The 213,353-nt window shown below is 39.5% G+C and overlaps 12 protein-coding genes across 16 annotated transcripts; 5 read left to right on the forward strand and 7 right to left on the reverse strand.

Moving 5' to 3' along the window:
• Positions 1-41,926: 41,926 nt before the first annotated feature.
• vrtn (vertebrae development associated) lies at positions 41,927-48,058 on the reverse strand. Its single transcript, XM_006632365.3, has 2 exons — positions 47,916-48,058; positions 41,927-45,898 (listed from the first exon to the last, which is right to left on the reverse strand). The coding sequence occupies exon 2, from the start codon at positions 45,894-45,896 to the stop codon at positions 43,878-43,880; it is 2,019 nt and encodes a 672-aa protein (XP_006632428.1). The 5' UTR covers positions 45,897-45,898; positions 47,916-48,058; the 3' UTR covers positions 41,927-43,877.
• A 4,557-nt stretch (positions 48,059-52,615) lies between these two features.
• abcd4 (ATP-binding cassette, sub-family D (ALD), member 4) lies at positions 52,616-64,413 on the forward strand. The gene is made up of 19 exons (XM_069193182.1): positions 52,616-53,027; positions 54,035-54,153; positions 54,609-54,736; positions 55,269-55,408; positions 56,043-56,159; positions 56,695-56,820; positions 57,099-57,149; positions 57,949-58,043; positions 58,552-58,673; positions 59,392-59,483; positions 60,297-60,386; positions 60,702-60,907; positions 61,718-61,809; positions 62,238-62,274; positions 62,500-62,549; positions 62,652-62,704; positions 62,794-62,870; positions 63,443-63,558; positions 64,051-64,413. Exons 1-19 carry the CDS (start codon positions 52,987-52,989, stop codon positions 64,117-64,119), a joined length of 1,821 nt encoding a protein of 606 aa, XP_069049283.1. The 5' UTR covers positions 52,616-52,986; the 3' UTR covers positions 64,120-64,413.
• Positions 64,414-68,542: 4,129 nt separating this feature from the next.
• On the reverse strand, positions 68,543-85,372 carry LOC102690807 (acetyl-coenzyme A synthetase 2-like, mitochondrial). The gene is made up of 14 exons (XM_006632367.3): positions 84,771-85,372; positions 82,809-82,905; positions 82,393-82,592; positions 80,759-80,934; positions 79,832-79,984; positions 77,382-77,529; positions 76,853-76,990; positions 75,911-76,003; positions 73,806-73,918; positions 73,104-73,230; positions 72,341-72,468; positions 71,590-71,653; positions 71,110-71,231; positions 68,543-69,589 (listed from the first exon to the last, which is right to left on the reverse strand). The coding sequence occupies exons 1-14, from the start codon at positions 85,093-85,095 to the stop codon at positions 69,413-69,415; spliced, it is 2,061 nt and encodes a 686-aa protein (XP_006632430.2). The 5' UTR covers positions 85,096-85,372; the 3' UTR covers positions 68,543-69,412.
• A 427-nt stretch (positions 85,373-85,799) lies between these two features.
• On the reverse strand, positions 85,800-101,911 carry vsx2 (visual system homeobox 2). Of its 2 annotated transcripts, none has more exons than XM_015350069.2 (5): positions 101,415-101,911; positions 100,357-100,441; positions 97,134-97,257; positions 92,872-93,052; positions 85,800-88,108 (listed from the first exon to the last, which is right to left on the reverse strand). In XM_015350069.2, exons 1-5 carry the CDS (start codon positions 101,821-101,823, stop codon positions 87,798-87,800), a joined length of 1,110 nt encoding a protein of 369 aa, XP_015205555.2. In that variant the 5' UTR covers positions 101,824-101,911; the 3' UTR covers positions 85,800-87,797. The 2 variants fall into 2 exon arrangements, with proteins under 2 accessions (XP_015205555.2, XP_006632431.2); XM_006632368.3 differs by having other exon boundaries at positions 85,800-88,171.
• Positions 101,912-113,531: 11,620 nt separating this feature from the next.
• On the reverse strand, positions 113,532-134,715 carry lin52 (lin-52 DREAM MuvB core complex component). The gene is made up of 6 exons (XM_006632369.3): positions 134,611-134,715; positions 134,021-134,095; positions 133,411-133,448; positions 133,138-133,204; positions 131,648-131,731; positions 113,532-114,238 (listed from the first exon to the last, which is right to left on the reverse strand). The coding sequence occupies exons 1-6, from the start codon at positions 134,684-134,686 to the stop codon at positions 114,183-114,185; spliced, it is 396 nt and encodes a 131-aa protein (XP_006632432.2). The 5' UTR covers positions 134,687-134,715; the 3' UTR covers positions 113,532-114,182.
• A 337-nt stretch (positions 134,716-135,052) lies between these two features.
• On the forward strand, positions 135,053-145,873 carry aldh6a1 (aldehyde dehydrogenase 6 family, member A1). Its single transcript, XM_006632214.3, has 12 exons — positions 135,053-135,228; positions 137,485-137,526; positions 137,798-137,872; positions 139,122-139,283; positions 139,494-139,572; positions 139,920-140,222; positions 141,007-141,128; positions 142,208-142,397; positions 142,810-142,991; positions 143,288-143,467; positions 144,402-144,500; positions 144,863-145,873. Exons 1-12 carry the CDS (start codon positions 135,190-135,192, stop codon positions 144,965-144,967), a joined length of 1,578 nt encoding a protein of 525 aa, XP_006632277.2. The 5' UTR covers positions 135,053-135,189; the 3' UTR covers positions 144,968-145,873.
• Positions 145,874-146,018: 145 nt separating this feature from the next.
• On the reverse strand, positions 146,019-155,354 carry LOC102691405 (basal body-orientation factor 1). Its single transcript, XM_006632370.3, has 10 exons — positions 155,188-155,354; positions 154,274-154,526; positions 153,271-153,336; positions 150,921-151,064; positions 150,189-150,269; positions 149,780-149,850; positions 148,898-149,042; positions 148,168-148,661; positions 147,572-147,676; positions 146,019-146,353 (listed from the first exon to the last, which is right to left on the reverse strand). Exons 1-10 carry the CDS (start codon positions 155,226-155,228, stop codon positions 146,254-146,256), a joined length of 1,500 nt encoding a protein of 499 aa, XP_006632433.1. The 5' UTR covers positions 155,229-155,354; the 3' UTR covers positions 146,019-146,253.
• Positions 155,355-155,484: 130 nt separating this feature from the next.
• On the forward strand, positions 155,485-172,363 carry entpd5a (ectonucleoside triphosphate diphosphohydrolase 5a). The gene is made up of 14 exons (XM_015350196.2): positions 155,485-156,032; positions 161,186-161,547; positions 162,111-162,190; positions 162,746-162,889; positions 163,528-163,603; positions 164,346-164,381; positions 164,922-165,010; positions 165,135-165,214; positions 166,055-166,116; positions 166,424-166,525; positions 167,947-168,090; positions 168,888-168,944; positions 169,986-170,101; positions 170,505-172,363. The coding sequence occupies exons 2-14, from the start codon at positions 161,319-161,321 to the stop codon at positions 170,586-170,588; spliced, it is 1,299 nt and encodes a 432-aa protein (XP_015205682.1). The 5' UTR covers positions 155,485-156,032; positions 161,186-161,318; the 3' UTR covers positions 170,589-172,363.
• Positions 172,364-172,915: 552 nt separating this feature from the next.
• Positions 172,916-185,807, reverse strand: coq6 (coenzyme Q6 monooxygenase). The gene is made up of 12 exons (XM_006632372.3): positions 185,412-185,807; positions 184,736-184,870; positions 183,033-183,091; positions 181,113-181,239; positions 179,787-179,917; positions 179,301-179,408; positions 178,530-178,592; positions 177,993-178,100; positions 177,094-177,296; positions 174,871-174,986; positions 174,229-174,395; positions 172,916-173,525 (listed from the first exon to the last, which is right to left on the reverse strand). Exons 1-12 carry the CDS (start codon positions 185,626-185,628, stop codon positions 173,496-173,498), a joined length of 1,464 nt encoding a protein of 487 aa, XP_006632435.2. The 5' UTR covers positions 185,629-185,807; the 3' UTR covers positions 172,916-173,495.
• Positions 185,808-186,035: 228 nt separating this feature from the next.
• Positions 186,036-192,336, forward strand: fam161b (FAM161 centrosomal protein B). The gene is made up of 9 exons (XM_015350195.2): positions 186,036-186,418; positions 187,201-187,538; positions 187,974-188,530; positions 188,879-189,216; positions 189,656-189,783; positions 190,775-190,942; positions 191,188-191,287; positions 191,538-191,701; positions 191,913-192,336. The coding sequence occupies exons 1-9, from the start codon at positions 186,293-186,295 to the stop codon at positions 191,980-191,982; spliced, it is 1,989 nt and encodes a 662-aa protein (XP_015205681.2). The 5' UTR covers positions 186,036-186,292; the 3' UTR covers positions 191,983-192,336.
• A 747-nt stretch (positions 192,337-193,083) lies between these two features.
• On the reverse strand, positions 193,084-199,746 carry znf410 (zinc finger protein 410). Of its 4 annotated transcripts, none has more exons than XM_015350076.2 (12): positions 199,596-199,746; positions 198,484-198,562; positions 198,180-198,230; positions 197,711-197,843; positions 197,120-197,266; positions 196,094-196,276; positions 195,658-195,817; positions 195,261-195,442; positions 194,964-195,053; positions 194,641-194,763; positions 194,287-194,421; positions 193,084-193,908 (listed from the first exon to the last, which is right to left on the reverse strand). In XM_015350076.2, exons 3-12 carry the CDS (start codon positions 198,210-198,212, stop codon positions 193,787-193,789), a joined length of 1,308 nt encoding a protein of 435 aa, XP_015205562.1. In that variant the 5' UTR covers positions 198,213-198,230; positions 198,484-198,562; positions 199,596-199,746; the 3' UTR covers positions 193,084-193,786. The 4 variants fall into 4 exon arrangements, with proteins under 4 accessions (XP_015205562.1, XP_015205561.1, XP_015205560.1 ...); XM_015350075.2 differs by having other exon boundaries at positions 197,120-197,305; positions 199,600-199,745; XM_015350074.2 differs by having other exon boundaries at positions 197,120-197,305; positions 199,596-199,745.
• Positions 199,747-202,487: 2,741 nt separating this feature from the next.
• ngb (neuroglobin) lies at positions 202,488-211,019 on the forward strand. Its single transcript, XM_006632215.3, has 5 exons — positions 202,488-202,807; positions 203,025-203,253; positions 204,998-205,106; positions 205,892-206,011; positions 207,111-211,019. The coding sequence occupies exons 2-5, from the start codon at positions 203,156-203,158 to the stop codon at positions 207,261-207,263; spliced, it is 480 nt and encodes a 159-aa protein (XP_006632278.1). The 5' UTR covers positions 202,488-202,807; positions 203,025-203,155; the 3' UTR covers positions 207,264-211,019.
• Positions 211,020-213,353: the final 2,334 nt, after the last annotated feature.

The following is a 213,353-nucleotide window of genomic DNA, read 5'->3' on the forward strand; positions in this document are numbered from 1 at the left end:
GCACTCACTGTCAATTTCCATGAAAAAACTTAAAAAAACACTTTTTTAAAAAGTCAGACAAGCAGTTTGAGAAACAAAAACACATCTGTGTGAAACAGTGGTAGGGGTAGAGTTCAGTAATCTGACAGTTTGGGGGAAGAAACTGTCTCTGAATCTGGAGGTCCCTGCCTTTCTGCTCCTATAACACTTACAATTGGGAAGGGGGGAGAAAAGTGAGGAACCAGGATGACTGGTATCCTTAGCGATACTTTCAGCCTTCCTGAGACAGCGAGTTGTAAAAATGTCCACTACAGCGGGGAGCTGTACTCCAGCGATGGACTGGGCTGACCTGATCACCCCCAGTAACGCCTTCCGGTCAGACAATGAGCTGCTGCCAAACTACACTGTAATACTACATGTGAGCACACTCTCAGTTGTGGACCTGTAAAATGTGGTAAGGACAGCTGAAGATAGACCACATTTTTTCATTTTTACTGAGGAAATAAAGGCACCATTGTGCCTTCTTTGTAGCACCAGTCATATGCTGGGATCACGTTATTTGCCTTTTACTGCTTAAAAATATATATTCATTTTCTATTATGATGTTAATATTGGGTTATTTTCTGCTCATCTAATTACATATTTTGATGTAAGTTTATGTTTTATAGAAATAACATGAAAGACCTTCTCTTATACCTAGCCTGTTTGGTTGCATCCAAAGATCTCATTTACCTATGACTTGAAGGAAGTCAGAGTATCAGCTTCAACAACATGGTTATGTAGCTTGTTACACTTTAGATTTCTTTCTAAATTGCATTCTTGCAGATTAACACAAGAGCTTACAAACTGCTGAACCACATAATAAAGGTTAAAACACAGTCCATGTACACTTACATAATATCACTTAATCAGCAGACAGGTTGTGTCCAACACATACGTTCATAAGTTATTTAATCAAAATCATGGAAGATCATTCTTGCATGAAATGCCATGTGGTTGTTTTTTGGACATATTTAATAACAGCACACTAAGCAATTGTTCTAGGAATGTTGTAGTGTTATAAACACTATTCCCACTATCCAATGCAGAACACCTGTCAGACTTCAGACACAACTTCAAGCCCTCTCTCAAAATGCTTTTTTACTAAACAGTATGACAAAAATGACACACAAACGTTAAAGAAAAGGATGCATATTTCCATAAACATAATAACCCCTGCCACTCACACCTTTCACAAAGCCTTATGAGGGACATTTGAAGTGTCGCTGTGGCCTGCTCAGTAACTTTACACCAGTGACAGCTATCGCAGTTGACAAGAAGAATCAATACTCTTATATCACAATAAGCTGCTACAAGACTGATTCCAGTCAACTCAGGGCTGCTTCTGATAGCCACACTTCCATGGAGAGGAGGGAAGGTCAATCAATAAACACTATTTCTTCAAAGATTTTTTTGCACCGAAACAAAATTTAATTGTAACAACCTTGATCTGCCAAGCCTCTAAAGCAACAAACAATTTTTCATCATCATAGGGCCATTCTGCTACAATGATGTCGCCTTTTACAAAATTACCACTTGAATGATGGCTTTAAGAAGAGTACAGATTAAATTCCATAGATTTTAAGCAGTATGATTTGAAGCAATACAATTGAATTTTAAGCATTGCTAAAAAAATGTATTTGAATATAATGGTTAATGGAAACAACTACCACGCAAACACTTGTTTTTTTTTTAGCAATACCAGTCCTGCTGATGGTGGACTTATCAGTTAATTAAGCACGTCTAAAATAATTTGCATGCTTATTCATAACAAGAGAGAAATAAAGAAATAGATATTTCCTGTTCATAGGAATGATGTGATCTTCAAATATATTGAAACTTGTTTTAACAAGAAAACCTCTATTCCACTCATTTAATCTTGAATTCATGTGATAGAATCAAAGAAAGAACGAAGTGGAACTTCCACAGTCCACTCTGAATCACTGATACAGATGAACAACTAAATCTAGTTGTTCAACTAACTCAGTTGTTCAATGAACGACTATTAAACATAGCATATTTCATAAGTAGCATATTTTTAAGAAGCTATTTTTGCTTTTAAAGAGGCATCAGTAATGACCTCTAACTGAAAGGGCTATACTGCTGTACAGTGTATCTGTAATACCGTTCTCTATGGCAATGCTGGTCTTGATTGACAGCAATTGTGAGTTAACGCTCCACCCCATTGGTCTAGAAGAGGTTCAAAGTGAAAAAGCCAGGGTCTTTATGAAGCCACTGGGATATGGAAGAGGTGGGAAGAGGATCATTAATGTCTCATTACTCTGCTCCTTAGTAGGAAGCCCATGCATGTCGAAATAACATGAAAGGGATGTTGCTCATTTTCTATGTTGAGCAAATATATTATTCTCCTACTAATTTGTACTTTCTAAATAGCTGCACTGGCATCCGGTATTAATTGCTGTAAACTTTGAGCAAATTAATTGCAATATTCAAATTAATTCAGGTATGCTATGCAAGGGAAAATAATGTGGTGAAAAAAGTAACACTGCTATGGGTATGTATACTCTCATTTTAATAAAAGGCACCCATACAGCTTCAAATCTTATTTGTCATTAGCTGACCATGCATGCAATTTTTTCAGGTCGTTCTTGGGCAAAGCCAATGTTGGATAAAAACAGATGAATACAGTATACTGTATTCTAGTGAAGGGGTACCCCACTCCAGTCCTTGGAGTCAAGAGATGCTTTGTCTCCTAATGTACTAAAGTGTGCATAAGTTGTTAAACTGATAAAACAGGATTGAGTTGACCTTTTGTACTTTCTACAGAACTGACAATTTAACACCTGGTCTGGGGTTTTTGGAGGAAACAGGAAAGAGCAGTGTGCACAATCAAACAATTCTAGATCTGTCATCACCTCTTATATCACTCCTATATTTGCCACCTCCAAGACTACTTTGAGAAGGAAATGATCACTGTTTCGCAAAACAGCATTCTCCGGTTTCTCGATTTTCCTAAGAGCTTCAGCTTCCCAGGACAGATCAAGATCAACATTGCCTGGTTCCTCAGATCTGATAGGATTACATGGTGACACAAAAGCATCAATGGATGTGAAATTTAGCAGTTTCTTATTTGGAAATGAAATGTTCAACAGGCTCTTTCAATCCGAGCTGGACAGCTTTTTTTCTTCACCATTTTATGATTTACAATAGCTTGTGGCCCTGCAGTCAAGCTCCAGGATAATTTCTATTTTCAGAAGAGTCCCATGGAGATCCAGGCTCTTAGCTAGGAGATAATGAAACACTTTGCAGCTCTCTTATTCACACCATTCTTTCCAGCGTTCGGAAATCCTTTTCAAATAGTGTAACCTTTGCATTTATACAGCATTTATCTACCAAATAAAGTGAAGGGATTTTCAAGGTATCATTACACAGATTTAGATTGAGAAAAAGCATAAAAGGCAATTGATTTGACAGAAAACTGCAAGATAAATAGAAGTAGACTGGAGAATAGGATAGTGGGTTTTGTCAAAGATAGCAAGAAAATTGTGCCAGGTCCTGGTGAATTTACAATACCTAATCATGATTTTTTTTTCCTGAATGTGAAGTACTTAGGATGTGCCACCTTTTCATTGAAACTGCTATATCTATCTACAAGAGCACTGTGTAAATTTAATTATATTGCAAAAATAGAAAGTAAGTCATGGTTTCATAACTCAACAGGATGTGGTGCTCTCCTTAGAATCTAAAAAAGCTTACTTTAGACCTGGTAAGCAAATTCAAGTACCATAGCTAAAAACCATTGTATCTACAAGCTACACATTTAAAATGAGTATTATGATGCACGTTATGATATCCTCACTTTTTTCTACCAAAAAAGCAATAGAGAAGAAAAGTGTGTAGTAGCAAATGTCTTCATGCTCTATTTCTGTCAAGCACACACTACTATTTTAGAAAGAGACCCACATGACAAAATTTGAAGTAAAAATGCAGAAGAGGTAAACACCATTCTTTGTTATAATTTTGTGAAAAAAATATATGGTATTTGATTTGCAATATAAAAGCTCTTTAAATGAATTTCAAATGTCAATTTCAAAAGTTTGTAAAAATCTTAAATGTCTCCTCTCATGCCATATTTAAAACATATAAAGTCCATTAAAATGACCATCAACATAGCTGAAAAACAGTAAAAAGGAACCCGAAGAACAACCAATGTAATGTTGTAAAAAGTCTTCTTTTCACAAAGGTTCCATTGGGAAATTAAAGCTTCTTTCTAAAGGGTACAAATTCAAATTAGCTTCAAATCAATAGAACAATATATTCTGTTTTACAGTTTTTCTTAGTGAGCAAAGTCTCAAAGTCATTTGTAATAAGTTATGGTACAATGGGGCATTGTGAAAGTACAGCATACAAATTACCGAATTATTATCGGCAGGTTTTCAAAATATACAGCATGATGATTCTAAATTACAGATCACCCGGTATAGAATGCTTTAAAATGTATGAGTTTACTGTACATTCACAGAAAGATGAATCCATTATTTTAGGCTTTATACTACGGGATGCAAAATCCTTTTATGACTTCTTTTAAAACCTGTGCTAAATTTACACACATTTACAGAGTATCAATAGCCACTACTAATGACTACTTTCATGCTTGCTAAAGAAAAAACACATTTCTCACTTAAATGATTTAACAAAGCATAATTGATTGTTTATAGCTTTTTTGTAAGATTCACAAAATCTAATGTTTAATACTTTTGATTTAGGAGGGCCCTGCTACCAGTGTTTTCTATAAATAACATACTAGCAATTTACAAATAATTGATAACCACTGTATAAAGACTAGCCAGGTGTGAGTTAACCATCATCCCTAGTAATTAGTATACATCCTAACTTTTTCACTGATAAGATATCTAAAAAAAATCCTGTCACATATCAAGCAGTGTTTCACTAATAAAGAAATAACACATGGCTTACAGGTTACAACTAAACTAGAATCTTACCCTAAAGTGTTTCAAAAACTGTATTATTTGTATATAAATATTAATCCACATGCGTTTATAGAAGAATGAAGCACACTGATCTTGGAACTTCATTCTGCAGTTTTAGTGTTATTCTGAGGAACTGATCTTTCGTCACTGACCATGATGCACTTGAGTGAATCTGATTTTTGTATAAGCACCCAATTACCTAATTAGTGAGAGAATTTATCGGGCACAAGTGATGAGGAGATTTGACTTGTTCAATGTCAAGCCTGGTCTAAATCAGAAAGAAAGAAGAGCACAAAAAGGAAGCAAACTACCCTGTTTGCCAAGTGTCTCCTTTGTGCCCTCTGCAACTATTGTTTCATATTTCTGCTTCTAATGGTGTCCACACCGGCTCTGGTCCTGTGACTATCACAGAAGACCCCCCCTGCTGATGACAAACATTAATCATTATAAAGAATTAACCTGTATCATATCAGTGTAATAAAATATCTGTGCCCCTGCTACAAAAAAGTGACATTTTACAAATAATAACTTCTTCTGTTGCAGTTACAGTATGTGTCTAATACCAAGGATCCTCTTAGAAGGTTGTCAGAAAGTAGGCTCAGAGAAACCCAGACAGAGCAGCTGTGTCTTTAATTTAGATTTTCAGCATGGGGGGCAGCAGGTGCCATGAGATGACAGAGGTCAGGCTGATCTTGTGACTTTGCTGTAGGAGCTCTCACTGTCAGTACAATTCACAAACAGCTCTGTCATTCCTTAGGACACTAATCACCATGCCTTCGAATCTCTTCTAGCAGTGACATTGTATTATGTTAGCAACGTCAGGTAGCATACTGTATAAAGAAAACATCTTCCAGGACATACAGTTTCAATCCAATATACTGCAAATGAAATGCTACATTGCTGCTTTCTCGGGAAATTCTTTTTGTAAATGCTGAGTGTAAATGAGGAAAACTGAATGAATAAAATGCCTTTAACGGTTTTTGCAAGAGCCTGTTTTCCATGCAACAACAGCATTCTTCTTGAGAAATAGCAGCAAAAAAAGGGCATTTTATATCTCTGAAACCTTCTGGAGGAGTGTAGTCATCACTGTAAGGGTTTATTTCTTGAATTTATGAAAAAAAACTGAATGAAGCCGTGCTGTACCAGATTGTAAAAACTATTCAAGCAAAGCCCTGCTGTGACTGAAATGTAAACATTTTAATGCATCTGCTTTATTTCATGGTAGTCTTTAGAATGTGGCAAGCAACACATTGCAGTCTGTCACACTGAGCTACCCACGAACAAACAGTGGAGAACAATAGGGGTTCAGTAATTAAATTCAAGTCAATGTGATTACAGCCAAACCTTAGGCTACTGCATCAGAAAAAATATATAAATATGTATATAACAGATTCATTATAATTTGTATACAAATCTCATTTAATATGCATTCAAAGCAGTCTGTTTGCTGATGCCTCCCTAATGCACTTATTTAAACCTATCATGCACTTTTCAGTGAGAAGTCATTCATGTGTGTTCTGAGACGTTGTGCCAGGCAGAATTATTTGCCTTTTTGCCCAGATTTATTTTTCCAATAAATGCCTACCCTGAAGTCCCTGAATATTTCTTCTGTATATGTGTCTGTTATGCCCAAAGCTGTCATCTATAAAAAGATCACAAAATATTTGTAGTTCCTTAAAAGTGCAAGACTTTTAGACCAGATGCTTTTGAAGTACAAAAGTCCACTGTACTAATACCAATGAAATTAGTCAGTCTTTTAAATGCTGAAGCAAATTCACTCTCCCTTGCCAAGATAAATGTATAGGCCACAAGAGGGGCTGAATGACAGTGACAGATTTGTTTGTATTCTTGCACATTTTGAAGTGGCATCCCTAGTGATGCATGTAAGTCAATTGCAAATTAATTGTAGTGTCAATGATTTAATAACGCATGCCCTCATCCTTGCACATAAGCAAAGATTAAGATCAAGGGTTGCAGTGGTATCGTGGAAGACATCTGAAACCATTAAAAGATCAAACCTTTGGGTTAAAAAAGACTTCTAAGAGATTAAGAAAAAAAATCTGATTCCTGATTATGGAATGCAATGTTTATGTCTGCAACACTTCAGATAAGTGACAACAAAATTTAAAACACATTATACAGGATGAACATTGTTTTCTCATGCAGAAAATGAAGAAAGGTCTTGAAACAAGAGCACAGTCAGCAACGATTAAATGATAAAGGATTCAATACTTTTGATGTCCCTGTTCCTTTTGGTCATATTGTGTCAATTTTCCAGTGCTTTTTCATCTAAAATTAAGTCAATTTCATGATGACCCCTACCAATTACCTGCTTGGAATTACATTAGTCATCAGCTGTCTTTTTCAGAAGCACTGGTTCATGAGTAATATTAAAGACAAACAGAAAACTCCAACTGAGTACCAATCTGTATTCAGACGAACTTCTAATAAGGTGTCATGGAATCAGGAATGTACTGTATCTGCAATCCTAACATATAAGGACAATTACCTGTACAGAAAACTACCAAACAGGCTGGACGTGCCCAATGACCCCTTCTTGTCTGTAACCATTCTTATGAATTCTAACTACCTTAACTCTTCTTCCTTTCTGGTTGTGCTTGTTGTCTATAATTATGAGACGACCATAAACAAGGAGGGAGCCTCAGTCAAGAGCTCCTACTTTCACCTTCCCCTACCTTCTTGTCTAGAAATGTCTCATGCATTTGTAGCTCTGCACAAACCTATTTAGGGGCCATCACTTCCTAGCAGGCTGAGATTTAAGGGGCATTAAATGCCACACGCGAGCACTGCACCCCAGCAGGCCTGTCCCATGACCTTCTCAGTGCCTCCACATCAAAGGATCCACACAACCATCCAGGATATTCAGCAGTGCTGTCACTAATTAGCAAAAGTCAATGATGTTTGCATGAAGCAATTAAAAAAACCCATCAATGACTTTTAAATTCATGCATTTTAGATCATTTTTAATACCTTGCATCGCTAATCAAAACAGGTCCACCATCGATCTCTGTGTGAATATTCTATTTATCTTCTTCTTCTGCTGTATTTAGCCTTTTCAAATTAGCTATACTTGACATTTCTGCCAGTTTTTATTGCCACAGATTTGTTTTCCCCTTTTTAAAATTCAATTGATTACTATTATGTCCATGAATATTTTACATGCTGTGGCCTAATTATGCAGGCTGCCAGACTGATCCTAGTAAACATGATTCTCATTGAACCTGTACCCACAGCTCAGTAGCGCTGGGACTCTATCTTGTTAAACCAATAAACACACTAGTGTGCAGGACTGTTTATAAGTGCACTTGTCAAGAAGAGCTGTGATGAAGATGTAGGTCTAACAGGCACGTTTTTAAAAGGTGATTTAAAAAGCAGCTGAACTGAATTGCAAAAAGTGCACTTTTGAAAAGAAAAAACAGGAGCTTCTTCTGATGAACTGGCTTCGATTGCAACAGAAGAATAAAACTTCACCTATGTGGTTTGAGAAGGAATGTCCAAATCACAGAAGTAGTTCCAGACTTGGGAAAGTGGGGGGCTAAAGTTGGGGATGATTTGGGGGGCGCAGCACCTCCTAGCAGGTATATAAACTGCTACTGCTTAATCTTCTATGAATTACAAAAGGTGCAAAATCATCCCAGTTAAGAAAGCTCATTTCTACTGTTAACTAGAGTATGGTTACATAAATTCCAACAGAATAAATAAAGGTTTACTCCATACTGAAAAGAGACACACCCAAAGAAGTCACCACAGCAGAAAAGTTGTGTTTCTTTTCTTCTCTTTTCAGCATGGAATAAATCTTTACTTCTTCCTTTGCAGTCTTCGCATGCTGACGAAGCTCCCTACTTGAACTAAGTTCCGACAGGAGTGAAAAGCAGTAGTCCCATAGGCTTAGAAAACATTCGGGTCATATAAAGATTGGAAATGCACTTGGCCACTGTGTCAGTCTTACAAAAGCCTGCCTGCAGAGTCCAGCTCAGATTTACCGTCTGTGCTCAGACCCAGACGATGTATTTCTCTTTTTAAATGACATTCAATTACCTCTCACTGACAGTTTTACCAAATGGTACTCTTACTTTTTAGGCTTTATTGACATTTCCAGGGGAAAGCTAGGTTTATAGCACCGCTTTTAGCAATACATTAATCCTCTGTTTTATTTATATTGTATTGGGGGTAAAACCTTCCAACAGGATAAAGAAAACAAATGATTGACAGAAAAAACTGTAGAAGAAGCAAAGACAGATAGAGAAACTGGAGACTCTAAGTAAAACATTGCAGTAATATATCAGCACTGTTAATTGCAAGCGGTACAATTCTAGCCTTAAAAAGCAACACATGCTGGTCATAACACCAAACAGACAGACAGTAGTGATGAAACAAAAGGGCCTGGAATAGCTGGATTTAACACTTAGGGGCACAGAAACTGAATTGACTTGCTTCTTCTCTTGCTTCAATTTCTAATCACTTCCATTAGTACACGAGGAAACTCCATAGACTGATAGCTGCAGGGCTCCTCACTCCAGACCAGGGCTAAGTAAGAGAAAGGAAATGGAGTAGCCAGAGAAACCTGCAGTGGTAATCACAGCAGATCAATTCTTAATTACGTCCCTGCAGCCAGCTGTCTGTGTATTTATGGAATTCTTTGATTTCCTGGGGGGGGGAGGGGGGGGAGAGAAATCCGTTGAATGTGTGAGAATGCAAGTCTTATCCACAATGGCATGCAATTACCTGCTTCCAAAGCATCTGCATCCTATTGTCTCGTAAGCAGGGAGAGAGTCAGAACAGATTGGACAGTGTCGCTGTCTCAGGCAGGTGCTGTTTTGTCCACTGCAGGTGTTTTTTTGTACATTTCTGGCACCCTCCTGCAAAAGAGAGGTGAGTCACTTTATGATGTAATATCTGCTCTCGTCAATGACAACTTTATGAAGTGTTCAAGTGGTTTTGCTCAGAAACGTGCGCTTTAACGCTTTATTTTTCTGCTCCTGTTTTAGAACACAAAGCCTGCACTATGCAAGCAACAACCCAAACCTGTTTATGGTTTTTCATCTTTGGCAAAACATTGTATAGGATGTCTTGTATTAGAAATTATCTTATTTTTCTTCCACTTTAAATTGTTAAGGGGGAACTGGGGCTTCATTCTTCTTCAATAGGAAATGGGGTGGTGTGTTTTATTTCAATAAAACAATTAATAATATATTACTGCAAACAACACTAATCAACCAGTAATAAAGGATTCTCAGTAAATGATTTGTGTATACTGTTTACTAATTTATTTGCAATTTTTGCACGTTTGTGTCTTTTGCTCTCTCAGTCCTAACCAATGTGTTTCTCCTCTGAAGAAATGTCACACTTGTTCATCTGCTTCACACTGGCTGCATTCTCAAAGGCTGGACCTATCAATTAGCAGGCAGATCAGCAAGTAACCATTAATCAAGACACCACAACTATACTAATGCGGGGAAGCTTCCTTCTCTCTCTCTCTCTTCGATCTTTTCACCTCACAAACTCCTATCGAAATGCACATTTGGGAGATGACAATGAAAACCTTTTAGTTTTAAATAATAAAAATGTATTTCTGTTGAAGATGCACTGCATATTACTTCACAGTTAACACAGCTTCCATTTTGTTCCATTGTATCAGATGATGCACAGGTCTCCCTATAACACATAATCCTACAGAGGTCTGGTTGTTCTGATCCTGTCTAGCATCCTGTGTATGATAAATCATCTGCTGAGCGGAATATTTTTCTTGTCAGTCTCTCTCATCAAGGACATTTGTCTATCCTTCTGCCTGAATACATATTATCCAATAATTTGCACCTGCAGCCCACCCAATTGTAATGAATGGTGACCAGCATTGCTCTGGATAAACCTAACAATGGACACAATTGTCCACCTATCTGTGTCCTGTGGGTTCATACTGTATGTCCTCTCTTCCATTCATCACCATGGAAACCAAGATAAATTCTGACTCAATGAACCATAAATATGAAAACTCCCTATAACTCATAAAAGTGAAGTAAATTGTGATTTTGAAAGGCTATGTCTAATAAGACAGCTATTTTAAGTGATAAAAAACTCTGCACCGCTTTTTTTTCTCTGAACTCTGAATTACCTGTGATCATGAAACACAGGGATTATCATATTCCATTAATTGCACTGGGACACTTCTTTGTTATGATCCTTGTGTTCAGCTTTCTTACTTGACCCAGACTATAAGCATATTTTATACTTCAAAGGAAAACAGACACTAGGGATGTCTGAGAGTAACATTTTAATTTCTACATTTCTTGCTAGGAAGAAGGAGGAATAAGGATTAATACTACAAACAGATAAAATGGAAGTTTCCAGTGTCTTTACTTTTGAATTCTTTAATGTCACGTCAAGTACTTAACTATTTTTAGCATGCAGAGATACTGTATTCACAGAAACAATAAAAATGAAAAGAAGAATAAGAGTAAAATTGTATTATTTCTGCCAAAGTTAACCTTCAAACCATTCCTGAATGGTTTGATATTTCAGTTAAATCATCTAGTGACAGTGTAATCGCAAGACATAAGTAATTACAGTTCCAATACAGCTAATCTAACAGAAGTGTTTAGATTTTACAGAATAGACCCCTCTGAGAATGATGCACCTTGCTGAAAATCAATGGTTGGGCTGCTATGGAAAGCAATAACATTCTGATATTACAATTTACAGGTCTAGTTCAAGCTAGTGGCTTTGAATTGGGTTATTTCCAAGAGTTTGCTTTTCCACTGTCATCAGTCTTGAGAATATGAAACTGCAAGGTTTCTGAATGCCATTCAAGAAATACTTACAACAAATGACACAGCCCCTCAGATGTACTTACACAGCAAATGTTTTTGGAAAGCAAATGCATAAATGTAAGATGAATACATTTCATTGTCAGATCTTAATAGCTCTTCAAATAAGAAAATGTTAGCCCTACATATGTCTTTTGTGGCAGAAGAATATAATTAACGTATGTGATTACGCTTTTCAAAACCAACAAAACAGGTGGGGTGGTTAATTGCTTAATAAACACAATTATCCTGTGAGAAGTATTATATATATTATAGATCCAGACCCCACAATTTGTATTTCAGAAGACAGATATTATGGAACACAGTCATAAAATGGACAATGTTATTCAGTGCACAGAGCAGTGACTGATTTTCCTAGGTTTTTGTTTCATATCAGAATACACCACATAAATTAAAGAAAACCTTAAAATACGTTTCTAATGTATAGTGCTGTACAGAGAGAAGGACAATCAGACAAACAGAGGGGTAAAAACTGGGTCACTGATTTTCAAACCATTTGAATTTACTACATCCTTATATTTACAGTACCTCTGTAGCAATTACGTGGATTAAATGTATTCTGACAGGGTTTCAATTACACAGGCTGTGTGCCCAGGAAGTCTTTCTTAAATTGTAAACTTTGTCATTCAGGAGAGTTTCTATCAGAGTAGCACAGGAAGAAAAGATGCAATATAGCTGTGGATAATGACAGACAAGCTAATTGAGAGATATGGTAAAGAAAAGAATAAAACAATGAGTACAAAAAGAGTAAATCATTAGCATATAATAAATGCATACAGTAGTAGACAGACAGATTTACTTTGAAGAAAGTAAAGTGAAAAAGTGGGGTAATGGATTCAATCGTTTTAGTTTCAGGGATGTACAGTACATTGTTTCCTCCAGAGTCTATTTGTAATCCTTACAGCCTGCAATATGTGGGTCCAGCAATGGAGGCCTTTGTTCAAGTCTGAGATAGCTCTCCTGTTTCCCGTTGTGCTCTGCACCTATGAAAGCTCTGATCAATTGAGAGAAGGAGAGACTGGAGAGTAGCATAATACAGTTGTCATTATTACAGCATAAAAGCTTCTCATTTCATAAAATCACTGCATGTTTCAAACAGTAATAACCACAGAATAATTTAGGAGCCCAGCTTGGTGCTAGAGGAATGCAAATGTCTTGCCAAGCCATATTTAACGCAGGGGCCAGTGGGGGCGTCAGTGACAGCTCATTTCTGCAGGGAGCTGTGGAGTGAAATATAGACATCTCTGGATTAATTTCAGGTGAAGAATATTTCATCCGCTGGTCGAGAGATCCTTCAAGAGTTCTAGAATCAGGGAGGTTCCAATAAGTACAGAAATGTGTCACTAAATTCAAATTGTCTGACCAACAGACCCAACAGATTGATCAGTGTCATTTCATTTAAGAGATGCTCTATGTATAATGTATGAGTTTTATCCAGGAAGGTGTCTCTCATTCTTGCTTAAACCTAATATGGTACCAATATCTAAAGCAGCTGACCAGAAAGAAATACCAGTAACCTTAGTACTTCATCATTTAGTCTTGTAACAAGAGCCGGTTTCATCTCAAAACTTAAACACATCCCTCTTAATACTTTCTTAAGAGACCTTCTGCACCATCAAAACACAATGACCAGTCGATTCCCATGCCCTCAGACTTCTTTCTACCTGCTGTCTCTACAGAATGCCCAATCAAGAACCCCAGTACAGCACACTGGAGTGGAAAAACAATAAAGCTACTCCTCAATATGTTAAACCTAATAGTCTAAAAGTGTGTTCCAAGTATATTTGTAAGCTGATGTTGGTTTTTGAATATAAGTGAATAGATGTTAAATATGATATAAGGAAAGGAAAAAATACTGATTAGTAAAGAACTAGAAATTTAAATGGTCAAGGCCAAGTAAGCCGTTTTGTATAATAATGGTGACGAGATATTAACAGGAAAATCACACGATGGAACAGAGAGAAAATGTCTTATGGGTTTAATCAAAAGATTGATTTTCTTTGGATATGAAGAAATGTTCTGCCTTCTCTTTGGGCAGTCACACCCAGATCCAGGAAATCACTACTTAAGCAGTACATTGGACCGTCAGAATCTGCTTCTGAAAAACATGACAAGCAATTCTTATGATCAACACTTTTACTTTAAGTCAAACTACCTTCAGTCAAATGAGAAATCTAAACAATAAACTTTACATTAAATAAGAACAACCTACAGGTATGACGGTAATTTGCAAAGTGTAAAAAAAGCCCAACTTCCTAAAACAATTCACACATGGGAATCTATGCCATCTGTGAGGAAAGCACCAGGATTCCAAAGGGACTAATTAGAAAGAAGACATCTTGAGTTCACCTCACTGAAAAAGTCAAAACTGCCAAAACTATTGTGAAACAGAGTTCTCTGTTACCAGATTGAAGGGTCCAAACTGTTCTCAACAGAGATGCTACTAAGATGGTGATGATAGGATTCGTCTTTCCTATTAAATTAAGCTAAATGTGTCAGTACGCCTCACAGGATGGTGTCGGTGTCCAGTTGACCACACAGCTGGAAGAAGGATTTTATTCTGCCATCCTTAGGAGATGGTATCAAAAAGTCAGAGACGGAAGTGTTGCTGTGCTTCTGGTCGTTATTATGACCAGTTCTGTCTGGGTGATGTCTGTGACCAGTCTTGACCAATCATTCTGTCTGATTGGTCAAGAAAGATAAGTCACAGCCATGCGACCTTGGACCTGGAAAATGTTACCCTGTATAGCTGCATGAATATTTTACAAAATAAATATATATATATACACATACCCGTGAGTGTCCGTGTATTTTGTTTTTTTTTTATTTCCTGTTTTCAGGTACCCCCCCCATTGGTCCATTATTACTCCATCACAGCATGTGTGACGTCATCACCAATCTACCCCTGGCCAATCAGAACCCAAGATCAACAGTTTATTTACCAGAACAAGTCTGGACCCCGACAGATTTTTGCTCAACTTCAGTTAACTTCGGCTCGTGTTCTACAGTATTTGCTCGCTAGTGTTCGTTGTTAGTCTCTGCTTCATTTGTTTGTTGGCTCGTTTGATTAGTCTTGATTACCTGCATTTTGTTATTACCTTCCCTGCACTTGTTACTTTCCCTTTTACCTTGCTTGTGCTCATTTGTTACCCCATTCCTTGCTCACGTATTTCTTCGTATATTACCCATTTCCCATATTGTGTTGTGGCTGATGTGTAATGGAAGCCACATGTAACTCAGCTGGGTGCTGCATTTCAGTGGGGGGTGAGCTGGACCACCTCTTATATTTAAAAGTGCTTTGGGGTTCTTTGATTTGAAATGTGAGGAATATTGCTATTCCAGTATGAAAGTTCTGCGAGGTCTGAGTCAGATCTTGGTTTAGCAATGGACTCTGATGCACTCTGAAAAACTAGCACCCACTAAAATCAAGTCAATCTTTGCTGCCTGAAGCATCTTGTTTAGAACATCTAGCAGTTGTGAAATCTCACAGACTGTGTGTGCAATGAATTTAAATTGAGGTTCTGTTATTTCTTTTAAGACATAAAATCTTACATCTGCTTGCCATGCACGAATATCCCCAGTTTCTGAAAAAGAGTTCAAACATGCTATGGTATGATGTGACAATAAAATCTGATGTGGCATAATGACAAATCCTTTGATGTACCAGTCAGCATGGAAGTTTCTCACCATCTTAGACAACTGACAATTTCCTTTCGAACATCTAGAGGGAATCACAAATGGCAAAGAATTCTCCTGCTCTTCTTTCTGATGACATGGCATGTACAATGACTAAATGTGATTGATGAATTTCATTCCAGTATTTCTGGCATCAGTTTTGGCACTGCCTCATGCTGGCCTGACATCACATTCACTCCATAATAGCACTGACTGAGCATTTTGGATATACTAAGCACTGCTATTGTTATCTCCCTGCACCACAACAGTGTTAAAGAGTGATAAAGTATCACGTGCAGCAGTGATGGCTATTATGAACCTTCCTTTGATTTATAGTTTCCTGTTTTTTGAAAGAAAACAAATTACGTAGAGTCTCACATTCTATTCATTTTTATAATATAACACAAATTTCTCATTTCACAGATAAAATTATTTTTTGTACATTGTTTGCAATCTATGGGTTTTACTACAAGGTATACTGAAATAAAGACAAGAGAGGTCTGCTAGACCCTTCAGGTACATTATCGCTACCACCTATGAATGATGACTGCCTGGACCAGGTGAATAATTGAAGACAGTTAATAATGATTTCTAGCAAGAAGGTCAGTCATCTTTAGAGTAGCTGTATCCTTTCTTTGTAGTTCTTTGCCTTTTTTTCGTACCACAATTTCATGCTGCGCAAGTGCTCCAAGCCGTAGGAATTCTTTTTTAACCCTTTATGTGATTCCATTGCATGTTTTCAATCACGGCAACCACTTAAAGTAAATGCTAGATCAGCAATCCCTGATGAAAAAAATTGGATTACTACACAGGAAAGAGAATGCCTTGTCAGCTCTCTTTGAATACTCAAGCTGGTCTTTTCACTGCAGGAATTAAAGAAAAATCAGAACCAAATCTTAGAACCGAAATAAGGGACAGGATGTTAGAAGGCTTTCCCACTTCTATATCCTTAAGCACTGTAGCAGCTGGAGTATTGCTGTACTGTCGGGTTGCCTGAGTCTTCTTTAGTTACCATTGCCAATGTAGCATAACTGGGACCACTCTTTTTTTCCCCACTTTTTCCAAATACTTTTCTTATGTCTGACTTACACTTGAACTAAAGCTGGTTAAAATTAAATATAAAAATTAAATTGTGATGTTTTCCCTTTATAGATATAGCTGTTATATACCATATCGGCTCTCTAATTCTATATTAATGGATTAATTTTGTACTTGCGTATTGAAACAGCCACCAGACCACAACTAAGGTTTTAGTGCTATTAATTCCCATATAACCTTAGAAATTAGAGTTTTTGAGACATTTATTGGCATTATAAGGACACTTAACATTAATTGGATTCATGGTTTGTAATGCATTTTATATCATTCTAGAATCTGTAAGCACTGGATCTCGTTTGGAGAGGTCTTACTCACCCAGAAGAGTAGGCCCAAGGGTAGCATTTCACAAACACTGCCTAGTGTTTGCATTTTAAAAATACTCAACAAATTATGGGAAACATGCAAATTATTGTAGAATTTCCTCAGAGCACCTTACAAGGCCTTTGTGTGAACATCACCATAGTTCATGATGGGGAGTACAGACATTTGAACTACTGTAACACACATCTAAAGGAAAATTTAACAAGATTTTTTTGAAACAGAAGAATCAGGTCTAGACTTAACGATAGATTGTAATTTATTAACATGAAAGTTAATATGAAAGTGAGAAGACTGTCCAACCAGATGTACAGTATAGATCTTTATACTCTGTGACTCGCTTAAAGGAAACAATATAGTATCTTTACTACATGAGAAGTTTAATGATTTCCTTGAATAGCATTAATAGGGGTAAGGGTTCTGTAGAAGATGCACTTCACAGACAGGCTCATGAATTTTATCAAAACTAAAATGCAAATGGGTCATCGTTGATGAGAATGAGATGGTTTCATTAACAGATGGATAGTGTTGTTGTCTCTTGACTGAGCAACGTTGTTAATATAGATGAAGAGAAGAGTTGGGTCCTGGAAAGAGCCCTGTGGGACTCCCATAGCAACTGGAAGAGACTGTAATTTAAATCTGTCACATTTACACTGCATACTGGAGGATTTAGTGAATAATATGGATTGATATTAACAAGTAGTTTAAATCAAATCAAAATACAATAAAAATCACCTTTTTTCAGAACCATTGAATGATCCAGTTTTTTTCAACTTCAATTTAATTTTGCTCCATAAAGAACACTGCACAAATATGATCTTTGTCAATCAACATCCATGCCCACAATGAAAACTAGACATCAGATTAAACATAGTTGCTGTTAAAAAAATGGATTTAACTGCTTGTTAACAGGTTTTTTCTATGATCTTGGAAAGGCAAAGCAAATTGAATATGTCTATATCATTTAGGATCTAACTCATCACTTCCTTTGCAAAGAGGAAGAACAAGGGCAGACTTCCATTTCGCTGGGATTTCAGATGGATTGAAGGAGAGATTGAGGAAATGGGTCGGTAGTACAGATATTAAATGAGCAATGCGTTTTATAAAAAATGGATCAATACCTTCGTAACCAGCCAACTTATTACTGTTAATAAGCTCAGCTCAGCAAATGTACACAACCCATTCGAAGCTCCAAAAATGAGCCATTAAAACCATAAGATATCTAACCCTTTAAAGAGTCCTATGAAAATGAAAGCCGTTTATAGAGAGTTTGCATTTGTTTCGATTACATACAAAAATCATTTCATGCTAGTTAAACAAAACTACATTTTACTAATGCTGGTTATGTGTTTGATGCCGCAATACTTAACCGCAATGCTGATTCAGTTTATTTTTCTGTAATTAAGCTTCAAGTGGGTTGTTGGATGGGAGACCTCCTGGGAAAAACTAAGGTTGCTGCTGGAAGAGGTGTTAGTGGGGCCAGCAGGGGGCGCTCACCCTGCAGTCCATGTGGGTCCTAATGCCCCAGTATAGTGATGGGGACACTATACTGTAAACACACGCCGCATTCCTCGAAAAAAGTAGGGGTGTAACCCCGGAGTCCTGGCCAAATTTCCCATTGGCCCTTACCAATCATGGCCTCCTAATAATCCCCCTTTATGAATTGGCAACATTACTCTGCTCTCCTCCCCACGGATATAAAATTTAATAAATAAAAGAAATTTAAAAGAGATATAAAAAACATACCCTGAGACTAAAGGGGTACGATACAAGCATCAAACTTCCCACCAGCCACTTCTTCATGGAGACTTTGTGTTGACATCTATTTAGTAGAAACCTGCTGTCACTCCCTGGACTGATATTACTGACATTAGCTGGTAGTCAAAGCTTTGCTTTAATCCAGACATCAAACAAATTAATGTTAAATACCTTTACTGACTTGTATGGCTCTCCAAATAATTTAATCTTTTTAAATCAGTTATTTGCAAGAAAGAATGCATTCTGCAGGGTTAATTTTACATGATTACTTAAAGTAAATAGTTACCTACTCCCTTTTGAGTGCCTCTCACTTTGGAAGCTATAGTCACTTGCTTGTCTTGGAAGTAGGAAACTTCCAAGTAGGAATCATAGGACTAGGACTGTCCATTCAGTGGTCAAGCAAACAGAGAATGAATGCAAACAACTCTTCATTGTAGTCCATCTAGTTAGGTAAACAAATCAGTATTCTGTTATTTTTGCTTATTTTCTTTATAGGCATGGATACTATCCAAATGGCATATTGATATATTTATATTTAAGCCCGTAAGTGCCGATATGCAGACAGTGATGTTTTGGACCAGTGACAGTCTATACCTGTCCAGAACATCACTGTTTGCATATTACTACTAGAGGGTATTAATTGTTTTGAACAGCAAATAGGTCAACCAGTATACACAGGGCACCCAGTTCCTCCATATGGCCAAAATAATATGGCCATTTATTTGTACAATATGATGCAAAGCAATTGATGCCTCTTGCTGCCAAAGATTTGTAATAAGAAACAGAGATTAAACATGAGGATGCATTTTAATTTACAATTAAGTCTTCAATTAAGTAAAAAGGCAACAGTACTGCCTCTACATTCTCAGTGTTGATAAAGACTTACACAGTCAATTTATGGGATAAATGAGAGAGAAACAGATCTGTGGTCTTCATACAGTATTGATTTCCAGCTTTTATCCAAACTTGTAATTTTTGGCACAGACGGAAAAATACCTGCTCCGTCTCGAATCGGTGGAATACCCTTACTGAGAACTGGATAAAATGAAGTTTATTTTATTTCTTCGTTACTGCTGCAAAACCAGGGCCCTTTAGTCCTGTAAGAAGCCTGTGTTCACACCAGATGAAACATTTATTACTGAGCTCTTCCCTCTCTTCATCATACTCTCATGCCTACCCTAGAAAAAAGATGTTTATTCATTGACAAAATGCATACCAGAATGTGGAGATCTTTAATACCACCATAACCTTACATAATATTATGTTGTTAAAGAAACTACAAACACAGCTGTTTGTTCATATATTAGAATATTGGATGAATGTCCCGTGCCCATGGACTCTTCAATACTCTTATTTTACCATCATTACCATTACCACAACAAATGATCATTGTTTGAACAAAGCAGTGATACTTCAGGAACTCCTGTGTGTGAGTATAATCCATGTAGTAGGTTTAAATAGCACAAGAGTAGCCATTTGACTCTTGTGCTTTTCCATCAGCAGACAGCCTACAGTCTTAGCATCACTGAAGGTTTAAAGGGCTTGAAAATGTTAATGAAAAACGTGCAAGGATTTTGCTATGGATTTAATTAATCCAGTGTAAATTTTAGCATATTCACTAGGGTATATATTCCTGGAATTAGTTCTAAAACACCAGAGTCTCTGTGGGAGTGTTGCTCAGTATTGATTATAGTTCAGTTGGACATCTGGGCATAAAAGGATAAGTAAAGTAAGGCACACCAGAAGGTCTCTGAGGAGACACAGGACATTTCTTCCTGGTAAGGGGAAGCTTAGCCAAATATGGTTAAGTGTGCCAGTGTGTCCCAGGTTAGGAGTAAGTGTAATTTACTTTAGGTAATGGAAATTACCTAAATTTACCACACACTACCAGTGTGCAACCCCACCTGGATGATGCAATGGCAGCCAGAGTGTAGCAGCACGGTCACCACACACCAGCTATCAGTGGGGAGGAGAACACGGATGGCAATTATTAGGAGGCCATGAGGCCAGGGGAAAATTTGGCCAGGGCACTAGGATAACACCCCTGCTCTTTTTGAGAATATGCCCTGGGATATTTAAAGACCACAGAGAGGCAGGACCTTAGCTGTACCTCTCTTCTGAAGGACGGCACCTTTTTTACAGTATAGTGTCCCCATCACTATACTGGGGTATAAGGACCCACACAGACCGCAGGATGAGTTCGCTCTACTGGTCCCATTACCAGTGGTAATTTATACCAGTGGTCTCTGGAGTTTTTTTGTAGTTAATAGCTAAAGTTCATCCAAAGATGATCTTAATTTTAAATAATTAATTATTGCAAGATCTGCACAAAAATGAAAATAATTTTACCCTACAGGACCAGAATAGGAGAGCCCTGAGATAAGGAATCATGCAATAAACAAGGCATCACATTCTCAAACCAAAGAGCACCATGGTAATGTCAATCCAGACAGGAAAGACTATGCAAGTGCAGCCTTTTGGAGTCTTTCAAAAACTGCTTATTACATATGCGCATCCAGAAGAGCAGGGATCCCAAATCCTGAACCTGGAGAGCCTGTATGTCTGCAGATTTTCCAGGTCTCTTTAAAACATAGCAACTGTGGAGCTGGGAGAAGCTGTTAAACTGGTTTAATTAGGCCGCTAATTATTCAGGACTTTACAAGCCCTACATGACTGGCAGTAAATCTATAAACACACCAGCCTTCTGGGACCAGGACTGGGTAGCTCTGCGGGAAAATTTAATTTTGTAGACACACATCATAGCAGAAAACTACACAGAATCAGGTCTGCCACACATCCTTTGGGATAGGATGTGTTCACCTGTAACAGAAACAAAGTGAAGGAAATTCATTCACAAATAACTAATTAAATGGGCTTCTTTCTGCAGGATCCATTGAAAATTCACAAAACTCACAATCCCACAGAACCCAACAAACCAGTTTAATGTTCAACTCATAAAATCAAGCTGGGAGCTAAAAGTGTTAAATAGAAGTTTCAATATAGGTGTGAGAAGTAATGTCAGAAAATGCAGAGAGGAAAATGCTATTGCATTCCTGGAAGACTTATAGACTGACAGCAAAAAATAAGCAAACAAGACACAAATACAAAAGGACATTCATGCACTGGGTTCTTTAAAACTAAGATCCCATATTCACTGATAGAGACGCGTTTTTTCAGTTTGATTGCATTGCAAATTAGCAGTCTCTCGAAAGTGTAGTTCTAAGTTCTTCCATAGCCCACATAACTAAATCTATAGTCACATGGAATCAGTCTTATGCCCTGATTATACTAGTTTCACAAGCTTGTCAGGAAACTGTGATGCTGAGCTCTACTGTAGTTACTCATCTTTGTCCTGCCTTAGCTGGTTTCACTATGTCCAGACCTAATTTCACAATGCAGCTGGCTGTACTGGTCACATTCTTATGGGTACAAGCTTTGTTATTTTTAGTCTCTAGATCCCACCTGTTAAAATAAAACAAAAATGTTTCTGTTATCTTATATATCATAGACAAAAATAGATTAAAGTAAATTGGATTGTGCTTGCCATTTCCAAAAACTGTTCTGTTACCTGCAGGGTGAGTTTGCTTCAGAGCTCCCCATTAAATGCTAATTCTAAACCCAGTTCTAAAGCCCGTTTTCAGTGGCATTTTGAAAGGCCACTCCTGCCTTCCTAATGGAAATATACCATCAAAGTTTGGGTTTGCAATTTGCAAAGGATGAACAGGGAGATTTGTTTGTTTGTTTGTGTTTGTGATTTGTGTTTAGTCAAAGTTTTGATTTGTTCTAGCCAACACCATCTGACAAATTGTATTTTAGAGGTTGTGCAAAGCGAAGGAAATTATCACCCTCTGAACATTAATGGCTCACATATTATCACTAAATTACAATGCTACTGATACCCAATACTATGTTAATAACACTAAGATAACACAGATATAACAATGTGCATTACATTGAAAACAATGTAATATCTAAACTGTTTAGAAGGGATGATGAGACTCTTAACACATTTAGGGAATTACCATACATGTACAGTATTTACAAAGAACATACTGATTAATTCAGTAATGTAGCCATTACTCCAACTGCAACAATTTTTATTATGTTTCTAATTCAAAGCTGTAAACTACATTTTGAAGTCTATCTGTTGAAAATCTCTGCATTGAGAAAGATAACCCAGTTGAGCACAAAAGGCTGCTGCTCATCAATCCCAAGCAATCCTAGTCTCATGGCTGCCTTTTAACAACAGTGCTGTTATCTAACCTTTGAATGAAAGCATGACAGGAAATTAGAAAAAAATATTTACCAACATGTACAGTGCTCCATATTTATTTGACAGAACTGCACAGACAGGCTAAAAAAAGTAAATGTCTGAAAAAATAAAACTCTGCATGACACATAATGGGGAAAACTCTACAGAGCAAGGCATTTTATGAGATCATATCTGAAAAATGTGGAAATTTTAACTCTTAACAGTATTAGATAGATTGAGGATCTTAATCAGACGATTCTTTTTCGGGTGAAAATGTATCTGTTTATCAGCTGAATTTGAAAGAAAATGATACACTGTTCATTTCACCAGTGCAAACCTTGGCTCAAGTGGAAGTCGCCATGTTCCACAGAGGGAGAGCTATTTAATGAAAACACTGTTCGAGAATATTAATTTAAACCAGACAATATGGGAGAAGAATTGTGCATCCAGAGCATGTTTTTGACTTGCTGCTCTACATCTCCTTGTCATGTCTGCACAGAGGTCAGCATTTAAAAATTACGTTTAATTATGGTGATACAGTGTGGGTGCTTTCATAATTAAGTTAGCATTCTGTCAGCAGAGTTACACTGGCCATAGGGGCTGGATCCAGATAAAGGATCCAGGACCCTGACTACACACATTCCGAAAGACAGTGTCCCACTCTTATCTAGGCATGCAAAAATACTTCATGGGCAAAAGTGTCTGAGGCACACAACAGAAATGTCTTGATGCATGCCGAAGAGAGAATTGCTTATTTTGTTGCTTGCAGATTTAATATTTGAAGTAAGTCTTTAAAATATTTAAGGTGAATATAACAGGATCGAAATGAGACTCATCCAACTTAGATAAAATTAAACTTTAGTTATTTTTTCTTTCTGTCTATCGGCTTTCCAATTGATATTAAACTATGGCTTAAATTACACTCTTTTGCATGTTAACAAGGGCAGAGCCACGGGACAACACACCATTTCCCAAACCATATTTAATACACTGAATACCAAAGGATTCAATGGTGGTTTCAATACTAAGTGTTTTGAATATAGGCCCTGTAGATGTAAGGTACAAAAATAACCATTGATTTCAATGGTCATAAATCTCTCCTGGACCACACATTTCTTCTACATCACACTATTGGCCTTCATTGTCTTAACAAACGTTCCTTCACTGGTGAAGAATTGACTAGTCTACGCCAACCAGTAATGAAAATTGATTTTCCAATTGCTGCTTCTCTGGGTTTTTCTGCATGAAAATAAGAGACTATAGGCATCAGCAAGTCGACAGGCCTCTTTCCATTCCTTTCAGCCTCAGCAACAACATATAAACTGCCTCCATTAGAACTCCCACAGCTTGTGTATGTGGCAACGCATCATTACAAGGCGATAAAAGATTGACAGGACCCGAGGAGTTCCAATTTACAGAAAAAGCAGAGAAGAAATATATGCATAGGACTTTTGTATTTGAATATGCTAAACAAATGAAAGAAATATCCTGCCTCGGGGAAAAAAATCAAAATGCATGGCACGCGATTGTAATGGTGGCGTGCTAAGGTCAGGTGCATACAAAAGATGAAATGTTTCACCAATAGGGACCGATGCCTTTAATAAATCTTGGTTTCAAAATAGGGTGAAAGGCTGTTCCTAAACAACAATTCCAGCATCTCTTGGCCTGTTTAGTCCCTTAAGTCTAACATTACATCATTAAGTAGCAGAGCTCCTTGCAGAAGTCAGTCTAGAGATGGAGTGCTGCTCATTCAACCCTCATGGCTAATGGAGGAGAAAATGAAAGCTCCCAGCTCAATGAACTGAGATGAACATAATAGATTTATGCCATTCATAGGTTAGTTATCATGTTGAGGATTTTGTTTTTTAGAAAGCAAATAGATTTCTTAAAGCGAAAGCATCATAAAACCAAGTAGATAAGAGCACATGAGGCTGCCCTTCTGAAGCTGTAGTGGTTCTCCTGCAATGCAATTTCCTTTCATGAATACTATAGGGTAACAATATAAAATAACTGTATACGAATGTGAAATTACATCAGCTAAATACGGTAATAAATGAACTAAGATGTTCTCCCACTAGTCTTACCAGTGAAAAGAAGTGCTATTATATGTGTTATCCTGTACATCAAAGTCTTTTTGACCCTTGTTTGGGGTTGGCACCCAGAGGTCCAACGCCATAAATTATTTTGTGCTGAAATGTAATTTAGGACATTCATGGTATCAGCAGAGTTAGATGATTTCTTAATTACAAAAAAGCTAAATCAACATTCAGATGGCAATTCTGAATTTATCTATACACATTAACAACTCTGCTCATTTTCTACGCTCTTAAATTATTTCTTGAAAACATCCTTTTGTTATATATAAATCCTTATAATACAAAATAATCATCTTTTTCTATATATAATAATCTGATTTATTGGTGCCGTTTTTTTCCTGAAATTGAAGTTGATAGGAATGTGATGGTAGTTGGATACCTATTGATAAATGACAGTTCTGTATATAGATACCAGTGTGTTATATTCTCATTTTGTTTCAGTGGAAATACCACTGATCGCTATTAAAGCAGTTTTTCCGAAAAGTTTGAAAAACTAACATCTCATACCATGAGTAAGATCACAAAGACAAGGTGCCCTTCATTTTAAACTCCATGTGTCCGTTTTCCAAAAAGTGACAATTATACAAATGGAAGCTTATAGCCAAAGTCTGCGACTAGAGCAAATATATCCCACCAATCAGCAGTTCTCTAGGGCAGGGGTTCCCAGTCTAGAGCCTGGAGACCCACATACCTGCTGGTTTTTGTTCCAGCCCAGCTCTCTGTTACCCAATTAAACTCTTAACTGAGTTTATAATAGGACTAATTTGAACTACTTGATTATTTTCAGCTCTTTCACATGCTGGAGGTTGCCTTTTAACTATTGCATTTCAGAAGAAGTGTAAAGTGCTTAGTAGAAAATTTGCAATCAAGAAAATTATTAGCTCATTTAAGTAATTAAATAATTCAGTGATGGACTGAAATCCAACAGGTGTGTGGGCCTTTCAAGACCAGGATTGGGAACCCCTTCTCTCGGGCATAAACAAAGGCCTTGAGTTAGTTCCTCATACTAACACCACTCCATCATTACCCAGAAACAACACCTAAGCAACCCTTTGGTTTAGAATAGGAGCGCTGACGTCCTCATTCATATTGCGAAGCAGTCATCTCACAAAACAAATGGATTTCAAGCCAGACATATCAACGTATGCACGTTCTTTATTGTAATCACTAGTCTGGATCTTCTCAATTGGAACTCATAATGAAAGTCTGGGAGACAGACAGAACCCTATTCCTACCAATCAGCAGTTCTATAGGGTATAAACAAAGGCATTCAGACCATTGGTTTCCAACTTTAGTCACACTAGGACCCTATCTCCAGCACAGCAATCCTTTGGGATATTATATGCACCACGTGGCCAAGAGGTCATCCCTCACACCCAGACTGTTTACAGCCAGACATGTCATTGAATGCTCTTTCTTTATAAGATCTCATTAGTGGAGTTTGTCTGCATCCTTTTTCTGAATAATGGCACGCTCATGACAAGGCTCGTAATTTATTTATACAGTCATTTTAATACTTTGCAAGAATTTAATTGGTTTTTAGGAGTCACATCTAGTTTGCATTTTTAAAAGTGTTTTGTATGAATTACAACCTTGTTTTTTTTGCAATCTCTCATAGCTGTGCTCTTTAAGGGATGTGTCCAAGTCAGTAGGATAAGAAGTTAATTTCCTGAGTGTGAGCACTGCAAGTAAAAAGAAGGAATTAGTTTCTCCATATATCTGCCTGGGGTCATTTGTCTTTATGTTTTGGGGATGTTTTGCTTCAAGGGGAGTGTGCTGACTGACTAGACAACCATACAATAGTTATTCTTTAACCTTCACTCGTGCATTTACAACAGCATACAATGCCTCACTGTCACAAAGAGGTGTTTGGAGAATTCCCCAATGAAAACAGCATATTGGTTTGCTGTAGATAAAACATTTGCTGTAAAATATTCCCTGACTGTAACGGTACATGAAAACTAAATGCCAAATAAAAGGCAGGAACCATAGTAGAATTAAAATCCATGCATCCATTTCTAACCAATTTAGAAGCCAGAGCCTTAGAATTATAATAATCTGTTTAGTTTGCAGTTCACATTTAAAAACCTGCAGTTAACATTTAAAACAGCACTCCTGTAATTCAAACAGGTGGCAGTCATCCTTGGCTACCAGAATTCTTACCATAACAGGACCTTGATTTGATTTTTAACTTATCCAGGTACTGAAAATCACTTCAATAATTAAGGATTGGCTGGAGCAAAGACCAAGGTCGAATGTCCCTCCCTGCTCAAACAGAGTGCAATAACATTTACAACCCAATATTTCAAAACTGTACTACAGAGGATTTGTTTTCAGTGGTAACTTATGAAAACATCTCATACAAGGAACTAATTGGGGTACATTTCCATATTGAAAAACAGAAAGAGATGCTTCTTCAGGTGATCATACAGTATACAAGAGAACCAGAAGTGTTATTGTCTTGAACTGACGGGAGACTGATACCATGTAAATGACATGCTAGCACAGAACTCCAAAACACACAGCTGTTCCCTTAGCTCAGTGTAAACTCTTAAATGCTTTGTTTTCATACTACACTGGTGCCATTATGTCTTTTGCATTAAGCATAAGCAATGTTTTCAGGATGATACCTACAGTAGCAAGTGATTTATGAAAATTCATTAGTTAAAATCTTTTTCACATAGAGCTACTTGACCTGATTAAATCATGCCAAGTCCTCAGACTGTGATTCATGTTATAATCTCTTATAATTATTCCATGTAGATGTCTCTCTTTTTATGCCTTGGGCATTTTGAAGGGCTAGGTTTGAGTCATTACCAAGGTCTAACAGGTTCTGGTCTATAGTCTGCATCATTCTTTACTAAAAAAGCACAATGAAAGGTTTTCCATCATCATCAGTAGAATATGCAAGGGGTAATTATTTGAATGTTGTATGGAAATTGTTCTATTTATATAGAATTAAAACTGACTCTTTCCTGCATTGGCTTGATTAAAACATTCATACTTCAGAAAAACTGGATTCAATTATTTTGCTCAACAAATTTTATGGTATTTACATGGCCCTCCAGATTTGTAAATACACTATGACAGACCCTACTCTTACCTAGTCCCAGGGGTCTGCAGACAAAACTCCATGATCACAATTCAAAGTAAGCACAGGTGGCTTTATTGCACAGGATATTGGGGAAAGAAACAACCATCACTAGCACCATATATGCTCTTTATATACCATAAAACCACTAATTATACCCCATGTGAGAATGTCCATTTCTACACCTATCACCAATCATCCAATAATTAAAAACTGACACCCAGTATAGCCATTTACAACAATCTGGTAGTTGCAACTGCAGCCTGCCATACCCCCTATGAAATATGAACTCAAAACAATTCATAACTCAATGAGTTATATATTGGATAATGTTCATTGCTAAAATGAAATCTATAAATGCTATACTGTGGAATAGAACCAATACAATGTGCAAAGTCATATTTGTCACATATAGATAATTTACTTACACATGACACAATGGTCACATTTCACTCCCTTCAGAATTCCATTTCATAATATCAACAAAACCAAATACACAAAAATATTCTACTCTTTAGAATTGCAAAGGAAGGAACTATATAGTTTTCTTGTAATATGATGTTTTATGTTCTTATTTCATTAAGGGTATGCATATAGTATTGAATGCCTTGAATTCCATCCCTTAAGAGGAAAAGCTTAATTGAGAAAAGAATTTAACAACGTACTTAAAATATCCCATATATGACCGTAGTTTACAAAATAATTAGAACATCATCAAGTCCCCAAGTCACCAAGACAACCTCTTCCTGTTGCCCCAACCCTCTGTAATACCCAGAAAAATCAAACGCATTCGTATAACAAATATACGTACGATAATAAATCTACAAGTAGAGATGTCTGGTTCAGAATATGAAAAATAATTAGCCAATCACTGGTCATAGACCATTTATGAAAACATCTTCAAGGGATACAGAATATCAAGCACACAACATCAAAAAGGATTTTTAAATTTTACAGTACATATAGGAATGTATATGGCTTAATTAGTCATGTTATTCACTGGGGATCTCACACCTCTCCAATTAAGTTTCCAAGCTGCTTTCTGTTAATAACTAACTGGACACAGATCCCCAGTTATCACTGAATCTACCTTTCCAATGGAAATGCTATTGCAATGACAACTTATATAATCCCAATATCATCAGTCTCTCCCCCTTCTCGGTATAACCTGTTGTTGTTGGAAACAGCATCCCAGTGTCTACTATGATGTGCTGTAAATGGAGATAAAGCAACCTAATATTCAAAGGACCTAGACAATATATAAGAGAAATTAAACCCAGGAAATCTGAATAGGCGATACATCTGCGTTAACAGTACCTGCAACTGTGCATTACTTGCTAATTTACAGGGTTGCTTAAAAGAAGAAATATAAATGGCAATTCTAACACCAGTACCATTGGGAAATACCCTTTAGTGAGACCATCCTCAACATTAAGCTTTGAAGCTCCTGATACACTGGTCTCTCTAGACAGGTTTGTTTCCCCTTCTTAGTGTGACATCTATAGACAGTCAACTGGAGCAAAGATCAATACCCAGGCGGTTTCAGGGCAGTACATTAATCAACAGGAACTTCATTCAAATGGTGCCAGTAAGAGTCACAGTGAAGAGCCAAGTGTTCCTGTCAATAAAATCAGCCCAGGATGAGCCCTCTCTGTGGACACAAACACAGAGCTGTCGGAAAGGGCAGCGTTTTCATTAGTGCAAAAGCCTTTTCCCTATCAAATTGCCTGGTCTTTAATCATTGCTTTGGCTGCCTTGCTGTGTAGTTCAGCGATTTGTTTTTCTTACGCACTAAATGTAGAGGTAACAAAAAAGATGGGATTAGCTTCCAGTCCACAGAGGAATACATAAAGCCTATCTGACTTGCTTATTAACCTTCCATCCAATGTTTTACCAGTTCGTGTGGTGCATGAAATAACAGCGTATTATTTTAGAAGGACTACAATTTCTGGAATACACTAAAACATGCTGTTTGTCTTCCATTGAAATCTTACTTCAGTGATGTCCAAGCCATTCCAGTTGGACATTGAATCAATTCTCTAATTTCCATAATGGTGTATGAGAGACAATTAAAGTCTACAGTGCACAAGCAATTTGTATTTACGTTTTAAAATATTCTTTTACACCATAAGACTGGGGAATGATGGAGTTATGCTCCATCATTCAGAGCCAGCAGCCATATCACCCTACAACTCACAACTGGCAACCCACTGAAGCTAAGCAGGTGTGAGCCTGGTCAGTACCTGGATGGGAGACCTCCTGGGAAAAACTAAGGTTGCTGCTGGAAGAGGTGTTAGTGGGGCCAGCAGGGGGTGCTCACCCTGCGGCCTATGTGGGTCCTAATGACCTAGTATAGTGACGGGGACACTATACTGTAAAACAGGCGCTGTCCTTCGGATGAGATGTAAAACCGAGATCCTGACTCTCTGAGGTCATTAAAAATCCCAGGGTGTTTATCGAAAAGAGTAGGGGTGTAACCCCGGCATCCTGGCCAAATTTCCCATTGGCCCTTACCAATCATGGCCTCCTAATAATCCCCATCTATGAATTGGCTACATCACTCTGCTCTCCTCCCCACTGATGTGATGCTGATGTGTGGTGAGTGTTCTGGCGCACTATGGCTGCCGTCGCATCATCCAGGTGGGGCTGCACATTGGTGGTGGTGGAGGGGAGTCCCCATTACCTGTAAAAGCGCTTTGAGTGGAGAGTCCAGAAAAGTGCTATAAGTGTAAGGAATTATTATTATTATTATGATGCTACAGCGTCTGATAAGGTTACACTGTTACCTCAACTACTCTTACCAGCCACTCCTAGAAATGTCTGCTAGGATGTCAAAAACACCAAGAGCATTTATACAGCAGCCAGATGAAGACAGCATGAAGAGAAACTACTACATTCCAGCCTCTTTAATGGTTGCAGCTGTCAGTCTTAAAAGAAACACTCTGGACAAAAGAATTTTAAAAAATCTTCCTCTTTGCTAATATTTGCTTTTATTAACAGGCACAGCAAGGTATTGTTCACTGTGGACAAAAGCATTGTTAGTATAGATTATACTAGACTTTACTAGATATTTTTGCAGATTTTGATATGATATTTATGTTTTACTTAAGGTCTGTCCTATAATTAATCTTTCTTTAAACTCTTTGATTAATTTGGTGCATTTACAAAGTCACACTTCAAAATGTCTTGCATGTCTTCCATTATTAGCACATACCGCGTGTAAGATCTGATCAAATAAATACATTATTGTTTGAAATTAATGTGAATATTCTTATAAGATAAACAGGTCTCAATACACGGTTGTAAGGAGAAATGTGTGTTAATTCTGTGTATTCATACATTATTTGTAACAAGTGGAGAAAGATGGGGATCATGTTTTCTGTTCGCTGAGGAGTCTCATGTCCTGAAAGATTTCAATGTCAATAACAGAATCACAATATTTAAAGCATCTGATATATATTGTGTCTAGAAATATATAAAGAAAAAAGCACTATAGGCATCCTGAGTGGCTCAACCAGTAAAGGTGCTGAGTACCAGACTTAACCAAGCTAATAACTAGGCTTGTGTTATGTCGTCTGCAACCAAGAATACCCAAACAGTAACACACAATTGATTTATTATTACTTAGGAATACAGAAAAAATACAACACATGGTCTCAGCATCTGATATAAGAAGTTGTGGCTATTACTGCCCTTTTTACAGTCCCAAATAATAATGATAGAATATACAGTATGTTATCACAATAATATTTCCAATCAGCATCTTCCAACAAAATCTTTTATATTATATATATTCCAGACGCTCATCCATGTTTTGCAGCAGTAAAGACTTGGACTATCTATAAATGTGAATTCCCTCTTTATCTACAACATGTACGCAACATGTATGCCCAATGTTACAGTAAATGAAGGCTTGTGCTTTGAAGCCCCATCACAAGTACTGGCTTGACCGGTCAGTTCTTCTCAAACTGAAAACCACAGGAGACTGTCAGTCTAAGGCTTTCTAGTCATGCATTCCTGCATATTCTCAAATATGGTCGTGCTATTTTCCTGAAAAGTACCAACTCTGTTCTTTTTGCGGCTGGAGAAATAAAGGCAAATCAAAGGACAGGATGATAGCAGCTCTGCTTCGAGAACAGAACATGGGCGCGAGAGAGAGTGGAGGTGGCACAAGTGTACCACAGAGGAGCCACTGTCTTCCTTTTTCCACTTTAAAGGTGGTTAGGAAGAAAAGTAGATGTGACAGGAGGTGTGTGAGCACGGCATGCAGGAATCAGCAGTTCAGACAGCCTAGCCACTTTTGTTTTTGAAGTCCGATCTTAATGATACCTCATGCTTGGTTCCCGAATACATACTGTATTAGTGCTCAGAGGAGTGAGTCACCAAGGAGACAGCCTATGTCCTGTCCTGAAGTGTTGCAAATGTTAAAAAAAGATAGAATTAAAATCTGAGGTGTAACTAAAGAACTTAAAGTGGTTGCTATCAAAGAGAAGCCATATATTCATCATGTTTCCATCAAGCAAAGGGTTAATAAGAATACAACCTTCTCCTTCCATCTCCTGTCATTTCCCATTCCTGCCAAAGGCAACGCTTGTTTCAGGCTAATATGCCTTCAATTAGGGCACTGCAGCACACTCTGAGACGGACAGGAGACATAACCATTTCAAACACCTTTCCAGGCATCGCGTCACAAATTGACATTTCCAGGTGAAAACTGAGTTCCCTGGGATTCAGAATACAGAAACTAACAAGATGAAATTAGATCTGGTAACGATAGCGGTAATGCTCTGAGCTGGACTAAGGTAAAATGGTTTTGACTACCTTTCTTGAGGTTTTGCTTTTCCACTGCAGAATGGTCCCAATATGAAGAACCATTACATCCAATTTAAATAAGAAATGTATTCATTTTATATTAAATAAAAATAATATATATGTAAATATGTCTTTTTATTTATTTTATGTTACTTAGTAGCTCAGGCGTTACAATATCTGTGAAATATGAGCCTCTAGAACTTACTCAAAGCCCACCGGTCAACAAGGAATAAAACAACTACTGTACTTCCCTCCAGTGTGACAGCCCAACAGCGTTTCCAGGGAAACGGACCCTTCCCCCGAGAAGAGATGATGCCATGGGTGTAGCTGGAGTGAGGGAACCACAGCCGACCTGCGCTCAGCTCCCAGAGTGCACAGCTCTGCCCACACTGCTGCCAGCAAGCAGGCCAGCGAGAGGACCACGCTGTAGGGACGCAGGAAGTCACAGCGCAGTTCGGGGTAGTTCTGAAGTAAAGTTATTAAAAAGCATGGAAAACCTTGGTGGGCAGACTCTGATCTGGCCCCTAGGCAGGAGCAGGAAAAGGAGAGATGTCCTCAGTGTGCATTTCATTCTCTGCTTTACAGCCCTCTTTGAGGGTAGCTGTCATTGCAGGGCTTTAAATTAAAAAATATTTATAACCTCCATTTGCCTCACACAGACACGAACACATAAACACTCACACCGTGGCCAATTTTCCCAGAAGACATTGTAAATATCAATCATATCTTATTTGATTTTTGTTGTCATAGGCATCATTGATCATCCGAGAAGGGCTGACGATTTGCCTGCAATCAGACCATTGAATGCACCTTTATCAAAGAGAGGCTAGAAGATTGGAATGGTAGCAGGGAGAGGCATTAGAGGGTGAGCTGCAAGTGAACAACTAGAGGTTAATTTCAAAGAGGGTTGGTTAGTTGTGGGACCTTTCTCAGACATGAGATTCGAACTTCGATAATTGTCAAGTGGCCCTCATCGTTAACGTCCATAAAGCTAAAAGGCTTCCTCTTGCATCACAAATTACAGGACTACAATTAAGAAACAATTACAAAAAACATTACCAAATAAAGTAGGAAGAATGTTAAATGAAGAGAGTACGACAATGCAAAATGTCTGGGGGTTTTGCACAGTTTTGCACAGTAGTATGTTGAGAAAGAGAACTTGAGGTGTAAAAGTAACTGAAAGAAGAGGAATGGCAGCAGGTACTGGGGGTCTTGCCCTTGAACACAGCTCATCCTGGGGTTTGGGGGTGCTGAGGCATTGAATGAAACTTCCTTGCTACGGGGTGGGGTGCATGACATTTCATCCTTCAAAAAGAGGCTTTTGTCCCAAAGGAACAAAGAAAACAATATCCTTATACTTTTGAACAAAGGGTTAAACGTATAGCACTCTGTATCATGCAGAATTACACCATTCCTATGACATTTTTTTAATTTAAAGGATCAAAAATAAAGAGCCAGTAAATCTGTATTGTGAGGTGCACTCCACTCTAGGTACTTTGGACCTTTAAAATTGTATGATGTTTACTTTGTAAGAAAACTAGGGACTCTCAGGAGTGATAACTAGTACTAAACACAGTGTGGAAGCTAAAGAGGTTTCAAAATTCTTTTTTTGTAAAAAGGCAATTGTGAATTTTGTCAATACAGGTCAGGGATATTGGACAGGGATATTCTACTAATTTTAGTATTTTATTTGAAGCTTTTATCTTAAGCAGCATGCATGTGGACCCATTTATCCAGTAGAGCACTTTACTAGAGCAATCCAGTTGAAAGACTTGGTACAAAGGTACAACAGCACTGCTCCACGTGTTATCTGAACCCACAATCTTCCAGAACCCCAACTACAATACGACACTGCTGCCCAAAACAATCCTGTGGTAAAATAACCAGGGTGAACCTAATGGTGCATCAGATATTTTTTCCTAGCCCTTCCTTTCATGCTGCCCTTAAAAGCTAACTGATCTGACTTTTGCTGATTCAAGGAAAGTGAATTGTAATGTTGAAAGAGTCATTACAATATGTACAGTACTCCACAAAGAACACAGTGTTTTAGAAATGAAATGTTAACAACAGAGACAATGAATTCAGCCAAACTGCACTCTTACAATATAAGCTGTACTGACGTCTAAAAAAAGATAAATCCTTTTTACTTCGGGTTATTTTTTTCTCCAATCATTAGATTGTCAGGGAATGATCATTATTTTCCATTAAGGTAATATATTGTGGCATTTTAAAATGATGAGATGTTTTGTACCAGGACTTCAAAATGAGAGCATAATCCATTAACTAGCTGAATGCAACCCAAAGGTATGTGTAGTTTAAAACATTTAAAAAAAACATATATTAAGTTTGCACATGTCGACTACTCTCCTGGTTATCAAGACCAGGTCAAAGTTTGGGGTGACTCATCAAGTCTCTTACCATTTTTTAGTCATGCACGATAAGCTGAAAATAGGAAGAAAAAAAACAGACATGAATAATACTTCAGCTACATATCAGTTGTTTTTTGGTGCCAGTGTAAGAGGAGCATCAGTTCAAAGATAAACCTAGAACAACACATCAGTAAAACACCTCATTTGCATTGTTATCAGTCTTCGCACCTTCATTTTCCAACAACCTGCAGTTTGCAAATATGATGGCTTTTGCCAGACGTTTCCAAACAACAGATAAAGAATGCCCACAGATTTCAGACCCTACTTATCTCTCTCAGGCAACAGGGGAAATACTGTCCATCTGTTTTCACTTTTTTCCTTCTTTTTAGTCCTCATGGACTGTAAACAAACCAATATCTGAACTTTGCTAGTGTATTTAATGGTGCCTCACACTAGCAGTTGAATATATCCGTTGCTGTTTGAGATATGGCGCTGTGGATCTGAACATCCTCTGTGTTCTATTACATTGCCATTATATTTTAAATTGGCAAGGCATGGCTTTTGCAAGGAGAATGCTGTTTTAGGAAACCGCAAAGGAGGCGAGGGTATCAGTGATGCCAATCTGGATATGTATCTGCAGAGCTGAACTGATGCAGGTTCAGTAATCAGCAGAAAATCCACATACACTTCAGCTCAAAGCAACTTTCCTTTTCATCCTTTATTTAGACAAATATGTCAAGTGAGAACAAATTCTCATTTAAAAAGATGACCTGGAGCGTATCCACTTAAACTACAAGGCAGATTTTAACTAGTACGCATTTGATGTAAATTCCTTGCTAAAAAAAAGGTACAAACAAAAGCACCGTTCCCAGGAACTGAAAATATGATCCCTCCAGCTTTAACCATGACTACTCTTCCAACTAACTACCTCCATTCCACCCAGATTTAAAGAGGAACTGCAGTGCTATTTTTACATTTCGGAGCTATAATGAATCAGCAATGATGAATGCATTTCAAACTACCAAGTACACGGTAACCTCCAATTTACATTACAAAAGAGAAAGTTCCAATGTATGTCTGGTGCCACCATTGTCAATTCTGAACAAAATTCCCATTAACTCGAATGCGGTCCTATTACATTGTAAACACGCTTGAGACCAAGCAAATTTTGCTGCTATATTAATAGTAAATGTTTTCATGAAACCAACACATACAAAGCGACATGTTTTTTCGATACTTTTGACCATTGCAAAAAAAGAGCAACCTGCCAACCAATTAACACTCATAATAATTAACATTGCTTGTAGACCATGTTTCTCATTCGCTTACAGTGAATAGTGAGCAGGAAAGGTCGCATTAATGTCACAATTCTCCCAAACTCTCGCTCTCGTCCATGGTGAGACCTGCGGCTTTTCGCTGGCCTGCAACAACATGCCAACCATGCAGTATCAATAAAAAAATTCACATTTTACACCCATACCTTCAACTGATTTATTTCTTTACCGAGATTTAACAACCGGTCTGAGAAATTGGAACTGCAGTTCCCCTTAAAGACAGGATAGAGATAACACTCCTGCCTGCTGAGCTGTTTGTAGATGATATATTATTGTATGATTGCTCAGAAATTTGTCTTGCATCAAAGCAACTACACTGTACACACACAAAACATTTACAAAGCATACCAACAGTACAAGTAAACATACACGTAACAAAAAACTTTACATATATATTATTTCACACCATTCCTACAGGAGCCCACACAGCTACACCAATTTACCCCCCCACACACACACACAATTACACTTAAACCCATATAATTACACATTACCCCTTTACATTTGCACATTTCTGTCTGAGGATAGCAAGTTAGCAAGTCAAGAAACATTCTTTGTATTACAAATGTCTCTCAGACACCTTTTGCCTTCAACAAAGAGAGCCACAAGCCTGGAGATAATGATTTATTGATCCTTTCCCTGATGAAGACTAAATTTTTCAATCAGCACCTTTAAAAGAGGGAGAGAGTAAAGGACAGGGGCTACCATTGATTCGGCTATCAATTTCTACATTTCAGAACATCTTGAATTTAATTGTGGCCATGGTCTATGACAGCATGTAGCATTCACATTCAAACATATAAAGCCCTTTTTAATTTTTCCATCTTATACAAAATGAGATTTAAGAGCTAAAAGATCTGGACAGCAGATATATGCTTCTGATCGGTTTCCCATCTAACCTAAATGAGTCCAAAGGCTTTTTTCGCTGATGTGTCTGGAGTTTTCTTTTTAAAGCAGAGTAGAAGAAACCAGTTGGGGAAAAGGATGATGAAAAGTACAGGCTTGCGGCAACCTTTTGCTTTACATAGGAACATGAAAATAGTTACAGATGACAGGACAGCATTTGACCCTTTGGTCTGGTTCATTTTGGTTCAAAGTTATCTAAGTGACTCATTTAAAAGTGTTTTCATGCATGTGAAGCTGGTGAGTGTCATGGAGTCCCTGGTATAGTTCAACTACATAACCAGGAAGACATATTTTTGTAAACAGCTGTCCTGGCAGTCCAATACCAAATCTGCACTGTCAACCCACATTTAAAATGAAGACAAGCCAAGCCAGATCTGGTATGATTCTGTTTTTTTATGTTCTGAAGATTAACTCAGCCTTTGTTTCTTGATACTGTTTCTGTAGAAGAGGCTTTGTTTCTGCCCAGTGTCTGTGTGACAAAACAAGAGGCCACTTACCACAGTAGCCCCTGGTAGCAGCATTAATGGAGAGCTCAGCCAGAGGCTTAAAAAGTGTGCAAATAGTTTATATCAAAACACAAGCAGACTGAGGAATGTACAATACAGCCTTTCAAAAGTATTACTGTAAAAGAAACAAACATGCTTTCAGTATGCAAATAAATCTTTCTCACATCAGAATACATTGAAAATTTCACTCTAGGAAATTTGCTAGGCCTGCACACACTTAGTAAATATGGAATCTGGAAGTGTTATTCTATTTTAATTCACTGTTTGCGTCATATTTTATCTCTGAGTGACTTCAGACCATTTTACATAAAACACATCTACATTTTTTAAATGTCAAAGAAATGTTATGGCTTTATGCCTGCCTCTGGCAGCAATCTACACTGTGGTCCATTTCTTGAAAAGTACTACACATCGCAAGAAAATAATACAGGTTATTATTTACTTGGTTGGTTTCCAATCTATTGCTAAGATATAATCCAATGTTTCCTCAGGCAGTCCACCCCTACATAAATACCTACTCACTAAACTGTTTACTTATACTCTGGTAAGAGATTGTATAACACAACTGTGTATTATACATAATAATATATTATTAGATACAATATATTATTCCTATCTAGAATACCTATTGACTAACCCTTTTAATCACACCATGGCTAGCAGATTGCTTTATGCTCTTGGAGGGCTAATGTCCACAGTGAACGTGTTACAGTCAGGATCACAGACAGGCTGTTGCAATATGTTGGAGATGGAAGTAAACAATGAGCAACGATGCTGCTGAAATGAGAAGGATTAAAGGAAAATAGTGGAGTGGAGTAAGCAGTCAGTGAGTAAATTGTTTGTGCTGATGGGGAAAATATAGATGTATCCTCTAAACTAAAGCAATGGCTTGGACAGGACTTGTATTCAGTCTTTTTATGGCCATTGTTTCTGTGCCGACTGTGACCTTCATGAGGAAAGAGTAAAAGTGAATTTACAGACAATGGATCCTGTTTTCCCACTGTCAGGCAGTGAGCTGCTCTGCTCTCATTCTTGGGGTATTTTCAAGCATCCCACGAAACATGCTTACCTTCCTGGGTATCAGATGAAACTATGTTATTGAACAGAAAAATGTATACAAATCCCTGCATAGATTCTTGGGGCTCCCCCCAAAAAATTGACAAATATGTTTATTAACCCATGATTTGCATGCTAAAAAGTACAACATGATAAAAAAATACATATTTTTAGCCGTGTCAGGTATGAAGAACATTAAGTGGAATGCTGTGTCCCATAAACCTATATTAAAAACCTGTAAATGTTGGGCCCTAGACAACTGGGTTTAATTGTTTATTTACAGCTAATCTGTGTTATTAATTTTGAAAGGTTTTCTATTAAATTGAACTTTTTATTGTGCCCTGTGAATTGAAAACATACTGCGATCTGGAATGGCATGTTCCCCTGAATCTAACAGCCCCAGTGTCCCCAGTCAGCAGAGGAAAGGCAGCATGGGTGATCAGTCATGGCTGAAGACTCAGGAGAAGTGGAAAATCACTGGGCTCAGTTTCGCCAGGGGTGAAGAAAGATAAAAAAACAGCAGGAGTCAAAACAAAACACCTCTCAGTGGACTGATGCCCACAGCCCAGGTACCCCAGGCTGCCTGATGAAAACACCATTTCTGCTCATTAGCGGCATTGCGTGGAATGAGAATCTGGTCAGACAGTGAGTGTCTCTGTGGGTAGCAACCCGGGGAGGTGAAATTCAACAAGACTCCTAAAGAACTACCGGAGGTAAATGCAATTAGAACATAAAAACATCCTCCATTAAACAGGACTCTTTATATAAAAGTTTTAGTTTTCATTTTATTGGCACAAATGAGGATTAACCACCCCTGAGGGAAAGTTAAATTAAAAAATAATACTAATTAAGGAACTGTACAATTAAGTCAAATCATTGTTTTTTTTTCCCCTGTAAAGGTGGGAGATTAACAGGGAAACAGGGAACAGTCTGTGTTAGTGGTTAAGCATGAGGGTGTTTTTTTTTTTTAAATAGCATTGTACTGCCAAACCATGTATGCATGCATCAATGGCCAGGCAGATATTACTAGCTGCGTTCACAGAAAAATCCTTATCTCAGGCATTTTAAACATTCCTCCATGCATTTCATTAAGCAAGGTTTTGTTCTATGACTGGGGTGAACATACAGTCAACAATACTAGCCCTTAAGTTCTGTGTAAACATTTGCTTTCAGAATAACATAATGGAATGACTGCATTTTAAGAAAGGAGTTAGATCACACTGTTCAGAGACTGTTAGATCACAATCTGCGCAGAGAGGGATTGTTGCTGCTCTGACTAGACCTCGTCTAAGAGAAGTGGTGTCACGGTCCTGGTACCACCAGCCCAGTAAAAAATCCCATTTTAGCCGTTCTTCATTTTAACATGTCTATGATAACCCGGTGCTCTCATAAACTAAATCACAAAAGTTGCTAGTGTATTGGGTTCCCATAACAAAACTTTTAAAAAAGATACAAGAAAATATAGCTTTCCTTAACTTTCAGCTAATTATCTGTGCAAAGAGGAAATACAAAAACTATATTAGAGAAACTCTTCCACTTCGGGATGGTTTGCTCTACAGAGTCTTACAGGAGAAGATTAAATGGTTTTAAAAGCCTTTCAGTACAACACTTCCCATAGCTTGACAAGAAAGGACTGGCAGACGAAGAGCTCCATCTGGTGGATATTATGGGTCATAATGGTGATTTTTTTAAAAGGAATAGAAAACTGCTGTCCTAAGTAAAGGTTTGCTCTTTGCAGAAAACATACAAAAGGCCAGACAAGACCAATAACTGCTACTGTATATGAAATTCTTAAGCTAAAGGTATGTTGAAGATCTCATGAAATTACTACATATTTACAGAGGATACCCTCCTTCATTAGTCATTTATAAATTCGGTATTTCTGCATTCAAGAATAGAAAACTGATTTAAAAAAACTGCTTTTATGCCTTTTAGAGATACAAGATACAACACACAGCTTTATATGCTTCACAAAATCTCTGGAATCAAATTAAAGTATTTTCTCACTCTGTGATCATTTTCCACGTTTCAATAACTTCTCTTAGTGTAACATCTGTCATTCATTTGCACTACATGCCTGTTTCATTTATATGTCCTATTTCTACAGTGAGCCATACATCTAGGTAAAGCAGTAGGGATTTAAATGAATGACTCATACAACTCATTTTTTTATTTATATACTCTTACTAATGATTAGGAAAGGAATGCACTTTAAAGAGATTTTAAATAAGGGATACTACGATTGGATCCTGAGCTTTCCCAAACCTCGATTTGCATGGTCTTACTGCTCCAGTAAGATTCTACCACTCTTTATGGTGGAATGTGCACATTGAGGGTTATTATGCAAAAGAAATACATTCTTGTTTGCTGCTCAAGTGTTTTTAATCCAGATTCCTCAGAGTATTCTGGATCTTTACATGTCATTTGTTCCAAAGGCAGCACAACAGAAACTAATTGCTTTAACCTTTGACCCTTGTGATTCCCTTGCAATACCCGACTGAACAAGGAAGTAGTTTGGGTTTTAGTTTGGGTTCCCCTTTTTCTTTTAAAACGGATGAAAGTATCTGCATCTGAAACGCTTCCGTGTCAGTGAGCAGTATGTGTGCACAGAAGAGGTTTTGTGATGATTAAAGAGTTTGCAAAAATGGATCAATTTTAAGCAACATAAATGAAGAGAGCAACATGGCACTCCACTGTCTTTTTGTTTTAAACAAAGAAAGTTGGTTTGACGATATTGGCTCCCAGAAGAGATTTTAATTTTCCCCACAGATGTGAAATGACGAGTGCATCAGGTTACAGATGGAATCGATTAAAAAAAAAAACAGTCATAGCAAGAATCATTAAGTCAACATTTTATTGATTTCCCAAGTTACATGGAAAATCACCTACCTGCTTTACTGCAGGAATGTACACATCAGTCAGACACACCCCACAAACAAAACCTAAAAAATACACAAGCTCACAGACGACCGATTTCTTGTACATAAGGTTATTATGCTGACTGGCGTGCCCTACTTTTCTTAAGTGAGGATACTCCCCAGAACTCTTGACATTTTCTACCTGAGGAGTTGCAAGTGATTAAGTTACATTAACATTCTTTTACAAAATAAAACATTGCAATGAAACAAAATTATTCTTCAACATAAGAATGACATTTGCGCCATGTCTTCTGAAACAAACGTTTGCCTGAATCTTTTCACAGAGGCTTGCAAAGCAAGATACAGAAGGCAGATTTTAAAAACTCCAGGAAGGAAGGGAAAACGGTGAACCAGAGGAATTCGCCAATAGTCAATGGATTTCAAGAAAAAAAAAAGACTAGAATGTACCTGAATATAAACAGCATCCTGACGAAAGGCCCCAGAACAAATAATGTTCAATCCTTTTGAAATACAAGAAAATGAGTGGCGACGTCCTCTCGCATCACACAAACTCTACAAACGAAAGCTACAGCAGGAAATCTGCCGTTCCTGCAGTCACAGTCCTCAATCCAGTTCAAAACAAGGCCTAAAGCCTAAATACTGAGACTATGACAAGAACCAAAGTCCATTAAGGGGAAAGACAACATAGGCCTTTAGTATAACCTGTAATGTGGATATGTCATTTGTGCAAATTGCCTTTTGACAATCGATAGAAGCACAATGCAATACAAAAAGATCCCTTAGAAAGGTGCCTTTACCCATTAGATGGAGGGGAACACCTTAAATGGTGATTTTCAGAGCCTGCTAAAGCAACTGATATAATCTTTCTTTTTTTCCATTTGGTACAGCTCATATGCCAAAATCAAGACAGCTTTCTGAGGAAAAGAATGAGTTGTCAGTACCTGGGGCCACTAAAGACTAACCCACTGAAACATGCACTCGAAACAGCTGTGTGTAAGCATTACAAGCACCTTTTGTCTCATTGATGAAAAATCTCTCAGGCATCACAAATAATGTTACAATCATAGCAAGAACGGCATTAAGGGTATTTTGTGAGTCACTCAATTACATTCTGCAACAGTAAGGAGCCATTTTCTCATCACAGACAAAAAGGGGAGAAAGAAGCAACAGGCTTCGTGAACCCCATCTTAAGCCAAGTAAGGCTGCACAAAGGCCATTATCATTAAAGAGCAAAGCCAAATCCAACGCATTAGGATGGCTCGTCTCGTTAAGTATTAACATTTCAACCAAGCGCCCCAAAGACTTCAGTGGCAACAGAAAACTGGCAACTGGCAACTATTACTCTACAAAGCATTAGAATTTGGCTTGGAAAGAAGCTTAACTGAAGAATGGAAATTTGTGTAAAGTGGAAGTTATGCACTGAAATACATATGACATTCTTGTACCTTACTTGAGAAATCTGTAGTGTTTAAAAGAAAAATTAAATGTGCATACTTTTGGGAATCTACCTCCCCCACAAAAAAATGTAAATTCAAAAGCTCAAGGAAAGCATTTAACTATCTGCAACCGGAACAGCTTTCTGGCCAGAGGGCATGTAGATCTCTCAGTAGGAATCAGGGCAGTTAAGGTCCTGTTAGAAGCATGTAAAAAATTTGCATGTGCTAAAAACAAGGTTAAAGGGGAGGGGGGAAAAGGCGACAAGAATGCTTAAGGTGCAATAGCTGCAATTACATAGCTTGTCGACTTCACCTGAAAAGCTGACTCCAAACAGATCACAATGCCTAGGCAAGGAAAATCCAGGTCAAAAACAAAGAATAGCAGCAGGGATTCCAGGCAGCAAAGCTTCGCTCTGCAAGAAGATGACAAGCTGAAGGGAAACTTTCATGTTGCAGGTTTGTGCATTCTGCGATATTCAACCATGTACTAAAGGTAGGCCATGATGCAGAGCTCTCTTCCACATGTAATAGGTCGAGCGAGGGGTGAGTGGGAAATAAGACCGAAATTCCTTGAAAGTGGGAAAGGACTTTTCTTCAAAGCGTTTCTGCAGGAATAGCTTTGCCTTGGCCTTGAAGTTTGCCAGTGCAACAACATCCATGACGAAGACCTGCTCCTCCACGTTTTTCTCAGGAACTGTGTAGCCAGAGAGTTTGCCGTTATAGGGGCTGAAGGATGTACTATTCATACTCCCATCATTCTTCTCGCAGGCAGGAACATCTTCAGTTGCCATCATGTAAGGTGTCTGACAAACTGGGGACTTAGACAAATCCGTTTCCCATTTCATCTCGTCACCGACTTTCTTGTCGGCAAACCCCTTCTTCCAAAACCAATACAAACATGCAGAGACAGAAGGGTACTTGAGTCTGAATTTGGGAAAGGACATTTTACACTTCTGGACCCGTGTCTTTGCCTCTCTTCTGAGCTTCATTCGTCTGAAGGAGGAAAAACGGAAGCTCTTGTGATTACGCTTATAACAACTCCCGTTGGAAACAGACAAATGAGCCTGAGCGATCACAGGAGAGGAGTGTCCATTAGGATGGCGAATTTTAACTTCACTGCTCCCGAACGCCTCCTTGAAATTGGAGTTGGCCACCAAAGCTTCTCTTCTCCAGTTATAGTACGTCGACCTCGAAATGCCAGGAAAACGTCTTTTGAAATTCCTATATGGAAGCAAGGTGTTCATTGCAATGCAGTTCTGCAAACACTTTTTTGCTTCTTGCATGAAAGCAAAATTCTGAGCGCGGTCTCCCGCCAGCTTCTCGCCGTTGACGGCAAACAAATGAGTCACGTTGTCGTAGCATCGCGGGCGATTTGTTTCAGAAGGGGACACGTCTTCTCCCGTGTCTGCTGCATCGTTCTTGGGGGTCGCCATGAAGTTGCCCCCACCAGACTGAAGCTCGTGCTTCCAGGCATAGTATGTGGATCGGGAGATTTCTGGGAAGAACTCCTTGAATTGATGAAGCGGCAGCAGCTTACCTTCCGAAAAGCAGGCCTGTAGAAAGTGTTTGGCCTCATACCTTGCAGCAGCTTTCTTCCGATGTTCCTGCGTCTGCCTCTTCCACCGGTAGAAGGTACTCTTTGTGATGTTGTACCTGTCTTTGAGGCTGGAGTACGAGAGTTGCGGGTCCCGGTTCAAAAGCTCCAGTGTCTTCAGGGGGATGGCGTGGTGCTCCTCAGCTGGACTTCCCATCTGAAGGTCACTTGCTTGGACAACGGCCACAAAATGGTGAGGCTTGAACACCGAATCGGGCTCTAACTCGCCTGACCACATGATATGGAGCGTCATCATCTCAGACCCGCCAGGCCAGGTCCTGGGGCGAATAAGGCGATTGAAGTATGGCCGGATCTTCAGGTTGTACATGGGGTAAATGGAGTAGATGTTACACTGCAGAACAGAGGCCAGGGCGTAAACGTGCCACATGTTTGCGAAGGAGCCAGGGAAGCAGGATGCTTTTACGTCCGCGTCGAAGATGGCTTCTAAAACAGCCCTAGGCAGATTCAACTTCTTGGCCGATTCCTCTGTACAAAGGGAAAACCTTGCCGCCTGCAGCATCACTTTGGAGTCTATCATCCCACTGAGGTAGTATTGCTTGCGCAGCAGCATCTCCACTACCGTGCGGACCTGAAGCTCCAAACTGAGGCTGGTGTTCCCAACGAGGAGGGTGCTGGCGGCATCAAACAAGAGGTTGCCGTCCCCCTTGCAGGCCAGCGGGAGCATGCCACCGGGGGCGTCGTCTGGGTAAAGGCAGCGGGCTGTCGCGTCGATCTCCACTCCGGGAGGAAACTCCCCGCATGTGGAAGCTGGCAGCAGGAACCCAGCCATGGTCTTTTCCACAGCCAGTGCAACGCTGACCAGCCGGTGAAGCCCGGCACACTCTGTGGCATCCTGCAGCTCTCTCAAGACAGACTGCACAACCTCTTGTCTCTGAATCATGCCTGTAAAAGACAACACACATTACCTTATAAGCACACAGTATGCAGACTAAGGCCCTATACATCAAAGTAATTCATTTTTTTTAAACTGGAGGCAAGCACCACATGCAGCATATCACTGAGATGCAAGACTTGATATTTTGTTAGTGTGAGACTAACTGTTAGAAAATCTTAAGACTTGTCTTGACTTAATCTTAGAAATGTAATCTAGTTAAATGTTCTGTAAACTGTACATACTGTCACTTTAAGTCGTCAAGGTGCTGTGGTGACATAAAAATGATACTTGTCTGGATGCTGCATGGATACATCAGGACCGCAGCTTGGAATGGTTTACATTTGGCACCAGACCCATTTCAATGGCTGTTCAATACAAAATGTAGACTTAGTTTCCTTATTGTTCCAGAAGTGAATTTTGCTTTGCAGCCAGGTAACAGACATATTTAACACAACATCAACCCATTAACAAAATAAACACCCATACAAGTAGAAGTTTTAAATAATCCTCACAATCCAAAATAGATAAATGCTGAAGGTCAATCTGTGAGTTAGATACATACATGAAAATAAAATCAGTTTCTTGTTTCAATTGAGAAGGTCCGCAATGGGAATAAAAGAGTCTACTTATACTGGACTTAAATCGGTGGTCTAAATCAATGTCCTGATTTAAGGAGTTCAAATTTACTGTGGTCATGACAGTGATATTATTGGCCTTCCGCAATACTTGAAAAGTTTGCTGGCCACCTCCACTGTCTGGCCCAGTCTTAATACACAAAAAAACAGAGCAGAGTGGGCTGTCAGCCATTCGGATTTAGAAAACTGTACTTTAAAATGCAACAAGCAACCAAATATGGTTGTGAGGGTTATTTAAATGAAAAAACATAAGCTTTTAATTTTACAGGTGAGGCCATAGGACATTTAAACACACCAATTAGCTGAATATTATACCTATGCAAATAAGACCCCAGATTTCGAAATTGGGTTTCTTACATTAGAATGTCTAGAATAGCATATTCTTATAATGATTATATTTCCAGAATTAATGTTAAAAAATGAACTGAATAATATTATCCAAATTTGATAAATATGGGGGAAAGTTTTGCCAAGAAGCCACTTAAGACAAGGCCTATGGTTAAGGTACAAAATCTTATCCAGGCCTACCACAAGGCCTCTGTTTTTCAACCAGTATAGTATAAAATAACTTCCTATAAAGTATACAAAAGATAACTGAACCAGACAATGCTTTGGACATTTAAAGGCATTTTTTGGCTTTATTGTTGTAAGTTTAAAGTCCAGTTGTAAAACAAAATAATTTTTTTAGAATATTTTCTATTTTATATGTTTTAAGATATCAAAACTTTTGTTTAAAAATCAAAACCGGCTAGAACAGTACTAAAATTGGGCATTTCATAAAACGCTGATGAAGCTACCAAGCCTCATAATACTTTTTTTCTTCAACCCTTAAGATAGGCTTGCATTGATTTTCAGAACAGATCAAGCATAAATACACAACATTTAAAAATACTCTCAGTCAAGAAGAAGCTTCAGTGGCGGTGATGTGAGACGTTAATGTTTCTTAGCGTTTAATTACGCGTCAGGGTTTGTATACAAACCAAAGCTATGCGATAATGATTACGTGTTCCGCACGGTATTTACTCAGCAATGCAATATATTATTCCAATTTCCTTGTCCCCATTCCTTTAAAAACAAAATCTGTCCGTGAATGTTTTAATTCACGGGTCTCACACAAACGATGTTGGTTAACCAAATGAATACCGACAATTGTGCGAGTAAATACATTTCATTCAACTTCAAAGTATTGTGCATAGGCGACGCTGCGCAATGTGATTATAATCCATTGAAATAGTTTTGATTCACGTTTTTACGCGATAATTGGTGTAGGTGAACTTAGATGTAGTCTAAGTTAGCATCTTGAACCAGGTTTCTCGAAACTCCACGCGGCGGCAGGTAAAATTGAAATAAATATAGACATAGGAAAAGTTTTTAAAAATTACAACCTTACCTGAGTTATTCTTTTAAGTTTCCTTTATAAAGATTCTAAACTACCATTAGACGTTCAGGGCAAGATTTGGCTAAATAATTGCTTTCTACAGGTACTGATCTCGAAGAAAATCCATACTGCTAGTTTGGAAGCTGCCCCACTAGAGTCACACATTGAAATTGAAAGGCTCAAACCGGACAATTTGGGGATTTGAAGTGATGTCAATAGTACCTCCCTCCAGGAAATTGTCAATCACACCAGATTGTTTTTGTCCCCTGTTTAAAACAACCTATATCGGAGCCAGGGTCAATTTCAATGTGAAGTGTTAGAAATACCTGTTGTGTAGTGACTGTTTGTATACAGTTTAGTCTCTGTTTTCTTGACGAAGTTTTATTGGGGATTTCTTAGTCCTCTCTGAATCTGCGGTTTATTTATTTTTTTCTTTAAAGGTTCCTGTTTTTTGAAGGTGAAGTAAGGATCCATGTAAACCTCGTGGAAGACGCCAAGAATTTAGCGCCTCGCTACAAAATTATGTAATTTAATATTTAATCTTGGTGTTTGAATTATGAATTAGATCTGTCTCGAAGAAGTGAAGCGAAGCGTGCTATTTCTATCACAACTGCTAGGAGGCAAAAACAATTAAACTCCCTTTAATTAATACAGACTGATTAGTCATTTTTGTGTTGGTGTTTCGGTAAATTAACTTCTTACAAATTTGACGCATCGAGCTGTTTTTACTGTTGGCTCTAAATCATACTATACTGCCAGTTTTCCTCAATAAATGCATAACACGCTCAACAACCGTAATTGCCCGTACTCATCACTGGCTCTCACACTTGTTCTGAATGACCCTTTCTGCTAAAAAGAGGCCCTTCACTCCTGTGTACGCGAGCTCTACAAAACAACAATGGAAGTTTCCTATACAGAATGAGGTGGAGTCTGAAATGGAGAGATAAGACTCTAGTCATTATGTACTGTCTCTTAACACTTCAAGAAAAATGGTCCAAAACGGAGTGTTTTTTGACTAGGACAAGACTAGGGGGTCATGCACTCTGTATGGTTCACATGATAAACACACTGACTCACACTGATCATTCTAAACAGATGCTGCGTGGTTTGGGCTATTCCTGGTTAAACCTCCGTCTCGTGTATATATATATATTTGAAAATCAGTTCCAAATTACAAATGTATTTCTGAGGGAAAAAAAATGTTCCCTACATTACAACATTAATAGAATTTGCATCTATGTATAGTGGGGTTGTGGGTGCTTCAAAGAGTGTATTGCTATGCCCTTTTTCACAATTATTTACTGAAGCAGGGGACTTTATCACCATCTCATCGATTTTAAGATCAGAATATTACTCTTCAATCACAGTAGAGAAAATTGTAGCAAAAGGATCGGGCAATCCTTTATTCCTGAATCCTGGATAGGACGCTTCTCCAGCTGGAGTACAGACTGCATTTCAATGACCGAGGAAGTTATTAGCACTGACAAAAGTATGGAAATGGGAGGTGTGGGGTTGTTATTATTTATTCTCAGCCATTGGCTTTAGTTTGAGAGGTTGGTGTTAGGGGAGTTGTAGTACAGGGCAGCCGATCTTGTTTTTTTTTTTGCAGGGTATTATTTTTAACACCTGTCTCTGCCTTTTGCATAAATTCTGAATCAAAGCCATTCCTCTGGGCTTGTTGACACATACACAGCGCTTATCCTCCTGCCCCCAACCCCCCAGAAATTTTTTGGGTTCCGTCTCAGGACAAACAGAACGCCACCCCCTTCGACTCCTCTGCTAGAGTGGTCTCTTTGCTTTGGTCTCAACTGTGGTTTTGTTCACAGCTGGACACTAAGACAACTTGGTGCCAAGATGTCCTCCGCTGTGTGACCACATGTTAAACACTGAAAGAGGGATAATGGGCTTTCATATGGATGCCAGCACAGTAGTAGTAACAGTAGTGTTACAATTTATGTTTGGAACCACACATTTTTTTTCCTTTTCTTTGGTCTGTAGTCTCAGATTCTGACATCTTTTGGCAAGGTTATAAATAAAATCGGAAGATGTGGGATTTGCAGAGCACTGTCAACTGAATTTCTAAGAAAAACGCATAAAAAATGATCTCCTCTTTAGTTTTTGTATTTGTGTGTGTGCGTTGATTGGGTAACGCTTTCAAGGATTAGGCTGGGAAAGGGAAGTGGTTTGCTTGTGCAGATAAATCCATTAATCAAATAAATAATCCTGTTATTAATTTAATCCTGGCTGTTACATGGTATAAAGATGCATAGCATAGAAGACAGAAAACCATTAGAAATACTAGAATCACTTAAGATAACCCACTTTCAGGAATCAATTGCTTCAGAAACTATATGAAACTATATTCGGACAAAAATGTGCAGAAACTATATACTAGTTATAATTTTTTTTTAAAGACAGATTGTTAGGAGTATGCCGCAGACCTCTATATATTCAGGTGTGGTGTATTTTAATTTTCTTTATATGGATTGTGAAAAATAGAAGCTGGAGCTGAAACCAACATTGAGAAGTTGTAACAGCTAGAAATTGCTTCCTTACTCAGTTTGTCAAAGTACCTACTTGAGTGGATGCCTGTATCAATCTTGTCTTTTCAAGCAGTTTAAGATAGTATAAGGAAAACAGAAGCAACGGCATAGTTAGACCACTCTGATCATAACATGTGTAATGTGATATACATTTTGAGACTGGAAGAGTAGACTCCAAAGAAAACTTTTATAGTTTCGGCACAGCAGACCGTGAAAGAAAGAAAATGAAACTTAAGAGAAGTAGTCTGGGACAAGACAGATATGGATTCTGTAGAGACTGGATAACAATAGTTGAAAGACTGAAGCACAGGACACCGTCATCCCAACAGTAAGTAAGTCAAGGGCTAGGAAACAGAGGGCCAGCTTTAATAAATCAATTCTGAAAAATATAAGAAGAAAGCACTTTAGAAAATTATTTTAAAAGAACAAGATCTAGTTAAAGGAAAGGAGAACAGAGACTTGTACCACAAGTAAAGACAGAATGGCTGCCATCCATCACTCAGCTGTGTGCTGTATTTCACTAGTGAATGAAATTGGTCCCTTCTTATATCTGAAGCACTTTGGGATCCTTTGGGATGAAAAGTACTTCACACTTGCAAACACAAATGCAAGTGATTGATTAAGATTAATTTGATACCGAATGAAATTGATGGACCAAATGGCTTCCTTTCCCTTGTGATGTTTCTTATATCTGGATTAATAGTCCAGCTGTTTTACAGAACAGACTCATTAAGCACCAGCTCCTAGACTTTCATAAACTGTTAGATAAAAACCAACAGAAGACAAAGTTCTTTACCAGCTTTTTGGGACATTAAGCAAATTTAACACAAAGAAGGCCATGATTCAGTACAACACAATAAGGTGATGTCACATAAATGAATCCAAAGCTATCAGGAGTGTTTTAAAGAATATTGTGTGTAAAAAACGTGTATTTTATTTAGAATATAATTTTCATATAAATTGTTTGTTTCTTAGGTGTGGCTACCAGTCCAATGGCATCTCTGAAATTGTCTGTTGTGCCTGACAGTCGGTTTCAGAAGATCTCAGGTGAAGATTCGGATTCTCAGGTGAAGCAGTGTAGCAGAGATTAGCCAGTGTGTCCTCTACCTCTAGATGATTATTGTGTAAACACATGTGGCAGTCCTCTTGCAATTAAGGTGATTCAAAGGACAGTGGAACAGCTAGACAGCAGCTCAGTGTACTTGCTCATTATGTTATTTATGATCTCTCTGTACTTTAAAAAAGAAGAAATATGCCCTTTGCAATGAAACTCTACAATACTGAACCACGTTTTAAAAATAGTTTAATTTAAATTGAAAAAAATATATTATGAACATATTCATGTCCTTACTATATACTAGTTATAATTTTTTTTAAAGACAGAATGTTACAGTAACATGAACAGAAGAAACGGTCAGATGTTTGGCTTTAAAATGGACGTTCTTTTCCATTTCCCTTCAGTCCTTTGTAGACTTCTGTGCAAACCCAAGCCCTGAAAATAATCTGTCCCTGGTGCTGTTTCTCTCTAGACAATACTACTTCAACTGGCCTGATACGGCTGACTGCTCAGGACTCCAGAAATCACCTCCCTCCCTCACCTTGGACAATCACTCACCTTCCGTGTGCAGATTAACGGCTGTGTTGCAGAGATTGTGAAAACAGAGGGCAGACCCGAGGTGTTGGAAATGCAAATGGAGTCACATTGGGACCGGCTCCGGCAGTCTGTCACACAGGTGGAGGTTTTTGTTGGGGGGGGTCTTTAAAGCTCTCTGGGGCTGGGGCTGCAGGTTTCTGAGTGGGCCTTTAACAATCCTGCATCTCTTTGTTCTTGATCTTGGCTTTGTGCAATCCAGAATGAGTTGGGCAGGGACCTTAACACCTATCACACTCCTGCAGCAGGGAGCCTCTTTTCTCAGTGCTCTGTGTGAAGTGTCCCCCCCCTTGCCTATCACTCTCAGTATCGTTTCCATGAAGATTAAAATCATATGTTAGGTCCATCAGAAACATTCCAGTTGTTGTTGGTTTTTTTTTTACCCTTTTCCATGTTTTCATTCCCCTCAATGAACCACAGAACTGTACAGTTGTATGAAATACACTTAGATATACATATTTGTGTCCAACAGAGGGCAGGCTGTTTTGAAGAGTGTGTTTTTTTCCCCCACTCTGTGGTTTTTGTCTTCCAATCTAGGAAATGAAATTCTTTGAGCTTGCACATGATTTGAACAGTTGCATTTCCAGAATCATAGAGGTTGTTTTGAGAAAAACTGACATTTTAATATGCGGAGGCAAGTTTCGTGATTGTGTGCAGAATAAACGGTGCTTTTAAAAGTGCATTTTTTTCACGCGACTCGAGATTGTTTTCGATTTGGTTTTCACTTAGCTGTGCAGCTCTCAGGCTCCAAAGTTCAATCGACAGACAGCCACACTTCAGAAATCATGATATCTGTCATTCACTTCCCCGTGTTTCAAGTATTATAGCGTCAGTGCTGTGAGATTCATGGTACTACCCTGAGTGTGTCTAGCTAAACATACTGAAACAAATGCCAAATATCGGAAGAGCAAAAGCACAAAAATGCAAAAGGTAAGATGTTTCTACGTTTGTGGTGAGAACTTTTTGTTTTGATTACGACATTTTCCACCCTCGAAAATTATCAAATATACAACTTCGTGCACTCCCGGATACTGTCGTGAAATTACGCAATGCCTGTTGTAGTGTGGGACAGTTTTATTTTATAAATGTGTGCACTGTACAGTAGCATCGATCTTAGTCCTGGAGTAACGGTATCTTCTGTTTTTTTTTTCTCCGATCTTGTTCTTAATCACACAGGCTGATTTCAGTTTTCTGTTTGGAGTATATTTTGTAAATTTGTTTTTGGCTTTTAACATGTCAGATGGGATTTGCATCAACCCAGAATACCATTTTAAGTTTCAGAACTGCCCTCAGTTAAGTGCGTTGCCTGAAATGTAACTGATCCTTTTCAGAAGGAATACATGCACATTGCTGGCTTGTCTGATACACTGTCACTCCCCTCTGTCTGTTTGCTATCAGTTGAGCAGCTAGTAAGCACTGTTCAGTCAGAAGTAATAACAGGAAAAGTCTGCAGAAATTTCTAAAAGCTAAAATCCTACTCTTAAAGTAGAGTACTTTTAACACTCAGGACTGATGACAGAAACAAGTTAAAACTCAAATCAGCTGTGTTGTGTTTGGCAGTTATTACATGTGCAAACATATTGGTGCTTTTAGTCACATGAAATGGATATGGTAGAACTGAGAAACATCAGAAATGAATTAAGAAATAAGCCATTACAGAGGTAAATAATGGCTCTGTAATGAAGAGCTGCTATCACTGGACAGATTTGCCTTTTAAGAAATGTACTAATCATATGACCTTTTGTGATGTCACCATAATCACTACAGCATCTTGCATATCGATAGGTTGGTCCCACTATCAGTGATAAGGCACAATCCATATGGGTATCCTAGGCTGCTTTACTTCAAAGGGAGACAAGTAAAATCTCTGATCAAAGGTTCATCCTTCAGGATTGTGTTCAGTGCTGAGTTACACACAGACACCTTAATATTTTTAGCCCGAAACTGGACGTTCAGTTCCTGCGGAGGTTCTGTGGGATCCAGAAAATCCTCTTCCCTTCCTGCTCATCCCCGAATGTGTTGATGTTTGGGACACTTCTGTTAGTGACCCTTTTTGGTAAGTGTGCCAAATTCAGAAAACTATGTCAGCATAATGTCTCCAGTTATCACCCCCAGCCTGAAATGTATTTCCTTGTGAAGTTTAATAAATTAGATGTTAACTGTAATAAGTACTTAAAATTGTTTTAACTAATGGAGGGGAAAATACACTATTCACAATGGTGCAAAATAGAGAATTTCAAAATCACTTTTAATGGTTTTGTGGCTGTGAAGGTATCCTTAGAGTATCTCAAAATTAATGCACAGGCTGTTACCAGAAAATGTGAACCCAAAGCCTTGCGTTTCTTCAGTGACAACATATCTGAATTAAAACACAAAAATATCTGATTTTACACTGTATTGAATGGGATTATTGTGAAGATTACATTGTGTTTAAAGTGTGAATATACATGAATGCACATCCTTATAAATGCTTCATTCATTCTGAATTCGAAACGACTGTGTGCTTTTCAGAACAGCTCATCATTTACCAGGTTGGAGTCCTCCCAAGCAAGTACTACAAGACTCTATCTGACAAGGACTTAGAAAGCTTTAAGAGCCTGTCGGTGGTCGCTGTCTTTTTAATTGTATTGAACTCCACGGTATGTTAAAAGGAACAAGAAAGGCAAGAATTTCAAGTGAAAAAAGCCATAATATAAGCTGTGTTTAAAATCAATTTTAATGTTCTGAACCTTGTCTTAGTCTGTACCTGCGTCAGTTATGTGATCAGGTGAATCTTTCAATCATTGCTGAAAGAGTTGTGATGGTGACCTTTACTATCACAGCACTGTCAGTTGTGCTGGTTTCACTAAGACACCAGCCACTGGTTCAGACTCAGGGAATTTCTATTTCATGTGATTAGGTCAACAATGAGCTCTATTTTAACGTATGTCACTTCAAACCTTGGGTTTTGGGATAACTGTGGTCATAATTAATTGATTTTGATCATGTAGTTTCTGTTTCTGAGCATGAAAAAGGCACATATGATGAAGATTTTGATACTAAGATCTTTTTGAAAGTAGGGTTCAGCGCACAGTGTGGGGATGTTCTATGTTGGTGGGGACAGAAAGTTGCAATTGAAAAGAATACTTTTGCAGCCTCTGACAGCATTTTCTTTAATCCTCTTGGTCCCAGCTGAAGAGTCTGGACCAGTACATCTCTAGCCTGATGTATGTGAGCTGGCGGAAGAGCCTGACAGAGTGCCTGCACCGGGACTACTTCCAGGGCAGAGTGTACTACACCCTGAATGTGCTGCGCAAGGACATCGACAACCCGTATGCTCACTGTTGAACAACTAGTCAGACCTGTGGCGCCAGTGAGAGACAGCGTGCCCAACATACCTACGCCTCTCACTTCATCCATTCTCAGGCTTCGTCAGTACAGTGAACATCACTGGAACCCAGATTAAAATAGCAGCCTGTCTGCTTCATTCTTAATGGCTGCTTCTGGTTTGTTAGAGGAATTTTGTTTCTACCCGATAGAAACCTGCTTTCAGGTACAGGGCTTAATAGGCTGGTGTTTTGGCAGACTAAGCCTGGGATCCGAAATAAAAATGATCAAAGTTAACATCGTGAAGCTGGGTACTGCATAGGCACAATTCATTCTTTGCCAGAAAAAATTCACAGACTGGAATGCACTAATGAAAAATTCCTGTTGCTTTTATTATCAAATAGTTTGTTCATTCAGGGCTGGGACCGGGAAGAGAGATTGCAGATGTAATTACTTGTACTGTGGGGGTAAATCTCAACTGGACAACAATTGAGAGCGTAGCCTGTTTCAAAACATCTTTTATAGTGATGGGATTGGAAGTAACAGTTATCAATCCTTCTAGGAGGAATGCAGTACTGCTAAATGGTGGCTGTTAAATAGACTTATCCAATGCAAGAAACTGTCCTGTGATTTTTACAGAGACCAGCGAATCAGTCAAGACACTGAGAGGTTCTGTAAGCAGATGAGCACCATGGCAAGCAGGCTGATCATCTCTCCCTTCACTCTGGCCTATTACACCTACCAGTGCTTTCACAGGTGAAGAGAGACCGACAGCGATGCACTGAGGGCATGATGTTGAGACTGGAGCTCAACCAGCTATGTCACAAGTCCAGACTCAGCTGTTGGAGCCATTGTTTCACCCCCTTGAGTTCGTTAATGTTGGTTTAGATTTTAACCTTAATAATGGAGCGTTCACCGTGTCTATCAGTATCTTCAGTGCTGAGTCCTTAATTTGTACGGTTGCACATTTAATAATAATAATAATTGCTTACACTTATATAGCGCTTTTTCTGGACACTCCACTCAAAGTGCTTTACAGGTAATGGGGACTCCCCTCCACCACCACCAATGTGCAGCATCCACCTGGATGATGCAACGGCAGCCATAGTGCGCCAGAACGCTCACCACACATCAGCGATCAGTGGGGAGGAGAGCAGAGTAATGAAGCCAATTCATAGAGGGGGATTTGTTCTTAAATAGTAGTTCCATGCAGTGCATGCAATTTTTTTTTTCAGTGCAACCTTTTTTCCTCCACTAAAATACCATCTTTCTTTGAATCTTTATTTGACAGCACTGGCTGGGTGGGCCCTGTGAGTATTTTTGGGTATTTTGTCATTGGGACCATTGTGAATAAAGTGCTAATGGGCCCCATTGTGTCAACTTTGGTGGAGCAGGAAAAACTGGAAGGAGACTTTAGGTGAGAACTGCCTTCCTTTCCTACCTCTGACTTTAATTTTTGATTGATTAGGAAAATGCATTAAAATGAGAGTGCATCCTAATTTTCTTTGGGTACAGCATGACTGCCTTTTAATTACATAAAACTGCAAGTGCCGTTGCTTTGGACTAATTGTGTCACTCAGAGCTTCACTGTGTTAAATTAAACTGAATTTGCAAAGTGTTTCTGTGCTGCCAAGCTGCTGCTACCAGAGCATTTCACACCTATTTGGTCAATTTAACCTTTGATTCCTTTTTAAGGTTCAAGCACATGCAGATCCGAGTCAATGCAGAGTCTGCAGCCTTCTACAGGTCAGTATATCACCACAGTATAACTTAGAGTAGATCAGTAACTGATTAAACTCAATGAAAGTGTCTGGGACTTTTAGTAGCACATCAATGCAGTGACTTGACGTTCTTTCCTCAAGAGCATGGGAGTATGGAAATTTTCGTGCTTGCTGTGTTAAGATCATCTTTCTTCATTCATTCATTTGATATCACAGTTCTTTAAGATGTTTAATTGCAGGTCTGTAGGCGAGAGTTACATAATCTGCAATGTATTCCCAGTGGTCCCTGGCTTTATCAGCTTGTAGTCTGATCTTGTAAGATGTCAGAAACATTACTGGGATGCTGGACCCCTAAGGACAATCAATGTTGTGGGAACTGTAGGTGGCACCCATTCCTTTGACCAGAATCGCTAAATCAGTGACCCCAGTCTGGTGGCAGGAGTCAATGTGGCCTAGAAGGTGCTGATGTCTCCACCTGATCTGCTGTGTAGTGGGACTGCTGGAGCGTACTGGCTGCCAGGCATCACACAGGAGGATGCCCCGCTTCAGTAGTGGATGCAGTGGCCTACAAAGTATTACACAAATGTAAGGAATTGTTATTACAGCTGATGTCACTGTGCGTACATTTAAAAAGTACTTTTAAGTTTGTTAACATTCAAAGCAAAACTGCAAACCCAATCAACAGATGTCATTGGCAGCACTGTGGGTTGTAATTTACCCCCCCACACACACACACAGTGTTCCTGTTTCATCACTCAGAGCCCAGCTGACCCAGTGAAATTCTAGGTGCAGTCCTAGCTGTGCTCTCCATGCTGTGTTTGCAGGGCAGGTAAAGTGGAGCACATGAGGACTGACAGGAGACTGCAGAGCCTCCTGCACACCCAGAGGAGCCTGATGAACAAAGAGTTTTGGCTTTACAGTAAGAGTTCCCTTGCCATGCTTATCCTGCCCCCCAATCTGGGCATTGCGTAACATCTGCAAATAAAATACGCACCCATTATCAGAAGGGCTCCGGTGGCTGACAGCAGCCTGGTCAGGATGCCAGTCCATCATCACAGGGCACACACACTGGCACACAGGGAGAATCTGGGATCCAAGAGCTGTGAAACAGGACTGATGGCCAGGATGCCTCAGAGGCCCCTTCAACAAAATATATTTTTGGAAAATAAATGAATATATTCTTGCCATTCACCATTCCTAAAGGTGTCAAGCAGCAGTAGAACAGTGCACAGCCCCAGACACCTCTTGGGAGCACCACAGCCCCACACAGATGCTAAATTGCAATTGGAAGTGTGTGACTACAGAAGGGGAATGCAAAGTATAAGCAATAATGCATTACATAGTTTATGATGCAATGGTAAACATTGCATTAGTTTCTGAAAGCTCAGACTCCAGTTGCTGACCTTTTCCCCACCTCCTCTCTGCAGTTGGAGTGAACACCTTTGACTACCTGGGAAGCATCCTCAGCTACACGATAGTTGCCATTCCCATATTCACAGGGGTGTACGACACCCTGACGCCAGGGGAGCTGAGCGCTCTCATCAGCAAGGTTTGTGCATGCGAGGGCGAAGGCACAAGGTCCGTGGTGCTTTTGCACAGTCGGTGATGTTAATGAGGCCATTTTTGTTAAAGTTTTAAAACCAGGGTTGAATGGTTTAGCGTGTACTTCCAAATTTGCATCTTTTAAGGCTTAAAACTTATTTTCAAGAATATTTTTTACGGTTTGTTTTGTTGAACATTCTTGAACCTGAAGATCTAACAGAGGAGATAGCCCTGTAGTTAATCAGGTAGGTAGGGTGTTAATCATAGTATTCCATCTGAATTCTGCTTTGTCTTTGAGTAATCTGTCCTCCCTCTTTTCCCCCTTTTATTCAACTAGTGAAGCAGTTTCTTACTTCTCCTGACCTGCTACACATTGGGGCTGCTGGTAACGAATTGTTTCTGCATGTCTCATAGGAGGGGGTTCAGTGGGTCCCCTCCATTCAGTGAAGTTGTTTGAGTTGAGAAAGGACTATGTAGATGCCACTGATTGTTAATTGATGTTATAAATTAATCCAGCCATAGCAGCGACAAGAAAGGAAAGGGTAAATGGCACCCTCACAAATCCCCAGTAGATGGCAGTGTTTTCCACTAAAATTCCAATTTAATCCTCTCGCAGTGAGACCCACTGGATAAATGAAGAATGTGAAGTGACACCAAGGAGGCAGTTCAGCTAGGATTACATTTAATTTTCTTGGAATTGCCTTACCTTTCGCTTCTCTTCACAGAATGCCTTTGTCTCCATTTACTTGATAAATGGCTTCAGCCAGCTGATAGACCTGTCTACCACAGTGTCTGATGTGGCTGGATACACTCACAGGTAACACCTCACCTCATCATTCCAGGATTCTAGGACAGAATGTCTCTGCTGCCAAAATTGAGACGAGGAACTTTTCTGTTCTTTCTTTTATTCAAACCAAAAGAAGGTTTTATAAATATTAAAATATATATATTTTTTAAAAATAGTTCAGGTGGGTAGCTGCGTCAGCATGCGTAGGCTGCAAAGGAACAAGTAATAGGTTTATTCCATGCTGAGAAAAAGAAGAAAGAGAACACAACGTTTCGGCCGTGGAGCCTTCTTGTTTTTAAAAATAGTTTCACGAATGCTGAGCATTACATGTACTTGATGTACACTGACTTGAAACTCTAAACTCTTAATTACAAAAAATAGAAATATTTCAATAGAAAATGTATGTCACGGGCTTTATGTCCTAGAAATAATACGTCTTTTAAGGTTTTGGTTTTCTTTCAAGGTGTAGAAGTATTATTTTAAAACTGGGTGATTCCCTTTAATTGTTAAGGTTTTTGTTCAATAATAGATTATTGTCTTTCATGCATAAAGTTCCTCTCAGCCTTGTATTGGTAAAGCAGTTAGAAAATGGATGGATGTTTAGTTAATGGATGGACAAGCTACAACTTTGAAAGAATAGGATTCTTCTGGCTGGGATGAAGACAAGCACACCGAGACTATCCTGGAACATGTTTTCCTTTATCATTTTCCAGAGGGCTAGGCCTAATATCTAAAAACACTTTTAGAAGAGCCTAGGCATCACAGATTCAGTCTGTGATCTGATAATCAGGCTGCCACTGTGTTCTCCAGCCAGGTGGTGCCTTATAACTTGTGTGTTGACAGGATTGGTGAGCTGAGGGAGGTGATGGAGGACATCATTTGGAAGCAGTGTGACTACGATCCAGCTTCAGGGGAGTGCTTTGACTTTGACAAGTAAGAGAGGGATTGTTTCTTAAAGTTTTAAAGAGGTATTTTTTTTTGTTCAAGGATTAATCAGTGATAGTCACTCCTAGTCTTGGAGAGGGTTGTGAACCGTTGACATTTTCATTACATCAGAGTTTTTTGTAATGTAACTGAATCAGTTATTGGCTTAAATCAGCTGAACTACCACCGTTTGTAGTATTTTGTGGTTGTTTACTTATGTAGCCTGCTAGCCCATGTTTATAAACGAACAAGTGTAATGACTACCGCTGTAGTCATTAATTCATGAGTAACGCATTTCAATAAGGCATTTGTCTCTACCTATAGCAACATGGATCCACCAGCTGCTTCCTCAGACACAGCGTTCGTTCTTGATCGGTTGTCGTACAAATCACCTTACTCTGACGAGCTGTTGGTGAGAGACCTCAGCCTGAAGGTCACTCAGGGCAATAGCCTGCTGGTGGTGGGGAATACAGGCACTGGGAAGACCTCCTTACTGCGGGTCCTCAACAGGCTGTGGGAGTCCTCTAGTGGTAAGAGGACTTCGTTGCCATAGTGATTTCAAATTCTGCTTTGCTGGATGAAAAAAGGAGCTTTGCTGAATTTGTAGTCATTCTTTTTATGTCGGATTACATGAAAACAGTACTTACAGTGGGTACCCCATTTCTCAGAAACAAAAACGTGAAATGCTTTCTTTTTTAAATTGAAAACTTTTTTTTTCAACTTGGTCCCCTTGTCATAAGTCTGTAATGTTTACCTTTCATATTGACGGTATTATTTGCTTTTCATACTGTTGGTTAAAAAATGTACACACTGATTACAGATCTTGTTAAATACTGTTAAACATTTTGTGTTATGTTTTTTTAACCCTTAAATGAACAGAGCATAAGATCTAGATTAATCTTACCTAATTTGTGTCTCCTCAGAGACCTTAAACTAAATGTATCCCAGATATAAACTCTCAAGAAATTTCAATATAGCACCAAAATACATTTGTGCCTATACAGTTTGAATCCTTAATTTGACATTAATCCAAATTCCTTTGCTGCTTTTTCTTCTGTTAAAGGTTGGAGTGGAGCTAAAGTTAGGATCAGAATAAAATTTTTAATTTTCATATTATTGCTAAGGTTAAGGTTTGAGATTTTACCATGGCCATTATTGGAACTTAAGATTTACCAGTAAAGATCTGATTTTGGTTTACGTGGTTTTTGAGCAAGAAAACCTTCTTTCCACGATTCCATGATCAACATACTGTAGCTGTCGACATTTTCTTTATTCCTCTGCTTGACAATTCATATATGTTTTTCATTGGCACAAACCAGCTTTATATCTGGCTTTTCCAGGCTACCTTCAGATGAATGCATGTTTTGGGCCCCATGGGATACTTTTTCTACCTCAGAAGCCCTACCTGACAGATGGAACCCTGAGGGAGCAGGTACAGAGCTGAATGAACCCCACATCCCTATGAACAGCTTGAAATTGCACCACACATCTGTTTTCTTTAAACCCCTTGTGATGATCAACTTGAGAGAAGTCAGATTCTGTTGCTTGAGTGTTCCAAGACTTTGAAAATGGCCTGTGATCCACAGCAATTACTCTAAAACACATAAATCGTATTTTTTGTCGTAGGTAAGCACACTATCACCCTCTGTAGTGGATTAGTTTACTGACCTGCTGAATTTGAGCATTTCCAAAAACACCGTATAGAAACTTGACATTTCTAGGAAAGGTAAACATTTCGTTTTTGTTCATTCATTTTTTAAAATAAATGTAATGGGATCTCTGCGATAGTAATGTGGTTCATATTTCATGTTTAGGTTTAGTGTAGTTGGTTAATTGTGATATTTCTTTATTGTTGAACAGGTCATCTATCCTTTGAAAAAGATATACCCTGTGACAGGTTTGTATGATTTTGTATTATATGTGTGTGAACGGAATGTATATAATAATTGCTTATTATTCTGATCAAAATAGTATCTTCTAGCACTTAATGACTGTTTGCATTGTATATCTCCAGATTTACTTTCTGACGTGAAAATGAATGACTCAGAAACTACTTGAAATGTTTGTTCCTACTTTGATATTTCTGCTCATAAACAGTCTACCTGATGGGTACCTTTTGCAGGTTCTGCTGATGATGAAAGAATACTTCGCTTTCTAGAGCTGGCTGGAGTGGTGAGTTGGCACGTGCCAGTGACCTGATAGCATCGTCAATATTTGAATCGAATTGTTAACTAATTCCAGTTAACTACTACTAACAGTTATTTTATTCCGCAGCCTGGCCTTTTGAAAAGGACAGGAGGGCTGGATGAGAACGTGGACTGGAACTGGTAATACTGCTACAAAGGTCTGTGGTGTGGAAATGAGTAAGCAGCGATGTGACGTTTGGAGTTTATTGTGTGCCTGTTTCTTTACGTAGGTATGATGTTTTATCGCCAGGAGAGATGCAGAGGCTGTCCTTTGCTCGACTGTTCTATCTGCAGCCCAAATACGCAGGTTTGATTATACTTTCTTTGAATTTTGTGTAACTATTAATCATTTTGTATCAACATAAACAATCCGTTTTGCAAGGGCTGGCAGACTCCGATGTCATACATCTATTGCTCAACATATTTATACCGTACAGTCATAAAAATGAAGCATGCAATAGAATGAAATCTTTGAAAACCTGCAGCATGAAGTCCATAATAGTAAGAATAGTAAGAAAGTAAAGTTGAGTAGTTTTACAATGTGACCAGTTTCCACTGACCTGACAGGGGAGCAGTTCAGTCTGGTATCTTTGGCGTTATGGATGCTGACTGTCATCGTCAAACATTGCCAACATGTAGTTGCACTTCCAGCATAGGTGGGAATTTTCCATTGACTTGCTGTGGCTCATCCATCCTCCTTTACTTTTTCTGGGGGGGAAGATATCAACAGCGCGTTCGTTCTTGTCTGTAGAGGAGACTGGGGTGAAGAAGAGCCCGAGGAGAGCTCTCAATCCCCAGCCAGGGTTATTCAGGGGCAGCACCGGGGGGATATGTGCTGACGTTTGTCTTGTGTACATGCTCCCGGTGTCCCTGTGGCAGTGCTGGACGAGGCGACGAGCGCACTGACTGAGGAAGCAGAGGAACAGCTGTACCGTGCCTGCAAACAGCTGGGCATGACCGTCATCAGCCTGGGCCATCGCAGCAGCCTGGAGAAGGTAACTGGCCTAGCGTCCCTGTCTGAGCCCCCACGCAGGCTCTCTGCGTTTCTGGAGAAGGGATTAAAACCAACCCATCAAGTCTTGTCTTCCATCTCTTACATCACATCATACCTCAGGTTCTTCATAATAACACGCAGGGTAGGTTGTTGATCATGAATATCTAACTAAATTACAAATACTATATCAGATGACTTGAGTGGGCTTCTCAAACTTTTTCTATCATAATGGCTCATTTCCAGGAACTTCAGTGTGAGCAACATAGTCACCCTTTTCATTGGACAGTCAGTACAGAAGTACGGATTTATTTTTTATGGTGGCACAAGACTTTTCACCTAGTTCCCACCCTTCTTTCGGTCTTCTGTTTGGAATGATCTGCAATTCAGTGTGCTTCCCAGTGCACACCCAGCCGTTTGCTGTGCTTAAAGTGGCGTGAGTTACCTAAGGCTGACCCTCCAGACCTGTCAGGTGTCTGCGTTTCTTTGTTTTCAGTTTCATGACACCAGACTGAAGCTGTGTGGGGATGGGAGATGGGAGCTGGCCAGTCTGAAAAAAGAGTAAAACCACAGAGAGGCAAAGCTGTTCTCTGGGCAAGATTCCAGTAGAGCAGCACTGTGGAGCTCTTTGGCAGACGGACACCTGTTGTGAAGGAAAATGCAGCAATAAACCTTGAAGGGGTTTCTGTTTTCATATAAGTGCTAGGAAAAAGCCCAGTATTATCTTCTGATCTGAAAATGCATATTGATGCTTACACTGCATGTAATATATACCATGTTACTATGTACTGTAATATAACATACCTGGTTGCTGCTTAATAATGTGATTTTGTCTTCATTAAAGGCCTTTTTTACCAGTGTCTGTTTCCTCTTTTAGTTTGTTTTAAAAAGATGTCATAAAATAAGGCCGAGGGAAGCAAATCTTGAAAAAGGTTTTTAAGATGGTATAAACAACAAAGAAAATTCACAGTTTTATATAATTCTATATAGCAAACTCAACACAATTGGGAGAACAGAAAGGTAATATACTGACATCATGTCACTAATAGGGTTTTCAGATGTCCTATTAGTGAATGACCAGCAAACAGTTTAATGAACTGCAGTGAAACTAGGAGCTGTTCTTTGTAGAATGGGTTCACCATTGGCCATTAATACAGAAAAAAGATGTCAAACCTTCATCTACTTTATTTAATCTGACCACGTTTTCTCCTTATGTATGTACTGTTAATGAGACTAAATGCACTGGTCTTATGGATTTTTTTTTTAGAATCAGCCAAGAGCAGAGCTTTTCACGACTGGTCTTGACCAGCAACACTTCTTTACTTCTAGTTACTGTGTTTTTAAGCATACTGTATAAAGCATAAGGGAAAGGTCTGTTATTCCATTCCAAAGTTTTGCATTAATTAAAACTGACCTTTAATGCGTATCCCAAAGGACGGATTATTTTATTTCCTTGAATTGTCACTACAAGACTTATTTGGTGTTGCCAGGGTAGTTCCATTCTGGTGGCAGTCAAGTGTGAATTGAATTATTGCAAAAATATAGTTTAGGGATACAATTTTTTCCAGTCATGATTTAAATTAAATTCTAAACAGTATCACTCCTGTCTTGCATGCTAATATACTTTGGTTGTGTCCAATGAACTTAGATTTTATATAAGAAGAACATGTTTTCATGCAACTTTTAATGTGTAAAGACAAAAATTGATCATTTTGTTTATAAAATGTTGATTGATTTTTGAATTTATATTTAACAGCTGTATGTTTAATATTCTTAATTAGATTTTGTGTAACCACATTATTTATTAAACTGGAAATTTATTGTACATTTGAAAAATTCTCCTTTTCTCATTTTGCAAAATTGTTTTGCTAAAATGCAACAATTTCTGAAGTTTGTTAGAACTGTTGCAAATTTAAAAAATCTTAACTTCTAGGTTATTATAGAAATCATTCAATGTTGTTATAAATTATGCTGAACAATTTATATTTCAACCTGTCCAGACAGTAAGATGTATTACTACAGCAATGATTACCTTCTATAATAAATAAAATGAAAATGATCATGTTTCATGATAATGTTCCTACTAATTGGGAAAAACTGGGAATGAAATGAGACTGAGAAAATGCAGTCAAGTTGCTATATCATACCATTTTACAAATGAATATGAAAGAGCATTTCAAGCACCTTGAAAAAGTATACATTTAAAATATTGTAGTATTATATCAAAAACACAAAATATTTCTTAAAAATATTAAGGTACAAAAACCAAATAATTCCAGGATTTAGAAAATAATAATGCAGTTAAAGAACTGACAATACAGAAAACTGACAATTCTCATCTACCATATTGATAAGACAGGATGCAAATCAACACTGAGAAAAGAGGATAAGAATATATTTTAACATGCAGATAATCCTAAACTATAGTTTTGTGCTATTAAGTGCAATCATGCATGTAGCTTGGAAAACAGTAGTTGTATTACACAAATTAAAACTGACTCCCATGGCTCTATCTGATATTTGCAAAATAACACAAAATAAACCCTGACGCGTAATTAAAATGCGAAGTGAAAAAGCAGAAAAATGTACAGGAAATCAAATAATTTAGTTTTACTTCCCTGTGCTGCTTAACGTGTACAGTATGTGTTACCAAAAGCAACAGCAGCAGTAAACGTTGCAAAACACCTCAATACAGCCAATTAGAAGTGGTACACAATCCATACTCGACACAACAGACGAAGTCCTCTCTGCGGACCTAGTCGACATCCTAAGAACGTTTTGTTTTCCGCTTTTGCGTGATGCTACATGGAAATAAACTGTCCGGCACCGGTTCTCAAACCTTGTATATCAGCAAAGGAAAAAGCCTTTGACTGTCTCTTAAGACACAGATATGATATTGGCCGCGGGATCTGGCCGAGGTGGTGTTGTGCAGCACCTTGCCCAGAAGCTGGTCAACTTCAGTCTGACATCCTGGTGCCCTAATAGAATGATATAAGGAATCAGAGTGCCATACAAGTCAAACACCGTCCTCCCGATGTCGGCAGAAAGTGTGCCAATGAAGCCATAAGTGAGTATGGACTGGAGGAGGACACAGGTGTCGTAGACGCACACGAGGCACAGCAGCGTCACGGCCGCACCTTGCTCCCGGCACAGCTCTCGCCGCGCCAATGTGTCGCTGCAGGAGGACACATGGGCATGGCACTTGAACAGGAAGTGCAGGGTCTTGACGTTGAAGGCAGTCATTAAAACAGCGGCCGTGTACTGCAGCACTGGCAGGTACAGGGTGCTGTAGATGACTAGGAATCGGGATTCTCTGCCTGCGACGTTGGCCACGGAGCAGATGCAGGTCTTCGTGGAGTTGCTGCCCAGGGTCTCGCGGATCAGGAATAAAGGGGCATAAAGCAGGCCCCAGCCCAGCCAGTGGAACGCCAGGAACGTGCTGACCTTGGTAGAACGTTCGAGTCTGGAGACCCAGAGAGATACGTGGGTAGTCCTCTTCATCTTGCAGAAGCGGTACCAGCTGAGGATGACGATGCACCAGACGCTGACCTTGCGGCCCGTGTGCATCACCGAGGTCACAAACTTGCAGGCACCACTCATGGGGTAGCAGAAGGGTAAGGACATGGGCACTGTCACGGACAGGACTCTGAACACAAGGTGGAGTGTGTTTCCGCAGGCAATGTGGATCTCCAGCATTCTACTGAACCGCGCTCTGCTTTTGCTCTTCTTCTTCATGGCAATGACCAGGCTGTTGCCAAATATTCCCAGAACAGCACAGACACATGATAAAACCAAGCTGTACATTTTCTGATCAGCGCTTGCCACTGCTTCCAGTGCTTTATAAGGATTAACAATTCCCAAGGGCAAACCTGAGGCAATTATTTGCATCATTAAAGACGCAAGCTGTGGTTAGTTGGGACTTGTTTAGCACTAATAGGAGCTTAAATCCTAACAGGAAAAAATAATGTATTTACTAGATACATCACACTATAGTATGTATATATAATATCTCAAACTAGTACTTTGCACAAGTCACAGATGTACAAATTGTATTGCTTCCAACGGTGGTCATACACTTTACTTTCACAGATATCCCCGTTAGACCGATCCTGTCGATGACAAACGTTGATCAGCATAATGAATCTGCCATTCTTATGTCTGTTTAGTGAAATGTTAGAGCACCCGCTGCAAAAAATGCCATTTCCCCACTAACTTTTTCAATCTGTTGATCTTTCCATGTGAATCTGTGAACTTGTTGTGGTCAGTGTAGTAAATCTGAACTGTGAAAATTTCACCAGTAAGCCAATACTTAATTGCAACAAAGATGTGGTTCTGTATACCATATTTCTGTATACAATTTTCTGTATACAATATAAAAACACAGATGTTTATATGACATGTGGAGTTTTCATGTTTTACTGGTGTGGGCGTGGATTATCCCCAGATGCTGTAGCGTTTTTGATGGATAGAACATGATTTGAAATACACAGCTGAATTTGCCAATTTCATTGTCTATGTCCAGTATTTCCCCAACAGCACTAGAGAGAACCCACTGTCTCTCTCTGACACAGAGAGAGGGGTATCGTTGTGCAGTGTTTGCAGGCAACCTCACGAACAGTTGCTGTCCTCCATTTAAAATGTCAGAAATGAATATTCACTTTTCAATTTAGCTTCAAAACCAAGTCTTCGCTGCATCAGTAAAGTAATTCAGTTGTGCCTGGTACCTTAGCACAATTTGGATTTATAATAATGGATTTATAATCTAGAATCAAATTCAATTAGGAAAGGTGATGCCTTGATATAATGATTTATCTTTTTTAATAAAACTATTGGCAGATGTGCCTTGACACTCCTATGGCACCTAGAAAATACACTTTAATTAGCTGATACAAAGATATAACAGTGTGTAGTGTGTGTGTGGACATGAAAATATATACAACATATCACATATATTTGAGAATGAAAACAACCCCACCTCAAATTTTCTGAAACACTGCATATTTATTGGCAATACGTATTTATATGAACAATTGTATTTCTTTTGTAATTTTATTCAATGGCATACTACAGACCTTCATTTACATTTGTTCTGCATGCTTTACATTTTGTTCTACTTGTATAACTTATAAATGAACAATTGTAACTGCAAGACCCTACAAAGCCAAAGACCAGTTTAAGAAAAACAGCCAAGTGGTAAAGTGACTAACTATAGCTGCACTTAGAAAAGCGTGAAAATTATATTAAACCTAAGGTCTAGATGATAAACATATCATGTAGACACCTCAGTTACACTATAAAGAATTACTGTGGTCACTGGACTTAAATTTCACATTTTATGCTCTGCTACCAGAGCATCTAATCCCTGCTGCTATTCAGTTATTGCTCAGCTCCTGCAGCGAGAGGTAATTTGTTATTAATGCATACCTAACAGCAGAACGCAATCATGAAGTGGAACCCTCTACCTGTTAACTGCTATGCCCCAGGGTTTGTGGCTACAAATAATTGAATCTGTTTTCACAGAAAAGGTGCTATATATAGCTCTTCAATTAATTCCTGATTATTTGTTTGCGTTTAAAATCAAGTTAAAAAATAGCTTTGGAATCCTTGTCATAAAAGCTTCTAAGTACTGATGTCGTACCGGCTTAGACAGTATTCCTCTTTTATGCTGTGAATAGATGGCACCAGTTCAAGAACGGCCATATGAAAAGATCCATTCTTCGTTCTTCACGTCTCCTGTTTATTTTTAAACATATTTCATTTTCTAGACAGGAGAGGGTCAGAACATGGTGCTTCTCAAGTTACACCATGTCAAAGGCGCGATCTGGTATGAGTGGGAGACTCACTGTTTCCCCTCAAGGTTATTTGCTTTGGTTTAAATCCAGGAGGAGCCTGCGCCCCTCGATAATCTCCTCTACAACTCTCTGGTCGTCCAGTGTAGTGAGGTCCCCTAGTTCATCAACCTTCCCTTCCACAATCTTCCTCAGGATGCGGCGCATAATTTTCCCCGAACGCGTCTTGGGCAGCCGTTTCACAACCTGAACAAAGTGAGTCAGACCAAATGTTTAACTAAAAATACAAAATCATCCACTTCCGAGTACAAAGATGTGATCAATATTGCCTTAAAGGCTTTATGCTTCAAGCAATACATTCTTAGAGAAGTTTTTGCTTTGAACAACCCACAGTACACGCATTGCAGCTGCCGGGCCTGGATTGGACAGAAGGCTCCATCCGGAACCTCTCACACGGCTCTGCTGCCTGTGATGTCATAAATGAGGAGGGGCCAGAAGGTGGGCAGGGTCTGAGAAGTTCACCTATATTTCCTGATTATCTCCCTCGTGTGTGGTCGCGGTGATTGTAAAAAAAAAACATGGAACTCGTGATTTTAAAATCTGGTGGAAATGTAACAAAATAAATAATAATGGTAAAAAATACCTAAAAAAAACTGAAATTTAAATTGGGAAAGGTTTGCTCATTTAACACTAGGGAGTAAAAGGATGCTTCCAGACTGAATGAGAGGGGATGACCAATGACACCTAATCATGAATTGTCTATGTATGAAAACAGCTATGTGCCTCAATATTCGACTGTTAACAACAACGCTACAAAGTAAAACATAAGAGCAGCCAGGATCATGCATCTTGATCATGACTGACCATTTATCATTATCACACAGGTACTTCTCTTGGAACAAAGATGTGGTTCTGTATACCATATTTCTTAATTAGTCACATACATATACATTTTCTGCCTCAACATGTCTCCCTAATCCTTCATCTACAAGAGCAAGTCCTGGGAGACTAATCTGCCTGCTCACTCAACGGGACAGATACATGTATATGTAGGCATGGACTAATGCTTAATGACCCATTGCACTAATCTGCTACATTTACTGCACAGAAATCCATTACAACAAATCTCTTTTAATAACATATATGTATTCATTGATGGGAAGAGCTTGAAAATGCAGTATTAGACCATTTATGAAATGGAATGGCATTCTTCAGCTATTATTTATTGCACACATCACGCGGTTTTAATTTCCACATAATAAATAGGAGTACAGAGTTTACCACGTTACAATGGAAAACCAATGTTGTAATACCACACCATCAAGGAATACCAGAGTGAAGTAGAAAATATCAACACAGATATTACTGTCTAAACAGTCATGATTCAAAGCCCAAACTCTTAATTCTTTAATAAGGTTTAGCTGGTATCTTGGTAGCTTCACAAAGCCAGTGTATTAAAAGAAAACTGCTAAGGTACAGGGCTGAAACAGCCAGGGGACATTCTGCCCTGGAAACTCGGCGCGTGTGTGTACGTGTGTGTGGATGTAGTGGAGCTAGTTTGGGCTCGGTGACATCATCGCCCTCCCTGTGCATAGCAGGGACCTCAGCCGCCTGGGCTGAGGGAGGTCTCCTTTAGCTCACTCGGCTGGTTCCCTGTTGTATTACGCCGGAGACCTGGGTTTGTGGGACGAACCGGCGGGGTGGACCGGCGAGGGCATGAGCCCGCGCGGAACCGCGATGGTCACATGTGCGTGCCGTTTGCTTACCTGGATGTAGTCAGGAGCAGCATATTTTGCAATCGTCTTGGAAACCATGTCCTTCAGTTGCTGGGCCAGGAGGGCCTCTGGTGTATCTACTTCCTCTTTCAGTACTACAAATGCGTAGACACCTGTAGAACATCGAGGAGTGGTTGAACTGTATCCTTTAGAAGATGATTTGTCTTCTATGTGCATTGCATAAACCTTTATCATTCACTAGGTCGATCTTGGTATTATTGCCCTAAACATTCAAGTAAAACCATCTGTGTCATAGTTCAGTTATTTCACAAAGCAAGTGTAAACCCATGTTAATCCAAGTTATATCGTTAGCTCAGTTTAATAATTTGAATTCCTGTTAAGATTAAATTGCCAACTGTGTTCAATCCATTCCCTCATTAAAACCACAAACACAATATCTTTCCATTTTAAAGTGTTCCATAAAGCTGAACGTTCAGAGATGGTTCAGTTTCACCAAATCTTTTCTCTTACCTTGTCCTTTCACATCATGCGGATAACCTATAACTGCTGACTCTGCAACACCATGACACCGATTCTGAAAGAGACACAAACACAGCAGGCTACCAGATTGAAGAAGGAGAATGGCATTTCTTGCCTATATGTAGCTTTTTTCATCCAGGAGTCCAAAGCACTAAACACATTGGTCACCCACCTCTGTGATGCTTATGGGTCAGCAGCCCTACTACACATCACATTATGCTGAGAAGCGAAAAAACTGTCGACAGAAGTTGTAAATCTAATTAAAAGTTCTTTATGGAGTCCAGGCTGTAGAAGCCCAGAGTTAAAACCCCTACGCTTACAAACAGTGCCAAGTTCTCAGGACACCAGTTTAACATCTTATCTGAAGAACAGCACCTCCTTCAGCACAGTGTCCCTGGTCACTACACGGGGATACAGGACAGAATTTTCTGGTCATAAGCACCAGCTACCGGTCCGCAAACACCACTTACAGCAACAGCCTGGTCTTCCATCCCAATACAGACCAGAATTTACCCTGCTCAGCTTCCAAGATCTTTCTAAGATCTGACTATATGAACAAAAACAAAATGCGAACTGAAGTATACGGTTATTGTTACCTGGTTGTAAACATTCAGAATCTTTAGAAATTCAAATGTGATAAATGCTTTGAGCTACTCTGACGAAAAAGATATTCTGCTTCTTTTGGACAGAAGAAACATTTTTTAAATCATAGAAAGCAGAGGGTCAGGCTGCAATTACTCACCACCACATTCTCGATCTCCGCAGTTCCCAGGCGGTGCCCACTGACGTTGATGACGTCATCGAGGCGACCGATAATCTGGTAATAGCCTTCCTCTGAACGGTACGCGCCGTCGCCGGTGAAAAAGTGATCTGGGCAACAGCAGAATGATGACTTCACTTCACAACATAATTAGCATTTTAATATCACCCTGCATCTCACAACTGTCAGCGCACTGATGCTAAGCAGGCGTGAGCCTGGCCAGTACCTGGATGTGAGACCTCCTGGGAAAAACTAAGGCTGCTGCTGGAAGTGGTGTTTGTGGGGCCAGTAGGGGTGCTCACCCTGTAGACGTAAAACCGAGGTCCTGACTCTCTGTGGTCACTAAAAATCCCAGGGCATTTCTTTAAAAGAGTAGGGGTGTCCTGGCCAAATTTCCCATTGGCCTCTACCAATCATGGCCTCCTAGTAATCCCCATCTATGAGTTGCCTTCACCACTCTGTTCTCCTCCCCACTGAGAGCTGGGGTGTGGGGAGCGTACTGGTGCACTAAGGCTGCCGTCGCATCATCCAGGTGGGGCGGCACACCAGTGGTGGTGGAGAGGATTCCCCATTACCTGTAAAGCGCTTTGAGTGGAGTGTCCAGAAAAGCTCCATATACAGTAAGTGTTAGCATTATTACACTAGTATTGCTCCAGGCTATCACTGCTCCTGTGTTGCTCTTCACTACAAATCTGAAAAAGTTGTAAAAGAAACATTCTCCGATATGAACGTTTTTATCTTGTACCTGGGTAAGGCTTGCAGTAGGTCTCTATGAATCTCTGGTGATCGTTGTAAATGGACCTGGCCATACCAGGCCACGGTTTCGAGATGCAGAGTGCTCCCGAAGTGTTGTTAGCAGACATCCTATTACCCTGTTTTTAAGAAGAAAAAAAATATCCACTGAAACTGCAGTTTCCCCAAGTCATTTTTTCACAACCATAACCCAAAAGTCCTCAATAAATATTCTGGTGACCACAGCCCTGTATGTCTTATTGTTCCCCCTATATCATCAACAACTTGGCTGGTTTGGTAAATAATTAGCTTACTAGTAACAATTCACATTGATATCATTACTGAAAGACCTTACAGACCCCGTGTACTGAAAGCACGCATTCCTGCTGACTTTGTAAGTAGTGTTTTTAACAAATGGAACTACAAGTCTTTTGCTTCATACAGATGATTACTTAAATAATGCGCATCCAATTTAAAGTTGACTGGAGTAGTCGTTTGCTATTGATATTTGTATATAGTGCAGGAGTACAGTAGATCCAGTGTATTTTCAGCCAGGATAAATCAATGGTGGGAAACTATCCCTAAACTACCGATAATGTAATTCACAGATGTGTGCAAAGCAAAGTCCGGGGTTCTATTAGGTTTATCCAAGAGCCCCAGTATGAGTGTGTGGCTGCTCTTGAGCTACGCCAGGAGTGTGCAGATCACTCGTCACCTTGCTGTCCATCAGAACGGGCTGAATACCAAAAAAAGGCCGCATGGCCATGGTGGGGATTATCTCGGCCTCAGGATCGGACGGTCTGGGAGCGATGCAAATCCCACCAGTCTCTTGGGGAAGGCAAGGACAGGAAAAAGTCAGGGATCATCATGGCAGATGTCAATTAATTAATTACAGTTATGTTAAGTAAATTAAATGTAATTAAAATAGAATTATACACTGTAAATCAATTATCTGATGACACTGCGCTTGCAGTTTTCTGACTCTTAATCTCCTTCCTGCAGAGTTTCCAGTTCAGGGGTGATCTGTGATCGAGAGGGAAATTCTCCTCTTGTGCCAACAGTCTGCTGGTTGTGTGTGTGTGGCGGGGGGGAGAAGGAGGGTAGATTTGTCTGTGATTTTCACTGTACCAGAATGCATCCATAAATGTACTATAGATCTGTTAATTATTAATAATGTCATTTACAGCTAACTGCCAAGCCTATTAAACTGCAAAAAATTAAAACCATTATCCCTCTTATTTAAGCATTACTGTGATGGAGTGTTGGGGTCATATTATATTATACAATCAGATAAAAGCTTTGTAGGGTTTTATTATTAGCATTTGTCTGTATAAGAAGGTAATTACATTTCCTCTGTGTAACACTGTTAGTACATACAAGTCCCACAGTGATATTATATGAATTTTCAGTTTAAAAAACTATTCCGTCCTTTCGTCGGAAGGTGTTTTAAAAAATCTTAACGTAATTTGTACACATTACAAAAAAACAATTTTACTCTTCAAGAACAGTTTTCTCAAGTATTCTAACTCTGCACTATTCCAGAAAAAAATCCAATTACTTCCCATATGAACATTGATTTCAAGGCGAGAATGTTGACTTGAATTTTATCGTGGAAACATCAGTATACTTTGCATATTTAGAGATTTCCACTTGGAAAGGTTTAGGGGAGACTGTGAGGTGCCGCCCAGGTGTGAACTAACCTCTCCGTCAAGTGTGAAAGATAGATCTGTCTCAGTGAACGTTTCTACACATGAAAGGCACAGCTACAGCTCTCCCTGCAGGGACCACTTAAAAAGAACTGTATAAACCAGTTTTTCACATGCATTCCTTAAGAGTATAACTGAAGGATTGGAAGCAGACGTCAAACTGTGACAATATCTTCTTGCGTTACTGTATAAAAGCCACACTTAAGGTCAACATCACGCCTGCTTATATCAGAAAACCATCTGGAGTGAATTCACTGCATAGGAATGTGAATTCTCCATGCCAGTGAACAACAGAGAGTAATGGGATACAGAAACCTATTTCCTTGCTGAAGCTGCCAAGTTCTTACAGGACTCTGCAGACAGCTCATTCCCTTTAAGACAATGCCTGATTGGCGTCAAAAGCTGTTCTGCAGCCTGTTTTAAAGTGCATGAACTCTACATTACAGCCTTTCCTTGCTGCTTGGAAGGCCATCAATTCTGTTGTCAGTCATCCAGATCTGGACCCGTAAAGCAAACCGCAAAATGTACTGCCAACAGAGCAAGAATAGCTAACTAAACCAAAAAAAAAACACAAAAGAAACGCTACAGTCAGAAAATGCAAAAGCCATACTTTTCTCAAAAAGAAAAAAAATCCTCCGTAGTATCTGTATTACAGTAGAAATTAAACAGAGTTATGTAATAATGTATCTGAGCTGGCAAGTGAATAAAAATGGTGCAAATAACATTTTAAAACTGCAGAAGCACGGAACAAAAAGGTAGTACTGTACAGATTTTTTACAGCTGAAAAACAGCTCAAACAAAGTAACAAGTAAAGGTTTATTCCATGCTTAAAAGAGAAGAACCGAAACGTTTTTCAAGGAGCCTTCACCTTGTACTTGTTACTTTGCAGCCTACGCATGTTGAAGCACCTACCTACTTGAACGACTTCAAACAAAGTAAGTTATACAATTTTCAGTGGCTAAACTGAAGTCCTGTGTACTGCTTCTTTGCTCATTGGAGAACTAACAATTTCAAATGTGCACACAGGGCACAGATTAAGCAAAGCTAGTTTCTTCCTCAGGGCCCCACCCTCTCAGCGCTGAGAGCTGCAGAGATAAAAGCTGGATCTGTTTACCTGTTTGCCACCAGGTGTCCACGACAGGACATCTCCCATCTCCCACAACCCTGAAATACCATTCCCAGGCTTCCAGATTGATTGGCTCTCCCACTGGGAACAAATCAGCTTAAAGGTTAACAAATATCTGCACTTTTGTCGTTAGGATTGAACATTTTTCTGCAGAATAAAATGCACAGGATGTAAATGCACACGAGAAGATATCAGTTATATAAGATATCAGGAAAATTACAGAAATCTATCCGGAGGGTGAGACAGAAGCTCACAACAGAATAATTAATTTGTAGGAAACTACTGTTTTATCAACTGTTTTCAATCACAATGTGTGTCACTGCAAAGAGTTCAATCTTCACAGAAATATCTGATAACGGTACAATCTGCTCCAGACAGGCATTCAATTCCATTGATTTACAGAAAACAATAACCTGGAACCAAAAGTCCTGTGGGAGATCTTTGCAGGAGGCACAAACTGTGTTGTGTAAAACTTTATGTTAACAGTAAGGCGCCACTCAGTTTATGAGATAAAGAGCAGCACCACACTACTGCAATTCAAAGTAGTTTAAAATCCATATCTATATGAAGGCAGTTAACCTACAGTCTTGCAACATTATAGTGCAAGATATTCCATATTCATAGAAAATAAAAGAAGCACTGTTTTTCATATTTTGACAAAGAGTAATGCTGTCACCCAAGAATATTCTAAAACCCGTAGCCCAGTAATTTGTATTTAAAGGACTCTATAAACACACTAGCCATTATGAAAATATTTCAGAAAGCATAACCCTACAAGTACTTCATACAGCATTTCTATGGCATTTAGAATTATTGGCTGTGGACCTCTCTCTGCTGTCTATATCTGAGAAGTAACACAAAGTGATTTGTTCATCAGATTCATCGGCAACAACTGAGCTGCCTAAAAAGGTCCTATAAAATCTGGCATACCTGAGCCTAGGGTTTTAAGAGACAATCTGTCGTATTTTTTCACCCAGTCATCACCATATTTCAGCAGAAGCCGAATTGCTGTTGGGGCTCCATAAAACTGACTGATTTTTAACCTCTCCACGGTCTCCCAATACCTGCCTGTGAGGAGACAGAAAACCACCAAAAACATGGAATTTCAAAGGCTCTGGGTTACTGTAAAAAAAAACACCTTAACTTCTCCTGCACGCTCAATTAAGTATACATTACTTAAGAAATCTAACCATGGTACTCAGATTTCTGTATAAAAGCTGTTTACACTGTTTAAGGTACTGTACCTTACTCAACTGGCTCTTTACTGAAGGAGCAGACAGGCACAATCATGTTTTGTTATAATGTTGCTCTATTCCTCTCTGTCATTTCCTCTTCCTGCTTTTTCAGCTAAAATTCATAATGTTGTGAGAACATGAGCTGTGTTATTTGACAGGTTATGCTGAATGCCTCCTTTGTACTAGTATTCTGATCATAAGAGGGTCAGAGCTGTCCTTCTCACCTGGATTGGGGTACACTGGAGTGCTTTCAAACAGGACTGTAGTTCCTCCATTGCAGAGTGGACCATAAACAATATAGCTGTGTCCCGTGATCCAGCCAATATCAGCAACACAGCCAAATACATCCCCATCATGGTAGTTAAACACATACTGCAGAAAAAAACATGGCAGTGTCATTAAGAAGGCTGGACAGAGAGCTGGCAGCTTTCAAAGATACAGGTTGCTTTTCTTCTGCAAGTATGACAAAAGAAAAATAGATCAGGGCTTCATAATCTGACCAAACCTACTCATGAAATAATTAATTAATTTTTATTACTTGATCACATCATAAAAATCATTCAGTGGATGATTTTTCATTTCTGATATTTGACATAGGTACCCATCAACTTGTCGAGAGAGGGGGCTTTATCAAATTATTTAACTCAATTTTTTCAGCCCAAAAAAAACAACAACTTTTGTTTCTGATCGTGATGCAAGACAAAGGCTTCAGCTCACCTTACAAAAAACTGTAAACCTTCAGCGGGAGCTGGACAGAGAAACAAAAAGCCTTGTGGTATTGAGAAGTTCATGTGCTTCCAGAATTACTCTATATTTCCTGGCTACTGAATTACCAGAGCAAAGTATGGGATTACATTCGGGGATAAGCCTCTTGTCAATGTTTATAGAAGATTTGCATTTCCATTGCTTTGACTGAGAGCGTTTTTCCCCACCACAGACTCTCTGTCTATTATTGAGGCGGGTATTAACTAGATTTGCCCATCTGATACATTTCAGGATATTACTTACAACCATAACCTGAGAAACAATTAGTATCCTTAGAATACCTTTCATAAAGCGTCTCAAGTGTTATGTTTTTCAAAAACACATTACTTATTTTGTATTCCATTAGGTGTTGTGTTGCCTAGTTTATGCTGTCAGATGGTCCCTGAGGTGTGTGTGTGTGAATTAACCAGGTACCCTTTGCTCACCTGCAGATGTGGATCTGATATGGTGTTGAAAGACACTTTTTTGGCACTTCTTCACATAAAGGGTGGTGGGAGTAGGGAACAAGTTACCAAGCCATGATGTTGAAGCCGACCGTTTTCTATCAGTAAACCTTACACTAATTGGCTAGTAGTAGTAAATCCAGATGGGCCAAATTAATATGGTTTTAATACAGAATATGTGGTCAAAATGTCCTTGGCTGTTCTTCCCAAAACAACAGAAAATTCATTGGTTCAAAAAGAAAACTACAGAGAAAGTGTATGTCACTTTTTAAAATGCATTTGCCCTTTTCCAACATGACTGTCGAATCACCAGTGTTAATCCTGATGGTGGTTTTATAAATGAGATTTAAAAATGCTGTCATTGTTTTTAAGGGGGTAATATATACAGCTTAATTTTATAAATCTGTCTAATTTTCTATTTGTCTGACATCAGAAATGCAACCTGCTGAACTTCAACATGCTTCTCTGGCATGATTAGGCCATGAAGTAAAGCCTAACTGCTCTAATGTCAATACTTGATTTATGTCTGTAGCCAATAAAAGAAAAATGCAGATACATAAACCAAATGAGACTGGTACCTGACATGTTGCACAAGTCTTATGAAACTCTACATTACTTTAAATCTGTTTTAGAAAGCTAGATTCCCAGATGCTATATATACAGTGTGTGAGTGCAGTGATCAAAGAAAGAAAAACTTCCATCCCATGATTGCAGCAATTACAAAAATAAACAGAAAACACTTTTTTGGTGGCGAAATTAAGTGCTATGACCTTTTTGTAAGAAGGGCTCTGGAGTAAGTAAATAAGACCTTGTTGCGTTGCAACAATCACTGGCTGGCCCATCTGTGGGGGTGGAGAGATTAAAATGAATGTGGGTGGCTTCCATCTGTCTGAGTATTATGATTTCATCGCTGTGCAAAGCAGTCATTTTTTTATGTTACATACAAGAATCCACTCTGCAGTATAAAAGTACAGATATAATTTCATTCTCCTACCTGAAAGGGTATTAAAAGGCATTCAATGCTCTGCTGTAGAGTGGGACCAACACCATTATTTGTTTCTCAAGTGTTTGCTGGCCATGTGTTCAGATCAGGAAAGCTTGGCCTGCTGTCTCTGGGCCAGCTGCACTTTTCTCCCCCTTTTACTGGATTGCAAGCGGTCTCCACTCTTGACGCGAAGGCAGCTAAATTACTTTTCAACCCGTAATCCGCAGGGCCCGACTCCTACATTAGCACAACACTTTTGCCATTTCCACCGAGAGAGAAAGCCTATCAGTCTGACAAGACAGATTACTGCACACAGTAAGGTGGACTACTTACACTCTTACTTACAGGGCAGGACAGAGGGCCTCAAGTTACTTCTTGCAGACATATAAACTATTTCAGCAGGTCAGTTAGACAGACACAGAGCTGCGTCTCTGGTGCATTAGGTAATGTGTGCTGCTGGCAGGAAGAGGTGGCGAGTTACCCTGTGTGTCAGAGATGTGTAAAGCAGATAGCCAGCCTGCGTGTGGACCAGGCCCTTGGGCTTGCCAGTGCTCCCAGAGGTGTACAGCACAAACAGAGCGTCCTCACTCTCCATGGCAACAGGCTCACATGTCACGTCCTCCTTCATCATCTCCTATGGAAACAGAAGCTGCACTTAGAACCGTTTGCACTCTTCTCCACAACCTTGCCATTTCAATCCAAGTTCCAGGCAAGCTGAGCTCGCCTTTGGTTTTCAAAGAAGACTGATCAAGAAACATCGTGCCCATAAGATCATAGCTCACGGAGCATAAATCCTCAATATGATGATCATGATGAAGACAACTGAACTAGACTATAGGGTACAGCTGGCATCATCCATCAATGAGGCTTCCTAATCACCCATTAGTCACCAGAAGCAATTCCTCATGATGTTGTTAGTCTTGATTTTTAGTGGCAAGTTCTACCAAATGGAAGGATTACTATCTTCTTCAAACAGGGTGGCAATGTCACAAGTTTTTTTCACTGAACACAAGACCGTTCATGTTCCATAGTTATCAGGATTAATGATTAAACATCATTCAGAGCTAAAGATTATTAACCAAGAGGTATTTACTGTACAGGACAGACTTGAAGGGTAAAAAGAATAATGAACAAGAAACATGAAGCTCAATGAATGTTTAGTCACAGCTAGGACTGCCTCTCCTTGGTTTGGAACAGGAGGAATACTGTTGCAGTATTGACCAACTAATACTAAGGCCATTAACAGTGAGGACAGATAGAAGAGCTCCAAACAGAGTACTATGAAAACATTTTTTGACAGATACACTGCTCTTTTCTAACTGTCTGTGATCTACATTTAATATGAGGTCAGCTTTACAATCCTCCCTGAAGTCTACAGTAAATTAGAAAAAGAGAAACATTACTGTACCTCCTCCAATGGTACGTCTTTGTCCGTCATGGCAACTGGATTCTCCGTTCTCATGGCGACGAGGACCCGCTGCACTGAGGGGCAGCTCTTGATGGCCTGATCCACTGTCTTCTTCAGGTCAATCGTCTTGCCTCCTCGCAGGCCCTGGTTCACAGTGATCACCAGCTTGGACTGAGCTTAAACAAGGACAGCAACCAGAGGAGTCACTAAGGATTTGAACCCACTGATTTTTTTTTGCGTTAAAAAAAATAAGGGGTTATACATTGTGCTTTCCCTGACAGATACAACTATATTGTATACAACTACAATGTTATTTACTTCTCACTGTGCCCCTGTTCAATATTCCCAACTTGAATATTCTGATGTAATTAAGTTGTTTTATACAAAGTTTTCAAACATCGCTTTATTAGATTCATAGAATTATTTGTTTTCTATACTTTTAATGCTGATGTGTAAGGTAAATTCAGAAAATAAGGATTCTGCTACAAAAGTTCAATGAATAAAAATATGCCTGGCGAAAGCCCTTTTAGACACAAAAGGAAAAACAGAGTGTGTATCTTGAATGAGGCCAAAAGTAATTTTTTTAATGAGACACAATTCACAGCTCTGGCTAGCTTCCACCTTGATTCTGCAGTCTCATGTGTTTTGACACGAGTCTGCAGTCTCACCAGGCCAGAAGCCCACACTCAATGTTCACACAGACATTGGAGGGACTTTCAAGGCCTGACAGGACGTAAAGGGTTAAAGACTCGGGAGGAAGACATTCTTGCACAAGGATTCCTGAGTACAGCTCCCCGACATTTTCCACCATATTTTTTAAACCTTCAGACCAGATTTCCAAAGAAGCACTGAATAAAATACCAAAATGCAAACAAAACAAAAGGAGGGGGAACATAACTCCACTTTCTTGTCTGAAAACTACTCAAATAATTGCTGACAAGCACACTGTCTTGAACTTAGGTGAATTTCAGCCTTAAGGTTTGCCATCAAGATCAAACTATGCATAAAAAATAGATTCTTGTGCAGTAAGTCAAATTAATTTGCATTGTTATCCAAACATTACTATACATAGTAATTGCTGCTTCATCAGCTGGTGAGAATTCAGTTGCCAGCCTACTCCATGAGCCTGAGAATTGCATTAAAAGCAAAAGAAAATGACAATACTCTTAACTCCTACTACTTCCCTCCTGGCTAAAGTTAGCACTGAGCGCAATTATTTCCGCTCACTCCTTCCACATTCCTCATGGACTGCAGTCCTTCAAAACTTCTGTAACATTACCAGAACAAGACGCTATCCCCCAAAAACTCTTAGGCTTGACAGCAGTCTGTTTATTCACAACTTTGCAAGAAAGAAAATCTGTGGCAAAAAAAAAATGAACTGTTAATCTAAATACAATTATAGCAGCTAAAACATGAATACAATTAAGCAGACCTGAACTATTATGATGATGATGATGTCAGAAATCCTTCCCGTGCTTGAACAGAATGCAGAACAATGGGTGCAAGAAAGCTAAACTGCCTGTGTAAACAACAACAAACTCCCAGCTAAAAATGTTGATTTTTTCCAGGCACGGTCTGTCACTCCGGTTGTTTGGAAAGGAAAAGGCACATCACGCAGTGCCATCAGCGCATACCGTCCCTGATGCGGTCAGCCAGCGCCTCCGAGCTGAATCCTGCGAACACGACGTTGTGGACAGCACCGACTCGGGCACAGGCCAGCATGGCGGCCACTGCCACAGGGCAGGGGGGCATGTAGAGAGTGACACAGTCCCCTTTCCTCACTCCCTGCCTCTTCAGGACGTTCCCGAGGCGACATGTCAGCTCCAGCAGTTGCCTGAAAGAACAGAAACATGACCGAAAACACAACAGTGGTAATTATCACCAATCAGCCTGTAAAAAATTCAGAAAGTAGGGGTAAATGTATTTATTGAATACACTAGCAATTCTACAACAGTGCAGTTACTAGTGAAATTACTGATTTAGTCCTTATGTGAAGACATACAAATCCACACCACTTTGGAAGAGGTTTATCAACGATGTTCTCGCAGACCTGTACGTGATTTTGACCTGAGTCCCGGGCTCGTCCTTCTCCCAGATCAGGGCCACTCTGTCGGGACACGTGTGGACATGGCGATCCAGGCAGTTCACTGGGAACACACAAAGTTTGCACATGGAACCAGCGTACTCCGTTACGTTCTCTCTAGTGCCACTGGCGCCCTTCTGAGGCAGTACCTCACATTGCCTCACAAGATCAGGTTGGTTCACAGCAAAATTTTCTGACAAGTCAATGTGTTCTGTTCATTTTGAGTTTTCCTCCGAACATCATAGAGGAATTCAAGAAGGCAGCTGCATCAGCATGCGTAGGCTGCAGAGGAACAGGTAAAAGTTTCTTCCCTGCTTCACAGAGGAATGCCTTGACTTGAAACTTTGACTTTCATACAACATTATAACATCCACCTTCTAGAATCCTTTATGGATCTGCATCTGGCTCCTCCTTTTCATTAATGAGCGAATTACACCCAGCGTAATGAAAGCAAGCAAATAAACCACCCTGTGTAAGAGAAACAGCACTTCTCTAGCCACTGTGGGTTGGAAAGTATATACAGTATAAAGAACAAGGATGCAATATATTTGTGTCGGACTCAATGGTATTGGAGTATGAGCACAACGAGCATTCAAACATCTTCCTCTGTTAGAAGCCTCTACTCTGTGTGCTCTGCAAAGGCCTGGGTGCAGAGGAAACAATGCTGCAGAAACGATCAGGGCACATGTGTTGGCAAAGGGGAAAGGACATGATCTTGGGAGTAAAAATAATTCCCACTTCCAGCAGCTCCACACTTTCGAAGGAAAAGAATGTTCGGTTTATAGGCACAGAAATGTCCACTTCTTCCTGTCCATGAGATAGCGAACTTGGGCATCGGTAAGGGCCTCAGTTTTTGGACTGTGATTCCATAATTATTTAATTAATCTTATCAAAGAACAACTCCAAACACTTGGTTCTTTCCCAATCCTGTATAGAGGAGGCTTCACAGTTAAACAAAATCCGAAAACACCTCTGGGATTTCTTAACCAGAAAACCAAGGTCTCATAGGTTGCAGAGGATCAGAAAAGCTGCGCAATAGTTAAATGCTGACTCCAGAAACACAGAACCTCCCACTGTTTTTCCTTTTAATTCTCTCCTCCTTCTCTATTGCTCTTTTGTGTAGTCCTTGTGAAGGACGACATTGTCTTTGTGGCTCATGTGACGACACGGGCACAGGGTTCAAAGGACAATGTGCTCCTCATGACTCAGAACCTGAAAGACCAGCTTGCAACATGTGCAGTACAACAATAAGTATCTAGCCCAGTGATACCAATCAGCATTTCACAGTTTCTCTGAAATTGGAATGAAAAAGGCACATTCCAGTCTTGTACTCACATACAGAACGTAGAAGAATCCTGAACACACACCACACAGGTCTTGGATCAACAAAACTATCAAATCCAAATCATTAACAATTAATAGGAAATTACATTTTCACAGGTAAAAGGCTTCAGTGCAGTTTGTATAACCTGTTCGGAAATTCATACTTTCACCTGGGATTAAAGCAGTAAGCCTTTATTTAAAACAGGATGCTGAGCAAAGTTTGCTTTACCTTAATCCTTTTAAAAAATGATTTGAAATTCTTAGATATGTTTGTATTCCCTAGAAAATACTTTCGTCTTACTTAAAAAACACTCAGCCCACCAGAATAGCATGAATGATATGTGAAGCACAGCCATGAAGCCTGAAGGTTACAACGTTATGCTATGTGTACGGAAAGCCAAAAAAACACAACAAAATGTTAATTGTTTCAACACTCTTTTGTTGAGGTTTTTAATGCCTTTCGGGATAGAATACGGAATTTAACATCGCAGACAGACTTATAAAAACATGAGATCACTCTTTCCTGCTGAGAACAACACAAACCCCTACTTAACCAAGACAAAGTCCACGTAATCCTATTCACACGACGAAGTGTTACCCTCTTACCTGATGTGTTAAGCTGTCCTCCTTCAAACCACCTGATTCTTCCCTGGCGCAGGTCACAGTTCTGGACGGTGTGGAAAGGGGTTATCCAGGACAACCTTTCTCTGCCCAGGGCTCCCCAAAATCGCTCCCCCTGATTAACGGAGAACTCGTACAATTCCGAGTGATCCCCGACTCCGGTGAACGCCGCTGCCTCAGGCATGCAAGCGGCTATATTGTAACTTTTGCTCCTTGACAGGCAGTACTTCGGAAATCCTTTCCAAAAATCGGAAAATAAGTTTCCGGATAAAGTGTTCTTCAAAACCGCGTATCTTGCAGACGGAAACATTTTTTTGTATTATTCTGAATTGTACGCGCCAAGTTTTAGAGCACCTATTTATGAAATACGGAGGAATATACTCCGTCACCTTACTGAAATTGTTCTCCCAGTTGGATTAACAACGTTTTAAAAAATGCAAGAACTACATAGGAAACTCATGCAAACGCATAAATGTAAGTGTTTTAAAACTTTTTTATTGTAAGAAACCCTAAATTCCCCAGTGCAAAAATGTCCAAAACCATCTCTACAGTTATCCGTCATTCGAAAGAAGAAAATTTGGTCTTCTTAAAGGGAGTTGAAGAGGAGGAGACGTTTGGCCGGTAGAAAATTAAACCCTGATTAGTTACGTTTTAAACCCAGCTGAACGTTTGGATGTATGTAGTTTATATATAACAGCGTGAGCGGGGAATCATGACAGTTCATCTTTACCAAACCTTTTTGTTTCCTTTTCTGTTGTCCGGGAGTAGTATTTTAAAAGCTAAAAAAACTCAATCAATACAAGAGTTTCAACCGAGGACTGAGAAAAACAACTGCAGAATTCGTCTAAAACATCGTGTTAGTAACATTACGTTACAGCCGTGGGTAATGTCTTCATTTGTTGTTTTGGTGTCTAAACAGTGCTGCAGCTGGATTAAAAACAAAATGTTCAAACTCATCACATACTAAGATTTATTCATATATTAAGAATTGTGATGTGTGCGGAGGTTGTTACATTCTTACATTTTCTTGTTCTTAATAGGTTGCTCGTTTGCTTAAGGTACTGGCGAACATTTAAGGAATTTTAAAATAACTGCAAAGAGACAAATAAGCGCGCTTTACAGACTAATCAGGCAGGGAGGGGGTTCTGGAAGAAACATGAATACAGAAGTTGATGAAAGAACTGTAGGACACACGACACGCGTTGTCTAAATAACCATTGCACGTTTTATTTTTATCATACAGAAAGGTAAAACAAAAAACACATTGTTTTATTCTTAGCTACATTAAAGTATATTTCATGTTTTTCACACTTCAGTGGTATGCTATTTTCCCATTATTTACACCATTTACACCAGGAAGAAGTACATTCTAAAGCTGCTTGGTAACGTGGAGAGATCCGGAGAATGGTCAGGTTTAAACTCATCACAAGATATTTATCAGTGTTCGTTCATGGTGGGCTGTTGCAATAATGGCATTTTAATGTAAATGAGAGGATGATAGAAACTGTCTCTCTGGAGATGGGTTTATGTATGGTCAAACCGGAGTCTTTCTTATCTCAAGCAGATAACATCTGCTTAAAACAGTCCAGAAATAGAATGCAAAACCTGTCATCAGCTAAAGTATTTTTTATCCTCACAAATAAGTTCCACTTGGTACAGTCGAGAGTCCGGCCCTCCTAGCAATCTCAGATCTAAAACCCAGTACTTGTTGGCCTTTGTCTGCATTATCTATGCTAGAGTGTGATGACAAACGCAAAAGGATTATTAGATGGGAATTATCAGATGGGTCAGTGTTCTTTTCTAATCTGGAATCTTGTCTGCTTCATTGTTACATTCTGGATACAAGATATAGGGCGATGTCTTCATCGAGCACCAGATCTTCAAAACAGTGGGTGAGACAATGTGTAGTAGGTTAATGGTATCAAAAGTAAGTTGCATTTGCAGTTACAAGTTACAGTTATTATTAAGGGAATGGGTGTTGAAAAAATCCGGAAGAGAATTCCATTCACAAACAAAGGGCTTGCTGCCACATCCCACTAACCACTGAGCCCAGATGTTCATCACAAGTTTAAGTTCCAGTTATGGGATTCAGAGAATTATTATTTTGTATGTGCTCTCATCCTTACTCCTGAAAAGGGAGAAGCTGTCTTTTCATGGTGAATGCAAGCTTGCCTGCCCCACCAATACAGACCTGTAAAACCAAACCTAGCTGCCATCCTAATTAACAAAGTCAATTTAAACAAGGCTTCAGTGACAGATCTGGATAATTTAGAAAGTAAAAACGAGCAAGTTCAGATGAAATTGGACACCTTTTGGGATTTCTGGGATCTCAAATTGAGTATACTGAGTGTCATGGGGAAAAAAACTGGATACTGCGTCAAGGTTTAAGCACAGGACAAAAGTCTTCTGAAGTCTGCATGAGCTGATACCGAAATTGGAGAGATTTGATTTTCTCTGTTTAATTGCATATGACTGCAGAAAGGGCTTAAATTCAGGTTATTCTCTTATGTCTTTATGCAATTTCAGAAAATATAGACAACAGTTTTTGTTTGTTTTTCTTCCAGTGACAGGTAACAAAACAGTATATACAATGCTCCTGTGCAGGACCATGCATACAGCAGGAATAAAAGTTGCATGAGAACCATGCATGAAAGACATCACACCTTACTACTGAGTTTGTTGACCTTGACTGCCTCCTAGTGGGTGTTTTTCACATCAGTAGGTTTGTATCACCTGTAAGAGACGTTCTGTCTTTGAAGCTAAACAATCTTTGTGCGGAGAGAAAGATTTATGCAAAAGCAAAGGAGGAAAGACAAGAAGCAAACCATAATTACGTGGCTAGAAAAAAAACTACATGAATATACATGTATGTTACACTTATAAAACCTGTAAAAGTGACGGAGATTTGACGATTCTGAAAGAGTTCTTAGAGAGGTTTAAAGTACTGCAAGGGCACTGAAAAGTCCTAAGATACAAAGAAAGTCCTTTGTTTTCAAAAGGTAACATTTGTATTTATTTTTTTTCCTCTTCTGAAGAATTTAACGGATCTCTGGTTTTCTCTTCTGCGTCGTCTGTCTCCATCTTGTTCCCCGGTCCCTCACTGGATACTGTCCCCAGCACTTTAGCACTGTGCTCCTGTGCTTTGGCCCTGAGTGCTGCAATGCTGTTTTCCCTCAGTTCCTCTTTGGAAATGGGTGACTTGGACTCTTTCCTCCTCTCCTCTGCCTCCAGCTCATCCTGTTTCTGATTGGCTGGCGACTGAGTGGCATCGGGCTTCCCTGCTGAGGGGGTCACTGACGCCTCCAATGACTTTTTGTGCATCCCTAAAAAGAATTGTGGGTAGTCGGATTTAGAAAACCGTCTGGTCATTGGAAAGCCATCTTGAACTGAAAACAGTAAGCAAAGAAAGATTCCAGATTAAGCTATAGCAGGTGCTGAATACTGTTTCTTCAGTTTGCTTTGCTTTCTCCAGAATGAGCATGCATGAGCAGAAAGAGAGAGAGAGAGAGAATGGAAAGTGGATGCATGTGTGAACCATGACTGCGGGTAAAAAGACTGATAAAACATTTACAAGAACTGTTGCGCACAGGAACTACCAAGTCTGTTCTGAGCATGAAAGAGCCTGCTTTCGAAAGAGATATGTGATCATATCATGTAAAAGGAGGCAGACCAATCACAGGTCCAAAAGACCAGATCACCTCAAGTTCTGTGCTCAGAAGATCTTTATAAATATCAGCAACTGATCATTTTTAATGAAGTTGACCAGCAAGATGAACTTCGGCTGAACAATCCTTATTTGAGGACACTCATAAATAATCTATCAATAATTTTTATAATCACTATTACACACAATACTATACAAACCAACAACATCCTTATGAATATGAATGATGAAGTTGAATAGACATCTGTGCATTAAAACTTTGATACGAATGTCTCGTTGTTTCATATTTCAAGTGCAGGCTGGGTGTTTCTAGTGCAATTCTCACAAAGTAAATGGAATGACTTTTATACCTACGCCTATATTGTGTATCTATATATAGGTAAGTATACATATATGTAAATGGTAAGGTTCCTCAGTGACTTTGCAAGTGTTCAATTTTACATCAAGATTGTGCTGTCTAATAGGTTGCACGCTTTCTGACATTTCACTCTTCGGTCAGTCATTGTTGCTAGATGTTTTTGACTTGATGAACAAGTTAAAGAAGTTAGACCAGTCAGGGGTCTTTGAGAATGCATTTGTGAAAGCAACAATAAATATTTGAATTGAAAAAATACACTGGTATGTTGAAGGCAGTACCCTGGCTTCTTTCAAGTAAAGAGTGGATGAGATGTTTGAATCAATGAGCTTCAAACTACTCAACAGGCTAGACAGACTAAATGGCCTCCTCTTGTTTGTGACTATTTTTGTGTTTAAGAACTGGGGAGAGACTAACTAGCTATGCCTACTTTAGCTGAAATGTTCAAGGGAACATCTGCCTCCACGCAGTTAAAATTCATAGTCAAAAGACGACAAATTGGAACTGCAAAAGGCAACTTCCCTCAATTTAATCTTGAGTGTTTGTTGTTGGTTTTTACTAGTATAAACTTTGACACTCATTAGCAGTGCCCATCGATGACCTGGGAGTATAAAATGGCACTCATCATCTGCGAGGGATCTGACAATACCCAGGACGCATTACCAGGGAGACCAAAACAAATGGTGATGCGAGTGGAGGAGTAAATCCTCAGGTTGGTGGTTGGTCCCAATCAATTTGGCTGTTAGCTTAAGTCCTCTCATCAGCTGCAGAGCAACTATAAGCACTACAATCAATACTAATGATGTGAAAGCAGAGTAACCAAAAAACTAATCCATGTTCTCTTAGCAGATTAAAAACAGATGCTTCTTAAAAGTTACCAATACATTCTGACATGTATAATCTTGTATTGCTTTGAGGGACAGCTACATAACAGAGGCACATCGGGTCAGAGTTTATCCTGGTTTCAGTGACGTTTTTTGTTGATGAAAGGGGATGTGACACCCCCAGAATGGACACCATATTGTATAAATTCAAGTAGGGAGCTTTGTCAGCATGTCTATGCTGCAAAGCAACAGATAAAGGTTTATTCCATGCTGAAAGGAAAAAAAAGAGACAATGTGTCGGTTTCAAGTGTGTGAAGAAGAAAAGAACGTAACACACCTGAAGAAGGCTCCACAAGCGAAGCATTGTGTCCCTTTTTGCCCTTTCAGCATGGAATTAACGTATGTCTTGAAAATACCGTTTTCCAAAATATATGGAAGTGTGTTAAAGAGTTACTGCAGTCACTGAGTGTGTTGGAATAAATGTGGAATGTAAGACATGTGAACTCTACCACTAAACATAAAGGCTTGAATACGCTACTGCTTTGGCAGTGAATGTTAAGTTCTTAATTTACAAAATAAATTGGTGCTTGCTACCCATTTTAATACTGAGCCAATATTGAACCAAATGAAGAAATAAATTATGCAGTTAATTGGATAAATGTTGTTACTCTTTATACAAAAAATCATATTTATACATGAGCATCTGTTTAAAAATACACAGAAATATGTTTTTATTAGCGTATTGTCACATTATCTGAAAAACTGGAGGATTTTGTTTGAGAACGAATGCTAACACATAGTAACACATAATGATACCACTTCACTTCAAAATAAGATCCTCTCAGGGATGCTGGTTTGCATACATAATGGTGCTTTTGAATAATTTTACTTCTGATTTAGGGATTAATCCTAAACATACTGTAGAGATCAAGACATGATATATATGCCAATGTATTCTCAAATTTATTTCTTATTATTTCTCTAATTAAATATTTCCTACTCCTGTGTTCTTTCTATTTCGAAGTCTAAGAACCTTAACTGCAGAAAGTTAAGGTATTAATATCTGAAGTGGGAAGGAGGAAAATATATAATATTTATATATCATATTATTTCAATTTATTTTACCACCAGATACAGAAGTGCTGAGGTAGTTATCTTTAATATACTGGAACATTAACTTCATGTGCCTCATCACTACACCTGACAAGGGAACACAAATGAATCTTTTCAGCATTGAAAAGAGAAGACTATGATTGGACCTGACGCAAGTATTTAAAATCCTCAAAGGCATTGACAAAGTCAACATGTGGAACCATCTTCTTCAGAATAAACAAAGAGGACACAAGTGGAAACTAAAGTAAGTGGAAGGGCATTTAAAACTGAGAACAGGAGGCAGTTCTTTACGTAAATGATTGTGGGGGTGTGGGACAAGCTACACCAGTAGCCATATCACCCTGCAACTCACAACTGGCAGCCCACTGAAGCTCAGCAGGTGTGAGCCTGGTCAGTACCTGGATGGGAGACCTCCTGGGAAAAACTAAGGGTGCTGCTGGAAGAGGTGTTAGTGGGGCCAGCAGGGGGCGCTCACCCTGCGGTCCATGTGGGTCCTAATGCCCCAGTATAGTGACAGTGACACTATACTGTAAACAGGCGCCGTCCTTCGGATGAGACGTAAAACTGGGGTTCTGACTCTCTGTGGTCATAAAAATCCCAGGGTGTTTCTCAAAAAGAGTAGGGGTGTAACCCTGGCGTCCTGGCCAAATTTCCCTTTGGCCTTTACCAATCATGGCTTCCTAATAATCCTCATCTATGAATTGGCTACATTACTCTGCTCTCCTCTCTGATAGCTGATGTGTGGTGAACGTTCTGGCGCACTATGGCTGCCGTCGCATCATCCAGGTGGGGCTGCACACTGGTGGTGGTGGAGGGGATCCCCATTACCTGTAAAGCGCTTTGAGTGGAGTGTCCAGAAAAGCGCTATATAAGTGTAAGCTATTATTATTCTTATTATTACCCAGCCATGTTGCTGAAGCCATTACTTTGGCTTTCTTCAAGAAACAGCTGGGTGAGTTTCTTGGATAAATATATTACTAACTGGCTAAATGGGCTAAAGTGGTCTCTTCTGGTTTGTCACCATTCTTATGTCCTTACAGGTCAGGTCATGTCATGGCAGAAGCATTGACCTAACAGTGTTATGGCCACATTGAGGTGTGAATGGCAGTGAGGGTGTGTTGAAGTGTGAACAGTCTGTCAACAATAATCCCCAAACTGTGGCTCAACACCCTCTCGGGGGTCACAGGAGGGCTGCACTGGGGTCATAAAGGCTCTGTGGCTTCCTTTTTGGATCCCTGGAAGCCCACACAAAAACTGTTGCTTCCTGTCACACTATGTAATACAAGTGAGTCTACATGAGTATTTTAAAATTACTACGTGTTACTGCTGCACGCACTGGCTTCCCTTTGTAACCCAAAACATCGCATTGTTGGATTGTAATCAATAGAGTGATGGGTTACGCAAAAAAGAAGGATTATCCTAAGACAACCCGATTAACTGTGATTTGCTGCATATCACTAGTTATCAGATAGAAGAGACAGTCTTCTTAAACACTGACTTAAACTATATCCCTGCTAAATTTTAACCAACCCCAGGCAATAGAAACTATAAATATGTGGTGCAGTATTCTTTTATGACCCCACAGTTTAAGAGTATCTGCACACTGATTCTTATTAATTATGGGTGGCAGGGTACTATTCGTAACTTCATCGAGAGTCTGTCGTAGTACTCTTAAACTATCAACTCATTCATTTTCCTGTTTCAAAAAACATGAAAACATGCGGCTCATGGAGCACGGAAAAGGTATTTATGTCCAGCAGTTCCTGCGTCTTCACTTGAGCTTAAGATCTCATGGAAGGCTCTGTGATTGCATCTAACTGGTTCTATACACAAAGATTGGTGCTTTCACTGCACAACTAGAGAGCTAGAATGAAGCTGCCAACTGGGTTTGCTTTTCTTCCACACACCAGGCTCCCTGTTCCTGTGGTCTGTCTGGTTAGTGGTAGCTGTGCAAGTTCAGATAATTACGCGCGACCCCTGCAGACGGGTCGGCCACCTGGATGGGCTGGAGGATGGGGTGGAGAATGAGAGACAGAAGGATAAAGACAGGAGAGCACAGAAGAGAGAGTGCACAAAAAGAGAGAGCTGAGGAGGACGACGCAATTCCAAAATGGCGCCTGATCTTCTTACCAAGCAGCCAGGGGGCACAGGAGTCCATGATGCCATCCTTGGCAGATTTGAGAATGGACTCGGGCAGGGGGATGGAGTGCCGGACCATGGCGCCGTACAGCCCGTACTCCGCCATCACGCTGCTGCGGCCCCAGCACTTCTCGCGCTTCCTCCACTTGGCACGCCGGTTCTGGAACCACACCTGGACAGGAGCCCCCAGGCAGGTCAGGAATGCCGAACCCCCACGAACACCGAACCATGCCTGTCCCGGCGTGTCTACATCCCACCCGCGCTCGGCTTCCTCCCCGGTGTGGCTACATCTGCTTTATCGAAACCCCTGCAGCTCGGACACCCCTGATTTGAGCTCAGGCTGCTCCTGGGGGCCTTCGCAGTTAGGAAGGAAACAACCCTGCGGGCCGTGAGGCCCAGGACAGGAACAACAGGACCCCCTCAACTGGAGCCCTGACAGTCAGGACTCAAATACTCGTCCTTCTCACTGGCCTCTGGAATTGAAGAGATTGTGTTTTAAAATGACCACTTCCTCGTTTCACAGTTGCCATCTCTTTATTCACTTCACCCAAATGCTACTACTGCCCGTACCAGCGCAGGGCTGCCCTGTCTCCACACCTGAAGTGATACCACTCTCACCTAATCTGCAGCAGCAGCAGCAGCACGGAGGTGAAGGTTTTAGGCCCGTAATGGGAAGGTTGAAGATTATAATCACTGGGCTCTGCGGTTGTTCCCTTGATCAAGATGCTTTACTACAGTAAACTGCCCAGCTATACAAATGTGCACATATGTTAATTCATGGCTTCAAGTCAAAGAGTAACACAAATAAATGAATAACTCTCAGTGGCCACACTGTGATCCCACAGGTACCTGACAAGTTGCTGCTGTGTAACAGGACACAGGGACCCTCACGTAGCTCAGGAGGAGTCCCTCAGTGTGCACAACCACTTTGGAAATCATGGCCAAGGTCAAAACCCATGGACTATGGGGAAGTGTGTCATGATCATTTATTTTTATGGTGAAGTCTCATTTCTACAAAGGATAAGGCTGAATAAATTGCCAACCGTTTATTTTGAGTTGATTACTATACAAATCTTTTTTTTTTCGTGCCAGAACGAATTCCCAATCCTATCAGATTACCCATCCCTCCATTCTCCAACCGCTTCTTCCAATTCAGGGTTGCCGTATCATATTATGAAATGCGCATACTGTACATATAGCATACGTGGCAGCGAGCCCTGGTGGTAAAAATGCGAACTGCTTTTACTCCGTAAAACAGTGCTGATTATTTCAATGTAATTATCATGTCATTCTACCTTCTGCTGGTCATACAGTCTCTCGTGTGTTCATTATTATTGAGGAGCACCGTCAAAACGAAAGCTTGCAGTTGTCTTCCGAAACCTTCAACTGCTATTGCCTGTCGTTGCAACACGTTTCTTTAAACTTTTCATTCCACTGCTTTGCGAAATCTGTCGGTCTTCTGTGTTTGCCCATTTCTCTATGTGAACAGAAGTAGTAAAGGAATGTTGTGGTTGTCAGACACCCACCCCTGTGCCTGGGATATAAAGTGAATTGATGGCCGGTGTCATGTCTAGATGTTTAACCTGCAGAGCGCTCAGTGTCAGCCACTTGTTTCTAGCCGATAAAGCCTGGAGCGATCTGTCAGTTTAAGGAGCGTCTAAATTGATTTCCACGCAGCCAGCTCTAAGCGTTTAAGAGCGAGCTATCCATGCGCTTCGTGATGCTTGGATTGCAGACTGGAGGAAAGAGGAGGGGGGCTGCGGTTCGCAGGAAGAGGCAGACATTAAATTAAAAATTATCAAAACCGTTTTTGAAACCCTTTCTCGTAATTCTGATGATAACCCTTATCTCATACAAGAGATGGGTTTCTTGATGAAAAATTGCTTCTCTGGCATTCAAAGAAAACCAGAGGGGAAGCGAGAGGGGAAGCGACCCCAGGGGCAACGGAAGGCTGATTGAAAAATAAGTTAATTTCAAGCCCAATCGATGGTCGACAGGCGCTCAAATATCACGGGAAATTAAACCAGCGAAGCCCGGGGGATCTCCGCCATTGACCCGTGCTAATTAATTCAATGTAGTTATCATTTCATTTTAACTCCTAGTCTCGCGCCCCCCCTCCCTGGGGACACCGCGGGCTCATCTGATTTAACTAATTACACTCGATGAGAAAATTGGGTGTTAATTTTGTTTAGGGGTGGAATATATTTATTTATTTTCCAAAGGCAGCCGTAATGGAAATGAAATTAAAAGGCTCTCTGGCAGATGGATGGTCCGGGGTCACACTGCAATCTTCTCCCGCCCTGATTGCATGATTAGGTCGTTAGAGCTGTTCTTGGGAGAGGGAAAAAAATGTTTCACATCCAACTGCACACGATGAGAGAGATGTGTTGAAAATCCCAGACGTGGACGAGGGGGCGGGGACGTAATTTATCTTTTTTAAGAGGGCAAAGAGGAATTGAAGTGCCGTGTGGAGATAGAAATACAGACCCGCATTTAATACCTGTGTACAACATCACTGCGCACACTTCAACACCTGCCAGCATCATTTTACTGTTCATGTCCTAAACAGTATGACAGCAGTGCTAAGAATCGCGGTCCCTGTGGTCTTCAGAAAACCCCGTTTGTTATACTTAGTGAACCCTTCTACTTCTAACTTAAAGGTGGTCTTGAATTATTTCCTTTTCGCACGTCCGACCAATTAATTTTGGGGTGATACATAAAGAGTTTGAATTTTTACGGTGCGTTGTTGGAGGTCTTAGTCATTTTGTGTTTTTAGTAAGACGTTGAAATTGAAACGTTAACGGTTAACGGTCAACTTGCAAATATTCTTCTCATTATTATCATAAGCCTTACTTATCATCATAAAGACTGTCCTTTCTAAAGTATAATTCTCGACGCAAAAACCGGACCACTAGCAGAATTAATTCACCTCAAAATAATTAATGCAATGTATTTCTCATCATTTTAGAATTTCCCTCGTCTTATTGATCCAATGAATACTGTAGTCTTTTGGAAATAACCTTTATGGCATAAATTACACACACGACACACAGCTCATAACTACAACTGTCATAACTTGAAATGGCCTTTTTGCCAGTTGAAAGTTAGCAGCTCCGGACAGCTGGTATCATTTTACGTTGACAAGACCTAACATTGGTACCTAACACCTGTGCTCCTGCTTCTGGCTTCATATGCACAAATCGCCCAATGAAGAGCCGTAAAGCAATTCAGTCTCTTGCGTCTTTGGGATTGGAGTAAGAGCTAAATCGTATTCATACCCCTAATTCATTACAGCTACTGATCCTACTCTCCAACCTACGCTGGAGGCTTTCTCCCTAACGTTTATTACATTTTACAAAACAGGTTGTGCTACTTTGTACGGCACAGATGAGGTACATGAAAATGTTTTTCTTTACACGTTGCTGAAGACTGTAGCAGAGAACCTAGAGGGACAGCAGCGCATTTTTTCGTTTTCTTATCATATTTTACTGCTCTAGCTTTTCTTCGGTTTGATTTCCACTAACAATGCCTGTTCTCCCGAAAAGGGCTTCCGAAACACCCACCGAAAGACCTTCTTTATGTTGTGAGGAAACATGAAGTGAGCTATTTGCTCACGGTGCTCAGAAGCTCCGTCAAGGAGCTCTGTGCAGCGTGAACACACCTCCACATCTCACCTCCTCCAAGCTCGATGGGGATGTATGACATTTTTTTTGTATGACAAAAAAATAAGAAAAAGCTATTTTTTCACTGAAGTGAACTAACAGCTCACTTCGGTGGTTCAGACTCAATGCACGTCTGCACTACGCACTTTTTGTGTCGTCAACCATGTTTAATTTCACTACCACGTATTTATTGTTCTGGTTTTATTATTTGGTGTAATGTACTGTCTACATTGTGTGGTGTTGTCTGTGGTACTGTGTACTGTATGTCCTGAGAAATCGGATATTGGAATAAGAATGCCAATGTACTTGTACATATGACAATAAATACCTCTACTCTACAGTAATAATATCCTACTCGGTGATCTGAAAAGGGTAGGTAATAAATAGTAATGAAAGAGAAATGAAAACAACTTTATCCTTGTTATTGGCAGAAACCCAGCTGAGGAGTATCAAGAGAGGACCAGAGATACAAGCCGGAATCAGGGGTGGGTTATCAAGATAGCATCTGAACCAAGACTGCTGTGTCCTGCTGGACAAGTGAAACAGGCAGCAGACGTCCTCAGAAAGACAAACGGTCAATCATTTCTCTACCTGTATTCTGTCCTCGGGTAGCTCTGTCTTCATGGCCAGCATCTCCCTGGCATACACATCCGGATAGTGGGCTTCGTTAAAGGCTTTCTCCAATTCCTCCAACTGGTAAGAGGTGAAGATTGTACTACAGGAAGGAAATCAAATGATTAGGAAAAGAGACTGAAAGCCAATCGCCACTTGTTGCCTCCACTTGCACAGGTGCACCAGAAAATGTTGTCAGTCTCTCAGAAAACCGCCAACCTTAAATAGAGCCAAAGCACTATGGGACCGGGACTTGCTCCGGTTTGTTGTTAGAAATTGAAGAAATGAGTTTCCTCTGAGGAAAGAAAAAATCATCAGGTATTAACTCTGCTCACTGCTGTGTGGGCGTGCGGACAGCCTCACAGTCTTGCACGTCCAGAGCACAGCCTGGTCTCCACTGGTTGCCTGTAGTGGGGACTGTTCAGCTGTTACCTGTCAGCCTGTGCAAGATCTGCTGCCCTTCACTTGCACTTTCACGCTCGGCCTCCAGCCAGACTCTCGGCATCATGTCCCCACTCTCCATGTGGAAAGTCAGGAATCGTTACCCTTTACCAATCATTACCAACCGGTATCTATGGTTCATCTGGCCAGATTAAATGAGGTAAATTACTGAACAGCAAGCAACACAAAAAAACGAAGTAATACAAGTTCCAGAAACATGACTAGATAATAGTAGTTCAAGCTGGAATTCATATAGCTTTCCGTATTACCCAGAACAACTGATTGAATTTGAATTAAATGGCCTAGATGACTGAAGTTGGATTAATCAGACATTAGCCTTGGCTTGATATATTTTTTGTATATAATCCCCTGGATATCAGTCATATTTAATGCACCCACTGGGTGAATGAAGATTTCTAGGATTTCATTTCTCAACTCATTGTTTCCTTGGTGATAAAGCCCCTCTTCTAATTTCTCTTGCTTAATCAACATGCCACAAAAATTCGAAATAAAGGATTCATCATTCATTTTTAGTATTTTCAAATGTTTTGCTCTTGCACTGGTCATTTTTGCTGAACAGATTTACTGAAAAAAAAAAATTACCGAGCATTTCTCAACTCCCGTCTTTTGTTGTTCAGTAACTCCTAAATTATACAGCACTAATGATTTCGATTCTCACACACTATTGGGCTACTCTGTCCCCACGTTATCTGTATACTGCTTTAAAGTTAGTTCTTTGGTTTCTGTTTCACCTAGCCTGCGCAGTCAGTTTGTGGTTGTAATATTTCCGTATTTATATAAATGTGTTTCCTGAATTTACACTCGAGGACGTATATTCTGTAAATAATATTAAAGAGGGAGGATAATTAGTGCTTCGAAAAAATATGGAGGTGGAAAAATATTTCGATAATTTGTTTTTATAATAAATATTAAAAACGAATAGTTTTAATTCTACAAAATATTCTACAAAAATCTACAAAATATGAAATAAATTGAGTATTAAAAACACTGAAATGAGTTGTCTCACCACAGGTTGGTGGTACGTTTATTATTTTTAAGGCGGGTCTATGTTTGTTCTGCTGAAAGGTGAGAGGGGGAGCAGAGTGATTTTTTAAAAATTTAATTCGCCCGAACAGTTTTCGATTCCGTTGCGCTGGCAAAGCTAAATTCGACAAGGTCGGTACCTCTCTGATTTGTGGCCCCAGGATTTTATTATGAGTTTTAATTTCGGGCAAAGTCTGTTATTAGCCTGCCAACGGTTTGTGAAGGCAGCTGTTCCATGTTCATAAGGGCGTAAAATGTTCGAATGTTCAAAATACCCGATACTGATAATCGCACGCTATGTCCTAAAATTATTGTGTAACGATCAAATCATCTTGTTCGATTTCTTTAATTCACGCTCCACGTTATCGACAATCCTTGCAGTTTTTAAAGGAGCCCTTCAAATTGAAATTGTGCGAGATGTTATCATTATAATGTCCAATGGAATGGATCTGAAGGAATATAGAAAATAGCCTGTATGTTTTTCTTTGTTATTCGATGTAATTGCTCGACGTAAGGAAGAAACATATAGATGTAGTTTGATTATTATCAGTGCCTTATGCAATTGAGATGAACACCCCTAAAACGCTCCACTGCCAAATGTATTATCTCGGTATCGCTAGCCCATTGCATTAGTCAATGTAACTAAATCTAACTAATCAAACAGCGCAAAGATTTTGTTCCATTTAGACAAAATTGGCAATTGAACAAATCATTGGAAATTGAATAAAAGCTTATATAGCCTGTATCACCGTTTCTATCACAGTCGTCTGGGTAATCGAAGGGAATATAAATACAACACTCAACAAGCACGAGACGGCTCCATAAAGAAGAAACAGATTATTACCGATACCTCCCTTTTTATCTGGAACCAAATATAACATTAAACCGCAACCCCATATTTACAGAGTAAAAGCAACAGAGTGCTACTTGAAAGATAAATTATTTCCCACGTCATATTTACATAACTATAACCGCCCATTTTAAAAGTGTTAATTGCAGTGGTAATCGCGATCACAATCAAATGAATTAGTATTAGTATAAAAACTCGTGGAGTATGTATATCTCCTGTCTACAAGGGAATTACCTCTTTTTCCTTTTCCCCCGCAATCTCGTTTTACCAGGTCTAAGGAAAGCTCCCCATCCACCCGTTTTGTTTTTTTAATGTTATATATTTCATGATGATAACAGACCTGACATGCACTGCAGTATATGCACCGATAGCCCCAAATATACAGATTTAATCAAATCCAAACATTTCCATCTCACTTAGAATCTAAGCAGATGAAAAAGTTTCCGGATTATTTCCTCTTCTTCTACCAAAGAAGAGCGGATCACGGGAACTGTTAATGCACGCAGAGCATAACATCGAGATCAGCTAAACAAGTGAGCGGACAAGCAATTTCTCATTTCATGTTAAGGAGCTGATCTTTTTGTCATTTTTGGTACTAAACATTTGTTGTTTTTTGTTGGTTTTAAAAGACACTACAAAACTGCATAACCTGAGCTGGATATTGAGTTGTGTAATATTTAACGTTTTCTTAACCAAAGTTTTTCTATAATTATTTTTTCCTACATCATCATCAACAACAACAACAACAACAACAACAACAACAACAATAATAATAATAATAATAATAATAATAATAATAATAATAATAATAATAATAATAATAATAATAAAAACAGCGGTGTTCCATAGATGAAATAATCTTTTTACCGGTGTCGCCTTTTCTTCCTTTTCTTGCTCTGACTCAACGAGGATTTAGAAACTTTCCTTTCACTTGAAGAAACATCTTCGGAATCTGAAAAAAAAAATCTTATTCTTATTATTAAAAAAAACAGATCTTATTATTTTAAAAAAAACAACAAAAAAAGACCGGTTCGCTTTTTCTAATAGGTTTCATATAAAACTTTTTTAAATACTGTTTCTAAACTAAATGGCACCTGGCATAAAATAAAAATGTTAATTTAAGAAAGTAAAAGCTACTCATATCTTTTAAAAAATAATACGTGTTAACTCATTTGAAATTTCACGAGAGTCTAGTGGAAGCAAAATTTTATCACATTATATTTGAAAAGCTTTTATAAACCTTGGATGGTTTTAATTGCTAATTTTCAAAGCATAACAACATATTATTAGTCATTTTCATTAATAATTTAATTAAGTAATTTTATTATGGTAAAATGCCCGAGTGTTAAGGCATGTGTTAATATTTATACACGGTGCTTTAAAAACCACCAATTGTGAATATAATCAAATCATGTTTAAAGATTGAAGGGGAACATAGTATTAATAAACCCCGAAAACGACAGCAACTTGCAGCATTCATAATGTTTTGATTTATAATCTGGTTTTGATTCGATGATGGTAGATACAAATAGTATTGAATACAGACTCACACGGGGCCACAAAGTGAATCATTGGATCTCGGTATGTAACTTTGACTTGTATGATTAACTCTTTCAAGACTTCCATTTGTATAATTTTATTTTTATTGACACCGTACGCGTATTTTTTTGAAACTGTCGCTTTTGATACACAGCGACCAGAAGTCCGAAAAAAAAGAACAGTGAGGGCTAGAAAATTGAAATACCACTCAATAAAAGAATGAAAAAAAAGTTATTCTATTCAAAATTCCGACGGTCGAGACTTCGACACATACGCTAAATATTTCTGGCAATAGCTAGACATAAACATATGAATTAAACCAAACATATTCAATGCATTTCGGTTTTCATTTGCAGATTTCCACGATGCCCAACGTTCTCCTATACCTGAGCTAGCGGTCTGGCTTGCGTCCAAGGGTCCAATCGTCCGGTTAATGGGTTGCAGGTGGACATTTTGTGCGTCTGACAGGACCTCTAAAAAGGCAGGCTGGCTGTAAAATGAAGGGATTCCTCCAGCTCCAATTAATCCCATCCCAACTCCGGCGGGACCCAGCACCGACCTGGCGGCAAGCAAGTGCGCTCCAGCCGGCAGAGACTCCAGGGCGGTCCTGGGGGTGGAGGGCGGCTCTTTATTGAGCCCCAGAATTTCCTGGATCCCGAATCCCGTACATCTGGGAGCGGTGGAGGAATTTGTCTTTGATGGTTGGTGGTTGTTTGTCCCCACATTGTCAGCTGGGGATGCCGCTTTGGGCTTGTTTAAACTCTCCGACAACACTGACCCTTCTTTCCCTGTCATGATTTCTTCGACTGTATTCCCTGACTATTTTTTTTCTTTCTCTCTCTCTCCCCCAAGTTTGGTCCCCAGTGCACGCGCCGCTGTGCAATGTTCATCATCCCCTCTAGAAATTCCCTTTTTATCCAACAGGTCCATCCCAACAGGGGTCAGGGCTGAGCAGCCAATCAGCATCAAGGAAGTAATTAGGAATTTCAGGGAAATACTTTCTCGTCACGACCGAAACCTGTGTTTTTCTACCGCTGAAAGTATTAACAAACACTACGGAGTTCGTTGCTTGTTCAAGTGCCACAGGACATCTGACGCTTTCGTAAAAGTAATATCTGCAGAGGAGAGCCCTCAGTATGCAGTGAGCGCTTTTAAATTGACGGAGGGTTAGCCCAAGGAATTAGTTCAAAATTCAGTTGTGGTGTTCACACTGATTATATTTCGTTTTACTTCGAGTTCGACTATACTAGGGGATATGTGACACCATAACAACCACCTGTATAGTATTGTATATTAGCTTGTAGACGTTAGCAATTGCAGTATATAGCGTGTAAGTAAATACATTTGGAAATGCGTGTTAAATGCCTGTTTTGATCAATTCTATAGCAGGTCTGTCAGAGTGAGACCATGGCTGCAAGATACAGGCCGCAAGACTGTGTAAAACACAAAAAATATCTAATTCTAAGGTCTAGATCTACGAGATATCTATCAACCTTTTTAACGCGTTAAATGAAGGGTTGAGTCAAGTGCAAAACCGATGTCCCGAAAATCTCTACAGCCTATTTGTTTTCTAGCATAATCCTTCTTTCCGTATTTCTGCTTCAGATAAATAGATAATTGATCTCCAGATGCCCCTGAATAGAACCACGAGCATAAAATCAAAGTCCTTCCAAAAATGACAGCTGGTAGCTTAAAACAGATTTCTGGGTCCTTACCGCTGTTAACAGCTAATTGTATCACTATATTGCACGTGAAAAGAAGCTATATAGTATATATATATAAAATGAGAGTTATGATTAACACAGTAAACGAAATTTTCGTTTTCATGACCGAGTGATGACAGAAGTATTTATAATCGCCCCCACGCTGCAGAGCTAAACAGCTAAGACAAGCGCCGCGGAAACAGGACAGCAAATCGAGACTAACACCGTAGCTTCCAAGCAAGAGCACCCAGATTTATCGGAGAATTCGTTGTACTGGTCCGACCAACTTATATTACTTATATAGGTTTTGCATTGCAAGAAAAAAACATCAACAAGGCATATTTTGAAAATAGCAATTTTTGTGTTTTTTAAACATTCGGCAGGTTAGTGCTGTAGCTTCGAGGTTGGTAGTGATGTAACTTCTTGGAAATATTTAAGATATCTGATTCAACGTTTTAATACGTTGGCGTATCTTGAAAAAAAGTACTTTACCATACGTTCGATATTCCGCATGACGTTTATTATGCATCAGTCATGATAAACGTGATTTGATAATATTATATATTTTTAGAGCCTGTGTGTTGCATAATTAATATATCACGCTTGCGTAGTTCCTATTCATATTTTTGTTAATGGATTTTTTTCCCCCCATTTTAGATTCTAATCCGTTAGTGGAAACCGAAACAGTTATTCTCTTCAAATGCTTTACTGGTATTTTCTTTCGATATAAAATCGCTTATTTTGGATAGGGAAAACAGATTATATTTAATATTTTGATGGCATGATCAGATTATTGCTAAAAATGTCTGATTGAGGTACATTTCATTTGGTGAACTTAAATACAAGATTCATGGTAAAGCTGAAACATGAACTTGACTTTAAAGGATATTAAGCTGTTTCATATTATATAAATATACGGATTTTGCAGTAGAACAAGGACTGCTAACGTACAAATAGAGTATCGACAGGAATCATGTCCAAGGGGACGCGAGCAGATGGAGATCAACATCTCTTCTGTTTTAATTGTCAAGACCAGGAGCTTTTCTCTGGCTCTCCGGAAAGCAAGGAGAGAGTTTTTTTTTGCAGATAGAGTCAAACTCTTTAATGAAACAACACATGTAAAGTAAAAATCAATAAGAATTGTGAGAGTCTTTACTTTCACTGGTTGAACCTCACACATAGTATCCAGTCTCTGTACATTTTTTTTCCAGGACTATAATCCCCGCCTCATCAGCTCGTAAAAGAAGCTCTTATCTGTAGGATAAAGCCCTCATTTTGCGACAAATCAGCTTAATTTGGAGTAGTTTAGAACGGGTCTCTGCTGGATTTGAATATCAAATTATCTTTGTATTATTAATGCTTGAGCAAAGGCAATATGGAGTGCTATTTCCTATCTCCCTCGACATAAAAAAATAAATTTAAATGTTAAGTTTCTTGATAGGTCAATTTTCCGTTAAGCAAGATGACAAATCACACCTCCTGGCGTAGATATCGGTATAAAGGATCATATTGTAGCTGTATAGACCGAAAAAATACGTTAATCTTGTCCTTTTAAATCAAGCAAGCAGAAGTGACAGTTGACCCATTCGAAGAAATGCCGGCTAGTGTAATGTCTGTTTAACCCCCCCAAAACAAAACAAAACAAAACAAAACATTTTAACGATTTCAATAGGTTATTTTTTTCCGGAATATTTTCAACCCACCCGCCCCAGAAATATATATTGTGCTTTTAAATCATGAAGAACAGAAATAAAAGAAACACTAATTCAAGTAATTTCAGTATTGTCCTCGCACCGCCTTTCTGTATTTTGTTTACTACTGAACAAAAATGCAACTTATGAGGTATTCAATTAAAATTGCATCTACTAATAGCATTTCAGACATTAATTACTAATTAAGCGGAATAACTAATTAATTAAAAGGCGTCTCACAAATATTAATCCCCGATGTCTAGAGATTAATTTACATATGTTAATTCGTTTTCTATAAAGATTTTGGGGGCGTTCAAAAATAATACCATCATGTTTTTAATTAAAATGTCTGTAGAAAAAACAGTATTGGATGAACAGAATTGCATATTTCTTGATTTACATCGATTCCACTCAGTAATTAACCTCCACATGATCCGAAAATGGTCATTTTTAACCTATTTCAGAATATGTGCAGAAACAACATCCAATAACAGCCCGATATAACGAACTAGATTCCCCACTTAAAGTCAGATTTTTATTTAGAACCCCGTTGATCTTGTTTGAACACCAAACTTTCTAGTGCATTTCATCCAAAAACTGATATTCTACATACGACATAGATGCGTTAGAAAAAAATGTTTTCGTGGGAATATCATTTGAAAATGACCCTTCAAAGACAGTCGTTCCTGACAGAAGACAGGGGCGTCCTTACAAAGTAAGTGGCTTTATCTATTAACCAAGTGGCTCACGCAAGAGGTGAATCTACCAGGTCGGTCAACAGGTTCACTCTACCCAAGACTCAAATGAAGGGAGACTATTGGCACAGACACCTTTCAGGATTTAAATTTGTTATGAATTAATGTGATTTGTAAATCGTTTTACATTCTAATTCTACAAATACAAAACTATTCGATTTGGGATCTGTTTACACTGCGTTTGGAGATTTATTTCTGCAGAATGGGCTGTAGAACAGTAAAATAAAATGAGTTTCTGGGAATCCCTCGTGATGATAGGAAGTTAAACGTGTGCGTGTTGGCCAGGTATTTTTTAATTATAGATATGCAGTTGTCTCTATTCTATCATCATGCAAATACAAGTTAATAAGTGTAGCTGTGTATAATATCTATAAGTACACAATGCACCACAGCATCTATTTGTGCTAATCAAATGTGTTTAGTATTTAATCGAAGGTACTGCTAACAGTTCTTGAGTTCTTGGTCGGATTTCTGCCGGGGGTACCCTTTGTACAGAGTCCTCGCGCACACCTTGGTGCATGTTCTGTCAGGGACATCTTTGATTTCTGTGCTGGCTCTAGTTTCCTCCCATAGTCCAAAGGCAAAAAGTTGAGATTAACTGGCTTCTCTGAACTGTTCCCTGTGAACGTGCTCTGGCTAAACCCTTCCTTGCATTAAACGATCATTGAAAACGGATGGATAGATTTTTGAAGCCTACAAATGTATTAAAACCACTTAAAATACAACGAAAACAAATATGGAGCTATCACCGAGATCTAGTTTAAGCATAAATATGCAGTTCAGCGCCATTTATGTGCGTGGAACACAGGGATTGTTTGCTTTTATTTTAATATGATCCCTGGCGACATGGGATATATGTAAAATTTAAAATGGCTTTTTAAATCATATTTCATAACTCATAGCAAGTTTCAAGCCCGAAAGGTCTCGGTGCTAGTAATCTTCCTTCTCCTGCTTTTGGGGAGCTGTTCGTGGTCCTCTTGACTCCCGGGATCAATAACACCCCTCCCTATACAGGCCTTTACACAGGTACCTTTTCCTGCCACATCAAGAGCATAGGGATGCCCCAGAATTAAGATTAAAGCTTTACTAATTCAAGAAATTAAAGAAGCTTTAACTTTTTTTCCTGCATAGCACCTTGTTACTCCTTTATGGTAAGACATGGTACGCGTCTTCCCTCTTCCCAGCATGCTCCGCTGCCGTCTATTATAATAATAATAACAACAATAATAATAATCATTCTTTGCATTTCTATAGCGTTTTCCAACATTAGAGTTCCTAATTTCATATCCACTTAATCAATCATTGAGCTGCAGCCCCTCCTGGTCCTTGGTAATGTTTGACAGCCATCATGCACAAAATGCACCACTGTACAGCGGATCAAGTGGAGAAGGGTGGAACGACTCTGCCGGTTCAGTTAGGCAGGGGATTTGGGGGAAACCAGATTATTCAAATCAAGAATGGAATTTACCTTTAATAACCGAATAGTCAGCACCTCAGTCGCCCCAGTCACCAGTTATTAAATTCTCATCTGAGCACCACCTACTGGTCACCAGTCACCATCACCCGTTTATAGCAGCAACCTGGTTTTCCTCCGAGACCTCCCATTCCAGTACTGACAAGACCCAGCCCTGCTTAGCTCCTGAATCTGAGGAAATCAGGCTACAGGGAGGGAATACTGCAGCCCGAATGGCCTTGGTTACACGCAACAGACTGATTCTCTTTCGTTTTAAGTAGGCATGTCCACCTACAGCGAGCAGAATCTGAATCAGAGACAATCTGAAATCTCGTTGCTCTGGTGCGAGGTGGCATTTAACAGCGTGTATTTTACCAGGGATGAATCTAAAAGAAAACAAGAAAAACAGCAACGAATCCTGTCCTCTCCCCAGCTCATTCTGGCACATCTGTAACCTGGCACACTGTCTTCCAGAAACAGACAGGGTTCTGTGTTCTCCAGAGCTTTTATTGCCTTGTTTCAAAAGTATACGTGGTTTAAACATTGCACGGATGCCATCCCGTTTAGATCTCACATGTTGCACCTGCCTGCACTTTTTAATGATTATCCGGAACCATTATTTTTAAAACCAAAATGTAGATAGTGTATACCAACGATAAATAGCACACCCCAGACCATGTTACCAGCAGTAATCACAGTGCCTGTAAATAATCACACACTGATTCTGTAAATTCCTTAGACCTTGGCTCGTGATTTTGAAATCTGACAGGTTGCTTTCACAGACAAAGAGGAGTGCTGCAGGAGGTTACGGCAGCTTGTGGATTCTCCCAAGGAGCACAGGCTAATCCTATCCCTGGCACATATTTTTCAGGGGTTCTTTCCTGAAAATTATGGTTACGAAAAGGAAACAATAAACCCAAGTGATAGGGAGCAAATGAGACATGGTGCCCAGTCCAAAGCTGTACGGAGTTCCTTCTGAAAGCACACAGCTGCAGCAGAGGCAGAGAAGTGCAGTTCGCATGAGGTAAGGCAGAGGAGTCACATCGAAGGTGTTTGCTGCTTTCTCTGATGCAGATGATAGATTTTCCTCTCCCTCTGTTGGTGAGCTCCATGTAATCAGCTGAGAACAAAGGGGATTGCATTTGACACAGTTATACTGCACTGGCATGGACAGAGGGCAAAATATTTCTGTCTCATTTTGTTGTTTTGTGTATTTTTTTATATGCTGAGTTCTAATCCTTCTGCTAATCAGCTATTATTAAATTATAGCGCAGTTTCATTCGCTTAGACATAATTTGTGGCACACTTTGGACATCTGGACAGATAATTATGCGGAGATAATTTGCGGAAATGAAGTAAAGCCTTCGATGGAAGCGGAGATAACACAAACCTCAGTGAAGTGCCATGTGGTAATGAGTAAATTAATACACTGATTTATCTGAGGCAGTTGGCAGTCACAGGTCTACCATGATCCTGCCAGAGGTGACCAGGCTCGCTCTGCACATGGTAGCTGAATCACAGGACCTGTAACAGGTTTTACATATGTAATCTTTTCAAACGGCTTGTGACAAAAGCTGCACTTGACCACTTGTCTTCAAGGCTCACCCATTTCATGCATGCCCCAAAAAAACGTTGTCACTTAAGGGAATGATGACCCTACATATTGCAGACGTACACATATTGTGTTAACGTGCCAAGCTGTTCTGTTGTGCACAATAAGGGAAGGTACACTGTAATCCTGTCTGAACTAGGGGTTAATCAGATTTAGAAACATGAAAACCTGCACAGTTCTGCAACCTCTCTGTAGTTTTATGTATGCAGCTACCACTACATGCATATGCTGATGGTCTGTCTCCATGGATACAGAGCCCGTTCTTGTGTTGTTTGTGGGGAATGCATTCTCAGCAAGTGCAAGACAACATTTTGGAAGGGGTGAGTGTAGTGATGTCCTTGTGTGAAGTGACAGTGGGAGTGGTATCTTGTTCAGAAGTAGTTCCGAGCAAAGCATTTTTTATCACTGCTGACAACTAACTATGTGAAACTCTAGTCTCTCTTTAATACACAATGTTTAGGGCTCTGCAGTATACGAACTATCTGGTCTTCGAGGCAATCAGTGGAGTATATTGAATTGTATGTGCAGTATGGAGTTAAGTACCACTCTTAAAAATAATCTCTAATTAGCTCGGGTTTCACTTTGGTAACAAACAAAACTGCAATAAAAATATAGTTTAACCTTAAAATGAGCCTTTTATATCTCTGATGGTTCACAACTGAAATAGCGAGCGATCATATCACCTTCGTCTCCAGACAGTCTCTTCAATCCAACAACAGCTTCACATCTGGAATGCGTCATCAGTTAATTGGTCTTCTGCAGGAATGAATGCTAGCTGGCCTTTGGAATGTTGTGCACTCATTGAACTAAATACATAATAATGAAAGATATGGATGCATTTTTGAAATAAAACATAATTTGCATCTGATCCATATTCTCAAAGCTTTTCCATCCAACGGCTAAAATAAAAAAAGAATGTTTTTTCCCCCCCCAAAAAAAGCATTCACAATTACCTGATCACCAGTTGAAACTAATTAGAAGCCATTAAGTGGAAATTTCATTACGGGTAATGAAGAAATCAATGTTATCATGATATGCTAATGATACATCACCCAGACAAGACAAACCCATCTATTCATCTGCAGCCTGAGCTAGTTTAAATTAAATCCCAGGCTCACAGACCAGTCAATTTTGGTGAAGTTCGTAGCCCCCACTCTTCAGCCACTTCTATTATAATCAGGCAATGCTTTGTTGTTTATTGTTAGGAGAACCCCTAAAGCTTTTAATAATCCATCTACATATGAAAATGACTGCAGCCTGATTTACATGCATAAGAAGGATGTACTAATAAGGCTGTAGATTAAGAGAAGATTTAGTTCAGTCGTTCGTGTAGATTGGGTGTCCCATCAAAGGCCAGAAGATCTGACGACTGAAGATTAAAAGACAAACAGCTGTTGCAAAAATTTGTTGTTTTTTTTTATTCCATTGCAGACTTGTGGACTTTTTAGCATGCGCCCGACTGTTCCTAAGCCTGTGTCTGCTGATGTCAGGGGAAAGGCCTCTGGTCTAAGTGCTGTACTAGCAGATGAGCTACGGATTTCAGAAAGCAGTGGAACCTAGAACAGTCCTAGTGCGAGGAACAAAATTTAAAATTGTTGAAATATTGTAATGATAGGAGAGCGCGTGAGGAAAACACAAACCTGACAAACCGGGCAGTGATTGCATTACAGAGAGCCAAGCAAGCTAAACACGAATGAGATTCCAGAGCAGGACACTGTCTTCGAAAACAATTCTGCAGAGTGCCACAGTTAAAACAGTTGCTTTCATTTTCTTAACATTGTCCGGTTTTCAGACATTCTGTAGTTACCGTTACAGTTTCAGAACAAAAGTGTGGGTTTTCAGTTCCCTGACACGCTTGATGCTTGTATCAAATAGATAATCTTGGCATCAGGATGAATCTGATTTGAACTCTGACCTCTGTAAAAGAAAGCCAGGACAAATATCCCATGGCAGCCAGGTGACAGAAAATGAATTAGAGCCAAAAAGCCACAGGACAAAAAGGCAATTTCCAATGGTTTCTCCACTTGTTGTTTTCATTTTGATACCTGACCATTTAATTGAACAGCTGCGCGATTAGCCGGTTCTCATCATTATAAATACTCAAAGACCTTTCACTTTGGAGGAAGTGTTAATGAGCTTTGTGATGGGTTTGCATTAGCTGCCTCTCTTACATGAGCCAGGGCTCTTTACATACTGCATAAACGGGATTGTTCAGTCTGTAATCTAAAATTAATCATGGCTGTGTAAGCGCTCCAGTGCCGTTTTGTTTTATGTCGTATTATTGACGACAGTTTTTTATAACGTTAATGTGCTATATATGGAAATAAAGGATCAACATGAGACAATTCTAGCAGATGACAAAAGTTTTCACGATGAGGAATTAGCCACTACGCCCCATGCTGACCGGGTGGGTTAGTGTGCTCGTGCCAGCTGTTCCATAACCTTGTACTACTATTAAAAAGTGCTGCCAGATATGTGTTATACATCCTGAAAGACACTGAAAATGCAACAGGTGAGCCAGGTCCACATGCTTGAGCTGTGTTGTTATTGCCTTTTGGAATGTTAAAACACCATCCTGACATATTGTATGTAACCAGGTTATTTAAAGTAGGTGAGCTCAATTTATTTTTCATTAATATAACTGAAATTGAAATCAAGCACTCTACTGTAAATTCTGCTACTTCCTAGACAACACAAATGTATAAAGGGAAGCCAGCAGGCAGTCTCTATGCTCTAGGATACAGGGACAGTACCCTTGTATGTAGTAAAGTATGTAGTGTACAGGGAAAGTTGGTATCCTATTGTCGTCCCTCATTGTATTCAGACAGTATGGTATTGTATGCTTGTGCAGCAACACAACCTGTAACTAAATTAAATGGGACCAGAATGAACAGAAAGTTGCGCGATGACAAATAATAGAAAAACCGGATTTTCTATGTATATCCAGAGAAATAAAGGACCTTGAATGGTTTCCCAAGACCCTGTCAAGTGGGAAATGCACTCCTGACACAAAGCGAGTTTGCTACCTCCAGCTTTCTCAGGGCTCTTCCACAATAGCTTGTTTCTGAGCTGCCTGTCGGCATTGCTTAATTAGGCGAGGAGTTGATTAATTTGTGGTAATTGACAGCTAATTAAAGGCTCGAGGGCACATCGAATTGACGTTTATCAGGGTGGTTGGGGCTCAGAGGGGTCAGGGAGAAGTGTTGCTGATGGCTGGCTTTTAGGGATCCCCGTCCTTAGGAAGTGACCCCAACATCAGCAACACGTCACGACAGGCGGAAAGTATCTGAGCTTCCTGCTCAGGAAAGGTCTGAAGCACAAACACACTTGTAGACCAAATTTTTCATTTGAGCATCCAAGGAAAGAGTTTGATGGATTCTTTAAAAATAAATTTGTGATTAATTTTGTTCTCTTACCCGAAACCAAAAGGCTCTCACTTTAAAGTAGACAGGTTACTGTGCGTCATAAATCCATAATTCCCATCTTATAATGAAATCTTCTGAACTTCCACATCAGGCATTCAAAGAAAGTCTATAAACTATCATACACAACAAAGTGGAAAGAAGTAGCATTCTTTGAGAAATCCATCTGTAAACAGAAAAAACATGTGAAACTTGTTTCCTCTGGAACAATAGAGAACATTGTTAAATATACAACAATTTTGTGTGAATAGTTTACCTGTTGTCTTGTGCAAATGATTACTGATAACAATTGGGGAACTCGAAGAGCATCTCATAGTCCCGAGTGAAAGGTCAGACACCTGTCCGCATTTCTATTGACCTACCAAAAAAGGCTCAACAGGAGTCTCAGAATGCACAATAATATTACTGTCAGCACTGCAGTACATTTGTGATGTGTGGAGGGAGAAAAGAGAACTCAGTGCACCTCCCATTTATAAAAACGTTTTGAAAATTTTACATGAACTCCAAAACATCTTGTCTGGGAAATATAGAGCAGCCGTTTTTGCAGTGGCTGTCGAAACCCGTGTGAATCGGAAAGACAATTAGGGGCTTATTAGCTGCCTGGGGAGATGTGTAACTTGTGCAGTAACCACTTGCCAAAATGGCCAAAGTTTTAGCGACATCTCCAGCTGAGAACAGTCCGAAGCATTGTCTCACCTAATTACAATGAATGGGTCTCTTTTTGTTTCCAATTCGCCATGCTTGTCCGATTCTCTTTTTGCCTGACCGCTAACTCTGTCCACGGTGGAAGTGTGCTAATTAGAAAAGAAATGGCCCTAGTAATTATGTCAACTCTTGTTACAATGGACGACAATGCGCAATATTATTTTTATGCAATGTTTTGTGTAAGGCCTCCGCTTCCAATTCTCATTAAGTGAAAAATTGCATCATACAGAGGACTAGTCCAGTGTCAGAGCTACTTATATTTCCAGACCTAAAGAAGCGGTTTAACGGAGAATGTCTGTGAAATGGTGCAGGCATGAAGTTATTGCCCTAATTAATAAGTTTCAGGCCCTCCAAACAGTTTCTACATTAAGGTGACTGCAGGAAATTTAGTTTTTTTTACATGAGAATCCTTTCTTTTGCCAGCTGCCTCCCTAGTTCATCTCTTCCAAATTCTGCCAGTAAGGTTTACTCTAAAAATCAGTCCCAATCAACCAATTTTCATTTGACATACTTGAGACCTAAACTTTAACCAAATAGCTAAACTGAAGACATCTTACAAGTTAACTTAGTTTGTATAAAGAATATATAGCTTTTATAAAATTAACAAGTGTCATTTCAGACGTGGGGCCAGATCAACATATAACACTGAACTACCCACCAATTGCAAGCTTGGCTTTCTGAGTTTTCTGGAGGGCTGTTGTGTTAGCGAGCATTCATTCCAGTTCAGTCTTAACATGTCACACCAGTTGTTTACTGGCTTAACTGGACAAATTTTACATGTTTTCACAGTTCTTCAGGTGCTGTTGATTTAAAGACTCAGACCCTGCGGACACATGCACTCCAAGACTAGGATTGGATACTTCTGAGCTAGGGCTTACTATACAGTATGGATAAATGCTCATAATTAATTCCAAAAGAGAACATTAACTTCTTCTACTACTACTAAGAACTACTTTAAAACACCTCACAACAATGAATGCGATCTTAAACAAAAAAGATGTTCGTTGGCCATTTCCAAGAAAAAAAAAGCAATCAATTACAAAACCCATGAAATGCCTGCATTACCCTTCCACAATGGAATGAATTAGCTTCAAACTTGGATCTTCCAGCAGCTTCATGTGAAGGCAAGTAAACATATTATAAAAGGAATTCATACTCAAACTAACAGTCTCAAAATTATTTTATTCACAATTACAGTTTAACACAGAACTCACTTAAAAGAGACAATAAAATGTTAATGTAGAATTGCAATAAGATGAATGGTACAGAAAACAAGACATTTATATATATATAAAAAAAAAAACTCAGAGAGAAAGTCTAAGGAGGGCTACCTTACTAGTGCAAGTACAGAAATGAAACGTATCGTCCTGGAGCTGGTTGAAAAAGAAAACGTTTGAAAGCCGTACTGGATTCAAAACTGTGGGGCTTTAGCTCACTGAAGCTGGTGAGTCTACAAGCGTGGGATGAATTCTGGGATGCTTGAGTACCATTTGTGGCAATGTAGCTTTGCAAGGTGATTGCTCTCCTGTGGTTCCAATTTTGTAGTACTGTCACTGATCAATAAGGGAGAAGTCAGTTTGTTGAAATTAAGTCAGAAGTCTATTTATGAACTGACAAAATGGCTACACATCAATGGCATGTACAAGACTGGCCTGTTCAGTTCACTCCCGGGTGCTTTTTTCCAGGTGTCCCGAATGTTCATGATGCCGCAGTAAGAGAGCCTGCTGCACACTGTGGAGATGCTCTACAAGTGTTCTTCAATCTTATCACCAATCACACGTTTGTTTACTGAAGTCCTACTGACCAAAGACGATTACTTCTTGGGTTTCTCCAAAATATTCAGAAATTTTCCTCTGGTCATTTCTCTGGCTGAAAAACACAAACAAAGGTTATCTCACAATTAGACAATGCAGGTAAATTCGCGCACGCGCACGCGCACGCGCACGCGCACGCGCACACGCACGCGCACGCGCACACGCACACGCACGCACGCACACGCACGCACGCACGCACACACACACGCACACACGCACACCAGCATCCTGGCCAAATTTCCCATTGGCCTTTACCAATCATCCTCCTAATAATCCCCATTTCTGAATTGGCTTAATCACTCTGCTCTCCTCCCCACTGATAACTGATGTGTGGGGAGCGTACTAGTGCACTATGGCTGCCGTCACATCATCCAGGTGGGGCTACCTGTAAAGGGCTTGGAGTAGAGTGTCCAGCAAAGTGCTATATAAGTGTAAGTAATTATTATTAAAAAAAAATTTCGATAAGCAACAATTTAATAATCATAAAAGCCCCACTTCATCTTGATGATTAGCCTTTAGGTTTGTCAGTAAGATATTTTGCCATGAATTATCACATTTAAGTTCTTGAAGGCTGATAACCTGTCAACAATGTGTGTCCACTGGAGACACTAAATCTGGGAAATTACCCTAAAGCTGGAGAAGACAATACTTAAATAAGCAATACAGTGAAATCATGATCAAGAGGTGCTATACACTATAAAGCAAAATATAAAGACATCCTCAGTGAAAGGTACCCAACCAACAGGTTTCATGAAACAGAAAAAAAATTAATATGGCTACATTAATGTGAAGGCACTGTAAAAGAACTTTCTATATGGCAGAAAGTATGAAAAAATAATCTCGTTTGACAGACAGCAAGGACTACAATTATAATGTTTTCACGGACTAAACACGGCCATCCCATCAGTGTACTGTAAATAAATCCAGACCACAGCAGCTGGTGAGCGTATGCACCAATTTTCAGAGAACGGCCAATCCCCAGGCTGGAGTGGGAAAGCGAAAAGTGAGAAGTGAAATTCGTCGGGAGTGCAGAGGTCAGCACCCCTTCTGTTGCTTGACAAGTGCTACAGAAAGTGTGCACAGCATGCAGGGCCACGAATCACTGCACGCTTCTTCGGAATGAGAACACACAGGCCTGGCCAGTCAGCTCTGACGGTCTGAATTCTGTTTCAGACTGCATTACTCAAACTCTTTCTTGCTTGCCGTTATTATTGCTCTTGTAACTGGTAAGATGCAATGCATAATATCAAGTGAAATGATTCTCACCTTGATAAGAATTAGATTCATTTCTCTAAGCAGGGTTTAATTTGAATTTTGATGCCTTAACATTTCTGTAGCTTTCTGGGAGATGAAAGTCTAATTATGACTATACTAAATTAAAAACAAAAAAGGGGATTTTGTGGACCATCTTGTGACTCGTTTATACGCAACAGCTCTTAAAGTGTTTTCTCTAGCTTTTAAGTGTTGAAGAGCACATAACCTCACTGCCTGGTAGCAGGCAGTGCTGCATCCTTGCCAGGACTGTAGTCTCACAAAGTTAATAGTTGCTTTTATAGAATTCAAATAATTGTAGTTAAAGGACTAAAAAGACTGAAAGACAAATCAGAATTACTGCTCTAACTAGACTCTCTTTGGTTAATCCTCTTTCTTGTACTGTATCACCAAACTATTGTTCTGTAGGCTACCCTCTTTGGTGCAATGTGACTAGTTTACTTCCAATCCAATACGATGCTCAGCCAATCAGGAAACTCAGGGCGATTCAAAATAATTCTATGGCAAAGTTAAACTTTCACATTTTTCCTAAAAAAAATAATACACTATGGACTTCAGTAGTGTGTTAAATATCTATTAACAGCAATGGAGCTAGGCAAACCCTACAGAGATTAGGAACAAGGTTGATTCCACTGAAAAATAGAAAGGAGAAAATGTTTCTACTGTGGAGCATTTTTCAGGTGTCACCACAGTGCAGACCTGTTCCGTCTCTGATCTTTTTTTGCAGGAATAAGGTTCTAAATGGCAAGACTGAAGTGAAATAAAGTACATCTCTGCTCCAGAAAATTTAAGCCATCAGATAATTCAATGTGGTAGAAAAAGACATGTATTATTCAGTGGTCATCTAATAAAACACAATGCTATAGAGGACATTTTTAATAGCCCCAAAGCTGAACAGCAATTATAGAACGAATGTAAGAATTATGCACACTCGAGCACTCACCAACACCTTATAAAATGTGCTACTAAAACACAAAAAAAGCATTCCAACATAACACCACTTAACACAATCGCTAGTGCAAAGCTAAACCAACAGCAATATTCCCCTCAACTTTTATAACTCTTAATGCTCCTCCTTCCCCAGTTTTTCAATGCATTGGCTAATGTACAAATGGAGAACAAGCCTCACACAGCGCAGAAATTAACTTTTCCACAGGATTTTCACCCTTTTTACCAAGAGATCCAAAAGCATATTTAAAAAAAATGAACTCATGCAATCTACTCCCTTTGTTCCACAGTTTGCTTGTGGGCCCCAAATTTGAAATTGCTTCGAGCCTGCTGGCTTGTGAACGCTCCTTTAATATGTGCTCAGAAGTTTATTTCACATTGAAATGAATAAAGAAGATCTGGCTACAGTGGAATGTAAGGATTTTTTTTTTGCAGTTTGTGGGTGATGTTAATGTCAGTGTGCAGGGACAGACTTATTTGGAAGACTTCCAAACTGCTTTACATTTTCTAGTTTCTCTTTGTTATTAAGATGGCTTAAGAATAGTGGATATTCAATTTCATTCATAAGAATTAAAAGGTTACTGTATGATAATTGCATAAAATGAATGGCTGAGATGAAATTTCAAAAGTGCACCATTCTTACCAACCTATTTTTTTTTACATTTTGCAATTGGATGAGCCTGGAAACCTTTGACATAACTCCTACACTGATCTCTGAATTTTTTTTTGCAGTAGAAAACTGCAGACAGAAGGCTAAAAATCAGCACTTCAATACACTTTGGTATTGAAGCTCCGCCATAAGCTTTTGCATGACGGATTATTAAAAATCTTCAATCTCTGAATGGCAACAGCCATAGCACCCTTTAAGCAGACAACAATCTACCCCCAAACTCTCGTCATCTGCATTATGTTAGAGCCGCATCAACCTAGAATTAATAAACGGACCCCCCCAATACACCCACCAATCTCTATAACCCCCTTTCCCCAAGCAGAATTGTTTATAAATGCACACTGCGTATTTAATTTGCAAGACGTCAGACAGGAAGGTAATTTATACAAACATCTGTTCATTTTTGACTTACAAAACAACAACACACACGGCATGCTGATACCACAGTGACAGAGCACGTGTCAGGCTGTCTGGTGGCAGCAAGGGGAGGGTGAGGGGGGTTGTGGATGTACTCTTCTTCAGTGTGCTGATGGAACATGCAGGGATCTGGGAAGCTGGGACATCAGATACCAGCAGACAGATGCACAGAAATTAGATATGCTGAACCTGTTGGGGCCTGGCTGGAAGCTGTTCATTCCTCACTCCATCTCATAATATTTTGGAAATTCTCTTGGAAAATAAAATGGCATGATGCACCTTTCACTTAACCTCCATTTTGGGCCTGGCTTCCATTGTGAGTTTTTCAGTTTTACTGTTTTACCCTCACCATGGGAAAACACAAGGAAAGGTTCCCTGGCTGTGTATTCCTAACCAAGACAAGACACATTTGTGTGGCTGTGACTCTATCTACCTGGCTTCTTGTCACAACTAATCAAGTGACGCAACAGGGAGTATCCAGTGTTTAGTCAACATGCTATGAAACAGGACATACCCCCCAGACTTACAAACAAGTTCCTGGTCCACTGAAAGACATGCATTACCTGTAAGGACAATTTTCTTGCATTCTTTAAATCACAGCTGAGATTCCATGTGTTGGGCCAGAAGTCTCTAGTGTTAAAGTTCCGTAATACAGATCTATTTTGCGCATCTTTAAAATCCTACTTCCTGACAAGGAAGGGATCACTGTAGAATTTCAGCAGGCTTAAATTGCTCCATAAAAACAGATCCACTACATGGAACTGATCCATTCCAAGTGGCAGAAACCTTTTAGTTGTAGAGACAGAGCTAAATCCAATTTACAACCTGTTTTTCACACACCAGCTTCCACAGCTGATACATGTCAAATATTTGTGCCTGGTTAGACATTCATATTTGGTTAGAAAAAACAAGATTACCGAGATGAGTAGTTTCAATTGCTGTCAGGCAAAATGAATAATTTTTGAATAATCATGAACAACACAAGCTACATGTGACAATTTTCATTCTAATATCATTTTACAAAAACACAATTGAAATGCTCCATTTTAGAACTGCATAAAAGGCCTCCTCTTATTCGTAACCTTTCAGTTTATACCCAGAATTTTGGGCTTTGCTGGGATGGACAAAATTATCAGAATCGCATTTGCAAATTGCACATTGTTTGATTCACAGCAGAAATAGCAAATAAAAGCTCTGATTATTTTTATACCGCCAGACAAAGCCACTTGATCCAAGTCCTAAATATATACCCAACATCTCTGCATGTCTGCGAAAGAGTTACCCATCTCCACTCCCTGAAGCTAATGAAAAAGCACACTGAATTGTAATTTAGATGAGATGAGCCGCTCTGAATAATAATGCTGGAGCAGCACTGTGGCCGTTTCACCTTGAGGTGTCCATCATCAGGTTAAACATGATGCTAATTGGATTCAGATTGATTAATTTCTCTCACTGCTGTCTATTCAAATAACGTTTAACAAAATAATCACAGCTCGTGACACCGAAGCCTACCCTTAAAGGAATGAAACTATCAGAATCAAGAGGTGTGAAATAAATTAGGATGACCCGTAATTACTGCCACGGCGATATCATTTTCATATTAGAAGAAATTACAGCAGGGGACGCAGAATCCAACTTTATTTACTTTTGAAAGTGCTCATTATGTCTTGCGGGAGGGAAGGAAGGGGGTGCAGACTCTGTTGAGGCTTGTGCTGAGAAGGGTTACCGCAAGACAGCCAAACAGTGCGACAGCCTTTAAGGAATCAACTCAGGAGACCTCATGGCAATCCATGTGAAAACTCATTTTATCTCATTAATGGTAAAACTAAAAAAAAAAAATACCAGTATTTTTTTTTGTTAATCTAAGATTATGACTTTTAATTTGGTAATTCTTTTTTTCTGAATATGATGTGGAATTTAGACTCAAAGACTTCGATCTACCAATCCATTTTCTAACCGCTTTATCAGATACAGGGTCACGAGGGAACCAGAGCTTATCCCAGCAAGCAATGGGTAGAAGTCGGGATACACCCTGGATGGGACACCAGTCCACTGCAGGTCACACACAAACATGCACACTGTCACACTAGGGCTGAATCTTCCAGAGGCTGATAAACATACCGGTATGTCTTTGGAGTATGGGAGACAGCTAGAGCATCTGGAGGAAACCCACACAACAACAGGGAGAGCATTCAAACTCCACACTGATAGCGCCCCAGGAATTCAACCCAGGGCCCCAGCACTCTCAAAGACTTATCCTATCAAACTCAGCTTCACAGACTGCATGTTTTTCTTTATCTAAAAAATGATTAGGAAGTATATAAAGGCACAGATTCAAAGTCCAATTTGCTCACTATTTACAAATCAAGATGATTATTTATAGGTCCTTTATACACTCTATCACAAAAAACTGTATTGAAGGTACTATTTAATACTGGCAATGGAGGGCTTCCAGGTTTTATTCAAAAGTCATTACTTAACAATACAGCAGCCTGGCAGGAGGAATCAGCAAAGTATATTTTATGTAGAAATAATTTTTCCTGCTTATACTAATGCATCACCGATAAATCTTGAAAATATCTGGGCAGAAGCAGGAGCCAAACCTCCCAGCCCTTTACACAACTGCACAGGCTGCTCCAATTGAGCCATCAACACCATGCTGTAAACCAATCTTCCAATCCTAGATTTGTCTCACTGATTTTTGCTGACATTCATTAAATAACCCGCAGGCTTCTTAAGGGCCAAGCTGACGAAATTCTTTTCCCATCGGCTCCTCTTGCTGCTGCCCCTCTCTGGCGGCCGAGACAATGAAGGACTGCGGCTCCGGTCCGCTGTCTCCCGCGAGACTGCCGGCAATTGCCCTTCTGCTCAGGTCGTTAATTAGTTTTCAATTTATCCTCAATTTCCTCCCGGTATGAAAATAAAATGATTTGCATCGCAAGATCAGATTGAATTCAGAAAATGACCTCCTGCCTCTTTAACAGACACACACACACAGAGATACACACACACACACAGACATGCACTGCGCGTGCTGCCAGTAACTCTCTGGGTCTCTAGGAGAATCAGGAGATCAATACTGATTAGGTGGAAGCTGAGATTTGTTTAGTTGATTAGAAAGGTCAATTACAAATTCTGTACTTAGTTAATCAGCAACTTGTTACAGCTACTATCCATATTGACTGACAACTGGATTGTATTAGCCATCATTTTGCTTGCTGTTTATTTCCCATATTTAGTTATTTTACTGTTGCACTGCATCAGTACCACTGAAAAATCAAACTTGAAAACAACGACAGCTTTATCACCGTCTAGCCTGATTTTCACAGATTGCAGAAGCTAAGCAAGACTGGGCCTCGTCAGTACTGGGGGACCTCAAAGGAAATCTAGGTACTATTTTTGAGGTATCCTGGTGGGCCAGTATGTTGCACTATAGCCCCACTATGGTGACCAGAGACACTGTGCTGTAGGAGGTGCTGTCCTTCAGATGCGACTTTAGACCAAGGTCCTGAATACTGTTCATTACAGATCCTGTAGCATTGTTCAGCGGAGTAGAGGCATTAATCCTAGTTTCCTGCCTTAATTGTTCTATGGATTTGTACAATCTGGCCTGAAATTTCCCATGTAATACAACAGGTAAAGACATTTCTCACATTTCTACCAGATTTGCTGTGTAGTGGGGCTCCTAGCTCATAATGACTGGCATAAAGACAAACCTGAGACGAACTCAGAAGTGTTTGCATAAATGCAATTTTAATATTACAAACACTTCACCTTGAGAAACACGTCTGAAGTATACGTGCATTGTTTTTTCTTTTAGATCATTGGAAAGTGACATTTGATTTTGAATGTATTCTGGAAAAAGGATAGCTAATTTTATAAAGAATTCCTAAAAGAACTGAAACATCAGTGATACAGATGTTAGAGAGTCAAGAAGAAATGAGACAGATGAGTAAGAGGAATGTTTAAAGTTTCAGTCAGCAATTATAAAAATGTGGAATTATTGAACTCTGAACAACAGAGTTATTGAAGTTAATAGGTAAAGCATCACATTTATTTAAACATAATAGAGCAAAAAAGTAATAAGTACGTTTTACGCTAAATATTTGTAAGTGACTTTGTGCATATGTGGTTGGTGAAAGGTAAGTCAAGAAAAGTGCCTGATATTAAATGAATAAATCAAGATTTTGAACAAGGGGAGAGATGGCAATGACCTGTGTGGCAAGAATGAATCTTTGATTCATGCAATTAGAGACCGAGAAAAGTATTTGTGAGAGCTATGCATCTACTGTGTTCCCTGCATTTTCTTATCGCTGTAGACTGTACAGTACTGTATTTTCTGTATTACTGTTTTCATAATACTTTAAACTATATACATACACATACTAATACTAATACAATTATGATTGATTTTAATCAAGGGAGGGGAACAGGAGAGTCTGAGGGGGGTGTTGTGATTTTGGGTATACACAAGAACCTAACTACAGTGTTAAATGCAAATCTTCTGTAATGACAGCAGAAGACTGTTTCACCCACCCCACTCTCCCTCCAATGTTTTCTAAAGATCGTGTCACAATGCCAAACCATGCAGTACTGCAAGTCAGACCTGCAGACCTTACCAGTCACTGAGTGGTGCCACCCAGCTATTCAATGGGATTAACAGAACATATCCTCAGACTGATACAAACTGAAAAGCTCATTTTGCTATTAAAAAACAAAATACAGTGCCTTGCAAATGTTAAAGTGCTAGCATGTATTTTATAATTTATTGCTTGCACTTTGAAGCACCAATTAATGCATATTACTGGTATACAGTATTGAAAAACCTATTCACACAAAGCAAAAAAACAAAAATATAATTAGTATGAAAGAAAAACTGAAAGGTCATGATGGGATAGGTATTCAACCCTTTGCTGTGGCATAAGCAACACATTAAGTTGAATTGGTCTCTGTTTAAGTGCAATAACAATGGTTTTCATGATTTCAGGATAAAACACCTGTTTCTGTGAGGTTCAATGATCACTTACTGAATTTCAAGAAATTAAGGAAGCTTTCAAAGAAAGATTGGGATAAAGTCATGAGCATCAGTAAATGATACCTCAAACATGTCACAAGACGATCCTGTATGAGAGGGTGGCCAAGAGTGAAGCCACTATTAAAAATAAGCCATCTACAAGTGTTTACAATGAAGCATTTAAGGGATACAGTAAACATGTGGCAAAATGTTTTGTGGTTAGAGAAGACAAGATTGGAACTTCTTGGCATAATTGCAAAGTATTACATAAGGCTCAAAATGAGGACAGCGAAACTCCCAGTCAAGCATGGTGGTGTCAACATCATGCAATGGGGATGCTTTTTCTCCACAGGGACTGGAAACATTAAATGGATTGAAGGAAAAATGGATATAGCAAAGTACAGGTGAATACTAGAGGAAATCCAGTTATACTCTGCTGAAGACTTTAAAACTGGGAGGATAATTTAGCTTTCAGCAGGAGAATAATCCAAAGCACAAACCCAGAGCTACACTAGTAAGGCTTAAGAATAAGAATATGGACCATCATAGAAAGGGCATACTTGTATTATGTACCCAACGTAATATAAATTCTTTTAAAGAACACCACATCTGCAAGCATCTAAAATTCATTCTTCGTGTTTTACAAAACACAAAGCAATTGAATCGGAATGAAAAGCTTTATAGTGACCCCTGCTTAAAACAGAAACAAGCACATAAACATCATAAAATCCCCAAAGCCCAGATGAGTGATGAGAACATTCCCAAAACCATCCCCGCACTCGGTGTGATGGAAAGGGTGATGATTAGCAAAGGGAAGTGGCTATTTGACCTGCAGTTGCAAATAAGAATTAAGATGGATCCATTTGGCACTGAAGGCAGATGACCACCTAGGTTAACAAGAGTCGTTTTTATCTTGACTGCCCTAATACAGTTTCATTAAGCCACAAACAGACTGTAATCCTACCCCTTTTGCTCCTCTTCAACTGCCACAGTGAGCTATTACAGAGTGTAATCTTTATTTAATGGATTTAACATCCATCCTCTCTGCCACCGTCCCTGGGGACGCCCAGAGCAAAGGGAAGATGACAAGCCCCCCCTCACCACTACCCATTCCACCCCCCCCCCTTCCACCTGACGCTCATGTTTGTGTTCAAAATTCAATTACCCACTTATTGATACTTCACAGGAATATTTAAGATGCGGACACGAGTTATGATTTCCCAGGGGGGCACTGGTTCCTCTTTATATCTGTGCCCATCTCCCCTTCTCTTACCTCCCCATCTCAGCACATCTGCACTCAACCACATACACTAACACGCACACAAACACACACACGCCCCAGTATGGGACTCAGCTCCTAAAGCGTCCTTATTAATAGGCAATCAGTCACAATTCATTCATTATATTGCCCCAAAAGGTTCATACCGTTGCGGTGATTAGCCGAGAAAAAATTCTATGAAATCCTAATTTATTTATGTAAATTATATGTCATTTCAGATCTGCTCAGGATGCATTGGGAAGGACAAAAGGAGCCATGTGCTCAAGTTTCATTCTTTCTCTTCTGTATAAGACCAGTCCTGTTGCAGGGTCACGTGACAGATCACTAATTAATGAAGATTCAAGGTAGTTATTCTGAAATAATTTTCATTTCATTTGCATCCTGGATGCCACTCTGTTAACTTTATTAAGATGAACATAATCCTGAAACAAAAACTCCCATAGCTACTGGCAACAAGATCATTTTCTGATTCAATCTGTTGTATGAATACGGGTACAGAAAAACACAACACAACAAGCAAAGAAGCAAACAGGCTTAATAAGCTACTGAAGTTTATTCCATACGCGATTAACTAAAGGTATGAAATAAAGCACTTTCATTGAGAAATACGTAATCATTTCGACAGATTATGCAGAGATTCCAGTCCCACAATCACTGTCTGGGGGAATATAGCACTTAAAGCAAGACAGTCTCTTAGTGTTAGCAACAGTCCAGAGGACTGACAGGTTCTTTTCACTCTCCACCAACATATCGCACACAACTACACGGACACTGGTCCGATTCCTGCCACTTATTTGGTGAAAAACTTCATTAAATCCTGTAAAGTCAAGGCTTTTAAAATATCTGCCCTTCATGTGCTGTACTTTTAGAATTACATTCAGAAGTAAAAGTGTATTTATGTTACAAGATAAAATGATTTATTATGTTGCAAGGAAAAAAAAGTGTTTAATATTTTCAAAAGCATGCAAAAAAGTTACACTAGTGAGAAAACATTTGTGATTATTTACTGCTTTTTGTGATGCAATAAAGTGGCCGATAGCAGTGTACTCTACTGTTTTCTACTGCAGTCATCCAAATCAGAATTTCAACAAGAAATTCTTTGCACATCTATTTATCATAAATCCTCTGTAATAAAAATGGGGGGAGCCACTCTCTTCGTCATTTTAAGCTTGTCAGTCGCAACACTTCATAATCGTTCATCCTTTCATCATGCAGTCTTGATGGATAGATCCGATCGCATTACCAGGGTAGGGCAAAAATGCAATCATATTCAGCACTACAGTTCTTCTAATAAGACAAAAATTGATCTTCTGAAAACCTCTTCATAGGGCTTCAGTAAATGGGTTCCCATTAAGAACTGTCAAGTCTGACCTTCAGAATTACCTACAGGTACAAAGAGACATTTACCGCTAAGTCATTCTTGCACCATTTAGTGAATGTGGTGGTAAAGAGCAGCGAGACCCAGGTGTTGTGACGCTAGCTTAGCATTTTATCTGTTGTAAATCAGTGCCAGTGAACCTCTGCAGAGTTCAAGTAGTAGTTACCAATCAAGCTTGTTAATGACAGCCAGAGGCCGTCTGTGGACTGAATGCCCAATGTGGTAACCCTGCCCCCTCATCTTTTCCTACTCTAAAGGTACCGTTCACACTATTTAAAGCAACCACAATGCCTGTACTAGTGCATTTAAAACCGAGAGCAGGAGAAAGTTCTTTAACTCAAAGGGTTGAGGGAGTCGGGAACAAGCTACCCTACCATGCTGCTGAAGCCCATATCCTGGCCGGATGACGGATACGAACCTCGGATCAATTAGGCACTGCCTACCTAATGGGCTACAGAAGCCAAACAGCCTCCTGTAAATCTTATAATACTTACATATATAGTCAGCCAAAAAAAAAGCTGAAATTAAAATTTTATTTTGCTTGCAAGAGATTGGTTCACCTTCTTACTATCTCTAACTAATCAGAGATTGGTTAGAATCAAAGTTGCATTTTTTTATGTTAATAAGAAAAATAAACAAAGCAATATTACATTCTTACATTACTGCTATTTGTAGGCTATTTGTACTTTACTCAACAGTGGTCGCCAACATTCTGAATAAAATATACGGTCAGCCGTTACAGTCAGTCATTTATTTGGTCATAACTATAAAACTAAAAAAGCCAGCATGGATCCTGATTGGAGAAACGCTCCTGAAAAACCCGACAAAAGATCAGAACGAATGTCAGTATTTGTCCCATCTTCAACTGATCTCTCTGTGACGACTCCTGTCGCCTTTATACACAAATTAGGCGAGACATTATAAGACAAGAGGAGACCATTTATAATCAGCAGGAAAGAAAGAAACCCAAAGGAAACAGTTAAACAAACAACAAGTGCTTTAAAGCACAAGAACCCTTGGCTCTTCCCAGAGGAACCATCTCAATTCAATTACCATCAATAACGTTAGTTATCAGTCTTGTTTCACGACTCCCCTGTGTACGCAGGCTCTGATGACAATACTTAGCGGCCCGTGCTGGGGCTATTCATTATTAAGCAGGGCTGAGCAGCTGGGGCAGACGCGTGCTCCTTTTCAAGGCGCTGGGCCCGGTGGGACTTGGGGGCAGGTCTCGCCTGCAGAAGCGCCCCCCTGCCCCGGGGGCCGCCGAAGACCACAGGGGAGCGGCCCTTTCAGCTCCACCTGCAATTTGTTTCTTTTGCCTTTTTAAAATACAAAACAAACCACAAAAAAAAAACTATTGCTTTCTTTCAATCTCATTGGTCAAAGCTCTGAGCGAAACAGCTACACAAAACCAGAGCTGTAACCATAAAGATAAAAGACAACAAATGCAGCAATATCTCTTTTTGTCTGCAATATGCTCTTTTTGCACAGCATGATTGTTGCTTTGATTCTTACATTGGTGTTTTTGTCATGAATTTTTAAACTCTTCTTGGACTGCACTATCATACACAGAGAATTACATTTTCTTCATCTGCAAGAATCTATATTTAATTAGGTCTGATGCCATTAATTGATAAAGTATGTGTTGCTGTATCTTTGCTTTTATTGTACTGTTCATTGCTTTTGGGGATTGAATGACTGTAGTCATGCAACGTGGTCAACATTTTACCATTTAAAAGTAATGTTGGAATTTAACATTTCACTAATTATTGATATACTCTAGATGTAGAAGTAACTGCAGTATCGCCACATGAGTATCACAGCTGCTCGTCCACAAAAAGCTACACGGAACAGAATTTGCCCTCAGCTGTACCCAGAAGAATATCCTGGATGACCCCCTGTAATGGCAGATAGCAATACTGTAATATATGTTATCAGTTCATTAATTAGCAATTCCAAAACATAACACTTTTAGTTTAGAGGAGAAGGGAGGGGGGTGGAGCTTAACTCTTCCTAAATTACAACCTTGCAAATCCATAGTTTACATGCAAAAGCGTCTTCCTATTCTATTCATTCAAGCCAGGTCAAATTGTCTGCCTGCCTGTGATGATGTAACCTGGTGATCTGTTTAATCTTAGCTGTTTTACAGACACCCTGTTAGTTTTCTGCATGATTGTGTGCTGGTTATTAGTATTCTGTAGCATTTAATAGGTCCACACGATTAACTGGGCAGTAAATCCTAACTCCACCCTGCTCTGCTTTCCCGTCTAATTTAAAGGCAATAAAAAATGGGTCCCCATAATGAAAAAGTGGCCAAGATTTACAAGGCTTCCCCAGACACCGAGGAAGAGAAGAAAATTAAACTAAGGCACATTATAGATGTGCTATTAAAAATGCAGCATGCCTCTGTAAGAACTAATAATAGCTTCAACAATATTGAAGAGCACCGCATGAAGAGGCCAAAACACAACTGTACTTTTTGACCAGCATTAAAACTTAAACTGCTGTATTTATTTTGCATTATATAGCAATGGTTACCTTTTTTCTTAGAAACCTGAACTTGAAAAACAACAGCAAAAAAGAAAATTAATAAACCTCTAGAAACACATCTGTTGTACAGTGTAGTTTAAATTGAAATCAGCATACACATTTTTGGAAATGCTGTGTAGGAGCCTAGCCTGGGTTTTCCATGTGCCTATCCATACGTCCAAACTAGTCCTATGTAGGTCAAAGCCCAATGACATCATCACATTGCTTTTTCACTGAAAGCTCCATATGTCTGTTTACACTAATACATTAAATAATTCCTTCCATCAATTTTTGAATAAAAGTCCTTTAAATCTTAACTTCTATATAATACTACTGCACAGCACATCGGTAAACTACAACCTTATGAAAATTTAATCCCGATGTTAAGACTCAAGTAACAGCAGGGGTTCAGTGAAAGCAGAAAAAGTAAATAGAAGCCACAGAAGCTACTCATAGAGGGTCTATTGTCCATCCAGCTTCAGCACTGCAACGATTTGCTTTAAAGCTTTATGACATCACAGTCCATGCTGAACAATATAGGCTACATAAGCCCCTGTGAAAGGTTTGCACCAGCCTGAGTTATTAAGGAACAGAAGTCAAATGTTATACAATCCCACCTGATGTTATTCAGGTTAATATAAAATGAGAACAGGCTCAACTAGTTTGGAAGAAGGCTGACCTCCAGACATCACAAGTCCAATTCTGTGTCACCTTAATGGCATGTTTGCTTAGAGATCATTATTATGCTTCCCCTCTGCCTCCTCAGCACTGAAGAAAGACTGTAGTTCAAGATCAAGAATCATTTAGATTGGAAAGGTGTCATTTTTAACCAATACAATACAATACAATGCAATGTTTGTATTCTAATGTACCAGCTTTCACATATTAACATACTATATTAAAGTTATACTGGGAGGCTGTGGGTTGTTTGCTTGGTTATGCTCGTCTTGAAAACCAGAAGCTTGGATCATCTCCTGATCACAGTCTAAGCACTGAGTCATCTCAAGTTTTTAAAATTATTTTGAAAACCTAAGCATACAAAATTAATAAACCAAATACATGCTGGCAACACAGAGGTCATTTGTTTGAGATATCACTTTGACTAATAAAAGTGTAAAGGTATTATACGAATTTTACTGTAGAAATTCCTATTGGGGAGCTGCACAGGCCCCAATTAGTCACAGTCCTAAGCCTGCTGGACTACAGTGATGCCTCTGATTGATACTAAGAAATGAAGACATTGTGAAGTGTAGATTCTTCTCCACCTTTATTCAGGACAGTACTATCTGAAATAGTCAATGAGCAAGCCTCAGTGGACTGGAAGTCCATCTTCATAGTTTGTCTTCTAAATCTTTCCTCTGATAGGGTACACGCTATGACTGTTGCATGATGCTAGGTCCAAATACACAAAAAACATCTGTTCTTCTTTTTGCCAACTCCTTAAATTTTTTTTTTTTTTTGTTGTAGAAGTGGTCATTAAAGTAGACTGATAAAAATGAAAAGTATTAAATATTTTTCTGTTCAAACAAATACTCTGCAGAGCTGTAACAGTTAAGAAGTTTCTCTCTATTAAACAGTCATTTAATTCCTATTTCACTGGTAAAAGCAAAGCCTTGACAAATCATGTTTGGCATAATCCTTCCTAGAACAACCCTTGTTTAATCATCACATCTTGATGGAATTTTACAAATCTGCACAAAGCTCAGAGCCCACTCCATCTCTAGCTCTCTTGCCTAAAGCACAAAATGCTATTATTAAATTGTGAAACAGCTAACAAAATCATCATTTATTTATTCTTCTTTGAATATTAAACCAAGTCAGGATGACCATCTTCCTGTTTGCTGTGATGCTGAATCTTTAGAATGTATTCTTTTTATACTTATAAGTTACATGGTGAAAATGTTCTCTTCTAAATATTTTAACTGTATTCCCCATCATAGCAAACTATCGAGTCTAAGGAAAGCTTCAATCCACCCACATATGTTTTCTGCAGATCCATTAGGCTTTAACACGTTTTCAATTATGTTTTTTAAAAGGAACAAAATGGAATGATATGAAAAAAGGTTTGCAGGCAACATTAAAAGCACTCTATTTAGCTACTATTTTTTCTAGGTTATTACTCTTCTGTAAGCAGCAGGCGAGTTATCTAAGAAGCGTATTACAGCTTGCACAAATATCCCTTAATGGCTATTTGCCATGGCCCATGCTGAGCTGTTTTCTGTTCATATACAAATTCAGAAAATTAAGTACTCATCTTTCTCCTGAAAAAATGGAGCATTTATGACCATAATCCATCCCATGGATTATTATATATAGATGCAGGGAATCTAACATATTAGTGTAGTCAGATTTTAGAAGCCTGCAATATTGAGATTTAAATGCTTAAAATTTGATAAAATGACAAACAGGATTGTAGGCAATTTAATTTCAGAAAATTAAGATCCTATTCTTTTTTTCCCTAAAGTTTTTTTGCAGGTAATACATTTTTATAGCTTTTGTGAAAGTACTTCCTATTTGATTGCATATTTGTACAGAGGGAATGGCTATCTGCTAAGAGAAACTAAGAGTTTAATTATAACACTGACATGAAAAAGAAAAGCATGCGAAGTACAATCCCCAGCTCCACAAGTTTTATACATCATTTTTGTTTCCATATTTTTGGATCATGTAAATTAATGAAGATGAAACAGAATGAGTTCTTTACCAGTACAGAGATTACTACAGTAGGCTTGAAAGCAGAAATCATTTTTCCCATGTAAAGAGGAACATTCTTTGCTGTGAACGATTGGGCATCAGTCATGCTTTGCAGTCATGGAATTAGGTACTATAGAACTCCATCCCAACGTAACTATCAGTGCTCAAAATAATGACTTCTTTTAGTTTTCCAAGTAAGAGATGTAGTTATCATAAAGTCTTCACTCAAGCTAATACATGTCACTGAATCAGCAATACACAATGTCCTATTTTATCAGAGTAGAGAGACTACAACTTGAAAGCCTATGCTGTGTTGGGCATTACATAGCAAACTGACTCATAAAAAGCAGATGGAGATTAAAAGAAATCATGGTCAAATAAGGTTTTTGACATTATTTTAAGAAAGAGCTTTGTGTATGAATAATAATGGTTACATGCTTGAATAAGCCATCCAAATTTTTAACAGTGCAGGGCTAATGCACCCATTACAGCCAGGAACACTTATGACAGGGTAAGATAAATATTACATTCAGGCTCTGAATAAGTTAAATCGCTGGAATCATCCATTTTAAAGTAGGGCAATATCCCTTCTGTCAGCTCTAAACGCTAACATTGTGCACAAGCTCAGCAGAGAGACCACAACAGACTTGTATTACAAATACGGTGAAAGCTAACAGCACCACCCAGAGGCGATCAGTAGAATGACAAATGGCTTCTGATGAAAACTTAACTGAAACTGATTCAATCACTCTTTCTTATTTTATCTTTTCTATTAAAGGACTACAGTATACTATGTCTTCTGTGGAATATACTGCAGAACGTTACATCAGGCCAATTATTTTGAGGACATAACATATTTAAGTTGTTTTAAATATGACTATTTGAAATTATATAGGACTAGAAATTATATTTGATTTTACTATGCAGTTTTCTAGCTGCCAATTAAATTCTTTCACCCATTAAAGCATTCAGTTTGAGCATTCAAATACTTTTTATACATATTTAAAAAAAATGTATATACATGCTTTGCAAATTAACAACATGGGTCATCACTGGAAGGGGATGAATAATTCTGCAAGGCACTGTATAATAATTTCTACAACTGGTCGGTCTGAACTGATTTGACAATTCATAAAGGTTTCTTAGATCCAAAATGTGAAATGATCGTTACATTTAATCAAAGATGACAAATAATTCAATGCTTCAGTTCTCATCCTGTGGTGGAAGTACAGTACCAGCTGAAGTATCAAAATGGTCACTTACACTCTTCCAGTCCAAGCTGGTAGGCCAGATTCTGCAGCCCTTTTACTTTCTCCATCAGGTTGGCAGTGGTCAAGCTCCCTAATTCTGCAAACAAGAAGACACCGAATTCAGACTGTCAGGCCTTTTTTACGAAAAACCAGAGGCTAAGGTCAAATGTAGTAAATATTAGGAATTAGGCTAGTTTTCCTAAAAATATAATAACAAACAAATAAATGTCATGGGTCCCACTGTATAAGATGCACAGATGAAAAGTGTTTTAAGTTGAGCCGTTTTGTTTTGGTAGGGGGAATCAGGGGCTGAGTGAATTAGAAAAAAAACTATATGGTTGCAAAGAGCTAACAACAAGAGACTGAGATACAATATCTTATCCCTGAGCTATAGATGGTACATGTGAGACAGATATCTTATCTTATTACTAATTCTTAGGGTTAAATATGCTGAACTAAAAAATGATTTCTAATAACTCAAGTAAAATGTCATTAGTCTTTGAATTTATGCTGTTAGAATATAATGGAAAAAATTTATTTTGTTTCACGCAAAAATTCACATTGTGTTTAATCTACTTTTGGATGGCCTCATGCAAACGAACAGAACACATGATATAGATTATCTAAATCTAGAAGAACAGGTACACTGTACTCTCTACCATCTTTTCATTTCCAGTCTCTAATTTATCTCACATTCGTGTTTCACTCCCCAAATCCAATATATTCAAAAGGATGTTTCATTTTATTCCACTGTCTATCTTCCATCTGGTGGCATGGTGATGGGCCCTGGGTTCAATTCAGGACCTGCAGTACTATCTGCGTGGAGTTTGTATGTTCTCCTTGCGTTCATGTGGGTTTCCTCCGATGATCCTATTAGGTTAATTTGCTTCTGGGATAATTGGCCCTGGTGTGAGTGTGTGTCTGCCCTGCAAATGACCGGCATCCTGCCCAGAGTGTATTCTGCCTCGTGTTATCTGGTGGCTGGGATAGGCTCCCTTAACCCTAAATTGGATGGAGCGATTAATAGATATCTATTAGATATCTTGTATAATTCTATTCTTCTTTATCGTGACAAAGACAAGTTATGGTCCTTCAGCAATTTAAAATGAGTTTGAGAGTGGTTTATATTTCACCCATTTGTTATCCTACGCAGAGGTGTGAGAGCGGGAGCCCCACCCAGCAGACACTGAGTTCCCACTGATGGGTTGCCGGTACACTGCAGTACACATACAAAGAGACACCAATGAAACCAGCCGACATGTCTTTGGAAGATGGGAAGAAACAGAAGCACCAAACAAATACCCACTTGATCATGGAGATAAAATGCAAACTCCCCACGGAAGGTAGCCCAGCCCAGGTTCGAACCCTGGACAAAAAGGCTATGAGGAAACAGTGCTGACCTCCACGCCACACAAACTCCACAGCTTACTTCACAAGAACAATCATAGCAAGTTCAAAATCAACACTACAGATGGACTACAATACTCAATGCTACACTGTTACCTTTTAACATCTCAATGTCATCATTCTCCAGTTCAGCCATCCACTTGGGTGGGGAGTTGGTTATTGGCTACAGAAAGAAACGTAAAACAGAACTATAATGGCAAAGCCAATAAAAAAAATACAAACAATTCTTCTTGGTTCGATCACTTCAGTGTAAATTGCCATTCCCCCAACTCACTCTCCCGAGAAATAACTACAAAATAAAGTATATAATACGTTCATGAAGGTTTATTATTTATGTGCAAAAGAAACATAGCACAAAAAAACACTTACACTTTTAAAAGAAGCTGCAAATTCTGCTACACCAGGCACTGTAATATAGAAGTTTAAAAAAACAAACTTGATGCACAATGAACCGACATATTCCAAGATAAAGGGGTCAGGGGGTCAGGAGAACAGTACAGGAACAGTTGACTGCTGATTTCTGAGAGCGTGAAGAAGAAAAGACAAAATTGGAAAGGACAAACCTGACCAGGCAATAGGGTTATACCGTTACTTCAATCTGGCAAGTGCCCTGGGACCTTGTAGTTAAGCATGAATGCTCAATCTGTTATCTCCTTCATAGAAAGGAGATCTACATCATTAAAAATGAACATTGTAATTTAGCTCAAATAAAAGAGGACTGCAGGACAACTTACCAGATAACCATTTATAATGCTACACCTCAAGCAAGCAGACCGGGTCTTAAATTCACATTATGAAAGCACTCGAAGAGTATTGTATTAGCGAACTGTACGAATTGGAGTTTCCCTCCAGACCGCGAATGTCTAGAAACTTGCTAGTGTGTGACCAATGCAATGTTTTGAAAGTGTGAATAGCAGACATGCAAATCGTTTTTGTACCAAAGACATTTCGCGCACATGTGAGGGAGGTCAAAACTTACATTGCTCCGGCCACAGATCTGGTGAAGCCCGGTCTAACTTTTCAAAGCTCAGCAGAGAGGTCTCCAAGTCATCACCTTGATTACAAAACAACATGCATTACACTTTACATCATAAATGTCTACATGCTTCCTGTAACGAGGTACAATATATGACCTCGATTATAGCAGTACAAGTTATAACTAACAAAGAGCTTAATCAGGAAAATAACGTAAACGGAAATAAAACTATTATTTGACAACATAAAATGCACAGCATTATAGCTTCTTTGCCCTTTTACAAGTATGCAGAGTTAGAAGTCCGATCCTATTCAAAATACACATTTGTGGTTCTCTACACCTATGTAAACCCATCCTATTACGTACGACATACAATACCTAAATTACTATTTAATTAAAACACGCTAGCAAATCGACAGCTATGTTACGAAGCATCTCCGTAGTGGCCACTCAAATTTAAAAAGACAATTCGTAAGAAAATACCTAAGTTTCAAAAATGCGATATTTTGTCTAAATAGTTCTTTCGGTGAAACTGCAAAAGCTTTCTAAACCCTTCTTCCAGAAAGTCATATAAACCTGAAATTAGAATTTACCTCCACTGGGAGACGCCATTTTCAAAACAACATCACGTGACCAACGGGGCCTGTTTGCCGTTGCTGATAAATTCATGCAGTTTTTAAATTTCTGAATATTTAATTACATACGTAAACCACATTGATAATTTGGTACTCATTACGTTTATTTTTTTTACTTATTTAGTAACTGACACATAATACATTTAATCTACTTTGGCGATTAAACATAATGAATGGCATTAGGATAAACCTGTCAAATGGAGGTTTGAATCCTTCACGTTTTGAACACCCAATGAATGTCACCATGACGAGAGTTTTCGCCCAATTGAGTCCGAGGTTGGGCGGGTTTTGTCTTAATTTCTAAGGCTATGAGCAAGGTGGATGAAAACTGGGAACCAATTCTCCTCCGAGAGCGGTGGGAGGTTTTTTCCCCGAGATAACGATTGGTGGAACATGTCTTTTTCCCCTCCCATCACGAATAAGTGTGTGTGAAGGAGTTTGTCGTTTCTCCTTTGCTGTCAAAAATTTACGGGGGGCGGGGGTTAATCTTGTGAAATTATTAGGGATTTAATTCATAGCGAGCTATAATTTGCAATCATGGCAACAGCAATTATCAGATCCGTGTGGAGGAATAAGGTAAGAGTGCATTGTGAACAGTTTATGGGTTGGTTTGGTCCCAGATTCTTTGTTTACACAATTCTGTTCCTTGCTCGATAGTTTTTAGTATCCAGCGCATTCCTGGAGTTTCTTGCCTGAAAGTCATACAAGACACTTCTCGTGCGCTTATTGCTAAAAATATGCGGTGTGTTCTAGCTGTCTTTTCCAAATTGATTGGTAACTAAAATTATCCTGGCAGTGAGTGCCGCATTATTAAATTACATGTGATCATTTGATTTGGAAATAGAGATTGCAGAATAAAAGCTGCTTATACTCAGGTGGGCTCATGCAAAAAAAAAAAGTAAAATGCTAGATTTTTTACTTTCGTAAGGATAGGTCAAGCAAGGTGTGCTCAGAGACTGAAGTTCAGATGTGCTTGTGATCTTGTCGGTATAGAAACTTCCTAATATTTAAATTCCTGCCTAGCTTAACCCCCTCACCCAACACGCACTTCATCATTTAGGTGTTGTATCAGAACCAGTTCTCCCTGATCACTCAGTGTCATTTGTCAAAAAAGGAAAATGCTGCCTCTTCCGTGGCTGTAAGTCTTTTTCTGCCAGTACTTCTGGTATTCTTCAACAAAATCATTCTCTGATCTGAAAAAGAGGGCTCATGCAAACAAACAAGAGTCATGGAACAGTAATTTGATCCATACATGCTTAACCTTTTATCATTTGCTGAAGTGCATTTTCACATTTCAATTTGACTGCATAAATGTATACAATATTTGCTATCTACACCATCAACAAAAAGAACAAGAGCTCACAATTATTAGAATTTAAAGAGTCTTATTTCAATCAATTTTTTTTTTGACTGCACTGATAAAAGGCTTTATTGTAAATCGGCGATTAAAAGCCTTTTTGGTTATTTAAAGATACACATTATTTCATCAAGCTTCTGCAGGGTATCTAGTTCACTTGCTTCTCTAGATCTTTAGATTAGGATAGTTGAACACTCTGAAACAAGGCAACAAAACTAAATAAAATGAGAAAAATACAAATTCTCTTTTGGATGTATTTTAAACACAAATGACAATTTTAGATAAGTAACTCCCCCCAGCCAACCTTTAAATGCAAAATTTGAAGGTTAAGAGAAAATCATCCAGAAGCACTGTCAGGGGTCATAAGATACAAACTGTGTGTCACTGCCGAAGTTATGCAATAGGCCTTAAGGAGCAAAATGTTTGCTGTGTTGTGGAGCCAGCACAGTTTGAGATTACAGCTTTAAGTAAAGGTGGATATAACATACTGTATTAAGGACAGTGGGAAAATGTTTGAATTACAACATCGAAATAAAGACTAGGGGACAATCATAAACTGATTTTTTAAAGTTTGACATTTTTTAGACTGATAACTGGAGGCACGTTTTGTACAAAATGATTTGTACGAGTCTGGAGCAATCTTCCCAGCCATGTTGTCGAAGTCGATACATATCTTCTTTCAAGACACAGCTGGATAACTTGAATCAGCTGCTCCTAGCAGCCAAACTGGGCCAACAGCCTCTCGTTTGTAGCCTTTCTGATGGTTTGATGTGCACTCCTTCCACCCTTTCAAGGCAAAGTGTTTTATACCGAGATTACTAATTAGCAAATGGAGAAAATGCATATACAAAATTCCTTACAGCACTTTTCAGTTATGGTGGGGATAATTGTAAAATATCAATGTGTTTTTATTTCAAATGTTCTTTTCATTTGTAGGCTTCTTTTTGTGGACATAGGCTGTTTGCTGTATTATTTACAAATTTAACAGTTCAGTAAATGATTTAAAAGTAAAGGTTTATATGTCGGGTGGCACAGTTGCTCAGCATTGCTGCCTCACAGAGCTGGGGCCCTGGCTTCAGTTCCAGATGAATGCTTGTGTCCGTCCGCTCTGCGAGTGACTGGCGTCCCGTCCAGGGCGTATCCTGCTTTGTGCCCGTTGCTTGCTGGGACAAGGAACCTGAATTGGAAGAAGCGGTCTGAAAATGGATGCCTGGATTGTTTTATAGTTCATCGAATTTTCAGTTGAGTTAGATCTAAGAGACCTCTAATAAAAGCTGAATGAGTGTTTGTTTTACCTTTGTTACTGTACAGTATTTTCAGCTTCAAGGCCATGTTGCTGTTTTTCTCAATGAATGCCGATGAAGGACTTTTGCAAAATCTAACGTGTAGTTTAGTTATACGACAGCTTCTTTTCTGCCTTCTTACCAGCGTGTTTACTTCACTAAGCTTATCTTTGCCATGCTCTTGTGTTCCAGGTGCCCCTTGGTGTTGGGCGAATGTACTTCTCCTCCTCTGTGGTGAGTTGGTCCATTTCTTTCATTTTATAAATTAATGGGAAGAAATGCGATGGTCAAAATTTCATTTCTATTCTGCTGTGCATCCAAGGTAATGTAATGTAGTCTCTGTTGATTTTTTTCCACGTGAATTCAGGCAGTTTAGCCTTCACTGTGATGAGAGGCATCTGGGATAATAGGGTTTGTTGTTCATAAACACTATTATTGTTGTTACTGGGTTCTTACTGCATGTGATGAAGCTCTTGAATTATTTACAGTTTTCTTCCTTCCACAGCCCACAACCAAGCTGTTCATTGATGGAAAGTTTATTGAATCCAAGAGTTCAGAATGGATTGACATTCATAATCCTGTAAGTACCCATTAACACTTCCTGAACACTTGTATAAAGGGAAGGATGCATTAAACCTTTCAATTTCAAATGCTTGCATCCTTATTTATGAATTTAATTGACAGCATATTTGATTAACTTGGCAGTTTCACTTTTTAAAAGCCTCCCGTGCCTGCTACTCTGTGAAAGAGGTTAATTACAAACACCTGCCATGATGCAATGAGTTACATTCAGATGGCTGATCTCTACAGCTGTGCACTTTTAATCAGCCTCTGTCTGGAATATGTGACTGCTTTAATCCCTTTATGTTGTCCTTAAATAGAAAATACTCTAGTTTAGTTGAAGATGTATATTCTACCATGCCTATTAATTATTGACTAACATTTAGTTCAACAAGTAAAAACCCAGCCAACAGAAAATATACTATCATTTAAGACAAAGTTACATTTAATCGTTACATCATGCTGAAAAGTATGTTTTGTGTTTCACTATGAAAATCTACTATTATTGTATTATGTAGAAATACTAATAATTATTTTAAGAACTTGTATGTCGGGTAGCACTGCTTAATAATTAAGCAATATAATTTTCTGAGTTCAGCAGTTATCTTGCTGTAACCAAGCTCTAAAGGTCAGTCTAGATATGGAAATGGTGTTTGTCTGACTCCAGCGGGCATGGCTGAGGACAGCCTGTGATGTAATCTCAAGAAAAATAAGTAAAATAAAAATCACAAGTGACATATTGGTGACGTGGGTCTGTCATACCATTGGCTTTACATCATTATTGTGTGTTATCTTTCTGCCATTTACTGATTTACTTTCAACCGTTTGGCAAAAGTGCTTTTTCAAGGAGCTTTGCTAAATCCTTACTGCCACAAGCTAGTTAAATTGGCCCTGGGTGCACAAAATTACAAGAAAAGTCTCTCTGGAACCATCTTAATTCTGTCATCTGTAACTTTAATGCATCACACCAAGGGTAGGGAACAAATGCTTTGTTTCTGTAGGGTATAGAGGTACCTTCCAAACAGCACCAGATTGGCACCTGGAAAACACAAATTCTTATTTAATTGGTTTCATAATGCTGCCAGGGTCAGAGATAGAATGAAAACCAGAAACAAAACGCGTCACTCAAGGACCAGAGTTGCCCACCTCCGCACTGCACAATCAGAGAATGGGAAGGAGAAAGAAAAAGCGCGTCGTTGGGAAACAAATGTGGTTTTTTCCTGATTTCTAGTCCCGATTTACCTGCTGTGGGGTTTGCTGTTCCACAGGCCACGAATGAAGTGATTGGCCAAGTGCCCAAAGCAACGCAGGAGGAGATGTTGGCTGCTGTGAACTCGTGCACCAAGGCCTTCCACTCCTGGTCAGCCACCTCTGTCCTCACCCGTCAGCAGATATTCCTGCGCTACCAGCAGCTCATCAAAGACAACCTGGTAAGAGTCCCACCATCACTGTGGGGATTGTCCTTTTCTGTCCCAAAATGAATTTGGAGGAAAGGTCCTCCTTGTGGCCTTTTCCAAACCCGCAGGAATGACTTTGTGCTTGTTTTGCTTCTTCTTCGGACTCCCCCGAGCTACCTCTACGTCTCACCTCCAGTAACCTCCCCACCCTGAGTCTGTTCACATCGCTGGTGTTATTTCCAGAAAGAAATTGCCAAGCTGATCACTCTGGAGCAGGGGAAGACGCTGGCGGACGCAGAAGGAGACGTATTTCGAGGACTGCGTGAGTCCGCCCCTGTCGCGTTTCTGTCCAAACACAACCACTAGCAAGACCGGCCTGTTGTTTTGTGTTTGTTTCTGACTGAAGGTAAAGTTTACTTGTGCCAACACAGCAGTTTTTCTAGTTATAGGTCTAGGAAGTTCACATGCAGAATGCTCCCTCTTTGTCCCTATTTTGAAGGTTTGCAGAAATCTGGACTTGAAGTGACACTTTATGCCTGTGATTGACATTGGGGTGGAAGGTTGGCTTTTTGGTAACGTCAGACGCAGGGAGTTTGGTCCCAGCTGTGCTGTGATCTGGGTGTTGTAGTTATGCCCCAAGATGCTGAAGCGCTTGGTTCTCTTGTGCAGAGGTGGTGGAGCACACCTGTGGCATCACGTCTCTGATGTTAGGAGAGACCCTGCCCTCCATCACCAAGGACATGGACACCTTCACGTTCCGCATGCCCCTGGGCGTCTGTGCGGGCATTGCGCCATTCAACTTCCCCGCCATGATCCCCCTGTGGATGTTTCCAATGGGCATGGTCTGTGGAAACACCTACTTGATGAAGCCCTCCGAGAGAGTTCCAGGGGCAACCATGCTGCTTGCCAAGCTGCTGCAGGATGCTGGCGCACCAGACGGCACGCTGAATATCATCCATGGACAGCATGATGGTAAGAGCACTCAGAGTTTCCACTGACCGCCCTGAGTCCCAGCGATCAAGTCCTGATCTCTATCTGCACAATCTTACTTCCTTTGTTGTCCCAGATGGGAAATTTCCTTTGCAAGCAACACAATACACAATACATTTAACTCAACGTGAACTCATTAATAATTAAGAGACATACGTGTTTGATGAGAAAGAAAAAAGTAAAAATATACAGACAGTTGTCCACATTAAGCAGGTTAAGAGCTGTGGGAACAAAAGTGAGTTCTATTGCATTTGAATCAGGCTGTCTAAATCGACGCCCAGATGAAAGGCACTCAAATTCACTGTGCAGGAGGTGGCCATGACAGTCAGTGGTTATATTGCCCTTCTGCACTATTTAGTTGACATAGAGGATTTTCGCTTCTCAGTCCTGCTCTCTTTTTTTTATTGTGTTTCTTAAGGTTACCTAACAGGCTGGAGCAGTGAATGTAAGGACAGATTAAATAAACGTTCTACATTGTGCTCTCTTTACTTTGTCCATTGATTTCTTACCTTGCCTGACTGATTGCAGACGGTATAGATTTTGGTAATGTGTTGGGGATGTCTGTTCGCCCTGTTTACTGTAGAAATAAAAACCACATGTAGTAACATGACTCCATTTGCAGAGACAGAAGCCCATGCACTTATATATTAAATATATTTTTCAGTGAACACCTGATGCAGAATTTCTCAATAAGAGGAAGGTTGACTGTGCCCAGAAGCCCTGATGATTTAACCCGAATCGATGTGAAACTTTTGTTTTGTTCCAGCTGTAAACTTCATCTGTGACCATCCTGCAATCAAGGCCATCAGCTTCGTGGGCTCAAACCAGGCAGGAGAATACATCTATGAGAGGGGATCCAAAAATGGCAAACGAGTGCAGTCCAACATGGTACACATCTGGCACATAGATACCTCATTTGACATGCTTGTTAACAGATAATAGTAGAGTTTTCAGGTGAGTAGCTGCGTCAGCATCCGTAGGCTGCAAAGGAACAAGTAATAGGTTTATTCCCTGCTGAAATGAGAAGAAAGAAAACACACCGTTTCGGCTGTGGAGCCTTCTTCGGGTGTGACAAAGACAGGGCAGACGGCAAAGATTAAATAGCACAGGAGTTCAAAGGCTGGGAGAGGGGAGGAGGCGGCAGCAGGGGAGAGGCAGGGAGGCCACTCAGGTGGTGTGAGAGGTGAACGGAGGGGTGAAGTCGAAACCTGCATGTGAATAGAGAGGATTACATGAAAACAAGTCTGTCACTGAGAGAAGGGGGAAGGTGTGAACCAAGTTTCAGGATCATTTTTGTTTCTGGTGTCTTTCTGCTGTGGGAGTAAAGAAACCCTTCTTTGAGAGCAGAGACGGAGAGATCAGTGTGATCATGGCTGTCTGAGGTGAAATGAGAAACTATGGGCTTGGAGGAATCATCTTCACAGCCCTAACATGTTCTCTGAAGCGGTCTCCTAGTCTCCTTCCGGTTTCCCCAACATAGATCGCTGGGCATTTCCTGCAAGAGATGAGGTTGCTGGGGGTACAAGAGGTCGCCTGGGTGATCTGGAATTGTGCTGAGTAACTGAGTAACATTTTCATCTAGAACATTTCTAAACATTAGAACTCTTTAAATACTTCTCTATTTCTGTTTTTGTCCAGGAGATGGCAGTGTAGGCTAAAAATTGTGATTCAACCCCTCGCTTTCTTCTTCATTGACCGTGTTTGGGCAAGAGATTTTTCTTGGCAATAAAATATTATCAGATACTTTTTAATGCTCTGTTGAAGAATGATGCTGGACTGAAGTTCGGAGGCATTTCAGGGATGTCGAAATTTGGATCTAAGCAAAGTACTCTGCAGACTCCAATTTTAGATTCCCCCAAGTAGTTTAGTAGTAATAAAATGAATGAGAGGGGTAGAATAGTCTTAAGATGGACTTAATTCCCGTTAGTGACGTGTGCCTACCTGAAGCCTGTTCCTTCTGTTTCCAGGGAGCAAAGAACCACGGGGTGGTGATGCCTGATGCCAACAAGGAGAACACTCTGAACCAGCTGGTTGGCGCCGCGTTCGGCGCAGCAGGGCAGCGCTGCATGGCCCTCTCCACCGCCATTCTTGTGGGCGAGGCGAGGGCCTGGCTGCCGGAGCTGGTGGAGAAGTCCAAGAAGCTCCGAGTGAACGCAGGTACCGTTGGCTGTGGGGGTCCCTGCCTGATTTTGTAGCTATAGCTCTTTTCCACAGGTGGTTTCAAAACCTAGAAATCCATGGGGAGAAATAAGCAGACTGATTGAGAAGTATAATTACTTCAGCCCCGGAACGTGAGGTGTACATGCACTTGAAATGATATATCTCTTCATTGAAGTAGCTACTACCTTAAGGTTGATGATTCTTTGTAGTTGTAAATGGCTGCTTTTAGTGGCCTTCTGTTCCACCCTGATTTCAGAAGGGGATCAACATGCAAAATGGAATCATGCCCCTTTCTTTGCAGTAAAATTGCGTTGAAATTGAAACTCCCCTGTAGGTTTGTGGGGCAGCCCCCCCAGCTCGCAGTCGGTATCTTGCTCCTGATCCATGTGCCGATTCTCCTGTTCCCCAGGGGACCAGCCTGGTGCAGACCTGGGGCCCCTGATCTCCCCTCAGGCCAGAACGCGAGTGTGTGAACTGATCCAGAGTGGGGTGGACGAGGGCGCCTCCCTGCTGTTGGACGGCAGGAACGTTCAGATCAAGGGCTACGAGAGGGGCAATTTCGTGGGCCCCACCATCCTGGCCAACGTCAAAGTGAGGATCAGTCTGTTCGTCCAGCGCCACTCGGCTTCCCTCCACGTCATCAAGGGACATAGTTCAGTCTTTTACTCAGTTTATAACCATCAGTTAGATGGTACCGCAGGCTTTTACTGAAGACGCTTTGTGGCGTGGGTTGAAAGGGCGTTGTGATTTACAGCCCTAACTTAAGTCATGTGCACGAATTTGCAAGGTATGTTTAAGTTGACTGTCATGAGTAAAGTGGCTTCCTGGCCAAAAACAATGTCACAGTGTATCTTTTCCCCTCCCCCCCCCACTGTCCTGCCCTTTAGCCCAGTATGAAGTGCTACACAGAGGAAATCTTTGGACCGGTCCTGGTGGTCCTGGAAGCAGAGAGCCTCGATGAAGCTATTGAAATGGTGAACAGGAACCCGTATGGCAATGGCACTGCCATCTTCACCACTAATGGAGCTACGGCCCGCAAGTACACCCACGAGGTGGATGTTGGACAGGTAGGAGCAGCACTTTGGTCATTGGCCAAAAAATCACTCTAGCCTGAGGCTGAGGGAATTTCAGTGCAGGACACATTAGTCTCAAATCCCATCAAGAAACTGAGGTATGCTGCTGATTCATTATGTGTACATTCTGTACCAAAAAGGTATTGTTATGTGTTGCACAATTGTTTGAGAGCAAACATGTTTTTCTTTTAAACATAGATTGCTGCTGCCAAGGGCAGAACCTCTGTGATCTTGTTTTTGCAAATAATCTGTCTACATTATACTTTTACCGGTATCTCCGGAGATTAGTATTCAATATCAGCCTTCTTTAAGCACATTTATTTTTTTAATCCGCCTTAAGAAAAATAGTTCTGGCCCCCAATCTGCAGCCTGCAACCGTTGGGCAGTGAAGAGCATTTCGTCCTTCCCTTTATGATATTCTTAAGCCCAGCAGAAGTCCCTGAAGCTTGATGCCACAAAACCACTTTGCTTTTGATTTCAGCCAGGGGACACACTTCTATTTTCAGAATTACACCCACGTTTGAACAATTCTTTCAAATAAAGAAACTTCCAGCCCTGAAAAAGAAAATCTTTTGCTAAATCTGCCAGATTTTACTTCCAGTTATCTGCCACTAGTTAAATGGCTTTTCCAAATAACTTGATTTTAGTTTTCACATTGTCTTTTTGTATTGTGATGTACCCGTATGCAGCTATTCATTCAGATTTCTAATGCTGGTTAATTCCGCGTGCGGCATGTTTTTCTTGAGATAGTAAGAGATTACTGTATATCATATTGAAATGCCACCTGTTTATTGAAGTTTTGGAATGCTGCCATTATCTTAGTAGTTTTAGGGTGATTCTGATGTGAAGACGTTCAGTCGTAATCCCTCAGATGGTAGGTTTGATGGCTTGCTGGTGTGATGGCCACAATGTGCTGTGCTTGGTGCAGGTTGGAGTAAATGTTCCGATCCCTGTGCCTCTACCCATGTTCTCCTTCACTGGGTCTCGAGGTTCATTCAGAGGGGATACAAACTTCTATGGTAAACAAGTGAGTATTCTACTGTGTGTTATTAAAAAATATAAATATTACAGCCAAGGTGTAATATACCATGTTTGGTCAAGACAATTAATAGATCATTTTAATTTTGAACAGTTTTGTTAAAGAAGGATCCCCCACTCCTTGTTAAATAAATTAAAATGAATGTACTGTAAATGCCTTTTGATAGGATCCAAAAAAACGAAGAAATTAAAAGTAACTGTTTCTTTGTGGGGAGGTCTTTATTCCTTTATAGATGTCATCAGAAATAGCACCAAAAAAAAGCACAAGCTGAACTCTTTATTAAAGGAGGCACAATGGCTGGTTAATAAAAACAACAACTCAAATCTAAGAGGGTGTTCTGCTTTCTGCAGGGAATTCAGTTTTACACTCAGATCAAGACTGTCACATCTCAGTGGAAGGAGGAAGATGCCACTCTGAAAAGCCCTGCTGTTGTCATGCCAACCATGGGACGCTAGGAGAGCCGTTCTGAAAAACTTCTGTGAAATATCGATGCAAAAATGCAACTGCCATAGATCTGGAAAAGAATGTAACTGACGGGCAAGCCTAAATAGTTAGTGTCAGAGGCAATGTCTTTTGTTTTAGTCTCCTTATTCCTTTCTTGCAGGATGTGCATCCTCAGTCTTAGTGTATACTTGAAACACACAGTCATACATTTCATCTGTTAGCGTTGAGAAAGGGATGGTAGACCACTGTGTGGGGTCTTCCATAAGGAACTGGGAAAGAGTGCCTTTTCAGTTACTTTCCAAGGGAGGGTTCTGTACAATTTAGTTAATGTATCTTAAGCAAGTGACACAGCAGCGCCAAACCTTTGATTTAGGAAGAATACATGCAGTGCTCTTTTCCATTTTCTTTGGCATCTACTTACCATGTATCAGTACTTTACATTGTATGGTTTGTGTGAGAATAACAGAACTTATACCCTGCTATTAATATCTGGGGTAGGATACACTGCTTTGGTAACATGTGGTCATTGGATGTGCCCACATATTGTACCTCAGGATGTTTGTAGTCCTTGCTGATGAAATTTATTTTGTTAGGAATTTCCAGTGAGTTGAATGGGTTTTCTGAATATCTGCTTTAAAATCAGAATTTTTGTTGATTACTGACACATTTTCACCAAAAGCAGTCATTGTTCTCTGATTAATTAAAAAAAATAAATTTCAATTAAATTGTCTTTCTAAAAAACACCCTTGCTTCAGAACCTTGATCCCATTTTTTTTACTGCTGACCTTCTTACATGCCATGACGGGACTTCAGAAACTCTTTACAGTACGATTTACACTGAAATCTGGTCCTAAACTGTGATCAGTGCATTGAATGTGAACAATGTCAGGAAATAATTAAAACTTAAAATATTTTGACTTTTGGGTGTGATCTGTTAGTTAGCTTTGTTTTCAAAGTCACCAGTTTTATGTTAATATGCATTTCTTTCATACACTTGTAATTTTCAGTTCCTCTGGTAACTTGAATTCTTTAGCCCCACAAAAAATAGAACTGTTTCATTGCTTTCGGTTAAAGAAAAACTGCTTTATTATTAAAGGAGAGAAAATGCCAAAGGAAACGCTGGTGAGTGTTCAGTAGTTCACCTTCCACATAATTGTAAATTCCATTCTTTCTTCATGTTGAAAGATGTGTCATCCCCTGAAAATACTTTCCATGTACAGTAAGATTGTGAAGATTTAGACTGCAATGCATTCTCAAAGGACAGATTTATATTTTATTTTTCTAGTCCTTGTATGTGTCACGTAGTCTGAATATCTGGCAGCACACCGGCATGAGATGGTAGTTCGGACACTGGAGCCTGGGTGATAAAAGTTACACTGGGAGTCTCGTCCTGAATCCTGTGCGGCAGAAATAAGAATCCATCAATAATTAAATGAATACGTAAGATTAAGATGCATTAATCTTCTAAATCATGCCTTTCAATAGCACATTTCAAACTCTTCAGTACTGTACTAATCGTAGGCTTTACAGGGGGAAGAGTCAAGAGCAGCAGAAAAAGACACTCTTGAGCAACTGCTTCTATGCTGTAGTTATAGAAGAGGAAAATCACTAATTGAATCGACTTGCTGTTTTTTAATAAATATTTTTGTTTGGCTTTTTTTACAAATCTAAATGTATATTTTTTCAGGCTTACTTCCACGTCATCTTCATTATAAACCTGCTCGAGGTTCTTTTTTTCAGAGAATTGTCTCTAAAACCTATCCTACCAGAGCTCATGGCTTGTACCCTGTTTGCAGGTTACAGCAGGTCAGAACCTGACAGTGGAAATTTCCCTGTGACTTGAGCCACCAAAGCCTTTATGTGCTTCTCTGTGAGGAAAAGTCCGCATGAAATCGAAAAGAATGTGCTTCCCTCCCGAAAAACAAAATGTTTTCCAGCTGTTCTTTGACCACGAGTGTTCAAAGAAATAAACCTCTGCCGCACGTGAAGAATGGCGGCGAGGCCAAAGACACTGTGCGGAGCCAGATGTTTGTTTCCGAGCACGAGCTGTGGCTGTCTATTTTTACTATCGCACCAAACTCTGTTTCTCCCCCTTTTCTGAAAGCTGCTTGTTGGAAAAATTTGGTTAAAACATAACTGATGTTTTATGGTGCCTGGTTAATTCAGAAACGGCTGTTTAATAGATTAAAAAAAAGGAGGCAAAGTTTTTCTCCCGGACTGGTTCACATCAGGATCCACCGACACCGGGAGAAGAAATTTGGAGGCTCCCAAATGTGACACTTTCTGGTGTTAAAGTCTAGATGTGGATTTTTATTTTGAATTTTAGTCGTTGTCCATGCAGTTTATCCTTATAATTGATCTAAAGGTATGGCATTCAATTCAAAGCCTTGCTTAAATCAAAGAGAGAAAGTTTTCACCTTCATATACAGTACATTTTGAATTTTTTGTTTTCGAAGGGGGCACATTCTTTTGTTAATTTCAAAATTTTGAATCAAATCAAAATTGTGCATTTACACAAATAAATAAATAAAACACTCGTAATAATTCTATATGAACTGTCTACACCTTTAGAAGACACAGAAACGAGGACCTAAAGGCACAAAAAACAGAAGTACCTTGTTTTGAGACCATTCATTTTGGCAAAGAGTAGTCTCAGCACTTTCTCCTTCTGCTCCCATGTCAATTCTGAGATATCCACCCTGTTGCTATGTATGTTCACCCTACAACAGAATTTAATTTCTCAAAGAAGTAATTGCCAACAAACAAGTGTTGCTGCAGTAAAACTGTAATAATCTGTACACTGTTATCGTGACCTACAATGACAAGCAATTTTGTGTTGAAATGGTAATACTGGAATACAATATGTACAGCATTCATGTGCATTTACCATTGTAAATTGTATTAGTGATGAATAATGATAAATATATGTATGCATACCAACATTACTTCCATCAATCCAGTAAGCTGGAGCCTATCCCAGCAGCGAGGACAGGCAGGACTATAACCTGAATTGCAAACCAGACTAAATCCAGTCTGTCACAGGGCTAACACACAAGCGTTATTTTTCCCATTTTGGAACCACCTCTATTTTTAATAAAATATACTTGTATATAAGTCTAGGGGCCAAATAAAGTATTGTAATAAAATTGATGTCTGCTGCTCACTGTTAACTATGTAAAACCATAGCACCTTGTGAAACACCCAATCTTACCATTTCTCTGCTTCTTCCAGGTCAGTGTAGACACTGTTAGTGCTATGCTGGTTTTTGTTGAAGGTCCTGATTTTGGGGTACTCCTGCCTCCCTGCTCGGCCCTCCTGCATTCTCTTCAGGTAGGCATCCTGTGCTGCTTGCCTGTATTGCACTCGGCTGGCCAGGATCTCCTTCCTCACCTGGTCCAGAGCCTCCTGGAAGAAAAGCTCCACCTCTGTGCGCTGCTCCACAATGTTCTTCGCCAGCTTCTTCACCCGATTCATCTCCCGGTCCTTCATGCTGAGAAGATGTTGGAGTTTGCTGATCTCTACCTGGCCTGCTTCTGTAGCAATCACAGCCTGCCGCTTGGTGTTGTTCTTCTCAGTTTCAAACTCGCTGGCCATAAACCCCAACGCCTCCTCCAGTGTAGCTACCTTCCTCTGCAGCTCCGCTATTTCTTCCTTCTGTTGTTTCAGCTGGGCAACTTTCTCCTGCACAAGTAACTCATTGGTTTCCTGAGAAGAAACAAATGGTGTACAGCAATACAGAAGAAAAGAATTGGGTTACTGATTAGACACACATTGAATTTTGGCGAGTGAACACACAACAAAAAATGAAACACTATGGCATAAATAAAAAATGAATTAACATCATATGAAAAGGTCTGCTGATACCTGTAACAAAAGTAAAAACACATAAGATTATTTTTTTTCTTAGTTCTTCCAAGCTGTCACACCAGGAATAGCTGTACCTTATGCTGTGCAAGGTTGTCATTTTCCTCTGCTAGTGCCACTGTCATTTTCTTTAATTCTTCTGCTTCTTTTATGTGGTAGCTCAGTGCTTCATTAAGTCTGACATTCTCTTTGAACACAGAGCGAGCAGCATCATCCAGTTGCCTGAGAGAGAACAAAAGAGTTGCTGTTCTCATGATCAACATGATTACAGAAACAGTCACAGAAATCAATCCTTCCCTCTTTATCTTCCTATTTAGAGTACCTTTGTCTTTAATTAAGACAACTTTTGTGACTTAATACTCACTACTAAAGATCATAGCAGTGTTTGTAACATGAAAATCAGTTACAAAGGTAAAAATTAAGTGTGAGAGCTTAAAGCTCACTAGGGACTTTGGTGGACTCTGGTGGGCTTTGCACTGTAAAAGAAATTTAACGAAGTTAATCCACCTCTGCAAAGGAATCCCAGTCACACAGTTAATGGCATAGTACAGATTAGAACCAGTGCCTTCTAAACTACAGAGACTAACCTAGACCAGGTATGGTACCAGGTATATGGTACCAGATACACTTGCAGGTGATTAATACAGAAGCTTGAAGATCTTATTTTATAGAATGCTTTTTCTTTCATCGGGAACATTGCTAAACGTACAGCTGTAGCTGTAAAACCAGACTGCCAGATACACATGGCATAACCCACAGAAGACTCTTTATTGCAAGTTCTCCCCCATTACAGTTGTAATTATTGGGTCAGGTGCAACATGCTGAAAAATAAGAGTAATGTGGTTCAGATAATACACAACATTTTTCTATAAATAATATTAATTTGTCATGTTTTAACACTGGAACTGTTTCTTTAACATTAAAATTAGATCATGCAATTCTACAGATAGCAGACTTACACAATGGCTTCATTATGAGCTCTCTCTGCCAGCTGCATGATCCTCTGCTCAGCCTCCTTCTCCAGGCGAAGCTGTGGAAAACATAACATGCAATGTCCACATCTCACTCAGCAAACATCACCCCTAGTTCCTCAAATAAGCATTTTTTATTTATTTATCTATCTGCATTTAAAGCAATGCAGAATTCAAATCTTGACAGTGAATTTAGTTATTGCAGCTTCCTGGTTTAGTATGTCACATCACAAACTGTGCTGTAGAAGCTGCCAAGGATTTAAGGCAAGTAATGCCCAGAAAACCCCTTGGCTGCTTTTATTTCTGTTAAGGGGCAACTGATTAAAAGGCCTTTGCACTTACTGTGGGCTACAGTACAGATTCAATATAAGAGTTTGAATTCATACAACTAGCCTACCTTCTCACTAAAAAATCTATGTTCCATTCTTGCCACGGTTTCCTTGTGATTCTTGTCTGCAACATACATGCTCTCCTTTATCTAGACAGAAAACAATTGTAAAATGTCAGTAGTTATAAATACTGTTATTCACCTCACAGAACAACTTTCAGAAGGCTGTGAAGGTGCTGCATAGATAAATTAAATTACAGACCAAATTTGATCATGTTGTGCATTGCAGTTTCATAGTAGTACCAACAATTTTTTTTACTTCAACAAAAAAGAATTGATGAATTTCGTACTGGTTATTAAGGATTGAACGAAATTTCCTTGTTTTGTTAGTTCTATGTTCTATGAGGCTTAAGAGAATATTCATTTCATTCATTGTCAGAAGGCCTAGTATTCCCGGTAAAGGGCACTGGACACTGATACTCTCCTGGAAGCACAAGACACACAGTGGGACTACACCATTGACAGGACAACTGTTCATCACAGGACACACACAGAACACGATAGAATATTATCCATGTAATTGTCTAAAATTAGCATAATAATAAACATATAATAGTATACAAATATGCTGTAACTGTCGCTTTGAAGACTCTTGATGAATAAAGGTTAAACAGTATTTTTTCCAAGTGTCTTAAAATGAAACCAAAAATGTACTTTAACTATAAAAAGCGCATTAGCAGCTCTCCTTCCTTTGCATTCTCTTGTATCTTCTATGCAAATAAAACTGTATGGAACACTAACATCATCAAGCTCCTTTTCCATCTGAGCTTTCTTCTTGCGGAACTCCTTGATCATCTTCAGCTCTCCCTGGATCATACGGAACTCATTGGATCTTTTTTTGAATCTTTCTTCCAGTTCATTCAGCTTATGTGTGTAGTCCTTTACCTGCAATAGACAGCCAGGCCGAGTCAGCCAGAGTAGTCAGACATGACATCAAATAGAAAGTATCACTGAACTGAAGATCAACACTCCTGTTACTTATGAAGCGGCTACTAGTAAACATGGAAGTGGAAGAAACTAATCAGTTAATGACGTCAATCACTGTATCACACCTGAAAGCAAAATGAATAATAATAATTATTATTATATAATAATAAGAGCAGTCATCACCATTCACACCACACTCATTCCATACCCAGTGATTCAGCAGTCCAACCTATTTTCACCTAAGATAAAAAATAGACATAAAAAAAGAAACTAACTGCTTGTTTTGGTCATATTCAAAAATAATATATCCATTGTCTTGAACAACTGAGTCATTTTTTCACTATGAATAAACAGGAAGTTGATCTTTAAATTCAGAAGTAGGTATGACCTAATCCTCTGGAACATGACAGTGCTACTTACAGTACAACTAGTTGCAAAAGACAAAGTTTATTATCAGGAAATAGCTGCACATATCATTCAATCCCAATATTAATATTTTAGTTGGAGATGAAGAGTACCCACATTTCAGCTTTACTACAAACATCTACCGACATTATAATAATATATTGTGGCATGGAGGTTCTCTCATGTGAGACACTGAAGACTGACATACTTCATTGCTTAGTGGAGAAACAACTTTAAAACCCTTATCTACTTCATTTAAATACAGCACATTTGCCTCAATGAGCCGCATATAATTTGCATTTCATAAAATGGTTTGTGTGTAGTCATATAAACCGAAATGAAAAAGTCACTAACTCTAAAGGATTTTGACAAGTATTATGGAGGTCTAATATTTTTAAGACTGGAAGCTTTATTTTTTAAAACCGTGTTACTTAAAAACCTTTAATTGCACTGTGCTTTAGCAGATTTATTTGCTGTCTTTGATATTTTTTATTGCCTTTCACAAAGTGGTGCAAACAGCAAATTGATGGAAAATTCCTGATGAATATGAGCGCTTTGATTGTGCTGCTGACTTTCTCACCCTCTAGAAGCACATGTTTATCTCCTTAAATAGTGACACGATCCATCATACTCATGTTCCCTACTGTACTTTGATGTTGATGGTTTCCATTACTAAAGTCTTCTAAAACAAATTGTTTTATCACTTTATGCTAAAAATGACCTTGAGGTGGGGCATATAATACAATCTTCAATTTATAATGCAACCACAACAATATTTTCCAGTGTTAATTCTATATGGGCTAATGGGGCAATGCCTTAGTTTCTAAATGGGAATGTTTTAACTTGGTCCAGACCAACCTTTATTTTCCAAGCTACTGAGGCCCGTTTTTACCAGCTGCATGAAGTAATAGAGGGCGATGGAAAACAGCTGTTCACCACTGTTGGGGATTTCTAAATTTAAGTTTATCATGTACTTTTGATAGTCCAGTTATGTGATTGCTCCAGTGATTTGGTCATTTGATTCACCCTTTAACTGTGACATAGTAAAAGCATTAGAAAGGATTACCATCACCCCCAGAAATTTATGCAGCACATTTTGAGGGACATGTTTCGAAAAGACTGGTTTTCCAAATGTGTCCATCACGCTTGCCAAAAAAGGAAAACACACTAGCAATTATAGCACAAACAATCCATAAGCCGTCGAAGAGATGAAGAAAATTATATCAAAATTTGTATACATGTTCCAGGCTCATGCAGGTCTTAATTATGTGTTTTTAAGGCCACAGAAATGAATTAGTATAATTTCAGGGTGTATAATTGAATATGTAGTGTTTTTGTTTTTTGTTCTTTTTTACTTAAAGGAATACAATAAATGTGTAATTAAAAAGAACAATGTTGGTCAAACATAATATTCCATCACATATATATTGTTGTTCTTGTGCTGTTTTTAACTACCATTAAATATATATAATACACTAAGTAAAAACAACAATAAATATAATATAAAGTTGTGATTGGCAAGGTTTATGACAATGTACTCTGATGTATGTAGCTAGCAATGGGCATACACAGAACTGATCCATTCCCATTTTAAACCTAGTTGCACTATTCAAATCACATTGCTCCCTATTCTCTAAGAAGGGAAAAACTGATGTTTTTTCATGTTTGAAATCATATTGTTACATAAATGATTTATTTATAAAGTATGATATTATTGTAACATTATGTTGACCAGGACAAAAAAGTCAAAAAGGCTTACCAGCTGCTCATTCTCTTCTCTAGCCTTACGTTTTTCTTCTCTGAGTTGCTCTTCTAACTTCGCAATCTGGAAAATTAGTGTGAACAACAATGCAGGCAAAACAAAATTGCGAGCAGCAACATTGCATAAGGTAAAATAACTACAACAAAATGTAGTGAGCAATCATCAAATTCTCAGAATACCCATGATCCATGTCATGCTAAACATGAATACAGGAATTAATTAATAGTGACTAATGTGTGAAATTAAAGTAACCAAATTACTAGTAATAAAAAGTTTTGTACTTGTCTTTACAGGAGCATAGCTAATCTTGAGATACTTCAGAGATTCCATATCTCTGACAAAACCTTCATTACACATTGTGAAATACAAAAACTGTAAATTTGCTGTAAACAGCAAAAGATAATTACCATATATAATGCTAGTTTTGAAAGCAATACATACGGTACTAATCTTGCCAGAACACTTTGTATTACCTTAATCTTGCTTTAGCATATATTTACAGTGGTGTACGATCAACTTAGGGATAACTGCTTAATTGCTTCAACTGGAGCCAAAAAATTTTACAAGTAATAGTATTTCTGTGAGATTTAGTCATCCAAAAACAAATGTTGTACATGAAATACCGCTAGTTACAACTGTATAATTTCCCTCATTTCTGCATATGGACTAAGACCTGCATGGACATCACTGACTAATACCTACCCTAGTATTCCAAACAGTTGAGAAATGTTCATCATAGGCCTTTCTGCATAATTAACAAATTGTTAGCATTCATTAATGTTGTTGACAACTTAATCCAAGACTGCTCATTGTCAACAATTTACTTGATTGTTGTCAATATCAGCACAAGATTCATCATTATGTGTATGGGTTAATTACTGTAAGTATTAACACACAGGCTATGTTTAGTGTTCGGAGGTTAAGGTTTGGGTAGACTGAATACTACTAACATCTACCCTCGTTTACGAAAACCATCAATGACACCTTGACCCTTCCCTACCATTTCATCTTTCCCAATGTCCTTCTTCTTTAGGAAGGCGATGACCTCCACGGTATCCTTCTCTGTGCGGGACCGCTGGCCGGTGAGCTCGTCGTTGGCTCTGGCCAGTCTGCGAGCAGCGTCTCTGTACTCTGCCCGGGACTGTTCTGTCACGTTCAGCCTGGCTTCCCACAATGCAGCGTTCGCCTTTGCCTTTTCCATGTCCGACTCCTTGTCAACCTTAGACTCCTGCTTGCCATTCTTGTTTCCTTTGCTGGAGATGCCTCAGATTAGTCAAACGTGCTCTGAACCCTTGTGCATTGTATTATACCTAAGAACATCTTCTAAAAGTGTGAAGCATTTAACAGTACAGTACTATGAGAAATAAGTGGTATGAGAGAAAAAGTAGTTCACATTTAGTGCTACCATTTAGTTGTATTGTCTACATGTTTATATATGTTATTTACATACAATATAACATTTAAAATCTAAAGTTTTATTATTTAAACTTTTAATGTGTATAGAATCAATCTTTTCTCCCTAAAGCTTTTATTACCTGGTATAGTTCACCACACACTATATGCCACAAATGTAATAAAGAAAACACAAAGTAATATTATTGCTGCCCTAGCAAAGCACACAGACATGGAAGACATCCATACCTTTTTTTTTAATTATTTTATTCTGTAATTTAGTAACCGCTTCTTGTGTAGGTGAACGTTTTTCAAATTCATCTGAATGTGGGAGAGGGTAACATTTCTTGGATTTGTTTTTTAATGAATAAAAAAACAACAAAAATATATTTAATTGATATTTTCCAACGCATTTAATTTCATGCAAACGTATATAAGATGTCAACATGTGGTAACTATTTTTTGACACTTTTAATTTGCAGTAAAACAAGAACTGCCAAAGAAGAACAGAAATAACCTTACCCTTTTCCCTTCTTTCCTTTTTTCCCTTTCTTCTTAGGCATTGCTTACAGTTTTGACCCAAAGGAAAAATAAACTTTATATTAGTTTTTGTCCTTAGCTTTTACAGCGCTTTATTTACGTTCTGTACTGTCACTATGGAAACGAACCATTTAACGCAGAAACAGCTGACGTTTTACCCAGATTGTGCTGTTACCCCGGAAACAGAGCCGGACATAAAAAATGCACACAGGAGTGTTTCTCGCAGAAAGTTCTGACGTTTAACACAAGATCTGAATCAGTGACGTTCTTCACATGTAGAGATGTCAGTGTTTGAGCCTAGTTTACCTCATTGGTCGGGCGATAACTGGACGTTAGGCGTTTTTATCACGTTGTTTTAGGATAAATAATTATCCCTAAAAACACATTATTAAGTAGTAACTTTATGTTTTATCGGGATTATTTGTATACAATATATTCATGTTGTTCATCTGGATTTTTTAAGCAGAGGTTCCAGTAGCCGTACAGCTACATGAAAAATCCAAATTATGCCTTGTAAAAACAAAGAGTTATTTCTTAATACTTTAAATGAGAATCACAGTCCTATAGTCTTACAGTACTTAGCATAAAACGACCAGCTTGCTCATGATTACGGATGGTAACGTTTAAGTTATTTATTAATATTTATTTATTAATTGATTAATTAATGTATTTAAATTTTCATCTCGAAAACATTTCGTTGACTGACGCTCTGCTCCTGAACAATGTACAGAATTGAGACGCGTTGCCCCTATGTCGTTTGTCGGTTTATCATGTTCAAGTTTAAGAAAGTCTGTTGACCGGCTGGAGCCTCACCGTACTGACAGCAGGTGAGTCTCAGTGATTTTGTGTAGCTCATGAAGGGGCTGGGTGGAGAGGTCACACGCAATGACTTGGGGATTGTGAAGTTAAGGAGCAGCGGTGCTGCTGATCAAATTTTGCTGGAAAATGTACCCGTTACTTTAAAGTTTAGGAATCCAAATCGTCACTGTCGTACAATCGTCACACACAATTGTACATCTAGCCCCTGGGACCCCGATGGTCCATTAAGCGGGTGGAAAGTGTTGAACCGATTGTTTTAACATGATCATTTCCTTCAGTATTTATAGTGCTTTATGAATATTTATTTGCTTAAGGCGTTCCATTAATTACTGAAGTTGTTTACTACGGAACAAGGTCAAGAAACGTAGGATATTTTCTGGTGAGAGTTCAAAAAGCAGCACACCTTAGTTTTAAGTTATAGAATTTGATGATTTTATTATTTCACTTAATGTAGTTATACATTCTTTTGTTTTCATAACGTCTTCGTCCTGAGTGGAGACACGACACACGATATTCATTATAGTGACATACAGTACTATACATGGTTAAATAATCAGTGAAACAGCGAATTCATACTGAGACTTTGTTTAAATCTAGAAATTGCATGGAAAGCACCCATCATGAAAGCCTTAAATGTTTTAGATACCCCAATTAGTGACTAAGAATAGTAATTCAGGTGTGTTAGAAATCTCATGGTGTCTGCAGTGGGCTATATCCATGGCTCATCCGTGTTTTAATTAGAAATGCAGAGGGCTTCATCACAAGCACAATTTTTTCATAAGTGTCTTGTGTCACTTGAAGCTACCAAATTGATTGCAACAGATTTAATTACAGATGTGTTAAAGACGTGTTAAGCGAGAATAATTTGAGTGCTCATTACCATTGACGCTACCAGATCCTCTCTGATTGTGCCACTAATTGAAGAATCTGCATCTGACTGAGGAAAAGAGTTAGGATTGTGGTGAAAGGTCTGCCAGAGAACTTTTTTTCAGAAGTGAGTCTTGAGAGTTGTATCACCAGAAAGCCACTGACTGACTCATCATCTATGAGAGTCCTGCCTTTGCACTACAGCAAACAGCATCCTGAATGTTTGCAATGTCTGGACTAACCTTGAAAGGAGCTCCAGATAGCTTCCAGGACTTTTAAGTCTTCAAGTAACATGTCACTTGCAGATGCTTGTACAGATTACATGAGCTGAAAAAGAAGCCACAACATTAAAACAAATTGCAGTTGACTTGGCAGATTTCAGAAAACCTAGCATTCAGAGATGTAAAGTGTGTATTTAGGGTTGGACATATTTTTGATGTTCAGTCGTCCTGCCTGGATCACATTTGTACAAAATCACATCAGCAAAGGCTATATAGTGTAGGATCAAGACACTGGAAGCAGTTCAAAGAACATTCCATGAAAAAATAAATAAATCACAAAATGTAAGGGTGTAGCTGCTGTATATTTAAGCTTATAGCATTTAGTATTGGCAAACTATATGGATTTTACCAACTAAATTTAAAGCTAATTGCTATGAGAGAGCAAACAAAATAAAAAAAAGAGTTTTTCTAAACTGTGATTATCACTGGCGTCATAATGGCATGTTAAGAGCTTCACAACGCACATTCTGGGTAGGACACCCACAAACTGAATTTTAAAGGTAAATAAGAAGGACAGCAATAGATGAACACAACTTTGCATGAAGCGAAGAAGTCTGTGTACTGCAAAGCCACTTTAATAGTTGCTGCATTTGACTTTTTTTGTTCATTTGTAGGTATTGTGTATAGATAAGAGCAAAGTGATACTAGAGGCACATCTTTAATGAATATTCCATTACAGACGACTGGTTTAATCGCCGACGTGTTCATCCATAAACACACAGGCACTCTCACAGAGACCTTGCCTGAAGCTGGGAAAGACAAGTATTCACATGGGTTGAGGAACTTCACAAGCCAGTATCAAACTAATGTTCGTTACTGGCCATTTGGAAAAAAAAGTACAGGCAAGTCAGATGTAATCTTAGGTGTGCAAATGTCTCAGTGCCCCATCAGTAATTTTTAGATTGACTGCTGTCACTGATTTTGATATAGCTGAAGCTACACGTTTTACAGGTGTTTTTTAGCTGTCTGGTCTGGCCTTCTGCAGTATTAATGAAACTTGTATTCATTAACAGTACCCTTACTTGATTTAGATCCATTGTAGATCGGCTGTTGTAGCGATCACATTGTTTTTATTCATTCATTCCGAAGGACAGTATGCTGTAGTCATCTTTACATGATTTGCTTTAACTTGTTGGGAACTGCCCTGACTCAAGACCCTTGGATTTAAAGAAAAAAGATAGTTGCTTTGCCAAATCCCGACAAGCAGAGTTAATTATGTGTTAAGATTCGCTGCATGCACAATGCTAAGCGTTGTCTGCAGTTATTAAAAAAATTATCTGCAAAACACTAAAATTAGACAAGATGCAGATTCATCACGATCTGTAGTTAGGTCTTAACTAAATTATAAAGTACCTTTACCTTTTGTCATTTCTGAGTTTGTTAAGCTGTATTGATTTCAGTAAACTACTGTAGTTGTTTAACAGTCATTTTCTACTTCACAGAAGATTTCACTAGGCTAAAGCTTTTTCCTGTACCACTGTTAGTGTTGAGCCCAGCCACTTGTTTTGGAACTGGAATGTCAAAACCCTACTCATTGCATTTGGTGTTGTGCCAGTTGTCTAATAGCCAAATGTTATTCACCAAACAATATGGGCGAGCAGCTCTACACTGACATTTTTTGTTAGGGCATACATTTTTAAACCTAGAGACGGAGAAGGAAAAGAAAATACTGACTTTTATGAATGTTTTTTTCTCAAATACCCAGTCTAGGCAAAGCAGGATTATCTTCTTTTATGCACAGAAATTTGCATGATTTGGGTTTTCCGTATCCCATGCATATAGTAAAGAATGGCTGTGGCCTGTTGTGCATTCAGGACTAAGTTTGTGCGTATCTGTTTCACCAACTGCAAGTGATTAGTGAGCAAACTGTGATTTTCCTGGCTGTCGCAAGGTGTGAGTAATTTGGTTCTAAGTCACTGCTAACAATGAATTTGCTTTCTGATCTACACGTCCATTATTAACTCAGGAAAATAAAGGAGTTGCACTGTAAGGTAGATTTTCCTCAGGAGGACCAGCACATGCAGGCACAGAGAGGGAGAAGAAATATGTTGGTGTACCACAGAATTGTAAAAAAAAAAAAGAAGAGAAACCGCAGGATTGAAAAAATTGGAAGAAGAAGGGGAAAAGTGCCATATTTATAGTACAAATTACAGTGTTGGAACAGAGTGCAACACAGCGTAGCATCCCGGGATTGGAATGGCGTGAGTGGTCAATGCCGGCGCCAGGCTCCTCCTGTGTCCTTTCTGAAGACCTCGACCCAGCGCTCCCTCACTCTTCTCACAGAAGCCTCTCTGTGGGCCTGCTGTCTGCCCACCGCTCAGCTCTGTCAAGATATGGGCACAGGCACAAACAATGGCTCTTATCGTCACCCTCTGGGCAGGAGGCAGGCTGTCTCATGTCAAAAGGAGGACATTCTGGGTAAAAACAAAATCCCGCGTGCAGTTACATTCCCGTTTGGTTTTGCCCACAGTACCTGTCGGGGTGGTAAAGGTTATTTGGTGGGCTGTGGAAAAGTCCAGTTTAGCTCCTCTAGTGGGCAGGGTTTTCCGTTGTTCTTAATGGCCATTTCAAACTCGGATCACCTGGGTGTAATCGTATCGCCCAGGAAGCTGATCATTTATGAATGACATGGCAAGAAACTGAATGGCAGATAAAGATAAACACGAGGTTTGAAACTTGCCACCCACTGCAGAAGAAAAAATGCCGCCGATAATGCTTTTCATTCTGAAAGTTGTCTTTCACTATTTTTTTTTTCTTTTGGAAATCCTGTGGTTACCATAGAGATGTGTGGGAGTGTGATGATTACACACATTTTTTGCTATTCATGCCAGCCGGCTAAAATGTTACCATTTCACATGTGCATGGCTTTACAGCATGTAGGATAATGGGAGAAGAGCCACACTTATCACATCAGGTCAGTTTTTAAGGACATCAGTATGGTTTTAAGTGGTATACATGTCTATTATTACTCCTTTCTTAATGCTTTATATTAGAAAACATGTTTGGGTCAAGTTTGATTGAAGTTATGGTCATGCTCACAAGCACAAATATTATTACCAGTTGGCAACAGCTAAACAGTACAAAGCAAACATCTTTTGTGTAGCGTGTTGTTTCATTTCAACTTTAATTTATAACGCTTAAAAGCATTATTCTGTGTCTACTTCCTTCTGCTATAATTTGTACTTTGTCTTTCAATATTTCTCTGAAGCCGATATTTAAATGTCAGCCTTGACTTCATGCAGTAGTAGCTCTTTTTTGTTTTAACAATTGTAAAGGCATTTTATTCCTTCACCACAAGGTCATGCTGTAAATTAGATAATGTCTAGGTTGCTTTTTTATCTTTTTTTTAAATAAAGAAGAAAAACAGTTTTCATCACTTATAAAATAAAAACACATAATAAAGTGTTGTTTTAGGATGTTAATTTGCAGTTGCTATGTATAAAGCAACTTGAGCCCTAAATTAAGTAGTCATCTATTCTTAATTAGCTAAATTCCTGACATCATTGCTGTTTTAGGAAATTGGTTGAATTTGAGTAATTTGAAGTTAGCATGTTGAAGCCAAGAAACTTGTAGCACCAAAGATTCTAAAGAGGAGTTTTGAAAAGCATGTAACCCTGTAAGTTTTAATTAAATACACCCATAAACTTTATTTTAAGACCAATGCTTCAGCAAGCCAAGTGTTTTGAAGTCCCAATATATCCTTCTTTTTTTTTTCTTCTTTTAGGGGGCTTTTTGGCTCCAGCTTGCCCACTTAAGACGGAAAAATGAAATTATTGCCGGTTTCAGCATCTGAAAAAAAAATTAAATGTTGCTGTAGGCAGGTATTTGATATCCAGCTCTTTCGTAAGAGCAATGTTTAGAGTAATTGGGATGGAACTCAACTTGATTGGTTGATAGCCTTAGTAGGTGTGGCAACTTGCCAGCTCCTTATGTCTTTATATACAGTAAATGGATGACCAGACAACTGTGTGAGTGAGCTTCATACCCACTCTCTCCTTCTCCCTGTCTCTCAGTTTCTCCATCTAGGCTGGTGAAGGCAGACTGGAGTTGTGATCACACACCGCTTTCAAGATCCAGAAAAATCCCTTTTTGTTATTTTCTCCCCCCCAAGCAAAGTTCCCAAACTTTCAACCGGTCACAGCAAAGATGATTCTGCACAGACTCCTTCTCCTGGTGACGTGCTTCTGCGCTCTGGCTAGGAATTCCCTAGTGAAGGGAGAGTTCTACAACCTCGATTTCTCATCCAGCATGGAAAACATCCTGCCCACCATCACCCGCCCTGCCAACGCCAGCCGCACGTTCTATGGAATCATGTTTGACGCAGGGAGCACCGGCACCCGGATCCACGTCTACACCTTCATTCAGAAAGACCCAGGTACGGTTTCAGCTGCGGCTCGTGTGCTCCCTGTGCTGCATCTCGGCATGCCTGCCTTGTTTTTTGTTCGATCATTTCACGTAATGCGCTAAAACAAATATACAACGCGACGTGTCTGGGTGTATTGATGTTGATCATTTCTGTGCGTTTTTCAGACTTGTAACTCACAGTGCTGTTCCAGCCTATTATTTCAGCAGGAAGCTTGTATTCAGCGTTAAGCCATTTTTATAAGTCACGGAAAAGACATAAATGTGCCAGAGCATACAAAATTATATGATTGATAAGGATGATGAGACTTTTATTACTACATGTAATCGTGCCCATATTTAGTGCACAACATTAACATGAAACGACAGCTGAATGTAAAGAACTGCAAGATTTTCCTGCACTGGAACTTTGAAAGTGTGCGCACTATCCATTTAGTTTTTATAAAGCTAGTATTTTCATTCCTGTAAACCACTGACACAATTCAATGTGAATTGAAATTTCCATTTACCCTGATAAACTGCAGATTTGTTTCAGAGTTACAATTAATGTTTTTTGTGTGGTTTCTGTTTTTAAAGCTGGGCTACCTGTTTTGGACAAAGAAATGTTCCAGTCCGTGAAACCTGGGCTCTCTGCATACGCTGATAACCCTGAAATGGTACAACACTCGTTTGTTTTTGCAGTAACAGTGTATTTTAACTTTAAGCTAAATTACTTACAATCACTTACTGTTTTTATGGCAAATGTGCCCCTTATGGTGTATTTGTTCTTTGATAAGGTGGGTAAACGTAGTGTTATTTCTTTAAATGTTGCTTTACCACAAGAAATGTCATAATTACAATTCGGAGCTCACATGTAACAAAAAGGAAACTGGAAAAAGGAAAGGATTCTATACAGTCCACAAGCTGTGGTCTCAAACCACTTGGTATACTCCACTGAAAAAAACTGTCTCGGTTCTTTGTGGAAAACGTGTTTTTGAAATCAAATGTTAGATGTAATTACAGGGAGCAAAATGTAGATTGTCATGTTAAAATGATGATTTTTTAATAAAAGAGACTTTGGGTCTTGTCGTTGATACTGAGGGGCTATGAGATGCTGGTTGTTCTTTGTCATTGTGTGTTTCCTTGGTATTTACCGATGACTAAGAATGAGTGTTTAAATATATAAATAGAATTTTCAACTTTTGATTGTCTCGTGTTTTTCTTCAACGTAGGGCGGAAATACGGTGAGGCAGTTACTGAAGGTTGCAAAGAAGACAGTGCCTCGGCCCCTGTGGAAAAAGACTCCTGTGGTTTTAAAAGCTACAGCCGGGCTCAGACTGCTCCCACAAGAGAAAGCACAGGCTCTGCTTGAGGAGGTATGACCGATAATAGCTTCTGCATGTTTGTCAATGACGATTGGGAGAAACAAAAGTACTGCTGTACTTTTGTCTTAGTGCTGCACCACAGCAGCTAAAACTGCATAGTACTGACAAGTCCTTAGGAAAGGCTGGTCTCTATCATCTCTATTATATCAAAAGAAGGGAATCTGTTTTTAAAGTCCTCCAGTTACCTTGATCTGTTTATCCATTATCGGAAATCCCATGTGAGTCTAAGCAACCAGAGCCTATCCTAGAGCCACAGATTTTATGAAGTCACTTTTACAGGAAAACCAAAGAGCAGATTTTGATTAGCTGTAATGATAAAACTCATGTCAAGTACAGGTATACATTTAGTTATTCTACAAAAAAACATGATTTCAGAAGAAATCCTGTATTTCATTACAGGCTAACTGGCTCATTTCATTTCTGAACTATGTGAAATAGTGAATGTTAGTACTTCATGTTTAATACATTATTGGATAACCTCTAAATTCTTTGAGTCAATATTGATTACTCGCAGTTTTAACTCTTTCATGGCTTTCATTGCAAAATTTGTCATTGGTAAATTAACATTATTTGGCATATTTCATGTTGATGTATTTATTGTAAAAGTCAACCTGCGTTTTGCTTTCCAGGTTCAAGAAGTTTTTGACGAATCACCTTTTCTTGTGTCAAATAACAGTGTTAGCATAATGAATGGAACAAATGAAGGTAAATCGTCATTAAATCCTATAAAACTAACATATCATTGCGATGCTTTAACTGCATAGGTATTGCCTGCAAAAAATGTGATATCAAATTACAGACAGTGTAATGGAAATGTGTGTCTTGGGAGGCCTCAGATGCATAATCTTTTCATTTAAGAGAACATTTATGAAGTGTCATAGTATATGCTAAATTTCATGCTATATGATGCTAAATAGAAATTTACTGAAATGTTGATTTGCATTTATTGCATGTTACTGTTGCACTCAAATTAAAAACAGCCTCCTTGGGAAATGTAAGCATATGCATTGGGTCATGTTATCTTCACAGAGCACTCATTAAGGCACAGCCTGTTATTACCTCATCTTGCAATTAAGTAAATTTGTCAGTATTTCCACCCGCATTTCCTATTAATTGCTCTTCCACACCTCTCATTTAAAGGCTTTGTATACTTCAGCAGGTTTAGATGCGTAATGCCATCATTTTAATCGTATAGGTCCCAGACATGCACAAAGAGCAGGCGTGAAGTAATTTACTGGGTTTTCTCAAACCCTGATAGTAGAGTTCTAAGCACCAGGCACAGCGATGGAGTGGGTTTCTTAAGTGCCTCCCATATCCAACTAATACTTTACCACTACAACCTTTTCTTTGTCTTTCCTGGTTAATTTGATTAAACTTAAGTTGAAACCTGGCCTGTCAAGAGATTGCATATTCATTTCCTTTTTTTTGTGGTCTGTCTCTTTTTTAGGGATTTTAGCTTGGGTTACGGTCAACTTTTTAACAGGTAAGGTTTTACTGATGTATTTTTTTAGTTAAAACTGCATGAAGCCCTTGAATGTATGAGCACACAAAGTCTTTAATTGCATCATGCTGTGATACTGGCGCAGCCTGGGAACTGCCCTGCAGCACTGGATCACATCTTTTTGCAAGATCTCTGAGATGTTGAGGTTTTGAGCATAACATAAATACACCTGATTATGAACCCTCATTAGAGCCTTAGAAAAAGTGTATGTTTGTTTTTCTGGCACTAAACACACCTCACACACCAACTATTTTCAGTACTTGAGTTGGAACTGACATGAAAACACCAGTCTGTGGCTTCTGTGGACAGGAACATAGTCCAATTATTTAAATAAAACACTGCCATTTCAATAAGAGCATGTTCTGTATATTTAGCAAGCAGTTTACTGAACTATGAACTATGTTTGACTGGTGTTTATAATGCTGCAGTAGGGCTTCACCCATATAGGTAAAGACTATGGGTTTTTAACATAATTCTAATAAGTTCATGATTGAGATTTCAGAAACTTAATTGTTTTTTCAGGTCACCTTTATGCAAAAAGTCGAAAGACAGTTGGCATCCTGGATTTAGGTGGAGGCTCAACCCAGATAAGTTTCCTTCCAAAATCCAAGGTAAACACAAATTCAGACATCTTTTCCTATTTGATTTCAAACCTTACAATATCCAGCTAGTTAAATTGACTATTATCTTTTACTGAAGTAAGAGTTATTAAACTTGATCTGTCTTCATCCACAGAAAACAATTCTGACATCCCCAGACGATTACATTGCGAAATTTGATATGTTCAACACCACTTATCAACTGTACACTCACAGGTACGTCGTGTCTCAGGAATGAGTTTAGTGAATTGTTGCTTGACCACTTTCAGCCCCCAAATTAATTTCTGTCTTTGCAATCACAGTGCACCCCTGTGACTCTCCATTATGTTAACCTTGAGTTAGAAAAATAATCTCTTGTCGATGGTCGTGTGTCTTGGCATTTGTGCTGGAATGACTAAAAATAATCACAATGTGGTCCTAGTTTTGGAATTGGAGAGACCAATTTGGCCACCTTGCTTATCCAGTTACTCAGAACTTACTGTTCCAGGAACCTCATCAAGATAGTTCTTGTAGGAGCTTGATGAATGGGCTTCCAAAGTATGACTTGACTGTGTGCTACATGCAAGCACCACTGTTTGTTAGTTTAACTCAGTCCAGAGCGAGAGTTGTACTTTAGAGTTGTACTTTATGTCATTTGTGCTCTCTGATCTTGTTTCTCTTTTGTAATGGAAGTAATGGTTTGGTTAACTTTGCCAGACTGTACAGTATATAGGTTTTTGAGTACCTTTTTTTCAAACATAATAACCAGGTTTAGTTCTCATTTTAACTTTTACATGCCCACTTCTGTTTATTGCAGTCAACAGTGCCTAGAAATTGTTCAAAGTAACCAGATTTGGTTATGAGATTTTACCAGTTTTAATTCTTCGAATTTGTAGTACCCAGATTAAATTGAATGTGATGTCATATGATAAACTTCAATCTAAAACGCCTGTCATTATTGGAAACTGCTTGCCATTGTCAACACCACCTACATTATTTGCTCTAACCTGAACATATGTTGGCTCCGTTATGCATTTATATGTAATGGCTTGTCTTTGTCAATGTTCTCCCACACAGCTACCTCGGATGTGGACTGATAGCAGCTCGACTTGCCACTTTAGGAGCTCTGGGAGCAGAAGGTATTTGAAATTTGAATTATACCATTTATCTGTAGCCCTTACTGTTGCACCTCTAGATGAGGGACCCCCTGAATTGGATCTTTAACTCAAGGTGTATAGAGCTTATAGACTGAATTTGGATGTTATTTTGCATATGTGGTTTTGTCCATCGATATGCCTGTGCGACCAATTTTTTTGTTTTCTGTGTTGCTACAGTATGTGTTCAGCATTCATAGCCACAAAACTGTCTTCACAGAAAGATGATTGTGCAGACCTGTTGTAAATGTGAAAAACCAGGTAACCACAAAAGCGTGGGTTTTTCTTCCAGGATTAGAATACAGAGTCTTTAAAAGCACTTGTCTGCCTAAGAAGTTTAAAGAGGACTGGACTTTTGGTGGGATTACTTACAAAGTCAGTGGAAACCCAGATGGTAAGTCAAACCTTGATTTTCACAGCAAGTTCTATTATTAATTATATATTTTTTAGAATAAAAAGATTGGTAATACCTTTTTAAGCCTTATTTTACTTTAGACCCTGACACAAATCACTAAATCTGACCTCATTACAATACAAAACAGCATATTAAAAACTATAATTCTTTTGATATGGTTTAAATGTATTTTAGCTCTAAAGATCAATGTAAAATAAATATTTCCTTTGTATAATGTGGAATTCCTTTGCCTTGGATTTCCTTGGAAATTTGAGTATGAACCAGTTGTTGCCACACAGCTCCACAACTAGAAGCAAAAAAAAAAGCTCCGTTTAGAATAAACCATTCTTAACATGAACTTTTTAGCAGTAATAATATTGCCAACCATATATTTAAGTGCAGTGAAATTGTCAATTAGCATCTATAATAATACAGTAGTTTTATACCACAATCAAGTATCCAAAAGGTTCTGGAATATTTACTGTGTCATTATTTTTTAGGCAATAACTGGTTTTAGTTTCACCACTCCCAGTCATGTGGTAAAAATAGATAACCCAAGGGGCTGCGCACAACTTTGTTGTTGTTAACGTATGGCTTCCAGTGAAGTTAAGCATTGTGCCCTCAACCAGTTTTTGGGCAGAAAGGATTTTGGGGGTTTACCAGTCTGCTGTATGAGCCTGTCGAAGTCCTGACCTGACTTCTGGGGAGACTTGGGCTCAGAGTGTTCATTCCACTGCCTGTGGGGTTTTGTGTTGGAATGATGTAATGTCAGTGCATCTAGCGCTGTGAATATAGTGAGATATTTTTATGACGTTTTTTTTAACATACATGTATGAAATGCAGAAAAACAAATATAAATGGAGTTCCTGAAGAAAACTCCATGATCTATTTGTAAAACATGAAGTATGCAGGGACTTGAGTCCAACTCGCAATCTTAAAATTGTATGAGCTGATTTTGTTGGCTCAGTATGTATAAAAAAAGACTTTCTCAGTTCTGACTAGTCTTTCCATTTTATGTTTTCTTCATCAGAAAGATTTGCTTGCCATATGTATTTTTTCATTATAATTAGTCTATTAGTAGACACGCGTTACCAAAATAACTTGCAAGAGACAAGGGAGGGGACCACTTGTCAGCAGCTGCTGCTGTAGAGTCACTTACAAGGGGACCTTGGTTGCCTTGCCTCTTCCAAAGGTCGTGTCAAGCTATATCGATCGCTGTCTGTACCACAAGTTATTCTGGACTGGTAATACCAATCAGGTTTTCCACCTCTGAGGTGGCTGTGCTTCAGGGCAAGACCTCAGCAGGGGCACCGTGGGGAAGACTGTGGGATCCTTGCTTGCTGTGAGAGGCAAAAAATAAAAGCCCATGTCTTTCAGGAGTACGTCTTCTATTCACTGGTCTTTTTTCTGTCTGACTTCAGGTTACACTGGATATAAGCACTGCTATCAGGAAGTTGTGAAAGTAGTGAAGGGGATTGTTCACCAGCCCTTTGAAGTTAAGGGCAGCAGCACTTTCTATGCCTTCTCTTACTACTTCGACCGAGCTGTTGACTCAGGCCTGATCGGTGAGTGACACAGAAGAGCTCAGGACTAAGGCACTAAGACGTACCCTTTCCAAAACCTGTAATCACCAGGCAGCGCTCTTCAGAAGAAAAAAAACGTAGACTGACAGAGAGGCGATTTAAAATTGCTGATGTGGTTGTCTGGTAGAAAAACAGAAAGTAGTATTCCCAAAAGCCTATAGCGATTTAAATGTCATGTCTTTGCAAAACATAACTTTGTGTTGTTAAGGCTAAATAAAGTCCGCTGCCGTAAGTTTGTACTTCTGAATTAGGCATGAACAAATATTTTACATTCTGGAATTCAATTCTAAATATTTGAAGAAGGTAGCTTTTAGGTAACTAGGGCATGTTTGTTTTTCCTCTTTTGTGAATCTTCCATTTATAAAATGAATACCTAGAGCAGTGCCATCTCACACTGTGAAGTTTGTGCTTTTATTGCTCTTTTTACTGTCAGTGCAAAAATATGCCTATGTTTGTAGATCCTGTAGCGATTTACTTTGTTATTAAACCAAACAGTTCATGTATTTGGTCAAATATTTTGTTTGGTTAGGGAAAAAATGCAGGATGAGTTGAAGAAATTGTGAAGCAAAAATGTTTTTGAAAAAATGCAGACCCGAAGACAAAAAGGTGTTGCCCAATGGAAGTCGACCATGAACAGTTAGAAAAGCAGGAGGCAGACACTCAGCCCTACAATAAACTTTAAAATGTAATCAATTGTAATGGAGTTTAGAGAGTGCCTCCTGCTTTTTAACTGCTTCTCACAGAAAAATGTTCTCCTGTCTTTTGCTCTTGAATTTCAGATAGTACCCGGGGTGGTGTGGTAGAAGTAAGAGATTTTAAGAAGAAAGCCAAAGAAGGTGAGGGCCTTTAAGAGTCTGCTATATGAACAAGTTTTGGCACAGTGATAATCCTTGTTGGCCTACCGTTCTTCATGCGTTATGAGTCATGCCTATTTTGAAGACTAGGCTTCTACCCTGTCTGTTTTTTCCTCCACCTTTCTTTCACAATTGCTTAGCCATCCATCTACAACATACTGATCCTTCATGCACACAAACCCTCCTTCACAATCCTTTTCATTTTTCCTCGGTCAGATACATTCCTCCCACAGGCATGTTCTTGCCCTAAACTTTTTGGTATTATTCTGCTAATGGAATTAGTTTAATTGCCATTTTTAGTGGTTATTATAACTGGTGAAGGATTTTGGCAGATATCTTAGAATTAGGTTTGTGGGTAAATTGGTCTGCTGAACAACCACAAGATAATATCTTCGTGGAGCTGGTGTTTATGTTTGGTGGATACAGTTTTGGCTTGTTTGCTTATTTAATATCAAAGCAGTGCTGTTCGTTGGAGTCCCTTGTAGGACATCAGCTTTATTCATTTGGAATAACACTGGCTAGCAGCTAAGATGGTAGCTTACATTTAGTAAACACCATGCTGTTGAAGATTCCTGGAGCACTACATTACTCAGACAATGCAAATTACAAGTGCAATCGGCGCTATTCTTCCTGACTGAGTAGCTTGTGCACAACTTAAATGTAGTCTTTCATGATGTTTTGAATGCCATGTTTATCCCACCAAACAGTAACTATCTATTTTACTTGGTTTGAAATCTTCATTGAATCATTAAATAAATGTGATTGTCTTCCATACTCCAGATGTATGGCTTTAAAATTAAGCATGTGCTTCTCAAGTGATTTTATATTAAATATGGATTTAATATCCATAAATATGGATTGCAGCTGTTACATCACAAGAAAATGTTGTTTTCAACGCACTGTTACTTGGCCTTTTCTGTCTAAATTATGCCAACAAAGTACATAGAACATTAAAATTATTGGGTGCAAAAGCTTTTTTGTTTTAGGGTACTAACTCATTTCTTTTCTCATTTTACATTTCAGTATGCAATAAAATGACAAAGTACCGTCCAATAAGTCCATTCCTCTGCATGGATATGACGTACATCACGGCCTTACTGAAGGATGGGTTTGGATTTAAAGAAAGCACAGTTCTGCATGTAAGACCCTTAAAAAGTCATTTGTAGGGACTAATAAATAGTTGTATGATGTGAATGAATATCTCATCTGTGCTGGATCTTTTTAGAGGCTCTTCAGTTCAGGGACAGTGAATTTAGTTGTAGGTCAAACATTTGCATTGTAAAGTTTCCACGATAAAGAAGGTCTTTGCAAATAGCTTTGACCTTCCAATGAGAGGTTATACTTTGAAATATTTTGCAAGTAACAACCTGTGCAATTTTTGTGTTTTAATACACCTGTATATAATGATTGTATGTTACCATCTGTATATCATGGTACCGAAAGAAAGAACTTGAATGTGTGGTTCAGTCAAATGAACAAGCTACACTTATCCTGCATGTCTGATTCCATTGGTCTAACGCATGATCTGTTCTTTATCTACAGCTCACCAAAAAGGTGAACAATGTGGAAACAAGCTGGGCCTTGGGAGCCATCTTCGATTACCTCAAGTCTCTGAAGATCCACTGAGGCACAACGCAAACACTGGCACGGGGTTAACAATATTGTTCTTGCTGGGCTTTTCTTTGCTGACCTTCTCTTTCAATAAAAGCCCAGGCCTGCTCAGCACTGCCATTAACATTCATCTGTAAAAATCATGCTTAGTTGTTAATCTAGAAAGAATCTTGGAAACTGTTGAAAAGAATATCTTATATTTTTTTAGAAGGCCAGCAATTCCTACTGTATTTTTAACCCATGATTATCATTAATTGATAATATATTTTTTTAATATGTGCAAGCGTTTACATTTAGCTTTTGTATGGAGATTTTACCATGCTGTCTTATATGACAAGTTCAGGGTTCAACTACACTTTCATGAGAGCAAGGCACCTTTTCTGCCTTTGAAGAGCAAGAAGCTTGACGAGCTTTTTGTTTTGCTTACCATTCACTAATTACCAACCATAATATTATGAAAGTACTTTTTAGTAAATATGTTGTTATAGTCCAGGGTTTCCAGTACAAGTTAAGTTAAAATAAATAACAGGCTTTATTATAGTTTAGATGTAGCTCTATTGTTTTTGTTTATTCTGTTTCGCACATAACACTTTAATTGCAGACACTGTAGCTAAGGTTGTTTCTCGTGTACTGACTAAATCGGTTGTACATTTTAAATAAGATTGGGAGGCTACATTTATGTCACAACAACTCAGGGTACAGGTAAAGCACAGAAAGTGCAATAGTAGCCGCTGCATATGATTAATGTTTGGTATATTTTTAGTACTTATGTAAATTTAAACCAATGTTAAGATTCTGTGCAGCAGTTAAAAATACAGTATATGGCTACACTGTATAATATGGCCTACTGACAAGTACATGTGTTCTTAGCACATTTAAAATTGCTGAAGACATTGAACATTTCTGTTTACGTTGATAACTGTAGTCTTCAGCTAAAATAATATATATATATATGGTAGGTACAACTGAATTAGATTTGGCAGTTGCAAAATCTAAGGAAATCTACAGTTTGGTGCTACAACCAGGTGATTTTTAATGAAAATATAGTGCTGGAACTTAGTGATTTTGCCTTCTTGTGCAAACAGTCTCCTGTTCTGTGTGTATTTTACCAAACTGCTGTTACTGTATGAAAGTTTAGAAACATGCTTGTTGGTGAACCATTTAAAATGGGAAGGAAAAAGATGCATGCTTTTTCAAAAGGGGGATGAATTTGTTTTGTTAATTCTTAGAAGGAGATTGTTGGCTTTAGATAGGGACGATTGGTTTATCCTGAGAACACTTCATGTAATGCTTTTATTTACAACTGCAGTATTAAAACAATTATTAATGATTAAATTATTACTTATCTGGAGTTGAGAACTCCTGAACTTAAAATGTAAAAAAGCCTGTTCTCAGAATATTCTTTTGACTTTTTGAATAAATACTGTACAGGTATAAAGCATTCTAGAAAGTGCATCTAAGCAAAACTGGTATTTATTCCCAGTTGTCTTGCTGCCTTATTAAACTTTAAATACTTGCAGCCCCTTTCAGAAATGTTTTTATTCTTTATATTCTCATATTAATACTTTAAATATAAAAATACCATACTTAATGCATATATGCTTAGAGATTAAGTCATTACTCAGCCACAAGCATATATATATTAATTCTACATATCTGTTGTGTTGTACTGGTTTTATGACATCATTGTCTTGAACAAGCAAACCAGCTTCTTACAAGAACTAAGAAACACTAAATGGGTAAAATGTAAAATTTCTACTTGGTTTTATTAAAATACTTAAGATTTGTAATTTCTTGCTTTCTTGGTTATTTTCCTCTTCTTTTCACATGATTTCACGAGATTACAACAACAAAAAAAAAAAGTCTACCCACCATACAAAATGAGCCAGTCCCTAGAACTTTCAGTTAGTTCAGTTGTACATGTCATTCCTGTAACTAAACTAGGAAAGACAGGCTACAGCAGTAAAATGGTCATGTACTGAACACCCTTTTAGCTGTGAACATCCAACCAACCATTCATCCATCCATTTTCTAACCAATTCATCCACTTCAGGGTCATGGGGGAGTCGGAGCCTATCCTGGCAAACAGTGGGCAAAAGGCAGGGTACACCCTGGACAGCACGCCAGTCCATGACAGGGAACACACGCAGACACGCGCACATTCATGTTTCCTTTCACAACAGGGCCAATTTTCCCAGAAGCCAATTAACCTACCAGCGTGGCTTTGGTCTGTGGGAGGGAAAACAGAGCAGCTGTGAACGTTGTCAGGATAAATACGCTTGCAGAGTCACCAAAACAGAAATGACCAAAATCCTTTATGCGAGAAAAACAAAAGCTGAAAGTTAAATTTCCATGCTTTATTCTCTGTTGCTGTTCAAAGCAAATGTAACAATTCAATATCATCAATGTAACATTTTAAAAGGTATAACAGATCTGCGGCCATTTAAAGGCTTCAGGTCTGGAAACTGGAGAGAAGAGATGTCAGCCTAATACATTAAAATCATCAAAACAAACAAACTAGTATAGGACTGGAAATCACCTTTCATCACAGTGGCATGGTGATGGCTAACCTCACTCCTCAACTCTCTCCTCTCACCACAACTGCAGGCTTGGTGATGCCATTCACAGAACACGCAATTACAACTGACAGGTTGAAATGAGGGAAATCAGTAGTTTCAGCATTTCATGTGTATTTCTTATGTTCCACTTTCACAACCTGTAATTCATTTGACAAACTACTCCATACTTCAAAATAAAATAAAAAGCTAGAAAAGATTAAAATATACCTTTATTATGTTATAAAACATACACTTTTGAATAACTTGCATTTCAAGTGTTCTGTTTCACAATTGGCAACAACCAAGGCAAACTCTTGAGAGTCTCTGCTAACATTCACCAAGAAGGATACATCACATCTCTTTTTCACTTGCTGGCAAAGGCCATGATCTGTTCCTGAAAGACAAGGAAGAAAATGTTCAAAGTTAGCTTAGTTTATAAATGAAAGCATATGTTACAATATCTATTAAGTATGCCATTGTGTGGTACGCATAACTTATGGAAATTGCCATCATAAGGAGGCAGATCTTATAGAAATAGCTCCCATGGAAAAAAAGATACAGAAGTAAAAAAATACATAGAAGAGAACATGTAAAAAAGAGAACCCTGTTTCAGTTACACTAAATCAAGAAAAGAACTCTAACAGTAGGGTTAGAGTAAGCCTGATTCTTTAAGCCCTGTCCCACACAAATGAGTTCTAGCCCACAGCTCTTTTCAAGCTCTACAGCAACCCTGTCAGTCTGGGAAATCTTTATGGCATTGTTAGATTAGGATAATGACAGGCACTTTAATTGAAAACTGATTTCTTTGCACCCTTTGGCAAAGAGTTCCAGTTTGCTGCGGGGTGGGTTTAGCCGGCGCAGAATGAAGCCATCAAGCATGAACTGTACGTGACATCGCGCGCACACGAAACATACGAAACACGCCAAAGCCGGGGTACACTTTGTGGGGTGAGGAACACACCCCGCCCACACAGTTTCGGGAACTGTGAACTCGGTACTAAACATAGCAAGACCACAGCTCATGACCATACAATGGCTTGGTAAATTACACATATTTGGGAAAAGGCAAGCATGTAATCAAAAGAACCGCAATGTACTTTAACAGGAGGAACGGCATTGGTGGCCTGCAGCCCAAGCGTTCGCAGGAGCACGATGGGAGCCATCTTGGTAGAGTACAAGCGCTTCATCAGGTCTATGGCAGCCATCATTGGCAGGTTGTGTCTCTGCCTCTCCGTTTCGTACTCCAGGAGGTGCTGCATGGCTCCTGCAGAAGACAGAGAATGGGCAAAGGGGCTGGAAGTCAATTCTTGGACAAGGCATTGGGAAGACTCAGAGTGGACTCCATTAACGAAGCCTGGGCCTTCTGTACTGTTCATGTGAGGGAAAAAGCTGCACTGATTACGAGGCAGTTTTAGAAATGAGTCCTAGCAGAGCTCTTTGGCTAAATTGCCAAATCCCATTGTCCATGCTACTGAAATACTTAGTGTTTTCAAGGTAAGGTAAGCGGTTTTCAAACTGCATTCTGAATCCTGCAAGAATGTAATTCGGCCGAGGGTAATTCTCACACTCATAGCATACACTCCACGAATCGAAAGGCACGGTGAGCTCCTCAACAAATCGAACCCTTCCTGGAAATTTTAATTCCTCACAAACTATTTTTTTTGGCGATCTATCAAAAGTGAAACAGTTCACACTGTTTTCCTCATGCCGTGGTGCAGGGAGGAGTGCAGGTAACTCACCCAGGTCCCTTCCGTTGAAGGCCGCTTGGCTCAAGAGCCGAGTGAGACACGCCACATCCCCGAAGCCAAGGTTCACTCCCTGGCCTGCCAGCGGGTGCACTCGATGGGCAGCGTCCCTGCAAAACCCACAGGCACCAGTTCACTGACCGCTTCTGACCAAGAGGTCATGTCTCTGGGCAGGAGCTCTGTCACAGGGCTATCATGACAAGGGCTATCCAGAGATCGCAGGGGAGAAAGCTCTGTCTGGAATCTGTGGGTCTTGGCCACCGCAGGTGAATCTGCTTCTAACCTGAAGTCCTTGTTGCAAATATAATTAGCAGAGATGTGCAGTTCTTCTTGATTACACTCTGCAACACACAGGAACTGCCAAGGGTGGAAATGCACGCCACATGTCATTTTGCATAGCTGCCACAGAAACACCAAAATGAACTCCAGCTCCATCAGACAACAATAGATGAACATATCCTGAAAGGAAAGGGACCTCAAGGGTGGCTTTTCAAGAGGAACAGCTGCAGCCAACATAAACAGATAATTTTAAGTGTGGGAAACCAGGCTTTAATGAGATTTGTGATGCTGGTGAACTTCATTTTCAAGCTGGTCTTTCTCCTCCTGGCAGATGCCAATCACCGTCCAACTGGAGTCAAATACCAATCAAAAATGTAACCTGTTGAATTTAAGTTCCAGGTAGTCATGTATTTCGAGACACTACTATGCCTGTTACCAACAACAACAACAACAACAACAATAATAATAATAATAAAAATCTACTGAGCATCAAAGGAAACATAGAGCTAAAACAAATTGTCAATTTCATGTTATACATTTTCTTAAAAGGACATGACGGGTAAATTCATTATACTGATTACAAATGCTTGTAGAGACAATAATAGCTGCATGTATGCGACAAACGTTGCTCCAAGTTGGAGAAGCAGTGGTGTAGGATTTTGTCTCTTTCCTCTCTTAGAGCCTGGGCAAGAATGAGACCTAAATTCCACATATTGTCTCAGATCATCCCTCATATGCTCAATAGGGCTTAAGGCTAGCAAGGAGTGGATCCACAACATTATTGTCACTTTCTCATCTTGTAAGAAAGATCCACCAGGAGCATGGCGACCTTTGTCTAGTTGGAACGTTGTCATGTTAGGAAGAGAGCAGAAGAAGGGCAGCTAGTTCTGTAGTGACTAGACACTCCATAACACTTCGACCTCCCCATCTACTGCTCTACTGTACACAACATTCAACGTATTACTCTGCACATCTGCACCAGGCTCTCTGATGTCCATCTATACAAATCCTTGACCCACTGCTACACAGGACTTGGCTCCCCTGCTGGAGAATCCACTCGAGATGCTGCACCAAAACACCTCTGGCACAAAGATATTGCTTCTTAAAAAGTGGAAGAAACAATATGACATCCAACAGCCGAAATCGCATCATTGCTTGTGTCCAATCAACTCTCACACTAATGAGGTGAAGCTTTAGTGGATTATGCATGATCAATTAATTGGTACATGATACCACAAGCTATCAATCAATAACCAAAATCTGTATACTTTATTTTTTGAATAACTTTCATCCAAAAATGGAACGATAAGCTTCTTTTGATGCTCAATATAAAAGCCATCTTCCTGTACTGCTATGCGAACCACAATGGTTAACCATTAATTACAATGATTTCAACAAAACCTAAGTATACTTGTTAAAAATCAATTTTGAACAAACATAACCCTCTGCAAAATGGCTGTTGTCATGGGTTCTGCGTGTGCAAGGATTATCTCCTCATCAACGTGATGACGGAAATGAAATTAGGAAATGAAGCAGAGGTTAAGGTTACTGGTACAAACACTGAACGATATGAAACTAAACTTGTGCTAATCTCTTCCCATAAGTATGTACATCATCCTCCCCCACATCTCTGCAGCAATAATAACAAGCCTGCCTCAGTGTAAGACAGGCTGTCAAGAGACAGTGTGCACAGGATAGGTTTCAGTTTTAAGCACACTGAAAAGATGGTTAGAACTGGCACTGAACTCACATAAGGCATGTTTGAGATATTACTTGATGAACTACATCAATTCTGTACATTCCACACCTGCTACGATGGTAAATAGTTACAATGGAACTGAAGCACATTCATCTCAACGTTGGTGAACATCCTGGTGAGTCTCCCTGTTCATATGCAATGCAAATGTTTACACTGAACAGCAACGGCAGAGCACGTACCCAATGAGTGCCACTCTGTGCCTGATGTACTCAGAAGCATGTCCCATGCCCAGAGGGAATATGGCTCTGCTCTGCGCCCCAATCCCAGAGACACTGGGTGGCAGCTGCCTCGCTGAAGTCCCAGAAGGCATGAGAACGGATAGTGCAGATCTGAACAGGGTGCCTGCAGTTTCAATCAGTTCTGAGTGGTTCTCATTGCTCCACTACAGGAAAAGAAAGAGGAGGAGAGATAAGACTGCTGACACAGAATTCCACTCACCACAGTGACTACACAAATATATTATTTCCTCTCAATTGCTTGATGTGCAACCACCAGTGTTTCCACAGCTGCCCAGTTCAGGCAATAACAAACAAGGATTGAGCTAATTAAAACAAGACTTGTGCATAAGTTTTAATTGTTTCAAATCTAGTTTAAACACATATCTCAGGCTGATGCTGGGCACTGGCAGCCATGCTGCAAACCGAGCAAAGCTTGGAACGACATGACCTTGACTCTTTAATTTCAAGCTCCCCAGCTGAGGATCAAAGCCGAAACTACGGGCTTGGAAATGAAATACATTTGAATAAAAATGAATACACTCCAAAAAAGTGAAGATCAAATAGCAGACAGGAAGTAAACTAAGCTCACTAACCTGCGGAGGTACTGTAAGTGTGTAAACAAGGGCCTAACCAGTGTAAACGTAAGAGCAGTATACAGAAAAGAACAGAAACTTGCTGGGCCGCATGTGACAGCAATCAAGTTCACAAACCTGATCCATTTAAGGGAGGAGGTGAGGGTGAAGTGCTGTCTGAGTTAAAGCTGGTAATTAAATCATGCAAAAGTCGAGACATTAGCAGAACACATTAGATCAGCACAACGTCTCGCTTGGAAGCAGTCAACTCCAGAGAGAGAAACTCACAAACGCAGAGTTGATTGCGTCAACAAAGCTCTCCTCATCCAAGCGGAGCAGCTCTTCTGCGTGCTGATGGCTGGTGGACCACACCAATGAGCTTTCAGTGTCTGATAACTTTCACAGATGGAGAAAGTAAAAGCAAAATTAAACAGGCAGGTTTTTCAAACTCTAATGAAACTGTTGCATAGAGACCCCGGTTTTTCATATAAAAAGCTCTCTCTGACTGTCTGATAAATTTCACAGATGGAAAAAGATCAAAGCTAAGCATTTGCTCAGACTACTGCAGCAACTTTAATGATGCACTGTTGCATGGAAACAGTTTTAATATGCACAAATATACCATTGCAATATGCATTCAGATATTTTATTGCAAATTAAAACACTGCAGTTTGCAACAGTGACGGTTTAATGTTTCATATAGTTCTGACGATGTTAATGCCACGCACCGCCTACAATGGAATTCATGCATTACTTTACATGGCCTGAGCCCTACTTCAAGTATGAGTGAGAGAGAAAATATTGGAATAAAAAAAAAACACTTACTGGAAGCACTGCGATAGGCCCAGTTGGGAGGAATCTTTGCCAGGCAACATTGTTTTCTGTGGGCTAATGTTGAAAATTATTTTAGAAAAGTCAGTTGAAGTCAAGACAGAGAAATCATTATGAGGGAAAGACAATGTGACTAATAATTGCTGTAATTAAAAGAGGATAAATTCCTGGGTTTTCCCTCTAAGTACCTTCAGAACCCTCCTGGCACAGCTGTGCGTATTCCTGAGGTGTTGTGGTTCACAGAGCGGCCAGGACATGCTGAGTTTTGCTCCTCTCTCCCAATCAATCAAATCAGATCAAACCACTTCAAATAATGCAATTAAGCCATAAATTTCAGGTTTGTAATGAACCCCACTTCCTTCTCCACAGACTGTTGAGCTAATGGATTTTTCAGTTAATATGTTGTTTTGACCTGCTTTCTCTTGTACACCCTGCGCCGTCAAAGCAGGCTTTGCTAGACTCCAAATCCACTTTCCTCATTACAACCTGGCTGGTTCAGAGCCGTGATTAGTGCTACTAGAGGGGCATGGAGGCCCCTTCCGCACCCTCCACCACACCTTTCACTGACTCCACCCAAGCAGAAATTGACTTTTTTTTCCAGGTGTTCATCTGCTGAGGATTTTGCGAAACCTGTGAAAAGTGCAGAGCTCCCAACTCTCCAGAGCCAAGACCATGCACTGCTGCTCTAGAGCGAACTTACCTACCAGGTACTAATTACTACTGGTGCGCTTCGCTATTCGTTAGCCCACAAATTAAATCACTTACTTCAGATAGATGAAGCACAGCCACAACAGCAGACTGGTCATAATTCCACTTGACCAAGGGGATCCCTGTGTCCCTTCTCACCATAGAGTTGGGCCCATCAGCCCCAATCTGTAAAATAGCCAACGACATGCCACTGATGATAACAGACCTACGGGGTAGCTACTTCTCATAACTCATATACTGTAAGCTGTCTTACTTACACAATGTAAAACTGTCAGGCATGGGTCATCAGAATTATGTTAGAAAAGCGCTACTTAAACTTAAATCGGCTTGGTTCTTTGTTATCTAGGAGTGCTATTAAATGCAATATTTATTTCCCAGGACATGATAACGGGACAAATGGGCTAAAAGCTACAGTAATGTACATCAAGCATAAAGCATAGGGCGTGCTCTATAGAAGTGTGCATGAAGACAGAATCTACTGGCGGATGTACACATAGGAGTGCTTTTCAGCATCAACAGACATGCCGCTAATGTCAAACTGACCAGCAGTTTCGTCTGCAGCTTCTGCCCATTTGCCAGCTCCACCTGGACCCAGGGAATGGCATTAGCTGCCTGAAAGGGCCGGGGCCAGATGTACTTCACAGCCCTGCTCCTGTACTGGACGGTCACTTTATCTGAGGGCAAGAGAGGGACGCAGCCGCGGGTTAAACACTGAAATTGTACAAAGCCTGAAAACATCGCAGCAAAGGACAAGTCACAGGAACCCGCAGGTAAGCACCTCTTAGCAGCCCAACACACTCATGAAGGCTTTCTTTAACTTTCCAGAATGCAAGGCCTGGCTGTGACTTAAAGTGCAGAACTATAAACCGCCTCATAAAACGACACAGGCTTTTATACTGCCAGAAAACAGCTGCCAAGCTCAGATTGACAATTGCCTTAATGGGCTTGGCTAACCACATGGCAGGACTAATGGTGTTTATCTACCAGTCAACCATGCCTCACCATTTTTGGTGCCAGCTTTTTACATTTGCATAAAGCCCACTTTTCTCAGCATCCCTCACGGCTTGCAATGTGCAATGAAATTATGTCTTCCCAGCACGATACCTGCAAACCTCTTAAAAGCACACAAATGTAATTAGGGGTTACACGCAAATGTAATTAGTTTCCACAGCACACGTATGACTGCAACCAAGAGCTGAATGGCTCAAGAACTGAGATGATCTGAGCTGTTCCATAAATACGTGCTGCAATCAGCAAAGTTCAATCAAACTTTACAAAGCAAACCAGAAGAGGGAAAATAAGGAGCAAATTCACTCAGTTTTAATGCGCAGTAAAATGAGAGTGTTTAACAACCACTCTGATGTCTTCCACACAATAACCACAGCAGACACTCTTTCAACAAAGAAAAAGAACATTTACAGCTCATGGCAATGGCAAGCATTACTTAGTTTGATCCTAACAATAGCTCTGGTTTAATCTTTTTAATAACAATACACTGTCAGCACTTGTGTGTCCTTAAGAGAAACTCGGGCGAATGACAGCATAAAGTAGGTCAGTGGGGCGCAGCACTTGTCTGGGTCAACGTTTTTGACCCTTGCTTTGGGTTACCAAAGGAAATGTGCGGCTGTGCAACAGTTGCTATTGAATAAGCAGGAAAAACAGAGATGCATCCAAGAGCTGAAGTGGAACTCATAAACAGACACTGAGAAAATACTAATAAATCCTTCGGGGACAAGAGGAGGAAACATCTGGAGGACACCCATGCTTGACTAAGGGAAGAGCTGCACCATGTAGACCAGCTCAGTTCAGAACAGAAAATTCGTTGTTGAAATCTTCACGAACAGAGCAATTCAAGAGCCCCACACCTACCAGGCATCGACTCAACCTGCTTGGTCAAAGCAGCAATGATAACGTCATTCTCGACGATGTATCCCATTTCGTCCTCCAAACTGTCCTTCTCAAAGGTAATCATGGCATCTGAGCAGGCATCCCAAACCTTAAACCAAAACGAGTTCAAGTTCAGTTCAGAATTTCCCCGCCCATCACTGATCTCCCAAATGTATCCAAGATGTTAACCTGGTTTCAGGAGGGCTTGCCTTCACCACAACTCTGTTGCAGCAAAGCCATGGTGGAGTGTGAATACGTTTCCAACGTTTTTGCTTCCATATCAGATTCATTAAATCAAGCAAAGTGCTTCCCCCAGCCCCCAACAGTTAAAAGTGCAAGAAAATGGAAGACTCCATCAACTTGCCCTGTTCACATGTAACACACAGAAAGCAGTGCGGGCCCCCTTTAGAGAGCTCCCAAAGGTGACTATAAAGAGAGGAGGTGCTGTGAAAGTGCAAAATGATGTTTGAAGCAAATATCAGTTATAAACAGACTTGCACCTTGTTGCTGCTCATCAAAAATTGCTCCGTACAAGGTTTCTTGTTCCAAGTAATTGGCTGGGTAGGGTTCCGTCATACCGCCCACCCCTCTTTTTTCAAACCCCCCCAGACAACCACAGAACATGGACCAACTGCAGAAGACAGAAGACTCCAGCAGATTTATTTATAATCCTACTATGTTAAGCTACATGGTTTCCCCTTTTCCTTCTTCCTCATGACTTTTTTACGGGACTCAGAAGAAGGGATGCCCTGCTGGCATGGCACTCTGGGATGATAACTATACGTTACCCTGCCAGCCTCTGGGCAGTTTTAAGCGCTACCGTCCCACTGTATGCTGTCATTAGGGTAACCACCATAAGTAAAGAAAAAAAACCTGTGGTTAGGATATTATGGGAGAGGTATATCACGATACGGCGTTTTACGATGACATCCCCAACCACAACAGTAACCACAGGGTTTCAGATTTGGTACAAAAAGGCCACATCTTAGAGGGAAGGCCACATAATGACCACAGCAGTAAACCATGGTCATTTTACTGCTGACATTTGCAGTAATCCTCACTTTAATCTTTTCATTCCCCCCTGCTTTTTCACATGAATTTTATAATTAGAAAAAAAGGGAGGTAGTCTCCTATTTAAAATGTTCTATTGATTTATTTTTATTATTAAATATGCTTCTAATAAATACATACTTAGGCCTATGGCCAGTGAGGCATGGTGAGCCTGACCTTTAGAGAGCCGAAGAGCTATAGATATCCCTTTAAATTTATCTCCCTCCGGTACTGTGGCATCCAAGTCTTTACTGGGCTTCTGATGTTTCATAAATTACACCACAGAATGTACAAAATGTTCAGTTCAGCCACCAATGAGCTTGCCTTTCATTCTGAACAATTACAAACCACTGGAAAATTACACTGTACATTATGGTGTAGATTTAGGGAGTGAAACGTGATAACATAAAAAGACAGGCCAAGATATTCATATCTGTGACAGAACAAAGAAATACAAAAAAGGTAGCCCCTATTTAAAAGGCTTAAAGAATAACAAGAATCTACGTAATACGAGGCAAAGCTTTCTTTATTTGGCTGATTATATGCACTTATCAGATTTAGATGTGGTTTTCAAGCAGAAGAAAAAGGCAACATTGGAGAGGATTTTGACATATTCACTATGTAGACTCAACACAAACTGTTGCCTGTTGGGGATTATGGTATCAGCCATGTAAAACAGGTTCCACAGCTTTGTGGTTAAATTCATCTTTGTGCCTTCCTTTTATGATTTTAAGATGTCCATAAAAACTGTTACACCTATGGGTTCTGTATCACAGCCACTAGAGAATCTTTGAAGTTTTGTTTGGAAAAGAAAGTGCATTTAAGTAAAACTGCAAGAAGTCAAAATCTCACCTGCATCCTCCTGAATGGCTTACACCTCATATTGAGGATGTGATCCCAAGCTCCGACACCTACAGGAGACAAAAGATAGTCAAGGGAAGAAACTGCTCTCAGCTGTTTAACTGTTAATGAATCCTTACTGCACGACACAGTAAAATACAGTTTGACAAGAAATGAAAGGACATGCACTCAATTTCATGTGAAAGCTAGATGCCCAATTTACGTGCTACAACAGTAATAAACCATCAGCTCTGCTACCTGTTTGGATTTCAGCCCAGATTAAATCAAATTTCTGATCTACCTACCAACTGCAAATTACAAACCCTACACCCTATTGTGGCTTTTAGTTTCCTTCCAGCACTGAAAACACAGCACCAATATCTAGACTCATAATCTGCAAAAGCCGAGGAGCAAATTGCAGGAGAGCGAAAAAAGACTGACAAAACATACAGGGAAGCTGCTGTAGACGAGCTGTTGAAAAGCAAAGCAAAGCTACGTGGAAATCAAAATGTGCTATGTGAAGAAAATGTGTTAACTCAGAAGGTTACACGGGCACATCTTCCTTGTCTGAGACAGGCAGTGACAGTGATCTCTGGCGCTGTTGTACAGGTGATAAGTGTAGATATACAGTAGGTAGGTGAACATGGGGACTAAGGAATGAGCAATGCTCAGGGTTCTGGACTTATAATTGGAGGGTCATGGGTTCAAATCTCAGGCGAGACCCTGCTGCTGTTACTTTGGAGCAAGTTGTGTCACCTAAATTGCTCCAGTAACATGCCCATCTGATTAAATTGATGCAAATATACTGTAAGTTGCTTTGGATATACAGTGTCAGCCACATTTATTAGACATAAAAAGAAAGAATAACTGGCACTATGTCAACATTATAAACTGTGAGCAATGTACATGCTTTTCTCTGTTCCAGCTTGCAGCTGACTTTATTTTATAAAGACTGTTTTCACAGTTAGGACAACAGAGGAGGCTGGACAGAAGTAAGAACTGGAATGTCCAGACTAAAGGGAAAACTTTAGAACTGGAGAATTAACAATAACAAGAAATCAACAATATACAAGAAGAATCACGTAAAGAGAACATACTTTAAAAGTATTTCAACGTATCTAGCAAGAATATCTCAATCTGGTGGTACAGGATGGTGGTCGGGGGGTTAAATTCAACTTCATCATCCACATTTATGGCTTGCAAGAAAAAGAATGAAGGAGACAGACAGCAGAAGCAAGCATTCATGGGTCTCAAAACATTAACAAGAGAAGGCCAAATCAGAAAAACTGGAAGCTTATAAAATAATTACCCCATTCCCTTATTAAAGAAATATAGATTTAGCAGAATATACAAGTAATGTATATAAGCCTCAGAAATCTCGAATCCTGTAGCAATTCTGCTGCAGTAGCATTCATGCCCTGTAAATGTTTGAGGTTTGGAGGTAGGCTGCTGTGTACTATTCTCTTCAAGAGATGCTCAGAGGGTGAAGGTCAGTAAAAACTGCCTGTACAAGATCTGCAGTAGATAAAGGTGAAGAGTTTTCATATTGTTGTGTCCTGAGAGTTATTGTCACCACCACACAAGACATCCCACAACCCCAACCCCATGATATTCCTATCATCAACAAAAATGACACAATATGGCAATATAGGATATGCATCACTACATCACCGAGTCCTAGACTTTACAGTATATGGAGAAAGTGCTGCTCATACTACTGAGAAGAGTTGCTGAGCCAGGGCTGATGGAGCTCACTCTGGTGCTGTATGCCTCTGGTACTTTGTCAAGAGTTTTCTTATTGCCAGCTTCTAAAAGAAGGATCTTCTTTCCTTCTAAATTGGGATCAAAACCTGTATTGGAAACAAAACAAATAACTGGATTTTCTGAACAGGTCAAAATGCACAGGTATGTTACATTAGTAAGACCACGAGATGACCGTTACAGAAGCCTGCTCTGCTTTATTCTTCGCTAAATCTTAATTAGTGGAGACACAGGATATCAAAATCTGCCATTAGTTTAAAAACCATGTAGCTCACTGCGCTGCATATAGACGCTCCGTATAGTATTACCGAAGGTGGCAAAAACAACCTACAAACATAAATACCTAGAATTTACCCCGGCACTACAATTACTAAAGTGCACCCTTCAGGTGCGAGATTGTAGAGACTGTAGTCAGTAAAGCATCCGAGCGAGGTTGTCTAGCTAAATGACAGCTTTTTCATACAGTGGGGCCCCGACGGGTAAAAAAGGCTTTTACTCTAGAACTGTGACAATCGGAAATTTAGGGTAATTGCTGTGTGTAAAAAGAAAAGCACAGTTCTATCCGTTTAAGAACTCGAGTGAGTTGGGTTTTTTTTTTGTCCAGAACACAAAGACAACGTTTCTGCTCACCTAAGGCGCAGGCCATAGCAGTGCCTACCATCCCACCTCCAGAAATTATGACATCATAGACTTCATTTTCGCCCCTGCTCGCTTGATCCCCGTGTTCAGTGCACTTCGAGCTGTGGAAAACTCGTTTCAGTGCTCGTATCCCAACCACACAGTGCACAGCAGCAAGCCTCCGCCCGCCGCCCTGTAACACAAACTTGGCTTTTGTCAGAAAGTGCATCCCTCTGGGAAATCGGTTTCGAGGGCAGTGTGTAGAATGTGTTCAGTTTTATAACCGTGAAGAGCAGCCGAAATCCTATATCCTACAATTCCCTGTTATGCGCAGACATAATCTACCGTCTTGTGTTGTATTGACATACTGACTGAAAAGGTTAAACACGGCTGCAGAAAACACTTCCTGTGTCAAATTCAGCCAATCGCGGAGAAGAGGCGGGTTTCCGTTCTGGTAATAAACGGAGTAATATTTCTAAAAAAAGAGTGCCCCTTTCAACACCAAGAAGACATTTACATTGCGTGGTTTAACAAATATATTCCAAAACACGACACATTATTAACTTGGTTCTTGTTTTCTCCAAAATAATGAAATACTCCAATACTATGTTTAATATTTCCATGACACCCTTCAAATACAGGGATAGTTTCATTCCCTTCATTTCAGTCATATCGTGAAATAAAATCACCCGCTGTATCTTTAAGGTTGCGAAATAAAATGACAGGCCCGGTGTCTAATCAGAAGACACAACCTAGGTAAGGCAGCGACCAATCGCACACAGCGGAGGGGAGGGATGCGCATCAGCCGTTTGATGTGTGGTGTTGACACTAGATGGGCACTGAAGAAAAAAATTGCGTATTTTTAATTTAAGAAATCGAATTGACGTTTTCCGATGCCGGAATCCAATACCTCTTCGGCTTTTAAACATCCAGAAAACATAACCCCCTCTAATGAAATCCAGGCGGGCATTAAACATGAAGATGATTCAACGACAGAATCCTCAGACTTTCAGTATCAGGTTATTTCCACTCTTTTATTTTTTACCATCTTAATAACGACGTTTTAATGGCAGACATTTCACTGTTATCATTATCCTACACTGGAGATAATATCTGTAGAATTATTTAGGCCTTTAATGTAATTCCCGATGAGAATGTGTCATGGTGCTGTGACTAGTACGCTTGTTTTCAGTTCCCATGGCAACCGAAAGCTCAAGCCCTGCAATGCACGTGTTGGAGATATGATTTGCATGTTATTGTGCAGATTATCATCACTTTTACTTTTTGCATTGTGTTGTTCAATATATTTTTTAAAATAATAGGTAAAATAGTACATTTTTTTTCTAAATCCTTTAGTTTATATATGACATATACAATTGTACAAGTTGGGTACATTAAAGTTAGGTACAATAAAGTTATGTACATTAGGGAAGGAACACAAAATACGAGCGTTGTGACACCAAGTGAGATCATGGGACTTTTATGAAGAGCATGATTATTGATGGTTCTGAGTACTGTAGCCTTTTAAAAGCTCACGGCTCAGAAGAAGAGACCATACAAGGGGTGTCTTTTCACTTATACAGCAAAAGTGCATTACCTTGTCCAAACTCCACTGGAACATCTAGTCCAAACAGTTTGGGCTAGATTGGCCGAATGGACACCTCTCATTTGCGACCTTTTGTTGTGTTCCAACACAAAGAAGGTGCAGTTCTCTTCCCGTCCTCGCCATTATCTGATTGTATCTGTTCGTCGGGTATATTCTCGCTCTTATTTGTGAGCTTCCATGATGTGTGCGTTGCAGGGCTTTGCTCCGAAGGACTCGTCGGAGTCTGATGAGGAGCTGGGGGACAGCAGACTGACCCGGAGGAAGGCAGGCGAGCTTCTGGCCTTCCTGCAGCAGGAAGAGGCCCCAACTGCGTCGGAGCAAGACTTCTACCGCGGGCTGCAGGTCCTGAAGGAGGCGCACAGACAGAGGCTGCTGGAGACAGGCCGACTCTACCAGCAGCACCTGTTGCAGGACTCCCTGGTCTCCTCAGGCAACGAGAGGAAGACGGAACAGAGGGCAGACGTCGAAGACTTCTTCCATCCCAGCGAGAGGCGAACTATCCAGTCCACTTCTGGCAAAACATCTTCTTTCAGGTGACGCGTCTTTGAATATTCGAGACGATGTGTGATTTTGCAGTTGAACTTACGTGACGTAGAGAGTTGCCTCACACACTCAAGGTGAAATTGTGAAGTTAGAAAATATGCATAAAAATACATTACAAGGTCATTTGATTGGCAATTTTGTTGCTAAAGATTGAATAGCTAAAAAAAAACTGTCACAGTCTGGCCACTATATGTGATTTATTCATTTTTCAAAAACTTATCTGGGATGATGATGAGGCAAATACACCCAAGGTGGCACCAAGTGCAAAAAGATTCTGAAGTCATTAATGAAAGAACATTCAAGTTTGCAAATATACCTACTCTGAAAACTGGAAATATTTCCAACTTAAAAGACAAGAATTGGTGTCCATGCCCCTGTCTATTCCAGTCCTGTAAGTAGGTTATTCATTGTTAAACTTCCTACAGGGAGGGAGGCCTGAGGAGATCTTGCTCCCTTAGTGACCTCAGGTCCCAGGAAGCTGGAGGCTCCAGAGTCTCTCCTCAAACTAAAGGCTCCCAAAGGCCTGTCAGCACCTCTGCAGCCGGGGTTCAGAGTTTGACCGTTCCCCAGCCCTTCAACATGACCCTCAGGGACGCCCAGAGGAGATCCCAGCTGCTCCGATCCAGAGTGTCGCAGGACCTGGAGAAGAGGCTGGCGGAGAGGAGGGAGGCAGAGGAAGCCGAGTGTCAGAAGCAGTTCCGTGCGGCGCCCGTCCCTGCTCACGTCTTCCTGCCCCTGTACCAGGACATCACCGAGGCCCACGAGCGGCTGAGGAAGGCCGGCCTGCAGCAGAGGAAGGACTTCCTGCTGTCCATGCAGAGACCCTTCAGCTTCTTGCAAAGGGAGGAGAAAAAGAAGGAGGAGATGAAACAGCAGCTGCAGGCCAGCAGCCCGGCCTCACAGAAGGACGACAAGAAACCAGCAGCAAAGAAGACTATCCCTAAGGCCGTCCAGGACCCAGGAGTCAGCGAACATCTGAAAGGTAATGAGCTGACTACACACGATAGAAAGAAATAAACAAAAGAAGTGGACGTTGGTCTGCACAAGATCATTTTTTTTGGTGTATTGTTAAATAATTTTAGTTTATTTGTGATTGATAGCATGCATTTAGTCATTGTAGCTGTATGCAAAGCGATCATAATGCAAAGCATGTCTTAAACACAATCTGCCTCTGCTCTTTGGCTGTATTTGCAGCTTTGCATGCACATTTTTTCCATCTTAAACTGCCTCAGTCCCTCCTAAGATCCTGTGTCGCACATGTGATGTTCTATCCACAAAAGAAGACAGGTTAATCTAAAAACCGACCTGCGTGTATATGTGCCCCATTTAGAGGAAGAACTTTACAGGAAGATCCGTATCCAGATGAGAGCCGCAGACATGCTGAAAAGCTCCTCGGCGCCCATTGAGATCCAGCCCCAGAGAAAAGACCAGGAGAAGAGCTGTGGGATACGGACCAGGAGGAAGGCCCTGGGATTCCTGGAGGAGAAGCCCAGCTTCCAGCCCCGCACCAACGCCCAGGCTCCTGACTTCGACAGGCTGTACATGGCCTTCCAGAGGAAGGCCTTGAAAACGGCAGAAAAGAAAGATGTAACAAGGTGTCAGCCCTTCCAGTTACGTACCTCCAACCTGCCCCCAAGGCACAGCAGGAAGTCCCTGGAGCCCACACAGGTGAGCCAGCTCCTCCATCGCAGTGTGGGCTGGAGCACAAGGCAGTTTCTGTTTTACACATTAGCTGCCTGGCTCTGTCAGCTCAGTTAGATCATACTTCAGCACTAACAGTCTCATGTTTAGTGGGGCATACAGCTAAGGAGGTGTAAAATGCAGCTAATTCTAGTGACACTATGGTAAAAGCATACAGAGGTATAGTAATGCATAATGTTAATCATAAGGCAAAACAACATGCATGCCTACAGCATGGTCAGCCCATAAGAAAACCGAGATTTGCATAAAATAGCGTACAAATTTCACAATGTAGTTAATGGAATTAGCTAATGACATCGATAAATTGTACTTTGAATCGTTGGAGATATTCAGATAAAAAAGGACATCAAATCTTTGAAACAACAAGAAGTACTTTGCAGATCTTATTTGTGCATTCATCCCTTAGGAACAGGGGCCTGAGAGAGAGGCACATGTCAGGAGGCGTCAGTCTTTCAGCGGCATTCTGTCGCTTTCAGCAGATACTCTTCCCACCTACATCACAGACGCAGAGAGGAGGCGTCACGCCGCCATCAGGTATCCGCAGACCCCGGGGAGATTTCCAGTCGAGCCGAGAGTACGGAGTTATCTGGCATGTCGGCATGCTCTGGCGTTCATGCATTGTATCCGTAGGGAATATGCATTTGTGATGATGAAGACCAAAGCGTGTGAATTTCTGTGCCATTTTAGGAGTGGACCCATTTCATGCCATGCAATGCTATGTCATAGACCAAGGGTCGGCAAACTACGGCCCGCTGAACTTTTCTGAGTGGCCCGCAGCTCCCTACTGTTTGAATCTCGAGGGTTACTTTTTGCATCAGATATTAAAAATCTTCTGCCAGTGGCCTCTACTTGTTAGCTCTGCTGGTCTCTCTCAGCACTAACAGTGAATTGCAGAACAGTACCTATTGCACAATGCATTTTACTTTTAGCCTATCAGACGTCAGCTTTAACCCAGGTTACATAGGTTACGGTAACTGATTCTTACCGTAAATTCATTTGGATATTTGTTGCTTACTGTGAACGGCTCAGTCACGCAAATGACGTCTAGTGTACGCTCTCTTGTTTGAAAGCAGGTCGTTTCAAACTGTTCTAAAAATTATAACTGACAAGGGACTAACTGTAAGATATTCCTGCCATGTTGAGAAAAAGAAAGATCGATGCAGAGGGCCGAAAAATTAGAACAGTTGAAAAAGTTGCTTCAGGGGCAGCAAAAACTGTTCAAGAGAAAATCCAAAGAAAATGTTGCGTCTACCCGAGCTAGTTATCGAGTATCACAGCTTTTAGCAGCAGCTGCCAATCCCTTCCCGGACAGTGAGTTTAGTAAGCAGTGTATGCAAGAGGTCGCAGAGGAGATGTGCCTGGAGAAACACAACCTATTCCAGTCGGTGAGTTTATCGGCTAGATAGAGGATTTCACCCAGATGGCCCAGCAAGGTTAGTAAAACATTTTTTTGTAGCCCTTGCTCTAAAATGTTTGCCAACCCCTGTTCTAGACTATCCATTCATCTTCAGCTTCTCTTCTTCAGAAACTCCTTGGAAGAGAAGAAGAACAGAGAGAAGGAGAACACAGAGTGGATGAAGCAGCACAGGCTGAAATCTCAAGCACTGAAGAAAACTGTGGCTACGCGGGCCAGATCCATGGACCCACACAAGTCTCTAAAAGAGGTCTACAGGGAAAAGTTAAAGCAACACAGGTGTGCTGAGTATGTCACGTGTATGTCAAGCAAGACCCTCAGATAGAATACACCTATCAATGAGTGACAACGTTTGCAACCTAAAATGTCATTCAAGCATAATTAATATTCATTTAACCTGTACATTTGGCTTTTGAAGTGAATCGAATTTTTGAGTTTTTAGGACTTTCTCATGGAGCCGTGCAACCTTTCTTAACTCTTAAACAAGGTTGCACATGGCTGATTTTCTGTTCTCTGCCTTGTAGGCAGACTGACCAGCAGAGGATGAGGGAGTACAGGAAGGAGCTGCAGGAGATGAAGACTCGCGTTCAGGTTCGCCCCTACCTGTTCGAACAGGTGACACAGGTAGAGTTACCTTTCTGTTCTGATCACAGGTTTATGCGTCTGTAAATGATTTGTGCTGTTCAGTCATAGTCAATAGTCTTTGCTTGAAGCATGAAGACATTTAATGTATTTCCTTGATAAGTGAAAAGGCAAAATAATTTATAAACAAACTCATCTGAGAATAACGTGGTACTTTAGTCTGGCAGGTCTTTGCAGTTCATGCAATGGAATATGGATCTCACTAGGCTCTGAACAGAAATTATCCTTCCAGAAAAATGCAAAGTCAGAGGCAGAACGAAGATACAGAGACACGCTGCAGGAGGTCGGTCTGAACGAGCAATTTGTGAGAAGTAAAGGGGAGAAAGCAGGGGAAGCACCCCCCTTTTTATCTGATGAGGAGGATGCCGAAAGCAGTACTCATGACACCCATCGCAGGTATTTAAAAGGAGGACGGGCTCTGATGACACATAACAAACTGAGCCAAGATCAGAGATGACTGCATCAGGTTCTTCTGTGACAGTCTCACATACAGCATGTAATATACATTTATCACAAACGTCACCAGCACGAGAAGAGCATGTAGCCAATCCACTTCAGTACATAATTACTGTATAATTAACTTCAAACCTGGAATTTCTTCCTCCAGGACAGAGAGTGTGAGAAGTTCAGCGGAAAACCAAGCAGTAGAAGAGGAGGAAAATGCGGAGACCAAGTAAACCAAAGAGGAAGAAACGTGATGACTATAATGAGTAGTTTGTACATTTCCCAGCTGTGCAGATCTGCACTTGTATTCACCAACAGTATGTATAGATTCAAGTTATAGACAAAAACCTCTTCTGAATTAAACAACCCTCTGATTTTATTTTTCCATCAGTTCTAAAGGTGTTAAATATGCCTTTTAAAGATAAGAATGATAGAATATGGTCATTCACATGGGTCAGCATGGTAAGACGAGTTACGACTTGTTGAATGTTTAACAAAATATTTTTTAATAAGTGATCACAAGTATTTGGTTGTGTTTGGTTCATCTTCTGTGTATGCAAGTTAAATATTAAAATATTTTATAATATTAATAAAATTCACATTCTAATACTGAAATTGTAACTAGTCTTGTTATTTTATTCAATGTAAAGTCTGTATATATTGAGTGAAAAAGGTAAAACATGTTTTCAAAAATACATCAGAAAAAAAGGTTTTCTTTGTATTTGCATAAGCAACATGCCCTGGGCCTGCTATGTATTAAAGTAACTGGCATGCCACAGATTGTGAATAGAATAACAGAGAGACTGCGCATCTGTTCAGTCACTTGAGCGGTATTATTCTAGTGGCTTAGCTATGCCGGACTGGCCCTCTATCCCTTGGCAGGAACTGGACAAGGCTGAGCCACCCAGGCACTCTGTGTAAATTCGAGTGAAACAAACAGACGTCTCATGGGTCCGTGCTCCATCATTATGATGGATAATATTGCTTGTGCTTGTGTGGGCAAGACCGAGAAAGAACCAAGAATTACACAAATATCTATCCACCCCTCATCAGGAAGCCACTTACTCCTTGGTAAGGGTCGCGGAAACCCAGAAGCAAGACGGGGCTACACCCTAGGCGGGACGCCAGTCTATCAGAATGCACACACAAACACATGGGGACAATTTAGAGATGCCAATGAACTTAGTCAGCATGTCTGTTGAAAGGAGAAGAAACAGGAGCACCTGGACCTGGAGGAGAGGAAACCCACACAGACACAGGAAGAAGATGCAGCTGAGCTGATGGCCACACCACCAGGCAGCCAAGCATACAAATAAACTGCATACAAAATGTAATGAATTTACACATTATTATTTATTTTTTTATTAATAACAATACAGTTCAGAATCTTGAATGGAAGGGAGAAGTGCATTTTTTTCCCCATTTAGAATGGGTCTCATTTTTTTAATATTGATTTTTAGTTGCCCACCGTGTTCATGCTACAAACTGCGGTGGGAACATTCACATTGCTTAATTACTTTAACAAAAATATTTGCTCTTCGTCTCTAGAGAACAGCATTTCACCAAAGGAGGATCCGTACCATATTAATAAATATTACAAGTTCGATTCTTAGAGCTTACTTTACATGTAACACTGAGTCCGTGCTATAGCACACTTCCTGATAAAACAAAAAATATAGGCTATCTTTCCGTTACTCCTTTAGCATTTCTCCTGACGCCAGGCAAGATCTAGAATTTACATTCATAAAACAGTACTTTGTTAACATCTGGTTATTTTAAGAGTTACCGTACTTTGAAGCAAGCAGGTTAAGTAATGGGAAAAAAAGCCTTCGCATCTCTCTACAGATACAAAGCACTTGCTACTGCTGGGAATTTCATTCTCCTCTTCACATTAGGCGAAATCCTAAACAAGAGGCGTCTGAGGATCTCTTCACAAACTCAGCTGACACTATGATGAAAACCTATTTACAGATATAAGCTGCAAACGTTTGTATGATGACTTCCATTTGGGATTCTATTGCATGACCTGAACACACATTACTGTAGCAAAGCTACTACTTCCTCCCCATAGGTATGTCCACCTGCTGCCATGGTTACGAGGTCATGTGGTTGGGACAGTACCACCACAGATGCAGAAGGGATGTTTTCTATGGAGGTGTCTTCAGGTAGGGTGCCAAAAACAGAGCAAAAGGACATTAGTATGATGTCACAGAGAATCTCTTACAATAAAGGCGGTATAGTTCTAGTGATGCAGAAATTGAGCAATTATTTTTTTTCTTCCCTAAATAATCTCTAATGAAATGTCTAAAAATCAGATTAGTAATTAATGTTAATTAAAGTGCTTCATATACATTTTAGTATTGTATTCCTGTGTATGAAGATTGAAACCTATTCTTTATAACCCCTGTTGAAACTACTATATACATCCAACATACATTACATTCATGTCAGTTTTAGTACTGAAGCTGCTTTAGAGATAAACATGCATGCTATTTCATCATATTCGTACAGCTGGTGCTTTCATCATAAATAATCACCTCCTTGTGATCTGAGCATAGCATGGTGCAGATTCATGGGTTCCTCTTCCAAAGTGCGCGATGTTGTCATAGAAACCATGCTATCACTACCAATTCCGTGGTCCTCCAGCAAACTGCTGTGTGTCAATGTTTCTCCTGAGATTTAAAAACAAAAAAAAGTTAGAACTAAGCTCTCCGATACTTGAGTAAGCTTACGAAAGACTGAAAGGAATTAGTGGACTAGGACTGGATACTATAGTCCTGTAAATACTCGTGGGTAGCTCAGTATGTAATCACTCTTATATGCATTGTCATTATTCTCATGGTGGACACACTCCCTAAAGCTTAAATATTCTCCAGCAGGCGGGTTCTTACCGGTCTCTGCTCTGCTCTCACTGCCTGGTGCCGTGCTGCTGTGACGCTTCCTCATGTGGACGTTTCTGCTTCCACTCTGGGAGAAGGTTTTCCCACAGATACTGCACTGATGCGGCTTTTCTCCTGCATTTGAATACACCCACATCACACCCTGCAGACACACGCACAACTGGACAAATAGGACACGGGTCTTGCCGAAATGCTGACTTGAAAACGGCAGCAAGGTAGGAAGGCAATTCATAGGCAGAGGACGAGTCTGAGATGTAACCTTCAGAATGGAAGCTCCTGAAGTGCAAGAACAATCCCAGGAACAGCCACCTCACCTGAGTGGACAAGCATGTGTTTCCGGAGACTGGAGTACTCGGCAAATGAGCGCCCACACCCTTCTGCTTCACACAGAAAGGGTTTCTCTCCTGAATAAAAAAAGAAAAGAAAATGGTACTCAGAAGTTATTTTGTTTGGAACACCTTGCACAGGTAAGCTGAATTCAACTCGTGACAAAATGCTATCCAAAGTGAGTGAGAGCTATGCTAAAAGGGCAGAAGAAGATCAGAAAATTGCTTAAGGCTGATATTTCAAAGTTTTTTTTAGTAAACGTCTTCTCTGGGTGCACAACCCACCAGTGTGTGTTCTTTTGTGGTTCTTCAAGTTGCCTGCGGTTGTGAATTTCTTGCCACAGTCCTTCTCATTGCAGACAAATGGCTTCTCTCCATTGTGCGTCCTCATGTGAACTTGCAGCCTCTGCAATACATAGAAACTCTTCCCACAGCCCTCAGCGCCACACCTGAATGTGCGGTCATTCCTGCAAAAAGACACAGAAGAGACAATATTGTCCCCATTCCCATTAATCAATTGACAAGATCGGTGCGGATCCCAATACATGGAATACGGAAATCCAGTTACAGAACTCATACTGCACTGAAGAATAAACTTCACAAAAAGTCAAGTTTATTTTAAAACCAAGGTAGTGAGATGTGAAATAAGTGGCGAATGTAGAAGCACATCCACTCATCTTACTTGTGGGTTTTTAAGTGGTACTTCAGGTGAGCTGGCCAGGTGAATGTTCTCCGACAGCCTTCAAACGTGCACTTCAGAGTCTTTTCATTGTGCGAACGCTCGGGTAAGGGGGGCGTCTCTTTCTTTGGTCCTTCAGGTGGGTAGCTAGAGAGATGATCGCCTGGGGAAAAAAAATGCATCAAACCACAATTCTGCCCGAGATCCAGAGAGCTCAGGCTTCCCCCCCCCAACACAATGGCATAACTATAAGTATGAACTTTAATAACACAAGTGGTTTAAGAATGAAAGTTACAAGCACTGCTCGTCAAAGCTCTACTCTGTGATTTCTGCCTTTGAAGAGAAGAAATGTTTTAATAAAAGGAAACGGTTGAGCTCTCCCTTAAATTTTACAGTGGCTGTTTATGACAAGAAAACTGCTGTGGGACTGCTATTTTACCGCTGTTGCTGGCCTTGGCGTCCTTTGCCAGCTGCGCCCTTGTAGCAGCAATCAGGCTGTCATGCGCCAGCTCCTGCACTCGCAGGTACCAGGGGGTGCTTCCGTCCGCACTCTCGCCGGTGGAGATGTCGTTGTCTACCTCGTCCTCCACGAACACCAGGGGCTCTGCAGAGGCTGCCAGCCCTGTATGACCGAAACAAAATAACACCCCAATCACTCTATCAGTCTTATAAGTTATACAACACTGTAGTTGACACCCAACATCAAGTTCAACTCCTCAGAGATAGATTTAAGCAATTAGGGTTTCTTATCAGCGTGTGCGTGTCTCCAGCTGCATCGGTGGTACAGTTCCGAGACCCCTCAAGTAGTGCATTTTGCTGCCACCTGGTGCTCTGAGATCATACACTGTAGCAGTCATGTCAAACTAATCCAGCCAAGAGGAAGCTATGAACATATGCTCTCTATCTTTACATCTCAGTTATGGTTAACTATTTTCTCAACTAGAGTGTCAGACACACTCACAATTATACCAATATAATGCTTAAGTAATATTGAATAATTATATTACTGTATAATTATTAATTATATTAGATCAATACTCGTGCAGTCCTTACATTAATCTTGAATTTGACCATTTAGTGTCTTATACATGAGCAGAGAATCCCTTCCTCCGTGGACTGTCCATTCTCAGTGCAGTTTACAGACGATGGGAGTTATGAGCTGATGTAAAGTGGTTTTAATTAGTACACGGGTCACTGAAGCCTACTTAATATCTCAGAGCAGTGGTTTGGTGTTCCTTTTTTGTCCTAGGGACTAGCTTATACCTTACAAATAAGCTTGTTACTTTTTATTATTGTCATGCATCAAAGCTATTAATTAATTTATAATATTTTAAATAGTGAGGCACTTAAATTAACATAAGCCCTTCAGATGAAAATGCTGAGGATTAATTATGGTATTGTGCACACAGAAGGATATTCATGTAAAAATACATTATAAACTAACCAAGCCCCTTCTAATCATTACCTTTAGCTAGGTTGAGCAGTATGAAAGATGTGTTGTCTGAGTGCTGTAGTTCATGCAGCATTGGAGGAGGGCTGGGAGTGGCAGACAGACTGACAGGCCGGTGAGGTTGCAGCTGGACCACGAGAGGCTCCCTCTCATTCTCATACTCTGACAGAGAGGGAGAAGCTGCATGGCTCAGACTGGTGTCTGCAGATAGACATGAAGAGCATCATCCAATTCATCAAAGGAAGAGGAGAATCAACCAAGCACAAAAACTTAGACTGCATGCATGGTTTCCTTTGGTCTGAGGAATTGTTTGATTCAATCCAGCAACTGCCTTCGCTGACTTACTGTACATACATTAGGTCTAAATATCTAGCATACTCCAGTGTTAAGATGCCAAAATGTACACAGCGATGAATGAACTAGGGCCCGACACTCACAATTATACACTTGTTCAAAAACTATTTTAGTTTATATATTTTAGTCACGTTATACATACATCTGTACTTATATACACTACACACTCTACGGTCTGTGGAAATACTTGTAAGGCTACAAATTACTAAAAATTGAATTTGTTTAACACATCAATTAGATTTTACTCTTTACCTGTTAACTGCAACTGGCTACATAAAGAGCTCTCTGTTGTTGGAAGGAGATGCAGACAGGTGTCTTTGGGATCAGACTCCTCCAGCCCCTGCCCCAGTGGAATAGAGGCGTTCTGCACAAACTCAACCAGCAGCTGGGACAGTAAAAATGGTTAAAACATTGTCAAAGTGCTGAAAGAGGTGAACTATTCCCTATCTGCTTACTTTAAATATTTTAAATGACAGCTGAATAACGTTAATTGCCAATATCCAATCGAAAAATTAAGCGCAGATGGTTATAAAATTTTTATCGGCGTGGATCAGCAGAACATTCTGTAAATGATCTTCTGTTCTGTTCCTATACAGTTAACATGTGAAGCACAGACATTGGTGACTTTAGGTGTTGTCATATTTACATCTGCAGATGTGGTGTGTAGACAGACAATCTATTTTGTAGGAAGAATTATGATTTTTTCTTCACTTCTACATACCTCAGGCTTGGAGTCCAGTTCATCAGAGAGCATGGATTCAACCTTGGAGATCTGCAATAAAATATGAAAATGTCTTGACTCCAAAAAAGAATAATTTTTCAGACACTAAAAATACAGTTTTAGGTTTCTTATTTTCAATTCTGTAGAGATAGATGCAAATATACCCTCTCTAACTTCTTACAATTCAAATTAATCCATTCAGACTTCTCCAAGAAAGTTTTTTATCTACCTTTTTTCTTAATGATCTTAAAAACAGATTTTTAATTAACATTAAAAGAGATCATTTAAAATCTACACGAATTACCAAAATAAAATCCTTTTCATGTGGTCATGGATTGGAGGTAGTCTTTCTTATCCTTAGTTTCATCTGCCTGTTGTCATAACTAAACAGGGAGACAACAATTAAAAAATAATTAAAGAATTTGTATTAATGTTGTTAAGTAGACAGTGGTGGAAAACACAGACATTTCACACTATAACATTTTTACTTTAATTCACAAAGCAAACAATTGCAATCGATTGGACTAAAGCAGAATATTTTCCTGTCTTGGCCTTTATTCCAACATAACTTTTAATTTTACCAATCGAGCTTAAGCGGTTTCCTGCTCTTAGGACTTAGTCATATTAATAATCTCCTTTATTTTTACATTTCCCAAAATATATAGCAAGAATAACTCTGTTACAAGTTGCTCTACTTCAGCTTTCTTAACGACTCTTCTCATCAATTAATCATATGTTATCAGACACTGAACGTAAGCCCATAGGTTAAATTCAACCAAGTGTCTAAAACAGGAAGGCTACATTACAGGAGAACTGAGACATGTTCCATGCTAAGTTCTCGTCTTGTTCTACAATTCAAGCACCGAAATATTCCTGAAAACTACAAGCAAACAAATCAATTTAAATGTTCGATAACCCAAACTCAGAAGTTTCCAAATGAAACATTATTCATGCGAGAACAACTAGGCGACCTTTTTTTAATCATTCCTGCCAAATAGAAAAATAGGTTTACGGCAAAAAGTAAAAGGAGGAAAAGTTAGGTTTAATATTTATTTTGAAACTTTTTACAGAAATAATATACGAATACTGCACTTTACATAAAAATTACTAGTGTAGTTATTTCCACAAATAGCAAGTGGAACAACGCAGTAAGTGGAGCATTGTTTTAAAATTCTTAGTATTTGTAAATAATACTTAAATATCGTTAAGTTAACTAAACGTAGCACTGATTCTTGCTAAGCTAATATGAATATCATAAACATACTAACTAACGGTAATTAATTGACAAAAGAGCCCGTACCAGGCCCATTTCCTTAAAAAAGGAATATCCGCCTGCATATGTCTTGTTTTGGTAACTACGTTCGTGATTTCTTTGAATTAGAAATCCCTGCAAAGCGTTTTTGACGATCTACTCACACACTTTTTCTTGTTTTCAGGCTGCCTGCGTGTTTTTTCTTTGTTGTTTTCCGAAGTTTTCTGTTTTGCTAAATGTTCTTTTCCCCCTTTCTGTTTATACACAAACGTGTGTCAAATATTTCCCCTCTACGGGGGCCCGATTGGGACAAGCGACGGCGGCCTGAGCTTGTTTTTTTAACAAACGTGTTTAACCAGTTGGTTTGTACTGTAGGTAGGCGCTAACAGCCTGTTTCAAAAACCACGGTAGGCAAATTCTTGGTAGCACCTGCATGACAGGAATGGGCATATTAGTCGTTGACTTTAAAATAATGATATGACAGAAATGTTAAACAGTAGAAAGGTTATTTTTTTATATATTTGTACACCGTAAATGGTCAGTACAATGGTTATCGTTCGTGTTCCGTTTAACATAGCTCTATGATGAAAAGGGCAGCATCGCAGATTTAATGTTATTGCCGCTGTTTCAGTTGTTAGCATTATAATATCCACCAATCTCTCAAGTACAGATTGAGAGATTAATGTCTTCCGTTTTCCATTGCAACCGCATAATAAAAATGTACCAAATAATGCAATCTCTATTTTATTATAATTTCGTTAATTCAATATTCAGTAGTATTGAACTATGGGTAATTGGGCAAGGCGATCCAGAGTGTTTAAGGAAAAAACATAGTTCCCTTTACAAAGCCTAGAACTTCCACTGACTCACAGTTCGTCACTAGGAGTAAGAAGTTATATTAGGCTCCATCCTTCAAATGTGAGGATTAAAATTTTGAGGGCTTTTGAAAATGGTTCTGCTGGAGCTGTTACTGTTAAGTGGTTTTCTGCTTTATCTCTGTGACTGGCCTTAGACACAAGTCTGCTAGCAAAGTTCAATGTCTGTCCTGAGGAATAGATGACCACAGTGTTGCCACCATCTAGTGTAGCCCATGGTTTCCCAGTCCGGTTCTTGGGACCCTGTGTCCTCCAGTTTTTGTTCCAGCCTTAATTTTTAATCACAGGCTAATTGATTTCAATTTTCTACTTGAGGCATTCTTTTAAAATTTGATTTCAGCTCTTACAACACTGAATTGGGATTCCTCTCAAACATTTTCCCTCATTCAGGCAGGTTAGCTCAAATGTAACCAAGTGGACCTCTGTATAAGGAAAACAAAACTCACAGTGGGAGTGTTTGATGTCTCATGCTCAACTGTGCCTGTTGGGCATTAACTTATCTCCTACTAAGACGTAGTAATAAGTGAGTAATAAAAAAGTTGAAGAGAGACAACATGGATTTCTGTAAACTAAGGTTGTTGGAACAAAACACTTCAATTCATTTGATGGGCACCAGCAATGAACAATTCAGCTGAAGTGAAAACCAGCAGATATAGGTTTCTCCCAGGACCTGGGCTGGATCCCTGTTCTGGTCTGATCTGATCTGCCCTGAGAGGCTAAACCAGGCTGGACCTCGGCAGTGCTGTGGTGGGAGACAAGAACTGCAGTGGTGAACCAGCAGGTGGCAGTCTTTTCTCTGGCCAGAATTTCTAGGTCAGTCCCCAATATGTCTTAATATGGGCACACTGCGCTGTTGGAGGTGCAGCCGTTCAGATGAAATGTTAGACTGGGACACCGATCACTTGATAATTATAGATGTCATTGTACTTCTGTAAGAGGGGTGTTAACCCTGTTGTCCTGGCTAAATTCTGCTCTGGGCTTCCACAATCTGGCCTTCCAAAAGTTTAGCCTTAATTCAACGTGGTGAAATAATTTCTCTCCCTACTCTGCCTGATCGGTTGTGTAGTGGAGCTTCTGGTGCAAAATGGCTGCCTAGTGTCACAGAAAATCAGAGGTGGATGAAGTGTACTCCTTCCTGTAAAGTAAATTGTGATCCTTCAGGATAAAAAGTTCTGTATGAATGTGATGAATTCTATTTATTATATCTAGAAGTAAGATAAGCTTTGAAAAGCTCAGGATCTTCTGCATTGATGATCTAATTTGGCAGCTTCCTCCGTAAACATTAAAATTAACTTTCTTTTCATTATTGGATTGATAGACTTCTGTCTAGCAGTTGTGAAAAAATATATAATAAAATAACAATAAATATGAAGATTTTATGCATCTTATAATAGTAGTAGCATCAACCAAAGTGCCTTTGTTAGATATGCGATATCTACAGTCATATTCCTAATAAAAAAAAATAAAGCTGACAATGGCCTTTAATCAGAAACTATATCTTAAATAATAAAAGATAATAATGTTAATATGTTGCTTTGACCACTAACTTGGGTAAGCACAGAGAGGGATTTTATTGGGCCTGATTGTTGTTAATAGTATTGTAAAAGCCTTGTACATTAACAGTGCTTGAAGTCAGTGGTCATTTCTGGAACTAGTCTTTCAAGGAGAGCCAAACTGATTGAACTGTCATCACCTGCCAGTTTGACAACTGCCTGAAGGCAAAGTGGCTCGCCTTTCATCTGAGTTATATAATGTTCCATTTGAGCGTTAGAAGAGAAAGATCTTCAAAGAGACAAAAGAGAGTCCCCAGAAACAATAATTTGGTCATTTCAATAAATAATTTGCAGAATTTTGTAACTGGGCAGTTTGCTGGATACAAATTTGCCCACCACAGCTGTAACCTTTGTGTTTCGGGGTGACAGGTATGGCCTGGCATTGGAATTTGGAAAGGAGAAACAAGACATCAGAGCATTGCAAATGCATAGGAGGGATCTCCTGGAGACCCTTTCCAAGGTGCAGTGGGAGATTCACCTCGCTGTTGGCCGAAAGGGTTCTGCTTCTTTTTTGAGCATCTTCGCCTAGCATCTCTCTTGGCGAAGCAGCTTTTGTCACACGCGGAAACAAACGCGGCCAAAGTTGCCGGAACAGGCTGACACGCCGGGAGGGTGTCAGTGCGTCTCGGCGCCAGGGGCCATGTGACAGTGGTCTCCTGTGCCGGCTGGGAGGGAGAGCAGGCAGTGCTGCCGCGAGCACAGGGCCAGAGCACAGTCTCCTGCAGGAGGAGCTGCAGACTGACAGATGCTCTGGGGAGGAAAAATCTCTCGCTGAAGACGGAACAAAGGCAGAGCGATAGAGAGGAAGGTAGCAGTCAGGCTGGCAGATAACACTGGGGCTGATCTCCCTCTGACTCTTGAGCCCGAGACAGACAGTGGGCAGCACTCCAAATCAGCCTCTAACATCTCTGAGAGGAGGGTTTTATTTTCCAACATTCACTGCCAAAGGTATAGTTCCATCTCTACACTGCAACCAGGGTTTAAAATTTAGAATATGAGAAGAAAAATACTTTTGATCTAGCATTTTTCAATTAAACATTACTTTAATGTGGTATTTTCAAGGAAACTAGATGTACACTTTTCAACAATGAATCTGTGCTCTGTTATGCTTTAAAGATCAATATGATGGTTGCTGGAATAACAAGGTGTTTTGTTGTTTTCACAGAAAAACAAAAAATCCCTGAAGCTTTCTGCCAGAATATTATGGGTCTGGAAGCTGAAAGATCTTCTCAGATTCAGCGGCAAGTGGAGGAGAACTGAAGACACGGTGAGCTGAAATTCAGAAGCAACCTGACGATGGAGAAATTGACAGCGAAAGACAAGGAAATGATCAGAGACAGCTGGGAGAGACTCGGGAAGAACAAACTCACTCATGGGACCATCATGTTTACCAGGTACTTGTCCATATTCCAGACTGACAGGAACAGTCCTGGTTCATACTACACTGCAGGGACCAGCTTTGCACATCCACAGCTAGAGCAAATCTGGTATGCATAATGTAAAGAGAACAAGTTTAAAGAAAGTGGTTTGATCATACCCCAAAAAACTATGTTGGACAGAGTTACACCATATAAAAGCCAGTTGCAGTGTTCCAATGGACTGCAGTCCAGAAACCATAACATATTTAAAAAAAAGCTAACCTCCTGTCTATTTAAAATACTACATTTTGACGAGAACCTTCCTAAATGCACACAACTGATTTTGTGTTTGAGCCTTACAACTGCTTATCTCTTAAAATGTGTTCTTTTGTAGATGTGCTTACTTACTGTACAGTGTAAGATTGTGGAAATGCTTTTTTAAATCTTTCTATGGATATCGGAATGAGGTATTGTCATATATTCTTTGTACAATGTCCAATATCTCTTTCTTTCACATTTAACATATGGGCTGCGAAGACCCACAGGTGGAGAATTGACAGACAGATAACAGAAGGATATGACAGTTGTAGGAGCAGCTTTGTGAAAGAGTTTACTATAATGTGTTGTTATGCTCCCTTGGCTAGCATTCAGAATTCCAGTCTGAGGCTCAAAACTGGCATTTTCTACATTCGAAATGGGTTTCTGATTAGAAGAGTATTTTTCTGTTTTATAGAGGTAATTTTATCAGTGTGCCAAATAGTCTCCTTACGGTTTTTAGTAGGAAAATCGAACAGTATTGACAGTTTTGTTAGAGTGCTAGCATAGAAAATAAATTGGGTAGAAGTGAGCTAAGAAAAAAAATCCTTTCTTGGATTTCAGGCGTAGCATTGTATTGATTAGAAGTTAGTTGTGATCGTGAGAGGAATCAGGTTTTATCTGGTCCCTAGCCTAAGGACAATTTAGGCTGCTCTGGCCATTTCTTCTAGAGCCAAACCTATGAATGGCAGTCTAGCAATGACACACAGCTGTTTGTCATGTGTGTTAAACCAGGCTCGATCTAGGTATAGAGTATATTGGTAACTACTGTATTTAGAAAAAACAGAATTTGCAAGGGAGCTGCTTACCCTGTGAGTAGCTCTGGCATTTGCACATCTCATTTACTCCAAAGTAAAGGAGCAAAGAAGAGCTTGAGCGCAAAATGTAAAAGACTGCGACACTGCCTGCAGTTCACAAGGGAAGTAGCAGCAGCGATTTAAAATGAGACAGAATGAAGAAAGTTGCAAGAGGCCTGCACAGCCCAGACACTCCCCCACAGGCACACACAGGTTTCAGGCAGAGACATGGTGCAGCTGTACAGGAGCCGGAGGCTTTGCTCGTTGCTTGGCGACAGTGAGGTCCTCATTTATCTTCTGCTGCTGGAGGAGACGTGTGTGTTAGACAGACAGCAACAAGTTGTCTTGCTGCGGTGAAATAATATTTTGTTGGATTTTGTCATGTGAACGGTGGGTCCGGGAGAAGGCTGTAGGATCTGTTTCCTTTGATGCAAAAACAATTCCCTACCTGAGATGAAATATTGATTATCTCACTTCAAAACCAGAACAACATTTAATTATGACTTGCAGAAGGAAATGGATGAGGAATGAAAGTGATTACAAGAGTACAGGGTATATCTGATTTAAGTTTTTGAATAGACTGCTACTGTACCTTCAGCTCTTCCTTTCTTAAACAAATATCCTGTACACACGTATGAATATCGATTCTCTCTGTATTTCACTGACAGGTTATTTGAGCTGGACCCAGAATTGCTCGGCCTGTTTCACTACAACACTCCCTACAGCTCACCCCAAGAGTGCTTGTCCAGCCCAGAATTTGTGGACCACATTAATAAGGTTTGGAATCTCATCCATGTCTTATCTGGTCTTACCTGTTACTGTACAGTATATAGAGCCATGGTTCCACGTTCTAGTCTGGGATATCCTCACACACCGAGTGGTTTTCGTTCCAGTTCAGCTTTACACCTTATTGAAGCCTTAATTGACGTTACATGTTTCTTGATTCGTGAGTTGTTTCACTCCATTGTTTGAGTTTTTACTTGACTCATGAAATGGTAAAAAGGCAGACCCAACATGTGTAAGAGCTGAAAACAGTCAGTCAGTTCAAAGTCATCCTATTCTTAAGTCAATTAAGTGTTTTAAATTGAGTAAGTGGGAGCTTGGCAGGAAACAAAAACCGGCAGGTATGTGGGCCTCTGGGATCGTGATAGTGAACCCCTTATGTAAATCACTTCTCCAGCAGGACACACTCCCTGTGCTTAGCTCTGTGTGTTTATTACTGCTGCGCAAAGCTCATGGTTCCAGAGCTTAGTAAGCTTCACATAAAGGTACATGAAGATGAAAATGACTGCAATTCATTCAAAAATACTGAATCCTAGGTGGTTGCCATGAAAGTATATATTTCACTCAGAAAAGGAACCTATGATGATCAAAAGTAGCGAACCTCCCTGGGTACTAGCTCTTTTTAACAATATTTAATTTTCATAAAACACATTCAAAAAGAAACTGGACTGGTTTTAGACTGCAAATGATAAATAATGAAGATGTTTTTATCTGAAAGCTGTTTGATGGTAGCCTCACCTCCCAGACCTTACCTGAATCCTCTGTGTCTCATTATCCAGGTGATGCTGGTGGTTGATGCAGCTGTCACTCACCTTGACAACCTGCATTCGCTTGAGGAATACCTGGTGAACTTGGGAAGGAAACACCAAGCAGTTGGGGTCCAGACTCAGTCATTCGCTGTGAGTTAGAACTAGCGATACATAAATTTGCCGCTTGTTTCCTTATTGTGTTGAAAATCTGAAGTTAAATAATAAAAATCATTGTATGTGTCCCTTAAATTAGGCCTCCCTAAATTCATGCAAAAACACGCAGTCCCATCCCTCTGAATCCCACAAAGTGAAAATACTGTATTAGAGTCCTCCTGCCCCCTGCAGGAGTGAGTGTCCTCCTTTACATTGTCAGGCCCAACTCTCCTCCCGCTCGGTGGGCACTGGCATTTCCACTGATAGCATGAGGTACAACCCTTCTGCTTGTTCCACTACATTACATTTATGTACACTAGTGTGATATAGCCCTCTTTATGGGCATTGACCAAGAATGTCAGCTTACTGTAGCTTAAAGTCAGTATCTAAGATCCTGCAAACTGTTACCTTGCTGGTGTTATCAGTGTTCTTCCTCCATAATGTCCAGGTAACCTGAGTGGTGTGGTTGTACAAAGCTGCAACGTACTGAACTCATTGTTCATGCTCTTCTACAGCTCCGCTACACAGAGTGATTATTCATCACTGTAGCTCTGTGCGTGACCGGGGATAGTTATCAGGAAACACTGCTCTAGTTTAGCTTGTTTTCTGTTCTGACCCAGGGGCATCACTTGGGGGAGGTACAGTATAAGGACATCTATCCCCCACCCCCAAACCCTCCATGGTGGCCCCCGAAGGGCAAATTGTAACACTGAGTCCTCCGAAAGCCTATTTGGAAATGCAAAGCTGGGGGGGGACGCAGATATCAGCCCTCTCCTGAAATGGGAGCCCATCCTTAGCTAGGAGACACAAGGGGAACCAGAAGCAAGTTGCAAAAGGAAAGAAGGGAAGACTCATAACATGATCTGTGGCCTCTTCCCCAGACAACTGGTTGTGCATAATTCTGTTTTGGTAGCAGCTGAGTGGCTGCAAACCAGTGTACAGGTTTTCAAAATGTCAACAAAGGGCAACAGATTCCTCTAAATGAGCATGCATGACTACAATGGGATGTGGAAGCTAATCGCCATGGGGTAGGGGTAGTCGGTGCTGCAGTGCCCGCTCGCCGGTAACCCCCTCCCTCTTGTGTTTGTGCCCGGAGGCCGTTGGGGAGTCTCTGCTCTACATGCTGGAGCGCAGCCTGGGGCCGGCGTACACCTCCACCCTCCGCCATGCCTGGCTCACGCTCTACAGCGTCGTCGTGGAGGCGATGAGCAGCGGCTGGACCAAAAACGGCAAGAGCCAGACCGACTGAGGGGCAGAGAGGGCTTGAGATGCAGCCGCCTCACGCTAGTGGGGCGCGTCGGTGTCTGTCAGTCCCTCTGACTCGTGTGTTAGGGGGCCCTGTGGGGGCCTGGGTTAGATTGACCATGCTGAGCCGCACAAGGTGTTGTCTTTATCTGCTCCGGCAAGGTGACACTGTGGCAATGGACACACGATGGGTAGTGATCAGAATTAGACACATCTGTAGAGATAACCAGGGGAAGCAGATGATGATTCGCTTCATGTCAGTGTAAGAAATGAGTCTATGTTTCAGTCTCTGAACACTTTTCAGTTAGAAAGTTTTGTCCTGCTGTAAATCAGCCAAGCTCTCTGGTTCTGAATTACTGAGAGAATGCTTTTATGAAAATAAATGGTAACATCAATAAAAACAGCAAGGAGATACTAGGTCCCAGATACTGGAAAGAAGACATTAGAAGTCACTGTCCTAAGTGTTGTGATTTTTACTGTGAATACTGAGAATCATGTTTAAAATGTATATTTTTTTCCATGTAGAGAAAGGTTTAACATACTGTATATTGCCCTTGAATAGTGTTGGGACAGCAAAGTCGAAGCCATTATTTGGCCTTTGCGGTCAAGCAGTATGTATATTCAAATATGAGATCGACATAAATAGTAAGCATAATATACATTGGGGTGGAACCCAAGAGATCATAAGTATTAGGACACATTCAATTAAACCATATTTCCGGTTGTCAGCCAGTATTTGAATGCATATCCCATTGAGACAATAACCGCATGAGGTATGTGCTGCACTGAGCTTACCAAACCCCTTTGTGTAACCATTGAGATGCTTTGCCAAGCCTTTGTTGGATCCACTTCGGGTTTTTGCCTTTCCTTGAGCTGTTATGACTTAATTCAATTCATTTTTGGATCATTGTCATGTTGCATGGAACTGGCTTGCTCATCTTTATTGACAATCTTACTAATAATGGCAGCAGTAGAATGAATTATATTAACAGATCTATTTTGTCAGCTTATGTACAAAACAAATGCTTCCATGCATGCATGGAATTACCTTATAATACCCTATACTCATGTGCATTATATAGTACTTTTCATTCAAATAAATCTTGTGATCACAAATACAAATTTATTGAAAAATAAGAGTTCTGACTTTGCTGTTCCAACTTTTTTGGAATGCACTCTATATCTACCAGTGACCCGATATGAGTTGTGGTAAAGAATACATTTTTGTAACCTGTGATTTCTGCTTTAAATAGCTTGCTTTGCATTCACATTATACCTGTATAAAAATATGTAGCTATATTGTTTGCTTGTGCTTGGAGAACAGTTTTAAATATTTCTCCGTTTGCCTTGCCTGTTTTGTCAGTGCACATGAGGGCATTGTAGCAGTTTAGTCTAATGTTGGTGTTACTCAATGTTGTGGACTGTGGGCTCTTTGACTCCTCTGCAAGAGTATATTATAATGCTATTTCCCTCAAAGAAAAATTCCCCTGTCATGTCAGTGGATTTTACAATTAATATTTTTCTTACTAACACTAAACTCTGTCTGGTAGAAATATTGGTTGTTTACTTGAGACATAGCTGTGTAATAGAAACGTAGCCTTTGAAACTGTGAACTGAAAAAAAAATCCTGTTTTTGCCGATGTTTTATTGAATTGTGGTTATGACTCTAGGTCAATTATAGAAAGGTTGAGCAATGTAAGACAGTTTTTAATAGGACTGTCCAAATGCGTCTATAAAATGCAACCAGTTGTTAGTTGTTATAGGAATGTTTGAGAGCTGAAAAAAGCTAATGTTTTTAAAACTTTTGTATTTAATCTCAATGACTGTTACGATATTCGCAGAATGCCTTAAAACAAAGGTGTTCTTTGACATTTCCCTTGCCTGTAAGAGTTACCATTGTAAGGTAATGGAAATGGATTACACACCTTAGGTGTGCTTAAATAGGCTTGTCTAGACTGTTAGAATTTCTTTTTTGGCTTGCTTCCGTAAAAAAATATTTTATTAATCAAGGTATTGATTACATGGTTCTTTGCATTTGTTTGGTTTTATATGTTATGTACAAATATTTGCGTATAAGAAACACTATGATACTTTTGGAGAAACAATTTTCACATTATTAGAGACAGATGTAACCAGAATTTGTGTTTTTCCCTGCATATGCTCTTAAGGATGACTATACATGTATGGTGAGAAATGTCTAATAGGTTTATGAGCTCAAAAGCAGCTGATGTTTATTATACTTTTGTTTAGCCTATTAGAAGAAAGGCATATGTAAAGTTTACATTTTTATTCAAAGTATTTATGTGTATATAGTTTTCTTTCCTGAAGATCAACAGATTACAAAAGAAAATCCATTTCTGTGAAAATTATGTTGCAAAAGGTGAACATTTCAAGCTTTGGGGACAATAGCCAAGGTTTTTTTTTTGTATTATTGTATTAAGATTATGGTTATAGGGTTTGTTTTTTAATTTAACATCCTTGTTTGCCTATTTAATAGTGACAGATAGGAATAGAAGCCTTCAGAATGTTCATCCAAGGTGAGAAGTACTGAGTCCATCCTTCACATTTCCAGTGCATTGACTCTGATTGTCCTACCACAGCTGACCAGTAGTCCCCACTTTCCAGTGGCAGTAGGGCTTGTCTGCATCAGAAACCGATGTTGTGTCTTTCGACAAACTGATGAAGTCGTTGTGAAGTCACCAACGCAGGCTTCCTTATCGTGTAAAACCAGGGATTTCAATCACTACCCAGGATTTATGGAAATAAAGTAACCTCAAGACACATACCTTCTTGAGACACATAGCTTTTTGGCTGCTTTATTGCTTACTGGCATAGGAACTTTCAATGTGCTGTAGTTTCGAAGCACTTCTCAGATTCAGCATGTCCACTGCTTGTGGTCTTGAGAAGACCTTCATTACTAAACACATTAAGAAAAACTAATAGGAATTAGTGGAACTAGAAAACGTTGATTTTCAAAGGGTGAGTTCACCAGTGTGTTCCCCTTTATCTTAACTAAAAGATACCTTTCAGGCTCACAGAGCTCATGGAAATGAAATTGTGTGCCACTTTGAATCTGCAATCACTCTGATTGTCAGCTTAAAGAAGCACAAAAAGGTTTTGTGCTTCACTATGTTTGAAAAGGCATCAGGCATTGGATGAATTCAGTTCTGATCAAGGAATTATTTTTTCTCAGCTAAATCCTTTTGCCATTCTGAAAGAAATGCACTAAAATGTATTCAATTTGGGATGCAATTTAGTTCTGTTTTTTAAAGGAGAAAAATGCACAGTATACAGATATCTAACACCTGTTAATCCCTCATGGTCTCTGAAGGGTGCTTTAACCTGAATAAATTGGCGCTTTTCAGTGGTAACCTATTTATTATCATGAAAGGATCTTTCAGCGTGATATGGCATAGTGCAGGTTTCGGAGGCTGTAGTTGTCTTTTTGCTTTTGCATTAATAGTATACTTTCCATCTAATTAAAAAAAACTAAAATTACATTAAAATAATCCCTTTAGCATTTTACTTTTAATAGTTAGTATGTAATGAAGTGTATTAATGTCTACCTCATCAGTACAGCTTGTATTGAACAACCACGGCTTCACCTGAACATTCTGTACCAAAAACACAATATCTATTGTTTATGCAGTTGAAATATTGTTTTTTGTTAATGAACTTTGCAGGAGACTCGTGCAATTCAAAATATTCTATATTGTAAACTTAATTGTTTTGGGACAAATAAAGGTTATGTAATGTGGTAAAAAAAACAGTTTTGTATTATTCATGTACATCTCTTGTTCTTCTGCAAATTTAATCCTTCTTTTGAAAAGGAGACTGAGCTCCCAGTTATTTAAAAGATACAATTAGTCCTTGCCTTTTTACACATGAAACTAACAAGAAAGGGGAATTCTAATCTTTGTCTACTGGGATTTGGTGATCTACATGATTACATCACTTTGGAAATAGTTTTATGTCCCAGTCAATTTATTTCTTCATAGTGCAAAGATGCATTGGGTTTAATCTGAAGGAAATCATTCACATGCTTAATGGGATGTCATAGCTCATCACAGCATATCCAAAGGGTGCCCCTAACACTGTCATATCCCAAAGGAGCATGAAGTTTTGAAATGTGTGGAAAAAACCCACAATGAGCGCACTGTCAAATTCCAGCCCTGTCTTCTGTGTTGAAAAGAAGTTGTTATAGTATGAATACATGTAATGTATAAATGTCGCATTTCAGCAGTTATTCTGCCATCAGTCACTCCGAGCTAAGATCTTGATGCATATCCAGGGTTTCTGAATCTTTATTTTTTAACCCCATCTTTCATTTAACACCTGAAGAAATAAAAGGTTGTTCTTCTATTTAAACTAACCTATTTTTGCTATAGCTCCGTACCGCTGCATCTACCTTTTACATAGTTGGCTTTGCGCCCAGAACATTAAAGCGGACCCTGTCTTTGTCAATAAGCCAAGAGACATGACTTAAGTTATAAGATGCTTGTTTGGGATATATACCCTAACTACTCACTCAGAAACTTGTACAGGGAAGTTCTGCTTTTATCGGTGCATTTGAGCAATTTGTCACGTTTCACCAGGCAAGTTCATTGAGACACAGCTATATGGACGGTGCACTAAACAGCTTGCTTCACTATACTTTGCATAAACTTTATGGAATATATATCCATATATAGACATATTTCTGTTCTGTATGGGGGAGTCTCACTAAAGCTTGTTTGTTGCACTGTATAAAAGACCATCTTTTGTTACTTTTCCTTGAGTCTGGCTTGCAAGAGCTTGGCTCCCATATGCATATGCATTAAAAAAGACTTCTGCTACACAGACACCCAAATTGCTGTCATTGTGTTTGGCACAACACACCATTTATTGTTTTATGAAGTACTGGTACGAAAATATTAAACGTGTGTTTATGTTATGTATATGTTGTATCCAGAAAAAAGTTTAAATTTCAGGTTATTATTGAACTAGGTGAGGAGGTAAATTTACAAAAAAAAAATACAGTTTCCAATCTAGATTTGTCTGTTTCTGTTCATTTATATAATATAGTTGTTTTCAACAGGCAGCTCACATAATATAAAAAAATCTCAATTTCCAAAGATGGGGGGTTGAAGGAGGTTGCTTGCACTCTTTAGACTATGAGCTGGGATTTGAGCCCTCTGTTAGCCATATATGGTTATCACGCAGTACCAGTTTCATACTGCTTCATAAATATTCTGGCCCATCACCTAGGAGAAAAATCTGCCTCTCACACAGCCATGTACTTCCAGTGCTCTCGGCTACCCTGCCCTGTGTGACCGCACACTCCACTGTGGCTCTTTTGGCTCATGGTCCACAGAAGAAAGCACGCCGCTGAAGAAAGGGCAAAGCTCCCACTACACTCACACTTTCATGGCTGTGTACCCAGAATGCACAGCCAACAGGTATGCTGCCAAGGTACAAGTTGACAGCAAGAATCTGTGCCTTCTGTTGTGCAAAACCTCTTCTGCGTCTGTCTGTGGGATTTGGAAAATGTGCCTTATTGGAAATCCACAGGGAAATAACCCTTTGAAAACTCATGCATAATTAGTGTTTTTTCCTCAGAAACCCATTGCTTTGAACTGCATGTATATCCTTAGATTTTGCCTCTTGTGCAAGAAAATGGGGGGCGGGCGTAATTAAATAAAGCCCGTCTCTTCATTAAAGGCTTACTCTGCAGGTTGTGCAAAGGTCTAGCTTTGTCCACTTACAGTTGGTTCTCATCTTCAAGGTCTTGAGAGAAGAGGGCTGTTGCCATGGATACTTGGTTTGTAGAGTACTGACTGCCATTCACCTGCCACTTCAACACACATCTTGTATGTCAAAAAGAAAACACTCAAAACGACAAAAGCAGTGCAGAATAGAGGATTTTGGGTTGTAAGGTGTGAAAACAATACTTTCACCGAAAACCAGATGATCTCCTAGACTCCTACATTTCGTCTAGGATGTTTTGGGAAAATTACTCTGTCTTATTTCCTGGCAGAATGAGGTGGCAGGGGTGTGTTTGACACGAACAAAATATCTTTAATTTAGGAAGAAACGATGTGTCTTTGATTTAAAT

Source organism: Lepisosteus oculatus, chromosome 8, assembly GCF_040954835.1.
Source record: "Lepisosteus oculatus isolate fLepOcu1 chromosome 8, fLepOcu1.hap2, whole genome shotgun sequence".
Taxonomy (NCBI): Eukaryota; Metazoa; Chordata; class Actinopteri; order Semionotiformes; family Lepisosteidae; genus Lepisosteus; species Lepisosteus oculatus.

What these genes read in the sequence shown, in the direction of transcription:
- vrtn (XM_006632365.3), bottom strand. Translation starts at nt 45,896, where the DNA reads ATGATTCAGAGACAAGAGGTTGTGCAGTCTGTCTTGAGAGAGCTGCAG.
- lin52 (XM_006632369.3), bottom strand. Translation starts at nt 134,686, where the DNA reads ATGAATTTATCAGCAACGGCAAACAGGCCCCGTTGGTCACGTGATGTT. An exon ending in AGATCTGTGGCCGGAGCAAT is followed by an intron (nt 133,449 to 134,020) that starts GTAAGTTTTGAC and finishes TCTATATTACAG; the next exon opens with TGCCTGGTGTAGCAGAATTT. An exon ending in TTGCAGCTTCTTTTAAAAGT is followed by an intron (nt 133,205 to 133,410) that starts GTAAGTGTTTTT and finishes TTCTTTCTGTAG; the next exon opens with CCAATAACCAACTCCCCACC.
- LOC102690807 (XM_006632367.3), bottom strand. Translation starts at nt 85,095, where the DNA reads ATGTTTCCGTCTGCAAGATACGCGGTTTTGAAGAACACTTTATCCGGA. An exon ending in CAGGTCAAAATCACGTACAG is followed by an intron (nt 82,593 to 82,808) that starts GTCTGCGAGAAC and finishes CTGTTCTTTCAG; the next exon opens with GCAACTGCTGGAGCTGACAT. An exon ending in CTGCTCCTGACTACATCCAG is followed by an intron (nt 69,590 to 71,109) that starts GTAAGCAAACGG and finishes CACTTTGTTCAG; the next exon opens with GTTGTGAAACGGCTGCCCAA.
- entpd5a (XM_015350196.2), top strand. Translation starts at nt 161,319, where the DNA reads ATGATTCTGCACAGACTCCTTCTCCTGGTGACGTGCTTCTGCGCTCTG. An exon ending in TACGGTCAACTTTTTAACAG is followed by an intron (nt 164,382 to 164,921) that starts GTAAGGTTTTAC and finishes TTGTTTTTTCAG; the next exon opens with GTCACCTTTATGCAAAAAGT. An exon ending in GTTTCCTTCCAAAATCCAAG is followed by an intron (nt 165,011 to 165,134) that starts GTAAACACAAAT and finishes CTTCATCCACAG; the next exon opens with AAAACAATTCTGACATCCCC.
- znf410 (XM_069193184.1), bottom strand. Translation starts at nt 198,212, where the DNA reads ATGCTCTCTGATGAACTGGACTCCAAGCCTGAG. An exon ending in TGAGAGCAGAGCAGAGACCG is followed by an intron (nt 194,422 to 194,640) that starts GTAAGAACCCGC and finishes TTTAAATCTCAG; the next exon opens with GAGAAACATTGACACACAGC. An exon ending in TATGCTCAGATCACAAGGAG is followed by an intron (nt 193,909 to 194,286) that starts GTGATTATTTAT and finishes CCCTACCTGAAG; the next exon opens with ACACCTCCATAGAAAACATC.
- abcd4 (XM_069193182.1), top strand. Translation starts at nt 52,987, where the DNA reads ATGCCAAATATCGGAAGAGCAAAAGCACAAAAATGCAAAAG. An exon ending in GAGTCTGCAGCCTTCTACAG is followed by an intron (nt 57,150 to 57,948) that starts GTCAGTATATCA and finishes CTGTGTTTGCAG; the next exon opens with GGCAGGTAAAGTGGAGCACA. An exon ending in GAGAACGTGGACTGGAACTG is followed by an intron (nt 62,705 to 62,793) that starts GTAATACTGCTA and finishes TTCTTTACGTAG; the next exon opens with GTATGATGTTTTATCGCCAG.
- aldh6a1 (XM_006632214.3), top strand. Translation starts at nt 135,190, where the DNA reads ATGGCAACAGCAATTATCAGATCCGTGTGGAGGAATAAG. An exon ending in TGTACTTCTCCTCCTCTGTG is followed by an intron (nt 137,527 to 137,797) that starts GTGAGTTGGTCC and finishes TTCCTTCCACAG; the next exon opens with CCCACAACCAAGCTGTTCAT. An exon ending in AGCTCATCAAAGACAACCTG is followed by an intron (nt 139,284 to 139,493) that starts GTAAGAGTCCCA and finishes TGTTATTTCCAG; the next exon opens with AAAGAAATTGCCAAGCTGAT.
- vsx2 (XM_006632368.3), bottom strand. Translation starts at nt 101,823, where the DNA reads ATGACAGGGAAAGAAGGGTCAGTGTTGTCGGAGAGTTTAAACAAGCCC. An exon ending in AAGCCAGACCGCTAGCTCAG is followed by an intron (nt 100,442 to 101,414) that starts GTATAGGAGAAC and finishes TTTTTTTTTCAG; the next exon opens with ATTCCGAAGATGTTTCTTCA. An exon ending in AGGAAGAAAAGGCGACACCG is followed by an intron (nt 97,258 to 100,356) that starts GTAAAAAGATTA and finishes TCCTTCCTGTAG; the next exon opens with TACAATCTTCACCTCTTACC.
- coq6 (XM_006632372.3), bottom strand. Translation starts at nt 185,628, where the DNA reads ATGCACTTTCTGACAAAAGCCAAGTTTGTGTTACAGGGCGGCGGGCGG. An exon ending in CTCAGCAACTCTTCTCAGTA is followed by an intron (nt 183,092 to 184,735) that starts GTATGAGCAGCA and finishes TGTCTCCTGTAG; the next exon opens with GTGTCGGAGCTTGGGATCAC. An exon ending in ATGCCGTTCCTCCTGTTAAA is followed by an intron (nt 173,526 to 174,228) that starts GTACATTGCGGT and finishes CTTGTCTTTCAG; the next exon opens with GAACAGATCATGGCCTTTGC.
- ngb (XM_006632215.3), top strand. Translation starts at nt 203,156, where the DNA reads ATGGAGAAATTGACAGCGAAAGACAAGGAAATGATCAGAGACAGCTGG. An exon ending in TTGTGGACCACATTAATAAG is followed by an intron (nt 205,107 to 205,891) that starts GTTTGGAATCTC and finishes CTCATTATCCAG; the next exon opens with GTGATGCTGGTGGTTGATGC. An exon ending in TCCAGACTCAGTCATTCGCT is followed by an intron (nt 206,012 to 207,110) that starts GTGAGTTAGAAC and finishes TTGTGCCCGGAG; the next exon opens with GCCGTTGGGGAGTCTCTGCT.
- fam161b (XM_015350195.2), top strand. Translation starts at nt 186,293, where the DNA reads ATGCCGGAATCCAATACCTCTTCGGCTTTTAAACATCCAGAAAACATA. An exon ending in GGCAAAACATCTTCTTTCAG is followed by an intron (nt 187,539 to 187,973) that starts GTGACGCGTCTT and finishes AACTTCCTACAG; the next exon opens with GGAGGGAGGCCTGAGGAGAT. An exon ending in ACTCATGACACCCATCGCAG is followed by an intron (nt 191,702 to 191,912) that starts GTATTTAAAAGG and finishes TTCTTCCTCCAG; the next exon opens with GACAGAGAGTGTGAGAAGTT.
- LOC102691405 (XM_006632370.3), bottom strand. Translation starts at nt 155,228, where the DNA reads ATGCCTAAGAAGAAAGGGAAAAAAGGAAAGAAGGGAAAAGG. An exon ending in GAGAAGAGAATGAGCAGCTG is followed by an intron (nt 151,065 to 153,270) that starts GTAAGCCTTTTT and finishes TGTCTATTGCAG; the next exon opens with GTAAAGGACTACACACATAA. An exon ending in ATAGATTTTTTAGTGAGAAG is followed by an intron (nt 149,851 to 150,188) that starts GTAGGCTAGTTG and finishes TGTTTTCCACAG; the next exon opens with CTTCGCCTGGAGAAGGAGGC.